Source organism: Symphalangus syndactylus, chromosome 19 (genome assembly GCF_028878055.3).
Source record: "Symphalangus syndactylus isolate Jambi chromosome 19, NHGRI_mSymSyn1-v2.1_pri, whole genome shotgun sequence".
Taxonomy (NCBI): Eukaryota; Metazoa; Chordata; class Mammalia; order Primates; family Hylobatidae; genus Symphalangus; species Symphalangus syndactylus.
Window position 1 is genome coordinate 47226608 of NC_072434.2, and position 286439 is coordinate 47513046.

Below are 286439 nucleotides of genomic sequence, written 5' to 3' on the forward strand. Positions count from 1 at the left end.
CCTTTATCTTGTCATTTCTTTAAAAATTTATTGTTCCTTGGCTAATATGCTATATAAGCCCAAGTTCTAACCAAACCTTTGAGTTGCTCATCTCTGAGTATTCCCATATGTTACCTATATGAACAACGCACGTGTTGATAAACTTGCTTTACTTTTGTTCATCCGTCTTTGGCCGGTCTAATGCACAAGGCCCCAGCCGGAGAACCTAAGATAGGTAGAGGAAAAGATTCTTCCTCCCCTACAAGAGCTTGGTTCCCTATCATATTATTTCTAATACCCGTTAGAGCACTCAAGGGAACCTGCGTATCAGACAAGCCCTGGAAGTCTGTGGTTTTTAGCTCTCTTCCTGTAGTGCTAAGCTACTCTCATGGGGAAGATATTCTATGGGGTTAAATTTCCCTCATTCCCCCTTCCATTTCCAACCACCCACTCTGTCTCCAGAGAGCCTAAATAGGGTTTGCGGGAGCCTTCCACGTCAGCCTGACTCCAGTCCCACAGAAGATAAGTGATTTTAGAGAAAACTGATAACACGTCAGAGGCAGAATTTGGTTTGAGCACCCTAAGCTCAGGAGTAAGATACTGGAAGGTGGTATGAAGGAAAAAGTTGAGGTGTTTGCCCCAGGGTAATGTCTGGAATTTAAAAAACGCTGGGACAGTGTTTGTCTTGAACAAGTTTTCTGCCCACGCCAGCTGTCCTTTCCAGGTTACCAATCACCTTAAAGAGAAAGTTAGCTATTTTGCCATAGGCTTTAACCATCTGAAAAAAATCTGCTTTTCTTTTGCCTGATGTTGCACTGAAAAAAACTGTTCTTCTACTTACTCCTTCCACATTTTCTCAAGAATAAAAGAGTCATCAAAAACAGAAAGTAAAACCCTAAAAACCAAATCCGTATCCCCAACTTGCCATTGATATGTTACTCGTAAGATCTGTGACCTCTGTCATGCTGCCTAGGACTACAGTGGACTTACTGGGATGAATTTTAATATTCTCTCCTTGCATTCAATAATCTCGCATGATGAGCTAGGTTTTATTGTCTCTATCTTACAGATAGGAAAACAAGCTCCCAGTAACCAGTGAATAGGGAAGCTGAGATCAAGTCCCAAACTGTTCAACTCTAAAGTCAGATGGTCAGCACTTGCGCTGTTCCCCACAGTGGATCTTATACATCAAGAAGCAAGAATTCTTGTAGTAATTAGAAATAACAGTAACCCCTTATGCTTCACAGGGCATCAAATCCATTCACTGACTGAATTTTCTCCAATGTATCTATTAGCATCTTGCATACAGTATACACCAAATGTTGGCTGAATTAACAAATATTAAGAAGTTGACCATACACAGTATCATCTCTCCCTATCCTCAGAAAAAAAAAAAATGTAGCCTCAAGCTCCAGCGCTGGGTAAATTCCTCCATGCTTTAGCTTCCTGAGGTAAGATTTACAAAACCCTGTTTCTCTAAATCTTTGGGAGAATTAAGTGAGAAAAAAAAATATATAAAACATATATATCTATATAGTAACACCTAGGACAGTGCACACAAGATAAATGCCAGGATGTTATATCTACACTGGGGCAGGCTTGCAAGTCAGTGCATAAGTTAAATGCAAGAATGATGCAACACTAATTGAAATCCGTAAATGTTGGTTTTCCTTCTTAATGCTCAGTCACTACTTCTCTTTACATAGCTATTCCCTTTACAGAAACTATAATGCAAACCTCTTTGCCATTTTATGTAGACAGATCTCTGTAAACCCAAGGAGATAAGGAATAAGGACCAAGGTAAAAGTAACTTTGGGTTGCCTTTTCCTACTTGTGTCACTCCCTAGAATATGAGGTTTCCATGTAATTCCAGCTCCAATACCCATCTACAGTGATATACTTTGTCTTATTTACTATCAGTAACAATAACAATAATTACTATTTAGTGAGTACCCGCTTGTTAAGAGTTTATATACACAGTTCTCAATTCCTCCATTGCAGGGTTGTTAGAATTCTATTTTACTGGTAATAAAATTAAGACTCAGAGAGTTCAAGAAACTTGTCCAATATAAGAGTCTGTAAGGCTCGGCCCAGTGGCTCACGCCTGTAATCCCAGCACTTTGGGAGGCTGAGGCTGGAGGATCACTTAAGGCCAAGGGTTCAAGACCATCCTGGGCAACACAGCAAGACCCCGTCTCAAAAAAAAAAAAAAAAAAACAGGCATGGTGGCTCTCACCTGCAGTCCTAGCTGCTCAAGAGGGCTGAGGCAAGAGGATCACTTGAGCTCAGGAGTTAGAGGTTGCAGAGAGCTGTGACAGACCCACTGCATTTCAGCCTAGGTGACAGAGCAAGACTCTCTTAAAAAAAAAAAAAAAGTCTATAAATGGAAAAACTAGGATTTCAACCCAGTCTTTTAATCTCAAACCAACATGTATCACTATTCCCAAAAACCATGATTTATCTTTAGAATAATCAAAATCTGCTACTTGAGCCAGCTTCCCTGATAGATGTTTCCAGCAGGGAGACTGACTGTTGCTGCAATAACTATTTCTGGAATTCAGCTTTTTTCTTTTGTTGTTGTTGTTGTTGTTTTAGTGAGGCGGAGGTGAACTATTCCTGCAGTTACTGCATTACCAGGCTGATGTGTGGAATGGGTGGGGGAAACTCCTGTTCCATCTCCCTGCTCCAAAAAATCCATTTAAAATATTGTACATGGATAGAAGACATATCAGATGTTAAACTGATAAAATTAGATGCTACATTTATTTTAGCCAAAAGGCCAAAAAGCAATTGGAATTCAACTTTTTTGCTCATTCCCTACACAGATTGTGTTTCACTCACGGCATGAAAATTCAACTTGAACATTCTTCCACACGTAGATAGCACAGTGATGGGTCAAATGCTTTTGAATTACAGCATTTATTTCCAAAGAACTAAAATATCTGAAACTTTGTTTCTATGATAAAGTCCCAGACTTCCAGGTTCAATCCTTTTGCCTCAACATACAGATTCATTTTTTTGAAAATCTTTTGATTTTCTGGCTAGGAGACCAGGATTTCTATGCTAATTCTTTTTGAAACATATATCGTGTAGCATAATCAAAATCATGTGTGCGTGCATGCGTGTGTGTATGTGTGTGTGTGTGTGTGTGCTGGGGCAGGAGTGATTAAGTATAAATGCAGAAATCCTGTCAGATTACATTTTGGTGCATGCTTTTTGTATTCTCATAACTTTCCTTAAAAGTAAATCATGTCAGAAGGTGGCATTCAAGCTCGTCATCGTATTCCTACAAGTACCCAAATAACTTAGATTTCTACGAATATTTTTGAACCTTTTAATATACATTACAAATATTTTAGACCAATCACATTTTGTTGTAACATATTTACAAAACAAAAAATATATTACAATAAATATGATGAAACAGTGAATCTGATCAACAACAAGCTTTGTCACAACCAGTTATTTAAACGGAATGCAAAAACCTGCTGGTCTGCATATATTAAGAGTTTTGAGATAAATAGGGGTCCAGAATTATAATGTATCGGGAAGAGAGATGTGGGGGGAAATCCCCAAATTTCAGTTAAGTAAGATTCTTTCTCATTGCTAATTACATAATGTTTAATGATGTTTTAAACTGTGAACATTGATGAATTATCCAAACATGATACAAAGCTAATGTAGTTCTATCATTTCAAAATACGTGACATCCACAGAATATCCTTTTAATTGTTATCATTATATACTGTAGTTCACACAATATCTACAAATGTGAATGAGAAAAAAAACAGGTCACAGCAACATGTCTCACATTCCAATTTTAAATAAGACAAGCACATACTGGATCAAACATTATTTTATAATACATTAATAAATAACACCTAGTTTGTTATGGTTACTTTGAGCAGTTTATAACTGTATATTTAAAAAGAGAACATTTTCTTCGAGTTTCCCATTGTCAGTAAAAGGTAAAATAAATAATGAACTTTAACAAACAAACAAACAAAAAAACAAAACAAAAGAGAGAAAGCGATCTATGTAGAACCTAAAGTATTTTTGACATGCCGCTTTTCTGGTATAGCTTGCCACAAGAAAGTTAAAACAAAAACAAAAAATGATTGTCTTTTCAAAACAACTTTTAAAAGCTTTTCACAATATTGAGCATGAACCTTTGAAGATTAGCATGAAAATCTTTTTGCCCATCTGCTTTGTGCATATATATTGTATGTATAATGCACATTGTATATGTGCACACAAAAGAGATCTACTCAAGTCACAGAATAGCAAACTGCTTACCCCTTAAAATGAGAACCAGCCAACACACTGATCTGAATCCAGCCAGTCTGAGATCTGGAAGGCTTTCATTCTTGCTTTGCTTTCACAAATGTCCCTGTATGAATGTTGTTCCTGTGGATCCCCAACTACTTTTAAACAATAAAGCCCACTGTCATAATCCAATGGATCTAGATTTGCCTTGTGGGGAGGTGGGACCTGGTTCCTCAGAGCAGATACTGACAAGCCATCTGACTGGGTCTGCAGGTGAGTGCCGCTCTCTCACTGTGATCGTGCCATTCTCTTAACTCCTATTCAGTGTTGCCTTCTATTCTCTTACCACAACCGCTCACAAACCTAGAGAACACTGAGTCCATACTAGATATTGGTCCTGATAAATTGTGAACAGGCCGAACTACTTTACCACCTGTTTCCAGCTAAGAATGTTTTCTTGGCTAAACAAAAGAAGAGCATTAAGCCTTACAGCAAAATTAGATGTTTCATTTAAACCAGGTTTAGAGTTGTTGTAGTAGTAAGACTTTTTATTTAATTAATCACAGTTTTCTAAAGGGAAAGAAGGGTAGCAGCCCACCTTCCTAACCAGGAATAAAGATTTCGACATCTTCAGAGTCCCTATTTTCTTTAGCCAGCATTTTCATTCATTTTTAGCTTAGTCAGAAAGTTGGTGGTAATCACTGGACTGTAGTTTAATCACTGGACTATTATCACTCCCCACAATTCAAGTTCCTTTATATTTGTTAGTCCTCTTGACCAAAAGACATTTACAGTATTATCCTAAAGGCCTTCGTAAATTTTTACTTAAAAAAAAAATACCTGGTGGTTTTGTTCTTGGAGTCTGCATAAAGCCACGCTCAAATTATATCTTTCCAAGAAAAATCTAGAAACCATTAAACCATCATATAACTCTATTATCATAACTTTTGCTCATTAATCCTATTCTCAGACAATGTGATGGGTGTTATGCCTTCATGGGTGGTGGCCTCTGTTTTCCATTTCCCTAGGTAGAATGCTCAGTAGGCTCCCAAAGGGCAGGGTGGAATCCGGTGGTTCTGCAAGGTCCTCTGACTGGAAGTTCCTCTCATGCTTTGGATCTTTTATGGTGGGAACTTTGAGAAACCAAACATCCACATTCCTTATCAATGAGAAATTAATTCATGAGTAACTTAACGGTTTAGTACTGAAAACGTGTTACTGGAGTTTTTGGTTCATCTGCGAAAACCTCAGAATTGCGACGCACACTAAGCATTAGCACAGGTCTGCAGCAGAGATGGAAAAGCTCATAAATTAATATAAGGGCTTTTGGCCTTGGTTTTCAAATTCAGACCAGGCATCATTGAGCTCCATGAAAATCATCTTTGCATATTGTTCATAGGGTTGCCCAGTAGCCTGTAGAGAAAACAAAAACACACATTAGATACCACAAACCAAAATTTTATTAATATTAAATTTTTCACTGCCAATATATGGGCTCTAAGTAATGGAAATGTTTTTCTATTTGGCCATTTCTCCTTTTCAGCTTAATCTACTATATCTGACCCAAATTACTATAACCTCCCCATAATGCCCTCCCCCTAGAAATGCACAAGGGTAGTAGTAATCCATCAAGAAGCAGACAACAGAGAGCTTGTCAGGCAGCACAAGATATATCTCTGTTCTCCAGAAGTATCTGCCAAATGACAAAGGTTCATGACAGCCCATCTCCATCGACTGTTTTTAACTCCCATTTTCCCATTTCTAAAAAGTTCTTTGAGAGTCATAATGGGGCATACAGTTTGTGGATTTTTCTGGGCTCATTTCTCCTTCTCTTTCGATTCATCAAAATTCAAGCACTACCATTGCTTCTCATTAATTCTTCTTTTCAGACTAGTACAAAAAAATGTGGAGAGATGAAAATCAAATGCATCAAATTCAAGCCTGTGTTCCCAAGTGGCACTTCGATCATAGCTTCATGTCATATGACTGGTATAGTCTATGTGACAGCAAGATGACTCACTTCTTGCTGCATGTTTCCATGTATTATATGATGATTTCATTTGGCCATGAGTTAGTTGAAGTTTCTGACAAGGTAGAGCCCTTAGATGTACATATACTTCAATGAAAACATAAACTGACATAATCAATATAGTGATAATCAAGAGAGTGGCAAACTTAATTCCATTTTGAATATTTTATTGATTCTCACAAATTTTACTAACTACATTCTGAAGCTTTTTCATTACCATCCTAGCTAACTATACTGTTGTATCTCTAAAGGAAAGGAGTTTTCTTCTGTCCAGCTCTTAGCCTGTCCTTACTATTGTAAGCCAGGACACAATTTACTTTTTCTCTTCTTTTCTTTTTTTGGAGACAGGGTCTCACTCTGTTGCCCTGGCTGGAGTACAGTGGAGCCATCTCAACTCACTGCAGCCTTGATCACCCAGGCTCAAGTGATCCTCCTACCTCAGCCTCCCGAGTGGCTAAGACTACAGGCCCATGCCACCACACCAGCTAATTTTTGTATTTTTTTTGTAGGGACGGGGTTTTGTCATGTTGCCCAGGCTGGTCTCAAACTTGAGGGCTCAAGCAATTCACCTACCCCAGCCCCCAAAAGTGCTGGGATTACAGGCATGAGCTGCTGTACCCAGACACAATTTACTTCTGAGCCCTAAAAATTAATCACTGGGTAAATCTTACTCTCTCTAAATAAGTCCCTGTAATATATAGTTTGATATCTTCTTTCTCATTTCATAAAGTGTAACTATTTGTTTAAATATCTGATTTTAGCTCATCGACTTAATTTTATTAAAAATAGGTCATATCACCCAGCACATTTAAAGTAAAACACATAAGATAACGAAACAAAGACCTGACAAGTTACACAACAGGGCAGGTTATACCCACTTTATCTGGGTGCACCACCAGGACAGCCTTCCTGTACACCTTCTTCACCTGCTCTGGTGTTACCAGATCTGCCATGCCAACTGGTTTCCACTTGGTCTCCCCAGCCCACAGCACAGTATGCATCGTGGAGAGAAGGGCTCTGATATTTCTTTCTTTGCCTTCAATCCATTCCAGAATCTGTAAACACAAAGGGGATTAAGAAATTCAAATGCTTACTTACTAGTTCAGAAGGTTTCCACTAGGACTCTAGAAACCCCTTCTGCTCCAGCAACATCAAAACACTTAGGGCAACCTGTATAATGCAGGCTGTTTCCTCCACCTGGAATGCTTCTCCTCCTCAACCTCCTACCTTGTCTCCCTGGTTAACCCTATCATCCTTCAAAAGCCTGCTGAGGAATTTCACATTGTTAGACATTGCGAGTTTGAATTCCTTTCTCTCCCATCCCCACCCCCAGAGTTATACTCAATATAAACTCCATGAGGGTAGATACTGCACTAAATAAGTAACCCTTAAAAAAGGGCCAAACTTCTCTAGGCTACTCTACCTTAAACATATTTCTACCATAATATGTACCACACTTTATTGTAATTGCGTGTTTCTCTTTGCCTGCCATTAGGCAGAGCTGTTTGAGGAAAAGTATTATTTCTTATGTATCACTGTATCTCAGAACCAAATAATAAACCTGGTGCAGAACAGAGCTCAAAAAGGCTTGTTACATGAATTGACCCATTTAGCCATTTATTTGAACTATGAACATTCACAGTTTGAAGAAATGAGGCGATTAAGTCAGAGGGATCCTAAAACTGTATCAGCATTGAGTACCTAACAGGAGTTCAGCTAAGTGAATGTTGCTGGATGAATGGTTTAGTCACATTAATGACAGCTACCCTCCCAAACAATTACATACCCTGTACCAATTAAATAATCAAACATGGCTTAAATGAAATAAACAGCTTTCTTTTACAGGAAACTGTCCGAGTTTGCCTAATGAACAAAGGTTATTGAGATGAAGCACAAAGTTTTTGGAAGAAATATTAAGCCTCTGTGGCATTGGGTGGAGTGAAAAACGTGCAAATGAAAGACCCTACATTGTACTAAAAAATGTATCAAAGAATCGAAGTTATATTAGATGTATATTATACACATCTGCAACAAATCTGTCAGGAAATTATACAGAACAGTGGTATATGTTTTCAGAATGTGTTAAGATTGACTTGCCATTCAAGTACTGGTTTTGCAAATGTTTTAATACAGAGACAGATTACATCCTCCTCTTTCAGTTTGTTGTAGTATCAGCATATTTAGTATTTTGTCACATAGGAACTCAACCTCTTCATCTGTGAAGAGCATTCCAATTCTCCTGATCTTTACAAACTCTTCCAGACCTCATACCACTCATCAACATAACCACCCTCTGTTTCCCAGCTAATCTGCATCCGCCTGTCCATACAACATTTCATCTATGAAGTTATGTGGTTTTTTTCAGCTGTGAAACAAAGGGGTTAGATTCGCTGATTTGCAAACTTAAAAAAAAAAAACAAAAAAACAATGCTGAAACATACTAAAACAGTATGTTGATTTGAGGAAAAAAGTATGTTGATTTGATTTGAGGAAAAACCTCAAATCTAATTTTACCTAAAACTCCAGAATCAGAAAGAGAGAAAAGTGGAACTGCTTTGGTTAAAAGTAGAGGAAGACAATGGGGAAGACAGGAGCCACACTTCCCTCAGCCTTTCTCTCCTCTACTTTCCAAAGCTCCAGGTCTAATGTTGCAGCAATTGGTAAGTCTCAGGTACATAAATATTTCTCTATCGGTAGAGAAAAGATCCTGGGGGCTTCAGTCAATCTGGTTTAATAAAAAAGCTCTCAAGGCAGAAAGAGAAAACATAAATAATGCATTCTTCTTACCAGCAAATTCTAATGACTCATCTTTAGAATGTGAATGCCATCTGAATAACAAAATCACCTCTTAGAAAGTGCCACTGCTCATTTGAACAGGCAAACAAAAGAAATCTATATTGCCATATCATGGAATAACATTTATTTTATTAAAGAAAGTAAACAGTGTGTGCAACCTCCTCAAAGCTACTTTGCTATAAAAGGGCACAGCTGTACTCAAATCACAGCTGCAAAGACCAAATGAAATAGAGTGGCCACCAGAAATCTACTATCTTGCCTTTTATAGGTGATATGGTCTGAATATATGTGTCCCCCCAAAATTCCTATGTTGAAATTCTAACTCCTGAGGTGATGGTATTAGGAGGTTAGGGCTTCCTACTGGGAGGTGATTAGTTCATGAGACAGACTTCTTATAAATGGGATTAGTGCCCTTATGAAAGAGGCCTGAGCAAGACCTCTTTCTTCTGCCTATGAGGACACAGGGAAAACACCACCATCCATGAACCAGGAAGATGGCCCTCACCAGACACCAAAATGGCTGGCACCTTGATCTTGGACTTCCCAGCCTTCATAACTATGAGAAAAAAAAAAAATCCTGTTGTTTATAAGCCACCTAGTTTATGGTATTTTGTTATAGCAGCCTGAATGGACTAAGACAATAGGTTAGTCTCATGCTGATAGCTCCATACACATGACTTTATCACATGACTTTGTCATATAGGATAATCAAGCTGCGTCAGGGACCTCACTCACCTTTAATTTCTCAGGATCCATTTCCTTAGCCATTTCCTCCTTTCTCATCTCAGCTATTGTCCGAGGCCCCTTTTTGTCTTTGTGAGCATTGAAACCTTGACCAGAGAGTAGGTCTTCAAAATCAGCTGTTTTTTGTTTCCCTTCTGCAATATAATTTTTGAAAATCATTATAGTTTTCATTCTTAAACATAATGCTGTATCATTATCTCACAGCATCTGGAGTCTTCAAGGTGTTTTTAATATGCATTCAGTCCCTTAACCCTCATGCTTGCTTACACTGTGAGTAGGGTAAGAGACTCTTGCATCATCTACAGATGATGAAAATGAATCTGTCCAGAATCATATATGTGGCAAGATTAAAACTGGAGGATGGATCATGAAGCCAAATCCAATTCCATTTCCACTGTACCTTCTCTTTAGATGAGGATACTCATTATCCCTCCAGATTATAACTAACTCATATCAGTGTTGGCACTGGGATCTGGGTTTTGGTACTTGAAATTCATGCATGCTACCACTTCTCTGCCCATATTCTGTTGATATTTTAGTCAATCACTTTGCTCTTTCTCTCCAAGTCTGGTTGTAGCCTCAGAATCTTTCTCAATTTGTTTGGAGAGGCAGCTGAGCATGGTGGCTAGGAACAAAGACTTTGGACCCCAACTCCCTGGGTTTGAATTCCAGCTCTGCCACTTATTAGTGATGTAACCTAGGCAAGTTACTTATTATCTCTATTCCTCAATTTCCTCATCCATAAAATGGGGATGGTGTTAGGAATATTACTCACCTTATGGAGTTGTTTTGAAAATGAATTAGTTAACATTTAAAATGCTTAGAACAATGCCTGGCTATCTAAATGCTTGTTAAAACAAAATAGAACCAAAACATAACAGTCCATACAGTCAATCCAAATCAACCAAAATCAGTTTTTGAGTTGAAAACCATTTGCTATCTCTATACTGTAAGACATACACATACCTCTACTTGCACACACTGAAATGTAAGTGCTATGAAACTAGGGATTTTGTTTCTTGTTCACTGCTGCATCCTCAATGTTTTCTACACTGAAGATGCTCCATAAGTATTTGCTGATTGAAGTCACTCGCCCCACATCTATCTACTCAAAAATGGAGGGGAATTGGCATGACTCTATGGAATTGTCCAGGAAATATCCCTGCTAGTCAAGAACAAACATGATGTTACATATCCCCAACAACTGAATTCCTAACATGCTGGTGTTGTGAGAAGCACCTGTGTTCTAGCCAGTAGAGTGTAGCAATAAAGGGCAGGGGTTCCGGAGCCAGATTGCCAGGGTTCGAATCCTGGCTCTGTCACTTATAAGCTGTATAAACTTAGGGAATTACTTCATCCATCTGTGTCACAGGTTCCCCACCTATGATATGCGGTTGGTTTTGAAGATTATAAGAAATAATACAGGAGTCCCCCCACTTATTCACAGGAGGTATGTTCCAAGACCCCCAGTGGACACCTAAAACTGCAGATAGTACCAGACCCTATATATACAGTACTTTTTTTTTTTGATCTGGTAACCGAGATGGCTACTAAGTAAGTAATGGGTGGGTAGAGAATACAACATAGATGTGCTAGACAGAGGGATGCTTCACATCCTAGGCAGGATGGAGTAAGATGGTGCGAGGTTTCATCATGCTACTCATAACAGTGCACAATTTGAAATGTATGAATTGCTTATTCCTGGAATTTTCCATTTAATATTTTCAGACTGCAGTTGACCTCAGGTAACTGAAACTGCAAAAGATAAAACCACAAATAAAGGGGGATGACTGTACATGAAAAATGCTTAGGATAGCACCTGGCATACAGTAAGTACTCAATAAATGTTAGGTGCAGCTACTAGGAAGAGCAGAAGAATTGCCTTTCCATGTTCCATAGGGAGAAAGGCCTCTTCCCTCACCATGTTCCTATGTACTTCATTGCAGGGTCTGACAAAATCAACTGAAATATAAAATGTACCAAAATAGGCTTTTAATAAACTCAAATCTAACTATCCTTCCTATGCAAAAATATTACTTTTCACTCACTGTCAAGATCCTATCGAGAGTATCCTCCAGCCTCAGGCATTGGCACCATCATAGGTACCCCGCTGATCTCAGGAATCCACCAAACAGAGCATAAGGAAGACCAAGTTTTCCAAGACACATACAGTCCTCCAACTGGGACCAAAGGGCAAATATGACCAACGTGCTTGAAAGATTCCCCAACTTTTTCTTCCACTTCCTCTTCCAAAGGAATAACAGCTTTAAGATCCATCTACCTCTCCACTCATATCCCTTCAACATTCATTTAGTGCCTACCCTATGCCAAGCACTATGCTAGGTGCTAATGATACCATGGCAACTAAGACACAGTCCCTGCCCTCCATCTGGTTCCAGTCTGGAGATAAACAGACAAGTGAGCCCACAGTCACAAAATGGTATAAAAGTCAGGAGCATAGTCAACCCAGGAGGCTCCAGGTACAGCGTTGGGGGTAGGGATCATGTTGTGTCTCTACAACTATAAGATTCCCTCAGAAACTACTGAATTGAAACTACCCAGAAACTACTGTCACCTTCAGACAGACACATTCAGGCAGTGTGACAACACAGACAGGCTGCCCTATAGCTAGGTCCCATACCATTATCCTTACCCAAATTACTTGATCCTTTCCCACGTTCGTTCTGGCCCCCAGGCATGGCTGAGAAGCTCACGTTGTAGTTGGGTCGGTTCTGGGGAGAAGAGTGGGGCATGCTAGGCTGAGGCTTAGGCTGTGGCTGCTGCCAGTTGTAGGCACCTCCCTGCTGCCACCCGCCACCCATAGGCTGGGGAGATGCCTTCTGTGGCGAGCTGAGAGGCGGGAATCCTCCACCCAATCCAGTTGGTGTGGTGGGTTTGCTGGCAAATGAAGAAGTACCTAAAGAAAAAGATAAAGAAGGTAAAACTATTTTGAGTGGCCTCTAACTCTTGTGTCTTAAGACACTGCAGTGGCTTTAATAGCCATTCCCTTGACTGATAGCATAAGTAATCTTCCTAATATAGATAAAGGAATTGCAGGCATATATATTATTTCCCTAATCCCCACAATAACATTTTTAGGTATGTTTTAATGGCCTCATTTTTCCTTCAGATGAACAAACTGCAGGTCAGAACAGTTAAGTGATTTTTCTCAGAGGCCCACAGCAAGTGGCTGAGCCGAGACTTGATTCTGGATCTTTGCCTCCAGGTAAAAAGAACCCTGGCTCTTCTCACTGTGCCATCCTTCCCCACCCTTCCATCTTCTAAGCAGATTCTGTTTCTTCACTAGAATAAAATTTTAAAAAAAACTACCAAATGACAAGAATGGGGAATAAAACAGTAAGTCCACTCATTAAGGTGCTACTTAAACTTCAATTATTAGGATTAATCATTTTTTGTTATAAAGCATGGTTAGTGCCCAAGAGTAAATAAAGATGTTCTGAAATTTCACGAGTAGGTTTTAACTTCATACTACTTGCATTTCACTGAAGGAGAGCAAAAGCAGTCAACATTTGATAACTTTAAACAGGACAAAGGATCTTATTCAAGCTTTAAAAATGATGTTATTTTGTGCCAGGAATTTAAGGAGAATCTTGATTCCATAATCTCCAAACTTTTAAGCACTCACTGCATACAAGCTGGGCTGTGTCCAAAATACGAAAACCAGCTGTGGCTTGCATTTAAAGAGGTAAAATGAGAAACTGAAATGTGCTGATCTCCAAAGACCCTTTCATGTAATAAGTCTAAAGTAACAATAATAAAATAACTAATTTTATATAGCTCTTTAGAGTTAACAAAATGTGTTTATGTACATTACTGCTCAGATCTACACAACACTCTTAGGAGGTAAGTAGTATCACTGGCTCCACTTTAAAGATAAGGAAATTAAGGCTCAGAGAGGTTTCCTGATATGCTCATGATCACACAGCTAATTAATGGAGCTGGGATTAGACTATGTGCATCCTACCTCCAAATGTCATGTTCATTTACTGCACTCAGTAATCCTTAATTCCTCTCCTAATTGCTAAGCCTTTCACTATGACTCATCCCTTACTATCTCTTCTTTCTATAGATACTTTCCCTATTCTGATCCTGAGGCTCCACTTTCCTTCCCTACTGGAAATGCATCATGATCACTGGACTTACCATCAATCTGAGTTTGAGTCTCAGCTCTATCATTCATTCTTGCATTCATTCTTCATTCATTCATACATATATACACTAATTCACCACTATTTGACGAGCATTACCAAGTGTCATGTACTATGCTGGGCACTAAGAATATAGCTGAAAACAGGATATGGAGAATCTTTGCTCTTCTAAAGCTGGGTAAAAAAATCTCACTCCTTTGAGCCTCAGTTTCTTCATCTGTTTAATCAAAACTATGTCTATATCACAGGTATACTGTAAAGACAACTATATGAAAGACAACTATACTGTAAAGACAACAACTATATGAAAGTATTTCACAATTAAGCAAACAAAGAGACGTTATATATTATAAAATAACGTAAGCTCATATGCTAATAAGCACATGCCTGGTACATCTTCAGGGCTCAATGAACACTTGGTGATAGGAAACTGTAATGACAGGGCTTGTCTTCAAGCTTGGCATTGTCCCACTCATTCCATAACTAGCAGCATGAAGTCCTTCTTCCTATGTCCCTGAGCCCTCCTGCCAATAGCACAGGAACACCCAAGACTTGGTATTCATTCTATACTGGGGTTTCATTTTATATTTAAGGAAGCTTACTCTGTTCTGAACATATGTGTTTTTTTATTTTAAAATTTGGTAAATATGGAAAAGCCGAAAGAACGAAGAAAACCTTGCCATATGCCTACCATACTGTCAGTTATTCATTCGTTTAGGAAGCACTATTGAGCATCCTCTAGATGCCAGGCTGCAGATACAGCGGTGAAAAAGCAGACGCTGACCCCGCACTCATGGGGCTCATCAACATTGCAGGACTCTCTGATGTCCACCCTTCTAGAATATTTTCTCCCTATGCTCAGCAAGTCTAATTGTTAATGCTATTGAAGCAGAGAACTGACAGAAATACAAAGTGGTAGCTAAATCCAGAGACCACTGCAATCCTCATTAAAAGCAAAGCTGTAGTTCTCAACCTTGATTGTGCATTAGAATTACCTGGGGAGCTTTTTAAAAAATGCTCCATCTTGTGTAGCCCCTACAGTAGTGGATATTTTACATTTGATTAAAGTTTCTTCCTCCTACTGTAGTGCAAGTTTCAAAGAACAGGAATGTCATCTGCTTTGATTCTTTATTACATCCTGAATGCCTACCACATAGTAAGTACTCAAAAATACCTGTGAAATGAGGGAATTAATGCTCAAGGGTAGAAAACCATTGACTGGATGAACTGAACTGATACCCCTTCCCACACTCAGCTACATCAACCTCTAAACCTTTTATGAGTGCAAGCTCCAGAGCTAGACTTCTTGGTGTTGAAAGCTTGTGATTTCTGCATGTTACTTAATCTCTTGTGTCTCTGTTTCCTCATCTGTAAAACGAGGATTATAACAGTCACTACTTCAAAAGATTATGAGGAAGATTAAATGAAATGATATATATATGTAAAGCACTTCAAGTAGTGTCTGGCACATAGTAAGGCCCCAATAACTATTAACTGTTATTTTTATTGTTTTCATTATTTGACATTATATATTTGTTAATTTATTATTTGATTCCCCTTTTATAATATAAGTTTTATTAAGGCAGGAGTTTTGTTTTGTTTTGTTTGTTTGCTTTTTTTACTAAAACAGTCCTAGCACCTAGAAGGCACTTTCATAAATATTTGTTGGATGAATAAATGCATTAAAAATAAATAATAAATGAGATTTCATTGAAGTAAAATTTCATCTGATATATTACTTTAAAATTTGAAATTTTCAGTAAGATACAAAGAAAGGTGGAGAAGAAAATGACTGCATAAAATAATTTTGAGAGTTCTTAAAAGGGAAAAACATCTAAATAGTACAAAATGGAAGATAAAGATGCTGACACAAGTTACAGACAACAACGGTAGCCAGGCTCACATTCCCTCCATCTGGCTCTAAATGCCTCAGGAGGGCTTTCTGAGATCACAGACTATCAATATGGCCAAGATAAACCTTTGTGTCAGGGCTACACCACCCTTACTTAACAAATCTGCACTGCCCTAGAGGAGGAAGGAAAAAAGAGGAAGAAAATGTTTCAGAACACATTAGTCCAATGAACCCCTCCTTGAAAACAGGTTCCTTGGTGAAATCAGTTTGAGAACTCTGGACACTGTGTCCCTCTTAGTGGTAATCAAAATCCACGGAAACCAGTGCTTCCCAATCTCACTTGCTCTCAGAACACTTATCCTGTAACATCTATTAACATATTGTGAAAATATTCTGGCAATACGATACTTGAGTCTATTTTCTGTATAGAATTTTACAAATTGACCGGAGAGCACCACAGTTAATGCAGAGAAGGGGAACGGTGTGAAGATCTCACAGGTAACATCACCGTATCACAGTAAGTGTTCTGCAAGGTTGGCATCATGTGGCACAAATCCATCTGACCAGCCCTGTCTCACACTGTTTCCCTACGCATTACTTTTGCACAGCCAAACTCTGTTGCCATGAGCCCCTGAAAGCTCTAACTTTATTCATGCTACACATCCAGAATTAGGCACTGGAGAAATGAATCAATAAAGATGATTTCTAACCCCATATCTGATTCTCGCTTTCCTTTTTTAAAAAGCCAATCTCAGGTTTCAGAGGATAGCTTAAGAATACACACTATTTGAGGTTCCAGGTGACAATACCAGCTTGCTGTAACACCAAAGACTGAGATTTGAGGCTTTATAGCTATAAATAAATGTTATTTGTATCTTGATCTTCTGAGTTTGTACCTAGTGTCCCAAGGTCGGCAAAAGGATCCAGAGTCTGGGGTTTGTTTTGATGGGTGGGAGTACCATGCGAGGATCCGGTTGGGCTGGTGGCAGCTGACTTGCTTCCCATTCCAAAGCCTCCTGAAAAGGAAATAAGGTCATTGAAAATGAGTTAGCTGATTGAGGCTGAATTCTGAAATTCAGAATTCCAGAGTTACTGTTTATTTGTCTCCTAGGCAAATTAGGACAGGGTTTGAAAACGTCTAAGAAGTTGCTAGACCATGTTTCCCTGACCTGGGTGAATGGTGGCCTTGAACAAGGACAGAACACAGAAAAGACAAATGCTGTTTCCAGGCCACAAGTGTGAACTATTATTTCGAGTGTTTGTTTTATTTCCAGGTCCTCATGTCACTCTTCCCTATAGGATTTGAAGTTAGGTCTGGATCTGGATTCTGGCTTTGCCAATTCCTGAGTGACCTTGGGAATCTTGCTTAACATCTTTGAGCTTCAGCATTTCACCATTAGTTTTAAAAAAGAGAAATAATATGAAACCAACATCACAGGCAACAAAAGAAAAACAAATGGGACAATTGTCAAGCTAAAAACTGCTGTGATTCTGGATATTAGCCATTTGTCAGATGAGTAGGTTGCAAAAATTTTCTCCCATTCTGTAGGTTGCCTGTTCACTCTGATGGTAGTTTCTTTTGCTGTGCAGAAGCTCTTTAGTTTAATGAGATCCCATTTGTCAATTTTGGCTTTTGTTGCCATTGCTTTTGGTGTTTTAGACATGAAGTCCTTGCCCACGCCTATGTCCTGAATGGTATTGCCTAGGTTTTCTTGTAGGATTTTAATGGTTTTAGGTCTAACATTTAAGTCTTTAATCCATCTTGAATTAATTTTTGTATAAGGTGTAAGGAAGGGATCCAGTTTCAGCTTTCTACATATGGCTAGCCAGTTTTCCCAACACCATTTATTAAATAGGGAATCCTTTCCCCATTTCTTGTTTTTGTCAGGTTTGTCAAAGATCAGATAGTTGTAGATATGCGGCATCATTTCTGAGGGCTCTGTTCTGTTCCATTGATCTATGTCTCTGTTGTGGTACCAGTACCATGCTGTTTTGGTTACTGTAGCCTTGTAGTATAGTTTAAAGTCAGGTAGCGTGATGCCTCCAGCTTTGTTCTTTTGGCTTAGGATTGACTTGGCGATGCGGGCTCTTTTTTGGTTCCATATGAACTTTAAAGTAGTTTTTTCCAATTCTTTGAAGAAAGTCATTGGTAGCTTGATGGGGATGGCATTGAATCTATAAATTACTTTGGGCAGTATGGCCAGTGTGGCGATTCCTCAGGGATCTAGAACTAGAAATACCATTTGACCCAGCCATCCCATTACTGGGTATATACCCAAAGGACTATAAATCATGCTGCTATAAAGACACATGCACACGTATGTTTATTGCGGCACTATTCACAATAGCAAAGAGTTGGAACCAACCCAAATGTCCAACAACAATAGACTGGATTAAGAAAATGTGGCACATATACACCATGGAATACTATGCAGCCATAAAAAATGATGAGTTCGTGTCCTTTGTAGAGACATGGATGAAACTGGAAAACATCATTCTCGGTAAACTATCGCAAGGACAAAAAACCAGACACCGCATGTTCTCACTCATAGGTGGGAAATGAACAATGAGAACTCATGGACACAGGAAAGGGAACATCACACTCCGGGGACTGTTGTGGGTGGGGGGAGGGGGGAGGGACAGCATTAGGAGATATACCTAATGCTAAATGACGAGTTAATGGGTGCAGGAAATCAACATGGCACATGGATACATATGTAACAAACCTGCACATTGTGCACATGTACCCTAAAACCTAAAGTATAATAAAAAAAAAAAAGTTAAAAAAAAAAAAAGATTGACATTTGTCCTCAGAAAAAAAAAAAAAAACTGCTGTGAGGGAAGGTAATAATCAACAGAATAAGAAGGCAACAGGGTAAAAAGACTCATCTCTCACCATATAAAAAAATCAGCTCAAAATCCATTAGAGATTTAAATGTAAGACCCAAAACTATGAAATTACCAGAAGAAAACATACAGATGAATACCAGAAGAAAACCAACAGACGTATAAAACCAACAGATGTATAAAAAAATACTAACATCACTAATCATCATAGAAATGCAAATCAAAACCAAAATGACGTATCACCTCACTCCTGTCAGAATTGCTATTAAAAAAAAACATGTTGGCAAGGATGTAGAGAAAAAAGGACACAGTTGGTGGGAATGTAAATTAGTATGGCCATTATGGGAAACAATTTGGAGGTTCCTTAAAATATTAAAAATAGAACTCCTATATGACTTATCAATCCTGCTACTGGGTATATATCCAAAGGAAATCAAGTCAGTATGTCAAAGAGATATCTGCACTCCCATGCTTATTGCAGCACTATTCACAACAGCCAAGATGTGGAATCAACCTAAGTGTCCATTAATGGATGAATGGATAAATAAAATATGGTGTATATACACAATAGAATACTATTGAGCCATAAAAAGGAGGAATTCCTGTCATTTGAGATGACACAGATAAACCTAGACAGCATTATGTTACGTGAAATAAGCCAGGCACAGAAAGACAAATACTGCACGTTCTCATTCATATGTGGAAGCTAAAAAAGTTGGTCTCATAGAAATAAAGAGTAGAGAATGGTGGTTACCAGGTGCTGGGGTGGTTGGAGGTAGGGCGGGGATGAAGAGGCATTGGTTAAAGGATATATTATTACGGCTAGAAAGAAGGAATAAGTCAAGAGATCCATTGTACAGCATAGTGACTCTAGTTAATGATGATCTACTACATTCTTAAAAAATTCAAAGAGAATGGATGTTAAATGTTCTCACCACAAAAATGATAACCATGTGAGGTAATGCATTTGTTAATTAGTTACATTTAACCATATCACAGTGTATATGTACTTCAAAACATCATATTGCACACGACAAATACATACAATTTTATGTGTCAATTTAAAGAAAAATCTTTTTTTTGAGACAGGATTCTCACTCTGTCACCCAGGCTGGAGTGCAGTGGTATGATCTTGGCTCACTGCAGCCTCAACCTCCTAGGCCTAAGTAATTCTCCCATCTCAGCCTCCCAAGTAGCTGGGACTACAGGCACACACCACCATACCTGGCTAATTTTTGTATTTTTGTAGAGATGGGGTTTTGCCATGTTGCCCAGACTGGTCACGAACTCCTGGCCTCAAGGGATCCTTCCACCTCAGCCTCCCAAAGTGCTGGGATTATAAGCGTGAGCCACTACGCCCCAGCCAAAAAAAATTTTTTAATTAAAAACAGAAGGAAATCCTGTCACATGTTACAACACAGATGAACCTTGAGGATATTATACTAAGTGAAATAAGCCAGCCACAAAAGTCAAATGCTGTATGATTCTCCTTATGGGAGGTATCTAAAGTAGTCAAACTCATGTAGAAGGGTGGTGGCCAGGGGCTGGTGGAGGCAGAGGTAGGGAGTTATTTAGTGAGTGTAGAGTTTCAGTTATGTGAGAAGGTCAGTGGGGAGGTGGGTTCGTTCTGGGGATCTGTTGCACAACAAAGTGCATGTAGCTGATAATACTGTATTGTACACTTGGAAATTATTGGCAGGGTAAATGTTATGTTGTGGGGAGGGGGTTGCTACAATAAAAAAAGGAAACAGCAACTGCTTCAGAAAGTTGTTGTGATAAGCCCATTGTGTATGTGTTTGTATGTGCACGCGTGAACTTAACTTGCTCACTGTCAGGAGCAGTCACACGAGACAGCTCCATAAATGCCATAGTGGTCATGAGGAGGAGACCTTACTGATGACAGACAAATCCCACCCTGAAATAAGTACTTTGTAAAGAAAGAAGAATATTCACATTTGTCAGCATCTATATATACTATGCCAGAAATTCTTATATAAGTTTTTTTTATTTAAACTTACACAACTGTGTGGGACCAAAATTATTATCCCGATTGTTCAGATAAGAAAACTGAGGCTCAGACTTGCCAAAAAAACCCAAGAGTTTCTAAGTGATAGAGTTTGATATATATTTATATCCATCTGATTCTACTGTCAAGATAAGACATTCAGCAAATGAAATTTAGAAAAGTTAAATGGTGTATGGTAAGTAGCACTATCATGTCACCAAGTGCATTGGGAAAAGCTCTTCTAGAATATGAATCTTTAGGAAAAAGTAACACAAATTACACAGGTAGGCCACAATACTCCATGAGTACTCACTTCATCTTGGGTAAGGATTATGCTTTTGCAATTGTATAAATGTGTACAGAAAATAACTTGCTTTTACCTGGTTTAGCATGCCAGTCCCAACCTCCAGAAACATCTGGCTGAATGTTCACAGCAGGCGTACTAGAAGCTGCAAATGGGGAAAAGAAAAAGAATGAGAACAAGAGAGCTCAGAACCCACTTTTCTGAGTTCACACAGGATAATGCCATTCCATCCCTGAAGCCTGCATGGCCCCAGCAAGATCCCAAGATATCCACTCCTCCTTCTGAGTTCTTGCCACATTCTGCAACACTCGACATGTTCTGCCTTCACCTATGGTTGTTCACACGAGGCTTGACAGAAAATACATATTATTTGTCTCTGCTCCTTCTTTGTCTCACTTTGGTTTTACCTCCATATCCACACACTTTGAGTTATCACTGAGCAAGTATCTGTCTCCATTCAGTTGTGAGTCCCTCAAAGGCAAGAAAGAACTATCTTATGTGTGTGTGTCCCACCTCTAAATTTAACACAAAGTCAGTGTGCAATAAGAAAAGGGGGAAAACACCTTAAACTCAGTTTACCTTTGCTAAGCATTAAGTATAGAGGCATAATCCACTTAAAACTGACATTTTGTTTTCTCCTCTGTTGTGACATGAGTTGAGAATCATGAGTCATGCAGAACATGTATTGGGCACTGGCTATACACCATCACTATGCTGGTTGTCAGGGATGTGTCTATGGTACTCAAAATAAACTCATTACAGCTTCAAAATAAATCATTCTGACCCCCCCTCAAAGTTCCAAACATATAATTTAAAAGGAATATTTGGCTAAAAGGAATCAGGTGTACTAGAGGAATACATGTGCGTAGTAAGTTTTTTATACATCTATAAAATCTATATAGGAAACAGGACGCCATGATGAAGAATTTCTTTCTGAGGCACCTCTAGGTTTTGCCCACACAAATTAATGATTAAAATGTAAATACTAAACTGACATTGCAACTGGGATTTAAAACACACACACACACACACACACATATCACCACCAGAAGGCATCAAGATTAGCATTCCAAATCTTTTATTTCCTTGTTTTGTTTACTTAGTACCAACCAAGTCATCTAGTACCTTCCCATCATTAAGTTAAAAAGGATATGCCATTATCAGCAATAATAATTCTTTCTTTTCTATTTCTCCCTTCTCTTTTTACACAGTAACCCATTCCACTGAGGTGGAAGTTAGACGGTTTTGCTAATATGTTCTATCTGATTTCCTTTAAGCTCTGATCTTAGTCTTACATCCAATTAAGACGTAGAAGTAGGTATCAGAACTTCAACCTTATTGCTAATAAAACCCACAAACCCTTATGACTACCTACCACATGCAAGGCACCACACCAGGGGGACAGAGACTAAAAGATGCATTATCTATCCTCAAGAAACTTAAGGTCTGTTAGAGAAACAGGAATGTATTTTTTCAAAAAGGTAATTACCTAATATTTTAGTCTCTATTTTGCCTTTTATTATCATTATTTATTTGTTCTTCCAACATCATGTCCCAAGTGATTGTTCTCTTCAGAATAGATGTTCAATAAATATTTGTTGAGCCCAAAGGCAGTATTTTTTTTATTTTCACAAGAGATTGGCGATGCCTTGCAGAAACCCGGGGGAAGTACCCTGAGGATTTGGAGGTGGGCAATCTGACCTCCCAAAGCAGACATCTGAGTGTCACCTATATTCTGCCCTATATGAAGACGGTGAGTTGATTCAGTAACAGTGAAATGATCATTGCTTTCCCAACAAGGAGAGGAGAAAATTCTTTCCACTCGCTAGCACAATACAGGCCAAAATGAGAAACGTAACCACAAAACAAAGGAGTACTAACTGGCCTAAATTGGGTGATAAACATCATGTTCTAATCAGCTCATCAGAAACAGAAAACTGGATCCAAAACTGCCAAGCTGCCAAGTATGAACACCCACGTCCATGGGACACAAAGGGTAGTACTCTTATTAAAACAATAATTTCAAAGTATTAAAATCAGGAAAACATATAGCCTTATGACACTATCACTGTGCATCAAAGAAACTTTGATGGGAAAAATGAGTTAATTCATTTTATATTTAATATTGGAAAGATAGATAGCACCTAGCATGTGCCAGTAATTCTTTTAGGCACTATGGATGCATTAATGAACAAAACAAAATTCCCTGCCTTTGTGGAATTCATGTTCTAACAGAGAGAGATAGATGACAAAACAATGTAACACATAAGTTAATTATTGCATATACTGGAAGTTACTAAGCACAACAGAAAGGGGAATGTAGAGTAGGGCAGGGAGAGGAGTTGCGATTTGAAATGGAGGAATCAGAGTAGACTCCACTGAGGTGACATTTGAGCAAAGACTTGAAGGAGGTGAAGGACTTAGCCACACAGATGCCTGGGGAAGAGTATGAGGCAGAGGAAACAGCCAGTGCAACAGCAAAGAGGCCAGTACAGCTGGAATGCAGAGAGTAAAGTGGGAGAGAATGGGAAATGAGGTCACGGGCACTGCGATGCTAGAGCATACAGAGCCTACATAGGCCATTTCAAGGACTTTGGTTTTCACACTGAGTGAAATGGGGAGGCATTTTGAGCAGAGCAATGACATGACTTAACATTTTAAATGAGTGAGAAAACCAACTCTACTCTACGTTCCTGCATCTTTTCTCCTACAAGCAGTCAACATCCAATCAGGAGACTCTCTCAAGTGAGCATGACTCATAGGTAAGAGGGGAATTTCTTGTATATTGTCCTGAGGATGCACTTCAAATAGTTTGAGATTAAAGACTAGTTGGAAATGAACGATAAAAGTTGTTCCTGGACTCTTTTTTAGTCCCGGACTCTTTTTCAGTTTCACCAGTGTTGCAAAAGTCATCTTCCTTTTGCATTGGCATGGTTTCCCAAAGTCAACTGATGACTGGACTGCATTCACCAAGCAAGCTCAGGATGCCTTCAACCATACATCACCTTCTAGGTTGTGGCCAATAATGTTCAATAGACTTCAACATCAGGAATGAGCTACAACTCTCTGGCTCAAAGTTATTTATCCCTCACTGCAGAGCTCCGGTTTTAATCAATGTTACCTAAGTGACACACTTATATAAATGAATGTGATTATTACTCTCTATACAACCTAAGTCTCTAACATAGAAATATAATTTGGGCCACATATGTAATTTTATATTTCCTAGCAGTCACATTTTAAAAAGTAAAAAGACACTATTGAAATTATTTTTAATAATATAGTTTATTTAACCCCGTATGTTCAAAATATTATGTTAATAAATGATCAATATAAAAATATTGATGAGATGTTTCACATGCTTTTTTGTACTAAGTTTTGAAATCTGGTATGTATTTTATACTAGGAGCGTATCTCAAATCAGACTAGCCACATTTAGAGTCATCAACAGCCACATGTAACTAGTGGCTATCATATCCCAAACTTTGTTCTTTGGAATACCAATTTTGTGGACTACTAACATATTTTTTTATTTAAGACATATTTTTCCACATTTCAAAGATTTCTCTAACCAAGAAGTATCTTCCAGTCATTTCATAGTGGCAGTGTTTTTTTCCTTCTTATTGGTACACAAAATAATTGTATGTCCTACAATCAAGGATCATTTATGATTCTGTCCATGTAGCTCTAACGCAAAAAAGGATACCATAGTCAAATAGGAAAGCAGAGCAAAACAAAGTTAAGCAGGTTTCTGTCCTGTAAGACAACCCAGAGCTTTTGATATGTTAAGGTGAGTTGTTAATTTCAAAAACAGAGATGTGTGAGGAAGCTTTCACCAAAAAAGCACCCACAGGGTGCTTTTATATATGAGCACTTACTGATATCTTGCAGAAAACTATGTTCCACTAAACACAATATAAAATATTTCCTTACCATGTACTGTGGGCGAAGGACTTCTTGTGGGCTGGAGAAAGGGGTCACTGGAAGCGCTGGATGTGTTCAGAAAAGAACCCAGCAAATCCTGACCTGATGGTTTAGAAGGTGCTCCAAATGGGTCAAAGGTGGCACCTAGAAAACAATGGGAAAATATATTTATTTGTCCCATGAGTTCGTTCACTAAATGTCAAAGAATTGTCACTTCCTGCAGGGCTAACAGTGGACTCCAAGAATTTCCTATCTTTGTGGACAAAGGAGTAGTCTGGATTTATCTGTTGAACCACAGCCGATACCATTGCTGCTACACAAGGCTAATCTGCCCAGCAGATGTTAGGAGAGCATTATGCCAAGGACATCTTAGCTGAAAACGTATTAAGCCATATATCCCACCTCGGTTTTAAGAGCAGGATTTATTTGTTATCTAGCCTTATCCCTTCTTACCATACTTAGTACATTTAAAATATCAATTTATGTTAAACTAGGGGCATTCTCCAATAACTACAACTGCCCAACACCACAAGACAAGAGCTCAAAATTTAGTCTTTGCAACAATGCTAATATGTATCATCCCCATTTTACAACTGAGAAGATTTTTCAATAATGTTACATAGACAGTTAAGTCCTGGGATTCAAATCCAGGTCTTTAACTCTAGACTTGGGTGTTCTTTCTACTTCCTCTTGGGGGGATAGAATACTTGCATTCTAGATACTAATACTTGCCACTAATCCAGTGGGTATCCTCAGACAGGTCTATCAGTACATCTAAGCCTCGGTTTCATTGTCTATAACATGAGGCACAGAATTAACTGATGTCTAAGGCCCCTTCTGGCACTGGAATGCCACTAGCTGCCTGAAACTATGATGAATGAAATCATGAGAGTCACACCAGGTGCATAGTCTTAAAATGCAATTATCGAGTACTGTGCTATCTTGGATCTTGGAAACTGTTTTCCTGACAGAGCTTTTTTTCACTTTGGCAAGTTAAAACTATATGGAAGGAAGTGAAGTACAGAGGAAATAGCACTGGCATAGGATTCAGGGCACCTGACTTCACATCCTGGCTCCATCAATAGCTAACATCAGAGCTTGAGCCTCAACACCAATACTCTGTAATTCTGAGACCCACACTCATGAAGGATGCCTCCAGCTGAACCATCACAAGTCAAGACCAGCCCAGAGCCTTCTGGGAAGGATACGCTTGGGGAAAAAAAATGTTCCTATAGGAAACTATAGGCCTGAAGAGTTGAGACATTTCTCTTTACCCTTCCTAATATGAAGTTATCTTGGTTAATGGTGACAGGACCAAGGGACAGCTAATTTGAGTGGGTTCTTCAGGAGTTGTACTGGATCTCTGCTTACCCAGCTACACTGTCTTATAAATGTAAAAAAATCCTAGATGACCCATAGTAGGTTTGAGTCTCTGGCAATGAGACAGTGAAACTAACAGAGCCTCAAGGGGCTCAAACTCCTTACCTAGTACCAACTACTCTGTTCTAGGAAGCTGTGCTTCTGGCATGAGTCACTTAAACATATTTTCAAATAACCAAACAATTCCCTGGATAGCCAACATATATTCGGAAAACTATAACTTCAGGAAGACATTATAGGAAAGTAGAGGGAAAGCTCTAGAGTCAAATAACCTAGGTTTGGACACTGGCCTTATCAATCACTAGTCATATAAACCTATGCTACTGATTTAATTCTACGCTTCCATTTCCTCAACTATAAAATGGGGATAAAAACAGCACTTATTTATTGAGTTTCTATGAGAATTAAATAATGTTTAGTATTAAATTCCATGTCTGGCAAATAGTAAATATCTCATAAATATTAGCTATTTTTATCAATAATAATTCATCAATCAGTATGTTTAAGCAGACTAATGCAGCTCAGGGGTTGAAGTGCTAAACAAAGAAAATTAGAAGAGTGTGAAGCTCAAACGTCCACTCTTACACTACCTTAGTGTGCTACCCAAATGGACAATATTTCTATTTTTTCTTATGCTCTCAATTTAAATAAAGATACAGACCTCCTCTAAAGGACTTACAGTGAAATCAGAAAAGTCCAGCTTATTAGGAAAGTTCAATTCCACCTATCTGGCCCAAAGGTTAGAATTCAAATCTGAGAGGCACAGTGCAACATTACCTTCTCCCACTCTTAGGGTTGGAGACGCGGAGGTGGAGGTGGCAGAGCGGCGTGGTGTTGACTGGGTAGACGCAGGTCCACTAGGATGAAACACATCTTCCACTCCTGACTGTCCAGCCTGGGTGGGACCAGCTGCACCTCCACCTCCAAACAGGTCACTCAGTAGTTCAGAATTGGTGGGAGGAGCTGCTGGCGGAGAGAAGCTGTTACTCACTACAGACCCTTCCAGGCCCAAAAGGTCCACATCCTCAGGGGGTGGAGGGGCTGCTGGCTCCTGCTGCTTTTTGCTGGGCTTCTTGACTCCATGAGGCTTGTCACCATTGGCATTGCCATGCGGACTGGCAAGTGTCAGAAGTTCATCATCTGATTGCTCACTTTCCTGATTCACTAGGGCAGCGTGGTCCTCCTCACAGAATGACTTCTCCGATTTCTGATCTGAGGAAGGCCAGTATACCGTAAGAGATTAGCTGTTGACCACAGCATTGTTGGTTTTTGTTATAATATATGTATATAATTCCAGAAAGACAGAAGGATTCAGCCCTGAGCAAACAGTGTTTTTAGACCCTAATCAGTGGAACACTTGATGTATTTCACATTACATTCAACTACCACTTGTTGAGCATCTGAGAGGCAGTAGAGTGTAGGGGTAAGGAGCAGGAACTCTGGAGCCAGCCTAGGACTGAATCTCAGCTTCACTACTCACTGGCTCTATGACACTGGGCAAGTTACTTTATTTGTCTGTGCCTTGGTTTCCTCCTCAGCAAAGTGGGGATAACAAATTGTACCTAACGGCCGGGCGTGGTGGCTCACACCTGTAATCCCAGCACTTTAGGAGGTTGAGATAGGATCACTTGAGGTAAGGAGTTTAAAACCAGCTTGGCCAACATGGTGAGAACCCCGTCTCTACTAATAATACAAAAATTAGCTGCATATGGTGGCGTGTGCCTGTAATCCCAGCTACTCGGGAAGCTGAGGCATGAGAATTGCTTGAACCCAGGAGGTAGAGGTTGCAATAAGCCAAGATCATGCCATTGTACTCCAGCCTGGGCTACAGAGTGAAACTGTGTCTAAATAAATAAATAGTACCTAACTCACAGGCTACTGTGAGAAATACGTGAGATGATATTATAAATCACTCCAATCAATAGTAAGTAGTACCTAAGTGTTGATTTTTTTTTCAGGCACTATGCTAGGTGCTTTGGCCGGGGAGGGTAGTACAAACCATTATCTGCTAGTCATTTGCTGACACTTCTCACTGTCTTTACTTCTCCATGTGTCCTGTAGCCAAAAGTAAATCCTTTCTCTAACAGTCTGGAGCAGAAGTGAACCACACATTTAAAAAGTGAAAAGAAGGGCTCTGCTGTGAAAGGTCCTTATACCAGCTTGAAATGGGTACTTTCAGCACAAAATGAGCAGCAGGAAAGAGGCCTCCTCTGGGGAAGGAGTGACTTTCCAAGCCCTCCCTGAGATAGATCTTCCCATAAAAATTTGATATTTAATGCCAGATAGACCCACATTCCAAGTCAAGTATGGATCCACATCCTTTATTCCAAATTATAAAATGTAATAAGCTATGAAAAGGAAAAGTTTTCCTAAGTTTGGCATGAATTCAGTCGGTGGAAAACTGACAGACATGAATATGAAGATGCTTATAGTCTTCATTTATCTCACTTAGGGCTATTATTTATATGTTCTACTGTAGAAATATTAATATATTTGATTATAGGTTATTATCTGAGATATCACTTGGGATATCAAGTTACATCAGTTTATGTAGCATATCACCCTTCTAAAATCCAAAAAGTTCTGCATTCCTAAACATACCTGGCTCTGAGAGGTTCAGACAAGAGACTGTACATCTATACTAAAACCTATTTCAGAGTCTACAGGAATTATCTCTAAATTATTTACTAAAATGACAGTGGAGAGGTAGAAGTGAAGTTGTATTAAAAGCCCTCGCTGTGAGGAAAATAAGAGGTAAGAAAGGCCAACAGGGGATAAGAAATCTACCTACTGTCCAGATACCACTGGGTTTCCCAAATTTGAGGATTTGCTAGTTCCATTTCTCAAAAGAAAATTCTGAAAGTGAGTCTTTCAATTCAAAGGAATTTTATGAACAACTTTTTCATCAAACTGAAGGCTAAAGGCGATGGGAATATTGTCTTACATTCACACAACAGAGGAAGGTCAATCAGGATAATTTCAGATAGACCATCGCCACAGCCAGTTTCCCACGCCTTTCATACCCAAACCCTGACTACCCACGTCTACACTGAATCTCACAGTTAACCTCAGCCAGCTCTAAAGCAAGGACAGCCAATGGGAATTGATTAGGATGCCGATGTCAGGCTACTGCTGGCAGCAGTTGCAAGTGTTACATTGGGAAGGATTCTGAAAATATCTCCAGGTTTAAGAGAAAAGAACCTAGTAATCAAGCCCTTATCTGGTATGGCTGTTAAAGCAAGAGCAGAGATATACAGGCCGAGTGTTTGCTTTCTCTGCAGCAGGGTAAGCTCAGTTCTGCCCTGCTAGTGGTTAAGGCTCCCTGGGGGGAATGCTGGTTTTATATTTTTATAATATTTAGTTGACAGCAGAGGATAGAATCCTGTGTTAATCTCATTACAGAGGCAGCAGTCTAAAGGGAGATCATAAACAAATCACACTTATTTGTCAGTCCAGGAAAGATGTGACCAAAAACACAGCATAGAGAAGGGAGAATTCAGTTTAAAATGGCCTTTTGCATCAGTCTAAGAGCATCTATTGAGTTGAAAGTAGGGAAGTTGCCTGATTTGAAAAGGGAAGGAATTGGAAGGATGAAAACTTGAATGATGTCTTTTAAAAAACTTTTTAATTAAAAAAAATTTTTTAGAGATGGAGTCTTGCTCTGTCACCCTTCTGGCACAATCATAGCTCACTGCAACCTTGAACTCCTGGACTCAAGCAGTCTTCCTGCCTCAGCCTCTGATATAGCTAGGACTACAGCCATTTGCCACCACTCCCACCTAATTTTTTAAATTTTTTGTAGAGATAGGGTCTCACTATATTGCCTGAGCTGGTCTTGAACTCCTGGCCTTCCTATCGTGGCCTTCCAAAGTGCTGGGCTTACAGGTGGGAGTCCGTGTGCCTGGACTGAATGACCTCTAAGTGCTGCTTTAATGTAGTCTGCTTCTAGGGCCAACATCTTTACAGAAGAAATACATAATCATCAAACCATGTGACTTAAAGAAACACTTGTAAATACCTTGCCAACAGAGAGAGGCAAAGAAACCACTTTGTCCGTAATGCCTGGGGTTGTCTGGAGGGATATCTATTGGAGCCTGTCCTGCAAGACAAAAAGACCATGTAGCATCAATGAGACACAGGAAATAAATAACAGAGAGGCTTCAACCTGAAAAACAAAACCATCAGGTGACTCATACCTCCTAAGGCCAGCGTATCTTGATGTTCCTGGTGAGAAGAGAAGAGGATGCTGGGATTGACATCTTTTGTGCAGTAATGTTCCCATGGTGGAGTTAAGTCTATTACTTTGTCATGGGGCTGTAGTTCTACATCCAGTGTCACCTGAAATAGCTGAGGATATTTTTCTGGTACATCACATGCATCTAACTCAGGCCTAAATAGGGATTTAAAAAAGATAAATTCAGTGAAAAACAATGGAACTGGTATGATGTTTGGCACAGAAGTCGTCTTATGTTGACTCTTAGGTTAAATCTAGGTCTCATTTCTAAACAAGACTCAGTCATAACCAGATAAGTTACTTTACTTTTCTGAGCTTCAGTTTCCTAATCTAGAGAAAAGAGGAGAATAATGCCTGCTCAACAAATTTGAATGCTACTGCATGTAAAAGCATTCTGGAAAGCACGGCTGATGTGACTGGCACGGCAAAATCCGTTATTAAAATAGTGCAATAGGCCCACAGCCACTGTCCTGAGCCCTTGAACATCTACTCCTATCCTGGCCCCAGCAACTCCATCCTGGCTTTAGCCACCCCCACACCTGCGTTCACCTAGACCACACTATGAGATAGGGTAATATTGGTGCAGAAAGGTCCTCCAGAAGCCTGCTTCAGTGCTATAGCGGGGCATCTATTCTGATGCATCATTGCTGATACCATACCACTGATTAAACTGCCATCCCCACTGGAAAACACAAGGGGATACACAGATGCAAAGGATCAAAAGTAATGATACTTTGTTCCGCTTTGTTTACCCTTATTCCCTCACATAGAATTTTAGAACTTTCTATTTGAATTCTTTGGTCCCTTTGTACTTCTGAAGATAAATCATATTCAACTGAAAGCTTTAGAATGCCCACAGCCTCTCTGTGCTACTGAGTGACACTCAGTAGTCCAGCAGCACAGGATTCCAGGGGATGCTACAGCCTAGTGCCATTGAGCCTCAGCAGTTCACAGCTAATTTGATCCAAACAGACTTTTGGCCCAACCAGTACTTACTTGGTGAACTTTAAAACTGTTGTGTCCAGTGGTATGAATCCAGTGTGAAACTGAAGCTGGAATATCTGTGTGTTGGTCACCTAAAAATACATGAGAGAAGCACATTACAATCAATCAGCAAAAAGGGAATCTGATCAAAAGATTAGATTTTTGGGAGACATGCACCTTCAACTGTTTCAATATCTGAATTTGTGTTTACTATGGATATTAAATGACCTCCCCAGTTAGAATAGGCTCAGCTTCATTTCCAGCCTCTCCTCTACTTGAACTCTGCCTTGGCAAACCATTTTCTCGTCCGCTAAGTACTACGTTCTTGCACACAGGCATACTTTGACTCACTGCATTCCTTCTACCCAGGATGCCCTGTTCCAACCCAATGAACTCATCCTTTAGGGCATGTCTTGAAAGTTCATATTCTCTCTGTAGCCTTTCTAGGCCACTGCTGGCTAAAACAAACTGCTCCCATTATAACACCTCACCCTCCCTCTAATATGGTATCATGCATATTTGTACTTATATGGATTTCCCTTGTGAAATTGAGTCCCTTAAAGGCAGAGACATAGTCTTACTCTTGTCAATCCTAAAAACCTCAGCAATGGCTGGCACAAAGCACTCACTTAGCCAATATGTGATGACTCAAAACACAGTTACTTGCCACATTATTCCTAATAGCAAAAAAAATGGCAATATCCCAAATGTTCACCCACTGATGATTAACTGAGATTATCAACAGAGATTAATACATTGTGACATTACAATGGAATGATATTTGGCCATATAAGATAATGAAGTGCTGACACATGCTATAACATAATAAGCTTCAAAAACATTATTCTAAGTGAGAGAAGGAAGCCTCAAATGGCCACATATTGTATGATTCCATTAAATAAAATGTCCCAAATAGACAAACCCATAGAGACAGAATGTAGATCAGTGGCTGCCAGGTGATGGAGGAGAGGGAATAGGAAGTGACTGCTATAGGTACAGGGTATCTTTTGTGAGTGATGAAAATGTTCTGGAATTAGATAGTGGTGATGTTTGCACAACCTTTTGAATAGACTAAAAACAACTGCATTGTACACTTTAAAAGGGTGACTTTTATGTTATGTGGTTTTATCTCAATTTTTTAAAATTGAAAAAATACAATCCCTTAATTCCACATCCTCAGTAGAAATCTCTTCCCTTACACTGATCCAAATGGGGCACTATAAGAAAAGCTTATAGGCTTACAGGTGTATTTCTCATAAGTGTATTTTCTTATAAGAAAAGCTTACAGGCTTCTAAAGAGCATGGTTTGCTAAGAGTTCCAGAGCCGCCACCCTCTGGCACAGACATCATGCCAAGGACTTTGGGCAAGTCACAACCTCTTTGAGTCTCAGTTCCTCCCCTGTAAGACGAGGGAGATGAGCTAAGCAATCTTTAAAGGCTCTTTTTCATTCTAAAACTACAAGTCACTCAAGCCCAAAGTGACGGGGAGAAAAGATTCAGAAATACTCCTATTGAAGACTCAGATGAGCTTATGCCATGATTCTTCCAAAAACCATACCTTAGCCTGTAGCCGGCTCCCAATGGTTGACCTCAAGTGATACATGGAAACGACCACGTCTCCTTGCACAGTGATGTTCAAGGGAATGAAGATTTTTCCATCTTGGACACGATATTCTCTGTAAACACAGACCAAAATATACATTGAAAGAGAGTCCAATCTGGTACAATCACACAGACACAGGTATAGTCCTCTGTGGCTCTGGCCCAGAGGCCTGTTTGCCCAGGCCTGGACCCAGAAACTATTTCCTATCTTGAGCAAAAACAGGAGTGCAGCCAGTGCCAACTGGTTGTGCAGTGGGATGGTGCTGGTCTAATGCCAGGCCCCCTCTCTGCATCCCATCTGGACTGCAATTGCCCATGCCTGCTTTGCAGATCTCATTTTCCTCAAATGCATCTAGCCCCCATGTATTTGCCTTTTCTTAACTTTAAATTAATAGTAAAAGCAGAGATAAAGGGAACAAAAAATCCACTGGAGATCAGGATACAAACAGAAATGTCTTGCTCTGTGAAAGTCTTGGATGCCAGTCCTCAAATTCAATCTATTCCAAACTAATTTCATGTTATGTTACCACCCACTTCCTTCTCTCCACATACCCTATGACCACCCACTGGCACCTGCTCTTTATTATGGATTCTGTAATTTCTTTAATTACATCACCATCTACCTAGTTGCTCACTTAGAAACCTCATTCATCAGTGATTCTTCCATTACTCTCACCTAATCCCATCAAGGCCATCTCCTTCTTCAATGGCCAGGTGTCCTATGTTCCCCTCCACTGTCTTAATCCTCTATACAGCTTATGCTAGTCCCTTAGCCTATATCACGGTTTGATTTGAAAAAGGGCCATAACATCCCCTGATTTACTTGTACTTTTCTATGATTACCACTGATGTTGAACATTTTTTATATATCAGCTATTTCACAATGATATAGTCTTGCAGGAAGAATATATTCAACTCATTCCTGCTCATTTACACGAGAATTGAGAAGTACACAGGAAGAAGTAAAGTATCATGACTTACTTCATTCGTTCAAAATCTGTGCAAGTCGAATATATTTTGGTTTCTCCAATGAGTACATCACAGTAAGGGCGACATCCATTCCTCTGTTTGTTGAAAAAGGGTATTGGACTGACAGTGATCGACTTAATTGTGAGAGGCTTGAAGTGAGGGCGGTAGGGCTTGTCTGCCAGTAGGTCACACATATAGCCCAAGTATCTGAAACAGAAGGTTGGCACTCTCTTGGGGCCCATCACACCAGGAGAAGCAAGCAATCAATATTTGCTATGAAGATTCTTCTTGCAAATTACTGTTATAATAAAAACTTATTCTATCAATTTCTTAAATATTAACTAGCAAAAGATAATGCAACCAATAATTTAGGAAAGATTTTATCTACTGAGATTGCTGTACTTCCCCAATGAACTGATAATGGGGTATTTATTAAATCAAAAAGCTTATGGGAATTTTATAGCACTTCAATATTTGAACATCTATTCCTATTTTATCTAGCAGATCCAATTTATCAGCTAAAATTTGGCTTTGGATAAATTTTAGAATTTTATCATCAGAAGCACTTTTAATCCAAAAAATTAAGGAGATGTAGTTTTTAAAAAAAAATGAAGAAATTGTGATAAAAGAAAAATGAATGTTATCTGAAAACAGTTTTTTTATTCCATTTTTCAGATTATCTTTTGTAATCTATTTTATTTCTGTATCAGAGTTACAAGAAAAAGTGAATTTTAAAACACTTTATTGTCTATGTATTTTTGCATTTCCCTTTGTTAAATCAGGTTTCCCACAGGAGGATCACCAGTGATAAGTATAACCAGCTACTGCTGTTTTTCAATAAAGACCCGTATAATAAAACAAAAAGGGACTGGTCTTAGAGCCTGGGATCAAGAATGCTGTTCTGGCTATGTCCACTGGGCATTAGACCTGAGGCAAATCACAACCTGTCTTGAGTCCCAGTTTCCTCACCTGTAAAATGAGGGAAGTTGGATGTAAGTATTCTTTAAAGTTTGCTTCTAGTTTTAACATCATAAATTTTCGTATGGGGGCTTACAAACTGAATGACAATCTAATATCCCAATCCAATTCAGTTTTTCCATAGTTCAGGATAATGCCAGATTGATGTGGTTTGGCTGTGTCCCCACCCAAATCTCATCTTGAGTTGTAGCTCCCATAATCCCCACATGTTGTGGGAGGGATCCGGTGGGAGGTAATTGAATCATGGGGGTGGATTTTCCCATGCTGTTCTCATGATAGTGAATAAGTCTCATGAGATCTGATAGTTTCATAAAGGGCAGTTTCCCCACACATGCTCTCTTGCCTGCCACCATGTAAGATGTGCCTTTGCTCCTCCTTCACCTTCCACCATGATTGGGAGGCTTCCCCAGCCATGTGGAACTGTGAATCCATTGAACCTCTTTTTCTTTATAAATTACCCAGTCTCAAGTAGTTCTTCATAGCAATATTAAAATGGACTAACACAGAGATAAAGTAAAAGAAACTTATGAAAGAATTTATAAGGCATATTTAAAACAGTACATGATACCAGTCAGACTACATCTGTGCCTACCCTGCATCTAGCTTATTTTACCTCCTATGGGATGGTGAAAGTCCAACTCCTGGTCGCTTTGCATATAGCAATCGAATGGCTGGGCCAGGAGTAGAGTAGAGATTACAGAAAATGAACATAGCACCAACCAGAATTGATGATGCCGCCCGTCCATCCTGTCAAAGAAAATGCATAAAATCATTATGAACATGATCAAATTAGCCATTCTCCATTGAAAATGGCAGAATTTGCAATTAAGAGAGAGAGAGAGGAGAAATCCTCTTAACTGTGGGTGCTTTTCGTTTAAAAATTATTCACTTGAAAACCAAAATTTGTTTCAGCTTTTTAAATCAAAGGCAGCAAGGAAAGACTTATCCTTAGAATAAAATTGATTCTAATCTGAGAAGCCCAATTTGATTTGTATATATTTACTGAAAAATAATATAATCTTCAAACTAATTTTGGACTTGTTGAATTAAAAGTTGAAGTCTCTTGGTTTAGGATTGGAAGTAAAGAGCTCACAGGTTAGGTAAATGCTGCTTGTTGGGATATGGCATATATGTATCTCATGCAAAGTATGTTCCTAGATTCATATAAAATAAAGAACCTTCACCAGATTCAACTTCATTCAATGTAGAAATAAATCTGTTGTGGACTGAATGTTTGTATGCCCCAGAATTCATATGCTGAAATCCTAATGTGATGGTATTAGGAGGTAGAGCTTTGGGGAGGTAATGAGGTAGGGAGAGTGGAGATCTCATGAATGGGAATTGTGCCCTTATAAGAACAGACAAAAGAGCTTGCTGTCATCTCCCTCTGCTCTTGGCCATGTGAAGATACAAGAAGACAGCCATCTGCCACCCCAGAAGCAGGCCCTCATCAGACATTACAAGTGCAGGCACCTTGGCTGGGCATAGTGGCTCATGTCTGTAATCCCAGCACTTTGGAAGGCCAAGGTGAGCAGATTGCCTGAGCTCAGGAGGTCGAGACCAGCCTGGGCAACATGGTGAAACCCCATCTCTTCAAAAAGAAAAAAAGAAAGAAAAGAACTGCAGTCACCTTGATCTTGGACTTTCCAGCCTCCAGAACTACATTCCTGTTGTTTAAGCCACCCGGTCTATGGTATATTTGTTATAGCAGCTCAAGCTAATTAAGACAAAATTCAGTAACATCCCTGACACATGTGACCTAGCTTCTTCTAGAATACTTTAAGTGACAGGGAGATTACTTCCACTTGAAGTAGCCGATTCCAGTTTACAGAGCCCTTCCTTATACTGAATATGTTGAGTTGAATTTCATTCCTCCATAGCTTCCAATCAATGACCCTCATCCTTTCGTGAGAACAAAAAATAAACCTACTCCTTTCTCCCTATGGCAGTCCTTCACATATCTGAAATACCCTCCCTTTCTATCAATGCTTCTATTCCCTTTTAAAACAAACTCAATCCCTTCTATTCTTCCTTATTTGATATTCCATTTTAAGAGACATAATCATTTAGCACATTTCTTCTAAACAAATTCAAGTTTTAAAATGACAACCTTAAATGTGCTGCCCAGATGTGAAATGAAAGATATCAGATATGTTCTGACCAAACTAGAGAAGAAATATCATCTTCTTTATTCTGGACACTATGCTTTTATTAACATAACCCCAGCCCAAACTAGTATAAATGCAAGCTAAGTAACAACATAAGCTTTTATTATTCTCTCTATCCACTAAAACCCCTAGATTTTTTCCAGATGACATGTTAAGGTAATGTGCAAATATGTTTAATCTTTTAAAACCAGAATTCAGGACTTTACATTTATCTTGTATTTAATTTCATATCGTTAGTTAAGTGACCAACCTACAAGAACTTTTAAAATCCAAATTCATTATGTGACCCTTAAAATTCTAAGAAAATTGATAAGCTGAATTTCCACATCTTCATCAAAGTTGTTGATTAAAATGAATAACTAAATAAAACCTCCTCCCAGGAGAAAGGTGATCCATTAATCACCTACCTTTGGAAGCAGATATTCAACCCCAACTCAACTAAATACATAACAACCTAGCCACATTTCTCCATCCTGACTAGAAAAAACTAAGAAATACCTTGCAGGACTCCAATAAACTATCTCAACTAGTCTGTTATGTGAAATGTTCTGTTGGTTTGATATGTGCTCATAACAAACCAATGGAGACTCCTTTTTTGCTAAGAGTTTAAAATCATCTGTGCAAAACTTTCTCAGAATTGTGCCTGGAATTACCATCAGGTTCACAAGCCTACAACTTTCCAGGATCAACCTCCTTCCATATTTTGGGAAAAAATCTCCTCTCTTCATTTGCCTGGCACCTCTCCTTCCTGTTTCTTCATATTACAAATGAAATCCATAATTGCTTCTCCAAGTGCTTTCGGTATTGTGTCACATAATTTAAGCCTTGAGAGTGAATTAATCTGAAGGATTGTGAGGCTCTCCTACTATCTTGCTACCTACCAGCTTTGTCTTAAACATCGTTACGTTCTTCCTAGTTTGAAATTTGTTCCCTCTGATAAAGAAAACAGAATAAAGGAGTTAAGATCATACCACATGCTTCAAGAATTTGTTGTTGTTCTTATTCCAAACACAGTTTTAAAAAAAGGATATTTTTCTTAATCTGATTTATTTTCAGAATTTAGCCTTCCTGACACTCTTTTCACAGATCCATGGCTCTTGGATATGTAGCCTCCCTTTTTACCTGTGATGCAGGTCTTTTAAAAACTTTTGGTTTTTTATTAAAAGACCAGTATAGCCTATTATTATTATTATTATCATCATCATCATCATTATTATTATTATTTTGAGAGGGAATCCTACTCTGTTGCTCAGACTGGAGTGCAGTGGCACGATCTCGGCCCACTGCAACCTCCGCCTCCCAGGTTCAAGCAATTCTCCTGCCTCAGCCTCCCGAGTAGCTGGGATTACAGGCGCATAGCACCACACTTGGCTAACTTTTTACATTTTTGGTAGAGACGGGGTTTCACCATGTTGGCCAGGCTGGTCTCGAACTCCTGACCTCAAGTGATCCACCCACCTCGGTCTCCCAAAGTGCTGGAATTATAGGCGTGAGCCACCATGCCCAGCTATGCTTATTATTTTTAATATAATAACCAGTAGTATATTAAGATAAAAAATAAGAGGCCTGGTGGGGTCACGCCTGTAATCCCAGCACTTTGGGAGGCCGAGGCGGGCAGATCACGAGGTCAAGAGATCGAGACCATCCTGGCCAACATGGTGAAACCCTGTCTCTACTAAAAATACAAAAATTAGCTGGGCGTGGTGGTGCATGCCTGTAGTCCCAGCTACTTGGGAGGCTGAGGCAGTAGAATCACTTGAACCTGGGAGGCGGAGGTTGCAGTGAGCCGAGACTGTGCCACTGCACTCCAGCCTGGCAAGAGAGCAAGACTTCGTCTCAAAAAAGAAAAAAAAAAAACTCCCTCCCCCAGCTTCAATTCCATTTCCCAAAGACATCGTATTGATTTCCAACATATGCATGTCCTTTTCGAGCAAGCTTATCGAGCACCCTGTAGAACCATAATCTTTTGTTTGCCTCTTCTTTTTTCTTCTTCATTGGGTTTTTACTCTTTATGAAGAATCACTGGAACTGGGAGTTTCTGGTCTCCACTGAGCCATCTTTCCTCCATCAAGTTGTCAGATGTAGACTCTCTGAACTTACAGAAAATTCTTGAGTGAAGAGAAAATCACCAAGGTGCTTAAGGTTGCTTAGTCCCTAAAAGTAATCCGTTCTGTTACACCATCTGCTGTGCCTTGGAAAGGAAAATCCTTTGGTCTTTAACATTAAGTTCTTACAAACACCAAGTGTTTTCCCTTTATTGCCAAGAGTTTGGAGATGTGAAGTAAAAGGAAAGAAAAAATGTTCTTTAACTTTCTTTCCTGTTTCAGCCAACTGGCTCTCAAGAAAGGACAGGGGGTTGGGAATCATCAAGTAATACTATAGCAAAAATATATACACTAAAGTTTATAGAAGTGTTAAAATTTATAGAAGCTTTGAAATTTCCAGCATTAATGCTCAGATTCCATTTGTGTATTCAATCACTTATTGAAGCCTTTTATGCCTGGAGTATGAAAGTTTAAAAACAGGCATGGTTCTTTCCTGCAAGATTACAATAGTCTAGTGGGAAAATATGCAGGAGAAGAGCTTACTATGACACAGAGTATTAAAAGCCACAGAAGACATTTAGATGTAATGGGAATGTCTGTATTGTGAAAATACTGAAGAGTCAGAAGGATTTTCCTGAAAGTTGAGTTGTAAAGGACAGGAAAGAGTTCTGAGAAGAGTTAGGGAAAGGAACTCTAGGAAGTCGATGGTCAGAAAAACCATTAGTCCCACTGGGAATGCTCTAAAATACAGTCAATCTATGTGACTTCTTACAAGGACATAGGCATCTTTTTTCTTTTATTTTTATTCAAACACAAACAGGAAGAAAAAATAAATACGCCAATATGTTAATGTTAACTTTATTCACACAAAAGTCAATGGCATTTTTAGCTGTGCACACACCACTCCTGTTTCTACCTCCTTTATAATACTTAGCACATTCTAGAGTCCCCACACTATGTGAGTTGTGTATACATCTGCCTTTCCCACTAGTAGTCAGGCTTTAAGTCAAGAATAATAAATCCCTTTCTTATTTTTACAACTCTCACATTACCCAATTCCTAAATATGGGCTCAGTAAATCCTACTGAACTCAAATGTTACCTGTCTACCACTGTGTACAGGCTCATCCATATTTGACCAAACCAAACCATCACCACCACCAACAAAAGGTTACTCACCAAGCAGTGGACAACACAGACATTTTTGGGATTCTGCAGTAGCCAGTTATACATATTCCGACACACAGCAAAAAGGTTGTGCAGACTGGGAGCCTGCCTAATGGGCCAACTGCATTCTGAGACCTAAGGGAACACAGCAAAAGGAAATGAATTCCTCCAGCAACTTCCTCTTCATAAGCAGGTTATCACACCAAACAACATCTTCTGGAAGTGATACCACATCCTCTCTTAATATAGGCAGGAACAGGGTCGAAATGCATGAAGAAGAGGGTGTTTAACACAGCAATTTTTTTAATTAAAGAATTCTCTTTCAGTAAAAGTATGAAAACACATTTTACAGCACATTTTAAATTAAACTAGACCATTTCAAGTAAATCCTTGGATTTTTTCTATTCTGTGAGGTTATATAGAATTTCATTTCTATTAAGCATAAAATGTTTTGACCTCCCCCCAAATGTTTAATTATAGGGTTAGAAGTCCTGCACCATCTCTAATTTATCCCAGCTCTCGTGATAACATGAAAAGTGCTACAGAGTGAGCCAAAGGCAGGCTTGTGCATGAATCTATTTTTTTTTCTCTTTTAATCAAAGGACACAACTTACAGGGGAAACCCTTGGCATTTTCATTCATTTAACATGCATATTCTTTTCACACATTATGGATTATCAACTAAGTTCTAGGAATATTGCTTGGCTCTGATCCATGCAACAATAATCTAAGACAGGTATTAATATAATCCCCATTTTGCAGGTGAGAAAACTGACTCTCAGAGGTTATCCAGAGTCACACTGCTGCTCAGCGCCAGCACTACAGCCCAGATCTTCTGAATATAAATCATCATGTTACAACAGCACACTGGCTGACATTATCATTTGCCTCAAAATACTGTTAAGGCATGATCCCTAGTTGATTACATATTTACTAATTTAGCTAAGAAACAACAATGAGAAGCTTAGAGTTGGACAAACTTCATAACGACTTTAAGCCTCTCTTTCTTCATAAAATGTGGTGAACAGTACCTCTTACATAACTCACAGGATACTACATGAACAGGTACTTCAAGAGCTTAGCTCAGTATCTGACACACCCAGAGTGATAATAAATGTTGGCAGTTATCATTTTATCAGGTAACTGCCAGAGCAAAGCCCTGCAGTCAGGACTGGCCATGTTTGAAAAAAATGAAGTCCTTCATGGTGAGAGTGTAGACTGAAGGGCCAGATCATACAGTCTTGTTAGGGAGCTGGGAGAATATTTAAGAAGGAGAATGACTCTCAGATCTACATTTCCAAAAATCTTTCAGGCTCCAGTATGGAGAATAGAAATGGATAACAAGATCCTAAAGGTAGGGAGACCAGTCAGGAGGTTGGTGAGGAGTGTCAGTAAGGGATGATGGTGGCTAAGGCTAGCTGAGTAGCAGTGGGGTACAAACACACTTGAGGGACTCAGCAGATAGAGAGGTGGTGGGACACCTGGACATAAGACAGGTGATACATGGTGGCAGTGTGTGCATGTGGAGGGGTGTACTGAAGAGTGTGTCAGGGGAGAGAGAGGAAAGAGTCAAGCCTGAACTCCAGGTTTCCAGCTTGAATGGCTGGATAGAAGGATACAAGAAGTGCTATTTCCTGAGATACAGAATTCTGGAGAAAGAAGAGGCTTCATACAGATGATGTCAGAATGTGCTCTGCAATCCCAAATGTCTCAATTCCTTCTATTTGACCATGGGAAAGGGAGGCAAGAGGAATTTGTTTGATTAGCCCTTTTCTGGTAACCAGATAATAAATAATCAAAATATGACTGGAAAATTATCTGTGCTCTTGGTAGAGCTGACATCTAAAAGCAAACACATTGAGTTTCTCTCTCTGGGGCTGCCAAGAAAGCCCATTCTTTTTTGTTAATTTGTAACATTTTTCTACAAGATGACTGTGGGGCAAATGGCAGAAGACCTTCCAGGTTACCCACTTTCATATACTTTTGGGAGGGACAAGTATGGTTTATTAAACAAAGTATTTTAAATGTTTGGCATAGCTCCCAAACAGTCCAGGGTGATCTAGTATTGGCCTCTGTCAATTTAAACTTTATGATGGCTTGCCCCTTTTACCCAACACGATTCAGGACTGTTTCTGGTCTAATCTTTACCCACATATATATTCCCCATTGATGTGTTTGTTTTCAAGGAATGGAAATGACTTACTGACTAAAAATACAGAATAACTGGGAAGATACATTTTGCTGTCAAAGGAATCATAAAATGTACATTTATACAAGCTCCTTTCTGTCTGCAATGTATTTTCTTCTCTTAGTAAACTTCAATTCATCTTTCAAAATCCAGGTTCAAGATCTAATAGGGCTTATTGACATTTACTGAATATTTTACCCAACTGCTGCAGAATTTATATTCTTTTCATTAGCACATGGAACATTTTCTAGAATAGACCATAGTCCACAAAACGAGTCTGTACAAATTCAAAAACACAGAAATTGGCCAGGTGCGGTGGCTCACACCTGTAATCTCAACACTTTGGGAGGCCAAGGCAGGAAGATCATGAGGTCAGGAGTTCAAGACCAGCCTGGCCAACACAGTGAAACTCTACTAAAAATACAAAAAATTAGCTGGGCGTGGTGCCAGGCGTCAGTAATCCCAGCTACTCAGGAGGCTGAGGCAGGAGAATCACTTGAACCTGGGAGGTGGAGGTTGCAGTGAACCAAGATCACGCCACTGCACTCTAGCCCAGGCAACAGTGCAAGACTTCATCTCAAAAAAATAAATACATAAAATAAATAAATAAAATAGAACTCATACCAAGCATCTTCTCTGACCACAATGGAATAAAACTTTACAACTAAATAACAAAAGGAACCTTGGAAAATACATGAACACATGGAAATTAAACAACCAATGAGTCAATGAAGAAATTAGGAAGGAAATTTAAAAATTTCTTGAAACAAATTAAAATGCAAATATACAAAAACATATGGGATACAGCAAAAGAAGTACTAAGAGGAAAGTTTACAGCAATAAACACCTATATCGAAAAAGTAGAAAGACTTCAAATTAACAACCTAACAATACACCTCAAGGAACTAGAAAAGCAAGAACAAACTAAAGCCAAAATTACTAGAAGGGAAGAAATAATAAAGACCAGAGCAAAAATTAAGAAAAGTAAAACTAAAAAGAAAAAAAGATCGACAAAATAAAAGGTTGTTTTTTTGAAACAATATACAAAATCAATAAACCTCTAGGTAAGCTAAGAAAAAGAGAGAGAAGACCCAAATAAATAAAACCAGGAATGAAAAAGGAGACCTAACAACTGAGACCTCAGAAATACAAAGACTCATAAGGACGGCTACTATGAACAATTATATACCAATAAATCAGAAAACTTAGAAGAAATGGATAAATGCCTGGACACATAAAACCTACCAAGATCGAACCATGAAGAAATAGGAAACCTCAACAAACCAGTAACAAGTAATGAGATTGAGGCTGTAATAAAAATTCTCCTATCAAAGAAAGGCCCAGGTCCTCACGGATTCACTGCTGTATTCTACCAAATATTTAAAAAAGAACTAATATTAATCCTACTCAAACTATGTTTTTAAAAATGGAAGAAGAGGAAATACTTTCGAACTCATTCTACAAAGCCAGCATTACCTGATACTAAAACTAGAGAAGGATACAACAAAGAAGGAAAACTATAGGCCAGTATCACTGAAGAACACAGATACAAAAATCCTCAACCAAATACTTGCAAAACAAATGCAACAACACATTAACTAGATCATTCACCATTATCAATAAAGATTCACTTCATGGCCAGGCGTGGTGGCTCACACCTGTAATCCCAGCACTTCAGGAGGCTGAGGTGGGCGGATCACAAGGTCAGGAGATCGAGACCATCCTGGCTAACACAGTGAAATCCCGTCTCTACTAAAAATACAAAAAAATTAGCCAGGCGTGGTGGTGGGCACCCATAGTCCCAGCTACCCGGGAGGCTGAGGCAGAAGAATGGCGTGAACCCGGGAGGCAGAGCTTGCAGTGAGCCGATCACATGACTGCACTCCAGCCTGGGTAACAGAGTGAGACTCCATCTCCAAAAAACAAAAAAAAGTTTTACCTCAGGGATGGCTCGATATATGCAAATCAATAAATGTTATATACCACATTAATAGAATCAAGAACAAAAAATACATGATTATTTCAATAGATGCTGAAAAAGTATGTGATAAAATTCAACATCCCTTTATGATAAAAATCCTCATGAGGCTGGGCTCGGCAGCTCACACCTATAATCCCAGCACTTTGGGAGGCTGAGACAGGCAGATGACTTGAGGTCATGAGTTTGAGACCAGCCATGGCCAACATGGTGAAACCCCATCTCTACCAAAAATACAAAAATTAGCCGGGCATGGTGGCAGGCGCCTGTATTCCCAGCTACTTGGGAGGCTGAGGCAGGAGAACTGCTTGAATCCAGGAGGCAGAGATTGTAGTGAGTCAAGATCACGCCACTGCACTCCAGCCTGGGTGACAGCAAAACTCTATCTCAAAAAAAAAAAAAAAAAAACTTCATGAAAATAGATATAGAAGGAACATACCTCAAAATAATAATGGCCATCTATGACAAATCCATGGCTAACATCGTACTGAATGGAGGAAAATTGAAGGCCTTTCCTCTAAAGAATGGAACACAACAATGATACCCACTTTCGCCACTATTATTCAACATAATACTGGAAGTCCTGGCCAGAGCAATTAGGCAAAAAAAGAAATAAAGGACATCTAAATTGGAAAGGAAGAAGTCAAATCACCCTTGTTCGAACTCAACATGATCTTATGGCTAGAAAAACCTAAACACTCCACCAAAAAAACTGTTAAAACTGACAAACGAATTCAGTAAAGTTGCAGAATACACAACCAACATGCATAAATCAACAGCATTCATATGTACTAACAGCCAACAATCTGAAAAAGAAATCAAGAAACCAATGCCATTTCCAATAGCTACAAAAAATATAAAATACCTGGGAATCAATCTAACCAAGAAAGATCTACACAAGAAGAACTATAAAACTGATGAAAAAAAATAGAAGAGGACACAAAAAAAGGAAAGGTATTCCATGCTCATGGATTAGAAGAAATAATATTGTTAAAATGGCAATACTACCCAAAGCAATGTACAGATTCAATGCAATCTCTATCAAAATACCAATGACATTCTTCACAGAAATTTAAAAAAAAAACCCTAAAATGTATGTGGAACCACAAAAGACTCCAAATAGCCAAAGCCACCCTGAGCAAAAAGAACAAAGTTAGAGGCATCACATTATCTGACTTCAAAGTTTATTATAAAGCTACCGTAACCAAAACAGCATGGTACTGGCATAAAAACAGGCACATGGACTAATGGAACAAAATAGAGAACCCAGATATAAGTCCACGCATTTACCACCAATTCATCTTTGACAAAGATGCCAAGAACTTACAGTGGGAGAGGACAGTCTTTTCCATAGATGGTGCAGGGAAAAGTGGGTAACTATATGCGGAAAAATGAAAATAGACCTATATCTCTCACTATATACAAAAATCAAATCAAAATGGATTAAAAACTTGAATCCAAAACCCGAAAATATAAAACAACTAGAAGAAAACATTAGAGAAATGTTCCAGGACATTGAGCTGGACAAAAATTTCTTGTGGAAGACCTCAAAAGCACACACAACCAAAGCAAAAATACACAACTGGCAGTATATGAAGCTAAAAAGCTTCTGCAAAGCAAAGAAAACGATCAACGAAGTGAAGAGACAACCCACTGAATGGCAGGAAATACTTGTGAACTATTCATTTGACAAGAAATTAATAACCAGAATATATAAGGAGCTCAAACAACTCAATAGTAAAAAAACAAATTAAAAACTGGGCAAAAGACTTGAACAGAAGTAACAGATCTTCAAAAGAAGACACAGAAATGGCATACAGTTATATGAAAAAATGTCCAACATCACTAATCAGAGAAATGCAAATCAAAATCACAATATAGTGCCATCTCACTTCAGTTAAAATAGTTTGTATCAAAAAGGCAGGTAATACCAGATGCTGGTGAAAATGTGAGAAAAGGGAACTCTTACACACTGTTGGTGGGAATGTAAATTAGTACAATCACTATGGAGAACAGTATGAAGGTTCCATATGACCCAGCAATTCTACAACTGGGTATATATCCAAAAGAAAGGAAATCAATATATCGAATATAAAGCTGCACTCCCATGTTTATTGCAGCACTATTCACAATAGCCAAAATATGGAATCAACCTAAGTGCCTACCAATGGATGAATGAATAAATAAAATGTGGTAAACATACACAATGAAATATCATTCACATAAAAAAGAATGAAATCCTGCCATTTGCAGCAACATGGATGGAACTGGAGGCCATTATAAGTGAAATAACCCAAGCACAGAAAGAGAAATATTGCATGTTTTTTACTCATATGCAGAAACTAAAAATGTGGAGCTCATGAAGATAAAGAGTAGATTAGTAGTTACCAGAGGCCAGGAGTGGGAGGGGGATGGAAGGAGGAAAAAATAATATAAATGTAATTAAACTGTACACTTAAAATGGTAAAAATGGTACATTATATATGCATATTTTAACTCAAATGTTAAAAAAAGAAAAAAAGTTCAAGTGTTCTATTGGCTCTGACTGTTTATCTAATACTCACAGACAGAAATGCTTAGTCATCTTTATACTCATGCCCCTGTTTATTTTCATCTATTACAGCTTTTTTCAGTAGAGCAACATGGTTAAATCCACAGGCTGGATTTTCACTCTGGATTTACCGTTTACTACTTGATTAACCTTAGGCAATTTACTAACCTCTCCAGGCCTGAATTATCTAGTGTGTAAAGTATAAACGAGCATTATAGGATTGTTGTCAGAATTAAGTAGCACAACATAAACACAGTAAATGCTAGCTTGTGGTCAAGCTGTACTGAATAAACTGCTTATACCTGTCTCCCCTTCTAGACACCGAGCTCCATGAGAAGAGAGACCATAACTTACTCATTTTTGTAACCCCAGTGTCCACTGTGCATGTGTTGCTCATGTGGTAGGTATTCAGCAGGTATTTGCTGAGTGAATGAATGAGTGAAAGAATAAAGGAATGAACCCCATTTGGCAATCTATTTTTATAATAAGATTTGTCCACATGTACCATATCTTGAGGAGGGAACAGGTGAACCAATTTTATTGGGTTTTTTTTAGACTGTAACAGAATGAAAGTATAGAAAATTTATTTCCCCAGCAATATTTCTGAAGGTTTTAAAAACTAGCTATCACACACACACACACACACACACACACACACACACACACCAAATGTCAATATCTGTAATGAGTCTCAGCTAAAAGTTGGCTACATTATTCTTAGCACAATAGGCTAATAGCTCCAGAATCATTAACTCAATCAAGTAAATAATATTAATTTAAAGTACTCCATAATTATATATTTACTTGATATATAATTATACACCATTAAGCAAACATACAATTAGAATTTTTTAAAAGCGTGTGCTCTGTCTAAAAGGGGAAAACATTAAGGCATAAACAAAACCAACAAAATAAAAAAGGAATTCAATCACTGCAAGCTATTTTTGTAGCTCTCTGGGGTTCACAGCTTCATGCAGTAACTGACACTTCTCAATGCTGTCTCCAGTTTTCCTGAACACCTTGAACACCTCCTGGGCTTGCTTAGCATCAGAGGACACCATACAGATTACATGGCTGCTATGATACCACCCAGTGGGAAAAAGAGGCCAAATCATCGCTAGGGCTGGATGCCATTCGATTTTCATCTCTCCACCATCCCTTGCCCAAGATAGGATGGGCAGAAGCAGCCATTCACTAAGCATAGGAATGAAAGCTTCTACAGAGGGTATGACTTAATTGCCATATCTAGTGTTTTATGAATCACGCACCATTTTTGGAGGATGAGGATAATTCAGTCAATCATTTATTGTACCATTTTATGATTACCAATGTTAATCATAGCTACTACTTACTGAATGATGACTCTAAGCAAGACACTGCTATCAAATTTATTCCTTACAACAAACCTACAAAAAAAATTTTAAGAGTGCTTGTGAGATAGGCACTCTCTTATTGGCATATCCATTTTACACAGGAGAAAAACGAGTCCAAGGAGAGGTAAAAGTGACTTGCCCAGGAAGAAGAACAGCTGAGATGTGAACCTAGGGTAATTTTTAAAGTCTAAAGTTTGTATACACTATATGGCTTCATCTCAGTTTAAAAAAATAAAATTTGTGCACTCTCCATTATACTATATTGTCTGATGACTGATAACAATAACTCCATCTTGCATTTGTAGAGTGGTTACAGCTTCAAGTGATGGCTGTATTTTACCAGGGTTAAGACACTCAGTTCATGGAAGGCTTCATAACTAGAATGTGGGAGTCTCTGGTCCTCTGGCCCCCAGGCCAGGGATCGCTTTTTTCACTCCAGTTATTTCCTGTCCTGACACTGAGGCATGGTGGCAAAGTGAGAGATGAAGTATGCGCTATAAACTTGCCCCACTCCAGCCAATCTCCCACCAACCTCCCACCAATGCAGAAACAACTGGGAGCTATAGCGACCTCTCTGGTGTGCTCAGGAAGAAAAAGGGGTAAAAACATTGACCATCAATCATGAGTCCTTTAAGACAGCCAAGTTGATAATACATTTTCCAAAAATCAAATTGCTCCCAAAGGGAAAGAAATCCTAGAAGATTATGTCATCTAGAAATAGTTAAGAGGGTAGAGTCTAAAAGAACCAGCTGGGCTGCAGATTTCTTTGCTCCTAGAAGGACTCTGTCACCATACCGTCCTTCCTGGGTGAACAGTGGAAGGAGGAGAGACAAAGTGACCCTAGAATAGCATTAATCAGAACTTAAGAACTTTGGAGTCAGGTTAGACTTGGTGTCCATTCATCCAGCTTTCCATTTGTTGCCAATAGCAATGCCAAGAAATGTGTAAAGGTTCCTGATATTCTGGGGCACAGCTATAAACCTTCTATGCAGAAACCAAATCAGTGTATACATGCATACACACACATATGCATGGAGTGGATGGGAACAGTGTTTATGTTGGGGATGATGAGAAAGGTTTAAGTATAAATAGTGGTGTTGATTATACAACATTGGGAATATAATTAATGCCACTGAAATTGTATGCTACAAATGGTTACAATAAGTTTATATTATGTATATTTTACCACAATAATTTTTTTAAAGGAGTGGAAACAGATGGTTAAGCTCTCTGAAGCCTACCAATAGATCTACATACACAGAGGAGTCATTATGAACATCTGGTTTAACTGAAGCATTTTGTTGGTCTCCAGGACTTCATTGTCAGCATCAGTACTCTTATTTCCTCAAGGTAGATATTGGCTATAAAGAGTCAAAAAAAATTGAAAAAAATAAAAACACCTGAGGTTCAACACATCCTTTGCAGTCCTTGAATAGGTATTCTAGTACTTCGCTTTTGAATGCTGGGCTATGTGCTATGCATTGTTTTGAGTTGTAGCCTCTGCTAAACTGAGACGAAACAAAGTCCTATTTTAACATTCTGTGACATATGCAAATACGTAATGGAAAACTGAGGAAAATAGTATTGATTATTTCATACAATTCCTGTCAACCAATGTGGCTTCTAAGAAAAAAAGTGAATCAAAATACAGAATGACAACCTTCAGCAAAGTAAAATCTTCCTGGAAACAGCCTGTCTTTGCCAACATCACTACCTACATCCTCAAATGCAGGTTTGAACATACACAAACAATCACAGAATCATCATGTAAAATGACTGAATTCAGGTTTCAAGGCACAGAGGTATATGACGTGGGCAGATCCAGACTCCCAAGAGTTTATAAATAAAAAATTCCTATGACTTTATACACCCTTATGAATCTATAAATAAAACCAGTTCCAATGTTTAGTATTTATGGTAGACTCTACTGTCAACATTTATGAAATAAGGTTTAATTTCAGACGTAGCACTCCACAGAACTGGAAGGAGTAAGAAATGCTTCTAGTCCTCATGAACTGAAAGGTAAAAACAAAGAAAACTTTTCTAAGTCATGCAACAATGAGATGCAAATCCATTCACAGTGTTAGTGCTGGGGAAAGAAAGCTCTAGGAGTTTGAAAAGAGATGTAGGCAAATCAAAAACAACGGTAAGATGGAAATACTATGGCTTTGGGACTGCCTCCCTGAGATGCAACTAAGGGTAAAGGAGACAGGTCAGAGGATCCACTTGCATTCTGCCAAATTCTAGGACTATCTAGGAAGAGCTAAAGATGTAGTGCAATCCTGTGTTTTAGGAGAAAGAATTGGAAAAGCCTCGTGGCATGTGGAAATCTTCTCCTTAGCAAAATTAGGCAAATAAAGAAGAAGATGGGCTGGGGGTGGTGGCTCACACCTATAATCCCAGCACTTTGGGAGGCTGAGGCAGGTGGATCACTTAAGGCCAGGAGTTCAAGACCAGCCTGGCCAACATGGCAAAATCATCTCTACTAAATATACAAAAATTAGCTGGGCATAGTGGCACACATCTGTAATCCCAGCTACTTGAGTGACTGGGGTACAAGAATCAGAACCCAGGAGGCGAAGGTTGCAGTGAGCTAAGATCATGCCACTGTACTCCAGCCTGGACAACTGAGTGAGGCACTTTTGGAAGGAAACGGAAGGGAAGGGGAGGGGAGGGATGGGGAGGGGTGGGGGAAGAAGAAGGAGGAGGAGAAGGAGGAGGAGGACGAGAAGAAGAAGCAGCAGAAGAAGAAGAAGCAGAAGAATAAGAAGAAGAAGAAGAAGAAGAAGAAGAAGAAGAAGAAGAAGAAGAAGAAGAAGAAGAAGAAGAAGAAGAAGAAGAAGAAGAAGAAGAAGAAGAGGGAGAGGGAGAGGGAGAGGGAGGGGGAGGGGAAGGGGGAGGGGGAGGAGAAGGGGGAGGGGAGGGATGGAGGAAGGAAGGAGGAAGGGAGAAGAAGGAGGAAGAGGAGGAAGAGGGGGAGGAGGAGGAGAGGGAGGGAGGGAGGAAGGTAGGAAGGAGGAAGGGAGAAGAAGGAGGAGGAGGAGAAGAAGAAACAGAAGCAGCAGAAGCAGAAGAGGAGGAGGAGGAAGAAGAAGAAGAAGAGGAAGAAGAAGGAGGAAGGAATGAAGGGAGGAAGGAAGGAAGGAAGGAAGGAAGGAAGGAAGGAAGGAAGGAAGGAAGGAAGGAGACGAAGGGTGTGTGACATGGGTAGCTTTTAAGGGAGAAGGAGTAGCTCATGAAAGATTGCGTGTGTCTGTGTGCACATGAGCACATGCATATCCCTAGTTTGAGCATATGGTTTTTGGGCAATGAAGAGTGGTAAAAGATGAAGTTAGAGAAGCAGATAGAGGCTAGATCATCAAGAGACTCACAAGATATTTTACAATTTGCATAGGCAAGAAATGACCCCACTCCGCTGACCTATATAAGCCTTTCTCCTGCTCTAAGGTCTAGCTGTCACTGGAGTCTCCCTTTACTAATCTCCCTTGGCAGGTATTGTAAATATTATTTGTACTTATCTTTAGAACGTCCTGGGTTCTCTCGCCAACTAGGCTTAGGTGTCTTGAGAACACAAACCAAATATTTATTTTATATCTATAGTGTTTAACAATTCTTTCCATATTCATGCTTTTTAAAAACATTGATTATCTATGACAGGAACTGTTCTAGGTATCCAAAAAAAAAAAAATGCTCCCTCCTCTTCCAGGGCAAGTAAGAGCAGCCCAGGGTAGGTGTTTAATATGTAATCTCTGATTTCTTTGGTAAACCCTTAAGTCCAGTCACAAAATCTTTAGTTACACTGATAGATGCCTTTCATTAAAAACATCTTTATAGAGATTGCCTTTTATAAATATCATACAAAGAGACATCTTTATATGTATAAATGCTTCCATAATGATATCTTTATTTACTTTCAGAGGGAAAATGCTCCAGATTATCACAGATCTTTCAAGGTCAAATAAAATTTCTATGAAGTATTGTGTAGGATGTTCCACAGTCCTTAAATTATGAAAATAATGGCACTGACTTAGCCTCCAATTGAGAAAAATAATTCAAAAGATTTGCCTTACATTAAGAACAAAACATCTATCCACATTTTTGTTTGATGTTAATTCACTTGTTCTGAATTAGCTAATAGATGGAATAAGAGTTGGAAGGTTATTTTATTACAGAAGATTTTAAAGAGACGCATTTAAAATCTTCATTATAGAATGGCAATTTAGATCAAACCACTTCAGAATGGCGTTATCAGTGCTTTATCAAAGAGTGGTCCCCGCAGCAACATCAGGAGCAGCCCCCAGGAAGCTGTTAGAAATGCAGATTCTTATGCCTCCCTTGTCCTTCTGAATCAGAAGTCTGTGTTTAACAAGCCCTCCAAGTGATTCTGATGCACACCAAAATTTGAGACTGTTCTCAGAATACGCTGAAAAAGAGGTCCTTAAAACTCTCCCATATCTTATTGAATATTAGGGCAGGAAGGAGCCTTACAAAGCATGTACACCAATTTTCTTGTGTATTTTACAGATCTGGAAACTGAGGCCCAGAGATTACCAATGGTAACTGGAATTTGGAACGAAGTGTGTTCCAGCATCAAAGCTAAGATCCTAGATACACAGCATTGTCAACCAGCTATCATTTTACACATTTGACATCAAGTTTCACTTTTAAAGGATCCATGCATAGAAAGTCCATTCTATTTATTAATAGACCCAAATGAAGTTGCAGAACCAATCATATCTAGAGGCTAAGTCAAAAATATTTAGAGATGTTCTTGAGAGGGGAAAAAAATGCCTTTTTTTAGTAAGTCAGAATTCAGTGGCCAGAAATACCAGGCTCGATATCAGATTCAAACCTAAGCCAACTCTCAGTTCCTTAACCAGGCTGAAACTAGGAATATTTCTCTCCCTAGTTCAAAAAACTTCTTAAAATATATTAATGGAAAGACGTTCCCATTAATACTTGTCGGTACTGGTCTATCCACACCGCCTCATCTTGATACCAAGTAGCAATAAAGAAGGGTCAAAGGCATAATTAGTGTAACAGCATGAAGGCAGCCAACTGCCCTAGGAGCAGTTCCATCTCCAACTTAAGCCTCATGAACAATGTGCCATGGAACAACCAGGCACCAACAGACTTGAGACCCCAACTTCGATGGTATTTCATTGACAAATACACTTTCCTGCAAGTATCCTCACCCAAGGAAAATCTTAGGATACCTCATAGCAGCCTAATAAATATTTTGTGGACAGAAGTGTCCGGAGTGTATAGTTTTTCCAGCTTCAGATGCCTAAGGGCATATGCTTTAAGGGTATCTCTGAGGAGGAAAAGCACCATCACATCTTCAACAGTACGATCTCAGGGCTAAAAATCCTTACCCGGCTGTGAAACTTGGCAGTTCGATAAGACTTAGGTGACAGATTGTATACTGTGTAGTGGTCAAGATGTCTGGAATCCAAAAAGCTTCGAATGTCATCAACCTGATTCCTGAATCCTATGTCAACATTGTCCAGAGGAAAGGACATCACTAGGAGAGAGATCACACAGAAAGAAAACAGGTTAAATGTTTAGGTCTGCTATAACGATGGGCAGCAACTGGAAGCTGAGCCAAAGCACTGTTAATAAACATGAGAAACTTACCAATAATTCTGGAGGTAACATAAGTGAAGTCTAAATCTCCCTTTGTGTAGCTAAAAGCAAGACAAACATGGACACTCATTAAAATGATCCAAATATGCCAAGATCTCTCTCTCTCAATCACTTGCGCATATGAACTGGGACACTGCTGTCCAGGGGGCATGTTTTGACTCCCCTCCAGCCCTTCTCTCTAACAAGGAAGAATCACTGACAAAAGAAAGCCCGTGACCTCCGGGGTATAAATATGCCACTCCAACTGGTGCATTCTAATGCCCTTGTAGGTGCCACTTCATGATCTGAATCAATCTCAGAATAGAAAACTCTGCTTATTTATCAACACCAATTGTTCTAGCTTCTTTGCCTACCTGGAAATATCTTCCATAATTGTAAGTGGCTAAGGGGTAGGGGAAGAAGTGGTTGAGAAAAAATAAATGACACCATTTTTCTGCCTACCAGGCCCTGGTTGAGAATCAGAGGTAAGAATAGTTTTATCTTTGAACAAAGATTAAAATTTTGATTAATACATTGGACTTGACATTTGAATTTCTGATTTAGAACTGCATATTGTAACTTGAAGTGACCCTAGAATTTTCTAATACTAAATAATAAAAAATAACTCCTATGACCTGCTTATAGAATTTTCATACAGTGGAAGAGTGGAAAACTTCTCTCACTGAATAAATGTATAGGGCTAGTGGGAAACAAAAACAAAGTTCTGATTTGATTACAATCCATAGGTAATGCTTATTCAGATTGCATGTATATTTTAATCTCATTTAATCCCTAAACAACTCAAAGACACAAATCCTGTCAGGGTATAAAAAAAAAAGCTCAAAAAAAGCTCTGAGAGGTTAATTAACTTGCCTGAGGGCTCTTAGTTAACAAGGGCAGATATTGCATTAGAACCCAAGATGTTTGATTCTAAAAACAGGGAGGGCAACCATTATACTCTAATGTGGCAATGAACTGAGTCCTCCCAGCCCCTGCTTATAGCTTCTAAAGGACTTAACTTTATGTCTTCAATGACATTTCTCAGTTGATCACATCCCATAAAATTATATCCCAAAATTGACACTCTTTGAGCCAGACAAGCAGCCAGCGGGTAACCAGATCCTTTGAGAGCATGGGGATCCACTAAATTAACCGGGAAGAATGTGCGTACCTGGTCACAGATTGTATCACTCTAGAAGATGTGTCTTTGAGGGTGTCTTTCAAGTTGTCCTTTAGGTTACTAAAGAGCCTCCCTGCACCTCCTTTTACCATGTCAAAGAGACCTCCCCCATAGCTGGGCTCCATGTCTGGAGATGAGGCACCTGCCAAAAAAAAAACAAACAAAAATCGTGATGGCAGAGAATCCACAGAAAACCAACCCCTCTTCATTCTTAAAACATACACAGACTGTCTTTAAGAGTCTGGGACAGATATTCCTGGAAATTGTGTCCCACTCTCAGAACTTATAGACTCTGAGTTATGGCATTGCTACTGGTCCTCAGGGGAGACCCAGGTCAGTCCTTCAATGAGTCCCAGGAACAGAAATCTCCAGTATTGCCACCACTAGCCAGGTGTGACAATTGAGTGCCTGAAATATGGCTAGTCTCAACTGAAATGTGCAGTAAATATAAAACACACAACACATTTCAAAGACTTGGTGCAAAAAAAAAAAAGAATGTAAAGTATCTCAATATTTTTATACTGATTACATGTTGAAATAATAATTTAAATATATTGAATTAAAGAAATTATACCTTTAAAATCAATTTCACCGGCTCTTTTTTACCTGTTTAGTGTAGATACTGGAAATTTTTAAACTACATATGTGGCCTTTATTGTACTACATTTGGACAGTGCTGCTCCAGAGAGACTGCTGAGGAAGAGCAGTCGTCAACTTCAGTGAGTCCAGGGCACTCCTCGGCCCTTTGATGAAGCTGACTATATTAGAAGCCCCATTCCATGGCTGTCCCTTAAAGCACTGCTTCACTTCTATCATGAAAAACACCTTCTGAAGGGGCTTTAGTACAGCTTTTAGGCCTTAGGATGCATGGTGGCCATTAGTGCTATCTGTCAAATATTTCAGGTTCTCTTCCCTTATAGCTTTTTAAAATTGTGCTTTTTGGCACCTTGTGCTTAGCTCCAGTCCGGGGTTTCTCAGTCTCAGCACTATTGACATTTTAGGCTAAATACTTCTTTGTTGTATGTGTTTTGAGGGGGCTGTCCCTGTGCACTGCAAGGTGTTGAGTGGCATTCCTGGCCTCTATTCACTAGATGCCAGTAGCACCTGCCCCAACCCCCACTCCACCTCTGAGTTGTGACAATAAAAAATGTCTCCAGAGATTGGCAAATATCCCCTAGTGGGGGCAAAATTACCCCTGGCTGAAAACCACTGCTCCAGCCTACGTGTGTGAGGGGAAGTGCTGTGTATCACAGTGTATGTTGTGCATCACTTCCAGGGTACCTTTAACTGTTAATGTGATATTCTCCGTAGATTTCTCTCTCTCTCTCTCTCTCTCTCTCTCTCCCTCTCTCTCTCTCTGTATCTCTCTCCCTTTGCCATAGCAACCAGCAAGGTTGGAGACTGTGGCTGCTCTGTCCAGGACTTCTGGGTCCCAGAGAAAGGAACTATGTGGCAGATGACCTTTGGTGACCCAGGTGACCTTTGATGAATATTTGGCATGAGTAAGTAATATGGTTTGGTTCTGTGTCCCCACTCAAATCTCATCTCAAGTTGTAATCTCCACTTGTCAGGGGAGGGACCTGGTGGGAAGTGATTGGATCATGGAGGTGGATTTTCCCCATGCTGTTCTCATGACAGTGAGAGATCTGATGGTTTTAAAATGTGGCACTTCCGCCCTTGCTCTCTTTCTCTCTCCTGCCATCATGTAAGTTGTGACTTGCTTCCCCTTCACCTTCTGTCATGGTTGTAAGTTTCTTGAGGCCTCTACAGCCATGTGGAACTGTCAATCAATTAAACTTCTTTTCTTTATAAATTACTGAGTCTCAGGTAGTTCTTTAAAGCAGCGTGAAAACAGACTAATACATAATGCTAAATGACGAGTTAATGGGTGCAGCAAACCAACACGGCACATGGATACATATGTAACAAACCTGCACATTGTGCACATGTACCCTAAAACCTGAAGTATAATAATAAAAAAAATAAAAATAAAAAATAAAGAAAACAGACTAATACAGTAAGAAACACCTGTTTGTTAATAGAAGCCACCGATCTTTTGGAAATGTTCATAACCAAAGCACAACCTAACCTATGCAGGCTGATACAGGAAGGAAGCAGGAATCTGTGTAGAGGAGGTGGTTAACGTGAACAGTGGCCAGGTTGGGCTTTAAGGCCTAGCAGTCAAGAGCGTGAGTCATTCTCACCTGGGTTCCTGCCCGGCTTTGCTACCTCTAGCTGTGTGACCCTGGAAGTCAGTCTTTCTAAGTCTCTTTCTTCCCATCTGTAAAACAGGGATAAAAATTGTGCCTACTCCACAGGGAAAGATTAAATAAATGCATATAAAGCTGTTGGCATAGTACCTAATAAATCTAGGGGTCAAGAGAACGTAGCTAAACTCTATTATGCCGCATCCTGAAATTCCTGTATTGATGGTATTTTTAATCTTTGTTCACTGTCCAACTATATGATGACAAAAGACAAGAATGGCATCTATTCTTTTTCAAAAATTGCAATATATAAGATTTTCAAAATAAAGAATAATAAAAATATTCATGTAATGGCACTATAATTGCTAACTTATATATAACACTACTATCTGGTAGGTATTTTTCTAAGCATTTTATCTATATTCACTCATTTAATCCTCATAGCATCCCAATGAAATAGATAATATTATTATTCCTATGTTATAGATCAGAAAACTGAGGCACAGACGTTAAGAAACTTGTCTAAGGGCATACAAGCTAGTGAATATTTATTTACTAGCAGAGTTGAGATTGAGCCCCAGGCAACCCTTCCAATCACATCCCACTTTCTTCTCCTAATATCAGCCTGAATTTTACATTTATCATTCCAATTAATTTCTTCAAACTTGTATTACATATGTTTGTATCCACAAAAAAAGTATTAATATTATTTTCCAAGATTTCAAGCTGTACATAAATGGTTTTCTATTTGCATAATTCTGCAACTTTATTTTTTTTCACTTACTTTTGTTTAAAATTCATCTATGCTGGTACCAAATGCAGCTTTAGCTCAATTAATATGTGTATCAATTACCCCACTGATGGACACATAGTCTATTTGTTATAATAAGCAACACAGTGAGGAACGCATGACTTTGATAACATATATAACTCTCTCTAGATTATACCTACAAGCAGAATTTGCCAGTAAATAAGGTATGTACATCTTCATATATCTAGATATTGACAAATCATTCTCCAAAGCAGTCACAGCAGTTTAAATTCCCATAACTAGTACATATGTGTACCTTCACTCTATATTCTCCTTAACACTTAGTATTGTCAGACATTTACATTTTTACCACTTTGTCAAGTATAAATAAGTATCTCACTTTGGTCCTATTTTGGTAATTTCCCTGATTACTAGTGAGGTAAAGTATCTCTTACTGTGCTTACTGGCCAGGTGGCTGTTCTTTCAATCATATTTCAGGTACCAGTACACTCCTACATGCCATTTAGATGTTCACACATATATCTATAAATACATGTTGACTGTCATGTTCTTCCATCCTGACCTTAAGAGCTATTGATACCTAACAGATGTCTAAGTCACCATTAGACATCTATTAGAAAATGAGGCTCTGTTAGAAATTGCAAAGAACATTGAATACTGGTAAACAAACAATGAATGGACATATGGACAAACATTAATCATCTCTACCACTAACTGAGCTCTCCAATGCAACAGGAACTGTGCTCAGACCTTTGTGATAGTACAGTTTCATACAGTGGGAGAGTGGAAGTGGTTATTAACCCCAGTTTACAGATGAAGCAATGGAAGCTCAAAGGAAAGTAACTCACCAAAGAGTCCAGTTAATAAGTGGAAGAGTCAGCGATTCAAACCCAGATCTGTGCAATTCCAAAGCCTTGCTAATCTACCATTTCACACTATTCTACATCTCCACTCAGCTCAGGATTCCAACAACTATAATCAAGATGAGCCTTACCTGCCTATATACAACTTCCTCTCTCCTATTCCCTGCTCTCCTCCACCTCCCACCCACACACCTTTCATCTGGCTGCTCTCAGCAGCAGATATCCCCACAATAAGCACCCTCATAAATCACTGCATGCCAGGCAAACCAAGTCAATCTCATTACGCAGGCAGCCGAGCCTCTGTCGCCCCCACTGCTTCACAGCCCTGAATGAAAGGCCAGGAACAGGTCTAATGGGCAGCTCCACAGACTACGGCTAGTGTTACAAATCTGAGAATGCTCTCGTGTCCTGTTTCATATGAAATAGAGCACATTATTTCCCTGTAAACACACCCCACCATGTAAAAATCTGTATCGTGTTTTTGTTTTAAATATAGTGAGGATAGAGCAGCACAAAATGTTTATAATTCTCCCATTTCCATCCCTGTAACATTTCCATGTGTTCAGCCTGAACACCCCTTTGATATATAACTGTTTAAGAGATGACACCAAATTGATTGGATGTCTCTTCAACTCTCAATTTTATGCTGGAATAGAACTACAAGGCACCGGCCTATTAAAAGATATAAATATCCTTGATGATCTAAAAATCAGACTCTCACCATCCCTCAGGCTGCATGCTCTGCTCATTAGAGCTTTGGAATGCTGCAGAAATCAGAACAACTTGCCAGAGTCCGTCTGTAACCTTCATATATTCAAATTATACGTTGAACTGGCCAGGACACACAAAAAAAGAAGAGGGGCATTATTTGACGGTGCTCTACTGGTTCTTTTCGGTAGATATTCTGGCTTTCCCTGATGAGCCACAAAAGTGCCAAAAGTGCAGATTCTGCAAATATTTTAGCCTCAGCTAGTTAAGAGAAAGGGCAGAGAGGTTTCAAAATATGGCACAACGAAGAAGAAAATGGTGCAATGAGAAAGAAATGCAGAAGATAAACAATGACCACGGTAGATCAAGGGGTAACAAACTGGATCCCATGGGCCAGATCCAGTCCACGGCCTGTTTTTGTACAGTCTGTGAAATAACAATGGCTTTTACATTTTTAAATGATTGAAAAAAGTAGAAAGAGGAATGATGCTTCATAACATGAAACTGATACGAGGGTCAAATTTCAATGTCCAGAAGTAAAGTACCCTTATGTGTTTACATCTTGCCTATGGTTGCTTTCATGCTACAATGCAGAGTTGAATAGTTGTGACACAGATCTTACGGCCCACAAAGTCTAAAGCATTTACTCTCCAGCCCTTTACAGAAAAAGTTTTCCAACCCTTGCATCAGATGGTTAACACTACTTGCGTTCTTAGGAATGCAGAGCTTGCTACCTCCAACACCTTTCTAAATACTTTGGCTAAAATGGCACCCAGTGGAGAGAACACTCTGTGCTTACTAAGGGTCCTCAGGGATTTGAGGGTGTATGAGAGTGGAGGTGAGGACATCAGAGTTGAGAGAGCATGTGAGTGCCATCCAAAGAGAAAGGTCCAGGACTGCCTCTAAGGCTCCAAGTAGATTCTTGTTTCAATGATGTCTGTGGTGTGAAAATCTGAGCCCACCAAAGACAAACATTAGAGAATTGCATTTTTACCTCTGAGTCACTTTAAGGGTGTAAGAAATAAGTTTTCCTTGGGATTCCTAATGTTTGGGAAACTAGAAGCAGTATCCTATTCCTTCCAAGTTGTAGGAACCTGACCAGTTCTTGCTGTCAAGAGTGACACAAAATTTGTGTTTCCTGGGAGAGAATTTCTGTCTCCCACTAGATTGCTAGTTAGCTGTTTGATCATTTATTTGTATCGAGCTTCATTCCAAAAGAGATTTGAGATGATTCAGTAGTCATTTAGAAATTGTATGAAGAAGATAAACACAAATGCTAGGGCTAGTCTTAACTGCCTTAATGCAACTGAAAATATAAAAAAGTAAGTGTGGCTGCTTTTCATAAACATTTTATTGATTTCTTAGCCATGGACAAAACACTGTGAGAAGTGGTATAGTAGGAGAAGGAGTGTCCATAATGCATAGTGATCATCCCCTCATATGCCTATTCAGTATATGCCTGTGGCATCCTGGGCTGTGGATAATTCCATCTGGTCTCCTAAGAAGAAACGCTCCCCCATAAAATACTGTCATCAAAAGAAGGATGGTATGCAAACACTTACCAAAAAGAGACGTTCATCAAGATAGTGTTCACCATGGCAAGAGGCTATAAGTGATGTATTTTTTTCAATAGTGAGGGAATTGGTTAAATATCTCTAATAACACCATATGGTTAGCTACTAAAATCATTTTGCAGAAAAGTACAGATGGGCATGGCAAAGGCTAAATGAAAAATAAGCAGGCTACAACACATAATCCACTGTATAATCTTACTTTTGTAAAAGAAAACTATCTCAGTTTAGAGAAAGAATTCAGAGGATATAATAAACATAAAATAATAACAACTCAAACCTACTGAATGCCTACCATATACTAGGCCACTGATCTAAATTCTTTATATGTAGTAACACATTTAATCTTCACAAATACCCTATGAAGTCAATACCATTGCTATCTTCATCTTATACACAAGGAAACTGAAGCAAAGACACATCAGTGATTCACTCCAGGTCCTACAGTTAGTAAGCCAGGATTTGTACCCATGCAGGCTATTCTAGAGTCCAGGCTTTTATCCACTACATTTTCAAAACAGTTATAGTAATTATATTTAATTCTATCTGGGAGAATGATGAGTGATTTTTGTTTGTATGATTATATTTTCTAAATTTTCTGCAATTTATATTCATTAGGCTTTTTTTTTTTTTTTTTGAGACTGAGTCTCGCTCTATTGCCCAGGCCATAGTGGCACGATCTCAGCTCACTGCAACCTCTGCCTCCCAGGTTCAAGTGATTCTCCTGCATCAGCCTCCTGATAAGCTGGGATTACAGGTGCCCGCCACCATGCCCAGCTAATTTTTGTATTTTTAGTAGAGATGGGGTTTCGCCATGTTGGTGAGGCTGATCTCGAACTCCTGACCTAAACTGATCTGCCGGCCTCAGCCTCCCAATATGCTGGGATTACAGGCATGAGCCACCGCGCCCGGCCACATTCATTAGTTTTACAATTAAAAATATGTTATGTAAAATAAAGAGCCAAGTGCTATGCTATTCAAGTGTGATATGTCCTTCCTCAACAGCTGTAGAGACCTCCTTCCTCTTGCATGATTCATCACAGTTCACAGCCACACAAGTTTCTCAGCTGGCCTGGGAGAGGCAGGCAAAGGCTGCCAACAGCCCTCCAAGAGCCTGTGTGCCCCCCTCACTCCAAGCAGGCTAGGGGCTTGCCAGGAAGGAACATCCTTCTACACTTGACTTATTCTAAGACTTCAGACCCAGCTTCATCACAGTGTAACTGTCTCAGCTCCAGCATCAATACACAAGATGATCTAATATGCTGGGGACAGGGAGGAGATGGGCAGCAACTTGGCACCAACTGCAGTTCTTGCTCTCAAGAACTCAACCAACACTTGGCACCAACTGCAGTTCTTAGGACATCAGCCTTCTTCAGTGAGTCCTCTGGGACTCCACAAAAACGCTTCCACAGAACATCACTTTTCCTCTTTCCAGAATGTTTTCATCATCCAGGTCTAGTAAAGTGAGTTAGTATCCCATAGTGTTCAGGATCAGCCTTTTGGAGAGGTGACTGATAAAGTGAACTTGGCATTAGAATCATGTCATATTCATGTTCCCATTCACCAGTGGGCATTTTTCTCAGTGGTTAAGAGTCACAATGTTAAAAATGTCTTGTCCTGGCTTCTAGAAAATTGACAACTGTGGGATAGAAATCCCTGAAACTAAAGTGACTCTGTAGAGATGCCCCACTTTAGGGAAAGGCCATTCCTTCACAGTGCTTGGCAAAGGGCAAGGAAGGAACTAGTGTCATTATCACAAAGGGCTTCGTCATCCTTCTTTATAACAGATTTTTCAGCTCTTGGCTCCCAGCAGTTAGAGAAATGGATCGTATGGGCGTAACAAGTAGATATACCATGGAAAAAGCCACTGCTTTGGCTCCAATGGCTGCTTACGTCTCATTCCCCATTCATCTCACTCCAGGGAAGCTTTGAGGAAACGTAATAGACTTTGAGAAGAGAGGTCTCAGACTTGAGACTTGATTTTTCTGCTTAAAAGCTGTGTGACTTTGAGTATGTCATTTTACTCCTCTAGGCCTCCTTCCCCCCACCAACTCCCCACCCTATAAACGAACTAAGAACAAAAACTTTTCTACATACCTCGTGTCATCAACAGGATCAAATAAGACCATGCATGACATTGTGATTTTTATGTAATGAGATCTTCTAAAATGACCAGAAATTTTTATTTTTTTAAATTTATTTTATTTATTTATTTATTTATTTAGAGACAGAGTATCATTCTGTTGTCCAGGCTGCAGTGCAGTGGTGCAGTCTCGGCTCACTGCAACCTCCACCTCCTGGGCTCAAGTGAGTCTCCTACCTCAGCCTCCCGAGTAGCTGGGATTACAGGCATGCACCAACACACCCAGTTAATTTTTATATTTTTTGTAGAGACAGGGTTTCACCATGTTTCCCAGGCTGGTCTCAAACTCCTAACCTCAGGTGATTGGCCGGCTTTAGCCTCCCAAAGTGCTGGAATTACAGTTATGAGCCACCATGCCCGGCAGAATTTTTATTTTAATTCTTAGAAATTCAGCACTCATAGTACACGATTCCAAGGAATGCCTCCCACAAATGGCTGGGAATCCAACTAGAAATTAAAATTTCAGAGAAAAAGATAACATTTAGCAAAATAACAAATCAATAACCCCTATGCCAAACAAGAGGTTAGGCATTACAGAAGGCAACCTGTGTTAAAATACAGGCTTTATGTCAGCTTCAGTTCAGCCAGAACTGATCTGGATCCCACCTCTGCTATGAGCTGGATATATAGTCTAGAGAAGTCTTGATTTCCTTATCTGTAGGATAGAAATATTAATAGAATGGCATATAGAAGATAAAGCCACAAAAAAATGCTGCCTCTAGCAAAGTCATGCAGCCTTGGCCAAAAAAAAAAAAAAAAAAGCCATGCTGTTCCATTTCAGGGTTAACAAAGCCAGACTGGAGATGTGTCCAGCAAGCCTCCCTAGGGTAAGAATCTCCTATTGGTGCATCCAAGCTATGGCCCATGGAAACTCTTCACTTTTGATAGTTCAGAAGAACAAATGTTTAACAGAAGTGAACCTCTTTATCACTCTGAAGTTTCTGCTTCTCATCTTGACGTGACCTGGTGCCTGGTGGGAGGACTTATTGTGAGCCATTTGCAGCACTAATATACAAGGTTCACTCAGATTCAGTGGTACTGGTTTTTGATATATCACAATACTTCGGTACTAGGTGGCACGTAGTACAAGCTACAGCTGTGGCCCTGGACACAGCTGCTCAACAGACCAAGAGGGCAGAAGCAGGGGCACGTGTAGCATCCATGGAAGGCTCCAGGGGAGCTAAGCACTGGCAGGCAGAGGCCACAGAGCAGGTAGTGCCAATGAGTCAGGCTTTCTGGTTTCAGTCCACATAGGAAGCACAGGCATCCAACAGCATCACAGCTCTTACGAGGCAACAGCACACCCAGCCCTCTTTGTACTGCAATAAAGTGCCAGGGCCCTTAGGACAATCTTTTTTTTTTTTTTTAAATTGAGATAGGGTGTGGCTCTGTTGCCCAGGGTGTGGCTCTGTTGCCCAGGCTGTGCAGTGCAGTGGCCCAATCTTGGCTCACTGCAACCTCCGCCTCCCAGGCTCAAGCGATCCTCCCAACTCTACCTCCTGAGTAGCTGGGACTACAGGGGTGCACCCATGCCTGGCTAATTTTTTTATTTTCTGCAGCAATGGGGTTTTGCCATGTTCTCAAACTCCCGAGCTCAAGTGATCTGCCTGCCTTGGCCTCCCAAAGTGCTGGGATTACATGTGTCAGCCACTACGCCCAACCAGAATAATCAATTTAATGGGGAAGTTGCTGGAAGGTTTGGCTGTCATTCCCTATGTCAAACCATGGCCCAGAAATGGAGATCATTTAGCTAGTAACAAGAATACTCTTCAGAATGCCCAAAAATCAATTAAAAAATTGGAAATTAGAGTGATAATTTGTGCTATAAAGAGTGATAATATACATGTGTTTGTGTGTATTTATTTACAGAATAGAAGGGGGTTATATTTTACATTGATATATATTGATTTCTATATTATGCTAGTGTGCCAGTTATTAAAGCTTTTGTCATCACTACAGACACCATGAAATCTGTATGTGCACTATTTCCACACTCACTTTTCAGGACCTTAATGGGAAGAGTACTAGACTATGATGACTCAGCTATTTCCCAAGCTATGGGAGAATCACAAACTCAGGGTCTCAAAGAATATAAACAGGAGAATGACTTAAGTGATTTTCTAAGTCCCCTCCACTTTTAAAATTCTTTAACACTATCATCATCCTCATACAAAGGCCATCTACTAAACATGTACTCTAGGCTAGACACTCAGCTAAGCAGTTTCCATAAACAACAAAATTGGACCCTTGCACTAAGCACAGTGGCAGGTGGGAGTCCCACTGAGGAAACTGAGGTTTTGGTGAAGTTTAGTAACAGTCACAACAGAATGAGATGAAGCTGGGTTTGGCTGGACCCAAAGCCTCTGCTCTTTTTCACCTCCCCATCCTGTCTCTTTCAAGAGGTACTTTTTGTCTCTCATACCTCCATTCTCCCACCTCATTCTGTCCCTCCATCCTAGGACTCAGAGCAGTCAGCTTGCATTATAAGTACTTGTGAATGAGTCTACCTCCCCTCAACTCAATTACTTGCTATTGAGTCTTCAATAGCAAGAAGCATGTTTCATGCCTCTTCACAGTCCCCTAAGTACAATATATGGCACACAGTAAGCACTCAATAAAAGCATGTGAAACTGAGCTGCTATGGAATGCAATAATCAAAGAGAAGATGGCAGAGATGGCAAGGAAGACCAAACAGATCAACTTTGGCAGTGACCTGGTCTTTGCTTAACTGTAGGTAGCAAATATGACCAGATGCTTTCACTGTTTCACTGTCTCCTCAAGCTTTTCAGAATTTCTGATTGCAACACTGCACCCACTGAGAAAGCCTGCCTAAAAGATGGAGATTTCATGAAATACAACATGAGCTTTATTGTAAAGAAGGCTAATATTTGATGGGAAATGTTTATCTTCAAAGAGATAAGAGGAGCTAATTAAGAAACCAATACTAGCTCCTCTTTCCCAAAAGGATCGACAACATGAAAAAAGATTGATAAGAGTAGAAAAAATGAGAAATACAAAGTAATGACTACATTGAAACCGAAATGGACTCTGCATATAATAAAGATAGGGCACAGTGTTCACAACCAGGCTGTTGGTGCTAGGGGAATTCCAGCCAAATGGGTGTAACATATTTTGTTTCTTCAAGGATCAAAGAAATCAGGCTATAGGTGCCAATCCAAATTCTACTCAATAAACTCTCATATAAAACTTTACATGGATATTGCTTAATTTGATTCAACAGACAAAGTAAGTACTTACGATGTGCCACGCAAAAGGGGTCTAAATAAGGAATCTTTCCTCTTCAACACGTGGACCAAATAAAAAGGTTCTGCATTATGAAATAATAATAATCAAATCTATTCAATGAGATCAGAATCCTCAATAGAAACCTGAAGAAATAGAAAGGGTTCTGCGCACCACATGGAACCTCAACTCCAGAAAGTGAGGGGCCATCAATTGTTTTTTTTCTCCCTTCTCTAATCAAAAGATCAGGGCTTAAATTGCATAAAACGGACTATGACATTTCCCTCTTAATTACCACCCTGGAACAGGGAAAATGTCCTTGCTGTTATCTGACCTTGTCTATGATAGAAAACAGAGATAGCAGAGGAGTGATGGTCTGCTTAAAGAAAACTGCAAAGAGAAAAATAAGGCAAAAATTTTCTGTTCGACATTTCAGTTCCATTTAAGAGAGACGGGAGACAATATAGGCACCAAAGGGCAACTGAGAGAACTCTATCAGTCTTCCCAAACAACCCCCCATATACAGGCAGAATTTTAGAAAACCAGTGTGCTTGTTATGCATATGCAGCTCTAAGAAGCGTTTTCTCAAGCTCCTCCCCTTCCATCAAGATTGTCTTCTCTTAGCTCCAAGGCAGAAATTCTGGAGCTGCCATTGCAAGCCAACTTCTGAAAGAAAGATCAAATTATTGTTCTGCAGAAAAGTAGCAGTAGTTGTGGATGAATATTGTTTGTTGTTTACAAGATCAAGGTAAGTGTATATATGCTATGTGCTACATACAACACACACATGTGCTACACATATACCAAAGTGGCCTTACTATATGTTAGGCACCATGCTAGGAATATACAGTATCCCACATATTAAAACTGAAATATATTTTTGCTCTTGTTATTCAGATAAGGAAACTGTGTCTCAAAGAGGTCAATTCGTGCAAGCAGGCAGGCTCTGTGGCACAATGGATAGTGCATTGGGCTTCTAGCCTAAATCAAAAGAGAGTCAAAGAGGTCAATTCATTCACCAGGTTACTTAGGATATATCCAAATGTCAGTGTGAAGACAAGACCCATGTTTTTTTCATTTCATCAGGCACAGTCAGGAACATAACAGTCAGAGAGCTGGAATCCCCCCTTGGACAATGAGAGGAAAGAACCCAGACTCATAACACTTTAATACTCAATGGAATATTAGCAATGTATCCCTATGCCTCAAATGGATGCACCAGGAAAATAAAATGGTTTCCCCAAATCATTGCCATGACTTAACTTTTTGAAAAAACAGCTTTATTGACACATGAAATTTACATATAAAACTACATATTGAAAATGTTTATAAGGCCGGGTGCAGTTGCCCACACCTGTAATCCCAGCACTTCGGGAGGCTGAGGCGGGCGGATCACCTGAAGTCAGGAAGTTCAAGACCAGCCTGGCCAACATGGTGAAACCCCATCTCTACTAAAAATACAAAAAATTAGCTGGGTGTGGTGGTGGACGCCTGTAATCCCAGCTACTTGGGAGGCTGAAGCAGGAGAATTGCTTGAACCCGAAGGCAGAGGTTGCAGTGAGCCAAGATCGTGCCACTGCACTCCAGCCTGGGCAACAAGAGCGAAACTCCATCTTAAGAAAAAAAAATATTATATAACTGTGTGTGTATACACACATGTATGGATGATTCATTCTTGCAGTATATTTGATCAATGATTCTGCTGTGGTGTGGTATTCTATTGTGCATTGTCTATACACAAGATGGTGAAAACACAGAGTACAACTCAGCACTGTAGCAAATATATGCATACACATACACCACACTCAAAGGGATCTCACACCAAGAAACATTTCAGATAAAAGTCCTTTATACTTTGCTAAATATAAAATACCTAGACCTCCTGGAGAGTAGAGATCCTCTGACAATTCCTCAGAAAGCCGGGGCTACTTTGAACACTTTACTTTAAATAATTTACATCAGCAGTTCTAAAATATGATCCCACAACCATCAGTTTCAGAATTATCTGGGGTCTTTACTTAAAATGCATATTCCTGATTTCCACTTCCAACCATGATAAGGGTATTGGACTTGAGCTCCTGTGATAAACTAGATAAGTTATATAAAACATCTGATTTTTAGGCATTAAACAACAGTCTAAAAACGACTGAGATATTTGAAAGAAAGAAACCACACAAGGTGAGCCTCACAACTGCTCCAGCTTTTTGCCTGGAGGCACTTTCCTATTGCCATAAAATGATCTAGAGCTCAAGTAGAATAGTGGTCCCCTGAGCTGTGAAGGCAGGGATCAAAATACAAAAACTACTAAGAAGCTGGAATATGTGGCACAATATAAAAGAAAATAGGGAGAGGCACAGTGTGGACATAGGGATTAGGGGTGCTGGAGGGATGGGAGGGAAAAGACTGCATGGAAATTCACCCTGAGTCCTTAGCTGAGGTCTGGGCTGTGAATACACAGAGTAAGACTTCACAAGGCCCAGCAGAGACTGCCTGATGCAGGGTTGAGAACTAAACCAGCACTATATACCAGAGGTTATAAATGCTGGCATATGTTGGAGCTCTAGCATAGCCAAAATAGAAAGCTCTTGCTGACCACCTCAGGCAGTTAGCTGGATATTCAGTGTTTCTGTATCAGAAAGGCCACATCCATGCTAGGAATAAGGACTACATCCTAGAGTAAAGGCTGCATTCCTAGGACTAAGTTGAAAACCACAATAGACCCATTTTAACAAAGAATAAAATCAAGCCTAATGACCAGAAGGATATGTCAGTAATTTAACTGTCTTCCAGAATAAAATTTAACATGTTTTCAAAGAAAATGGTAATCCAGACTTCCAACAAAGTATCATCACGATGTTTATCGTACAATAAAAATAAAACTACAGATGTAAAGGAGCAGTAAAAATTGAACAACAAGAGAGCAGAAAATAGAAATAGAACCTGAAATGCTTCAGATATTGGAATTAGTAAACAAGAACTTTAAGCTTATTAGTATGTTCAAAGGCTTAAACAAAGAGGTAGTCTTAATGAGCTAACAGCAAAGAATATTTTAAAAAAGAAGAAGAAAATTGCAGAATTAAAAAGTATAATATCTGAAATGAAAATTTTGCTAAATGAGCTTAACAGAAGATCGGAAACTGCAAAAGAAAATGTTATGAACTTGAAGGCAGGTCGACAGAAATTAAAAACAGAGTCTCAGTGACCTATGAGACAACATCACGCAGGCAGTTTACCATCATGTAAGCAGAGTCTAAGAAGGGACGCAGGAAGAAAATGGAGCAGAAAAAACTATTTTATTTCCAACATTTGGTGGAAAAAATTCAACTCAAAATCAAAATGTCTCAACCTCGGCACTTAGCACTATTGAATTGTAAATTGGATAATTCTTTGTTGTGGGGGCCTGTCATGGACATTGGAGAACTTTTAGCAGCATCCCTATCCTCTATTAACTAATTTCAAGTAATATCCTCTCCTATCTGAACTCTAAGCAAAGACAACCAAAAATACCTCAAACATTGCCAAACGTTTCCTAGAGAACCAACATTGTCCCTGGTTAAAAACTATTGCTGCAGATCCAAGTAACTCAGCAAACCCAAAACAGGATAAATATACAAAGAATCACCTTAGACACATCAGAATAAGACTGCCAATGAGAAAAAGAAAAACAAAATCTTAGTAGCTGACAGAGAAAAAGACACATTACATACAGAGAAACAAAAATGTCAATAATGGCTAACATTCATCAGAAACAATGGAGGTCAGAAAACAATGAAATGAATTTTTTTTAGCATGCTGATAGAAAAAAACTATCAACCAAGAACTTTATAGACAGCAAAAAATCCTTTCAAAACAAAATTTTATATTAAAAACACTAGAAAATGTGTTGCTAATTGACCTGCATTACAAGAAGTGCTAAAGGGAGTTCTTCAGTCTTAAGGGCAATGTTACCAGATGAAAACTCAGATCTGTAGGAAAGGATGAAGTGTACCAGAAACGGTCAATGTCTGGGTGAATATAAAAGATTATGGTTTTCTTCTCTTAATGCATCTGAAAGATCACTTTTACAAGCAAAAATAACAACATTGTATTGTGGTGTTATTACACAGATGAAAAATATATGACAAAATAGCACAAAAGATGGGTGGGAGGTAAGTGAAATTTTACTGCTATAACATTCTCTTATTTTATTTTAAGTATACAGTGATAAGTGAAGAATAAATATTGCAATCTCTGGAGAAACCACATACCATATATATATATATATATATATACACACACACACATATATATTTACATATATATTTTATATATGTATTTACATATTTTTATGTATTTACATATATATTTATATATATACACACATGCACACACACAAATATATGTACCACATATATATATAGCCAAAAAGCCAGAATTAAAATTTCGTATTAAAATATATGCTTAATCTTAACAAAGCTGAAAAGAATAGAGAAACTAAAAACAGAAGCAATAGTTAGAAACAAATAACAAGAGAGTAGACTTAATCCCAATTATATTAATAATTATAATAAATCTAAATAGGCCAGATACTATCATTAAAAGACAGAGATTATCAGACTGCATAAAAAAAAAACCACAAATTATATGCTGTCTACAAGAGATGTACTTTAATTACAAAGTTACAGATAGGTTAATAGTAAAGGATGTGAAAATATTAATCATACAGTAAGCAAAAGAAAGCAGGTAGGCCTATATTAACATAGGCCTATATATTAACATGATACAATTAATTTCAAGACAATATTACAGAGTTAAGGAATAATGTTTCATTATAATAAAGGGTCAATTATTCCATATCATTCTAAATGTATGCACAGCTTCTAAGTATATGAAGCAAAAATGAACAGAAAAATAGAAATAAAGGGACAAACCCATAATCACAAACGCAGACTTTTTAAGAACAAGTAGACAAAACATTGGTATGGGAAGAAAACATTTGAACAACAATACTACATTGCCCTAATTGACATTTATAGAATAGTGGAACCAACAACTGAAGAATATACCTTCTTATCAAGTGTTTACATATGCTGGGGCATAAAATAAGTATCAACAAATTTCAAAAGGTTAAAAAATGCGTATTTCTGGGTGTCAATTAAGATTCATTGAAATGCTTTAAGGCATAATGATGAAATTAAGGCTCAAGTCACTTAGCTTGCTAGTAGGTGGCAGGGCAAGGAAACAAATACTGCTCTAACTGCAAATGGTGTGTCCCTTTTGCCATATGCTTGAATAGAGCCTAGACTGGGGAAGATAAGGCAAACATACGAATCACCAGAAAATGCCATCCTTAGTCCAATAAGGCTGTCTGCATTGCCACTGGTCATTCTCTGTTCAAACTCTGCTGTACTATGCTAAAAACTAGAAGCTCAATTACTTGAGAAAAATCATATTAAAAACTTCATACAAAACCATATATCAGAGAGCTCAAGGGAGGGAATCAACCAATATATGCAACAAGGAATCCTGAGATTTTGGAACTGGAAGTACAACTGGTCAAGAAAATCTTCATTTGTGTGTGTGTGTGTGTGTGTGTTACACAATAATATCATATATCTATAATATAGAAGACATTCATAATCAATGTGGAAAATTTGGGCACACTTAAGGACATGTATAAAGAGCATTAGAAAGAAACCAAATGGCTAGGTGAGAAGGATGGAATTGAGGCTGACGAAGTAAAAAAAAAAAGAGAAAATCTACAACAAAACCAGACGGGGCCTTGTGCCATATAAAGACGGCAACGCAGTATGATTAACTCACTTCTCTGCCCCTGAGGTCTACTGAAACCAAAGAAGATGAAATTAAGACAGAGAAGAAAATAAACAAGGGTACCACTGTTAACATTTTGGAGACTATATATCCTTACATTCTTAGTTCTGTTTTTGTGTATACGTACACATACACATTTTGTGTTGTGTGTACACATACATAGAAATAAAGATGATACTGTGTATAGATTTGGACCTGCCATATTTCCACTTAGCAATGAAATGTAGTCTTCTGAGTCATTAGTATTTTTTCTCTCATATCTCTTACAGTGCTGCATTATAATTATTAGTTGATTTTCTACTGTTTAGACACACCAAGAATTATTATAAAGTTGCATATAAAGTAGATAAGCATTCTGAGGAGCTTATTTCCAGCCTGTGTATGTCTGTGTGTGTGTGGCAGGCAGGGGTGGCGGAGCGGGGGCGGTGTTGAAGGTTGTCGGAAATAGGAAAGAGGATGGCTTATGGCAGAGGTGATGTCTGAATTGCAGTTTGGATGGAAATGGGCTGAAGGGCATTTTAGTCCATTATTTAGTACAGAATAATGTTGGAGAGCAAGCAGAGGTTAAGAGACCATCATATCAAGGACAGACATAAAGGTGAAAGGATCATAACTGAGCTCTGATTATAAGCGTACTAGGGAACGTGCTAGGCTCACCCGGCACTGAAAGATGAGTATTACGGTCTCCCCTAAGCAGATGAGGAAGGGTGGGGCAGGGGGTCTCTGAAAAAGAAAGTAATTTGCCTAAGGCACCGACTATAATAGATACTGGAACCAGGATATAATGCTGTTGCCTCAGGGAACTCGAGGGTGTGTTAGAGACGGATGGAAGATGAGACTGGGAAGGTGAGTGCTCCTCAGACCTCAGAAGGTCAAGCTAAAAAGTAAGAACTTTTACCAAATTCTCTTACTCTCTCACACTGAGATATGGAATGACAAAAAAAAATGGATTATCAGCGAATTTCCAACAAGCTGTTCGCAGAGCAGATTAATATTGCCTGAGACAAGTGGATTTCCCCACGGATAGCACACTCTTTAGGGCACATTTCAAAAGCAAGTATTCTATCCCAAGCCAGCCAAAGAAAATTTCAAGGCAGTACTTCAGCATCTAAATTATCAGATAATTGTATTAGTAGGACCCTCCAATAGGTAGTCTCTAGTAAGCCATGCCAGGCATAAAAATGTTCAATGAGGCTAAGCAAACCCAGTGAGGACACTTCTAAATGCTAACTACACAGGGAGGCAGATACAGTCTGAAGGTGAATCCTAGGAGAAAACCCAAAAAAACCCACAGCAAGCATTTGGAGGAAAATCTGCTACCTAAGTACAAAGAGAACCTGCTACTCCTCTGTTTCACTGGTCTCTAGGGCAAAGAAAGCTACTGCTAGCTGTGGGCTCAGCTTCTGGTGTGGACTTGGCTTATGGAGACCTTCTCATAAACATCTGGCCACTACCCTCCCATGTGGAAAAACCAGACACTGAGCAAAAGTAAAGTCAATGGGAGGGGTTGGCTTCTGTGCTTGGTTGGCCAGACATGGTAGCCTACCTGGATCTGCACTCCACATACAGAAGACATGGGCTAAATCCCAAAGGCCAAAAGTACACCCTTACCTGGTGGGTAGTAGGAGGTTGGTTCCTACCCTCTCTTCAGACTCCTTCCACTCAAAAATTGACTCTCCACGTGTTACTTTTCCCAAAAATTCTCGACTCAATAATAACCACTCCTGGAGAACCAGGAAAAGAGAAAAAGCATTTATTTAGTACTAGTGTGTTGTGATTAAAAGAACCTAGGATTTGCAAACAAGCATACCTGAATTCACAACACTGACTCTCCTTCCTTGCTATCTGTGTAACGGCAGGCAAACTAGTCAATCTCTCTAAGCCTCAGTTTTCTCAACTGTAAAATGGGGGTAGATAATATCCTCCTCCCATGCATACGATGATTAAATGAAATAACGATGGATGAGCAATTTGTCACCTAGAAGGCAATCATAAACAATATTTGCCTATGCATGCCTACCTTCTTATTTCTATATGGGAAAGTGGAGGAGATCCTAATGGGCAAAATACACACATACACACACACACACACACACACACACACACAAAAGGGAGAGAAGCACAAAAATGGTCTGCAGCTAGGAACTGCCACGTCATTCCATCAGTTCAGCGGAAAGGCCACTTAATTGCTGTATAACCTTATACAGAGAAAAGGCCTATGACACATTCCTCATAGAATCATCACAAATATTAAATCCATCATCTGTAAAAGCCCACTCACTGTCTGTTACATTTACAACTTAGTAAATGGCAACTTGAGGTGGAGGTGGATGTGGTAGCATTGAATTAACAACAACATAACTCACAAGGGCTTACCAATTGGGACTCAGATATATTTTCTTTGGAGATTGGATGGGGATTTGAAATGTATAGAGATCAGGCATCTGGGAAGCAGTCCTTAGATGGAAATCCTCGTATGTAGCCCCATCCTGCCTGAGGTAGGCTTACCAAGCAAAGGTAAGCAGTCCCTCCCTGGCTCCCATGTTAACTAGCTGTTCTGCCTGTCTTTCTGGCTTAATTATGCTCCAATAATCCTGACAAGATTGGCTGGATTTTGCTGTAAATCATGACAGTGGAAATCCTAAAATAAAAGTAAGATTAATGCTATGACCTCAATCGTGGCATGAGGGCTCATTAACTGCAAATCATGGAGTTAATTGAATTCTAGGCATAGCACTGCTAGCTGGATTAAATTTCCTGAGACCTATTTCTTTACCGACATGAAGATAACTGAAATGCACCAATGATAACTAAGCCAAATATTGGGGGTTGCTAAGGAGACAGATAATTATTTCCCTAGCACACTAGCTGCCCAACCATCAAAAGAGTCTGATGTCATGCTTTGGAGGACTGTCTCTGTTATTACAGCCACCCTCCCTGTCTTCTTCACGCTCAAGGGTGTGATGCAACCTCTCTGAACCTTGGTTTTGCAATAATACTTGTTAAGAATGAAATACATACATGCGCATGTATCTACAAGAAGTGCTCAATAAAAAGTAGCCATTATCATCATCCTATCTTTGACTCTTTGCCATCATTCATTATTATAAGGACCCCTGGAGGGAGGAAAGAGCTGTGTGGCTTTCCTTCTGCAGGCTGCACCCTGGTGGGCTGCAGAAATGGCACCACAAATGGCAGAGAAAAATCACTGTACACCCAGGGCCTCCCTAAGTTCAAGGCAGCTTCTGTTTCTACTTAGCATCTGGCCAATGCAGATGTTAGTACAGTAGTCCCCTGTTTTCCATAGAGGATACAGTCCAAGACCTGCAGTCGATGTCTGAAACCACAGATAATACCAAACCCAACTGCCATCAATTCGAACGCATTTCTGTTCATGTCTTCCACTCACAAATTGAAGCCTTTTCCATCTTAATACAGCACTTACACACTGTGGCCGTAACATTTGCCATCTGAGATGTAATGGCAAAACTAGCGTGAATTCCCTTTTTCCTTCTTCACAATTTCACAGATAAAAGTTTCACTCTTACCACAGATCTACACAACCTCGGAATGTTATTTTTTTCCTTTTTTTCATTAAGTCGGGAACTTTTGCCTTTTCACTTAAAGGAAGCACTCTACAGCTTTTCTTTGGCATATCCAAGTTGCTGACATCACTACTCTTGTGATTTGGGGCCATTATGAAGTAAAATAGGGGTCACTTGAACACAAGCACTGCAATAACCGAGATAGTCAATCTCATCACTTGCACAACTACTAAGTGACTAATAGGCAGTAATGGACAAACGGATGATGCATATCCCAGGCAGGACCAAGCAAGACGGTGCAAGATTTCATCACACTACTCAGAATGGCACACAATTTAAAACTTAATGGATTATTTCTGGAATTTTCATAATACTTTCAGATCGCAGTTGGCAGCAGATAACTGAAACCTTGGAAAGTGAAACCACGGGTAAGGTAGTCTACTGTTTGTCTCTTCTCTTTCCTACAGTCTGGTCTGTGTGGTTCCATCTGCTCTTCGGACAAAAAAATTACATACATAAATCCTCATCCAACACTGACAGATGAGTATTGCAGTCTCCACTACACAGGAGGAAGGAGGAAGACTCTGAAATGGAGGGGAACGTGTATCAGGCAGCGGCGATGGTACATACTAGAGTCAAGATATTATGGTGTTTCCTCACAGAACTGGGTGGACATAGAGGGTATATTAGAGAGGGGTGAGAGGTGAGACCGCAAAGGTGAATGATGCTCAGATCTCAAAAAGGCTTGAAAGGAGTAGATAAAGAAATTTAGAATCACTGGGAAGGGTGAGGGGATGCTTTTGTTGAAAGCTGCAACACAAAATTGAGAATGCGCAAGAAGAGCTTAGCGAGAAGATGGTGCTTAATTTCTATCTGTATCAAGTACTCAGCATGACACTTACCAGGGTAAGCCATCTAAAAAAGGACACTTAATTGAACTGAATTGAATCTGTCAAGAAACCAACAGTTTCTATTCACTTTTAAACCAACTTCAATTGCATTGAAGTACAGCAAGATGATAACAGCAATAGCCATCACTTATTAGGCACCCTCTGATCCCTGGGAATTAGACTACAAGCTTTATGTCCATTATCTTACTTAATCTTCACAATTGTCTTGCCAGGTAAGTTTAATTATCCCCTTTTACAGAGGAGCAAACAGAACTTGTCTTAGACCATTTGGGCTGCTGTATCAAGATACTATAAATTGAGTGGCTTTTTAGCAACAGAAATGTATTCCTCACAGTTCTGGAGGCCTGAAAGTCCAAGATCAAGGTGCCTGCAGATTTGGTACTTAGTGAGGGCCTACTTCTTTATTAACAGAAGGCCATCTTCTCCCTGTATCCTCCCACGGTAAAAGAGACAAGCAAGTTCTCTGGGGCCCTCTTTTATAAAGGCACTAATCCCATTCATGACAGCTCTGCCATCGTAACTTAATCAACTCCCAAAGGAGTTGATTACCTCCAAATATTACCACATTAAGGATTAGTTTTCAGCAAATGAATCTGGGAAAGGAGGGGACACAAATATTCAGCCCACAGCAGGACCCAACACAAAAATTTAGGTCATACAGCCAGGCTCTTCCCTAGGTCTGTCTCACTCCAAAGCCTGTGTTCCACTGACTACATTTTGCTGCCTCCTATTATATTTGTTAAAAGCTTAAAACATAAAAGCAAACAGTCAAACCCAAAAGCACTGCTGGAGAACAAAAAAGCCAGACCTTGGCCTGACGTCTGCTCGGCATTAATCTAAGGATATTTTCAAGAACAGACACCCAGGAGTGGAAAACTGCTACGCATTCATTGCGTAGCAATGAAATTAATGAAAACTAGTTTCTAAGGCTTGAACAGGCAGGAGTGGAAAACTACAGTCCAGTTATGATCGTGGTCCTTCATACGGACTTGGTCCCAGAAAGGGATGATGACAGTGGCTCAAGATGCTCTTTCCTAATTCAGCTTCTTCTTGCTGCCCAATCCCACCCACCTTACAGGCACACACAGCCTTTAGGGTCAATAGCTGCTGTCTTTGACTCTCATGTTCAACAGCCACATGTACAAGCATTCCAGGGGTGGTGGCAGCAGAGCACAGAAGGTGGGGAAAGAGCATGAGCCCAAAGAACCAAACTAAATATGCTATCCATCTTCCCCAAAGAACCACTCTACAGACTTGGAAACCTGCCCATTGTCAAGTCCCTTTGTGGTGTGAAAGCTATCAGTGCTGACAAACCCAGGGTCACAGCCTTTTTTCTTTGAGAAGACTATGGCCAAAAGAGCTGATAAGTCATTAGCAGCATCTGTTCTCCTCTGCTGCCTTTTAGATCCCAGGTAACACAATCAGAGCTCACAGGTGCTGAAATTTCAAAGACAGGCACTAATAACCATAAAAAGGGTCTCCAAAAAATGCAGGTGACAGGCAAGCAGGTGGCTTTCCATCATGAACAATGTGTGCTCTGCAAAATCCACAGAATGGTAAGAATAGGTGGACAGATACATTGCAAGGGTTTGGTTTCCAAAGAAGGAACTAGGGCCACGGCTAGCTTATAGGTTGGAAGAGGGCAATGCAGCCCTTTGGAATCTGGTATCAGTCTTCACATCTTCACCAGGCTCCCGCTGTGTGCTAGGTTCATGCAAGATGCTTCACACACACTGTTTCATTTCACCCTGAAAAGGACCTTACTAAACAGGCTATCAGTCTCAGTTAATAGGTGCAGAAATGAGGCTCAGAGAGGTTGCATAACCTGCCCAAGCTAAGAGGTCTGGCAAACAGTGGTGCAAGAGGTTCCCAAGGTTAAATATCAGCCTAGGTACCAGGCTACGCATCAAAATAGCCTGGGGTGCCTGTTCTAAAAAATGCAGATTTTCAGATTTCTTTCAAATCAGAATCTCTGAGAGTGGAGCCTAAAGTCTACATCTTTCAACACCCCTCAGTAGCTTCTGATAAACAGAAAGTGTAATAACACAGCCACAGCCCTATGCCACACTGTGTGACAGAGGACAGACAGCCCTAAATGAAGGTCAGGCAGGGTCAGGGAGAGAGGCAGAGGAGCTACCATTCATTGGACACTTTTTATCTGCCAAATGCTTCATATAGATTATCACACTTACTCATCGCAACAACCTGCTGAGGTGGATATTATCATGCCCATTTTATTGAGGAGGAAATTGAGGCTCAGTGAAGTTAAATGACTGGATAAAGGTCACACCTCTAAGAAACACTGGGGTCAGAACACAAACCAGATCTGTGTGGCTCTAAATCTCATGCCCTTTCACTATCACATTCTTCCTTACCACTTTTTGACAGAGAGTAGAGGTCTCAGTGCAATCGCCAATAGCACGTAGATGGCTGTAGCTATGGAAGGGCCCAAAGAAGACCTTGCCCAATATGAATCAGACAGCAGAAATGGCTACATCCTGAGGGAGGCCAACTATTCCTCCAGCAGCTATCATTGCTGTTCTTCTCATAAAAGCAGGAGCCTGGACTCACCAAACACAATGTGGGCAGCACAACAGTGGAGCCATCATCCCTCCTCTCAGCACTCTTGCATGTTGAGAGTCCACTCCCTCCCAGGCAAGGGTCCAGGCATTTGGGAGTCTGCATGATCTGACCCATAAAGTTAACCAACAGAGTTCAAGTTCCAAATACCAGTGTGCCCTTAAGCATATGGCTTTCCTTCTCTGGACAAAGTCTCTTTCTATAAAATGTGGAAGTGGAATTTGCTGCTCTCCAAGGTCCCATGAACTCTAGGTGACTCCATGACTCACAGAGTCTATATAATGTGTGTATTAAATTGTGATTTGTGCAACTTATTAATACTACAAAGCAAGGACTGTTAGGAGTCTCACCAAACTGGACAAGGAGTTGAAATATTTGGCTGCCACTAATGGTGGCATTGGTGGAATAGAAGCATTCAAATCTCCACCATGGCTTCTGTTTTTTATTTTTGCCCCAGAAGCCCAGGGGTGAGGGACTATTATCTAACAAGTTGGCCACCTGCAAGTGCCTTCTTTCCTCTTTCTCTGCATTTGGCACTAATCTCAAGTGACTGCCTGTTGACTGACCACTCCCCAGTTGCCCTTCTTGAAATCTTTAAGCATATGCACAGTGCCTGCAAACTCCTAGAAGGTAAGATGGGGTGAGTCAAAGAAGACTCCGTACACAGTGCCAAGCACAGGGCTTTGTACATAGTGGTAGTAGTAGTATGCTAATATTCCGCTACTAAAAATAACAAATCGTACCTAAAATCAGCTAAGATCTGAGTCCCTACTATGTACCAGGCATTATTCTAAATGCTTTACAGCCCTCTAATGTATGTGCCATTACTATCTTGCATTTGTAGATGTAGAAACAGATATAGAGGCTCACTTTCTTGCTGAGGTCACACAATTAATAGGCTAACTGTGGACAGTCTCACATGCCATTGCTGAATGAGAACACAGAGTTGGAGCTGTGTGGCCTTGGCATCAGACAGACTTGGGTTCCTACTCCAGCAATTTATTAGCTGTTTCTTTAGATAAGCAGCTTAAACCTTTCAGTGCCTCCTTCATCTGTGAAATAGGATAACAACATCCACCTCATTGTTTTTTTTTTAAGAACCCAACATTACACCTGGCCTATTTATTTACTCAGGTATCTATTGAGCTTCTACTGTGTGAAAGGTTCTGTGATAGGTGGTGGGAAAACAGAATAAGAAAGCATAATGTCTGACATCAAGCTGCTCACAGTCTACTGACAGCCAAACACAAATGAAAACAGTATATAAGACCATATGGGAAGGATAATGTGATGCAGAGGGCATCAATGGAGCACAGAGGAGAGCACCTGAGAGCAAAGAAAGCTGGAGTTCACAAAGATGAATGAGGCTAACCAGGCCACATGGAAAGAAGGGCACTCGGGGCCAAGTGGTTCAATTCTATCAGTCAATCATGCCATACCTGGGCATTAGCTTCAACTATTCCCATACCTCACATCCAGTCTTTCAGAAAATAGTGTCTGTACTACCTCCAAATTTTATCCAAAATTTAAGATATGTATAGAGCTCCCACTTATCCAAGAGAGAGTGGATAGATACACACACATATTTACAAAGTGAAAAGATAAACCCAAAACTTGAAAGAGAGTTACCTGTGAGGGAGGGAACAGGGTAGAGGGGGCAGGGACAGTAGCTGTTTCTTTGAATACAACCTGCTTTAAAGATTTGAATTTGAAACTATGTAAATAGTCTATATAATTACAAACATAAATTTTAAAGCAACCCCTCAAAAGTGATAGCAAAATGAAGCAAACAAACCCAGCTCAGTATGAAATTGATGATATAACGACACAGAGAGAAACTATCTCAAGTAACTTTAAGATACAAAGTAACTGTCTTAAAGTAAAATATATACAACCAGTACCCGCCCCCTCCACCACCACCAAAAGAAAAACAAAACTACCTTAACCTGCTTTGGTGATAGTGTTGGTATTGTGATTCTGTGGCTGTGTATCATGGCACAAAACAAATAAGTAATTACATTGGTGCAACTGAGAACCAGAATTTTGGCATGGGAGAAAGAAACACCATTGTGAATCCATAATGTATTTCACCTTTTAAAAAATGTGCTCCTAGCTCTGTCCACTGAGAAGGCCTAGACACAAAGACCAGCTCAGGAGCAGTGAGCACCCCTCACACCCAGACAGTGGTCTTTATGCACCATTTCCCTCTAAAAGGAACTAGAGCCCTTTGAAAAAGTGGCTGATTCTAAGATTGGGGCAGAAAACGCACAAGATGGGCCTGGAACATCTGGTGATACCAGAAAGCAAGGAAAGCATCAAAGACTACTTGAGTGTGTTAGAAGCATTGAGGAGCCAGCTTCAGAGGCTCCCATGGCCAAAGACGGTCCACTTAGGCATTAGTAAGAATACTGATTCCCTCTATATACTCAAGAGATTGGATCCAGGGCCCTTCAAGGATACCAAAATCCAAGGATGCTCAAGTCCTTATATAAAATCATGTAGTATTTGCATATAACCTACACACATCCTCCCATATACTTTAAATCATCTCTAGATTACATACAATACCTACTGCAATGTAAATGCTAGACAAATCATTGTTTTATACTGTACTGTTTTTTTGTTGTTGTTGTCTTGGTCTTTTTCCAAGTATTTTTGATTCAGGGTTGGTTGAATCCACAGATGTGGAACCCCCAGAGGGCCAACTGTAATAACTGCAGTGGATTGAAACATGAATGTGTGTTTAAAAATATGAGTTCATAATAATAAAATGAGAAAAAGAGAAAGAGAGAAGCTTCATAAGTCACTCTTAGAGAAGGACAGGGAACCTACTTTTTATTTTTGAAAACTGGTAAATAAAGGGTAAGAATCAAGCCTTTTTCCTTTGTTTGCTATATGAACTTTACTCCAGGGTAACCAAATATCTGATGAGGAAGAGTTTTTCCTCATAGAAATAGTCCAGCAAACAAAAAAAAAGTAAGAATTACATTTGCAGCCCCTAATAAAACAATGGCACTAGACAGTGATGACAAAAAACAGAAACAACCACACATTATATATCCCCGATGGAAATACAAAACACGACCTATGAGATAGTCTTGCAAAAAGCTAATCTGAATGTAAGTCTGATCAAGCCTCTAATCTACCAGGAACACAGGGGACAAAGGAACAGGTTAAGTGACACCACAGGGATGCAGTCAGCAAAATCTAGACTTTGGGAAAATCTACAGTACAAATGGCCTGGTTTTTTTTTTTCCAACAATAACAACAAAAAAATTACACAGGAACAAAAGAGACGTAGAGAAGAAACTTTAAAACCAAGCAACTTCAATGCATAAACATTATTTGGATCCTGGTTCAAACAAACTATAAAAAGGCAAAAATAAGATTCCCACTTAAAAGAATCAGGAAAATCTGAACAGATTGGATATTTGAGGATAGTAAGGACTATTAAGACTCTAGATGAGATAAGAATATTGTGACAATGTTTTTTAAAAGGAGCCTTTTATTGACTGATTGAGCAGGTTCTCACTCCAGGCCTCAGTCTCCCCTGTAACTAGGACTACAAGTGCATGCTATCATGCCCAGCTAGGCCCTTACATGTTAGAGGCATATTCAAATATTTAATGATATTATGGCTGGGATCTACTTCACAATAATCCAGACGGACAAGAACAGCTTTAGAAAAAATGAAATTGCTCATTAGTGGATAATTGTCAAAGCTGAGTAATGGGGACATGGGTTTCTGGTTTCTACCTGTGTTTCCCCTTTTTACCTTTTTGTATATTTGAATTTAGAAAACTATATATATTTAGGTACTACATATATTATGTACAATGTTGACATGGTTTGGCAGTGTCCCCACCCAAATCTCATCTTGAATTGTGGTTCCAATAATCCCCATGTGTTGTGGGAGGGACCCAGTGGGAAGTAATTGAATCATGGGGGCAGTTACCCCCATGCTCCTGTTCTCATAATAGTGGTGAGTTCTCACAAGATACAATGGTTTCACAGGGCACTTTTCCTCCTTTTGCTTGGCACTTCTCCTTGCTGCTGCTGCGTGAAGAAGGACATGTTTGCTTCCCCTTCTGCCATGATTGTAAGTTTCCTGAAGCCTCCCTAGCCATGCTGAACTGTGAGTCAATTAAACCTCTTTCCTTTAATAAATTACCCAGTTTTGGATATGTCTTTATTAGTAGCATGAGAACAGACTAATACAAATGCATATAATATTTTTATATACCCACATATAAAGAGGTATAATCAACTTTTTCTCACTGCCTATAGTGCCACCAACCTGGTCTAAGCCAATCACTTCTCCTCTGAATTATTGCAATATCCTCTTCACTGCTGTCTCTGCCTCCACCCTTGCCTCCCTAAGGTGTGGTTCATAAAGAGAAACAAAGGTGTTCTTTTAAGAAATAAGGCAAATGTTACTCTTCTGCTGAAAATTTTCCAATCATTTCCCATCTCACTTAGAATAAAAATCAAAGCTCGTACAATGGCCTACAAGGCTCTATAGGAACGGGCCTCTGTACCCCTCTTGCCTTATCTCCTACCTTTCTCCCTGTGTCTTTGCTGCAGCTGCACTACTCTTCTGTTCAACATGTACTTCCCTCAGGGCCTTTGCATTTACAATTCCACTATTCCCCCAGTGAGCCACGTGGCTTCCTTCCTCACTTCCTATACGTTTCTCCTTAAATGTTTCTTTTCCAGAGATGCTTTCCTCATCACCCTATATAAACTCTCCTTAGTCTACTATTTTTTCTTCATGGCTCTTTTTATCTTGAGGGTTTTTATTTTTTCTGTCTCCATCTACTACAAAAGAAGCTCCATGAAAGGACAGACATAGGTGGGGCCGGGTGGCTCATGTCTGTAATCCCAGCACTTTGGGATGTCGAGGTGGGCAGATCACAAAGTCAGGAGATCAAGACCATTGTGGCTAACATGGTGAAACCCTGTCTTACTAAAAATACAAAAAAAAAAAAAAATTAGCTGGGCGTGGGTGGTGTGCGCCTGTAGTCCCAGCTACTCGGGAGGCTGAGGCAGGAGAATATCTTGAACCCGCGAGGTGGAGGTTGCAGTGAGCCAAGGTCGTGCCACTGCACTCCAGCCTGGTGACAGAGTGAGACTCTGTCTAAAGAAAAAAAAAAAAAAAAGACAGACATAGTTGATTTGATCACTGTTATTTGTGCCAGAGTATCTGGCTCAATACATATTGTTAATTCTGACCTTAGATTCTGAACTATAAATTGGTCAGCAATACTGCACAGGGTGTTTACCAAAGAGTGGTAGGATAGGCAACAAGCGCATTATGGAATGCCTGTATGCCCCTTTAAGACTTGAATTTTATCTTGTAGGTGATGAGAAGTTTCATGCCTATAATATAATAGGCCTTCAAATTTTACAGTCATTGTTACCACCACCATCATTTTACAGCATGGGAGGTTATGGAGTAAGCATGGGTAGATACAAAGAAATCTGAGAGTCACCTTGTTTCCTCCCACTGTTCCTATAGGCAAAACCCAAATCAAACCCACCTTTCTACACACCCACTACTCCTTACTTAGTATCTTACTTGGTTCAGGCCATTTCCATCTCTAGCCTCCTAACAGCTTTGGACCCCTCCAATCCTCTCCAGAGGGATGAGGCACGTTGTTAAAATACAAATTTTATCTTATCACTCCCGTTCATAGAAATTTTTAGAGGCACAGGGTTACATGGTTTACAAAGCCTTGAATGACCTGGGAACTGCTTTCCTTCCCATTCTCACCTCCTGCATTCCTCCTTCACCCATCTTTGTCCCAGTCCCAGGGAAACTCTTTGCAGTTCTCCCAACAGCCCGTGCTCTCACTTTCTTCTGGATTACTGCACGTATTTTCCTCGGTAACCTGCACTGTCTTAAGAGTATTTTTGCTGTCTCCAGCAACAATTCTGAAAGTCGCATGCATTACATTCTGTGCTTTATCTCAAGAAAGCCATTTTAGAAGACCTCACATTATTCACCACCTTGCCAGAGGCTGTCAAGCTTAAGGATTTTGTAACCCATGTTCTCCTACTTCTCCTGTCAAACATGGTTACATGTTATGCTTGCAGTTTGTGTATCTGCCTACAAAATTTTGCAAGTATAATCTCATCTGGGCATCTTTTTCTTTTGACAGTTTTGTTATCATCCTCTCCAAAGAAGGGATAGTTACATTAACCTAACGATAAATTTGCCATCTTTTTCTCAATTATGTGATCTAAGTCAAAATGTATCTTCAGTAGAACTTTTTATAGTGAATAAATTAGATACAGGCATGGCTGAAGCCTTATGGTTACTTTGCAAAATAATTTTATTTATTTCTATTCATATCTATCCTTTTTACTTTAAAAGGTCATGCAAACAACCTACAAATCCTTAATAATGATTCTCCAGGCTCTGCCTTTGACATGATATAATCAAACATGCAATATTAAAGACTGAAGCTTCAAATAGTCACAAGGAATTCTGGGCTGAGGGACATTGTAGAGAGCATTATTAGGGTTAGGATGAAACAAAATTTGCAGTTATTTCCTCAAACATTTAAAGCAATATCCATGGAGGAAAAAAAATCCTAAGTCATTGTTCTAAAGATGGCACTGATGCTTTTTAAGGTTTTAAAGCTATTATGTTTTCAGGAGTTATGACAATTTATATAATAACATATGGGTTGGAATCCCGATTCTGTCACCTGCTTGCTATGCTGTGACCTTGGGCAAGTCACTTAACCCCTTTAAGCCTCAGTCTCTTCAGCTGTAAAATGAAGACAATTATACAGTTTATAAGGCAGTTGTAAAGATGAAGTAAAATGATATCCATAGAAGTACTTTATAAACTAAAAATAAAGCAGTGATGAGTCCATTTATTTCACCAAGCTGTTATTTTTATTGTTATTGGAAACATATCCAAAGATCTCTGCTGAGCCCAGATGAGTAATAAGGCCAAAATGTACTACTCAATTCCCACTATTAATTGGGGGGATAGTGTTGTTTTTGTTTGTTTTAAAAAAAAATTTCTTGGTATGTTAAAATTCTTAATATGAGCAGGTGAATTAACATTAGACTGAGAACCCAAATGCCCAAACTGGAACAATGTACAAATCTGCTAGCGATGGATGGATTGTGGCCACTGGAAGCACATCTGTCAGTGTGTAACCACTGTAAATAAAAGAATCCACCATTGTTCTCAGAGCAACTCAACTCCTCTGCCAACAGAACATCCTTTGAGCACCCTCCAATTTTCTATAAATCCCAGGTTTGAAATTCTGATATAATCTTCTATTTTCTAACCCTGTAAGTATTTGAATGTATGTTAAGAGGAAAGAGTGTCTTAAATATTTTTATAAACCACTGCTAATATCAAAAACAGCACTGGTATCTTATGTTCAAAGCCTCTGGGAGATGTCAAGAGAATTCTGGAAAAAAAAAAACAAAAACCCCACTGTCAATTTAACCACTTCCTAAGGTGAGTTTAATGAAGCAAAAGAGAATAACACTTCACCAAGGACACTGATCATTTTTCCAAACATACCTAAGCAAAGTAGATTTGACAAGCGTGACGGCACTTACTCCTAGCATTATTGAGGCCTGTCCAAAAACTGCCGTTGATTCGGGGGAGGGGAGTCATTGCTGATAATGAGCTTCTGTCTCCCCTTCCATAATAAATAAATTCCAAAATATGTAAGGCTCAAACACGGTATTAGTTTATTTCTTGCCTCTTTTTCATTTCTGCACGTAAGGCATTTGCTTTTGCTGTCCTCCTGCTAAGAAACCTCTACCTGGCTCTTTGCATAATTGATTCCTTTTCATCCTCCAGAAAGGTGCCCCACTGCCCAATTCACCAAACGTTTGTTATAAATATCAAGGTTTCCATTGCCCCTTCCTGTAGTCTACATATCCTGATTTGGAGTTGGAAAAAAGAGTTAACCATAGAGACATCCTTTCCTCATTGAGTGCCCCAATGTTAACATTTGTATTCGTAATCCATCTGCCATATTTATAGGAGAAAAAAAAAATTAAAAAGCAAAGCTATAAGCAAAAAAGAGTCCAGAAAAGCCTGTGATCTCTAACCAGACACAGCAAGGCTGGCAAACTCAGGCCCGGAACCAGGTCCCAGGTCCCAGGACACGCTGAGAGACTCCAGCACATGAGGAAATAGAAGTCCAGGCCCCCCCAGAGTAATGAACATGCGGCAGCAGGAGAATTAAGATTTCCAGCTTGGTATCAGAACAATGTGGAGCAAATCCCAACATTACCACATGGAATCAGTCCTGTGATAGCTCTGTGCCTCAGTTTCCTCACAGAAAATAAAATAAACCAAGAGCACTGCTGACAGCAAAATGGAATACAGGGACAATGGTCTTTGCCAATTTGCTCACGCAATATTTTGTCTGACCTGAGCTCATACTCAGCAAACATGGTATAAAAGCCATCCCTTCAACTTGGGGCTCATAACCTATCCTAAACAACATTTGCTGCTCAAGTTATAATTAAAAATGTCTGGTTATTATGAGGAACATGAGAGGGCTTTATGAAGTGTTAATGAGCAACTCTGGTCTGTCTGACACCAAAGTGAGTGGGCAATGACCTCAGGCTCCAGTGCACTAAGATAAATAGGTGGCAGCTTCACCCTGTAATCGCTGTACAACCTTGGGAAGTTATTTCATCTCTTTGGAAAACTTGGTTTGTAAATTTAGAATTAATAATCATACCTGCCCCCTAGGATTCATCTGAAAATTAAATAAGAGAATGCATGTTAACATATGCCTAGAAAACAAACAGTAAGCCCCAAATAAATGACAGGTATTTTTATCATTGTGACCTCCACACCAAAGATTCTGATTTCCAGTCTTTCACAGAATCCTGAGAATTTCTGGGAGATCCTGCTTTGCCACTTTTCCTAGAAATGGAACTTCATAAACCTGGGAAGCCAATGGCTATAAAGAACCAACGAGGACTTGTTTTCCTGGAGCTGAAACAGAAAGAGGGGTATGATAGAGACTGCTATTTGCCAACCAAAATCCATTTTCCCCTCCTTGTTCTTCTTAGGAGTATTTTTAGCTGGTCACGTGGACTACCAGAATAAAAGACTACATTTCCCAGGCTTCCCTTCAGCCAGGTACAACCATGTGATTAAGTTCTGGCCAATGGGATGAGAGTGGAATTAAGACTGCAACTTACATGCTGTTTCTTAGAGAGAAAAAGTAAGCCCTTCCCTCACCTTCACATTGGCTGGAAAACGAATGTTTAGTTGGCCATCTTAGATGACGAGGAAGAGAATAATACCCTAACGATTAAAAAAGCTGCATGACAGAAGCAGCTTGGCACCCTAACTACTTTATACAGCATCCATTCCAGATCGGACTTTTATATGAACAAGAAATAAGTTTTCAAGGCTGGGCGCGGTGGCTCACGCCTGTAATCCCAACACTTTGGGAGGCCGAGACTGGTGGATCACGAGGTCAGGAGATTGAGACCATCCTGGCTAACACGGTGAAACCCTATCTCTACTAAAAATACAAAAAATTAGCTGGGCGTGGTGGCAGGCACCTGCAGTCCCAGCTACTTGGGAGGCTGAGGCAGGAGAATGGCTTGAACCCAGGAGGCGGAGCTTGCAGTGAGCCAAAATTGGGCCACTGTACTCCAGCCTGGGCAACAGAGCAAGAGTCCGTCTCGAAAAACAAAACAAAACAAAACAAAAGAAATAGGGTTTCATCTGCTTAAGCCACTGTTATGATGGCCTTTGTGACATATGCAGCCAAACCTCTAGCCTCATAAATATTGTAGACAATGTGGACAAAGAAAAAGAAAGGCAGAATATGGTAGAGGGTTGCAACATGTTCCTGGTACATAGTGGCATCTCATCATTGTTTGCAGAATTAAACATCCTCTGTTGAACTACATGCAATCAACCCGAATTTGGAATATTGAGGTCAGCTTCAAAAACAGGAGGCACACAGGCCAGCTGGAGAGTGTCCATAAGGAGAATGACTAGGGTAATAAAAAGTAAAGAAAACCCATCTCATGAGGAAAGACTGAAAGAGCTAGAAAGGGAAAGGTAAGCCAGAAAGGCAAGATTAGGTTTCAAGTAACTCAAGGGCAGTAAGTTAAACAGGGCTTCTCTCTTTGGACTCAAGTTTCTTCATCTGTAAAATAAAGAGGTACACCCAGAAAAATCCCTTTTAGGTACAGCATGAGGGACCTATAAATTCAAAAGAATCTATGTTGCACCAAGGGACAGAACTACAAGCCACCTAGATACAGAACTGAGAGAGTGAAGGGCAGATTTCCACTGAACATCAATAAACATCCCAGCAATGTTTCTTGTCCAGCAATAGAATGGCTGCCTTCCAAAGTCCAGAGCTACCTAACTAGAGGGTTCAGTCAAGAACTAGACCTGGATACAGGTCCCTAGAGGACGTTCTAAGTCTTGGAAGAATCAGGAAGTTAAAACAGCTCCCTAGAGATGCAGTTCCTTCTTGCAGACAGAGCAAAAAAGGTGAACTTTGTAACAGTTTTGGATTTGAATCTATTTCTGCCACTAATCTGGCTACATGATCCCGAACAACTTATTAACCTTTTTTGAGCCTTGGTTTCCTCATTTTTTAAATGGGCATAGTAAAACATAACTTGAAGTATATTTAATTACAATATTTATATTATATTGAATAAAATATTAAAAATATTCCTATACATATTTTAATAAAATATGGGTCAGGTGCTTCTTTGTGCCCTGATTATATTTTGTATTTTCCTCTTCGTGGCACTTTTCTCATTTTATAATTGCTCATAGATAATAAATAAATAGTGAATGGGTAGATGGAGGTCTGGATGAGAGTCCTTTCCCAGTGTCTGATGATCCTGCAATGGCCACTTCTCCTTCCTTTCCCACCTTGTGAGTGGGAATATTGTATAAATACAATATTTATATTTATTATATTGAATAAAATATTAAAAATATTCCTGTACGTATTTTAATAAAATATACTTCAAGTTATGTTCTACTATCCCCATTTTATCCCCAGATGCTCTCTGGGTCAGCTGTAGCCATTTCCTCTTTTGGATAGAGCTGAAGCTATTATAATATATATCAAGCACATAGCACAATATAGGCTCATAGCTACTTAAAGTAATCATCTTATTGACGTTATAAATGGAGGAAAAGAAAAATGTGACGAGCTCAGAAGACGAAGTTAGTCATCTTGGTGGAACCATCAGCAGGTAGAAGGCTGGAATTGGGCACAATCAACATAAACAAGGGCTTGACACATAAGTGCTGTGGCTGAAGTGCAGGCAGGATCAAAAGCCACTCACAAGGTGGGAAAGGAAGGAAAAGCGGCCATTGCAGGATCATCAGACACTGGGAAAGGACTCTCATCCAGACCTCCATCTACCCATTCACTATTTATTTATTATCTATGAGCAATTATAAAATCAGAAAAGTGCCACGGAGAGGAAAATACAGAACATAATCAGGGCACAAAGAAGCACCTGACCCAGACTTAGGTCAGACAAGAGTTTCCAGTGGACATGATATCTAACTTGAGACCTGCATTACCAAGGCAAAGGTGTTTGGGGGCAAAGGGTGGGAAGACAGCTCAAGCTGATGATGTGTTTGGAGGAGGGTGGAGAATCATAAAACGTCTCCCACTCCTCCTCTAAAACTTCTGTATTCTGAGGAACCAAGAAGACTGCTAAGTCCTTCCCAACTCTAAGGTTCCACCATTATGGCCTCAGATGCAAAAGCAAAATAAAATAAATGCCCTACCCATTGGGGTCAAGTACTTTTTTAAAAGAATAGTGGCAGGTGTGGATGGCAACATGGGGGTTCCTTATGGTGTTGGAACTGTTTGGTACCTTGACTGTGATTCAGGAACCCACATAGTTGAGAAAATAGTGTAGAACTTAACATACACACATGAGTACACATGCAAATGAGTACAAGAAACTAGGGGAATCTGAGGTGGAATGAATCAATGTCAACATCCCGGCTGTGATATTACACTAGAGTTTTGCAAAATATACCATTGGGAGAAATGGGCAAAGTTTACAGCTATCTCTCTGTACTATTTCTCACAACTGCATGTGAATCTATAATTATTTCAATAAAAATTTCAGTTACAAAAGTAGATGCAGATAAAGAACATAGTTACATAAAATTACAGTTATGAAATATAAATTCATCATTGAGATTTTAGCAAAACACATTTAAAATTTGTTAATTACTGATATCTACTACCCAAATATTGTTTTGTAATATTCTGACAGTTCATTTTTAGACTAATACACATCTTTACAATAATTTTCCTATGTAAATACAAATATATGTGTGTACATGTTTATGTAGTTTAATTCAATGTATAAAGACTGTTTCTTGTTTATACTACTAATTTTATATTTTGAAGATCTTCCCATCATATTAAAAATTTATTGAGCTGGGCATGGTGGCTCATGCCTGTAATCCCAACACTTTGGGAGGCCAAGGTGGGAGAATTGCTTGTGCCCAGGAGTTCACAACCAGACTGGGCAACATGGTAAGACACCATCTCTACCATAAAAAAAAAAAAAAAAGCAACTTTTTTGAGTTGGTAATACTATATAGGCATATCTTAGTTTTCTATTTGGTAATTCTACATAGGCATATCTTTAATATTCTATTTGGTAATACTATACAGGCATATCATAATTTTCTAAATCAATCCTCTATTTTGGGACACTTTAGGCAGTTTCAAGTTTTTTTCTATTATAAATAATTCTGTAATAAATTAAATCAAACTGGTTGCCAATATTACCCAGACACGAAATGTCGAGTTACAATGGATGGTAGAAATCACCTGACCAAACAATTCCCCTAAAACAAACATACACCCACACATAAATCATTGTATAGTTATGGAAATTATGGCCTATTCTCACTTTAGGATGTAAGGACAATGCACAATTTCAAAAGTTCTCTATTTAAAACAGAAAAAAAGCATGAGCCACCAACCTTGCTCTAAGTCACTTTTGACCTTGTAGAATCAAGTAGAAAAAGTATAAATGGAGGAAGCTCTAGAGAAAACAATTAAGAGTTTGAAACATGATAGATATGGTTCATATTCATATTCTCTATGACCTTGGGGAAGCCGTTTAACTATTTTAATTTTGTTTCTTTATCCATAAGCATATCCTCCTCCTTACTAGGTCCTCAGTAAATATTTCCTGTCTAAATGAATGAATGAAGTACTGGCATATGCAGGTACCCAACTGCTCACTGTTACTCAAACATGCAAAGTTCTTCCAAGCTTCTAGTTTAGAATGTCCTCCCCCACCACCCTCTCCACCAAGAAATCTTGCCTACACTGCAAAGCCAGCACTAATGTCCCCATTCAAGAAGCCTTCATCAACCCACTTACCTTTTGCCTGTACTGTCTATCTCATACTTTGTTATAGTTATATAGACCCTTCTTTCTACTGCTGGTAAAAGAGCGACTTGAGGGCCAGTTTTCCTCCTTTTTCATCTTTGAGTAGGGCTTTGCCATCCATCTCAACATGAGACAGGTTCCTCACATGCCCCAGTCTGTCTAAAGCTTTGGATGAGAGGCAAACAAATAATACCTATATGTGTAATTGGATTCTTTCCTCCTGGAATTTAGAATTTGGGATTCAGAGACAGATGATCATTGAGAACTGGTTGCTTTAAGCAGTGGCATAGAAACTCAGGACCTTTGAGGAAGCCATGTACACAGAGAAGACAATAAAGCTGGTCTTCAGAGAGAGTGAAGGGCAGAGCAAATGCACAGGAAGGGAAACAAGAACTATGGGGCACTGGAGAGGGGGCTTCCAGGAGGTGCTCATTTCTGGGGTACCAGGTGCATATGGGCTAGCTCCACTGACCCTGGGCCCCAGGAATTACTCTGTGACTTTATGACAACTCCCTTCCTTTGGTTTTTAAGTAATATGTTTTAAATAGACTTTGGGTAAAGACTACAATGCTTTTTCCTCCATCCCGTTATCATTCTATTTCTTCCTGTGAAAATACTCTTTCCTACTTTATCTGAAATGTTCAAATCCTACCCAACCTTCAAGACCTCAACCTAACCAAGAAGGGGCCCGTCTCTACCTTCTCTGAACTCCCTCATAGAGCATCCTGTCTGTGCTTGGCACATGTACATTAGAGCTACTCCTGTCTTGCCTTAGCCTCCTTTTAAATCACTTCCTCTCTCTAGGCCTCAGTTTCCTCACTCAAAGTGAGTGGACTGGATGAGATTGCTGGGTGGCAAACAGGGTTCTACACAGTCCCAGGTTCTCTCCCAGACAACACCGTTGTGGGGAGAGAGGGGAGTGGTCCCAGAAAGCAGTGTCCAGACTCCCACCCTTACTTTAACAAGAGCTGCTGTTCTCATATACAGTCATGTGCACATAATGATGTTTAGGTGAATGACACTGAATATATGACAGTCATCCCATAGCATTATAATAGCTGAAAAATTCCTATCACCTAGTGATGTTGCAGCCATCATAACATCTTAGTGCAATGCATTACCTTTTCTATATTTAGATATGTTTTGATATATACTTACCATTGTGTTATAATTGCCTACAGTATTCAGTACAGTAACATGCTATATAGACTTGTAGCCTGGGAGCAATAGGCTATAGCCTACAGCCTAAGTGTATAGCAGGCTATACGATGCAGGTTTGTATAAGCACACTCTATGATGTTTGCACAACAAAATCGCCCACAGATGCATTTCTCAGAGCGTATGGCTATATTAAGCTATGCATATCTGTATTTTATATACTCAGAGTCTGGCTAAGGCTATATTGAGAAAAGGAATCCAGTACTAATCAAACTTGAAACTACTAAACTAGAAAATCCATAAGGTTCCAAGATTCCATAGCAGTAGGAGTAGTACAGTACAAATAACAAAAACAAGAACACAAATCTCATTGAGCTAGACACTCTCCTAAACACTGTGTTCATCAACATTTTAATCATCACACAATCATATGACCTAGGTATTCTCAACTCCATCCTAAAGCAAGAGGCTAAATCACATAAACCAGAAGTGGCAAAGCCAGGCTTTGAGCCCACGCAACAGAGATCCACATCTGAGTTCTTAACCACAATAATATACTGTCTTCTACGCTCCTTTAAGGGGAGATATCTTAGCTTTTGTTTCTTTTCCTTTTTTATCCGACACAGCACAGTACTTGGCCTTCTAGTCACTTAACAGTGTTTGCTGAATGAATAGATGCTTGAAGGAACAAAGGAAGTCTACCTTGTATTCCATGAAAACTGAGACACAAACTTCTAGGACCTCGGCTGCCTCCAGGTGATAGCCCTAGCCAAACAGCCCTTTTATAACTTAGATGCTTTCCACACCATCTTCCTGAAAAGCAAAGAACCTCCTGCAGCCTGGTAGAAATTCCTGTAGGGTATAGTTTAATTTATAGGGCTGACCACTAAGTACCATTAGCTTGATGAGTCCATAGATGCGTACTTCACCAGGCTCATTCTCTTCAATTTACATTCAATATATTCCCTATATCAGGGTTTCCCTACCTCGGCACTATTGACATTTTGGGCAGGAAAGTTCTTTGTTGTGAGGAGCTGTTTTGTACACTGTAGCATGTTTGACAACACCCTGGCCTCTACACACTAGAGGCCAGTAACAGTTCCCCCCACTATTGTGACAACTAAAAATGTCTCCAGATATTACCAAATGTCCCAGGAGGAGGGCATGAAATAGCCCTTCATTGACAACCACTGCCTTACATGAACTAGCTTTTATACAAACACTGGGAAAACAAGAAAAAGAGGCTGGGTGCAGTGGCTCACGCCTGTAATCCCAGCACTTTAGGAGGTTGAGGTGGGAGCATTGCTTGACCTCAGGAGTTTGAGACATGCCTGGCCGAGATGGTGAAACCCCATCTCTACTAAAAATACAAAAATTAGCCAACCATGGTGGTGAGTGCCTATAATCCCAGCTACTCAGGAGGCTGAGGCAGAGAATTGCTTGAACCCAGGAGGTGGAGGTTGCAGTGAGTGGAGATCACACCACTGCACTCCAGCCTGGGCAACAGAGCAAGACTCCGTCTTAAAAAAAAAACAAAACCTTAGCTAGGCACAGTGGTGTGCACCTGTAGTCCCAGCTATGAGGGAGGGTAAAGCAGGAGGATCACTTGAGCTTGGGAAATAGAGGCTGCAGTGAGTTGAGATCACACTATTTGCACTCCAGCCTGGGTGACAGAGCAAGACCCTCTCTCAAAAAAATAAAAACAAAATAAAGAAAGAGAAAAAACTTATGAACAATCCCTGAATGAATATAACAAAGACAAGGCTCAGTGCCTTGTAAATTGAAGAGAGAAAATTCTCCACCTTGAAGAAACCTCAGGATAATAAAAATATTCTCAACACTGCCTTACTTCACTTGAACTTCAGCACAGCCAACACTTATCAAGTTATCTACTATAGGGCAAGGAATACAGTGAGCAGTTTTCTATACCTTATTCCATTTGTTCTTCCTAACAATCTGATAAGAAAGGCATTATTGGCTGGGCATGGTGGCTCACTGTGCCTGAACAATAATGTCTGTAATCCCAGCACTTTGGGAGGCCAAGGCAGGAGGCTCATTTGAGCCCAGGAGGTTGAGACCAACCTGGGCAACATAGTAAAATTTAAAAATTTAAATTTTTTCTAAATTTAAAAATTAGCTGGGCATGGTGTCGCAGTCTTGTAATCCCAGCTACTTGGAGGCTGAGGTGGGAAGACTGCTTGACCCAAGGAGGTGGAGGTTGCAGTGAGCTTTGATCATGTCACTGCACTCCAGCCTGGGTGACAGGGTAAGACCCTGCCTCAGAAAAAAAAAAAAAAAGAAAAGAAAAGAAAAGAAAGGAAGGAAAGTGTATTAATCTAGTTTCACATTGCAATAAGGAACTACCTGAGCCTGGGTAATTTATGAAGAAAAGAAGTTTAATTGACTCAGTTCTACAGGCTTAACAGGAAGCATGACTAGGAGGCCTCAGGAAACTTACAATCATGGCAGAAGGCAAAGGGGAAGCAAGACACGTCTTATATGGTGGCAGGAGAAAGAGAAAGTGAAAAAAGAAGTCCACATTTTAAAACCATCAGTTCTCACTCACTATCATGAGAACAGCAAGGGAGAAAGCCGCCCCGATGATTCAATCATCTCCCACCAGGTCCCTCCTCCGACAAATGGGGATTACAATTCAAGATGAGATTTGAGTGAGGACACAAAGCCAAATCATATTAAAAGGCATTATCTGTTTTACAAAGGAGGAAACTGAGGCTCAGAGGATTTAAATGACTTGCCCAAGATCACAAAGCTAGTCAGCAATGTTAAAAACTTTAATCTGGAACAACCACTGGCTCCAACTCCAATGCGTTCTCCACTGCTGTAATAAAATTTTCTCATTCACATTTTATGCATTAGACAAAAAGGTATATCCTAAATGTTAACAATGGTTATTCATGGAAGACAAGTTTATCAGTTATTTTTATTTTTTCTTTGTGTTTTCTGGATTTTCCAAATTGTTTTGCCTTGAATATGTATTGCCTACCTAATGAAAAGCTATTCAAATTAATTTCTGAAAACAAAAATAATTCACAGAAATATCAACCTTTAATGCCAGTTTCAAGTAAACCATTATCATCATTTCTCATGTATGAGTCTATCAAAGATTAAGCAGTTTGTCAGTACTCAGCTTTGACAAGAATGTGGGAAAACAGGTAGTTTCATATACTGTTAGAAACTTAATTTAGTGCAAGGTTCTTAGCAACAATGCAGGATCTATCATAATGTGAACTGCATATGTTCTTTCTCTCAGTAATTCCACTTCTAGGAATTTTTCCCACAGGTATACTGCATATACAATATATAAAAATGTATGCTCAAAGATATTTACCCCCTATCAATAGAGGAATTGGGACAGTGGAATTTAAAACAATCATTAGAGAAAATAAGGTACATCTTTAGGTACTAATATAGGAAGTTATCTATGACAGTGTTAAATAAAACATCACATTATATAATAGCATGTATAGATGGATTCCAGGAATTCAAGTGTACATTATATATATGATTGGATGTATGTATATGTGAATATGCAAGAATCCATGTCTGTGTGAGAAGATAGGAAAAAACGGATTTTTATTTTCATTTTTATACTACTCTCTGAATTGTTTTAAATATTCTTTTCATTAACCTGTATCACTGCTATAAACTAAAATAGGTTTGGGGGGGGGTTCATTTTTAAGAGCCAAGAGGCCTGGCTTTCATGCAATGGCTTGAAAACAAAGCAAGACATAAAATAGAGCTGTCTTCTGTTACAACTGCAAATGCTCACAAAACAAGACAGTGTGTGAAAGTTTCCCAGCCTCTGTGTGCCAATGAGAGGCATAATGGAGACAGTTCTCTCCTGGCACATCAAGAGACAAAGCCAGGCTCCTATCTCCTGTTAGGAGATTTTAATGGCTGAATTTTAAGTCCAATAATTACAGTAAAATCCTGCTATACTTTCAAGGCAACCTAAACCAATTTCCCTAGCAATTAAAACCCAACTTTTCCTGTCCTATCCCTCCAGCTTGTCTCTTCCTAAAGTAGCTGATGTATCTTGGCTACAGGGTGCCCAAGATGTCAATTCCTCTTCTGAAAATCTCTCTCATGTCCCAATATGGCAGAAGACCTGAGTTCTGCTGCTAGTTTCACTGTGTATAAGCTCATTGAACCTAATTGAACCTTCTCTCAAAAACATTTTGTTAATACCACCTACTTCACTGGATCATTGTAAGTTCTGCATATGATAAAGCATAACAAAGTATGTTGCTGGTGGGGGATGTTGATAACGGGAGAGGTGATGCATATGTAGGGGCAGGGGATATATGGGAAATCTTTGTACCTTCCTCTCAGTTTTGCTGTGAACCTAAAACTGCTCTTTAAAAAAAATCGTCTTTAAAAAATTAAATTTAGGCTGGATGTGGTGGTTCACATCTGTAATCCCTGTATATTGGGAGGCCAAAGCAGGAGGATTCCTTGAGACCAAGAGTTCAAGACCATCCTGGGCAACATAGCAAGACTCTGGTCTACGAAAAATTTAAAAATTAGCCGTGCATGGTGGGGTGCATGCCTGTAGTCCTAGCTACTTGGAAAGCTGAGGGAGGAGCCTCACTTGAGCCCAGGAATTCGAGGCAGCAATGAGCTATGATTGCACCACTACATTCCAGCCAGCTTGGGCAACAGAGCAAGACCCTATCTCAAATAAATAAATAAATTTTTAAAAGACTGATACTTAGTGTTGAACAGTATAATTGCTGACCTTGTCTATGATGTAGAAATCCTGCCTACAATGTGGAATACCTAGGAAGCCACCTCAAACTCTCTCTATGCAAGCAGCCAAATGGTCTCTTAAAAATACAACTCAAACCTCATTTGTGGCCATGCCCTCCTAGTTCACTAAGCACCAGTTATATATCAGGTACACACTCCTTTCTACAAAGCTATCCCCCTTCTCCAGGTCTTTGCATTCGCTGCACCTAGAACTTGAAATGCCCTACACTCTGCTCTTTCTTTTTCCTGCTTGTTTCTGTTTCTTCAGGTGTCAGCTCAAACATTATCTCCTCAGAAGGGCCTTTCCTGACCACCCCCTGGAAGATAGGTCTCCCCATCCTACTACCACCCTGAGCTATTCTCTGCTTGCTCTAGCCCTCCATAGCATTTAGCATACCACAGAACCATTTATCTTTGTTCACTGCTCATGCACTATAATCTAAACTCATAAGTGCCAAGGTCTTATCTATCTCATCGTCTACCATATCCCCCATGGCTAGAAGAGTGGCAGCACATAGTAGGCAGCCAGGAGACATTTATGCAATGAATGAATGAAGAGTATCAACTGCAAATGCATTCATTTACATTCTCACATTCCACCATGCCTATGAAAAAGGCAGGGTCAGTATGATTTTTCTCATTTGAATGACTTGCCCAAGGTCACAGCTTGTAAATGACAAAGTCAGAGCTTACATTTGGAGTTCCTGACTCATAATTCCCTAGTACTCCCACTGCTCAACAGCCTCAACTAATTTAGACATGGAAGGGTTGAAAATAGAGCGACATATCTAGGCTTCAGCAACAGGGAAGAAGAAGAGAAAGATCTGCTTTCCTGCAGAGGTAAAGTAAGAGAGATGGAGGGGAAGAAATGGTGAGCTATTATCTTATACTCTTGGGCTGTGGATTAGTAAAATTCATGCCTTCATCTGAATGAAATGCAGCTGCCTCTGGTACTGCAGCTCACGAAACCTCTCATCATCAAGGCACAGTATGGAAGAAACACTTTGCTGATTGAAGCAGCAAGTGAAATTTTAGGTAAGCCAGATGCAATTGCCTAAATTGGAAAGTGACACCAGTCTTCACACCTTTTGAGCCACATGCAGCAGACTGAAAGTTAAGTCACATGTGTACACATACCCCAAAACTACAGTCATCCACACATGGCATGAGGCTCCACGTCTCCCAGGCATGCTGACTCACTGACTAGAGAGAAGGGGAGGAGAAAAGAGAAGAGGGGAGCAGATGAGTAGAAGAGGCAAAGGAGAAGAAGAGAGGGATAAGGAAGTTGAAGATGGGTGGGAAAGAGAAAGAGAAGGACAAAAGAAGAGAAGAAGAGGGAAAGACTGCAGAAGAGGAAGAAACTAAAATAAGAATAAGGATCAGGGAGAAATGAAGACTATTATCTGCTAAGATTTTTGCTGCAATGCTCAAGTGGCCAAATGCTGGTACAAGAAAGTCCTTGAGAATTTCTGGGGTCAGGGTTGTTTTGTTTTTTTGTTTGTTTGTTTTGTTTTTTCCAGAGAGTTCTGAAAAAAAAGTTCTGGTTTCAATAATCATCTTCCAAGTTTCTCAAGTGATTATTCTTGCCGTGCCTCCATCACCAAGCAAGGAACCAGAGCCTAGGGCTCTCCCAGTGAGAAGGGGCCACCCGACACCGACACCAACACCGACACCGACACTGTCCTGGCCTCGGGCCTTAGGCCTGGACTCAGCCCAGAGCCACAGAGCTTCAGTTCTAGCATTTCTACCCATATCTCATTCTTCCTCTAGGCAAACACAGGGCCTGCTCCTACCACTCACCCCTCCACAGCATTCCCCTGGGCATCTGCACAGCCTAATGGGCAGCCTACCAAAAAGCTGAAAGCCTGGTGAAAGCTTGTGCCAAGCTAACAGTATTCTCAGCCCTTCCATAAGTATGTTCATGGTGAACTTGCAGCAGAGAAAAATAGTTGATCACATTTTCCACTTCTGGCTGAGACTAGAAATACTACTTTCTGCTGCCATCCAGGCATCTCCTGTACCTCAGACCCCACCACTGGTTGGTTGTCAGTCTGTCATTCACCTGTGCAATGCTTCCCCAGGCTGCCTTTTTCCCAGTCTCACTGACACTGCCCTGGCTAGGGCCTCCGTTGTTTCCCAGGTCATCAGCTAAACTGCCATTTGATTGTTCACCTGGTCCTCCACTGGCATGCTCTGTCTTCCAGCACACCCCTCCCCTTCCTCCTAAATCAAACATGCTTGGGGCCCAGAAATCTGTGTTTTCTTTTCCTTTTTTTCCTTCAACTTTTAAGTTCTGGGGTACATGTGCAGGATGTGCAGGTTTGTTACATAGATAAACGTGTGCCATGATGGTTTGCTGCACAGATCAACCCATCACCTAGGTATTCAGCCCAGCATCCATCAGCTATTCTTCCTGATGCTCTCCTTCCCCCTGAGCCACCCATGCCCTGACAAGCTCCAGTGTGTGTTGTTCCCTGCCATGTGTCCATGTGTTCTCATCTTCAGCTCCCGCTTGTAAGTGAGAACATGCAGTGTTTGGTTTTCTGTTCCTGCATTAGTTTGCTGAGGATAACAGCTTCCAGCTCCATCCATGTCCCTGCAAAGGACATGATCTCATTCCTTTTTATGGCTGCATAGTAGGGAATCTGTGTTTACTCAAGTAAATCTGATGCAGCCAGAACACAGTTAGGAACCACCTGTGGGATTCATCCTTCACACAGCTGTAAATTATCGCCAGGATTCACATTTTGCCCTCTTTTCTCTGGGGCTGCAGTATGACTTTTGTAGGCTGTAGGCATTTTTACCTTCATGGACCTATTCCTCTATTAACAGAAAAAAAAAAAAAAAAACATATATTTTAATGACTGCATTTGAATAAAGATGAATTCATTATTGTTATACTTATTTATTTTATTCTGATTTTTAAAGGCAATTAAAATGTAAACATTTTTGTGGACCCTAAAATTATTTTGGTTCCTAGACACTGTGCCTACTAGATAAGTCAGCCCTATCTCACCCCTGTCTCCAAATCTTCAGTGGCCTCCCACTGCCTGCAGAATAAAGTCCAACCTCCTCAAGCAGACTCACCCTGACCTGGGTCTTATCTTCCTAGCACCATCTGCTATAGCACCTCCCACCCATCTGGGTTCCAGCTTCAAGCCTAAATGCAATTCTCTCAACATGCTATGCACTATGATGCCACTGTGCATTAGCTCAAAGCCCAAAACAAGTTTTCTTTCCTTCTTTCCCTACAGATTTCTGGCTCAAATATCAACTTCCACTGTGGCCTTCTTTAGTCTTCCTGGTTAAAATTATGGCTCCTTCTTCTGCGCCCCTATTGCACTTTATATAACTATTATTATACTATTTATTCACCCTGCCTTTTGTCAAATATCTCCAGTTCTAATTGCACTTTTTTCACAGCATAACACTTCTAAAATCAGGAAGTGGCTTACAATGTATGCCAAACACACTTGCCAGCTACCAGGTAGACTACTACACCACAATACAACAGTAATTTTCTGCACATGCAAATTCAACACTGCACAGGAGGCATTGGCTCATCTGGTTGCTTCCTTGGTGGTGACATTTGCACTGTTAATACCACACGCATTTCAATTTTAATTTAAAGTTTCTGTCTCCAGCACTTTTAAAACTATGTTCTGATGTATTATTGAAATAAAAAGATATTTTTTGCATCTAGGCTATGGCCTGTGACATGTGGGATAAAGCAACTAAAGGTAGTAGAAATTGCCAGATCCCTTGGCACATGTTATGGAACTTCCTAATTTCTTGGACCACGAAGAACTTCTCCTCAGATACTGAGCTACTCTGTCAAATGCTTCCAAGTAAATTTCAGGAACAGCTGTTTAATATACAATAACTATAATTTAGTTTTTTCAGAGTTACACCTTTCGCAACAAGGAAATGCACAATCTAAACTCCAGGATTCTTCATCCATCTCCGACATAGCTTTTTTCCAAAAGGAGTTCAAGATGGTGAGCACAGATTTAAAAAAGCAGTAAGTTAGCACAAAGCTTATATACAACTGCGGACGGCCAAAGATGATACAAAGAACTTTTAATATTAAACCTGAAAATGGCTAAGATTAAAACTTAATGACACTGATTAAGAAATACACAGATCTATAGATAAAAGTCATCTATTGTCAGTTCATTAAAAAAACTGTATACACTTTGAGTTCCCTTTTTTGGCTAAAAAAAAAAAAAGTGACCTTTATGATGAATCATACAGTAGATTGTATTTGTTGGTCAAAAAAGCACAATCTTTTGGTAAGCTAATTCTTTCTTGACATGTCTATATTAGAAAACTGTTAAGGGTCTAGGCTATACATTAACCATCTTTCTTTCACTTCCAGTGTCTTTACATATGAAAAAATGCTCATTACTGAATTGGTCTAACTTTCGACCAACAGTTACATTTCTCTCAAACCTGGCCTCATGTCTGTCTGTTAAAACCTAGCTGTATGCTTATTTTTAGATTTGGATGGGCATATTTCATTTGGATGGGCATTATAAATGCCCTTTTAAAAATTCAAAATCCGTTCATGCTTTTGTGCATCCAACAACTATTTATCAGGCTCCTAATAAATGCCAAGCAATGACAAGACTACAAAGGCAAATAAGACCCAGCCTTGCTCTGAACTTTACTTACAGACTAGAGGGAGAGACAGGCCAGGCAGCTTGTCACAACTCAATGTGATGAGAGCTGTGATACGGAAGTAAAGGCTGCTGAGGAGCATGGAGAATGACCATTGCATGCAGCCTGGGATTAAAGGAATATCTAAGCTAAACCCTGAAGAATGAATAGGAGATAACCTGGAAAAGTGGGTGTCCAGGGGTCTATGGGATAAGTTGGCCTGAGTTGAGAGAACAGTGTATGCAAAAACATAAAGATGGAGGTGCAGGCTGGGGAGGGGATCTACCAGTGGAGAGACAACAAGTTTTGTTGGGCCAGCTTTCAGAGGTGCCACAAAGGCTTCTGATGTCCTGTTAAGAATACCTTGGATTTTATCCTAAGAGCAGTGGGGATCCATTTTCATTTGCAAGATATTTTTCCAAAAATGTATAATGCTTCATCAATTATATTGTTCTCTCAGTGCCATATCAAGTCTTAATCAGCTTTATTCAATGCTGTTTTTGCTCTGTCTTCATTTCCAGTGTTTTTAAATTCTTTATATTTAAGTAAAGAAAACATATTTGTACTTTCATGGGATTAAAAAACAACTGAACTCATTTTGGTTCTCTCAGTCACTCCTATTTTTCCTTGCCTCACAGAAAGAAGCAAATAAAAAAAATTCACCACTAAATTCTTCATTTGCAATCATATGGGCACTTCTCTATGGCATTTCACTCAATATAGAATAAGTAGAGCCTGTGTAACCTCACGCAACTTGCTTAACCTCTCTGTGCCTTAGTTTATTCAACTATAAGACGACAGTTACTATCATTTACCTTACAGGAGTCTTATGAGGGTTAAATACGACACCATATGCACAGTGTTCAGCATAATCCCTGAATTATAATTAAATTGTAGCTATTTTTGTCATTAAGCATTATTGAACAATGTACATGTATGTACATGGTTAAACTTTGAATTTGTACTTTATTATAATTCTAATGGTATACACATACATATACATATATGTGTAAAGCATATATATTTACACACACTTATGTTGTATGTTGAAAGTCTTTCCAGAAACTTTTAGTAGAAGTTATCTCTGAGGCAAGGACCTAAATGATTAGGGAGGGGAGAGCATACTTAACTTTTCTCATTTTATTCCTTTCTGTAATCTTTAATTCTTTTTTAACCTTTTATAATAAAAATTGGTGAAAACCCCTGTTGTGCAAAATAAAAAAAAAACATTATTCTCAAAGCTTAGGATAATTATATGGAAATCATTTTATATAGAGAAAAAAGGGTGTGGAACTTAGGCTTGATTGGCCTAGAAAAGAGGAAAATTAAGTCTAAGAGAAAATTAGTATCTGTTCTCAAAAATCTGTTGTCTAAGGGCTACCATGTGAAAGAAGGATTAGATATAATTTGTATCTAGAGAACAGAAAGGCTGATTTTGCCCAAATAAAAAGAACTCTGCACTGATGAGAACAGTTCAAAGATACTGCCCCAGTAGCAAAAGCTCTACCACAGAAAGTGTCCACCATTGGCTACCTGGCCAACTTTCTAAGATTTGGTTCCAGGGATTCCCCTTTCAAATCTATGAAATCTGGCAGTCTCCAAGCATTTGAAATTTGAAACTCAGATTGACGTATCTTATTCTGTAATCCAGTAACTGGTGCATCTTTAAATGATTATCCAGAAACATCCAAACTATAATCACACATTAAATAAGTTATATAAATTGGCTGGGCACAGTGGTTCACGCCTGTAATCCCACCACTCTGGGAGGCTGAGGCGGGCGGATCACCTGAGGTCAGGAGTCCAAGACCAAACTGGCCAACATGGCGAAACTCTGTCTCTACTAAAAATACAAAAACTAGCCTGGCTGGTGGTGGGTGCCTGTAATCCCAGTTATTCAGGAGGCTGAGGCAGGGGAATTGCTTGAACTAGGAGGCAGAGGTTGCAGTGAGCCAGGATCATGCCACTGCACTCTAGCCTGGGCAACAAAGTGAGCCTCCGTCTCAAAAAATAAAAAAAAAATTAAAAATAAGTTATATAAATCAACTTTGCCTCCAACCTACAAGACCATTCAATGGGCAGGTATTCTTAAGAAAGGATTATTAGTACATATATGTTTATTATACTTCCATGAAGTATACAGTCATCCAAACACATATCTCATAATGTTGAAACCCAGTTCAAAATGTGGATGCTGTGTTTAAACACTAACTAAATAGAATTTGTTAAAGGTAATTTTTCTTTCCAACCAGATTCACACTACATGGTATTTTAGCATTGTTCATTATCCTTATTCTTTTTTTTAATTTATACAATATTTTTGTTTATTTACATATGTGAATTTCTATATATTTAAATATATAGAAAAAAGCCTAAAAAGTGAGAATCAAGAGAGAAATCCTTACCTATCATTATCCTTATTCTTTAAAAAGTATTAATATCTGTTTCCAGATTTTAATTGGACTACTCTTTTTCAGTTTGTCATTATGAACTTGGTAAATTAAGCCCAATATTGGAACACTTTAGCAGCTCAATACTGGAAGTTCTACTTTTGTGGTTCTACTTTCCCTGAAAAGTGGGGTGCACACAAGAGAAACGGAGGGTTTTCAACATTGGGATAGTGCAGTGTGCCTTTGAGATATGACAGGATGACCTTTAAATGACAACCTTGTCTAGAGAATAATTTGAATGAAGAGAAAGTGAGCCAGGGAAGGCAGAGAGCTCTGGAAGTCACATCTGGCTAGGAGACTGCTCTGGTATCTACCACTTGAGAGGCTGTTGACTTAGAAAGCCATTACATTCCTCTGAACATGTGTCCCTCTTTTATCTAAAAACGGGGGAAATCAAAGTAGATAAAATTGTTTCCATTTCAACAATCAGTTGATATTGTGTCTACCCAAAAGTTTAGTTCAACGGGGAAAAACTCAAACCTTTGAGTCAGAAGAAGACCTAAGTCTGGCTGTCATTATCTATTCTACCTTGACAGGTCTACTACCACCTCTGAGAGTAAGTTTCTTCATATGATAAATTGAAAGGGCAAGATACAAAGTAAAGAAAAACTGAAAATGTATTTTTATATTGTTTTCAGCCTCAACTAAAGCTCTGCGGTAAGAACAGCTCTTATCATTCCACTTTTATAAATGGGAACAGGCCAAGCATGGTGGTTCATGTCTGTAATCCGAGCACTTTGGGAGGGAGGCTGAGGTGGGCAGATTGCTTGAGCCCAGGAGTTTGAGACCAGCCTGGGCAACATGGCGAAAAACCCCATCTCTACAAAGAAAAAAAAAAAAATTAGCCAGGCGTGGTGGTTCATACCTGTAGTCCCAGCTACTCAGGAGGCTGAGGCAGGAGGGTCATTTGAGCCCAGGAGGTCCAGACTGCAGTGAGCCATGATCGCACCACTGCACTCCAGCCTGGGCAACAGAGCAAGACCCTGTAATCACAGCACTTTGGGATGCCAAGGCGGGCAGATCACTTGAGACCAGGGGTTCGAGACCAGCCTGGCCAACATGGCAAGAGCCCGTCTCTACTAAAAATACAAAAATTAGCTGGGTGTGGTGGTGCACGCCTGTAATCCCAGCTACTTGAGAGGCTGAAGCACAAGAATTGTCTGAACCCGGGAGGTGGAGGTTGCAGTGAGCTGAGATCGCACCACTGCACTCCAGCCTGGGTGACAGAGCTATCTGTCTAGAAAAGAAAAGAAAAAGGTTACTAGGTTTTTCAGCGAGTAACAATAATGCAGAGGTTTGATCCCAAGTCTCCAAGCACAGACACATGCTGCTTCCCCAACCTATTTAATAAAATTCTGGGGAAATGAAATAAGAGAATTGTCCAAGTGTTCTATTATAAACAGTCTTACAAGTTTAAGGTATTATTAAGACTAAGCTTTAAATTATGTAGTGAGATATCAACATATTTTTTCCACTCATTAACATTTCTATCAGAGCAAAAGTCTCATAAACCACTGATCCTATCCAGCATGTCACAGTACAATCAGTTGAATAAATGGGCAGATTACTGCCACTTTAGAAATGATCCATGAACTTAATTAGATATACTAAACAAATGGATACATTTACACTGCACAGGCCACACTTTGAGCATCTTAGAAGAAAGAACTATAATTAGGCAAGACAGATATAGTTGTACTAGTAAAAGAATCCTACTCTCAGAGTCCAATCCTTCATTCAAACCAAACAAATCATTCTCAGTTGAAAATATGCATCAAAATCATCGTAAGATACCCTGTACTTCTACAACAAAGCCACAACATCCCCCTAACAAAATATAGGAGTGAATGGTGGATAAGGGGAGGAGAAAAGGAATCCCTGCAGCCTCTTCACACCACACCACTTTGATCAAGTTTAAGAATCAACTCCTGGCAATAGCACTTTAGAGATAACAATATTCTTAATGAAACACTTTCCCATCACAACAGGTTATTAAAGCAATCCATTATTCTTCTCTCCACCTATTAAAAAAGTCTGATTTAGTGAAAAAGACAATCCTCAAAAATCCAGGACTTACCATAGGCTGCTCTGTGTTATAGTTACTGCCCCCACTGAGAGTCCCCTAGAGGCCGGAAGGATCTCATTCACCACTGTATTCCCTCACAGTGCTTGGCACATAGCTGGGCTCAGAAAATGTATGTTGAACTTATTCTACAATGTAACATATTTCAAAAACCAATTTCAACTCTTAAAATAATAATCCCTATGAAAAAGGAAAACATATGTATTTCATATTTCTTTCATTTTCCTGAAGTGAGGCTCCTTCACACTCATTTGGAATGTGTTTGTTTTCATTTCAATTGTTTACATGCTCACTACATGTAAACATTATTATGGTGGCATCATTCAGAGAACATGAATCTTTTTAAGATTTAAAGGAGTTTACATCCAGTCAAAAGATGGATTACACTTTGATATACCATAGATTTGAAAAAACATAAATTGAATAACCACATACAACATCAATAAAAAAAAGTCCTGCCTGGGCGCAGTGGCTCATGCCTGTAATCCCAGCACTTTGGGAGGCCGAGGCGGGCGGATCACCTGAGGTCAGGAGTTCAAGACCAGCCTGGCCAACATGGCGAAACCCCGTTTCTACTAAAAGTACAAAAATTAGCCAGGCATGGTGACAGGCGCCTGTAATCCCAGCTACTCAGGAGGCTGAGGCAGGAGAATCGCTTGAACCCGGGAAGCAGAGTTTGCAGTCTGCCGAGTTCGCGTCCCTGCACTCCAGCCTGGGCAACAGAGCGAGACTCCGCCTCAAAAAAAAAAAAAAAAAAAAAAAAGTCCTGAAACCATCAATCCCCTGGGGATCATTTTAGTTTTATTTAAAATGGTCTAAGAGAATGTCCCATCAATATCTTGGTTAACTTCAATAAGAGCTTGAATGAGTAAAATTTGCTTTCAGCCCAGGACATTTGAGCATCTGTGGACAATATTTCATCCCACTTTGGGACAAGGAAAATAGAAAATAATAGCCCAAGGAGAGCCATTACACAATTAAAATAAACAAGCATTTGTTTGCAAAGCAGGGCATTTAAATTCAGTTTGATTTCATTACTGTTCAAACGACCCCATATGAATCTTTCCTCTGGAATCCTCAGTTGTCCAGTATTAAAGTTACCAGTGTAGAACCAACCACTGAGGACTTCAATTATAAATATCTCTGTAAACAATTCTCCGAACCTGGTTCCCTGCAGAAGTAAGCAAATAGCTATAATAATACTCCTAGTCCAACATGGATATATTAAATGACTGTTTTGCTATTGAAATCGCAAATGCCAACAGTAGTTCCAAGAGAGGACTCTAACTTGCCAAAACGTTTTATAAAAGACAGTTGCAAGCCCAGATACAAAGTTTAGAGGAATTTCCATTGTCTCTACATGTAAAGGTTTATGAAATCTGTACACTCAATGCAAAAGGATAAACAAGATCAAAGCCAACGCATGAAATAAATTTCATTGTGCAAACAGTAAAAGCTGTGTAAAAGAGCTCTAGATCCCAGGTTAAAAACTGCAGGAGAAAGGTAACATTAACCTTAGCAGACGGCTGAGTTAAGATGTGGCAGAGCTTTACAGAATTGCAAATAGCATCAGCATTGCAAGAATAATAATTGGAATAAATACCGTCTGCATGCTGCAAAAACAATAAACGCACATGCTTCTTCACCTCTCCCCCTCATTCAGCTGGGCAGTGAAAGCAGCTGCCTCTCCCAGCCCTCCTCCCAAGCCGTTCTTCGCCCCACCCGCTCCCCTCTCTTCTCCACCCCTCCCCTCCTCCTTCCCTCCCCCTCCCCGCCCCCAGCTGCCGTATTCAGCAGTCTAGAGAGATTAGGAGGCGCTCACTACAGTCTCTGGGCCTCAGGACTGATCTAACGTTTCTTAGCTCCCTGGATGAGAGAAATTAGAGACTCGACACCCAGGTGGCATTAGAAGCCTTCGCCTCCAGCCCGGCTCTGTCGCAAACCGGGGCTGGGGGACCACGGGGGGCCTCGGGCCGGGCGACTGGGAGGCTCCGGAGGCCGCGCGGGGCTCAGCGCTGCGCTCCCCGCGGGCAGCGCTACCTGAGCTGTCCATGGTGCTGGCGCGGTCCGGAGGCTGTCGGGCGGGACTCCGCGCCGCTGCCCCGGCGTTCACTCTCTGCTTGCCGCCAACCCCGCCGCTTCCCGCACTTAAGTCCCCGTTACTGTCCACCAGCTGCAAAGATTCATAACCATCGTTGCTGGTCTTTTTCCGGTAGCTCCCGAGGAGGCTCATGGGCAAGCCCGGAGAAAAGAGAAAATAATCAACCTGGGAAGCGAAGGGGGAGATGGAAGGTGGAAAGGGCTGAAGAAGGAATTAAAAAAAAAAAATCAAGTGCCCGACATGACGCAAAGAGGAGGGAAAAGAAGGAGCGGCCACCGGAGAGAAGCTTCGCCGGGCGAGGCGAAGCCGCCGCCCTGGGCAGAGCTCGGCTCGGGGCGCCGGGAGGAGAGAGGGAGGGAAGGAGACGCGGGCGGGCGGGGGCGCGCGTCCTCTGGGCCAACGCCGCGGAGCCGCCCGGCCCTGCCGAGCTCCGGGCCCCAGGCCAGCACCTCCTGGCTGAGGAGTGCCCGGAAGCAATCCTATAGGTGTCGCCGCGTCGCCCCGCCGCGCAGCAGGGCAGCGCCAAAGCCGCTGGCCCGCGGGGAGGGAAGGAAAGGGAGGTAGGAGGGGAGAGGAGGCTCGTGAGGAGGGGGGTTGAAGGCGGGAAACAGGGCGGGGTGGTCGGGGGAGGGGACTACTACGACGAGGGTTGGGAGGGTGTGTTCGCACGCGTGTGGCAGAGAAGAAAGGGGCGAGGTATCTCGGCCTGCGAAGCTTTGAGGACCAGGGGTCTTGTGGTAAAATCCAGACACACCCATTTCATGCAACTTAGCCTATTTTCACCGGAAGATTCCGCCAAAGCCACCAGGACGGTAACCGTCCTAGAGAACTGACTTGTAACTCAATTCAACAGAAAAAGAATGCATGTTAAGTGCCAGAATATATCTATGCTAGGATATAAAGGAAGAGCAATATTTTGCACATTCTCCAGAATAGGGATGATCCCTAAGGGAGATATCAAAGAGTTGGATATTCTAATACTAGGAGGCAGCGTCCGTTCTGCCTAGAGAGCAGATGTGACTGTTTAGAACTCTTTGTTGAGCGAATAAACTAGGGAGAAGGGCAAGGTTAAGTCCGACGCATTTTCAGATCCGCCACCATTTACCTTAGGACCTGGAGGAAAGCCTGTATCAGTTAGCTAGCTTGAAGGCCTGCTTGGGAAGCAAGATAGAAAAGGATTTTTTTTTCCCCATCCTCTAGCCTCACCCCTTATTTTTCTTTCATAATTCTGGCCAAAGAAAGCAGTCACTCATAATCAGAAGAGAATTTATCATGAAGTTAATTAAGCTGTGTACCTAATTTTGTATTTGTCATCGTGTATTCTTAAAAGAAGACTCCGACATTGTTTAAGTTGTGGACCTTAACAAAACCTGGATAAACTCTGGTAAGTCTTAAAATGTAATTATCAAATGTTTATTTTCACCTAAAATAATAAGATTTCAGAAGGATTGCTCATTCTCATCATCTTAGGTCAAGATCAAGTAAGTCTTGGTTAAAAATTATCATTTTCTCTACTAAAACTTGGAGGGACTAAGTGAGGCGCCCGTCAAGAGTCATTTGACAGAGTTTCCTCACCAAAACGAGAAAAAAGTACATGCATGTAAAATGTACTTGAGCCCATACACAAAGCCAGCTTTGCTTTCTTCTCATCTTACGTGGTTTTCTCTTGCTGTCCTTATTTCAATCACCTAAGGACACAAAATCAAACAATAGCATCTAAGAGACTTCAGTCCAGGTCATTTGGGTCTCAGAAAGTTTCCGGGAAGCTCTAGCTCTACACAGGTCTACATAAAATAAATTGGACTAAGAGACATTTTCCTGTACAAGGATCACCCAAACACAGATTCTTGTAGGAAGAGCATCAATCAGAAGAAGTCCAAAGAAATGTTTTCTAAATCCTTCCAGTCCTTCTGGGGAAACCTAAACTTCCTGGCCAGTTGCTTTCCCAACTGCATTCTTTGATGAAGGTATGGTGTGACCTGAATTGCAAATCAGAGTTAATGCTCATTTATAACAAGATCAATCTGAATGGTGGCAGGAAAAACTGCAATAAAAATTTTAAAACAAATTTTTATACTTTCAATTTTCCAAATCTGTCAGACTGAACTATTTTAGTTACTTGACTAAAGTAATAATTCTGTAAAGTCTAATAAATCTTTTCCCATAACATCTTAAATAATCTTTCTCTGTACTTTTTCTTTTAATTCATTACCGACACACAGCGACAGTAAATACCTAGTGTTCATCATGTGCCCTGACAAACGCTGGACTATAATCATTGGATTAACAGAATTTAGAACCAGCCTCAGTGACAGACTGAGACCCTGTCTCAAAAAAATAAATAAATAAATAGAGGATCATTTTTGAAAAGTGAAAATTATTATTTTCAAAAAGAGCACTTTCAGTTATTTTTGCTCAATTTCAACTTGCAGACATATTGCTGAAAGAAATTATAGATGAGACATATGCCTTTGTATTTTTCAATATCTATCTCTGGAGTTTGCAAGTGTAAAGAAAAATCTGAATGGGCTATAAGAATTTTATCTTTATACTTAATATAAATAAAGTCAATCAGGATAACTATTAATAATCCTATAAAATTGAAGATATAAGGAGCATATTAAGGCAGGAAAATACAATAACTAGGTTAATTTACAACAGCCTAAAAACTAGGGCTTGGGTCTAAATTTGGATATGCACCAATTTCAACATTAAAATTTTCTTTACTGTGCTAAAGATCAAATTCATATACGTATCAATGAATATCTCACTGTTCTACTCTATAAAACAAGCATAATATGAGTACCATCATTATATAGAAGAATTAGATTAGTACCTAACATATATATATATATATAGAGAGAGAGAGAGAGAGAGAGATTGAGAGAGTAGTACTTAATTGTTCTCTATTACTATTATTGGTCTGTCTTGGGTGCAGCTCTACGCTCAGTGCCTGACAGTCTAGTTTTTCCCATGGGAAAAGCTCAATAAAGGCTAAATATTATTTTTTCCAGGGATATCCTAATGGAAAATTGTCTTTGTAACTTTGAATGAGAATGTGGGCTTAAGGGAGGTGGCACTGGTCAAACACAAGGTGAACATTTACAGCCTAACTCTTGGTTTTCCAAACTCAAGACTACTTCATAACTTATCTCAAAAATACTACATCATACATGAGACAACAGCAAAGGATAAGATGCCCTCTTTTGGGGAGAGCAATCATTCCCTTTGTCTTTTCTCTTGCTGCCTTCAGGTGCTTTATTAACTTGATGAAGATTAGTGACACTGAGGAATATTGAGGAACCAGGCTCTATTCCACCCCATCCCCTTCATACACACCCCATTCCAAATGCTGTCCTATCACAGCAGATGCCACATCACTTTTGGGGTGGGCTAAGAGATCAAGGTAAGTATGCCATGACCTATGTAGGATTGTGATCTATGATTTTCATTTCCAGGGAATATAATACATTGATTAAGATTGAAGTTGCCAGCCAGGTGCAGTGGCTCACACCTGTGGTCCTGGCACTTTGGGAGGCTGAGGTGGGCGGATCACGAGATTGAGGAGATTGAGACCATCCTGGCTAACACGGTGAAACCCTGTATCTACTAAAAATACAAAAAAATAACCAGGCGTGGTGGCAGGCCCCTGTAGTCCCAGCTACTCAGGAGGCTGAGGCAGGAGAATCGCTTGAACCCGGGAGGTGGAGCTAGCAGTAAGCCAACAAAGCAAGACTCCATCTCAAAAAACAAAAAAAATTGAAGTTGCCTATGATTGATTCTTAGTTCCAATGACTCTTGGCTCTATGACTTTGGGCAAGTTACTTAACCTCTCTGCCTCACTTTTCTCCTCTGTAAAGTGAGGATTATAGTAATGCCATCATAATAAGGTTATAGTAAGAAGTAAATTAGTTCCTAACATATAATAAGTGCTTAACTTATGCTATCTATTATTACTATCATTCCACTTCTTTTTAAAATGCCACTTTTTCAAAAATGCAACTTCCCATCTGTAAAATTAAGCTAAAATCTGCCCAGCTTACCTAAGAGATTTGTTGTTATTATGACATATGATAACATAGAAGCAGTTTGTAAAATGTGAACTGATTATTTTCCCTGAGTTTTGTTTTTTTTTTGTTTTGTTTTTTTTTTTTTTTTTTTTTTGAGACAGAGTCTTGCTGTCGCCCAGGCTGGAGTGCAGTGGCGCAATCTCGGCTCACTGCAAGCTCTGCCTCCCGGGTTCATGCCATTCTCCTGCCTCAGCCTCCCGGGTAGCTGGGACTACAGGCGCCCGCCACCTCGCACGGCTAATTTTTTGTATTTTTAGTAGAGACGGGGTTTCACTGTGTTAGCCAGGATGGTCTCGATCTCCTGATCTTGTGATCCGCCCACCTCGGCCTCCCAAAGTGCTGGGATTACAGGCGTGAGCCACCGCACCCGGCCTTCCCTGAGTTTTTAAATATTCACATGTATGTATTTCCTATTGGATTTGGACTCTTTGAGGGCAAAAATCCATGTTTTGTTCATGTTTGTGTCCCCCAGGACACTCCAAAGAGCACCTCACTCTCATTAGATATTGAGTAAATATCTACTGAATTAATGAATAAACAAAACTGTCATGGCATTACCTAGTCCAGTGATTTAAACTATATGCTGTAGCCGATGAGTAAATTATAAAGTATTTTCATAAAAATGAAATAGGTTGGAAAACATCAGAGTTTGGAACACAGTAAGATATTGTTTCTTAAAATATTGTTTTGGGTTTGTGTGATATGTATGAGTGTGTGTATGTTTCTGCTCACTAATGATATAAATGTATTTCTCACTGTGTGTCCTGATTATAAATGTTTGAATGTCTATGTTATGGGACAATCTCTGATACTAAGAGGTCCTGGTGTTCCCAATTATGAATGTCCTATACAGTGTGACATCTGAATTCATTTGGCTAATTGGACTGCAAAGAGTTTTGGCTAAGCAGACAGTAAATGAAGCCAGAGCTTCTACTCTGTTCTCTCTGTTACAAAATGTATTATGATCAGGTTTCTAAAATGCATCTCTTCAATTTTCTGTTTTAACAAACATAAATCAGTGCACAGTATTGAAACTTACTTTGGCAATGTGCCTGAGGGCCATAATCCAGATTATCTCCTTACTGAATAAGGCCTATAGATACACATAGTGCAAGGCACTCCAACTGGGGAACATCAAGCCATCTCTGACTCCCAGACATGTTTTGTCTGTCCTGTACTTCTTAAAATGAAAAACATTTTAGTTTAGATGCCTTTACAGAGGGTACATAGGCTCCAGTCTGAGGGCCATAGTTCACTACTACTTCCCAATGTAGAATACTCAGCCTCCTCCACTCATTCCTACTACCAGTTAGCCCTTGCAGGCATTTGAGTTTGAGACCTGCAGTGTAGTGGCAAAATCTTAAGGAGAAATACCCCCAAGAGAGATGCCAAAAGACACGTCTTTAGGCCACAGTCCAGGAGAAAGCAGAATAGACTGAGAATCCTCTCCTGACTCTGCTCTTAATCAGCAGGGCGGCCTTGATCCATTCTCCTTCTCTCAGCAGTAAAATCGAAGATGTTGAATTACATGATTCTCTTCAGTTCTCAAAACTTTAGTTGTCACTTCCCTCTCTCCTCCAAATGATGTCCATAGGGGAAAACCATAGTCATTTAAGTGCTACAGTTTACTGTGTCCCAGTTAATCAAGGTTTTGCTGTAGAAATGCATGCATAAATAGTAGCAGCTATCAAGAGCGACATATAAAGCAACACACAAGAGAGAAGAGGAGGTATGCTGGAAAAAATCGGGTGAGCTGATGGATGACATTTAACAGAAGAAAATCTGAACTATTCCTACAATGTTTCTTAGGAGTTGGGATATCTGTTCTTGGTGCTTGATGGGGTTCTGGGTCTTCCAGAAAATAGGACAAATTTCCCAGGTAGGGCATTTTTTTTTTTTTTTAAGATAACCCAATATCATGAAACCTGTGTTTCCTTGACGCTCTAATAGTAACAAAATAACTGCCATTGATTATTTATCATTTGCCAGGTGCCTTACCTACCTTAAATCTAAATATTTTGTTCTTATTTTGAGGCAGACTTGGAGAGGTTAAGTAACTGGCCCAGGGTTACACAACCATCAGTTAGGATTCAAACCTCCATCTTTCTGATCATGCTTTGGCCACTGCGGCAGCCTAAAGAGGCAATTCCACTGATCAAAGTGAAAGCTGAAGGATATTTAGGTCATTCCTTAGATCTGACCTGCCTTACTAAGTGTGGTCAGTGGAAAATGGTTTGGGCAACTTATGGAAATTGCACTTTGGGAGGCTGAGGCAGGCAGATCACCTGAGGTCAGGAGTTGGAGACCAGCCTGGCCAACATGGTGAAACTCCGTCTCTACTAAAAAACAAACAAACAAAAAATTAGCCGGGCGTGGTGGCACGGCTTCAGGAGGCTGAAGCAGGAGAATCACTTGAACCTGGGAGGCAGAGGTTGCAGTGAGCCGAGATCATGCCACTGCACTCCAGCCTGGGTGACAGAGCGAGACTCTGTCTCAAGAAAAAAAAGAAGAAAGAATCAAATGAGGCACATGGAAGCACATAATAAACACTAAAGCCCTACTTAAATACTGCATTTTATCAAATCTAAGAAACCATCCATTTTAAGTCACAACATAAGAAAAATATGCTACTAAACAAAGTATGACATATTATCAATCTTAAGATACTCCAAGATTTCTTAAATGTTAATATGTTAAAAAAACTTTTATAATTGATGTAACAAATGTTATTATTTGATGGTATATTAGTCTGAGAATATATTTGTCAATTTATTATTCACGTATTTTGAGCAATTCTGGCAGGTGAAGACAATACCCAACATGTTTTACGAGGTCTAGCACAGTGCCTGCCAAGTAATAGGTGCTCAGTAAGTATCTGCTAATTGAATGAAAATACCAAAAAACTTTATTTTGGAAGCCATCTTTAGTTTACAGAAAAAATTGCTCTGGTTTCTTTAATGAGCTCACTTAAAAAACACATTTCCATTTGCTAACATTTAACTTATCCTTGACTTTTCAAGGACATGCTCATAGTATAACAACATTTGCCTTAGTTCATTTTGTGCTGCTATAATAGAATACAGGAGACTGGGTAATTTACAAAGAGCAGAGATTTATTTCTTACAGTTTCTGGGGCCAGGAAGTCCAAGATCAAGGAGCCTACATGTGGTGAGGGCCTTCGTGCTGCACCATCCCATGAAATAAGGCAGGAGGGCAAGAGAGGATAAGAAAGGAAGAGAGAGCAAGGGGGTTGAGGGGGAGGCAAACTCGCTTTCATCAAGAGTGCACTCCCATAGTAATGGCATTAATCCGTTCATCGGGGTGGACCCCTTATGGCCTAATCACCTGTTAATGGTACCACCTCTTATTACTGTCAGAATGGCAATTAAAGTTCAACATGAGTTGTGGAGGGGATATTCAAACCATAGCAATGTTATACTGTGACATATATATTTTATATATATATTATATATAATATTGTATTATATATGTAATATATATAATATTGTATTATATATGTAATATATATAATATTGTATTATATATATAAAATATATATAATACAATCCACAGTTCCTGTATAATAATTCCCATAGCCCTCGACATAGTAAACAAAATCTCTTTCTCTTTCTCTCTCTCTCTCTCTCTCTCCGATGTTCTACCTCCCTACTTTCACCTGTCCAAGGCAGGACTCTTATCTGATTGTGGGTCATAAGACCCTCATCCCACAGGGTGTCCTGCCCCATCCCTGGGGGACGAAATGCTGCACAGAGAAGACAAATAGAGTCTAAACAGGCCTTATTGGGTTTAGATCATATACTTTTTATCCATGAATCACATTTTAACATAGTTGTCCATGCTTCAATCATGCCTACCCAATGAAGTCTTCATACAAGGCCCAAGAGGACAGGGCTTAGGGACCTTCCAGATAGCTGAGTAGGTGGAGGTTCCTGGAGGATAGTGCACCCAGAAAGGGCATGGCAGCTTGGCATCCCTTTCCTTGTATCTTTGTAATATCCTTTATTATAACCCAATAAACCTGTTTCCCTGAGTTCTGTGAGCCACTCCAGCAAATTAATCAACCCAAAGAGGGGATCGTGGGAACCCAAACTTGAAACTGGTCAATCAGAAGTTTTAGAGGCCCAGACTTGCAACTGGTGTCGGAAAGTGGAGGTGGTAGGTTGGGGGAGCAGTTTTGGGAACTATGTCAGTGGTATCTGACACTATCTCCTGGTAGATAGTTTCAGAATTGGAGGACATGCAGCTGGTGTCCACTGCAGAATTGATTGTTTGTTTGTGGGGGGAAAAGTGCCCATTTGATCACAGAATCCTTTAATTTGTGTTGACTGTTGTGAGAAAATAAGAAAAAGCACTTTGAGTGTGTTTTTCCACACACAGATACACCTACATTACCGTTTCAAGAGTAACTCATGGAAGCATCAGTCCTTTTCATCTGTCATTTTACAAGTAGGAAAACTTCAGCTTCTCAAGTGGGCTGAAGACTATGATGGGCTGGTTCTGTGATCGACTTCTCTCAGTCTTGAAGAAAACACTGAAAATTTTTATGTGCTAAATAGTTCCCCAAAGTCAGCTGCAAACCAACACTGAAGTGAAAGTCTTCCTAAATCCTGGATAGTCCCATGTTTGGCCCTGAGCCCATTAAGTGTGATTTTATGTTCAAGATCCTTAAAATCTGGATGCTTCTTTTTGTAACTCCATTGTACCTAACATGCTCTATGGTGCTGGGCCATAGAGCATGTAGAACTTGGGGCAAATCCTCTGTGATGGTGATGCAGAAGGCAGTCACCACCCCAGACACAGGTGGAACAAATTCTTCGGGTGCTGAGTCTCCAGAGCACCAAATCACTGCTGCTCACTTGACAACATCTAATTAAAGGGAAGGAACTAGCATTTTCTGAATACTAAACTAAGTGCATGGGTTTTTCATGTATTTATCCATTCGAATGTGAAAGGTTTCATGAGAAGGATTACCATACCCAAAGAGATAAAACTCTGGAATGCAGCTGAGTGTGGGCTAAGCAGTGATTGCCAGTGATCCTCAATATTGCTCTCCATCTTCTATGCTTCTATGCCCTTTAGGGGGCATGTGGCCACATAGTATAAATATTTTTCAGTCTCTGTCATGTCTTGGACCTGCCACATCCAAGTTTTCTATAATCTACTAGGTGCATACATAGGACTAAGTTGTAGCCATTGTAATTATAAGCAAAAATAATATGTGCAATTTCTGGTATGGATCCTTAAAAGGGAGGGTAGGTGGTATGTCCTTCCAATCCTTTTCCCTTTCTTCTAGTTGGAATATGGAGCTCCAGCAGGTGCTTGGACCATGAGTTAACCTTGAGGGTGGAAGACATTCACAATGAAGCAGTAAAATAGAAGAACCCTGAGCTCCAGAGCGCCCCAGCAACCCTAGACTGATTATCTCTAGATTACTTAGAGGTGAGAGAAAAACAAACTACTTAGTTATTATTTTGCCACTGTTATTTTGCTTTTTTCTGTTACGTGCATCCAAACTAACTGGGGTACAACCTACCACCATTAACCACTGGATTTCAGACATTTTTTCTTTTCTTTTTCTTTTTTTTTTTTTTTTTTTTTTTTGAGACGGAGTTTTCACACTCTTGTTGCCCAGGCTGGAGTGCAGTGGCGCAATCTCGGCTTGCCTCCCGGGTTCAAGCAATTCTCCTGCCTCAGCCTCCCAAGTGGCTGGGATTACAAGCACACACCACCATGCCCAGCTAATTCTTTTGTGTTTTTAGTAGAGACGGGGTTTCAGCATGTTGGCCAGGCTGGTCTCAAACTCTTGACCTCAGGTGATCCGCCTGCCTCGGCCTCCCAAAGTGCTGGGATTATAGGCATGAGCCACCGTGCCCGGACACTTTCAGATATTTATTTACAAAAATATTTACTGGGAATTACATGTTCTTGTGGTCATGGACAAATTTGATAACTTCTCTAAACCTGTGTTTTCTGATCCATAAAATACTAATAAAAACACGGTAGTTATTAAAATTGCATAACATAAAGTACATAAAGAGCTTAGCATAATGCCTGGCATATAGTGAGGGTTCAATGAATGTTATCTATTGTTATTTGTTGTCATTGTCCTTCAACATAGCTCAGTCTATTGTGTCTGACTCCAAAGTCAGTGATCACTCCATCTCATCCTGCTATCCAGAGACTGCCTTTCAGGACAAACCCAGCCCAGAGCTGTGGACCCCTGACTCTGTTACCAGTGAACTCCCTAGTACAGCTATCCCTTCATTTGGGTGTAATTCTCTTTCTTTGATCTACTTGCATGATCTTAATACAGTCTAGAATATTTTAAGCCATTAAAGGTGATACAGAGCTTAAAGCATAATGTCAGTGTTATGACACAGTGGTTCTGAGACTATTAGCTTCAATATGGCCAAATGAGAGAGTCTGACTTATTTTCCATTTGTGCTAAAAGTAAACTTAGGTAATAAGTGGGGGTATTTTTATTTTATTATTCTATCTTTTTACTTTCTATTAGGGAAATTTTCAAACATATTCAAAAGTAAGGGAAAATCATATAACGGACTTCTTTGTATGTATCACTCAGCATCAATACTTACCAAGTTGGCCCATTTCTCCATCATCTGGGAAAGACATTGGTGTTGATGCTGACATCCCTATCAAGGACAATAACTACCGTGGCTCTCAGTGCCTTGGTGTAACCTGGGATGTGTGGACTTCTGGCCAAGCATCTGTGATTTCATATTGTTGGAGCATTCGTTATAACCCTGGGGTTGCAGCTCTCTGTAAGTTTGCTGTGGCCTTACCAAGAAAGAAGGCATATGCAGATTTCTACAGAAATTATAATTCCATTAAAGAATTTGAGATGAGGAAGGCTAATATCTCTCAGAGTACAAAGTGATTTTGGAACATAAAGCATTTCTTTGGGTTGAATTACATAGAAGTTTGTCACTATACCTGTGTTCCTGAACTATCTGTGAATCATGAATATGCGGGCTAAGAAATTGTTTATCTTAATAAATAATTAACAAACACTTTGAACGGTTAAAAAAAAAAAAAGTCATGGTCAGTCTTTTTCCATATGTATAGACCCCTAACTACTGCCATTAAGCAAATTCCAGACTTCATAATTTGGGGGGAGTAACTGTCAGATTTCATCTGTACTAGAATCGGGGCAAAGTACCATTCCACCTGCTTGCTGAGAGGCCAAAGCTATTCCCTAACCAGTTTCTCTTCAGGAGACTGACAAAGGAAACTGCATACCTTCCCATTTCCTTTTTTCCCAGTAAAAACAATACATCATTCATTCAGCTTCTTGTCCTCACCTCACCTCCCACCTTCACCCACCCTAGACCCACAAAACTTGCCTCATTTTCAAGTACTAGTTGTAATCTTAGGCCTTGCTGCCCAACAGGTCTCAAAATCAGCATGGAAGTAATGTAATCATCCAACTAGTTCACCTTGCCCACTGCCCAGATAAGAGCCGATTTATCAAGACAGGGGAATTGCAATAGAGAAAGAGTGTAATTCACACAGAGCCAGCTGAACGGGAGATCAGAGTTTTATTACTCGATTCAGTCTCCCTGGAAATTTCAGACACTAGGGTTTTTTTAAAGGATGATTTGGCACGTAGCAGGGCCAGGGAGTGGGGAGTGCTGATTGATTGGGTCAGAGATGGAATCATAGGGGGTCAAAGTGGGTTCTTCTTGCTGTCTTCTGTTCCTGGGAGGCACTGCAGAACTGGTTGCGCCAGATTACCAGTCTGGGCGGCGCCAGCTGGTGCCTCAGAATGCAAGGTCTGAAAAACATCTCAGACCAATCTTAGGTTTTACAATAATGATGTTACCCCAAGGAGCAACCGGGGAGGTTCAGAACTTGCAGCCTCCGGCTACAGGACTCCTAATCCTACATTTCCAACCTTGCAGCTAATTTATTAGTCCTACATGGGCAGTCTGGTTTCAGGCAAGAAGGGCTGTTATCATCTTTGTTTCAAGGTTAAACTAAGTTCCTCCCAAACTTAGTTCAGCCTGTGCCCAACAATGAACAAGGGCAGCTTGAAGGTTAGAAGCAAAATGGAGTCATTAACTCAGATTTGTCACTGTCATAATTTTCTCACTGTTATAATTTTTGCAAAGGCAGTTTCATTAAGTTTTGCCAAAATAGGAGAAATGTATGGACTACTAAAGCTGGAGGGAGTTATAAAGGGTAGACTATCCCTTTCAATTTAAAGATAAGAAAATCAAGACAGAAAAATGAAAAAATTGATTCACATTTCAGCTTTCTAAAATGCAGATCTAATTATGTGACTCAGTTGCTTAAAACTATTCAAGGGTTTCCTATCACCCTCAGTCAAAGGTAGTCAGCATAATGGACTCTGCATTCTAGGACCAACTAATTTCCCTCAAGACTCAGCCCTCAGCCTTCACCACTTCCCCCTTCCCAACCTCTTTCTAAGTCCAGACAAAGAGGTTTGTTGTGATCCCCCACCTGGCCAATCCCAGCCTGCCCTTCAGATCCCTAAATGGATAGCACATCCCAGGAAACCATCCAATTTCTCAAAACCACGTTTGATATCATTTTATGAGGTCCCGTAGAACAGTCTACATCTTCTAACATAGCACTTACAACATGCTACACTGAAATTGCCTGTTTACATGTACGACTTCCCACACCAGACTGTAAGCTCCATGATGGCAGAGCCATATTTGGTACCTAACTCCATGCCTGATACAGGGTAGATGCCTGATAAAGATGTGCCGAATGAGGCTGGGCATGGTGGCTCACTCCTGTAATCTCAGCACTTTGGGAGGCCAAGGCAGGTGGATCACGAGGTCAGGAGTTGAAGACCAGCCTGGCCAACATGGTGAAACCCCATCTCTAATAAAATACAAATAATTAGCCGGGCGTGGTGGCGGGCTCCTGTAATCCCAGCTACTCAGGAGGCTGAGGCAGAGAATTGATTGAACCTGGAAGGCAGAGGTTGCAGTGAACTAAGATTGCACCACTGCACTCCAGCCTGGGTGACAGAGCTAGACTCCGTCTCAAAAAAAAAAACAAAACAAAAAAAAGATGTGTCGAATGAATGAATAACTACTGCCACTGGGCAGAGTCAGTCAACAACCTATGAAAAGATGTTCTACGCTGTTTAGCACCCAGTGAAGGTTAGTTAGCCTTTGTACTTATTACTGATTAAGGTCACAGAGCTACATATAGGAGACTGGTTTTCTGACCAGTCCAGGTCAGAGTTCTCAGCATTCCATTACACTGCTTAATATGAATTCAGCCAATAAAGTTGTCACTTACTGCTACTTTCCATTTCTACTGTATTAAAGTAGACAAACAGATTTGTAGCCTATTGAAATTATTTTAGTTGAAAACTTTGACTTTATTTTTGATCCGAGTAGGAGACTGACAAACTCCAGACCATTTTTCTGAAAGAGTTACAGATCATCATTTTTTAAAATTCCCTTTGGGCCATATTTTATTTATGAATAACAGAGTATGACTGTTTCATCTTTGCCTCTGAAATCTCTATGCCCATGTGGTACAGACTATAGGGAACCATGTGTTGGTGAAAAATAAGAAGTTTTCAAAAGAAGGCAGAAGATTGCAAATTACAAAAAGGAAATGTCCAAGTGGTGGTAAGTATGTCTTAAGCTCATGGTACGAAGATAATGATAGCAGTGCTTTTCTAACGCCTTTACAGCCGTGGTCACAAGATTGGAGAGCATAGGGGTGTTGGTTTTCAATTCCATAAGGATTTACTGAGTATTACCATGAGGCCAGTTCCCTTGTCCTCAATCTATCTTAACTTTCAATGGGAAGCAATGATAGGAGGAAAAAAATAGCAAAGACCTATTAAATAATTCAGTAAAACTTAAGTCAACACAAACCCCATTTACTACAACTTTCTCAGTGTGGTAGTTAAGAACATGGGCTTTGGAGATGGACAGACCCAGACTTCCAGCCTGGATATTTGAATTTGAGCGAAATACATAACTTTTCTGAGTCTCAGTTTCTCATTCGTTCATTGAGGTACTACCCTACTGATTGGCTGTACATATTAAATTAGCTAGAGTAGCTATAGTGTACATTTATTCTTTTATCAACCAAGAAGAGTGGTCCCTTTTTCTGGGAAATTCTCTCCTGTGGTCGGGTTAGAGCTGCCATAGCCCAGGGTACCTGTAACCAAGCTAGATCAACCATGGCTTTTTCACAGGACTTTTCCATTTAAAACCAGAAACAGCAAGTCTGAGTCCGTCCTTCTCTAGAGCAAAGATGACACACAGAGGTTGAAGGAGCCATTCTTTCTGACATGTGGAGATAAGTGATCTGAGAGAACAATGCTGCTGACGAGGGAGAAGTAAATTTGAGAGAGGAAGATAGGTACATAGGAAAAACAGTGTTTATACTCTAGAAATTCAGGAGACCCAGATGCACTCCCACCCTTTGTACGATTACAAGATCCGCCTTTTTCAATTTAGTTAATTCAGATTGCATCTCTGTCACTTGTAATCAAAGGAATCCTGCCTAATACAGTACTTAACACAATGCCTGCATCACTGTAGCTCAATACACTAAAGTTATTATGATTTCCTCACATAGTTGGATTAGCACTTCCATCCCTACTTCTCTATAACACACAAAAACTTAAGATGCCTAAATAAAAGCTTACATTATAAATGTAGCAAAAATAATAAGCATCATGCTACCACTTAGAATCCTTACATATTCAACTAAACCTCCTATACTCTTTTTCTGGCTATAACTAACATTTATGCTGTACTCTATATTGTACAGAGAACATTTTTTAAGCAAAACATTGTCCAGTAGAAATATAATGTGAGCCATATATATAATATTTTAATTTCCAGCAGCCAAAATAAATTTTTACAAGTGAATTTAAAAAATAAACAAGTGAATTAATTTTAATAACACTTTATTTAACTCAATGGGTACAATGTATTGCCATTTCAACATGTAATCAATAAGATATTTTATATATTTTTCCACCTAAGTGTTCAAAATCTACTGTGTGTTTTATACTTACAGCACATCTCAGTTGGACTAGCCACATTTCAAATGCTCAATAGCCACTTATAGCCAGTGGCTACTACATCAGACAGTGCAGATATAAAATGCTGTAGTCAATCTCCACAACAATTTTAAGAAGATTGAGGCTTTTGTAATTACAGATGATAAAACTGAACTCAAAAAAATTAAGTGACTTTTTTTTTCGTAGTCAACAACTGATCAGTGCCAAGCCCAGGGGCAAACCTTGGCCTTTGCCCTCTACATTTTCTGCTTCTTATTTATGTTACCCATACAATAAGAACTGATGTTCAGCATGATACTGAAATACAGCCAAATCAAACAAATACATAAATAATGACATGACTTCACCTATAAAATGAGAAGACTGGATTGGTGGGCAATAAGTACAAGGATTTATCGTCTATATTTTCTGTTATAGTTCACAAATCAGTTTTCAAAAGAAAAATGGGTATTGCTGATATGTCTTAACCATTATCATTTTCTCTGAACCTTTTCACAAAGTCCTTTCATTGCTTTTTCTTTGTAGCAACAAATGAATTCCTTGTTTTGATGCAAATTAACCCTGCAAATTAACAAAAAACTTGTTTTTTAGTTAAGATAACTGAGTGAAAGTGCTTAGCACAATGCCTGGAACATAGCAATTTATGTTGATTTCCTTTGCATCATAGGGTAAACATGTTTTCAAGGAAAATTTAATACCTAGGAAAATACTAATAGAACACAAGTTTGATTCTAAATGAAAATTATATTCTTAAAAACAATCTGCCTCTGTATGTGCACAGACAAAACAATGCCTCTGTACGTGCATATCTGCTCCTATATGTGCACAGAACAACATATTAACAATAATTAGCTCTTGATAATGGTATTAGAAATGACTTAAAGTAGATGTTTATTTTTGTATGTTATGAAAAAATGTTTGCAAAAATGGCTGCAAACATTTATCCCACTCACCCTCACTTGCTGCCATCCATATCACAATGCAATATGATTTTATATTTCTTCTCACCAAGAGGTAGAGTACACTTCTTCACTCCTTGAATCTGGGCTGGCCTTGTGACTTGCTTTGTACAATAGAGGGTGTTGGGGAGTGAGTGTCTGTGTCCCTCCAAAATTCCTATGTTGAAGGCCTAACTCCCAATGTGGTAGTATTTGGAGATGGGGGTCTTTGGAAGATGATTACGTTTAAATGAGGCTATGTGGGTAGGGCCCCCATCATGGGATTAGTGTCCTTATAAGGAAAAGAAGAAACACCAGAGCATGTGCTCACTGTCTCTCTCGCTCTCTCTCTCACACACCCCATCTACCCCCATGTGTGGACTCAATGAGAAGGTAGCCAGCAGCCTTCTGCAAGCCAGGATAAGGGTCCTCACTAGCAACTGAATCTGCCAGCACCTTTATCTTGACTTTCCCAGCCACCAGAACAGTGAGATATAAGTATGTGTTGTTTACGCTATCCAGTCTATGATGTTCTGTTACAGCAGCCTGAGCTGACTGAGGCAGAGGGGAAGTACTGTTTTACCAGCTCCAGACACAGGCCCAAGAGCACTGCAGATTTCTGCTTGCTCTCTTGGCTCCTCTTCTCCTTCTCCAGGAGAACAAGCCCAAGCTAGTCTGCTGTAGCATGGGAGGCCACATGGAGGAGCTGATCCTGACATCCCAGCTGATGCCTCATACATTTGAGTGTGCCCCAGTGACAATAGCTGAGGTTGGCCCAGACTGGAAGAACTGCCCTCTGAGACCATTTAAATTACTGCCAGCAGAATTGTGACCTGAATGTATGCTGTCTTAAGCCACTAATTTTGGGGGTGGTTATCTCAACACGGTGTAAAGTAATAAAAAAATAAAAATAAAAAAACTGGCTGGGTCTAATGGCTCACACCTATATTCCCAGTACTTTGGGAAACCAAGGCAGGAGGATCACTTGAGCCCAGGAGTTTGAGACTAGGCTAGGCAACATGATGAGACCCCATCTCTACAAAAAAATTAAAGAAAATAGCCAGGCATGATGGTATGCGCCTGTGGTCCCAGCCACTCAGGAAACTGAGGCAGGAGGATTGCTTGAGCCCAGGAAGTTGAAGCTGTAATGAGCCACGTTCATGCCACTGCACCCCAGCCTAGGCAATACACCAAGACACTGTCTCAGGAAAAAAAAAAAAAAAGTTTGGGGTGGTTTATTATGTAGCAAAACCTAAATTAATACATATGTGTTTTCCAGAGTTTCTACAATGAAAAGCATAATAACATTCATTAAAAAAAAAAAAAAAAAAAAAAAAAAAAAAAAAACCAGGCCGGGTGCGGTGGCTCATGCCTGTAATCCCAGCACTTTGGGAGGCCAAGGTGGGTGGATCATCTGAGGTCAAGCGTTCAAGACCAGCCTGGCCAACATGGTGAAACCCCATCTCTACTAAAAATACAAATAATTAGCCAGGCGTGGTGGCAGGTACCTGTAATCCCAGCTACTCGAGAGGCTGAGGCAGGAAAATTCCTTGAACCTGGGAGGCAGAGGTTGCAGTGAGTTGAGATTGCGCCATTGCACTCCAGCCTGGGCAACAAGAGCGAAACTCCATCTCAAAAAATAAAAAGTAAATAAAAAATAAAAATCTTTGTAAAGGAGTCAGAAAGAAAGGAAGAACGAAGGAAAGGGAGTGAAGGCGGGAAAAAAGTGACAATGGTGGGAGGGAGAGAGGAAAGTAGGAACAAAAGAAGAAACGCAAAAACAGATCTGGGTGCAAAAACACAGATCTGGGTAAAAATCCTCACTCCACCATCCACTAGTTGTGTTAGTCAAGGTATCCAAAGCTTTTCTATTAAACTTTTCATATCAAACTTTTCTAATATTGCTTACCTCGTATAATTGCTTTATGAATGAAAGGTGATATTTTACAGCACCCAGCAGAGTATCCGACCCTTAACAGCCACTCAGTACATCTCATACCCCTTCCTCACCTTCTCCTTTTTTCTACACCCAGCAAAACCTGGATTTTTATGGCTCAGCTTTATCCCACTCAAGTATGCAGGGATATAGTTCACATTTTATTTTAAATTCATTTTAATCTCCTTTCCCAGGCAGAACAGGCTAAGTGACTCAAAATCCATTTAATTAGGTCCTTCTGCACCTTTAGCTTTGGAGAAAATGTTAAATAACAGGAATGCTATGGATTCATTACTAACTTTTCCTTGAATATTTTATTATGAAAATTTCAAACATGCCAAAAAAGCTGAAAGAATTTCACATGATGAATATCTACATATCTAATGTATAAATTCAATAATTTGGCTAGGCACGATGGTTCACATCTGTATTCCCAGCAGTTTGGGAGGCCAAGGTGGGTGGATCACTTGAGGTCAGGAGTTCGAGACCAGCCTGGTCAACATAGTGAAACCCCATCTCTAATAAAAATACAAAAATTAGCCAGGTGTGGTGGCGTATGCCTGTAATTCCAGCTACTCATGAGGCTGAGGCAAGAGAATCGCTTGAACCCAGGAGGCGGAGGTTGCTGTGAGCCAAGATAGTGCCCTGTGCTCCAGCCTGGGTGATGAAGTAAGACTCCATCTCAAAAAAAAAAAAAAAAAAAAAAATTCAATAATTTGAAACATTTTGCAAGTTTGTTTTATCTAGATATTTGGGATTTTATTGTTTTTGCTGAACTTTTAAAGAATGAATTGAGACATTTTACTTCACCTCTTAATTTTTCATGATGCATTCCCTAATAGGGACGTTTTCCTACACAACACAAAATTAATAATTCCTTACTGTCATCTAATATCCAATCTATGTCTAAGTATCTCCAATTGTCTCCGAAAATGTCTTTGCTAATAGCTGACTTTTTAATAATAGCTAACATTTAGATAGTCATGATGCTTACAACAATACTCTAAGGTGGATATTATTATTATCATACTATAGTTAAAGAAATTAAGTTCAAATGCTAACTGCCCTGCAGCACCATAGGAAAGGTAATAATTTAAAAATAAACAACAACAACAAAAAATGCCAACTGCCTTGCCAAAGATTACATAGATAGTTTGTGGAAAAGTTATTATTTAAGTTTATTTAAGTGTTTAAATGTTTTTCAATAGATCAGGCTGATATGTGAACAAATGCATTTAAATTTTTTAAAAATCAATATACTCTAAAACAATAAAGCTTTCAGAAGAAAACCTACATAAAGTAATATCATCACAATATTGACGCAAACAGAATTCTTAAACAGTACTCAAAAAGTAGGAACTGTGAAGCAAATCAATAAAGTAGACTGCATTAAAGAATGTCAGTTCATCCAAAGACATTATTAAGAAAGTGAAAATATAAACCGCATTGACAGAAGATTTTTGCAATACATACATTCAAAGGACTCAACATAAATCTATAAGAAAATCTACAAATCAGTATGAAAAAGGCAGACAACCCAATTGAAAATTTGGCAATCTGCCGGCACCTTTATCTTGACTTTCCCAGCCACCATAACTGTAAGATATGTATGTGTGTTGTTTCAACATACAGTGCTCAAACAGAGGCAGTGGCTCACTGCCAATAATCCCAGCACTTTAGGAGGCCGAGGCAGGTGGATCACTTGAGGTCAGGAGTTGGAGACCAGCCTAGCCAACATGGTGAAATCCCATCTCTACTAAAACTACAAAAATTAGCTGGGTATGGCAGTGGGAGCCTATAATCCCAGCTACTCAGGAGCCTGAGGCAGGAGATTTGCTTGAACCCAAAAGGTGGAGGTTAGAGTGAGCCCAGATCATGCCACTGCACCTCAGCCTGGGCAACAGAGTGAAACTCTGTCTCAAAAAAAAAAAAAAAAAAAACAACGACACAATGCTTTTGGGCCTATGTTTGGTACTGGTACAATAGCACTTCCCCTCTGCCTTAGTAAGCTCAGGCTGCTGTAACAAAATAGCATAGACCGGATAGCTTAAACAATACATATTTGTATTTTATGGTTCTGGTGGCTGGGAAAGTCAAGATAAAGGTGCTGGTCATAATGAGGCCTCTCACAAAAGACTACATACAAATACCCAATAAACTTACGACTAGGTGCTTAACCTCATAGTCATCATAAAAATTCAAATGCAAACCACAGTGACAGATACACTAACTAGAATGGCTAAAATTTAAATGACTGGCCTGGTGTGGTGGCTCACATCTGTAATCTCAGCACTTTGGGTGGATCAGAGGTCAGGAGATCAAGACCGCCTGGCCAACACGGCGAAACCCCGTCTCTACTAAAAATACAAAAGATTAACCAGGCATGGTGGCATGCACCTGTAGACCCAGCTACTTGGGAGGCTGAGGCAGGAGAATCGCTTGAACCTGGAAAGTGGAGGTTGCAGTGAGCCAAGATCGTGCCACTGCACTCCAGCCTAGGTGACAGAGCGAGACTCCGTCTCAGGGAAAAAAAAAAAAATTTAAATGACTGACAGTATCAAATGTTGGTAAAGATATGGAATAACTAGAAATCTCACACCCTGCTGAGAGGAGTAAAACTTGGTACAACCACTTAGTAAAACTGTTTGGCAGTATCTATTAAAGCTCAATATGCACATACCATGTGACCCAGTAATTTTCAACATATATAACCAACAGAAATATGTATATAACCAACAGAAATATGTTCACATGGGCACCAAAAGACACATATGGGAATATTCATAGTAGTACTTTTCACAGCAGACCCAAACTGGAAATGTCTGCCAAAATGAAAAAACTAAATTAGCATGTTCACTCAATGGAATACTATATAGGAATGAGAAAGAATGAACTACAACTACCACACAATGGGTCTCACAAACATAAATTTGGGCAAAATAAATGAGAGCAAAAGATCATATACTAAATGATTCCATTTATACGAAATTCAGAAATGAACAAAACTAATCTACAGTGTAAAACACTGGGTCATTAGTTATTCTTAGTAGAGGTTGGAGGGTTGGCAGGAACTAGAAAGGGGCTTCTGGGTTGCTAGTAACCTCCTGTTACTTGATTTGGATGCTAATTACACGGTGTATTCACTTTATAAATGCTTTATAAAGTACTTTTCTGTGTACTTAAAATTTTGCCTACAAATTCAGTGTTCTTTGGGCACACACACACTCACAAAACATTATGTAGGATTCTGAAACCAATGTTTAGCAGTTCATCTCCTAAGAATTCTGACTAAATATGCCCATTTGTGCAATGTTCTTACTTTCATATGCTGCCAATCTGCTTTTTCCCAATGTTGCCATTAGTTATAAATTTTTCATGTTAAGAGTTAAGCTTCTCTGTATTGCTTTTCTTTCAAACCTTTTAAAACTTTCTTATGAATTCAGAGAAAACAGCAACAAATTTTAGAAAATAAAAACAGAATGAATTACGCTAAATCCTAACCTGGCAAGCTGAGTTATAGTGTGGAATCCCCTAAGGACTCAGGATTTGACGGCAATGTAGACAGGTGAAGGCAATACTAAGACAGACCACCAGATCCCCTTCCTCGGACAATACAGATGGGCAGTTGCCATTCCCCAACCCCAACAGAAGACTAGCGATTTATTCTCTGGAGAGGGCAACAAGAGGTTCAATGGACAAGGGAACACCAGGCAGAGTATAAGGCTGAGTATTGCACTGAAAACAGCATTCAAATAAGCATTTACATTCTCAATGCTAAGACCCCCAGTGTTCTTCCCAGCACTTCATGGGATGTAATGGCACCCTTTTAAAAGAAATTAGGCCAGGCACAGTGGCTCATGCCTGTAATCCCAACACTTTGGGAGGCCGAGGCAAGCAGACTGTTGGAGCCCAGGAGTTCGAGACCAGCCTGGGCAACATGGTGAAACCCCGTCTCTACAAAAAATACAAAAATCAGCCAGGTATGGTAGCATGTACCTATGGTCCCAGCTACTTGGGAGGATGAGGCAGGATCACTGGAGCCCAGGAGGTCACGGCTGCAGTGAGCCCTGATTGTGCACCACTGCACTCCATCCTGGGCAACAGGCTAAGACCATGCCTCAAAAAAATAAATAAATGAAAGAGATTAAATGGCAAAGTAAATGGAGGTAGGTAAATGGAGGAGTGATTGTCCTTCATTCAATCTCTTGAAGCTTAATAAAATGGACCTAGTCTCCAAAGTCTAAAAAGATAAAATAAATGAAAGGAAATACATTGTAATAGGAATAAATAACCACTACTCAAGAGGTACTGAGGAAGGACTTTTAAAGAAGGAGGTAAGGAAGTGAGGCCAAAATGAACTACAACAGCATCTTATTACTCCACTGACTGATGAACTTTTAAGTATCCGTTTTAAAAAATCTTGTATATAAGCTCATTATCCCCTCAATGTTTTTACGTTGTCACTACTTCATTTGTTTGCATTTTTAATGGACTTTTAATCCTTTTAAGATAATTTTCCCACAAATATACCACCATAAATATCTGTTTTCAGTGTACTAGAATATCTGGCAGACTAATACATATGGTACTTCCAATCTACCCTATTCTTTCATTCACTCTTTCACTCATTCATTCCTTCACTCACTCACTGACTTAGGCATTTTCACATGGGCCAGTAAAAGTTTAATAACTTTCAAAATATACATTTTAAGTAAGCATTAACTCTTACAATGTGAGAGTTTCTGCTTTTATCTAGAGAGGCAAAACAGCATAGAAAACATGGGTTGTGGAATCAAAGAAACCTATATGGGAATCCTGGATACACTATCTATTAGCTCTCTGATTTTAGCAGGTTATTTCACAATTCTGATCCTCAAGGCCTTCATCAATAAAATGAACATACCTCTCAGGATTAGTACTAGGTTTAAATGAGCTAATATATGCTAAGCACTTAGCACAATTCTAGCACATGGTAAAAGATAAATAAGCAGCACCTTTATTATTTCTCAAATGTATTAGTAACCTGTTTCGTATACTTAAGATTTTAAATTTATATTCATCACCTCACTAGAGTTACACCAAAACCAACACACTCCTACCATCTTTTCTGTTGTAGTTTTCTGCACATGGGCTTTTCAACCCTAAAAATGACCTGTAGGAGAACAGAAAACAAACAAACAAAAAGGATAACTGGCCAGGCGCAGTGACTCATACCTGTAGTTCCAACACTTTGGGAGGCTGAAGCAGGAGGACTGCTTGAGCCCAGGAGTTCAAGACCAACCTGGGCAACAAAGTGAGACCCTGTCTCTACAAAAAATTTAAAAATTAACCAGGTGTGGTAGTGCATACCTGTAGTCCCAGCTACTCGGGAGGCTGAGGTGGGAGGATGGATTGTGCCACAGTGGTTGAGGTTGCAGTGAGCCATAATCACACCACTACACTTCAGCCTGGATGACAGAGCAAAACCCTATCTCAAAAAGAAAAAAACAAAAAAAAAGGATAGCTACTGTTCTACATAACTTAGAATTCTGCTATTCAAATGGCTGATGCTGAACCCTAATTAACAAAAGTTAGGTTTTGGTTGTATGAGAGAAGAATACACACACAGTAAGAGTGGGGTGAATTCAGCACATGTTCATTGATCTTCCAAGTTGCTGGGGCAGGGAGGTAGAGGGATATGTTAAATTATTCCATAAATATATCCTGCACATCAACTTTTGTGGTAGGCAGAGTGCTGGGTTTGACAAATTATCTCCTCTCAAAAACCTTAAATAAAGTGGGGCATGGTGGCTCATGCCTTTAATCCCAGCACTTTGGAAGGCCGAGGCGGGCAGATCACTCAAGGCCAGGAGTTGAAGACCGGCCTACCAACACGATGAAACCCCATCTCTATCAAAAATACAAAAATTAGCTGGTGTGGTGGTACATGCCTGTAATTGCAGCTACGTGGGAGGCTGAGGCACGAGAATCACTTGAATCCAGGAGGCAGAGGCTACAGTGAACAGAGATCACACCACTGCACTCCAGCCTGGGTGATGGAATGAGACTCTTTCTCAAAAAACAAAACAAAACAAAAAACCTGAAATACAGCTGAAAATGAAAAAAAAATCATAGTGGGGGGAGAGAAATCTGTGGGAGAGTAGAGGAGGGAAAAATGGTTGGGAACACTGGTGGGGGGGTGAGGATCATTTCCCAGTCACCTTATATGACCATGACTCAGAACAGTGCTTGGCATCATGTGCAATATATATTGTTAGGACCAAACATCTAGTTCAGGCAACAATTCATAAAACGTTGCAGGGAATAAACTGTTGGAAAGGGTCTTTGACAAAGAATAAATTTCAGTTGACCAAAGACTGAATTGGGAGGTGTACTTCTAAGGCAAGGGCAATAAGATGAGGCCAAATAACAAAATCCAAAAAGAACATGGTCTGAGCAATTGTACACCAGGCATTTCAGGGGCCACATAAATCACATATAGGAGATTTGTGAAAACCTAGGTTGGGAAACCAGATGGTGGTCATATTGAGAACACTCCTACCTCTGTGCAAGGAAAGAAGAGCAATTGCTGCTGTTTATGTAAGAAAGTTAGAGCATCAGAGTTTGTAAAGATGAAACTGATGACACTGCAAAGCAGGAGCCAATAAGACTACAAAACCAAAGCAACATGATAATTACAATTATTATAATAAATTTAAAGGAGCTGGGCAGAAATGCAGGAACCAGATGGAAAACCACAGAATTAAAACGAGCGAGTTGGCCAGGTGCAGTGGCTCATGCCTGTAATCTAAGCACTTTGGGAGGCCGAGGTGGGTGGATCACCTGAGGTCAGGAGTTCAAGACCAGCCTGGCCAACATGGTGAAACCCCATCTCTACTGAAAACACAAAATTAGCCAGGCGTGGTGGTGGGTGCCTGTAATTCCAGCTACTTGGGAGGCTGAGGCAGGAGAATCGCTTGAACCTGGGAGGCAGAGGTTGCAGTGAGCCGAGATCGCACCATTGCACTCCAGCCTGGACAAAAAGAGTGAAACTCCATCTCAAAAAAAAAAAAAAAACAAAAAACAAAAAACAATGAGTCCAGAACAAAATAATTTGGTTCTCCAAAGTTAGGGGAAAACACTGCTGAGGGGTAGTGTGAAGAAGAGGGGCCCAGAGAGTCCCTGAGGCAGCCGTCTCTGAATCTGACTCCCCACTGGAGGCCTTGAGGAGACTGATAAAAACAGACTCTCCGCCCTGCAAACCTCCAGAGATCCTGATTCAACAGACTCAGTACTAGAGGAGAGGTGTGGGTGTTCCATTAAGGACACTCTGAGGAAAAGGAGAACGTATGAAGGGAAGTCTGAAAATAGACTCCTCTCATAAATCCCTACCCTAGGGGGCTGGAGGCTCTCTGGGAACTTAAGCACACATGAGGAGTTGGCTTTTGCAAGAAACAGAAAGGCAGAGATGGAGAAAGGAGATGCTGAGGGGCTTCAGGCTGGACAGCCTCACTCTTGTTGAGAGGTGCTAAGGTCCTCGCTGAGAGCAGACCTCACTGTATGGAGCAGTGCCCTGTCAGAAATGGGAGGGTGACGTCACTGAGGTAAAGGAAAGGACTGCCCAGGAGCTGTGACATCAGAGGCCTGGCAGCAGTGGAGAGCACTTTTGTGACTTTCTCCAGGCATTGGGAAGATGGCAGGATTGAGATAAAGGGATTCTGAGGTAAAAAGGGGACCCTGGGACCCAGGCTGGGGAGAGAGGAAAGAGAAGTCAGGTCAAGGTCATGGAGGTAGGAGGAAGTCAGAAGTATAGAGGCCTACGGAAATCACAGACCAGGCCACTGAGAGTTGGGAAGCTGAGTTCAAAACTTAACATGTTTATTTAGCAGGAGGAGGGGCAAAAAGTCAATGTATCACTACACACCCATCATAAATGCTAAAAAGAAAAATAGTGACTATACCAATTGCTGGCAAGGATATGGAGAAACTGGATCACTCATACGATAATGGTTGGAATTTAAAATGGTATATCCTCTCGGAAAATAGTTTGGCAGTGCTTTCAAAATTGAAAATGGACTTATCATACAATCCAGAAATCTCACTCTTGGGCATTTATCCCAAAGAAATGAAGACTTACTTTCACACAGGAACTTGTACACAGATGTTCACAGCAGCTCTATTCCTAGTAGCTAAGAATTGGAAACCGCCCAAATGTCTTTCAGTGGATAAATATTTTAACAAATTATGCTATATCCATTTTAGGGAATACTACTCAGCAGTAAAAAGGAATGCACTGTTGGTGCATGTTGTACATCCAACGACTTGGATGCAACTCAGGGAAATTATGCTGAGTAAAAAAAGGCAATCTTGGGGATACCCTCATGGTTTCATTTCTGGAAAAAAATCACGAGATAACATAATTATAAAGATGGAGAACAGACTAAATTTCCAAGGGTTAAGGACCGGGAAATGGAGGTGGCCATAAAGGGGTAATGCAAGAGAGTGTGTGGTGATATTTGAGCATCTTGATCACCGTGGTCGTTAGTTAAGGTTACGTGTATTCACACAGTACATAGCATAGAGCTACAAACATAAACACACACACATAAACTAGTGCATGTGTGACTGGTGAAACCTTAAGTTCTATGGATTGTGCAAATGTCAATGTCTTGGCTTTTATATTGTACTATAGTGGTATAAGATGTGAACATTCAGGGAGGCTAGAGGATGAAGGATGCATAGGATATCATTGTATATTTCTTTGGAATCTCTCGGACAAATCTATGATTATTTCAAAATAAAAAGTTTTCTTAAGTCAACAAGGCAACAAACCAAGTAATCTCACAAATATTCACTGAATGACTCATGTATGCCAGGTTCCATATCAGACACTGGAGGTATAATTGTGACAAGACACAATCTCCGACCTCAAGGAGTTCATAATTTGGATAGGGACTCTGATATTGTTCTTCTTTTCGATCTCTTTTTAACTAGAGAACACAGTTCATGCATGAGTAAACAGCTAATTCCCTACAAACTGCAGGTTACTTCCTTATACTTTCTTAGGAACACCAGGAGACACATAAGAGGAAAGGATTTTGCACCAATAGTGCAGCAGATGAAGTCCATCCCAGTTATGTACACCTGACATCTGTTGTTTTAACCCACCCACCATCCATCCCTCCTCTTTCTGGTGACATGTTAATATCTTGATTTTTCCTCTGAAAAGAGCCTAACCCCAGCCTCAACTACCTTTATCCAATGAAAGTCTGGCCCTAATCCCCTCCCCTAAACCCAGAGGAGGAAAACAAGACTGGCAATCAGTATATCAGTCTCTTAGCTTTAAGGGGGAAGGGGAGAGCTTTAAAAGTTTTCACATGCACTAAATGGAGCCTTTTATTTAAAAGTCTGAAGTACTGAAATTGTTTTTGCATCTCAACAAACACTGCAGATAACGCATTCTACTGCTACGGGAATTCTAATAATCTGACAAAACTTTTTTTTTCCAAACTTGAAAAAAATTTTTTCTAAAATGCTGAAAAAAAGGAATGGTGCCAGATGTGAAGGCTCATGCCTGTAATCCCAGCACTTTGCGGGGCCAACACAGGAGGATCAGTTGAGCCCAAGAGTTCACTTGAGCCTGGGCAAAAGTGAGACTTTGTCTCTACAAAAAAATGAAAAAATTAGCCGGGCATGGTGGCATGGTGGCATGCACCTGTGGTCCCGGCTTCACGAGTGCCTGAGGCAGAACGACAGCTTGAGCCCAGAAGGTCAAGGTTGCAGTGAGCCATGTTCGCACCACTGCACTCCAGCCTTGGTGACTGGGCCAGGTTCTGTGTCAAAATAAATAAATAAGTAAAATTAAAATTTTAAAAAGGGCTGGGCATGGTGGCTCACGCCTGTGGTCCCAGAACTTTGGGAGGCCGACGTGGGTGGATCATGAGGTCAGGAGATCGAGACCATCCTGGCTAACACAGTGAAACCCCGTTTCTACTAAAAATACAAAAAATTGGCCAGGCGTGGTGGCGGGCGCCTGTAGTCCCAGCTACTCGGGAGGCTGAGGCAGGAGAATGGTGTGAACCCGAGAGGCGGAGCTTGCAGTGAGCCGAGATTGCCCCACTGCACTCCAGCCTGGGCGACACAGTGAGACTCCATCTCCAAAAAAAAAAAAAAAATTAAAAGGAATGGAAAAAAAGAAATGAAGTACTTAGGGTACAACATGCATCAACTTTATAACCATTACGCTAAGTGAAGGCAGCCAGACCACATACTATAATTCCATTTACATGAAATGTCCAGAATAGGCAAATCCGCAGGGACAAATAGATTAGTGGTTGCCAGGGGCTAGGGGAAGGAGGAAAAGGGGAGCGACTATTAATGGGTTCCATGAAAGCGTTATGGAATTAGATAGTAGTGATGACTGTACAACCTTACGAATATACTAAAAACCACTGAGTTGTACACTTTTAAAAGGTGAATTGTATGGTATGTGAATTATATCTCAATTTTAAAAAAGCAAAAAGTACACTGAGATTTCATTTAAAATTTGAAACTTGAGCCGGGCACAGTGGCTAAGGCTTGTAATCCTGTCACTTTGGGAGGCCAAGGTGGGCAGATCACTTGAGGTCAGGAGTTCGAGACCAGCCTGGCCAACATGGTGAAACCCCGTCTCTACTAAAAATACAAAAATTAGCCAGTGTAGTGGCAAGCACCTGTAGTCCCACCTACCCAGGAGGCTGAGGCACAAGAACTGCTTGAACCCAGGAGGCAGAGGTTGCAGTGAGCCAAGATTACACCACTGCACTCTAGCCTGGGTGACGGAGCATGACCCTGTCTAAAAAATAAAATAAAATTTGAAACGTGAAACTTAATTTTTTTTAGCCATGTAATTTTCCCTTGAGAGGAAATCTACCTAATATGAAAAAACATCTCCACAGAACTCTAACACTCACTCAGAAAAGCCCAGTCTGAAAATCTCTCTAATAAAACCCACTTCCCCCATGTTTACAAATGAAAAAAATTAGACCAAAAAATGAAATGACTGCCTCAAAGAGAGTCAGTGACTGCACTGTAAGAAGGAAAATTTCTGGCCTCCTAACTTCCAGGCCAATGGATTTCTTCATTTCACCTAGTTGCCTCATTACTTTAAAAATCAAAATAACCCTCCTATCCATGGAAATAAGCAAGAAAGGCTGAAAGAGAGAGAGAAGAAGGAATGAAGGGAAGAGTCCTTTTGTACCTTGTCCACTACATCATTTGTTTACCCAGGAATATGAATTATCCTCCTAACACATAAACATACTGTCCTGGTAAAAGTAGAGTTTGAATGGATCAAGTGTCAGTTTCTAAATCTTCTTTTAATAACTGAAGGCCCAGTTATTATTACAAAATATAATACGGCAGTATTTTACAGACACTAAAAATGTGGAGAGTGTTTGGACCATCATATTAAGTGAAAAAAAGAAAATATGAATAATCTGAACTAAGTACATTATATAGATATATAAAGATAACACACAGAAAAGGAATCCACTCAATTTAACAGCAATTATCTCTAAGAGAGGGGATAATGAATGTTTTCACAGGCTTTCTCTGTGCTTTTCTGAATTTTCATAATTTCCTTTTGAGAGTATATATACATTTTAAATTATGTTACACTGAGTACCTACTACGTGTTAGATATTATGCTAGGTGCCTTTAATATATTATTTCTATTCTCGCAACAACCTTATGAGTTAGGTATTACTATTTTCACTTTGAAAGTGAGGAAACTGAGGCTCAGAGAAGTTAAGGAACCTGTCTACCTTGCTAAGTTTAAGAGAAGCATCCAAGGGTAGCTTTCTTTTATATTCCCTGACTCCTTGCCTTCTCTTCTTTCCTCTATGTATTAAGGACATATGCCGTGCCCAAATTTCATCTAATAATTAAAAATACGGGAAGTGACAGAAAAGGGAAAACACAGGATGCTCTGGAAACGTTACGGGCAGGGAGTGGGAAGGAGACCTAGAGTCAGAGGAAGCTACTACTGGAAAGAGGAGTAGAACTGAGCCAGGCAAACAGGAGAGAAAATGTATTCCAGGGAGAAGAAACAGCACTCTGGAAACCCAACATCTAGCCTTTGAGAATGTAAAATGAAGCCAGGATGACACTACCAATTCCAAGCTGTGTGTGTGTGCACGCATGTGCATGTATGTGTGTATATATTAGATGTATATTTTAACATTCTGACTTAACATTAATATTAACATATTAATATTTATTGAAATATTTAACGTGTATTTTAATATTAAATTCTGGCTTTCCAAACCAGATCAGAAATAGTCTTCACTCTGTTTTCAGTCGGTCAGATCCCACAGGGCAGGAGGGGGAAGAGACACCTCTCACTGTTTCTTGGCCTTACCTCCACCCCTATCCCAGTTAAGGCACATCCCCTTGCCTGCAGCTACCTCTGTAAAGCGCCCTCTCCTTTTAACACTGGTTCCCAGATTTTCCCATTTCTCTCACAGCAGCAGGAGTCACAGCTGGGTTCAATCTCTGCACTCCACCATCACCGCCCCTCCCCCAAAGTTGTAGAAACGTTATTCTAAATTTAAACCACACAGCACCAAACTAAAGATGGCTTTAAAAGAGATCAAACATACCTTATGCTGGGCTCTTGTTAGGTTTCACAGGCACAAATTTCCCTTTTTTCTCAGCATATGCAGTCAAATGATTCTTAGGTGATGAAATAAGTATCTCCAGGTTTGTAGGAGATAAAAGTGCCTGTTTTTCTGTTTTTAAACCGCCATGGGGAAGGGGATGGAGGAGGGCAGAAAGAGTAGGAAGTGAAGTGCTGACTCGCAGGATGCATCTGGTATTCTGAAAATGTCGCCCAGATCCAATGTTAGCACATGCTAGATTCTTCCTCACCCCTTTCCTGATCAACGAGTTAGGAAAGTCAGATGAAGTAGGAGTCAGAAGGCATGAGTACAACTCCTGGTTATGAGACATTCACCCAATCCCCAGGTAATTTTTCCTTCCCAAGCTTCAATTCCCTCATCCATAGCATGCAGAGGCTGAACTTGATCAGAGGTTCTCAAGCTTTCTTTCTCTTTGGCACTTTTTTTGTTAATCTATCAGTAAAACTTCATTTTCTTTATTAAAGTATAACAGACATATTGAAACATGAACAAACCATGTGCTGAGCTCCAGGAATTTTCACACACTGGTTTAAAAACTAGCAGCCAGATTAAGTAACAGACTATTTCTGGCATCCCAAAGCCCTCTTACTTAGTACATTTTCAAGTACTAGAGTCAGAGTCGGGGAACATATCTGAAAAGACTGAAAAATAAGTGTCAGTTTGTTTGTCTGATTTTAAAAGAAAATTTGGAGAAATGTGAAAAACATTTCCACAATTCCACCCATCACTTTGTTGCCTTTCAGAGCTATGTCACATGAATGGACCTATTTAATTTCCCTGATCATTTACTAGAATTGCCATAATATTGATTTGAAAAAGGAGACCTGAGCACATAAGTGATCAAAAACATATGAGATGAATGACTAAATGAATGGAGCTTGCATTTGAGAGGCTGAACACATTGGCAGTGACATGAAGCACATGAGAATGACAGCACTAAACGCAGCGCGCAACCTGGGAAAGACGCTGAGAAAATACCTACTCAGCCACGGGAAAGGATTTAGACTGTAACCAAGTACCCCCCTTTTTTATGAGAAAGAATTACTTTTTTAAAAAATACTTTTTTCTTCTTTTCTGTTTCCTCCTTTTCCCTTGTTCTCCACTTCCTACTTAGCTCTTTAGAAATGCAATTATAACATTTACCTTTCCTTCACCAGACACTCCCTATAGGGCAAGCTTATCTGTGTGCTTACTTAGAAGCTCCAGAGCCAGACGTCTCTTCGACCAGGAGACTGCCTCGAGAGATAACAAATTGTAACCTAAAGTATGCCCATGATGAAACTCACTCCCACTTGGAGAGTATCTCAAGACTCTGGCCACCTTACAACCTAGTTCTGCCCGCGAGGGCGCCAGCTCAATCACCTGGTAGATAAAGCACCAAGGCAAGTCATTGAGACCCCCACTGGCTCACCCCCTCCCCTGCATGCCATGTCAAGTCCCCCTTTGAAAACCCTTGCTTTTTTGCCCCAAAAGTGAAGCAGTACCCTTAAAGGCAGAAGCCTGTACTTCTCCCCCTCAACTAAGCTTTGGAATAAAAGTTACAAGGTCAAGTTTTCTAAAACTTTTTGAAACTCTATCATTCAAATTATTTTGTACATTTTAGGATCAGGTTGAATTGGGAGGTGAGAGTCAACAATTACAAATCATAAAATCACAAAAGTATTAAAACATTTGAATGGAGAACCAGACTCGGAAAAATTATAGTCTTTTAGTACACATATTCTCTGGAACAAAGCAACATACATTTGTAAGAATTTCCGAGTACATATGAAAAAAGGTACTGACAAGCTTTTAATAAGCGAGAAAGAGTAACTGAAAATCCACATATATCCTTTATTAAATTTACGTGTTTAAAATGACATTGTTACCTTGGTTTTTGGCCTGCAATTTTTATTTTTTAACATAGTCCACTTAAAACAAACAAACAAACAAACAAAAAACAGACATGTTTAACTTCCAGCTTTAATAGAGTAGGTTGTAGCAGACTGGTTCTTATGAGGGAAATTAGAAAAGCCAGATAAAATTTTTAAACATCTATGTGAAGTAATAGGAAAGCTACTAATCAGCCACGATTTGAGGAAGCAGATCTTGGAGAGAGGGGAGGCTCACTGAGGTGAGCCTGACTTTCTGCAAGCCCATTTTCCTATTTAGGGTGTATGCCAATTCTTAGCATGGGGTAAGAAGCTGAAAAGCCAGGCAAGGGACAGCTGTTAAGATACAGAGAAGCCTGCAGAATTTTAGACAGTTTCAAGGGCTGCAGAGACAAAAAGTGGAGTTTAGGACTGAAAAGGCATATCCTAGAGTAACTCACAGCCTGACAGGAGTTTTCTCCTTCAGATATTCCTGACTCAGCTGCCCAGAGCAGAGGTTAAGAAGCCAAAGAGAAAGCAAATGAAAAGCACAATGAACATTTTGCTGAGTAGAGTTTTCAGCAAGTTCACAGCATTAGAGAGACAAAAATTAGAGTTTAGGGTCTGTCGAGGGGAAGGGGTGGTGAGAAACATCGCAGACTCTCAGTCTCCCTAGGGGCCTGGGATTAGGAGAACCAGAAGTAGACTAAACCTTAGAAGTCTGCAAAACGGCCTTAATTGGACTGAGTGCCTGATTGGATTGAAGTGATCTCTGTTCTACTTCTGACAAAGAATAGGACAAATACTCTCAACAGGTAGATGACATCATTCAGAGCATCTTCATACACAATACTGGACATATAATAAAAAATTGCCAGGCATATGAAGAAAGACAACTAAGAAGAAAAACAGAAGAGATAAAAAGACTCACAAGTGGCCCACACATTGAAGTTACTGAGCAAAGTTGTTTAAGATGACTGTGATGTATATATTTGAGAAAACAGATGACAAGGTGAAGAATCTATTTTGGCAAAGAATCTAATAGAGGCTGGGCGTGGTGGCTCACGCCTATAATCCCAGCACTTTGGGAGGCCAAGGTGAGTGGATCACTTCAGGCCAGGAGTTCAAGACCAGCCTGGCCAACATGGCGAAACCCCACCTCTACTAAAAATACACAAATTAGCCAGGCGTGGTGGTACATGCCTGTAATCCCAGCTACTCAGGAGGCTGAGGATCGCTTGAACCCAGGAGGTGAAAGTTGCAGTGAGCCAGGATCGCACTTTAGCCTGGGCAACAGAGGGAGACTCTGTCTCAACAAAAAAAAAAAAAAAAAAAATCTAATAGTAACTCTAGAACTGAAAAATACAAAACAAAATTAAGAGATTAATGGTTCTGTAACAACAAGTTAAACATAGCAGAGAGAACCAGTAAGCTCTAAGATAGGCCAGCAAAAAAATAAGAAAACTAAAAAAGAAAGAAAAGGGCTAAGTATATAGAAAATGAAGGAATATATGGGACAGGGTAAAAAGTTCTAACATAAAGGTACCTGGAATCCCAGAAAGAGAAAGGAACAAAATGCTGTTTGGAGAGATAATGGCAGGGAATTATGAGAATTACAAAAAACCTCAAGCCGCACAGATTAAAGAAGGACTGAAAACCCAAAGCAGGATAAATACAAGGAAAACCACACCTGGGACAAGTGTTGAAAACCAAATCAGTTGAGAAAAGTCTTAACAATGGCCAAAGAAAAAAGATGCAACACCAAATAACAACATAAGACTGACTGACATGACAGCCTGCTTTTCCAAGAAAGGATGAAAACCAGAAGACAATGGGATAACATGTTTTAAAGTGCTGGGGGAACATCTGCTTCCCCAGAATTCTATACCCCTAGTAAAATTGTCCTTCAAAAGTAAAGACAAAATCAACTCATTTCCAGATCATAAAAACTGAGAATATTTGTTTCTAGCATATATGCACTACAAGAAATCCTAAAGGGAGTTTTTTTCATGCAAAAGGAAAAGATCCCAGAGGGAATACACAAAAAATCAGAAAGAAATGAAAAGCAATGAATAGGATTAATATGTGGGTAAATTTAAATGAATATTTATTCCATAAAACAATCATTATAGTGTCCTATGGGGTTTTAATAAATGTATAATTAAAACAAAATACAATAATAATACAAAAGGCAGAAAGTGAGGTGAGGGAGAAGATAGGGTAAATGGAGTTAAAGCCTTCTAAGAGCCTAACATTGTCTGAAACATGATTAAGTATAAGGAGCACTGGGGTAATCACTTGCACACATGCACAGGCACACACATGCACATACACACCAAGAAAAGTAAAACGAAAACAAATGTGTAATGAATATGTGGGAAAGTTAAAAATAATGCTTGATTAATCCAAAAGAAAGTGGTATATAAAACAGACAGGACACAAATAAGAAACAAGGAGTAACATGGTAGCTATAGCACTTAACATATCAATAATTATATTAAATGGTTTAAATATTCAAACTAAAGACCATATTGTCAGACTAGATTTTTAAAAATTCACTTATGGTTGCTTATAAAAGAGACAGATTACATATAGGGGTATAGAAAAAAGTAAAGTATAGGCTGGGCACGGTGGCTCACGCCCGTAATCCCAGCACTTTGGGAGGCCATGGTGAGTAGATCACCTGAGGTCAGGAGTTCAAGACCAGCCTGGCCAACATGGCAAAACCCCATCTCTACTAAAAATACAAAAATTAGCTGGGTGTGCTGGCACGCACCTGTAGTCCCAGCTACTTGGGAGGCTGAGGCAGGAGAATCGCTTGAACCCAGGAAGCGGAGGATGCAGTGAGCCAAGATCACACCACTGTACTCCAGCCTGGATGACAGAGCGAGACTCCATCTCAAAAAAATATATAATAATAATAAAAAAGAAAAAGTATACAAATGGGAAAAGATCTACCATGTATCTACTAACACAAAGAAAGTTGGTATAGCTACATTAATATCAAAAAGGTAGATTATAAGGGAGTATTGCTCAAGATAAGGAAAGACATTTCATAAAGAAGATATGACAACTATAACTGTATATGGTATGCACCTAATAACAGAGCCACAAAGTAAAGCAAAAATTGGCAAATATAAAAGGAAAAATAGGCAAATCTAAAATTATAATGGAAGAGTTTGCCGTCTCTTGGGAACCAACAGAATGAGAAAAAAAATCAGTAAGGATACAGAAGATCCACACCTCAGGATTAACAAATTGAAATAATTAACATATATAGAACATGGAACCAAACTATCTTAGTATGCACATTCTTTTAAGTACAACATATAAATATAAAAATTGATCATATGAAGGGTCACAAAGCAAGTCTAAAACATTTCCAAGTCATCCAAAATATATTCTCTGACTACAGTGAAAGCAAGCTAGAAATCAATGGCAAAAAGAGAACCAGAAACTCCCCAACTGTTTAAAAATTAAAAAGTATGTTGTTACATTACCTTATGGGTCAAAAAAATTAAAAAGAAAAGTATAAAATATTTTAAACTAAATAATGAAAATATGACATAACAATACTTGCAGGTGGACACAAAAGCTATGCTTAAAGGATATTATATGTATAGCTTAAGGATTTTTTTTTTTTTTCATTGAGACAGAGTCTTGCTGTGTCATCCAGGCTGGAGTGCAGTGGCGCGATCTTGGCTCACTGCAACCTCCGCCTCCCGGGTTCAAGCAATTCTCCTGCCTCAGCCTCCCAAGTAGCTGGGATTACAGGCACACGCCACCATGCCCAACTAATACTTGTAACTTTTTAGTAGAGACGGGGTTTCACCACATTGGCCAAGCTGGTCTCAAACTCCTGACCTTGTGATCCACCTGCCCCGGCCTCCCAAAGTGCTGGGATTACAGGCGTGAGCCACCACGCCTGGCTGGCTTAAAGAATATTAATGTGTAGCCTTAAATGAAAATATTTTTTAAAAGCAAAGCTGAAAATCAAAGATACAAACTTCTATCTCAAAAAACTAAAAAAGAAGTCATACGTTATAGCCAAAGAATGTAAGAGGAAATAATAAAGACAAAAGCAGGAACTCATGAGATGAAAAATAAATGTATAATACAAAAAATTAGCCAAGTAAAAGATAACAGAGACTACTCAAATTTATAAGACCTTGACAATATTGCATCAAAATAAGTGAAAATTACCAGGACAATAAATAGAAATGCCACTATCAGAAATAAAAAACGGACAAGACCACGCCACCTAAAAACATTTTAAAGATCATAAGAGAATATAAAGAAAATCTTATGTGGAAATTAAGATGAAATGGACAAATTCCTAAAAAAACAATTTATTAAAACACACACAAAAATAGGAAATCTGAATAACATACACTAGTAAAACAACTGAAGCCAGGCAGAGTGGCTCATGCCTGTAAGCCCAACACTTTGGGAGGCTGAGGTGGCAGGATCACTTGAGGCCAGGAGTTCAAGATCAGCCTGGGCAACATAGTGAGACCTCATCTTTACAAAAGTAAAATAAATAAATAAACAAACAAACAAACATATTTTAAAACCTTCCAAGAACAAAATTTCCAGGCCCAAATGGCTTCACCAGTGAATTCTTCCAGACATTTAAAGAATAATTCTAACCTCACAAAAATCTTCCAGGGAATAGAGAAATAGGAAATACTTCCTAACTCATTTTACGAGGTCAACATATCCTTGATGCCAAAACGTGGCAAGAGCACCACAACAAAAGGAAATCACAGGTTAATCTCTCTCATGGACAAAGATATCCTCAACAAAATATTAGCAAGTCAAATACAGCAATATATAAAAAGATATCACAACCAAGTTGTTTGTTCCAAAAATGCAAAGTTGGTTTAACATTCAAGAATCACTGAAATTCACCATATTAACAGAATAATCATATGATCCACATAATACAGAAAAATATTTGTTAAAACTCAGAACTGATTCATGATACAAACTTAGCACAGTAGGAATAGAAGGTAACTTCCTTAATCTAATTTTTTAAGTGTCCATATAAATCCCACATCAAATGTTATACTTAATGGTGAAAATGCGATAGCTTTTCCCCTAAGATCAGTAACAAGATAAGAATACTCACCATCACAGCTTCTATTCAACATTATAAGAGAGATCCTAGCTAGTGCAATAAGACAAAGGGGAAAAAGTATAAGGATCAGAAAGAAGACATAAAACTGTCATTATTTACAGAAAAATAAATGGTCTACATAGTAAGCCCCCTAAAATCTAAAAACTATTGAAATTAATAAGTGAATTTTGCAAGGTCACTGAAATAAGATCAACATATAAAATCAATTCTATTTCTTTCTTTCTTTCTTTTTTTTTTTTTTTGAGATGGAGTCTTGCTCTGTTGCCCAGGCTGGAGTGTGCAGTGGTGTGATCTTGGCTCAATGCAATCTCCGCCTCCTGGTTCAAGAAATCCTCCCACCCCAGCCTCCCGAGTAGCTAGGATTACAGGCACACACCACCACACCCGGCTAAATTTTTTTGTACTTTTAGTAGAGACAGGGTTTCACCATGTTGGCCAGGCTGGTCTCCAACTCCTGACCCCACGTGTTTCGCCTGCCTCCACCTCCGAAAGTGCTAGGATTATGGTCATAAGCCACCACACCTGGCCTAATCAATTCTATTTCTACATCCCAGGAATAAACAATTAGAAAATGAAATTCTAAAGTGCCACAGAGAGTCAAATATCATATGATCTCTCTTGTGTGTGGAATCTAAAAAAGCCAAACTTACAGAATTAGAGAATCAAAAGGTGGTTACCAGAGGCTGGGAGGTGGGGGCATGGGCAGGGAAAGGGGCAATGCTGATCAATAGGCACAAAGTTACAGTTAGACAGAAGAGTAAGTTTTGCTGCCCTATTGCACAGCACTGTGACTAGGGTTAATAATAATGTGTTGTATATTTCAAAATTACTAAAAGAGGATTTTAAATGTTCTCATCACAAAGAAATGATAAATATTTGAGGTGATAAATATGCTAATCGGCCTGATTTGATCATTCCAAAATGTAGTAGATCTCTATTAAAACATCACATTGTACCCCATAAATATATACAGTTATTGTCAAGTCAAAAATAAAAATGAAAAAAAATCATGTTTTTTAAGTTGATAAAAAAAAATGAAAAACAAGGTCAAAACTTGAGACTGGCAGTGCCCTCAACAGTTATGCTAGGAAGATTGTCCTGCTGAGAGAATATAAATAAAATGTTTAAAAAAAATTTACCGGGTGAAGTGGCTTACACCTGTAATCCCAGCACTTTGGGAGGCCAAAGGTGGCGGATCACTTGAGGTCAGGAGTTGGTGACCAGCCTGGCCAACATGGTGAAACCCTGTCTCTACTAAAAATACAAAAATTAGCTGGGTGTGATGGTGTGCACCTGTAATCCCAGCTACTAGGGAGGCTGAGGCAGGAGAATTGCTTAAACCTGGAAGGTGGACATTGCAGTGAGCCAAGATCGCACCACTGCACTCCTGCCTGAGTGACAGAGCAAGACTCCATCCCAAAAATAATAATAGTAAAATAAAAAATAAAAATGTAAGTGGCAGTAACAATAGCATAAAAATAATCAATGACCAGTGACATCACTTTTAGAAGATTTATAACCCTTATAACCCAGTATATCTGCCCTTTAAAGAGGGTAGTTTACACTCAGCTCGTTGCAGACTGCTCTAATCTTTATTAAAGACGCCATAAATACCTTATTGAACCTATAGTCTCCAAAAGTGTTAATGTTGGTTCAAATTATTTTAAAACATTCAGGGGTAAAAATCAAGTCTTTTGTAAACTCTGAGTAACACAAATACATATAAAAATATTTTGTATTTTCTTGTTTATATCTCAAAATGAAATTTAAAGATGAAATAACCTAACACAAAATTAAACTGTGCATATGTATATATATATACATATATGTTTCAACTGTAATGTAAAAGAGAAGTGAAATAAGTTATTTACAATAAAGCAACATGTATTTCAATATGCAAATGCTCAGACAAGACTATATCAGAAAACATAAGTAGGTAGCTATTTGCACTTGTATATAGATTTTATGATTCAGGTGTGTTGTACTGGTGTCTAAAGCACAAGTGGCATTGCTTTGGGTAAGTGATTTCCTGAACAAAATTCAGTATAATCTTCCTTAGATTTACATAGCATTTTTAATCCTGGAAGTTTCAGTGTACAGTGAAACCAATTTATGTTCTAAGCCCAGAAAAGTATAGAAGGTTTTACTACATCTTCAGCAAAACATTTGAAAACTGCACAGGACATGAGCTAATTCATCATTGAATGGAACAGTCCAGAACACTGGAGAGCACTATCATTTCTAGTTTCTGCCAATGGTAGCGCCCCTCAATCATATGACCATCAAATAACATACCTGCAGATTTCCGGTGTGTAGCCCAAAAGCAATACCACACCCATTGATTACCACTGGCATAGACCAGTCTCTAATCCCAGCTTAACCACATGCTACCCCTCAAGTTCTGAGAAGTCACTCAGTCATTTATAGGTCACCCCAGCTAAAGTATCATTTCACCAACTCACCCAGTCACAAGCAGCAGTGACAAAAATCCTTGAAAGAATTTGAGTTTTCTCTAAAAGTATCAAAGTAGTCACGATGTTTAAGAAAAATCACAACTTTTTAAAAATTTATTTACACTTATTTTGAATTACAGATTGGAGGATGAACACCACACTATTTTTTAATATTTAGAGCTTAAAAGTCTGAATCTGACCCCGCTCAAACCCAATTAGATTTTGTAATAACCTCCAGTGAAAAGTTGTCTCAGGAACCATTGGCATAGACAACTTTTTTTTTTTTTTTTTTTTTTTGAGACAGGGTCTCACTCTGTCACCCAGGCTGGAGTGCAGTCTTGCTATTTCGGCTCACTGAAACCTCCACCTCCCAGGTTCAAGCGATTCTCTTGTCTCAGTCTCCCGAGTAGCTGGGATTACAGGTGCATGCCACCACGCCCGGCTCATTTTTGTATTTTTCGTAGAGAGGGGGTTTCACCATGTTGGCCAGGCTGGTCTTGAACTCCTGACCTCAAGTGATCTGCCACCTGAGCCTCTCAAAGTGTTGGGATTACAGGTTGAGCCACCACGCCCAGCCATGACAACTTTTAAATCCTACTATTAAAATGTTGTGTGTAACTTTGTTTGCTAAACAAATGCCATGTTTGCCATTTTAAAATAAAATCTAGAAAAATAACAGAAAAATTGGAATGAGAACTATTTTCTTTGACCTCTTATATATAAGACCAAAAAAAAATTCACCCAAATTTTCAGTCTTCATTCTTATTATTTTGTGCCTCTGTTTCTAAGACCTTGCTGCATAACATACTCAGAGAACTTAGTAAAAAGAAAATTTGGAGCTGAATTTGAAGAGTTAAAATATCTGTTTTCCAAATAAAAACAACCTAAAAAATTAGTCAAAAGCCATCATTTTCTAAGATTCACATCTCACTTTTTATATAGGTAAGTTAATTCTAAAAATCTTGACAATTTTATTAAAAACTGTAATTTTACAGAGTACAGGGCTATTTTCAAGTACTTGCCTACCATGTGAATGGTTTTGGAGATAAAAAAAAAGACCTGGTTTTGAATCATGGCTCTGCCGTTAACTAGCTATGTATCCCTGTACAAAATTCTTAATCTATTTCTTCAAAATAAAATACCACCTACCTTGCAGTGTGTGACAATATGTAAAGCACCTCCCAGAGAGCTTTTCACATAACAGTTGTTCATTAAATAGGAGCTATGGTTGTTATTGTTATAATTGGCTGTCATGTTTGCCAATATCTACTTATTAACTCACTCAACTATTTTCTTTTTAGTTCCCTTATACTTAATTTCTTTTTCCTGGCTTGCAAAACATTTTGAGATATGCTAGATCAATGTTACACAATGTCTTTTGTGTTTAAAAGCCTCACTGAATTGTCCTCAGATGAACTAAAAAGATGGGAAAGGCAGGCAGGCAGTTCTTAAGCCACAAGTCAACATTTACTGAACCACTCATATGATGGTAGCTTACAAAAATTCACTTTCTGAACTTGCAACATCCTGGTGGTTTCTTTGCCCCATCAACCTCTTATAATTTTACCTGATTCTCTTTTTTAGTCTTTACAAAAAGAATTGACTTCCAAACAATTCATAATATTTTAATAGTTTTGCTGTGGTCCTTTTCAACACGGAGACTCTAATTTTTAGTGTTTTTATGTCTCATATTCAGGACACCAACTGGTACTTTGGGACCCAGGAATGGCTCTCACGGTCTGGTTGCTATGGGCACACCTACACACACACACACACACACACACACCACCTCACACCACACACTTATCTGGTCTCTGTCAACACATACTCATCTCCCAGCAGCCCTAAAGGGATACTTTGCTCTCAAAGAAATAGGCTTGGAAAAGGCCTGGGGGACCTTAGAAATACAGTAATTCATAACCTATTTGGAGTCTTAGAATCCTTTAAAAATCTGAGGAAAACTATGGCCTTTCTCTCTCTCTGTCTCTCTCTGTATATATATGCATATAAAGCCGCATTTCACAGACTCCTTGAAAACTATTACTGAGCTATGATTTATTTCAGTGACTGAAACTCACAGGAAAAAAAAAAACCGATGTGATGTCAGAATACGGCCTATACCCACATGCATAAAGATAAATATCTACAACAAAAGTTTCAGGAAACAGTAGTTACCTCTGCTATGTGCAATGATTTCTGACAGTTTCTGTTCTATTTCATCGATCTAAAATGTTGCCTAAGACTCACTAAGTTGCTTTCTCACCACTCACAATCTGAAAAACAGGAATCTAGTCTAATAGCTCTCCATTTTAGCAATAAAGAAACTGAGACCCAAAGAAATAAAGAGTCCTGTCCTAGGTCACAAATGAGTTATAACTGAACAAGCCAGAGTCTACCAATCTTGACTCCCAACCCAAGGCTCTTTCCAGTACAAAGTAAAACAAAAATTCTAAATACCGGCCAGGCACGGTGGCTCACACCTGTAATTCCAGCACTTTGGGAGGCCGAGGCGGGTGGATCACCTGAGGTCAGGAGTTCGAGATCAGCCTGGCCAACATGGTGAAACCCCGTCTCTACTAAAAATACAAAAATTAACCAGGCGTGGTGGCATGCGCCTGTAATCCCAGCTACTCGGGAGGCTGAGGCAGGAGAATCCCTTGAACCTGGGAGGCAGAGGTTGCCGTGGGCCGAGGTCGCACCATTGCACTCCAACCTGGGCGACAGGGCGTGACTCCATCTCAAAAAAAAAAAAAATTCTAAATACCAACTCTCCTTAAAAAAAGCCTGGGGATCTGGGCTTAAAACACACTGATATACTGAGAAACCACGAGTGTTTCCATTTCAAACAATGTTGAATATTAACCTTAACCTGAGCCTCCAATTCAGGCAGCTTTAATCTTTTTTCTAAATCATATCCATGGCCTAGCATGACTTGGCAAATAAGCAATTTTTTTTTTCTCTCCAGAAACCCTTTCTCCAACCACTGAAAACAACACAGGAAAAACCAACATTCTTCCTAGAGTTAATTTTAAAATACTTTGATTTCACACACAGGTAATACCTACTCTTAAGATGCTGGCTTAGAAACAGGAGTGAACAGGTCCTCTTCCCACTTACTGGGCCCATGCAAGCTGTTTTCTTCCCCACTAAGGCTGCTTCATTAAAATTTAAACGTCAAAACCACATAGATCAATAAGTGGCTGTGAATGATCCAGAGCCTATGAGATGTTAATACAAACACCACCAACTACCTGGCCCTTTTGAAAGCCTCAGTTATGGAAAGTGGGATTGTTTAAGAGCCTTCATTACAGTTTCGTAGATTAAAATACCATTCTCTCCATTGGCATTAGGTTGTGAGTGGGGTTTTTTTTCTTCCTTCTTTTTCTAATGTTGAATATGTATACATCATTGCCCACCACGAGGTGGGAATCCTATAACAAGCCAGAGAGGGTGGCACCCTCCCGAAGACTGGAGAAGGCCAAGCCTCGCGGCGCTGCGCGCAGAGAGCTTTGGGGCCTGCGTTGTTGCACGTCTCACCCAAAGAACTTAGCTCCGGCGCGGGGAGGGTCGCTGCGCGAAACCTGCCCAACGGGCTGCGTGCCAGCCCCCACCTGCGCACCCAAGCCCAAGGGGAAAGCGCTGGGGCCTCCTTAAAACACAGGGCACTCGAAGCGCAGACTGCTGCGCAGCGGCTGTCACGGAAAGCGGGTGAAAAGAAAGGGGGCACCGGCGAACCCTAAAATTAGCGTTCCGGAAGCAGGGGCCCGGCGCCGCCGCGCGGAAACGGCGTTCTCCGCCCGGACGGCCGCACGAGCGCTCTCCCCCGGGCGCGCGGCCCCTCTGCGCCCTTCCTGGGCACGCGGGCCAGGAGCACGACCAGCGCAATAAGAAGGAAGGGCTCCCCCAGGAAACGGGATCGGGGAACACGTGTAGCCTCCGGAGACCTAGGGGTCCATCGCTCCTCCCCCAACTGCGGCAGAACACTTAAGGAGCCTCAGAATTTAAAACCTCAGAATCCTCCAAAATGCTTGTTGTTGAACTTAAAATTTGGTTGGCTCATTTTTCGGTTAGCCCTTTCCTTTTTCGAGTTTTTATTTAAATCCGTTTCTCTCTTCCCCCATCCCTCCAACAGAATTAGAGTGTTGGGAGGTGAGGGGGAGGTAAGGTGTGGAGGCTGATGGAGTGGGGGTAGTTTACATCCCAACCTTTCTCTGCAAGATAAACAGTTCTGAAGGTCAGCGACGGCTCCCCATGGAGCGCTTCTAAAAAGATTAATGTTCATTAAAGGATTCTCCGTCAGCGTTTGCCTTCAGAACCCAAACTGTTTTAAGTCCCAAGTATTTCAGATATTCCAATTCTAATAATGCATTGAAAACCTGTGTATTCATTATTAACTATTGTGAACACCCCCAAAATAAAATTATCAAAAATCTGGGAGCTAGTCTAAGGAAATCTGTGAAAGCTGTGTTACTCAGCCAAGATTAAATGAAGAATGCAAAAATAGAGTTATATTTAGGACTATAAAAATGGAAAGCTGAATGACACAATATTTGGAAACTAGAAGCTAGTCATTTTTTAAAGTCATCATGTTTATTATATAACTAGAATGTTAATATAGGCACGGTAATTTTAAACTAGCCATTAATACAAACTAAATATATCTGTGGAGTGACATCGCATCCCTAGCATCTTTTAGCCTTTAGCCCTCTCTTAGCCATCTTTCTGCAGTCCGCCCCTTACCTTTATTTTCAGAATCTTTCATTCTCTGCTTCCTCCCTCTGCTGCAAATGAGCAGGAAAGTCCGGCTGATTCTGCAACCCTGACTTTTGATTTGTCATTCACAGTCAGCGGTCTCGGGGGCGAAGTCTCAACGGAGGAGCACTCGGGCTATGATAATTGCATGCAAGTCGGTGTGCGGGGTTATAATTTTGCTTATGCTGGAGCGGAAAGGATGGGGATGAAGGCAGACGTAAACACAAATTCCAAAACATGGCATGGAACTGGATCTGGAGCCGAGGCTTGCCTTTCCTTCCCTCAGGATACGGAACCAACTGTTTAGCGCCTCCTCATCTCTGAATTGAAAGGGGAATGTCTGTGCCATGCACCAGGTTTATTTTCAAATGGTGGGTCAGCTTTGAAGGAAGATTAACAGCCTGTACTTTCGTTCATTCATTCAACATTTATTTTACCTCTCTGTGGACCCGGCTGTCTGCTAAGTACTGGGGATACAACAGTGCACAGGACCAGCCCTCGGTCCTCAAGCTGCTCACAGGCTGTTACAGTACAGAGGCATACAGGGCAATATAATGGCCTGTATCTGCTGCACGGACACAGGTTATTGAACCCATTTCACCCAGACCTAAGTTGATACTCAAAGAGGCTTTAGTAACTGGTTGTAAGCCATTGAGTGGCAGACTAGGAATAGGTATGAGGATGCCAAACCATAACACCCCTCTGTTGGAGAGCAAGGAGGATTCAAGTAAATCTTTGTCATTCAATTCAAACTTACTTTGAATCATTCCACAGCTCAGATTCATTCATTCATTCCTTCAATCATTTATTCAACACGTGGTTATTTGTGCCAGGCACTATTTCTCCTGTGAGGGTTTCAGGTCCCTGCCTTCTTGGCTATTGCACTCTGGTGGGAGGATTCGGACAGGTAATATAGACATATAATAAATGGTAATAAATGCTGTGAAGAAAAATGAAACATGGTAATGAGGTAACAAGGGTGCCATTTTAGGTAGGGTGGCCAAGGGAGGTGCCATTTAACTTGTTTTATGGACAATGGGTAAGAGTTATCACAGTCTCTTCTAAACAGCTTCACTCAGAAATTGTTTTTGAAGTTCTGAACCCTCCCAGTCTCCTCTGCTTCATGCGTACTCACTGACGGATGGTGTTTATTCCCCATGATACAGATTAGTAAACTGGTATCCAGAAAGACTAACTGACTCAAATACATAACCTAACTAAATTGGAAGAAGAGCAACAGAAAGGAATACATCTTCCTGTTACTGTCATCCTCAGAAATTACGGAGTTAAATGCAACATTGACATTAAAAATTTGCTGGACTAGGCATTAAAAGGGGTGAAGACCTCTCTCTACCGTCTCTACCTTTTATTAACTGCGTAGTGTAGGGCAAATGACTACCTCTCTGGCATCAGTTTTCACATCTGTAAAGTGAGAATAATCATAGCTGTCCTATATATGTACTAGGCTGTTCATATCATCAAAAGGGAGATCAGAATTTTGTAAACAAAACACTAAATAAATGTAGGGTATAATTACCAACTGCTTGGGCACATTTAAGAGGACTAATTGTCAGTGTTCACCTGTTCATTATTGCAACCCGAGAGTCAAATATAGCTATAATGTGAGAGCTTTCATGGCTACTAAGGTGCCTTGAGCTGACTTCTCGTTGCCACAGCTGGAAGACTCCTTGAAAGCTTTGGGGAACTTTAAGTATTTGTTTTTGGTTCCCATCTTTCCTTGGCAGTGGATAATATCTTTCTGCTGTCTTTGACAGCCTAAGACCAATAAGGAAAATCTGCCTTTATTACAACTCCCTACTGGCCACCGAATGTGACATTGGCTAAACCACATCAGAGAAACCGGCATCTTTATCTCCAAGGACCAAGTCCAGGATAGCCAAAATGTGCCCAAGAGGAGCACTTGGGGGGCTGAGAAGGTGAGGGAGTAGGTGGTGAGAAGCCATCATTCATGCACTCTTTTATTCAATAATATTCATGGTGCCAGGCACTGCTGTGAACACTAGGAATGACACGGTGCTGAACAAAAACATTCTCTGTCCTCAGAAGCCTGTGGTCTCAGGTCAAGAGGCTTCCACTAGATATGCCAATTTACCAAAGTAGGCAAAGAAATGCCAAAGCGTGGGTTTGAATAGCAGGGCAAGAGCTCTAAAGCAGAAGAGGACTGGGAGAAGTGGCTGACGCCTGTAATCCCAGCACTTTAGGAGGCCAAGGTGGTAGGATCGCTTGAGGCCAGGAGTTCAAAACCAGCCCAGTCAACATAGTGAGACCCTGTCTCTATGAAAATTTTTTTTTTAATTAGCTGGGCATGGTGGCATGAGCCTGTGGTCCAGCTACTTGGGAGGCTGAGATGGGAGGATGCTTGAGTCTGGTAGGTCAAGGCTGCAGTGAGCCATGGGCAATGGAGCAAGAAAGACCCTGGGTGACAGACCAAGACCCTGTCTCAGAAAATAAATAAAGAGAATGGATTCAAACATGGGCCCTGCCATGTACCAGCCCCTGGAATATAAGCTGAGACAACTTGCTGCACCTCTCTTAAGTTTCCATTTCCTGATCTGCAGGATGGAGGTAATAATGGTACCCACCTTCCACAGCTGGGTGAGGCTCAAACAAGTTAATAGGTTTAAGGTTCATGGCACAAAGCCTGACACATCAAGTAAGGGCTCCCTAAATGCTGTAAGATGAGTAGTATTACCTTGTAACTTGGTCAAGTTTATTCCCCTAAGCTTCAGTTTCCTCATAAAATACAGAAAATAATAACTAGTTTGTAGGATTATTTTGAGAATTACATATATGAAGAAGAATATGAAGTCCTTGGCATAAAGGAATAGCCAATCACCAACCACCCTCATTCCGGCCCTTTTTAAAATTTTTTTATTTTTAATTTTTGTGGGTACATAGTAGGTGTATATATTTATGAGGTACATGAGAAATGTTGATACAGGCATGCAATGTGTAATAATCACATCATGGAATGTGGAGTATCCATCCCCTCAAGCATTTATCCATTGTGTTACAAACAATCCAATTACATTCTTTCAGTTATTTTAACATGTACAATTAAATTATTATTGACTCTAGTCACCTTGTTGTGCTATCAAGTACTAGGTCTTATTCATTCTTTCTAACTATTCCAGGCCCTTTTTAATCAAGAAGGCTCCCCAGACCAAAATTTTTAAAAGACCAATGCTAGGAGTAGAAAAGAAGTGGGAGAAGGGAAGGAAGACACCCATTTATATTGCAAAAGGAAGTAATAATGTTTTCAAAAATGTAGTCATTTCTAGGGGTATCTGCATTGTACCCAACACTGTATTTTGAAAAGTTTCAAACATACCAAAAAGTTGAAAGAATTGTACAGTGGGCCCTATATCCAAGTACATTTGGGTATACTTGCTTCATCACATATGTCTGTTTCTCTATCCAACTTTAATTGATCTTTTTTCTCCTTAAGTTGAAAGAGGTTTGAAGGCCTCATCAAATAAAAAGAGCCTTTATTTTCCCTCCTGACGCAGTATTTCCAGAAGCACAGGCCTCCTGATTCTGTGGCCATTCCAAGCAGAGCTGGGTGAACTCTCAGAAGTCTTGTCCTGTCACACAGTAAATCTCAAGGCCACACCCAGTTAAGGACAAGGATGGAGTCTAGAGCTTTCCATAACAAGGCAATGTCTCTGTCAGACCCCAAGCTTCAGATAAACTGGTACTGAGGATGATTAGAAACAACCGCTAATGGAAAAGATGCTCTATCTCAAAAACTGGGTTTAGGAAAAGCTTCAGGCAGGCTCCACTGGCCACTAAGTCCCTTGACAACCCTGCACATCCTTGTTAGATGCCACTCTGAGTCACTAAACCAGTGACTCATGCTCAGCAAGTGAGGCCATCTTTAGAGCTAAACTGAAGGGAATTTTCAAGACCAACGAGTGAAACCCTGAACTGAAAGGGAATAAGGCTTTTTATTGTCCAAGCAAAACAAAAATGAAAGGAAAAAAAACACTGCTGTCATACTGTGGATTAAACTTTCCCAGCTGCAAATTTTACTCTGAGGAAAAACTGGGCACCAAAAAAAAAGCTTTTACACCTTGGAACTTTTGAGGCATTTTAATTCTTGATTAGTTGATAGGTAAGCAGAGACGCAGAACATATGTTCCAAATTAGGCAGATGAAATGATCTTTCAATGACTTGTCTAGAGCTTCTGCTAGCTTAGTCATTCATTCCCAAAGAGTGGCTTCACCTGCAACACCACACTTGGTCTTCCTGCATCCAGCCAAGCCTCTGTCTGGCTTGCTCAGATCACCCAAATGGCCAGAAAAGAGGTGAGAAGGAAAAAGAAAATGTGCTTAGTGTGGGGAGGAGATAGATGTTTAGGACTAGGGCTAGGCACAGAAGAGGGCAGCGTGGCTTACGTGGAGTACCTACTATATGCCAGGCGATTTTCTTATCATCATCATCCATTTTTTGAGAACTTATTATTTGGCAAGCACTGTCTTTAATGCAAGGACTCACAGCAGACCTCCCGGGTTTGAATCCCAACTTACTAGTTGTATAACTTTGGAAATGTTACTTAACCTCTCTCTGCTTCAGTTTTTCTTATGTGTAAAATGAAAGCTGTAAAACAGTGTTATTGTAAGAATAAAACAAAATCACACACTCTTTAAGACAGTGGCTGGCACATAGTGTGACGAAAGCAATGCACATGTTAACTCTTGCCATTCGTTTTGTCAGATGAGAAAAATGAGGCAGAGAGGCAAGGAGACTTGCCAAAGGAGACCCATAGCTAAACATAGCAGAGTCCAGAATCGTCATGTCATTTATTTCTCACACAGTCCTGTGAGGGAAATGGGAAGGAAGGAGAGTGGCTTCACCTGCTACACCACACTCAGTTTTCCTTTTATTGGTGAGAGGTTGGAAACCCAAGACGGTCTAGTAATTTACACGTCACAAGTCGGCAAGTAGGAGAGTTGAGATTTAAACCCATATTTGCTGGCTGTAAAACCCTTGCTCATCCTACTAAGTCAGTGGTTCTCAACCTTTAGCATGTGTCAGAATTACTGCAGAGTTTATTAAAACACATTCCCAGGTTCCAGCCTCCTATCCCTCCCCATCCTCCCACCCCTCAGTTTGTGATTTGGTAGCTCTGAGATGGGGGCCTAGAATTTGCATTTCTAACAAGGTCCTGAGTGATGTTGATGCTGCTGGTCTCATGCTGCTCGTCTGGAGACCAACCTTGGAGAAGCACAGCTCTCTACCATCATGCACCTGTATGCAGAACAGGTGGTAGGAGAAGGGCTGGAGCCACAGACCCAAAGATTGTGGGTCAGTGAGGTTTTCCCACTCTGACAAAGTGTTGGTTACTTCCCAGAGCCTGGCTAACAAACCATGTATTTACACAGCCCTTTCATTTTTATGGTCTCATTTGATCTCTCTAATATCCTTAGGAATAGGCTAGGTAGGGATCGTTACCTCCATTCAATGTGGCTTATTTTTAAGGACATATGGCTAGACAATGGCAGTGAGAGAATAAACCACTGATCAATGTGACAGAAATTCTGTCCTCTTCTCCAAGTAAATTGTTCTGGAAAATACTATCTACTGATGGAAACTGACTCTAGTTCCAACCTGTGTCTTCCCAGAGAATACCATAGCTCATGAAAGGGCTCCTCACCCGCCACAGGGTTTAGAGGAGGGAATTTCTGGTGGGAGGAACTCAAGGCCAGTTATCTACCATAATTCAAGGGCTAGAGAAGTCTACTGCTCATAAAATGCTTTCGTCATTTGCTCCCTTTTCTGTAACCTACAAACTTTGATATTTGATTAAAATATGGTTCTCTGGAATGGACGGAAGCATTTGGTGGGTTAATTTCAACTCAGCACAGTTTGTTCGTATTCCCATTTAGAACTACTGGCATGATTAAGTACATTTTTAAAAGTTGTTTAGACCTCTAAACCAACAAATAAGTCATATCCAGAATATTTAAAGAGTTCCTAAAATGGATAGAAAAAAAAAACCACCAAGTTAAAGAAATGAGAAAGACATCAATAGGCCTTTCACAAAGGTTCACACAAGAATGGACAATATTCATGTGAAAAGATACTCAGCTTCATTATTCGTCAAGAAAATTCAATATAAAACAACATGGAATATCATTTCATACCCATCAAATTAGCAAGCATTTAAAAGTCTGACCATATTCAGTAAGGAATCAGGGAGTTTACACACTGTTGGCAGAAACTGAATTAGCACAAATGTACAAAGGTCAACTTGGTAATATCTCTCAAAATCAAAAATATATATATATATACTTTGATGCAGTAATTGTCCTTTTAGATATTTATGCTATACTTTTAGTGACAAATGTTTACAGTGTAAATTTCAGAGTCATCCTCTTTGGAAATATATATAAATGAAAGGAATCTTTCATTCCAGACATATTTATTCAATGTCTGCTATGTTCAGGACACAGTGTTAGGATGAAAAGATGACAGGAGTCCCTAGAAGCCTATGTTCCTTCTCCCCTGCAGCCTCCTGATGAAAAAGAAGAAGGTGGTAGAAAGAAGGATGCTGCTGCAGAAGACCTTCTGGTTGACCCAGAAGGGTTAACTGCCCCAAAGAAGCCTCCAGCTGTGGTTGCTTCCCAGAGCACACTGAACTTTTCACCATATTTTGAGTGTGATCATATGGTTGAAAATCTAGACTAAGCATTAATCTAGACTAATGGTAGTCTGGACTATTATGAAAATCTAGACTATTATTAGTCTATACTAACAACAGTATACTAATAGTAGTCTAGATTTTCAGCCATATTAATATTATGGTTTTCTAATAATTTCTAGACTTTTCTAGGTTTTCTAGACTATTTTCTAAGAATAGTCTAGATTTTCAACCATATTAATATTAGGTTTTGTTTTATTAATATTAATACATATAATAGTAAACCTAATATTAATAAAAAATAACCAGCCCTTTGTGAACCTCTATGTACCAGAAATGCATTTAAACATCACAGTTACATGACATAGGAATTGTCATCCTCATTTTTCAGATAATATATAACTCCATTTTTGAAAGACTAAGGACGCTCTCTAATATCACACAGCTTATTAATGTGCCATTTATTAGTGGCAGATTCAAATCATAGCCTGGCTGACATCAAAGCGTATGATTCTAGATGCTCAAAGTGATGTTAACATCATCATAAGAAATTCAGGTTAACTTTAAAAAATCAAATAAAATTGAGATATAGATTTATTGCATAATATTTATTTATTTTACTTCCCTCTTCCATGAGTATAGCTATTGAAACATGTTTTTTCATGTGTGGAGGGAGATGTGGCAGAAAGGATGTTGTATAGGTAGGCAGGCCTGAGTCCACCACTCACCAGTCACATGACCTCCAGCATATCACTTAGTATCTCCTGCTTCACCTTCCCTTATATATAAAATGGGGGAAATACATAACATCTGCCCTCTCTCCTTCCAGGGGTATTGTCGAGATCTAAACAAAATCCTGTAGTTGAACTACTCTATAAGATGTCAAGTATCATGTAACATTAGATATTATAATGGCTTTATCCCCAGGGCTTATGGGGGAAAGGGAAAATAGATAGCAGAGGAATGTAGTGAGCAGCCAAGATCCTATCTAAGAAAAGAGAGGTGTGGGATGCCAATGAGCCCTGGGAAGCTGTGAGTAAACGCTAGGTCAGGAACACAGAAGCAGAGATGGTTGCATAGGCACTATAGATCTGGTTTTAAAAATTATAAAACTAATGCAGGAACAGAAAACCAAACACCAGTTGTTCTCACTTATAAGTGGGAGCTGAACAATGAGAACACATGGACACAGGGAGGGAACCAACACACAATGGGGCCCGTAGCGGTGAGGGCAGGGGAGGGAGAGCATCAGGAAGAATAGCTAATGCATGCTGGGCTTAATACCTAAGTGATGGGCTGATAGGTGCAGCAAACCACTATGGCACACCTTTACCTATGTAACAAACCTGAACATCCTGCATGTGTATCCCGGAACTTTAAGGATCTTAAAAATTAAAATAAAAATTATAAAACTAGAACACTTATTCTAACCCAAGTTACTACAGTGGCAATATTCATTTATTCCTCTTTTGTAAGCATTCACACCACATCTGGAATAACACTATGCATGTAATTATCACTCAAGGAATACTTGTTGCAATCATCGATCTCATTCAAGCTCGTGATAAGAAGTGGTCAGCCTTCGGCCCTATTAAGTTTCAGCAATAGTTCTTTTTGTTTGTTTGAGACAGAATCTCACTCTGTGGCCCAGGCTGGAGTGCAGTGGTGCAATCTCAGCTCACTGCAGCCACTGCCTCTTGGGTTCAAGCGATTCTCCTGCCTCAGCCTCCCAGGTAGCTGGAACTACAGGTGTGTGCCACCATGCCCAGCTAATTTTTGTATTTTTAGTAGAGACGGGGTTTCACCACCTTGGCCAGGCTGGTCTCAAACTCCTGACCTTAAGTGATCCGTCCGCCTGGCCTCCCAAAGTGCTGGGATTACAGGAGTGAGCCACTGCGCCCGGCCTCAGCAATAGTTCTTGATGACAGTACGGAACGAATTTTGTTGGTGCACTGACTCTTAAAAAGTAGGAACACATATTTAGAAGCCGGCAAGACGACAATGACAAGCTGCAGAGTCTCCCTAACAATCACCAATAGAAAAGCTTGTTTCTAATGCAATAAATAAATATTTGAAAGATAATTATTGCTGGTCATTTTCAAATTTATTTTTATAATGCTTACTAGGTGCTAACACTTTATAACTACTAACTCGTTTAATTCATTAATTTATTTAATCCTCTTAACACCGGGGGTGGGTGAGGGGGACTATATCGATGGCAAGGTCCTGGTGCAATCTGGCTCTGCCCTGCATCCGGTCGGCCATTTTAGAAATAAAGCATGCCAACCCCCCAGAGGGGGGATCCTCAGATGATGGAAACAGACAAAAAGAACAAGACAAGACACATTCATAAGCAGTATCTACACAGTACCAAGCCCTGCACTTTGCCTGGTGGAGGATGCAAAGATGAAATGGATGAGAATGTGGAATCTTTAATACCAGATGAGCAGTGACAAACGCTCTACAGGTGATGAAATGCTAAAGGAGGGGTTACAGGTGGCAGGAACCCCAGAGATTTCAGGGAGGAGACTGCATTTGTGCTAGTCTTGGCAGGAGGGTAGGAATCCGGCAGGCTGAGATGCGAGCATGGACACTGCAGACAGAGAAAAGCCGGGAGCCCCCAGATCAGGTCACTTCCCTGCTTAGCACACTTCAGTGTTTTCCCAGCTCACGTAGAATAAAATCCGAACTCCTCCTTATGTCCTGCCCAGACCTCGATCCGGGCCCTGCATCCCTCACTTTCCCCTTGCTCAATTCAGGCCCTCTGGGAACCTTTCCACTTGCCATTCTCTATTACTCGGCTTCACGCTAGAGTAACTCCTAGTCAGTCCTCGGGTCTCCGCTGACTTGCAATGCCTCGGAGAGGCCTTCCCAGTCCGCCTGCCATGGAAGCTCGGCCCCCTGCGTTTTTTCCCCTCTCAGCAGACTATCTGATTCCCTCTAAGCACACATAGCAATGTGTGCCGGGCTTTCTCTGTTTTGCGTGTGTAATGTCTGTCTTCCTCTCTAGAAGTAGTTCCACGAGCCAGGCTTTGCCCATCGTGTTCTCCTCCGGCCAAGGCAGATGGAGGAACTCGATAAAAATTGTGGAATGAATGAATGGGGTGAGTCAGTGATTGGCTGTGAGTTGAGGCCCTGGCGAGGACAGGACTGAGTGTGCTTGGAAACAGTTTATCGTGGCGAGAGCTTCGAGATCACCGCAGGCAGGCAGAAAGGAGGTGGGTACAGGGCGGGAGGACCTTGAAGGGAGCCTCGGGTTCGGATTCATTCCCCCAACGGGCACTGCATTGCAGGCGCCAGGCCAGGTGCTGGGGGCCGGGGACAAGCTAATCTCAGTGAGGCTGTGTCGCCGCGCCACCGTGGCTTCCCTGTGTCCAGAACCAAAGCAACGAGCAGGGGCTAGGGGAAAGGAGACTGTGCCGAGACCAGCCCCTGCGCTTCCCCAGCGGTCCCCGTACTTGCGGCCGAGGGTCGGGTTCGGGGGTCGCCTAGGCATCCAGGCTCCCAGGGCCAGGAACGCGACCCGAGAGACCGCCGGGGACCGCCCCGCCGCCGCGGCGCCCCTGCCTCGGGGTAACAGGTCCCGACCCGCCGCGCCCACACTCACCCTGCGCCGCCTGGCGAGCTGAGCGCGGCCTCCACAGCCGCCGGGTTGCCTTCCACGGCCGCCGCAAGGAAAACAGCTTCCGGCTCTTCTGGCCTCCCTTCTCAGTGGCGCCCATCGGTGCGCCGCGCCCTCCCCCGCCGCCGCCGGAGCCGAGCGCCACCGCTCGCCGCTGCCGCCGCGCGTCTGCCAAGTGCCGGGCCGCTGCTGGGAGACGCGCGCCGGGGGCGGAGCTTCGGGCCGGGAGCCGTGGCTGGCGCGGACTGGGGAGGCTTCCCGGGCCGGCCCACACGGCGGCGCCTGGCGCCCGAGGCGTGCGCCGGAGCGGGGGCCCGCGCCCCTCGCTCGGGAGGCACCTTTAGCGCCCTTAATTAACACAGGAGTCCTGGGGGGCGCTCACCCATTTTATCTCCCTGTTACAAACCATACACTCCACGCTCCAAGAGGGTAAGGCATCTGCCCACAATTACCAGCACTAAAGAAATTCCAGAGCCCTAAACTCTGACGATGTTTACTCACACCGTGCTACCGCCTCAAAATGAAACATCACGTTAGAAAGTGGTTTTAATTCTGACAGATATTCCTGTTTTCCTAATACAAGGGATTACTAGTCACCCACATTATTTTTTGAGAACTTGTTCTATGTCCAGCTACTTTTACACACATTTCATGAAACCTCATTGCAACCCCATGGTGTGGGAGGCGTTTCCCATTTTCCAGATAAGGAAACTGAAATGGCAGAAGTGAGGCTCCCTCACCCCATCCCCGTGCCACCACTAGTCTCTGTTGAGATTTTGCTTGGAATTGGGAGAGACTGAGAGGAAGATAAAAACCAACGCCCTTGAACACGACCTGGCTGCAATAATAATAGCTACTATTTATAGAATGCTTTTTAATGTGGCAGATTTTACATACATCATCTTATTTCACCCTCCAGTAATACTCGTGGGGCAGAAACAATCTCCAAATTCAACAGATAGGGAAACTGAGCATCAGAGAGTACAGGTTAGATATCTAAAACCTCCATAAAGGTTTTATGTTAGGTCAGATTATGAAATTGCCATTTTTGTAGGCCCAAATAATATCAGACAAGAGCTTCTATAGGTGACCAAAATTAAAATCACCAATGGAGATCGGGCACGGTGGCTCACGCCTATAATCCCAGCACTTCAGGCGGCTGAGGCAGTCGGATCACGTGAGCCCAGGAGTTCAAGAGCAGCCTGTACAACGCAGCCTGCACAACAAAAAACCCGTCTCTACCAAAAATGCATATATATATATATATAGATAGATAGATAGATACACACACACACACACACACACACACACACACACACACAAATTAGCCAGGCATGGTGGCACACACCTTCAGTCCCAGCTACTCAGGGGGCTGAGGTGGGAAAATCACCTGTGCCCAGCGAGTTAGAGGCTGAAGTGAGCCGAGATGGTGCCACTGCACTCCAGCCTGGCTGACAGAGTCACATTATCTAAAAAAAAAAAAAATCACCAGTGGAGACAGGTGAAAATCGAATGCCTGCAGATGTGATATGCTGACAAAGACACATCATCTATGGAGTATTCTGGCCAAACATGCACAGCATGAAGCTAATGATGGGGAAACACCAGATAAACCCAAAATGAATCCACTATTAAAAGGAGCAGGGAAGTGCTGTATTCTTCAAAAGTATCAATGTCATAAAATAAGAAGAAAAGCTATGGAGATGTTCTAGATTCAAGGTGACTGGGCTGGGTGCAGTGGCTCACGCCTGTAATCCCAGCACTTTGGAAGGCCGAGGCAGATGAATCACCTGAGGTCAGGAGTTCCAGACCAGCCTGGCCGACGTGGCGAAACCCTGTCTCTACTAAAAATACAAAAATTAGCTGGGCACGGTGGCGTGCACCTGTAATCCCAGCTACTTGGGAGGCTGAGGCAGGAGAATCACTCGGACCTGGGAGGCGGAGGTTGCAGTGAGCCAAGATTGCACCATTGCACTCCAGCCTGAGAGACAGAGCAAGACTCCATCTCAAAAAAAAAAATAAAATAAAATAAAAGGTGAACAAAGAGACATTGCAGCTAAATACAATACTACCTGACTCTAGACTGGACCCTGTTTTGCAGTTTTTTGTTTTTGTTTTCTAAGGCTCTAAAGCACATTACTGAGTTAATTTTACAAAAAAAAAAAATATGTATATATATAGGTAGCAGATTAGAGAAAAATGTTTATCAATAAAAAACTTGCTGACATTAATAACTACACTGTGGTTATGTAAGAAAATATCCCTATTTTAAGAAAATACACACTGAAGCCCCACACAATGGCTTCGCCTGTAATCCCAGCACTTTGGGAGGCTGAGATGGGCAGGTGGCTTGAGCTCAGGAGTTCAAGACCAGCCTGGGCAATGTGGTGAAACCTTTTGTCTCTCTTATTAAAAATTGAAAAATATAAAAAAAATTTAAAAAGAAAATACACACAAAGCCATTTAGGAATAAACAACCATGATGCATTTAACATGCCTTCAAGTGATTGAGGGTCGGGGGGGAAAGGTGTGTGTGTATATAAAAAAAAATGGGAGGAATCACTCCACCCAAACTTGAAGCCCACTATAAAGGTACAATTTCAAAAAGAGTGCAGTGTTGGCAGAAAAATAGACACATACATCAATGGAACAGAATAAAGACCCAGAAATAGAATAGACGCACATAAATCTGTCCAACTAATTTTTGACAAAGGATCAAAAGCAATTCAGTGGAAGAAATGTGCTTTTTCAACAAATGATGTCGGAGCAATTGGACATCCGTAGGAAAAAAAAAAAAAAGAGAAGATCCAGGACCCAAACTTCATACCTTATACAAAAATCAAGTCAAAATGGATTCTAGACTTATATGTAAAACTATAAAACTTAGAAAGAAATAGGAGAAAATTTTCTAGTACCCAAAGCTATACAAAGAGTTCTGTGGCTTGTTACCAAAAGCACAATAAGAGGAAAAATTGATGTTGGACCTTATCAAGATTATTTTTGCTCTGTGAAAGACCCTGTTAAGAAGATGAAAAGACATACTACCAACTGGGGAAAATACTTGAAACCACATAGCCAGCAAAGGAGTATTTAGAATATGTAAAGAATTCTCAAAACTCAGCATTAAAAAACAAACAAACTGGCAGGTGCAGTGGCTCACACCTGTAATCTCAGTACTTTGGGAGGCCGAGGCAGGTGGATCACCAGAGGTCAGGAGTTCAAGACCAGGCTGACCAACATGGTGAAACCCTGTCTCTACTAAAAATACAACATTAGCCGGGCATGGTGGTGCATGCCTGTAATCCCAGGTACTTGGGAGGCTGAGGTAAGAGAACTGTTTAAATCCAGGAGGTGGAGGTTGCAGTAAGCCAAGATCATGCCATTGCACTCCAATGTAGGCAATATAGTGAGATTCTGTCTCAAAAAAAAAAAAAAAAAAATTAAAATGTGCAAAAGGCATGAACACATATTTCCCTGAAGCAGATACATAGATAACAAGCATATGAAAAGAAATTCAACATTGTTAGCCATTAGGGAAATACAAATTAAAACCACAATGAGATATCACTACACACCTGACAGAATGAGGATGTAGCCGGGAAACTGAATCACTCCTACATCACTGGCAGGAATGTAAACTGGTACAGCCACCCTGGAAGAGTTTAGCAGTTTCTTATAAAACTAAACACAGAACTACCCTACAACCCAGCAGTTGCACTCTTGGGTACTTATCCCAGAAAAAATGAAAACACACAAAAACCTATAAAAGGAATGTTCAGTGGCTTTACTTTGTAACAGCCCAAAACTGGAAACAACCCAGGCATCGTTTAATGGGTCAATGGTTAAACAAGCTGTGGTACATGCATACCATGGAATACTAGTGAGCAATAAAAAGTAACAAACTATTGACACATACAACAAGCTCAGTGAATCTCCAAGGAATTACAATAAGTGAAAAAAACTAATCCCAAAAGGTTACATACTATACATTTTCATTTATATAACATTCTTAAAATGGTAAAATTATACAAATGGAGGACAAAATCGTAGATGCCAGGGAGGAGCAGGGTGGATGTGGCTATAGAAGGGATTCTGTGGCGATGAAACTGTTCTGTGGTGATGAAACTGTTCTGTATGTACCTTTACTGTATCAATATCAACTTATTGGTTACTATATTATAGTTTTGCAGAATGTTACTATTAGGAGAAAATGGGTAAAAGAGTACATGGGGTCTCTCTGTATTATTCCTTACAACTACGTATCAATCTACAGTTATCCCAAAACAAAACATTTTGATTTTTTTAGGTTGCATATCAACAATTTCGTATAGTTCACTTCAATACTTAAAATTCAGCTGAGTCGGCCAGGCGCAGTGGCTCATGCCTGTAATCCTAGCACTTTGGGATGCCAAGACGGGTGGATCACGATGTCAGGAGATCGAGGCAATCCTGGCCAACATGGTGAAACCCCGTCTCTACTAAAAATACAAAAATTAGCCGGGCGTGGTGGCGCACACCTGTAATCCCAGCTACTGGGGAGGATGAAGCCAGAGAATCACTTGAACCCAGGAAGCAGAGGTCGCAGTGAGCCGAGGTCGAGCCACTGCACTCCAGCCTGGCGACAGAGCAAGACTCTGTCTCAAAAAAGAAAAAAATTCAGCTGAATCACAGTTCAACCTAGGCTCATGACTTCGTGACTGCACTGGACTTCCTCACTACCCCTTGCTCACTCAAGGAGGCCAAAGACCATTTGCTAAGTCTCAGGGTGGAGGTATGGAGGACTCAAAGAGGTTACAGTAGCATGGAGGCCCAGGTCTGTCAGGAAGAGATAAATTACTCTCCCAGTTCAGAGTGAGGCCCTTAGTGGTCTAGATAAGTAACACTCTATAATAAATTATAGACACAGTGGCTCATGACTATAATCCCAGCACTTTGGGAGGCCAAGGGGGGAGGATTGCTTGAGCCCAGGAGTTCAAGACCAGTCTGGGCAACATAGTGAGCCCTTGTCTCTACAAAAAAAACAATCAAAAGATTAGCCCAGTGCAGTGGCATGCATCTGTATTCCCGGCTACTCGGGAGGATTGCTTGAGCCTGTGAGGTTGAGGCTGCAGGGAGCCACAATCATGCCACTGCACTCCAGCCTGGGAGTTTTTGAGACAGAGCAAGACCCTATCTCAAAAAAACAACAACACAAGACAGAGAGACAGAGAGAGAGAAAAAAAAAATTTGGGAAAACCCTATTTTATTCTTTCTCTAATTCAGAAGAATAGGAAGCTGGCCTAATCGTGGCTCACACCTGTAATCCCAGCACTTTGGGAGGCCAAGGCCAGCAGATTGCCTGAGGTGAGGAGTTTGAGACCAGCCTAATCAGCATGGTGAAACCCCATTTCTACTAAAATATATATATATTAGCTGGCCATGGTGGCACGTGTCTGTAGTCCCGGCTACTTGGGTAGCTGAGACAGGAGAATCACTTGATCCTGGGAGGGGGAGGTTGCAGTGAGCCCAGATTGCGCCACTGCACTCCAGCCTCGGTGACAGAGCAAGATTCTGTCTCAAAAAAAGAAGAAGAATAGGAAGCTCTAAATATGCAATGAAGAAGGAAACTGGGAAGAAGGTAGAAACTGAGAGATGTTCTCTCTCTATTAGCAATAAGCTGCTTTCTTCTACAGCAGCTCACTCTCCCTGGCATCCAGACTGAAGAAATAGGCCTTTAGAAGAGTGATCTTGGCTGGGCGCAGTGGCTTACACCTGTCATCCCAACACTTTGAGAGGCTGAGGCAGGTGGATCATTTGAGGTCAGGAGTTCAAGACCAGCCTGGCCAAAATGATGAAACCTCCTCTCTACTAAAAATACAGAAATTGCCAGGTGTGGTGGTACGTGCCTGTAATCCCAGCTACTCAGGAGTCTGAGGCAGGAGAATCACTTGAAGGCAGAGGTTGCAGTGAGCCAAGGTCATGCCATTGCACTCCAGCCAGGGTGACAGAGGGAGACCCTATCTCAAAAAAAAAAAAAAAAGTGATCTAATTAGCAAAGCTACTCAGAAATGGTGACCACGTGCCACCAATTAGTGTTGCCCTCTGTCCTGGGACCTTTTACCTGGCCTCAGGGTTAAGACACCTAGAAATCTAGTCCTGGTTAACCAAACCATCTGTGAAAGACTAGTTTTGTCCCTTCTCCTCCTAGCTTACTACTTCACCACCAACACCGCTACTCACTCCCATTAGTGGAGGAAACTTAACCAGATGACCTAGAAGTTCCCTTCCAGGGCCTCCCACTATCCTTCCCTGTGCATCCTGACTCTCATTGGCTGGTCTGAAATAGTGCTAAGTGTTAATAGCCCCATTGGGCCTGGCTTGGAGACTCACCTTTTATTCCTGGTGAGTCCTGGCACATCCAGTGGATTGAAAGAGCTCCTCTGAGAGGCTCCCTTGCTCACTGCTTAGACTTCACTGGTCAGAGGAAGATGCAAGGGACATTCTTTGGCTTGCCCTTTTAGTCCAAACATCACATGGTTTTATGGCACTCTTCCAACTGGAGCTGAAAAAAGACCAGAAGCCTCTGACTCCCACAGTCACTGCTTGCTCCAGGCAGATCCAGTGGCAGACTTTTGCCACAGTCCCTGGAGCCCATGGGAAAAGAATGTGGTCTGAGAGAAGATCTTCCACCATGTGGAAACACCCAAGTGCCTGAGGCACATTCATGAGCACGAGCAACATGGCATTTCTTTTCAAATGTCAAAAATGCAAACCAAGTAAGCCCACTTATTTGTGCATCTGGCTCACTGGGCGTGGAGAAAAACAAAATGGGAAAAAAAAAATCCTGAATTCCATGCATGTCACTGTGTTTACAAAGCTAGGTCCAGAAATATGATTATGACAGTACTCAAAGTCAACAGGATACAAGATTCGTGTGTGTGCATGCATGTATATGCACACGTGTGTGTGGTGTGAGTGGAGGGGAGCTGGCAGAAAGGACCTAGACTTCCCAGCTAAGCGCAACTATGTGAATCCTGGCTCGGCCACTGACTGACTTTACAGCCTTGGCCAACTTGCCTAACTTCTCTAAGTCTCTGTTTCCCAATCCGTAAAATGGAAATAATACCTAGCACCTAATTCACAGTTGTGATAGGTTTTGCTGTTACATGTAAATGATGAAAAAGTCTCAGTAAATGGTAGCTTACTATAATACTTTGTCCATTGAGAGAGACAGTGACAGACAAAAAGGATGGCTTTTTTTTTTTTTTTTTTTGAGACAGGGTTTCACTCTGTCACCCAGGCTGGAGTACAGTGACGTGATCTCAGCTCACTGTAGCCTCAACCTCCCAGGCTCAGACATTCCTCCCACCTCAGCCTCCAGAGTAGCTGGGACTATAGGCACACACGATCACATCCAGCTAATTGTTTTATTTTCTGTAGAGACAGGGTCTCACTCTATTGCCCAGGTTGGTTTGAATTCCTGGGCTCAAGCGATTCTCCCACCTCAGCCTCCCAAAGTGCTGGGATTACAGGCGTGAGCCACCATACCTGACAGAATGGCATTTTTTTTTTTGCAGTGAATAAATAAATGTGTGGTATATGCATGTGTGTGGCTAAAGAGAGAGAAATAAGAAGGTCTTGGTTTTTGGAGATCACATCCTTGAAACTTCATTATTCAAATGTCTTTCTTTTATTATGCTTGAGGAACGCTGTTGCTCGTCCTCTTTTACAGAAAGTTCCAGAATATAAGCTAAACTACATAACCTAATATAAACTTACATTCCAGAATATAAGCTAAACTATATAACCTAACCCAGATGCTTCTGGAGCCACTGGAACCAACAGTGTTGTTTCACGTTTCTGTTTCCCCAATGGCAATGACAGTAGGACTGTCGTTAGTGCAGAAAACAATTAAGGGTAGTCTCCACTTTAAATTTATTTTTTAATCTAAAGTTTACAAAATTAAAGAGTGATACCTACGTGTGGCTAGTAGCTATCTATTGTATGTCATAGTCATGAAACATTTCTATCATTCCAGAATATTCTATTGGACAGTCACTGCTCTAGAAACATGCTTCATGTACTTTGGGCTTGTTTCAAGATCTATATCTACAAGCAAAGCATTTTATTCCAAAGCCCTTCTTATTTCACTATGGTTTACTCCTATTCCTTTCTCCTTCGACTAGTGTACACTGAACATCCACGTATATCAAACCTTACAGTGGATTGTCAAATAGGCTGCACTCTCATTTTGCTAAAAATTTCACAAGATTAAAGAGTGAGACCTGGCCGGGCGCGGTGGCTCACGCCTGTAATCCCAGCACTTTGGGAGGCCGAGGTGGGCGGATCACGAGGTCAGGAGTTTGACACCAGCCTAACCAACACGATGAAACCCCGTCTCTATTAAAAAATACAAAAAAAAATTAGCCGGGCGTGGTGATGCGTGCCTGTAATCCCAGCTACTCAGGAGGCTGAGGGAGGAGAATCACTTGAACCCGGGGGGGTGGAGGTTGCAGTGAGCCAAGATTGTGCCACTGTACTCCAGCCTGGTGACAGAGTGAGACTCCGTCTCAAAAAAAAAAAAGAGTGAGACCTACATGTGGCTAGTGGCTATCTATTGTATGTCACAGTCATGGAACATTTCTGTCATTACAGAATGTTCTATTGGAGAAGGGCTGCTCTAGAAACGTGATTCACGTACCTTGGGCTCATTTCAAGATCTACACAAGCAGAGCATTTTATTCCAAAGTCCTTCTTATTTCACTATGACTTACTCCTTTTCAGAGATTATTATTATTATTATTTGTTTTGGAGCAGGGGATGGAGTCTCGCTCTGTTGCCCAGGCTGGAGTGCAGTGGTGAGATCTTGGCTTATTGCAACCTCCACCTCCTGGGTTCAAGAGATTCTCCTGCCTCAGCCTCCAGAGTAGCTGGGATTACAAGCACTTACCACCATGCCTGGCTAATTTTTGTATTTTTAGTAGAGATGGGGTTTCACCATGTTGGCCAGGGTGGTCTCGAACTCCTGACCTCAAGCAATCTGCCCACCTCGGCCTCCCAAAGTGCTGAGATTACAGGTGTGAGCCACCACACCTGGCCATAGATTATTGTTTCTCCTTCAACTGATGTACACTGAACATCCACTGTGTATCAAACCTTACGATGGATTGTCAAACAGGCTGTACTCTCATTTTGCAAAAAGTGCATGAAATATAGACATACTGGACTATCCCCTTTGCAATGGTCTGAATGTTTCTGTCTCTCAAAATGTGTACATTAAAACCTAATCACTAGGGTGATGGTATTAGGAGACTGGGCCTTTGAGAGGTAATTAGGTCATGAGGGTGGGGCCCTTATGAATGGATTAGTGACCTTATAAAAGAGGCCCAGAGAGCTGCCTTGCCCCTTCCACCATGTGAAGACACAGCAAGAAGACATTATCTATGAGCCAGAAAGCATGCCTTCACCAGAGACCACATCTGTCTTTACCTTGGACTTCCCAGCCTTTACAACTACGAAAAGGAAATTTCTGGGCTGGACATGGTGGCTCATGCCTGTAATAACAACACTTTGGGAGGCTGAGGTGGGAAGATCACTTGAGCCTAAGAAGTCAAAGGTGTAAAGAAAGAAAAGAAAAAGAAAGAAAGAGATTTCTGTTCTTTGTAACTACCCAACTCAATTTATAGTATTTTGTTACAGTAGCCCAAACAGACCAACATACCCTCTTTTGTGGGGTTGTGGGTGGACACTCAACCCTTGGGCAAGTTATTTAATCTCTCTGACCTTCATAGCATTGTAGGGAGGATTAAACAAGATAGTGAAAAACACTCAGTAAACACTCAATAAATGGTAAACATTATTGTTCATAACATCATCATCCCAGTTGGCAGGGGATACAAAGGAAAGGAAACTCAGTCTTATCTGTAACAGGATAATTTGAGCATTGCAGGCCTTCCTTGAATTGAACACAGAACTGTCTTCTTATGGCGTTTTGTTGCTGGTCTTTGTTCTGCCTTGGGCTACTCATTACAGCTGAAGAATACAAACAGTTGTCCCCTCCCCTGTCACACCCTCCTTCTGCTCCTTCTATATCCTTTTGCTCTCCTTTGAATATTTTCTCCTTTCACAATATCTTTCTAAAAAATAGAACCTAGAGCCCTCCTAAGTTCTTCATATATTGCCCAACTTCTATGTTCAGTGTCTACCAAGATGCATGGCCATGAGAAAGGATTTAAAGCATTTAAAAAATTTTATGAAGGTTATACTTCTGCAACTGAATGTTGAAACCTAAATGTAGAACGTTGTTCATATCTATTCCACAAGACAAGCACATACACACACATATATGATATTATTTACACAAATGGTGTCATAATGTACACATTGTTCATATTTTTTATTTACAATAAATATATCTGGAAATATTTCCAGTGCTGAGTTCAATTATATGATCACTTTCATGAATCTGAATACAATACTACATTTCTATTATAGGAACCAAGATTTTATCAGATGTTTTTGAGGGTGTGGAAGATTTTTTAACATTAGGTTGAGCTCATTTAGAGTCATCTAAAATCTTAGAATTTTTTTCATATAAATTGTTATCAAACCAAGTTTCTCCTATCCTATATACTTTTGTAACTGAATTTTAAAACATAAATATAGAACTTAGCATTTAATTGCATTTTGTTCTTTTGACCTAGACTCAAGGTCTTTTGAAATCTTTATTTTTTATCCAGATAGTGATCTCTCACAGCTGTAAATCTAATCAGCATGATTTTACTTGCATCTAAGCCACTGAACCATCCAAGGCTAAGAAGGAAGCCTTGTACATGATGAAACAGGTGTGACCTTGCTTTAAATACATGGATCTACTTCCGCTCCCACTGATCTTTGCAGGAGTCTTGCTCTAGGACTACTGGATCCTGTCCCTCTGATTTTCCTCCTCTCCCATTTTAGGTCTCCCTGATGAGACGTGAGATAAAGATAGTCAAGCGTGGTGAAGGAGGGAATGTATAGCCTACTTTCCTTCTCCCTAACAGCTTTGGTGACAAAATCAAAACTCAGCATGAGAGGAGTTTGAAACAATAGAGATAAAATAGGATTTGGGGTTCTACTGAAGAGCCCAGTTGGAAGTTAAATAAGATCAGAAACTCATTTGAGGAATCCATTAGTCATGATTATATCCCCAGTCAGGAGGAAATGAAACACAACCAACCTGTTTGTAAAGAATCAGCAAACAAGAAGGAGAAACCGGGGTATCCCTTGTACATGTCACCTCTTCTTTTGCTGCCGAATCTGTAGTTTGGAGTGTGTTGAGTCATATCAATGGGTTCACAAATGTCAGTTCATTGGGTTGGCAGTGCCTCGCCACTACAGATGGGTGCCAGAGTCAGCCCCCAGTTTAAGAGAACTAGATGACCACTTGGGCTGGCCTCAGGATCTGTCACCAGAGGGAAGCTACAGAACCATTGCCAACAAGGGCAATCCCAGACAAGCCCCCAAATTTGTAACTGCCCAACAGGTTCACCTTGCCCACTGCCTAGACAGAACCAATGTATCAAGAGAGGGGAATTGAAATAGAGAAAGAGTAATTCATGCAGAGCCAGCTGTGTGGGAGACCAGAGTTTTATTATTACTCAAATAATTCTCTCAGAGCATTCAGGGATCAGAGTTTTTAAGAATAATTTGGTGGGGGGTGGGGGGGCCTTTGAGTCGGGAGTGCTGATTGGTTGGGTCCCAGTGCAACACTTAATGAAACTAATAATTGAACTTTTTCACAGTCCATGACTTAAATGCTGATATGCAGTGAGAGAGGAACATAGCTTCTTTTTAAGCACTCATGGAGAGTCACAAAATTTGACCAAAAAAAATCTTCAAAAGTTCCATCAAGTAGGCATAATACAAAAAAAATTATTTGGTCACAATGCAATAAAGCTAGAAATTAATATCAAAACTAAAAAGCCCTTCTACCTAGAAATCTAAAAGAAAAACTATTGAGCAACCACTGTGTGAAAGAGAATATACAAAACAACATCGGAGAATTTCTGGAAAAATATTATAATGAAAAATGTTACATTTCTGAATTTGTGAGCTATTATAACAAATATCAGAAAAAAATCCACAACCTTAAATACATATAAAAAATAACAAATATAAATTAATTAAATTATCAAGGGCTAGAAAAACAACAAACTGAACTAAAAGAAAGCACCAGGAAGGGGATTTTAAAAGATAAAAGCATAAATTAAATGGATTGTAACATATACCCATAATTAAAACTTCAGGAAAAAATCAATAAAAGGGGTGTGGCAAACTTTTAAAACAGGAAGTTTACGAATTCTTATTTAATGGAGAAACATGACAGATGTTTCTTCTAAGGTCAGGAACAAGTCAAAGATGACATTATCTCCATCACTATTTAACAGTGTATTGGAAATATTAACTAGTGTAATTGGACAAGATAAAACAATTAAAATTAAGAAGTGGAAAATACCCTTCACCACTAAAAGAAACCAAGGCTCTTTGGAAAAATAGTTAATTCCAGGTCTTGAAAGGGAAAGTATTGGATGACTGTGAGATCTTATGCCAAAACTCACAGAAGCACTCAAACACTGATGGTACCACATTAAAAAGAAACAAGAACAATTTGAAGAGGGTCTCACCAAATTCGGGACAATTTGAGTAAGAGAAGAAATAATAATTAGAGCTAATAAAGGAGTTTGACAAGGTGTCAGAATATAAGATCAATATACAAAAATCAATTGTATTTCTACATACGAGCAATAAATAATCTCAAAATGAGTATGAAAATTCCATTTACAACTGCATCAAAAAAATAAAGTACTTAAGAATAAACGTTTTCAAAATAAATTTTAAGACTTGTACACTGAAAATTATAAAACATCATTGAAATAAATCAAAGAGCTAAATAAATGGAAAGACATCACAAATTCATATATTGGAAGACTTAATATTGTTAAGATGGCAGTACTCCCAGATGGATCTACAGATTTAACAAATCCCTATCAAAATCCTAGCTATTTTTTTGAAATCAACAATCTGATCCTAAAATTCGTATAGAAATGTAAGGGATCCGGAAGAGTCAAAACATTCTTAAAAGAAAACAACGAAGTTAGAGAGCTCGCACTTTCTGTCTTAAAATGTACTACAAAGCGGCCGGGTGCGACGGCTCACGCCTGTAATCCCAGCACTTTGGGAGGCCGAGACGGGCGGATCACGAGGTCAGGAGATTGAGACCATCCTGGCTAATACGGTGAAACCCCATCTCTACTAAAAATACAAAAAAAATTTAGCCGGGCGTGGTGGCGGGCGCCTGTAGTCCCAGCTACTCAGGAGGCTGAGGCAGGAGAATGGCGTGAACCCGCGAGGCAGAGCTTGCAGTGAGCCGAGATCACGCCACTGCACTCCAGCCTGGGCTACAGAGCAAGACTCCGTCTCCCAAAAAAAAAAAAAAGAAAAAGAAAAAAAAATGTACTACAAAGCTACAGCCATAAAGACTGTGTGGTACTAGCATAAAGACAGACATAGATCAATGGAATAGAATTGAGAGTCCAGAAATAAAATCATACACTTATGGTCAATTTTTTCAATATGGGTGGGAAGACAATTCAATAAGGAAAGAAAGGCCATTCTAGCAAATGGTGCTGGGACGACTGCACGTTCACATGTAAAAGAATTGTTGGATCTCTGCCTCACACCATAAGCAAAAATTAATGCAAAATGGGCCAGGTGCAGCGGCTCATGCCTGTAATCCTAGCACTTTGGGAGGCCAAGGCAGGTGGATCACTTGAGGTCTGGTATTTGAGACCAGCCTGGCCAACATGGTGAAACCACATCTCTACTAAAAATACAAAAATTAGCTGGGCATGGTGGTGCACACCTGTAATTCCAGCTACTTGGGTTGCTGACATATGAAAATCACTTGAACCCTGGAGGCGGGGGTTGCAGTGAGCTGAGATTGTGCCACTGCACTCCAGCCTGGGCTACAGAGTGAGAGACTCTGTCTCAAAAAAAAAAAAAAAAAAAAAAAAAAAAAGGATCAAAGACCTAAGTGTAAGAACTATAAAACCTTAGAAGAAAACATAGGGGTAAATCTTTGTGACCGTGTATTACATAATAGGTACTTAAACAAAAGAAAAAAATAGGTAAATTAGATGACACACAAATTTAAACTTTTGTGTGTCAAGGGGCACTATCTAAAAGTAAAAAGACAACCCACAGAATAGGGAATCTAAATTAGTTCAGACACCATGGAAAGCAGTGTGGAGATTTCTCAAAGAACTTAAAACAGAACTACCATTTGACGCAGCAATCCCATTACTGGGTCTATATCCAAAAGAAAACAAATTGTTCTACCAAAAAGACACATGCATTCGCGTGGTCATTGCAGCACTATTCACATAGTAAAGACACGGAATCAACCTAGGTGCCCATCAATAGTGGATTGGATAAAGAAAATGTGGCACATATACATCATGGAATACTATGCAGCTATAAAAAGAACAAAGTCATGTCCTCCACAGCAAAATGGGTGCAGCTGGGGGCCATTGTCCTAAGCAAATAACTCAGGAACAGAAAACAAATACTGCATGTTCTCACTTATAAGTGGCAACTAAACATTGAGTACTCAGGGACATAAGATGGCAACAACAGAAACTGGGGACTACTAGAGGGCAAGGAAGAAAGAGGGATAAGGGTTGAAAAACTGTTGGGTACTACGCTCTGTACCTGGGTGACAAAATCATTCATACCCCAGTCAATCCTCAGCATCACACAATATACCCAGGTAACAAACCTGCACGTGTACCCCCGATTCTAAAATAAAAGTTGAAAAAAGAATTGGATAGTGATACCAAATTGGATAGTGATACCAATCCTCCACCCTGCTACAAAGACAGAGAGAAAGAGAGAGAGAGACAAAGGCAAAAGGGGAAAGCTCTTCTTTTTAATAGAAGAATATAATCTAATGAATATAGAAGAAATGATATGATTAGAAAATGACCATTTTGGGCCAGGCGTGGTGGCTCACTCCTGTAATCTCAGCACTTTGGGAGACCAAGGCGGGCGGATCACCTGAGGTCAGGAGTTCAAGACCAGCCTGACCAACATGGTGAAACCCCGTCTCTACTAAAAATACAAAATTAGCCAGGTGTGGTGGCACACACCCAGCTACTCGGGAGGCTGAGGTAGGAGAATCACTTGAAACCGGGAGGCGGAGGTTCCAGTGAGCCAAGATCGTGCGATTGCACTACAGCCTGGGCATTAAGAGTGAAGCTCCATCTCAAATAAAAAAAAAAAAAGAAGAAGAAAGAAAAGAAAAATAGAAAATGACCATTTTGTAACTCTCAAGGTAATAATTTATTCAGGAAAGTATTATCAGTGGATATGAAAACCATTAAATGAAGGCTATTAGAGGAATAGGATATGTATAACTTCTCAGAGCATGACCCCACAGATGACTTGCTAATTACAAAGGGAAACCTACTTTTAGGGCAGTCATGTGCATGTATAAGGGTAACCAGAGAACTTATTTTGGGATAATTAGGCAAATATAAATGACTTGATTAGATGAGAATATATAATTATTTTAATGTTTATTTTCTTATGAAAATGGCATTGTGATTGTGTAGGAAATGTTTAAAGAAATGGATACTAAAATATTTAGGGGTAGGTTGGCCAACAGTCTTGGTTTGCCTGGGACTGGGGGATTTCCTTGAACTCAGGGCTTTCGTTGCTAAAACTGGGCAGTCTTGGCCAAAACCAAGATGATGGGTTACCCTAGATGAAGTGTCATGTTGTCTATAACTTTCTTTAGAAAGTTTTGGAAAAAAGAAAAAAAAGAAAGTGGGAGGGCAGTGGAGAGAGAAAGCAAATGTAAAAAATTTTAGTTGCTGACGCTGGGTAAAGAGCCCAGGTTCAGAATTCCTTTAACTTTACTATAGATGGGAAAATTCTAAATAAGAAGTTGGGGGAAATGTTTAATAAGTATTGATTGTTTATTTTGAATTTGTTACCCTCCTAGAAACGTATTTATAATTTCTGTATCTAGATAAATATAATGCATAAATTTGTTAAAAATAAAAAGCCTATATACTTCTGGGTTTGCCCAGATTTTTCTGGACAGATTTTTGTATTATTTGGTGCATTTCATATCTATTATATTTTCAGTGTGGATTGTGTGAATTGTGTGAAGTGTGCCTCTTTATCTCATTTAGCACTTTTGGGTCTGAATTCTAGTTTCTTTTATATCACAATCACAACTTCTGTTTTCTTACTATTTGCATTTTCTTTGTATATGCTCTTTCGGAATAATTTTATTTTAGATATGCCCATTGTATACCATAGACTTGGATTTTGTTTTGTGAGCTTCTCTGAGAAAACTTTGTTTTAAAGTAAATGACTAAACCCATTTGCATTTATGGATAGGGCTGACGTGTTTGGTCTTAGCTCATCATATTATTTCGTATTTATTTTAAGTATTAAATTTACCACATTTATGTATTCTTTTCTCTTTGTCCTTTTTCAATTGATTTTGGTATTTAGAAAAGTTTTTATTTTCTATTAATATGCTGTATAATGCTGCCACAACTTTTTCTTTATTTAGTCTTCTACTACTTGGTTTGTCAGCTTTAAATGATACTGATATGGTTTGGCTGTGTTCCCACTCAAATCTCATCTTATAGTTCCCATAATCCCCATGTGTCGTGGGAAGGACCCTGTGGAAGATAATTTAATCATGGGGGCGGTTACCCTCATGCTGTTCTCGTGATAGTGAGTTCTCATGTGATCTGATGGTTTTATAAGGGGCTTTTCCCCATTTTTGCTGGGCACTTCTTCTTACTACCGCCATGTGAAGAAGACATGTTTGCGTCCCCTTCTGCCATTATTGTAAGTGTTCTAAGGCCTCCCCAGCCATGCTGAACTGCGAGTCAATTAAACCTCTTCCCCTTATAAATTACCCAGTCCCAGGTATGTCTTTATTAAGAGCGTGACAATGGACTAATACAGATACCCTCCAGTTTCTACCTATTACATATATGGCAATCGAGTAGCTTATTCTGCTCTCCTCTGTCTCCCTCTGTTCTTCTATATTTTTATTTCTTTAGTTCTGTTATTTCTACTTTTGGACATACAACATTTACATATTATCCTTACGCCTTTGTCTCTGCCTTCATTTTAGTCTCTTCAATTAAATAAAGGACATGTTCACCACAGTTAGCTGCTGTATTTTCTCCAGTTATCTCTTGGTTTAATGAGGCTTGTTATCTAGCATTAACAGAGTCCTAATAAGGGCCAGTCACAGTGGCTCACGCCTGTAATCCCAGCGCTTTGGGTAGCCGAGGTGGGCGGATCACTTGAGGTCAGGAGCTCAAGACCAGCCAGGCTAACATGGTGAAACCCCATCTCTACTAAAAAGAAATACAAAATAAGCTGGGTGTGGTGCTGTGCACCTGTAGTCCCAGCTACTCAGGAGACTGAGGCAGGGGAATCTCTTGAACCCAGGAGGTGGAGGTTGCAGTGAACTGAGATCGTGCCATTGCACTCCAGCCTGGGCAACAGAGTGAGACTCCGTCTCAAAAGAAAAGAAAAGAAAAGAAAGATTCCTAATAAGGAACATTAAAATATACAGGCATGGTGCCTCATTCCTGCAATCCCAATACTTTGAGATGTCAAGGTGGAAGGATTGCTTGAGGCCACGAGTTCAAGACCAGCCTGGGCAACATAGTGAGATCCCATCTCTCCAAAAAATTAAAAATTAGCCAGGCATGGTGCCACACACCTAAAGTCCCAGCTACTCTGGAGGCTGAGGCACTTGGGCTCAGGAATTTGAGGCTGTAGTGAGCTATGATCACGCCACTGCACTCCAGCCTGGAGGACAATATGAGACAAAGAAAAGAAAGGAAGGAAGAAAAGAAAGGAAAGGAAGAAAGGAAAGAGAGAAGAAAATGTAACTTGAATTTGCATTTTAAAACTATTTATCAATCTTGATAACTGAAGATCAGCTTAACTGGATATAAAAATCCATGGTTCACACTTTCTGTCCTCGAAAAGCACTGCTCCACTGTAGTTTTGATTTGTGTATTGAATCACATGGTCTTTTTGCCTGGAGGTTTAGAGGTATTTTCCTGGGCATACAAGAAAATATCTTACACTTTGACCACTTGGGGTTAATTTTCACACAAAGCATCCTTTCAGTAAATAGATTCAGGATTTTTCAACTTAATCTTTTGGTAAGTTTTATTGGATTATAGCTTTGAATCTTAGTCTCGATTCACTGCTTTGTTTTTCTTCTTTAGAAAACTCAATTATAGGTGTGTTAGATCTTCTTTGTCTTCCATAGCTATTCTTTTCTTTTGGGGCTTTTCATTTTGTTTCAATTCTCTTGGAAATTTTCATTCCAATTTTTCATGTGTTCTTTGTATACTTTTTTGAATTTGTACCTTCTTGCATACCTTATAATTTAGCTCTAATTTTTAGGATTAGTGTGTTCCTTCATTTTCATTTCTGTGCTCAGTCAACTCATTTCACAAATTCTTGTTTTGTACCCACTTCTATTTTGCATCTGTGAGTTTCTGTTTTGTGGGTTTTTTACATGTCATTGATACTACTTGATTTATGTTGAAGTGTTGTACTGTGGTTTTCTCTGCCTTGAAGTTGGGTCTTGAATATTTTCATCAGCTGAAGAATTTTGATTCTCATTTTCTTTTCTTAAAAAATAATTTTGGACGTTCGTTTTCAAGACTGCTGGATTTTCTGTTCATTTTCAAGACTGTTGGATTTTCTTGGGCCGGGTATTTCTACAAATGAGGTTGAAGGAGTTGAGTAGTTTACTAGGTTTATTAGCTCAAGACTGACCTCTTCAGTTAGTACAGTAAAATGCAATTTCCTTAATGAACAGCATCTTTTTTCTTTTCTCTCTCTCTCTCTCTTTTTTTTTTTTTCCTTCTCTGCATGGAGTGGAGTGTTAGGGGAGTTTAATATGTCATCGTTTTTATGAAACTCTTCTTTCTGTAGGATTCTTAACTTCCAACTTTTTCTTCCCTCTTCATCACCAAATTTCCAAGAGATACCTTTTCTTTCTTAGTTCCTTTATTCTCTCCCAGAAGCAGTACCCTCTGAAGACTTAAATGTTTGGGCCCATGCACTTTCAAGCCCCTTCAATTCCCCAGTAGCAAGTGCTGTAATGCAGTATGGCTATTCTTAGTATTTCTCCACTTAGTGTGAGACTCTCTGGGATCCGACTGCATTATATTTTTTTCAAATAATTCCTGTTTTTCTTTTCCTTCTACTTGAGTTTAATAGCTGGGACTATGATTTCCCCTCTTAAATAAAATGAGAATTTGTATTAAATTTCCTAGTATGTAGTAGATATGAGTTGTAATTTTATTTGCTGTTCTTGTTGAGCTGTATGTATGTGTGTATGTGTGTGTGTCTGTATATATGTATTTACTTATTTATGAATGACAGGGTCTTTCTCTGCTGCCCAGGCTGGAGTGCAGTAGCATGATCTTGGCTCACTGCAGCCTTGAACTACTGGGCACAAGCAATACTCCCGTCTCAGCCTCCCAAAGTGCTGGGATTACAGGTGTGAGCCACCATGCCCAGCATGTATGGTTTTTTGAAGATGTGTAGAAAGATTCAGATCTAGGCATCTGTCATTATCTTCTCAGAATCCTTACTATCTAGCCTCAACTTATAAATGCAATATCTATAAATATTTAGGTAAGACTTTCATGTGTATCCTAAATAATTCACCTCTTTTAAATTATCTTTATACTGAGGAAACATACCAAAGTTTTTTTTTAACAAAGATAAAATATAAAAGATGGTTCACCCAGGTCTCTAAGCAATTTTAGTCTGCCTCCCTTCTCCTTGACTCTGTTAGACTAATAGAAGGTTTTCATATTGTGGTGGTGTATATGATCAATGTATCCAGAATAGTCAGGATGTCATGGTGTTCAGTATGTCCAGAGTAGCCTGTCTGAGATGGTCAGTGCCCCCACAATGGTTGACATAGTCAGTGGATCTGGAGGGGTCAGTGTATGTGAGCCACTACTTCGAAGAGAGTGGCTGGTCTGTCCTGACTGATCTAATTATGGACTATTCATTTTTGTGTTTCTGATTCCTCCTTGTCAGGAAATGGCATCCCTCTCTCAGGTTATATGGCACTAGATTGGCAGGGATGCAAAGTGTCAACTACTAATGGGGTATGAGATAGAATTTCTTCATGGGAGGCCTTCTAGGCTTGTTAAAGGGACTGACCCCAGGATCCTGGCAGGAGAAAAACTGGCCACAGGAAAGACTCAGCACTGCTCAGCTCCTAGTCACTTTCAAATAGTAGGGTTCCCTGTCCCCAACTCCTTGTGGTGCTGAGCAAGGCAAAAGGTGGTGCCTTGACTGTGGTCCCCCTGGTAGAGAAAGAGAGAGAGAATCACTGGATATACATACACATATTCACTGGCTGAAATTAATATGGGAAAACATCACATCAGTTGAATTATGGAGCAGGGGAGAAACTCAAGTGATTTAAATGGGTAGTGCTCTCTTATACAAACAGAATTCTCGATAACTCTGCATTTTGTTGTTGTTAAGGCTGGAAAGCCCTCCCCTAATTTTTTAAAATTAAAACTGCAAATATTTAACAATAAAACTTCACATGCAACAAAAATTTTTGGCTTCTTTTGGCAAATTAAATGATGGTGGCAGCATTGAGCCACCATCCGTAAGATGGTAACAACTGTCCAGAACTGAGCAATGGCTCCCCTATGATAGGGCAGTGCCCGCCAGTCCTCACAGCCCCACCACTCACTGCCTCACATTCACCAAGCTCTCACTCATTTTTGTTCCCTAGAGTCATTTAAGTTTTTCTCTTCTGCTATTATCCAACCATCCTTTTTTGTTGAACTCTGCTACCACATCTTAGTTCAGACCATGGTACGGTTACTTTATCGTGCAAATCTGATGGTGTCATTTTTTTGGTAATATACTGCCTACCACCAACCAAATGAAGGCCAGGCCCTTCCCAATATAATTCAATCTTATCATTATCTCCCCGGTCCTGCCTCACACTGCTGTGGCCTCCACCTGCCATGCATGCTCAGACTTCCTTGTGCCTACTATTTCCTCTGCTTGGGTTCCCTTTTGCATGCATCACTCAGCTCAAATATTAGCTCTTCCATGGGCTCTACTTGGCCAGCCAAGACAGTTACTACTTCTGTTGTTTCCTTTGTAGTGCAGTGATCAACTCCAACAGTCATGTATAGAGTAATCTAATAATATGTCCATCTCCTCCAGTACATTGTGAAGAGGTCTCGGGCAAAAACTGGGTCTGATTCATCTTTGCATCCCAAGAGAGTAAAAATGCATAATAAAAGAATCAAAGTTATAACTGGATGACAAGATATATTAGTCTTAGGCCCGGTTTTGTCAGTCAGCTTGGGCTAAGTTATGCTGTGAAAATAAACTCTATCCAAATCTCAGTGGCTTATAAAGCAAAGGTTTATTTTTAATGCATACTACTCATCTATGATGGATTGGCTACATCTCTGGTCCACGTCTTCATTTTAGGATCCAGGTTGAAAGAGCTCTGTGAGGTCGCCAGTCTCACTGCAAAGGAAAAAGAATGGTGACCATGCCCTAGCTCCTAAAACTTCTGCTCAGAAGTGGCACACGTCATTTCTGGCCACATTTCACTGGTCAAAGCAAACCGTATGTCCAAGCATGAAGCCAATGGGGCCGAGGTGTAAAATCCTCCCAAAAGAAGGGAAAGTGGCCAGGCACAGTGGCTCACTCCTGTCATTCCAGCACTTTGGGAGGCCAAAGTGGAAGGACTGCTTGAGCCCAGGAGTTTGAGACCAGCCTGGGCAACATAGTGAGACCCTGTCTCTACAAAAAAATCAGAAAAAAAAATTAGCCCATTGTGGCATGCACCTGTAGTCTCAGCTACTAATGAGGCTGAGGCAGAAGGATCACATGAAACCAGGAGGTTGAGGCTGCACAGTGAGCCATGATTGCATCACTACACTCCAGCCTGGGTGACAAAGCAAGACCCTGTCTCAAAAAAAAAAAAAAAAAGAGGGGACTGGATGTCATTAAATTTAATACAATCTACCACATTGCCATCCTCTTCAGTTCCCCTTTCCTCTGCCTTTTCAGCGGCATGGACAAGCCTTTAGAACATGTTTCTCAGGCTCCTGTGTCAGCTGGCTTCTGGCTGGGTTCAGCTAAGGGAAGCCGCCCCAGAGATAGGAGAGTGTGAGGCTGGGAAACGCCAGAGTGTTTTTCCCCATCCCTCACTATCTCAGGGAGCTTCTCCTACAGCAGCTCTATTTTCTTTGTGGTTCTAGCTCCCATGTGATAGACCTGCTATAGTTTCTGCTTCTGCTGAGTAATCCCAGATGCTACAACCTTAGAGTCATATAATCTGATCTAGTTTCCTAACGTGTAAAACAGGGAGAGAATCTGCTCACATTATGTTTCAAGAAACAGAAAAATCCCTGGTTGTCTAGTGGTTAGAGGGAAAAAAACAAAGAATGTACATTAAAATTATAAACAATAAAGTGCTGGACAAATAAGGAATTTAAGGGTATACGAATAAGGCAATATGGTGTAGCAGAAAAGAAAACAGGACTGGGGATAATAATTCTTGGTTCAAGATCTTGCTTTTCTGCAAATTGGAGACAACATTGTTGATAATATAGTTGTTGCAGAGAGGCATCAATGAAAGTATTTGTGAAACTTTATATTATCAAATATAAAAAGCTATACAAACATTAAATGAATTCACTAGTTATAAGCAGAAAAAACTTTATTTCTATCAAATTGAAAACTATGAACCTTCAAGCAAGATAATCAAAATAATCAATAATACAATTAACAGTTAGGGTAGCATATACAGATCAGACTGGAGGTTTAGATACTTTGAAGCACATACACTGAAATGAAGAGGGCCAGCAACTGTCCCACCGAGGAAAAGCACTCTGACTCATCATAAACACATGACTTCTGGGAAACTTGAGCTGACATTTCACAGGACAGTAAACCAAAGAGACAGGTCGTCATTGGGTTATAGAACTGATCTGAGCTTCAGAGGGATCACAGTGAAATGCCATTGTAACTCAACAATTTCCCCAGAGATCTGTTCATCTTGAAAACAGGAATATATAAAAATCAGTAGTACAAATTCTCATAAAACTAGAAAAGCCCTCTAAGCCCTAATATCCTTGGAGCTTACATAAAGACTGAGTTTTCATTTTTCTTCCCTTTACTCTTCTCTAAATTAAATACAAAATAGTTTGTTATTTAGGACATTTCTGACTATACAGCCAAAGCTTTAAAATGAAGACAATAATAATTTTATAAAATGAATTAGACACATATCAACCCTAGGGGGAATCTTCAAGGTGGTCTGCTCCTTTGAAAAGCTTTAAACAGGAAAGCTTTTATTTAAAGAATGACACTGTGCTTCTGGGAATAACCTAATTATTACCAGAGGAAGGAATTCATATCTATGCCATACAAGAGCTTTCATCCTTTAGAAATGTTTTACTGCAGTATCTCTCTCTCTCTCTCTCTCTCTCACACACACACACACACACACACACACACAATGATCAAATTAGGGAACTCCCTGAAGCATACAGATAATGGCGTTTATTCTGGCAAGAACTGTGCAAATTGTTACAAGAAAGACAAGGGATGGCAAGTATGAACAATTATATTTCAATAGATGCAGGAAGCAGATTTTTTTCACAGTTGAAATACGGCTTCTCAACCTCCGGGGCTTGCACACTTCTCATTTGGAAACCAGACTGGGTCAGTTACATGTGGAAAGAAACAACTTACTACCAGACCACATTTCCATATTAGAAGAAGTCTCCATTACCAGGTTATTTTTTTTAAAGACACCAAATAGACCAGGAGTTACTAAAAATTGAAGGAGATAGTGAGAAAGCAAGTCATACTATGAACAGGACCTCACCTTATGAATTGCCTCTCTAGCAAAATCAACTGCAGAAAGGAAAGACACTGTCTGTTAAATGAAAGGTAATAAACGGAATTCTCAGGTGGACACAAATACCTCCTGAAATCCTGTAACCCAGCAGAGTACAGATGAGACACGCCCTCTGTAGATACAGTGTGCAACTACCAGTGTGACTGAGTGCCCGTTTCCTGTCTCTGCACCAAAGCACCAAAAACAGATTCCAGGCTGAAGCAAATATGTTGCTTTATCTGTTAAAGAGAACAGGGAGCTCAAACTAGGGAAAGGTATAAAAAAGGCCCTTTGAATTTCCTAATCCCTATAGGTACATGAAAACCCGTTTAAATAAACAGGATTATTTCCATTTATAATACAAGGAGGCGAGTTTATATTATTACATAGGTAATTGATGAGGATTTGATTAGCCAATACATGTGATGTGCCTAACGGGTAAACAGACAGTACCTAGTGCCTATACCTGAACACATTTGGAAATATGCGGTATTTATTATTTGAGCAAAGACCTCCAGCAGGCTTCAACTCTTTGGACAAAAAGCTAATGTCAAATACTGAACTCAGGTTCCAGTGAACTAAACTTTATAAAAGCGCTATTTATGGGTTTGTGCAGGCATCTTTCTAAAGTTATCTGGTCTCAACATCTTAAATAGCAGGAAAAACCACAGCGGCCCCTCGCTCCGAGAATCCTTCCTCATTGATGGCTATTCTTACCTTTTTCCTTCCGTACCAAAGAGATGGGCACACCTAGGGTAACCATGGAGCTCATCTGAGCTTGGCTGCTAGAGGGCAGCAGGGGAAGTGATCCCTGGGGAGGGACAAGACAGGAAGTGAATCTCCCCTGGTTACTGCCTCAACTGTTGCACGACAAGCAGATGGTGGGCAAAGGTTTGGATTTGGCATTCAGAGTCATGTTAATGTGTAACGGAATAGAGAGACAATGATACAAAAGTCAGGAGTTAACCTGTGTTCAATGCTTCATCATCGCTTGTTTACCTAAAAGCATTTTAAGAAGGATTAGTTTAACATCAAGACCTTGTTTGGACTGGGAGTAAGGGGGTGATTTGTTCTGATCTCAGGAAGGAAAAGTGAGCAGGGTCTGGATAGCTCCAAGGAGCTCAAAAGCCTATGTGTGAGCACCATGGCTGGGGATGGCTCAAGGGTAAAGGTCACTTCAGGGGCACAACCCAATGGACACCGAAAAGGTAGGTAAGGAACATGAGCTCGCTTCCTTCATAGATTAGCCTGGGCCCAAGCCCAGCCTACTCTGACAGTCTTTTATCCTATTCATAAAGGAGGTCTTATGCAGGAAAACTAAGACTCTCCTCTAGAAGCTTTCTTTGCTTAAGCAAAGGAAAAAGAAAAAAAAAAAAAAAAGGAACGTCATAAAAAGGTGAACATCACTTTGGTGAGCTCTATTTTTTTTTTTTTTTAAGAGACAGGGTCTTGCTGTGTCGCCCAGGCTTGGGTGCAGAGGTGCAATCATAGCTCAGTGCAGCCTCGAACTCCTAGGATCAAGCAATCCTCCTGCCTCAGTCTCCTGAGTAACTAGGACCACAAGTGTACACCACCATGCCTGGCTAATTTTTCATTTTTCTGTAGAGATGGAGTCTTGTGATATTGCCCAGCCTGGTCTTGAACTTTTGGCCTCTGACAATCTTCCCATCATGGCTTCCCAAAGCATTGGGACTACAGGCATGGACTAGCTCCATTATTCTTGGTGTGAGGCCATAAGCAGAACCAAGCAGACTCAAGGCCCTTGGTTGCTTGGCCACTAGTAGCTATTAATAACATCCAGGAACAAGCTCAGTCTTCTGAGTCAGGAAAACCTAGGCTGCAGTCCCAGCTACACTGGTCACCAGCAGCAGAAGCCTGGGCAAGATGCTTCACATCCTTGGGACCCCTGTCTTCTTTATCAACATGAAATCATGGCTATTTCAAAGGATGCTAGAAAGATTAAATGAGATGTTTATGAAGGTCCTAAAACCGCACATTTCACTCAGTAGGTTTTCAATAAACAGTACCTATCTTAAGTCTGCGTTAGTGTTGGAGGCAGCCTTTCCAAGTTCTAAGTAAGTAAGAAGCCTGTTAGGATAATGGAAGCAAACTGAATTAAGAGCTGGGTAGAATGACAGAATGCGAGGTCAGGTTGGCATCTTAGAAACCATCCGAACCACTCTCCTTGCTTAAAGGTGAAGAACGGTCATGTGCGGCAATAGAAAAAAAAAAAAAAGAACAAGAAAAGATGTCCCTTTAATTTTACTTTTGTCAAAACATTTTCAAGATAACTTTAATTTTTACAAAATCATTTAAGGGAAAACTAGTGAGTTGTTGAAGAAAACCAGAAATAGATTTTTTTAAAGCCATTGACCACAAAATAAGCATTATGTTTCAAAGACCATGAAAAAGGTATTTGTCTCTTTTTGGTCTCAACTAGCAAAGGAGGTGAGACCAAACTGCTCAACTGCTGGACAATCTCAGCAAACACACCCACTGTTGAGACTTATTGAGTGACTCAACGTTGGCTAGAATTGTCCATTTAGTTGGAGGGGAAGAGGGAGGGAAGGATGGATGGAGGAGTGAACTATGGAAGCCGGGATCAGGCCACTTCCAGTACCTCTCCCAAACTCCAAAGGCAATGATTACATTGCAGGGTCAGCTAAACACAAAGGGAAGTGAAGAAAGAAGTGCGAAGATTTTCCTGTTTCCAAAAAAGCACGGACTTTCCTCCTTTGAGTATTCTATAGAATAACTCTCTACGTTTCCTAGTTTGTGGAAATTTTCTCTATGGCAGAACTACTCTAAATTGTGCAATTTTCCTCATATCAGACTTATTTTTCTCAATACCTGGTTCCCTAGCAAACCTGAGCTTTATCTATATATCTGATATGCACCCCATCTCCACAGCTGGCATTCAATTGCAACTCTAAATTCTAAAGTGCTCAGAGTCAATATAATGCACTGACGATTCATAGACCTGATTGGGCATTTTCACTGCATAAATCTAAAAAGTAAGCCATCTCATTATGTTTGAGAGGATGGATAGGGAGGAAACTGGTCTATATTTCCACTAAGGTAGCCAAAAAATATTCACATGAAGGGACAATGGGAGAGGAGCTGGCAAGAGTTTGGGCAGTACTTAGAAGGAAGATGCATTTGTTATCATATAGATTACATATGGTGGTGAATTGACAGAGGATTCACTGGGACATCTTCCGAAAGTAAGTAATGTGTTTCAACACCACTGAAGTGTTAAAACAGGCTTCTTCTCACCAGTATGAAAAGTCAGACAGGAGTCACTCCCAGGAATAGTAAAGGACACTCGCTGGGGACAGTCATGATGCATGAAGAAGGGATACATATTTTTAAGGCAGCAGGAATAAATTTCATCATCCTTCCCAGAGGACAGCAAGAATTATTCAAGGTAGCCACCAAGTCTGGAAACCAGGCAAATCTTTCAACAAATGGTTTATTGATATGTTATAATGAATGACACAATATTAGTATCTAATTCTAGACTTTATGGCCACCCCATAGGATGAATCTTTGGAACAGAAAAAAATAAAGATTTTGTTTTCTCATAATCATAAAGCTGTTATACTCAGCCCAAGCACAGCTAGTACAACATTCTGCTCAACCCCACAGGCTCCATTCCCTTTACCACATATTTATAATATGTCTGGGTCACTCATAGGAGTGAAACACTGTCGGCATCAATAGTTAGCAGCACTTTCAAAACACATTTTATTGTCCTGAATAGAAACCTTAACTATTCAATTAGTCCAGTAACTCCAAACGGTCTCATTACTAATATACATAAGATATGATCTTACAACAGTTATGTAGCTAAATACTTAACTTCCCATGCTTTTTGAGGATTCCCAAAAGACTTTAGGGGGTTCCCAAGACTTTCAGAGGGTTAATTTTTTTTCACAATAAAAGAAAGCAACAGTGTCAATCCATAGAGTCAGACCAGCAGTTTAATAAGATGCTCTTCATAGCTCAGTTCCCAGTGCATACAGAGATTCAATACAGCCCCGTCACTCTCAGTTCTTAGAATCTGAGAGGGACAAGAGCAATAATTATTGTTTAACAGCCTAAGAGTGAAAACAGATCTCAAAAAAAAACAAAACAAAACAAAACAAAAAAAAAGAAGCCAAGTTCTTTCATCCCAGGATGTCTGAAAAGGAGAGACTCTATGGAGTATGGATGCAGAAAAGGAGTTATTCCTACTGGAACAAAATGAACTGTGGACACAGTCACTCAAGACCAGAGAAACAACCACTATGAGTAAGTATTTCACTGTTTCACTGTTAACCAGGAGGGCACACACCGGAAAGGCTGGGACAAAGCCTGGGCTAGAGCCCTTAGGATTCATTCTCAGGCTTCCTGGTGCTGTGGTTCAATAGCCTTTGTGGGGATGGGAAGAACCAGACACTATCACCATCACATGTAAAAAAGAATACCACGGCAACAGCTGTCAAAAACCAGCTGCAGCTGAAGTTACACACTGTTTGAAATCCACACTGTACTTGCTTTCTTGTGATGGGCTTGAGACATGTGCAGAGACACCTTAAACATGGGTAGGTGACCACCCTTTTGAAAGGCAGAGGAGGGCCTCTTCATGAACTCTTTCTACTCATTTGTTTTCCTATCAGTTCACCATTTCAACTAGAAAAGATGCTGCAAGCTACCTCAGCTAGCTTCTAATTTGGACACAGCACCAATACTACACACGAGATTGAATGAATGACCACATCTTCCTGGTTCTTCCATTGGGCAGGGTCAATATGCTTCTTTGGACTGAATAGGTGTGATCTTGTTTGAGAAAAGTGTATAAACGTAGGGCCAGATTTTGTTCGTCTCCGTTCCGGAAAACTGGTGGAGCACTCCTCGGCTCCTGAAAAACAAAGTCCAACATACAATGGCTTTTTAGGCTTCTTTTCCACATATTAGTGCAGAAGATCCTAGATATAAAACAAGCATGATCTCATGGTCTATATCATATATCACACTAAGTGCTAAAACAGCCCCTTTCAAAGGTATCAACACCTCCACTGGGTGTACCTAAATAAGGTCACAGCTTTTGCAATTCTGGTAAGCTTGTCATGATGCCACCTTTTTTCTCCCCTTTAAAACATATCAAAGAATTGCATTATAGGGGCCATTCCAAATGTGCCCCAATATATAATTTTCAAAAGCGAACCACTGAAAAGCTTTACTAAAACCCTTATTACTTAGTCAATCATGGAACACATAATTGATGTATCATAATAATATGATCATAAAACTCTGATCTAAAGGTTTGCTAAATTTTGGGGGGACTACAAGGCCAGAAAGTGATTGCAACAGAGAGTATACACTGCTATTTTGAATGCACTCAGCATAAAGTTTTGTTTGACTTGCATGTTATTTAAAAAAATTAAATATGTAGCCAATATGAAAACTGAGATTCCCCCTCACACACACACACACAGAAAGCCAGATTTCTGCTATTCTTGAAAAATGGAAATCATTGGCCTGTGTGCCCTAGAATGACAACTGGCTGGAGCAGCCCAAGACCTGTCCAGTTCAACTGTCACTCAACTGTCTAGCTTGACACATCCCCCACCATGTTTGAGACTCATTTCCAATACCTGCCCTAGCCCCTGCAGCCATTTGGATTTTTAATCTCTGGTTTATGGTTTTAGCCTTTCTTTGTTAAACTCCTTACAGGCACTTCAAGAAGGGACACACCAAAAGTCTCTTCTAATCTTCTATCCAAACCAGATATTTATATGTGGGAGTATCAACATATGTGGGACCACTATCTCAGTCACTTAAAATTTTAAGAAAATGAAAATAAATCTCAATGTTGTTTTACATCCAGAACAGATAGAGATGATCAGGTTTGGGTCCTTATGTTCTAACAGCAGTATGGAACCTTATCTTTCATGCACAGATCCAGCATTTCATCTGACTTCTGGGAAGGTTTTGGGTCGCTAGTGGTTATCTGTCTTAAAGAAACACTACTCTGCCTCAGCCCTGTGTTCTTCCCAGCAGGCTCCACACCTTTCCAGTCTGTCCTTTATCATGAAAATATTGAAGCACACTCACTTGTATAATTCAATGACTGGCTTTGCCACGTCTTTGTACTGTCTTAGCCTGGCAGCAACTGCTTCGGGTTTATCATCCTCCTGCTGGACTAATGGTTCACCAGTGACGTCATCAATACCCTACAAATACCAAATAAACCAATTAATATAGACAACAGTTGGGCCATTTCATAGGTTAAAAACTTTTCTGTGCAAAACCATGCATTCACCTTTGACTCCTACCACATGAGGAATTAGGCCTTGGTGACAGTGGTAATTTTAAGAGTAGTAGAAAAAGAAATAGCACACTTAACAGTATGTTAACCTTATTTCCTGGGAGCTGACATTAAATCTTTATTAACAGTTCAGATCTTTTCAAACATGTTCCAGTGCTGTTGATAAATGGTACTTTCAATTCAGCCTAAAATTCCATGCAACCTCCCCCAACAACAAACCTTGTCATCTTGGTTCTCTAAATATCCCTAAAACTACCTTGTCTTCTAAAATAAAGCCTGAGTTCTTAATGCGGAAAACGAAATCTCAAAAAAACAGCTTGGCTTACTTAGGAAAAATACTAATCTAGGAGAATACAGTTCAGTACCATCTCTGCCAGCTTTCCAATTCTATCCTGGAGCTTCTATGAAATTTCTCTTATTCAGGTTATTTTACTAGATCAAATAATGACATACACTGTAGGAACATATAGAAGGGAAAAAAAACTGAAGTGACTGCGTCCTCACCTAAATTATATTACTCAAAAGGGAAGCTGGTGTTGGATTTGTTAAATCCTTTATTTTAGCTTTTCTTATGTGTTGCTTCTTTCTCAATGTAAAATAAACAAAAAATATACCTTAACTGCTAGTTCTGATTAATATAGGTTTTATTTTATTTATTTATTTTTAAGATGGAGTCTCACTCTGTTCCCCAGGCTGGAGTGCAATGGCTGGATCTCGGCTCACTGCAACCTCCGCCTCCCGGGTTCAAGTGATTCTCCTGCCTCAGCCAAATAGGTGGGATTACAGGTGCCTGCCACCATGCCCAGCTAATTTTTGTATTTTTAGTAGAGACGGTGTTTCACCATGTTGGTCAGGCTGGTCTCGAACTCCTGACCTGAGGTGATCCACCTGCCTCGGCCTCCCAAAATGCTGGTATTACAGGCATAAGCCACTGTGCCTGGCTGGTTTTATGTATTTGATTTGAAAATGTATATGATTTTCTGCAGTATGTTTGTCTAATTATTTTGCTAGCTTTCTATTCACCCCCCCCCCCAAAAAATCTCATGAAGGACATTATAATAAAGTTATAGCTGATATCATATATAGGGTTAAATATTAAATACACTTACTATAAGTTTGGGGAAAAAGGCAAGAACCCCCCACTCTCATCATATGTAATAACATTTATCAGTTGGTTGGGGCACAGTGGCTCACGCCTATAATCTCAGCACTTTGGTAGGCCAAGGTGGGCAGATCACTTAAGGTCAGGAGTTTGAGACCAGCCTGGCCAACAGGGCAAAACCCCATCTCTACTAAAAATACAAAAATTAGCCGGGCGTGGTGGCAGGTGCTTGTATTCTCAGCTACTCGAGAGTCTGAGGCAGGAGAATCACTTGAACCCAGGGGCGGAGGTTGCAGTGAAATCATGTCACTGCACTCCAGCCTGGGTGACGGAGCGAGACACTGTCTCAAAAAAAATTTTTTTAATAAAAATAATAAAAAATAAAAAATAACATTTATTTTAGTGAAACTCTTAACCACTAATATTAAGGAAAAGAGAAATAGAAGGCATGAATTAGAGTATTTAAAAAATGACATATTTAAAGGTGTATTAAAATAGGAATTATTAAATTACCCATGACAATCAGGGACAAACATTTTGAGAACTGAAAAATTATAATTAGAAAAAACTTGATTTTCAATTTGTTTTAATCTCTCCAGGAATCATACCTCCTTACAAATAGCAAAATGGACACGTTTTGAATTTTGCCTCCCACGTCCATGACTATTACTCACCAGGGGAGATAGTCACAAGAAATAAATCTGTCAAAAGGTAGGCCAGAACAGAACTGAAAGGCACAGGCAACTCAACTGGATAATCAGAAACTGGCTATAAATTTGAAACGCACTAAAATTCCATTACAGCTCAGGGCCTCAGGTATATGACTTATTCTTATGATTTATGAGTGAGCCATGCAATTATCACATGTGTATTCCACGGTTGTTAACCCAACATGACAAGAGAGATGGGGATGCGAGAAGGCTATATATTGCCTCTGTTGCCACCTTCTTTATTTTACTTACAGCCACAAGGCTCAGAAAGTCATTTTCAGAATTTCAGAGCATCAGCAAATACAACCCTATTTCCAGAAAGCAGAATGATGCTAGAGCAACAGCATCCCTCCTTCCCAGGGAATCCAGCCACCACTGACATAGGAGTTAAGAAGAAATCACTTAGGCAGTGATTTCTCCCATCCCCTTACGATGGGAGTCCTCAGTAAGGCTTTTCTCTTTAATGAAAAGCAGCCCCAAATCATTTTCTAACAAAGAGCAGCCTGTAAAGTCGAGCTGCAGACATAGACAAGCAAGCTGGGAGCTTGCACGGGGGAATGTTGGCAGGAAGTAGGGACTACACATGTTCAAGATGGCGGCTCCATCTTCCCTTCTCTTTGTCAGCCACGTGTACAAAGAGGAGCAGGGCAGGGAGAGTTCATTTGCATAATAAGGTTAGGGTGGGGCCACCAGCCTTTCTCCAGCACTACGTAAACGTCATGCCTGATCCAAACAGTCTGAGCCCTATGTAAATCAGACACCATCTCCTCACCCTGGACTATAAAATCCAGGGCATCAACCACCAGCTGGTCTTTTCCACTTGGAGCCCCCTCTATCTCTATAGAGAGAGCTGTTTTCTCTTTCTCTTCTCCTCTGCCTATTAAACCTCTGCTCCTAAACTCCTTGCATCCGTGTCCTAAATTTTCCTGGCACGAGATGACAAACCTCAGGGTATATATCCCAGACAACACAGCCACTTCACCACAGCTGGTAGAGTTAGTCTAGGTTAGCACTTTCACTATGGTCTTCAAAAGCAACATGGTAATTGCAGATGTTCTTTGAGGGAAACCCAGGCTTTGAAAAGCAACTCAGAGGTAAGGCTTTTCAAATGTTATAAGAATCTCTGCGTCAGCAGGTCTGGACAAATGCAAAATGTAAAGCGTCTGTGTTGGACTTCAGCGTTCCCATCTGTATTGTCAGAACTCCCATCTGCATTGTCAGAGTAAAAAAGGAGTTTTTTTACTCCCCATTTTTTCCCCCATTTTACCACCCATTTTTCCCCCATCATAGCTTCCTGAGATAGCTATCAGGAAGGGATCTAATAAAAGAATTACAGAATTTTTACATTTTTTGGAGGTGGTAGGGAGGCCAGGTCTTACTCTGTCGCCCAGGCTGAAGTGCAATGGCACAATCACACCTCACTACAGCCTTGACCTCCCAGGCCAACAGGCCTGGCCTGCTTTTACATTGTTAAAAGAAGACTTCAAAAGGAGTGCTTAACTCAAGTGAAAAGGTCTCATTGGGACTTTACTGACACACTGGCACCCAGGAGTTGGGAAGCCATTCTTAGCCCCTTGAAGACATTTTCTATAGTAATTATTGACTCCATCTATATCCAAGTGTAATGTTTCCATAAAGACAAACCTAGTAAGGTATGTATTCCACATTTGAATAACAAGTAATACTATCTACCACCCAAAACTGGAGTTCATTATTATATGATGAAGACAGCTCAATCTGTCTTTATCAGATAGTCTTTATCATAAACCAAATAGTCTTTATCAAAAAAACAATAATTCTTTAAGAAAATTTGTTAAAATATCTTTACACATATACCTTTACACATGTCTAATTTTAGGTAACTGTATCAATGTTATGCTTTGAATTTTTTAAGGGTAATCTTTTTATTCCTTTAGCCTTCCCTAGTCACTTAACTACCCACTCTGCACATCAACTATGATTCCTTTCCCTCATCCAGTTCCAGCCCAGGATACAGCCTGATCTTATAAAGCTAGAGACCACACACTCACACACACAAACAGATACACATAAAGAGGTGTAGTCCCTGTTTTACAAAAACAGGATCATTCTGCTGTTTGCACTTCTCATTGAAAAATATTTTCAGGGCCGTGCGCAGTGGCTCATACCTGTCATCCCAGCATTTTGGGAGGCCGAGGCGGGTGGATCACTTGAGGTCAGGGGTTCGAGACCAGCCTGGCTAGCATAGTGAAACCCTGTCTCTACTAAAAATACAAAAACTAGCCAGGTATGGTGGCATATGCCCGTAATCCCAGCTACTCAGGAGGCTGAGGCAGAAAAATCACTTGAACCCGGGAGGCGGAGGTTGCAGTGAGCCGAGATCACACCACTGCACTCCAGCCTGGGTGATGGAGCGAGACTCCATCTCAAAAAAGAAAAGAAAAAAGAAAAGCATTTTCAGAAGATTTCTCCATGTCAAAAAACTATAATGCTCACCTAGTAGAATGGCTGAAATCTAAAACACTTACTACACTAAATACTGGTGATGATGTGGAGAAATAGAAACATTTATTGCTGGTGGAAATGCAAAATCAAATAACCAGTTTGGAAGACAATTTGCCAGTTACTCACAAAGCTAAAATATACACTTACAATCCAGCAATTACATTCCTTGGTCTTTACCCAAAATAGTTGAAAACTTACATTTGCACAAAACTCTGCACATGAATATTTGGAGCAGCTTTATTCATAAATGCCAAGACATGGAACCAAGATGTTCTTCAAAACAAATAAACTGTGGTACATCCATACAATGGAACATTATTCACTTACAAAAATAAATGAGCTACCAAGCCTCCAAAAAACAGAATGTGTAGTGCACATCACTAAGTGAAAGGAGCCAAGTCTGACAAGCAGACATATTATATGATTCCAATGATATGACATTCTATAGAAGGCAAAATTACAAGGACAGTAAAAAGATCTGTAGTTTTCAGAAGTTTGGGGAAAATCAGGGAGGAATTAATAGGTAGAGCACAGGAAATATTATAAGACCATGAAACTATTCTGTATAATGCAGTAATAATGGAAAGATGTCATGTCATTGTACATTTGTCAAAATCCACAGACTATAAAAGAGAAAATGAAAACGCCAATGCAAACTATGAATTTTAGTTAATAACTCTGCTATATTAGTTTATTAACTGTAACAAATGTACCACACTAATGCAAAATGCTAATAATGGAGAAGCTAGGGTGAGGGAGGGGATTTTCCATTTAATTTTTATGTAAACCTAAAGCTTATCTAAAAATCAAGTATATTAATTTTTAAGTAGTGCTAATTCATTCTTTTTACTGACTATATTATATTCCAAGATGGTGTAAATATTCTCCAATTTATTTAACCATTCCACTGTAGATGAACATTCATTTGCTTTTTTGAGATTTTTTGGTTTTGTTTTTTGCCCACTACAGCAACATTGAAACAAGCATCAACGTATACATGACCTAACCTGCTAATGCTTCCATTTCCACAGCTATTCTCTTAAAAGTAGCCTGAATTAAATATTTACTTAAAATTCTTAATGTACATTGTTGCATTGCTTTAAAAAGAGGCTAGTAATACTTTAGCTAACAAAAAAAGGGAGTATTATTTTCCCCAGATCCCACCAGCAATACTTTTAGTTTTATTTTTTAAATAAAATATATAATTATATACATTGTATACATAAATTTATCAGGAATAAATATGAAATTAAAATTTTTATATTTTGATTTTGCCAATCCAATGGATCCAAAGTGATATCCTATTTAAATACTTAAATGTCCCTTCCCTGACAACTACATTTGAACATTTAAAAAATGTTTTTTGGTCATGTAGATTTGTTCTTTTTTGAATGGTCTACTCATATCTTTTTCTCCACTTTTCAGTGGAAATTGTTTGTCTTTTTCTTGTCAGGTTGTGAAAGCACTTTGTATATGCTTACATGTACATGAGGTGGATTGAAGTCCAGGTTATATACCCTTCCGCTAGGAGGGTGAATCCAACGGCGGCTGAGACGATCTTTAAGTGTTTCAAATGGAATATTCAAACTGATCACTAGATCCACTTCACAGATTTTGTCCAGGGCTTCGGCTTGTCCTAGTGTCCTAGGAAAACCTAAATGCCAAAAACAAAACAAGTCAAATGCAAGACATTGCCCAATTCCAATTAGTTCTTGAAACATTTTCAGTGACAAAATTAAATCTGCATATACCATTCTAAAAGGAGCTTTACACTATCTGGGTGATGGGATCGTTTGCATCCAAACCTTAGCATCACATAATAAACCCATGTCACAAACCTGCACATGTATCCTCTGAATCTAAAAGTTGAAATTATTTTTTAAAAAAGAGCTTTAACCAAAAATATCTACCTCCATAAACGTAATATTAAAATAAAATATGCTATTCTAAAACCTAGCTTCTGCATTTGGAAGACTCAAAGATTAAGGAATCACATGATAAAAATTTAAAATGCGCTAAACTAACAGTCCTGGCTCTAGTCCTTTCTCTGCTCTTAACTACCTGTGTGATCGATCTCAGGCAAGTTACATCACCTCCATTTCCACTTCTGTTAAAGAAGTGAAGGGAAAGCATTATATCTTACATCCTTTTAACACTAGCTGTTTATGAGTAGGTTCTTAGGTTAGCAAAAATAACTATATACATTTATTTTAGAGTCTAAATCAATTAAAGTATGATCCTCCATCCAGACCTTCACCTGAGTCTGCACTTTAACCAAGGTAGGCAATCTGATTAACAGCATGGTGACTATCATAAATACTGTATTGTGCACTTGAAATATGCTCAGAGTTGATTTTCAGGATTCTCGCCACACACATAAGAAATCATACCTATGTGAGGTGATGGATATGTTAATTATTAAACCTGACTGTGGTAATCATTTCACACTGTATGTATCAGAGCATCACACTGTACACCTTAAATATATACACCTACTTGTCAAGTATACCGTGATAAAGCTGGAAAAAATTTTAAATTGTTTTAAGTCTATTTAAAGATTTTAAAAGGAACTAGAGTTTTTAAATCTATTGGGATAATGCAAAACTTATTCTTCCTACTTTTCTAAATGTGTGGAAACAACAAAATTAAAATTTGGGCTCATGGGCATCTCTTCCTTTTCTGATTTAAGTATAAGCTCTGGGTGACCTCAGGAGTTAGGTCATATGACCTCAAATTACACTTTTCTTCCGAGATTGACCTGTTTAAATGTAACTCTAGGTTTGGCTCTGGTGGGGCTACATAGTGGTAACTTTTTCCTAAATAAATCACTCCAGTTTATCCGCTCTGACAAAAATCTTGCTGGATCTAATATTGCTTTTTAAAAAAGTCTTTATATCCTAGTTAAGAACCAGGTGGATGAAGAGCTGAAAGTATAATAAAAGATGCAACATCCAGAAGAGAAACTTTAAATCCATTCAGATAAGGATACCAGCCATCTCTACCCTTTCAAAATGGAAGTATCAAGATGACAACTTAAAAATGGGTATTCATGGCCCTGTAGCACTTACAATTCAAAGAATTCCTTTCCTTACTGCAGGAAGTTGGTGGCTCAAACATGAATGTGCAGCACTGCATTGAAACCCCCAAGTCTGTGTGAATGCCAAGCTGATTTCTGAGTGCTCACTGAGTTGAATGTGACAAAGTCCACCCACGCTACTGCTTCAGATACCTATTGCTTGCAAACTCTCCAATGCTCCCTCCAAAGCCTTCCTTACTGCCTGTGAGCCATCCACATAAAGTCCCCTCTCAATGACTGTCAGGTTCTGTCTTTCCCTGGACAACTCACTCTTCACTAAAATGTCAAGATGACAATTGGAATAAAAAGTTGCCTGCAAGGCCGGGCATAGTCGCTCATGCCTGTAATCTCAACACTTTTGGAGGCTGAGGCAGTGGGATCACTTGAGGCCAGGAATCCCAGGCCAGCCTGGGCAATGTAGAGAGAACCCATATCTACCAAAAATAAAAACTAAAAAATTAGCTTTTACTGGTGATGCATGCTGAGGTGGGAGGATCATTTGAGCCCAAGGAGTTCAAGGCTGCAGTGAGCTACAATCACACTATTGCACTCCAGCCTGGGTGACAGAGTGAGATAGTGAGCTCCTGTCTCAAAAAAGAAAAGAAAAAAAAAAAAGGTACCTACAGCCCAAACAACCTCAAGATCATCTATAAACTCTTTCCCCGCAAACCTCTGCCACATCAATGAAAGGCATTTTTTAAAGCAGTGGCTTCCAAAGTTATCTTCATTGAAGTACAGAAAGAAAATATTTGAACTTTGGGGAAGGGGGAGGCAGGGAGGGCTTGGCTCATTCTTTTAAAAGAATGTCATATTAGTGGCTGGGCATGATGGCTCATGCCTGTAATCCCAGCACTTTGGGAAGCCCAGGCTGGTGAGGCCAGGAGTTCGAGACCAGCCTGGCAAAACTCCATGTCTACTAAATATACAAAAATTAGCTGGGACTGGTGGCGCATGCCTGTAATCCCAGCCACTAGGGAGGCTCAGGTATGAGAATTGCTTGAACCTGGGAGGCAGAGGTTACAGTGAGCTGAGATTGTACCACTGCACTCCTGCCTGGGTGACAGAGTAAGACTGTCTTAAAAAAAAAAAAGTATCACAATCACATTAGTGAAATTGCATGGGTAAATAAATAACTTATACATAATTATCCCTATATTGAAGATGTAAATTCAACCTTCTCACTGATAAATGTGAACAAAGAATTTTAGAGATCCCTCTTCTAAAGACCTGAAATCGCAGCCACAGTCTCTGCCTTGTGTTCTAGCATCACTAACTGTGACCTTGACAAGAAAACAGTCTTTATATCGTTCGGATAGCGGTTGAGAGCTGGGAGCGGGGGAAGCACTAGAAAAGAAAAGAACAGGAAGCTCTAAAAGATAATATAACATTAGTTCCTCCAACAAATAAAAGCTCAAATCTTATTGGCTGGTTTCTTTGTCTAATGAGGGTAACAAGCCAGTCTGCTCAGCTGAGCTGTAGAGCCCTCTGGAGGAGTAAAATGCAAAGTGTACATAATAGGCTGAACTCAGCAAGACAAATTTCAAAAACATGTTGGATAGCACCTGCTACCTACTGGACTCTCACATTCAGACCTGCTAATGACCACAGATGATAATTAATTCCAGTGGTTTAGACTACAAGCAACAGGTACCTGAAGCTGGTTTAGAAGGAACAACTATAGAAATAAACCATTCCGCAACTTCAAGGGTTCTCCATTTGATGAGCACATCAAAGTCACCAAGGAAGACTCAAAAGAAAAAATCAGGGTCGGACGTGGTGGCTCATGCCTGTAATCCCAGCACTTTGGGAGGCCGAGGCGGGTGGATGACCTGAGATCAAGAGATCAAGACCATCCTGGCCAACTTGGTGAAACCCTGTCTCTACTAAAAATATAAAAATTAGCCGGGTGTGGTGGCCGGCGCCTGTAATCCCAGCTAATCAGGAGGCTAAGGCAGGAGAATCAATGAAACCCGGGAGGCGGAGGTTGTAGTGAGCTGAGATGGTGCCACTGCACTCCAGCCTGGTGACAGAGCAAGACTCCGCCTCAAACCAAAAAAAAAAAAAAAAAGAAGAAAGAAAAGAAAAGAAAAAAAATCAATGATGATGGATGCTCAGATCCTGTCCCAGACTTCCTAGAGGAGAACATCTAGGAGTGAGAGCAGGACTTGTGTATTTCTAATATTTACCCTGATTCATGACAAACCACCAAACTTCTCAGTGACAGCAACAGTGCAAGTATGATACTAAACACTCATCTGCCCCATTTTTCTGTCAGGCTTAACTCTACTTCTAAGCAGGTAACAAACCACTTTGAAGAACAAGTTGCCTCTATCTCACTTCATCAGAAGACAGCTGGGAAGGAAAGTCCCAAACACATGCAAATCTTTCCAGATTTACAAATTCCCTAACTTAGTCACCTGTTTGTGACATTCTTCTCCAGAGGTGCTCATGTACTTGTCCAGTATCTTACCTCTAAGGAAAGTGGTGGCAGGGGAGGCAAACATGGGATATTAGAAAGAACAATGGACCAGACATAAGTCAAAGATCTGAGGCCGGGCGCGGTGGCTCAAGCCTGTAATCCCAGCACTTTGGGAGGCCGAGGCGGGCGGATCACGAGGTCAGGAGATCGAGACCATCCTGGCTAACACGGTGAAACCCCGTCTCTACTAAAAATACAAAAAATTAGCCGGGTGTGTTGGCGGGCGCCTGTAGTCCCAGCTACTCGGGAGGCTGAGGCAGGAGAATGGCGTGAACCCGGGAGCCGGAGCTTGCAGTGAGCCGAGATCGCGCCACTGCACTCCAGCCTGGGCAACAGAGCGAGACTCCGTCTCAAAAAAAAAAAAAAAAAAAAAAAAAAAGATCTGGGTGCCACTCACTATTTCAAAAGTGAGGAGAAACGGCCTTAAGGTAGACACACTGAGGACTCAGTAACACATTAGGTATAAGCACACGCTTTGGAAACAGACACACCTGGATTTAATCCCTAGATTTATCTCTACCTGGAATCAGACACACCTGGATTTAATCCCTAGATTTATCTCTACCTGGAATCAGACACACCTGGATTTAATCCCGAGCCTTTAGCCATAACTGTGAGAACTTTGGCAAGTTTCATGTACTCTCAGATACTTAGTTTCATCAGATATGAAGGGGCTGGGCACAGTGGCTCACGCCTGTAATCCTAGCACTCTGGGAGGCCAAGACAGGTGGATCACTTGAGGTCAGGAGTTCAAGACCAGCCTGGCCAACATGGCAAAACCCCATCTCTACTAAAAATACAAAAGTAAGCCAGGCATGGTGGCCCACGCCTGTAGTCCCAGCTACTCAGGAGGCTAAGGCAGGAGAATCACTTGAACCCAGGAGGTGGAGGTTGTAGTGAGCTGAGATCGTGCCACTACACTCCAGCCTGGGCAACAGAGAGAGACTCCATCTCAAAACAAACAAACAACAAAACAAAAACAACAACAACAACAACAAGGGCACATTAGTTCGCTAGGGCTGCCACAGACTGGGTGGCTTAAACAATCCGGGAGGCTACAAGTCCAAGACCAAGGTATCAGCAGGGTTTGTTCTTTCAGAGGCCTCTAATTGATTCATAGATGGCCATCTCTCCTGCTGCCTTCACATGGTCTTCACTCTATGTATCCATGTCCAAATGTCCTTTTCTTATAAGGACACCAGTCAGATTGGATTGGGGCCCACCCTAGTGACCTCATTTTAACTTAATCACCTCTTTACAGACCTTCTCTCTAAATATAGTCACAATCTGAGGTACTGGGGGGCAGTTAGGGCTTCAACACAGGAATTTGGGGTCAGAGGACACACCCACAACTCAGCCCATGACAAAGGGTAATGCCTACTGCACAGGAAGGTTTGAGGATTAAAAGTGACAATCCCTGTCAAATGTATAAGATGCAAAGTGCTGGGCACACGGAGAGTGTGCTGATGAATAAACTGTCGCTGCTGCTCTTGGTAGAGCTCACCTAGGAGCTCAGCTCATTTCCCAATTCAATAAAAACGCAGCAGCAGGAAAGAAAGGCCCTCATCCACCCACATTTAATTTCCCATATTTAATTCCTTTTCTGGGTTTTTCTAAGAGCTTGGGGAGTCCCTGGTGCTTTCTGTGGCAGTTATAGCTCAGCACAGGTAGTCATTAGTCACAGGGAGCTCGACCCCAGCACAGCACAGAACCTGGGCACGACACAGCCACTACTTCCATAAGCCTCCTTCCCTTGGTTTTCAGTTTGCCCCTTTCATCACCTACCTGACTCTTCAATAGTAAAGCTCCTTAATCTACTTTCCTGATCTGGTTCAATACCTTATCACGGTGAGGTTTCATTTGGGTTACAGATGGATAAATTCAACACAAAGACTCACTCTTAAGCTGTTGATAGTACAAGTGTACCTTGAGGCAGCAACATGGCATAACTTCCAAGGAACTAGTGCACATGCAGGCTGTGTTAACTGTAACTAAGGATCCAAATCAAGAAAAGTGGCAGCTTTGTGGTATTTTTCGTAGTGAGTGCCGTTTTCTAGAAGCATTCACAAAGACAAGACAGCTATGCCTTGGAAGGAGCTGGACTACATGGCTTCCAAGTCTGCAACTCAGCAAACATAGCCTTTATGCTTCACATATACTAAACTGTTCACGAAGCATTTCTATAAATTTACTTATCTCTTATTCTTCTCATTAACCCTATGAGGTGGACAGAGAAGTTATTAGCCTTAGTTTAATTAAGCTTGGATTCAACAAAAGCCAACAGCACAATGCATATGACATCAGGTCCTTAGATTTCTGCTAAAGTGCTCTCTCTTTCTATCCAACGATGCTGCTGTATCAGGCATATAAAAAGTAATTGTTAAAAAGAATACTCCAGCCTGGGCAACATAGTGAGACCTCATCTCTACAAAAAGTACAAAAATTAGGTGGGCGTGGTGGTGCCCGTCTGTAGTCGCAGCTACTTGGGAGGCTGAGGTAGAAGGATTGCTTAAGCCCAGCAGGTTGAGGCTGCAGTGAGCTGTGATCATGCCACTGCACTACAGCCTAGGTGACAGACCAAGATCCTGTCTCAAAAAGAAAAAAAAGTGGCGGGGGGAGCATGGGAGGATCCTAGGCGGAGCACAGTGGCTCATCCCAGCACTTTGGGAGGCTAAGGTGGGAAGATCACTTGAGCCCAGGAGGCAGAGGTTGCAGTACACTGAGATCGCGCCACTGCATTTCAGCCTGGGAGACACAGGGAAACCCTGTCTCAAAAAAAAGAATCCTAAAATGTTACCCTATCTGTCTTTCTTCTACCTACCTAAAAAGCAGAGCATCATGGTGGCATCCTCATATCACAGTTACCATTTGTAGAGCATCCCTTATGTGCCAGATATATTACATGCAGAGGAAAAGCCAAAATTGTACAGGCTTGCAAAGGCCTACCCATCTAGGTCCCTGCCCTGCCACCTCTCTCACCTCATTTCTCTGTCCATGTCTCCGTGCCAGCCATACCGGCATCCTTGCAGCTCTCAAGCAGGCAAGCATGTGCCCAACTTGGACATTCACAGTTCATATTCCCTCCGCTTTTGCTCCAGATACCCATGTGTATCCTCAGCTCCTCCAAATCTTGGCTCCAGTGGTGCCTTGTTAAGACTTCTCTAACTGTCCTGTTAAACTGCACCTCTACCACACGCCAACACTCCTATTCACTCTTTATTTTCTTTTTGTTTTCCTTCAGAATATTCATCGCCATTTGCCATATATGATTTACCTTATTTTTTAAGTGTTTCTATTCCTACCAGAAGTAAACTAGAGTAGAACATTTTAAGTTCTTGTTTACTGCTATAACTTTAGTGCTGTAAGCGTGCTTTGCACACAGTAAGTGCCGAATAAAAATATTTGTTGAATGAGTAAATATTATCTCAAAAGTCACAATAATTCTGTCAGGTAGGCCTTATCCCCATTTTAAAACTGTAAAAACCAAGGCTGGGAAAAGTGAAGTGACTTGCTCAAGATCACATGATAAGTGACGAATCTGGATTTAAATCAAGTGCTATTTGTCTCTACAATCACACGCCATGTACCACACCATGCTGTCTTCCTCCTGAACAGAAAACTGCAGACTGTGAGAAGCAAATTCTCAGACAGGGAGAAATGCCTGATCCTGATGTCTCTGACAGGCAGCTTACAAAGCGACTTGAGAAATCTAAATCTTGTATGGCTTCAGGAACTGCCTGATCCAGTGCTACACACACACACACACACCAGATTTTCTCCCCACATACACACAACAAATGTTCTGCACCTTGCTTTTTCTCTTTGGAGATTTTTTTCTGCATATTACCTATTACTGTCTCATTCTCTTCTGCAGAGACAGGGTCTTGGTTTGTTCCCTAGGCTGGTCTTGAACTGCTGGCCTCAAGCAGTCCTGTGGCCTCAGCTTCCCAAAGTGCTGGGAATCATTCTCTTCAATAACTGCAGAGTACAGAATGGTTTGGATACAGCATAATTTAACCAATCCCCTAATGATGGACATCCAAGTTGTTTCCAGTCATACTGCAATAAGCATCTTTGCACATGACCGGAAACACATGACTAAGGAAAAGTTGATTCGCAGTTAAGAATATAGATCCAAGGCCGGGCACGGTGGCTCACGCTTGTAATCCCAGCACTTTGGGAGGCCGAAGCGGGCGGATCACGAGGTCAGGAGATCGAGACCACGGTGAAACCCCGTCTCTACTAAAAATACAAAAAATTAGCTGGGCGTGGTGGCGGGCGCCTGTAGTCCCAGCTACTCAGAGAGGCTGAGGCAGGAGAATGGCGTGAACCGGGAGGCGCAGCTTGCAGTGAGCCGAGATTGCGCCACTGCACTCCAGCCTGGGCGACAGAGCGAGACTCCGTCTCAAAAAAAAAAAAAGAATATAGATCCAGAGGTAAGCTGCCTGTGTTTGAGGTCCAGCTAAGCCACTTACTTGTGACCCTGGTTACTTAACCTCTCTGTGCCTATGAAAATAATAATACCTAATTCATAAAGTCATTGTGAGAAATAAGCAAATTTCTATATGTAAATTCCAGAATAGTGGCTGGCTCAGGATAAACTGCATGGCAGGGGGCCGGCAGTACCGGGAAAAAATGAAGGCAATGTGGGACTGGAGGTAAAAAGACAAACAGCATGTTTGAGAAGAAGAAAGATATGAAGGATAAAGATAGATTTGAGCTTTTAGAAAAGGATGAAAGACACACTAGGAGACAGAATAATAATAACACCACCACCATCACCCAACATGAGATTTTCACATAGGAGAAGGTCCTCAGTAACAGAAAAGACAAAGTAGCATCCTAAGGGGAAATCTAGGTTTTCTTTAATATAGAAAAGTGGAGACTTCTGTAAATAGCATGTGTATGTGGCGAGGAGGGTGGGGGAAACAAGGAAAAAGGATTCCAGAGGGTACGGTGAGGAGGGGAATCAATAATAAAGAAACCGAAGCGGATATAAAAGAAAGGAGAACAGGATGGCTTACCTTCCTCGCAGAAATGAAAGGCAGAGTTGGAAGTGACTGGCCTCAAAGAGTGCCATTTTCAGGGCAAGTGTGGTGTCCTAGACCCAGCAGTGGTCACAGAGGCCCTGGGGATAGGCTAAGGCTGCCTCCAAAGTTTGGGGTGCTGTGTCACAGGTCCTGAAGAGGGGCTCTCTCTCACTCTGGTTAGACATAAGGGCAAGGGCTCTACCAGGTGAGTAGTAGTATTTATTCGTCTACTAGACTTTTCAAATATGGATACTCAGCCGAGAAGAATGGCTAACACCTACAGTCCTAGCATTTTGGGAGGATTTCACTTGAGCCCAGGATTTTGAGACCAACCTGGGCAACAAAGTGAGATCCTGTCTCTACAAAATAATTTAAAATTAGCCAGGCATGGTGGTGTATGCCTTTAGTCCCAGCTACTCAGGAGGCTGAGGCAGGAGTCCAGGAGGCCAAGGCTGCAGTGAGCCATGTTCATGCCACTGCACTCCAGCCTGGGTGACAGAGCAAGACTCTATCTCAAAAAAAAAAGAAAAACATACTTTTCAGCCACAGATCCACTTTAAGGCTTCAGGGATACAATATGAAATGGTGTCTTAAATGATGGATTCTATAAGGTAGCATGGGAGCTTCAGCATTCTTTAAATTGATCTACATCCGTGTCTCAAGTTGGGCTAAACAAATCAAGGCAATTCAGGTGTATTTCTCACACTAATCAGCTGCCAAGAACAGAATGTCAGATAAGGTACAGTCAGACCAGCACATTTTAAAGCATTTTTAGCTGAGGGTCATTATCCAGCCAGTAAGATCCCCTGTGGGCAGGGATCACTGACCAAGTGGAGTAGAATGCACACTCAAATTTTGTCAACAGGTGGCAGCATTCATAATTTTTCCATTTAGAGAGAATTACAAGTTGAAGTACGCTTTTACATTTACTAAAAGTAACACTCCAAGAAAGGCTTTCTAAATGACTGACTAGTGTTATTCTAGGTTCCTTAATTAGCCTATTCCAAATGTGAATATATTCCATTAATTGTTGAAGAAGTAGAACTGCCAAGAGCTAACGTAAAATAAAGACCATGTTTAAGCATGGACTGCTTGCTTTCCTCCCTTTAGCTCCTCAGAGGGTCTGTTCCACCGCATGCTTTATCATGCTTCCACACCAGACCATCCCTATCCCTCATCCCCTAACCAAGCCTAGAAAAGCTGCTCACTTTTCATTCAAACAGCCAATCCAGATTGAAAGCTGAAATTTTATATTTTTAAATTTCTTCCAGAATCTGTCTTATTATATCACTAATTATGACATCTACGGGTTGTTTTTTTTAAGATCCCCCCCCAAAATATTTACTAAGTGCAGTGAGATATCATTAAATTCCTGACTGGTATTGTGTTCCCAGCAGTGCTGGCCACTGGGCCTTGGCACCTGCTCCTCCCAGCCATGCCAACAGCCCAAGAAAGGGCAGCTGAAGCAGGAGGTGCCGCAGCAACAAGCTGAGGCAGTGCTGGGGAATAGAAAGTAGGACACTTCTGTTTTTCTAATTTGAAGCGCATTCACTCTGCAGGAAGGGTGCAGAGCCAGAGTCCACCACCACGTTCCCAGGCAGCAAAGCAAGCCCTCCGCCTGCTGGAAATGAAAGGGCAGTTCGGAAGGGCAACTTTCAACATCCGCCTGGGGTTGGCAGCTTGTGAAAAGGCTGTGCGACATCAGCCCCCTTCCTACCTCCATTAAGATCTGGAGCTAACATAGTTGCTTCGGACCGCCCATCTCTTCCCAGTTGTTGAATAAGTAAGAACCAAGTTACAAATGCAAGCCATTGTTCATGACAATCACTGAATGATTAGCTTAAAGTTGAAAGCAGGTGGTTGGTTATTCTTCCACAGCCTTCACTAGCCCAGGAGTTCAAATCATTCACACCACCAACTGGAAGCCTCAGTAGCAAATTAATTAACACCAAAACCTGCTTCATAAAGGCCTTTTCTCTCTCCTATCTTACACTTTCCTTATCTGTTTACACAATGTTTATTTGTACATGTATCAAAGACCTCCATATTCCATGTCATCCAGTTATTATTAAAAGATGGTGAAAAGAAGCAGCAGCTGTCCTACTATGAAAAAGTCAAAAAACAACAAATGCCAGCAAGGTTGTAGAGAAACAGGAACACTTACACACCGCTAGTGGGAATGTAAATTAGTGCAGCCACTGTGGAAAGCAGTGTGGAGATTTCCCAAAGAACTTAGGACTATCAGCAAAACTATTACTGGGTATATACCCAAAGGAAAATGAATTGTTCTACCAAAAAGACACATGTACTTGTATGTTCATCACAGTACTATTCACCATAGCAAAAACATGGAATCAACCAAGATGCCCATCAGTGGTGGACTGGATAAAGAAATGTGGTATATATTCCACATACCATGGAATACTATGCAGCCATAATAAGAATGAGATCATGTCCTTTGTAGCAACATGGTTGCAGCTGGAGGCCATTAGCCTAAGAGAACTAACACAGGACCAGAAAACCAAATACCATGTGTTCTCACTTATAAGGGGTAGCTAATCATTGAATACACATGGGCACAAAGATGGGCACAACAGACAACAGGGACTGCTTGAACCAGGACCAGGGTGCAGGTTGGAAGGCTACCTATAGGGTACTACGCTACCTTGGTGACAGGATCATCTGTACGTGAAATTTACCCTTGTAACAAACCTGCACATGTATCCCCTAAACCTAAAATGAAAGTAGAAGAAAAAAAAAAAACAGCAGCTGTGCTCCAGATGTTGGCAACTGAAGTTTATGCTCCCTCCTACCACTCTGTGAGCCCCACACTCCCCACCGTGCTGAGAGCTCTAGAACCCACTTCCTGCTCATGGCAGCTTCCCGGGACACTGGTTATAGATCCCAGGGTTTAAGAGATTTGAAATAAGTGGGTTCTGCCCTCAGGAAGCTTATAGGTTAATAGAAAAAGACCCCAAAGCTGAGGTGCGAGGATTTCTTGAGCCCAAGGGACTGAGGATGCAGTGAGCTGTGATCGTGACACTGCACTCCAGCCTGGGTGACAGGGCAAGACAGAGGCAGGAAGGGAGGTAGGGAGGAAGGGAGGAGGAAAGAAAAGAAAGAAAAAGAAAAAGACTTTAAAAACCTAGATATGCTACAGTCACTACTTGGTGATCCATTGATAAGCAGAAGATAAGTACTCCAGAAAATTTGGTTTTAAACCACAAGTGTGCATCTTCAAAGAGGCTTAGGGAAATAAAAGATGAATTCCTTTCGGGTAGGAATTCTTGGGGAAATTTCCAAATGGCTTCACTGAGATCCTCTGGGATCGTCACAATGATTTTTCCTGAATAAAGACACAGATAAAACTGTTGCCTTATAACCCTTGTTCTTAAATAAGTTATACTAAAATCACTGAGCCCTTTTCCCATAAGGCAAAATGCATATTCCATTGAGGAAGGAGCTGTCATCTGCATACCCCTTGCTTAAAGGCTCTTCTGTTTAAGAATTCTGCTTGGTTTTTTCTTTAGTTTTGTTTGAGACAGGGTCTCGCTGTCACCCAGGATGGAGGGCAGTGATGCGATCATAGCTCACTGCAACCTCTAACTCCAGGGCTTAAGGGTTCCTCTTGCCTCAGCCACCCCCCACCCAGGTAGGTGGACTACAAGCGAACATCACCACACCTGGACATTGGTTTTATGTGTGTGTGTGCGCGCGCGCGTGCACACATGCACAGGCAGATGGGGTCTGGTTTTGTTAACCGGGCTGGACTCAAGCGATTCTCCTCTTTGGCCTCCCAAAGTGCTGGGATTATAGGCATGAGCCACCGCGTCCGGCCTGCTTGCTTGTTCTTTGAATATAAGTCCCCATACACAAATTAGGGGAAAACCGGTCCCACTGTATCTCAATTAAGACTAAAGAAATTTGTAAATGATTTCACATAGGCCCATATTTTTATCCCCAGAAAAGTAACAGAATTCAAGTATACCTTCTAAAGCCTCAGCTACAGATTGCAGGCATGACCTGTCTACAACTGGACGTATAAATCTTTACTATATGCCAAGCACTGTTATAGGTACTGGCAATATAGCCATGAACAAAAGGGACATAACCTGTGCTTTCTGGGGCCTGCACTGGGGGTGGAGGGATAGGGGAAGAATGGAAAATCAAATATATTCATAAATATATAATGTCACATTACAATAATGTAAGAAGGGTGACGTAGGTAGACAGAATGCTACAAGACAGACCTTCTGAGGAAGGGTTATCTGTGTAGGGATCTGTATCCAGCAATCCACACGGATATCTGGAGACAGGGCACTGCCGGTAGAGGAACAGTAAGTGCAAGGGCCCACAGCACAGGTGCATGGCACATACAGGTTGAAAAATAATCAAACAGTTATGGAATATAAACAAAGTTTCATTCTCTCCTGCCCTCAAAATAAAAGATATGAGTGTGCCTGAAAGTAGAAGGAAACACAGAAGCAAGAAAAATTTAAAGTATAAAGACAAAAAATAGTCAATAGAATATCCAATATAACTAGTATTATTGAAATAGAAATCTGAACAAATGACAAAAGGGATATAATACAGGAAAACTTCCCTGAAAGGAAAGAACTGAATTGCAGATCAGGAGGATACACTCTATATAGGACATACATAAATAAATAAAAACAACATCCAGTTATTCTATTGACTTCAAGTATGAAGAAATAACTCTTTAGAAAGTCTATACGGGGTGAAAAAAATCACCTTGAAACAGGTGGAAAAGGGCTGTGCATAGTGGCTCACGCCTGTAAATCCAAGTACTTTGGAGAGCTGAGGCAGGAAGATTGCTTGAGCCTAAGAGTTCGAGACCAGCCTGGGCAACATAGCAAGATCCTGTCTAAACAAAAAATAAAAAACTAGCTGGGCATGGCAGTGTACACCTGTAGTCCTAGCTACTTGGGAGGCTGAGGCGGGAGGATCCAGGAGTTTGAGAGTGCAGCAAGCTATTAATACGACTGCACCATCGCACTCTTGCCTGGGGAACCAGGCCAGAAGAAATATTTAACAAATAAAAATAAAATAAAATGGGGAACCAGGCCAGAAGAAAATGTAACAATGGTTGCAATGTTTTGAAAGACACAAGAACAACTCAAAAATATCACAGTTAGCTAACTGTAGAAAAATTACACATTCTCAAACATATTATGAGCTCTTCTGCAGGGAGGGGAGAGGAGGGAGGGACGAAAAAATATCCAGCAAAATCCAGTCAACCCAGTGTTGAATGAAAAAGTTGTGTTAAACAGCAGTGCACCTTTACTCAGATATAATTCACATACCATACAATTAATTCACTTGAAGTGTACATTGCAATGATTTCTAGTATATTCACAGAGATATAACCAAGAGATTAATCAAAATAAAATGAGTAGAGGTGGGTAAAAGAATCAGTGCACAGAATTCATCTAAATTTTTTTAATGTAAGAAAAAAACTGAGGAATTACATTCGCAGAAGAAAATTGTAATAAATTTTTAATGACAAAAGCCAACAAAAATTGGGGGAGACGAAGGGTAAGAGGAGGTTAAAGGAAGTATAAGTTCCCTCAGGGTTCACTGTGGAGACAATGCCTCCTGTCTAAATTTGAAATGTGAATTTTAAACAAAAGAAAACAAATATGTCAGTCTCCTAGTGGCTTTCATAATGTTGAAGAGCTCTCACAGGAATTAATATCCTTGGTGATGAACAAAGATTTATCTGAAGCTCAGTAATAACTCCTTCAGGTTCACTTTAGTTTTGTTATTGTTAAATTTGAGTAAAATTAAGGCTAGTTACGGTGGCTCACACCTGGAATTCCAGCACTTTGGGGGGCCAAAGTGAGTGGGTCACTTGAGGTCAGTAGTTTTGAGACCAGCCTGCCCAATACAGTGAAACCCTGTCTCTATCAAAAAATGTAAAAAATTAGCCAGTCACAGTGGTGCGTGCGCCTGTAATCCCAACTACTTGGGAGGCTGAGGCAGGAGAATAGCTTGAACCCAGGAGGTGGAGGTTGCAGTGAGCCGAGATTGTGCCACTGTACTCCAGCCTGGGCGACACAACGAGACTCCATCTCAAAGAAAAAAAATTCAGGAAGATTAAATACTTTTTTAAAGCATATAAAGTCTGATGCCTTCTTACACATTTCTATCTACATATGTGCACAGGGAGGTATCTAGAATGATGCTTTTCAACTGTTCACCCTGGCTGTTTCTGGCTGGTGGAATTTCAGGTGATTTGTTGCTTTCCGTTGCATTTTTCCATATGACCTGGATGTTTTATAGTGATCATGTATTACAGAAAAAGATAAAATTAAATTCTTTGCAGTTTTCCACATCTCATTCTCCCTTTAGCCCTAATCAACCTGTCCATCTCTCCAAAATCTGGGTTCTCTTACTGGTGACGGGACAATCAAGAGTTTTATATTGTTTGGTTTTACATTACTACACAAGGTTTAACGGAGGAGGGGTGATTTTTTTTTTTCTTTGAGATGGAGTTTCGCTCTTATTGCCCAGGCTGGAGTGCAATGGCACGGTCTCAGCTCACTGCAACCTCTGCCTCCCAGGTTCAAGCAATTCTCCTGCCTCAGCCCTCCCAAGTAGCTGGGATTACAGGCACACACCACCACACCTGGCTAATTTTTGTATTTTTAGTAGAGATGGGGTTTCACCATATTGGTCAGGCTGGTCTTGAACTCCTGACCTCAAGTGATCCACCCACCTCGTCCTCCAAAAGTGCTGGGATTACAGATGTGAGCCATCGCGCCGGGCCAAGAGGGGTGATTTTATGCTTTGCCCAAATGTGCTTTATGAGGGGTGAATATATTGATCCTTATTCATTAGAATGACAGTATTTTTTGTAAAGTTTCTCAGTAAGTTATTATTGAAATGTTAAGTCCTAACATCTATGTAAGTATCAAGGTATTTCTATTGCAGCTTAAAATCAATTATAACAAATAATAATATCAAATGTCTACTATTTGATGACCTATTTTCCAGAAGTCCACTAAGAGTTTTACATTTGTTAGTCAATCCTCACAAACCTATGCCATGAACATGCTAATTTTATGGATGAAGAAAAAGAATCCAAGAAAGAAAACTTTGCTTGCTCAAGACTATACAACTTGGCACAGTGGCTCATGACTGTAATCTCAGCACTCTGAGGGGCTGAGACAGGAGGATTGCTTGAGGATAGGAGTTCAAGACTAGCCTGGGCAACATAGCAAAATCATCCCATTTCTACAAGAAGTTTTAGAATTGGCAGGCGTGGTGGCCTGCATCTATAGTCTCAGCTACTCAGGAAGCTGAGATGGGAGGATCAATCACTTGAACCCAGTTTGAGGCTGCAGTGAGCTATGATGGTGCCACTACACTCCAGTCTGGGTGACAGAGCACAACCTCATCTTAAAAAAAAAAAAAAAAAAAAAAAAAAGACTACGCAGCAGCTTGTAAGTTACAGACTGATGCTCAGGTCTGATTCATAAACCCATGCTTTTTCTACCATGTTAATGTCTTCTTAGCATCATGGTTTGTGCATTGTAAGTGCACAATAATTATTATTAAATTAGCAATTAGCGAAGTATGCCCTCAAATGCCTTGAATGATGCTTTGTAATGAATTTCCTTAATTCATCCAATTCCCAGGAATTGGATGAATTACCTGTTTCATAAATTAGGGAAGCAGGTTCTCCTAACAACTAAACTTACGAGTTGAAGTATTTCATCCTGTACCTTACTTTATCAACTTCTAATTAAGCAGCAATGGCAAATGGGCTAGGAGCATCTGAACATACAAGTCAAGACACACCCAAATACAGAGAAACCACAGTTTAACATCGAATGTAGATCTAAATTTAAAAGATTAATAATCCAGTTAATTTTTATTTTATTTTATTTTATTTTTGAGACGGAGTCTCACTCAGTTGCCCAGGCTGGAATGCAGTGGCGCGATCTCGGCCTCCTGGGTTCATGCTATTCTCCTGCCTCAGTCTCCCGAGTAGCTGGAACTACAGGCGCCTGCAACCACGTCCGGCTAATTTTTTGTATTTTTAGTAGAGATGGGGTTTCACCGTGTTAGCCAGGACCATCTCGATCTCCTGACCTTGTGATCTGCCCGTCTCAGCCTCCTAAATTGCTGGGATTACTGGCGTGAGCCACCACGCCTGGCCAATCCAGTTAATTTTTAAATGTTGGAAATAGAGTTAAAAAACATGTTGTTCACACTTTTAAACTCAAAGTTTTAAATTTTACTTTTAACTTCCCCTAACTCATTTTTAATATTAACTTTGATGCTTACTCAACTCCCTGTTTCTAAATTTCATGAAAGGTTTAACTTTTGCCCCTGTCCACTTGTCCAGCCTCATCTGCTCATATTTTTAGCTCCAGGGTTACCCAACTACTTGTGGTTTCCAGAATACACCATGTTGTTTCATACCTCTAGAGCTTTTCCACGTGATCTTCCCTCCCTCTAAAATGTGCTTCATTCCCACCTTCCAATTATGGTTCTGGGTGTCAGCTTCTCCAGGAAGCCTTCCTAATACCTGCCTCCCTCACCTTCAAAAGAGGGTCAGTTACTTCCCTCTCTGTCACCTTTCACTCCCTCTTCACTGATGCTCCCAAGACCCTACCTATTCTGCAACCATTTGTGTGGCACTCCTGGACTATGGGGTCAGGAAGCATGCTACTCCCTCTTGGGAATGATGGATGCCTAGCTTATCAAGACACAAAAAATGTATACTCAATTTGTTTATTGATCCATGAACCAAGCTTTGCTAGAGTCTAGTCAAATATGTGTATAAATATGTTTTCCATACTGTCCCCTTAATGTTCTTTAATGTTAAAATCTAGTCAGTCTCTGAGACACACATAAAATAAGCCACCATTGTCTACTATACTATGGTACAACTGTTCGTCACCCCAAAGCAGCAGTCAGATCAATCAGAAGAAAAACACTGGAAATGGACATAGAAGACAGGAACGCAGGACAGAATCTATATCAAATGACAAAGAGAAGAGATCCAAGGCTTTATCATGTTTTTCAGTCAGCTACTCTGAGCTCATATTGACAGCAAGGGTGCAGAACGTAGGAAAAGTCACTAAGAGAAAAAGTGAGTTATCAGGGTTTTGATTTAAATTAAAGAAATTAAAGATAACCCTCACTGCCTAGGGTAGCAAAAAAGCTGAAAACTGGCTGGGCGTGGTGGCTCACACCTGCAATCCCAGCACTTTGGGAGGCCGAGGCGGGCAGATCACGAGGTCAAGAGATGGAGACTATCCTGGCCAACATGGCAAAACCCCGTCTCTAAACACACAAAAATTAGCTGGGCATGGTGGCACTGCCTGTAGTCCCAGCTACTTGGGAGGCTGAGGCAGGAGAATCGCTTGAACCCAAGAGGTGGAGGTTGCAGTGAGCCAAGATCGTGCCACTGCACTCAGCCTGGTGTAAAAAAAAAAAAAAAAAAAAAAAAAAAACCCCAGCTGAAAACACCACTGGATTCTGAGTATGAGGAGAGCCAGGCCCCACCTAGTCTCTTTGTTGCTCTACTGTGGTGTCTGGCACACAGCTGCTGATCAATAAATACTTACTGAAAATTATGAATGCTTAGCACCAGAAGAAATTCATGCGATCACCTGGGAGCATTAACAAATGAGTTGCAATAGCTTCAGTGGAATCAGCAACTAGATACAAAGTCTGATCAGGCTGTGTACTTTAGATAAAGTGTGTAAGAAGATGGCAGTGTGCTAAAATTTCAGGTCACGTGTCACCCAAATGTCTCTTCATAACTTAACCCCACCGAATAGCGGTATTTCCTGTGTAATTCAACCAGTATTACTCTGTTTAGAAAACTGTTACCTAGACCGGGCATGGTGGCTCACGCCTGTAATCACAGCACTTTGGGAGGCCGAGGTGGGCAGATCACCTGAGGTCAGGAGTTTGAGACCAGCCTGGCCAACATAGTGAAATCCCGTCTCTACTAAAAATACAAAAAATTCGCCAGGCATAGTGGCAGGCACCTATAATCCCAGCTACTCAGGAGGCTGAAGCAGGAGAATCACTTGAGCCCATGATGCAGAGGTTGCAGTGAGCCAGGATCGCACCATTGCACTCCAGCCTGGGCAGCAAAAACAAAATTCCATCAAAAAACAAAACAAAACAAAAACCTGTTACCTAGTCTTATGTGAAGTAGATACACTCTTTCTTCTTATTGCCCATCTTCTTCTAGCAAAGTCATTTGGTCTCTCTTAGTGCACTATTTAACTTGAAATTAATTATATGTCTACAAATTATTTTATTTCAGAATATCCAAATACTTATCATGTTAGAAAGTACGAGTGTCCCTAACAGGAAAATCTGAAATCTGAAATGCTCCAAAATCCAAAATTTTGAGTGCCAATATGATCCTCAAAGAAAATGCCTATTGGAACATCTCAGATTTTGCATTTTTCTGGATTAGAGATACCCAACCAGTAAGTACAAGGCAGATATTCTAAAATCCAAAAAATCTGAAATCCAAAATACTTCTGGTCCCAAGTATTTTGGATAAGAGATACTCAAGCTATATAATCAAACATAGGTCTTGGGTTTTACAATTCCTTCTTCTAACATGATAAAAATTGTCAAACCGGCCAGGCGCGGTGGCTCAAGCCTGTAATCCCAGCACTTTGGGAGGCCGAGGTGGGCGGATCACAAGGTCAGGAGATCAAGACCATCCTGGCTAACACGGTGAAACCCCGTCTCTACTAAAAATACAAAAAATTAGCCAGGCGTGTTGGCGGGCGCCTGTAGTCCCAGCTACTCGGAGAGGCTGAGGCAGGAGAATGGCGTGAACCCGGGAGGCGGAGCTTGCAGTGAGCCGAGATTGTGCCACTGCACTCCAGCCTGGGCGACAGAGCAAGACTCCGTCTCAAAAAAAAAAAAAAAAAAAAAAAAAATTGTCAAACCTGCTTTACAACACAAACTTAAAGACACAGAATTCTGGGGAACACTGCTACAGTTATCTGGCTACAGATTTTTTTTTTCTTTTTTGAGATGGAGTCGCCTGGGCTACTGCACTGTCACCTGGGCTAAAGTACAGTAGCACGATCTCTGCTCACTGCAACCTCCGCCTCCCGGGTTGAAGCGATTCTCCTGCCTTAGCCTCCCAAGTAGCTGGGACTACAGGCGCCCACGACCACACACAGCTAATTTTTTTATTTTTAGTAAAGATGGGGTTTCACCATGTTGGCCAGGCTGGTCTCAAACTCCTGACCTCGTGATTCGCCCACATCGGCCTCCCAAAGTGCTGGGATTACAGGCGTGAGCCACCGCACCCAGCCCAAAAATAATTTTTTTATGCAAACCAAACTCAACAAATAACTGCTGATCCTTCATGCAAACCAAACACACAGTAAAGAAATGCCTTGATCAAACTCTACGTTCAAAGTCCAAGGGGGAAAATGCCAACAAAGAAAATAACATTCATCTAAGGGTCACTGCCCAAATTCTCTTTTTTTTGAGGCGGAGTCTCACTCTGTCGCCCAGGCTGGAGTGCAGTGGCACGATCTCAGCTCACTGCAGCTTTGACCTCCCCAGGCTCAGGCTCAGGTTATCCTCCCACCTCAGCCTCTGACTACCTGTGAGTATAGACAGGCATGCACCACCATGCCCAGGTAATTTTTCTATATTTTTGTAGAGAGGGGCTTTCATCGTGTTGCCCAGGCTGGTCTCAAACTCCTGGGCTCAAGTGATCCTCCTGCCTCTGTCTCCCAAACTGCTGGGATTACAAGCATGAGCCACCACACCCAATTGTCTCCTCAAATCAGAATTTTGGATGATGAAAAAAAAAAAACTGTCAGGCATATTTACATTGTCTTGGGGCATGGATATAGTTTCCAGAAATGTAGCACTAAGACTAATCTAAACACACACCCATCTTTTTTCATGCAATCATTTTGACCAAAAATGCCACTCCTTACTTGCAAAAATCATTCCACGTACCTCTCGGAACACTTCACCTATACCATGTGTGGCTGAATATATGTCTCTGAACCCTCCTATGTCAGGCGCTCCTTGACAAGCTTAGTCTACCTCTAATCCCTCTTTTCCACACATTCTTCTTCACTGTCACCAGCCTAGTGCAAAGTTAGTCATACTTGCACTTTATTCACTTTAGAAATATCCAGGACCTATTAGATATAATAATGCTTACTGAATGAACAGAGCTACAATGAGAGGGGCAAGTCATGGTTATGTCAAGAAGGACAATCCTGGTGAGGAACTAAACATTTTAATTGTGCAATCCACATTTGGCAGGCATAGATGGCCACAGCACCCTAGTAGAGTTCCACAAATTTTACAACTGTTCTTCATTCTTTAGAAATCACCACAATTGCTTTAAACTTTCCATTCAAGATACCAGAATATACATCACTGCCTTAGTAACAACCTGAGATAGAAGGGTTATGTGGCTATGATTTTTCAGGGCTAAATATTTAAAGATAAATGACTAAGATAAACTACTGCCCTCCTACACATAAACACATACACACAGGAAGAAAAAGCTGTTTTTTTAATTATTAAAGCAGAATTCTTCAGTAACCTTCTAAACAAATCTATTATACACTTTATTCTTGAAACATACCCTAGACTCACAAGGGCAACAGAAAAAAAAAATTACGCTTGGCATTTCCTAAAAGATGTGATTCAGAAGATACTGTTGGCTTTTTCCTATAGACATATGTTGCCCAGTGGGATGTGACACTCCTCAGAGGTCTGAATCAGAAGGAAAAATGTGGAGAGGATAGGTCAGAGCTGTTATGTACTAGCCTCGTATGGTAAAACACATTCGCAAAATCAGGGCAAAATACTCTGGCTCCAGCATCTATAGTTTAGTTTCTGAACATACACCTACACCAAGGGCTCTGAGTGAGTGCGTAGTTAGGAACATCTCAAGTCTGAAATCATTTAGCTCTCAGGGAAAATAGACACACACACACACATATACACTCAAACACTGTACACATTCAAACAACTCTGACTTATGCTAAAAACAGAATTACCTTCAGAAAGCGCTTGTTAGTGTTCAACATCGCACAGAATGAAACAAACAAACCAGGTTCCAAATACAACCATGGACCAAATGATGACTCTTGCGCTAAAGGTTATCATTATTACCAATGAAAAGGATTAAATTACATTTCATTCACAGTTCCAAAATTTAAGGTTTTCTACAAAACCAAACTTTGAAATACTAATTTAAAATATTTTGATAGTTACCCCTAAAATCATATGGCAGATAATTCTACTACATCTTGGTACATAAAGATAAATTAGAACTGATTTGTGGAACTTCTAGATTACTATTTCAAGGCACAGGTAAGCAGGCAAGTTTAGAAATGAAAAAAACAGTTACTAATACATCTGTCTCTATGGCTATACCTCACTGCTGGCCTGATGTGGTTTGGCTGTGTCCCCACCCAAGTCTCATCTTGGACTGTAGCTCCCACAATTCCCACGTGTCATGGGATGAACCTGGTAGGAGGTAACTGAATTATGGGGGCAGGTCTTTTCCGTGCTGTTCTCATGACAGTAAGTTTCATGAGATCTGATAGTTTTAAAAACGGGAGTTTCCCTGCCAAGCTGTCTCTCTTTGCCTGCTGCCATCCATGTATGATGTGATTTGCTCCTCCTTGCCTTCTGCCACAATTCTGAGGCCTCCCAAGCCACGTGGAACTGTAAGTCCATTAAACCCTTTTTCTTGTATAAATTACCCAGTCTCGGGTATGTCTTTATCAGCAGTATGAAAACGGACTCATATGTGACCCTTTTTTTAAAAAGTGAAAAATTAGCCAGGTGCGGTGGCTCACACCTGTAATCCCAGCACTTTGGGCGGCTGAGACAGGCAGATCACTTGAGGCCAGTAGTTCAAGACAAGCCTGGCAAACATGGTGCAACCCCATCTCTACTAAAAATACAAAACATTAGCCAGGCATGGTGGTGTGCACCTGTAATCCCAGCTACTCGGGAGGCTGAGGAAGGAGAATCGCTTGAACCCAGGAGGCAGAGGTTGCAATGAACCAAGATATGCCACTGCACTCCAGCCTGGGTGACAGAGAGAGACTCCATCTCAAAAAAACAAAACAAAACGACAATATTTCTTACCCAACTGGAAAGCATGGTGAAGGGAAGGTAGTGCTGAACGTTTTTTTTTAGCAAGAGCAAAGCTGACCAAACCACAGAGCACTCATCCTCCCTCCCCTCCCCACATCCCCACTTGGGGTTCCCTTGGCTTGGATCCACTCTACTCATTTCCACCCACCATTTGCAGGATGCCTCTCTACAGCCATATGGACCAAGATGATGAGTCATCTGTCATCAGAATGCCTTTCTCAACCTTTCCACATTCAATCACCTTTAACAGGCACGTCCTCCACAGAGCACGTGCCTGTGTAACATAAGGAGTCTAAAGCTGAACATAGGAACCAGGCATCCCTCGCACTCCACACCTTGCCAAATGGATTTATTCCAGAGCTTTAAAGAAAAATCGCAACTGAAAAAGTGACCAGATGGGTTTTCAAGGAGAAAAGTACTAACCAAATCACTTGGGAGGCTGACGTACTTTACTAAAACAGGCCTATGATGTCAAAGAACTTCAGTTATTCAACCCTGAGAGGAAGTCATGGCAAAAGCAAGCACTGAAAAGATACAGAAAACATTCCATAACTGAAACTGACTTTTATTCTGCCTGGCTAAATACTTTTAGAGCTATTTTTGAACTGAACACTTCAAATAGTCACCCCCACCCAAAAAACTTCAGGACCTGTACACTAGTCACAAAATAGTGACAAACACTCATATAAGCACTTATATAGGGCAAGCACTCTTTTAAGCACTTTACATATATTTGCTCACTTTGCCCCTCTTTGCTAATTTGTGTTTCATGAGCAACCAGAGGCCCAAGGTCACACAGGCTGCCAGAAAGTGGCAGAGCGGGGATTCAAGTCAGGTAGTCTGGCAGCACCAGGGTCTATGCTCTCAATTATCACACTAACCCTCTTTCCAGGGGAGTTTAACACAGATGATCCTTTTTAAACGCAGATTTTTAAGTTCCCTAACACTACACAAATTCATTTTGCAAGGTGAGAAGACTCACAATTTAAAAATGTAAACTAGAGAAATTACTGTTAGGTGGTGGCAAAGCCAAAGTTTATCAGTCATGATGAATACCCACACAAAAAGCATTGGGGGTGCTATAGTTTGAATGTTCCCTCCAAAACTCATGTTGAAATTTAATTGCCAATTTAAAGGTATTGGGAGGTGGGGCCTTTAAGAGATTATCAGGTCATGAGAGCTCTGCCCTCATGAATGAATTAATGGGTTGGTTATCTCAGGAGTGGGCTCCTGATAAAAGCATAAGTTTAACCCTTTATTCCCTCTCTTGTGTGAGCCTTCTCATCATGTGTTGCCTTCCAACACACAGCAAGAAGGCTCTCAACAAATGTGAGAACCATGGTCTTACTCTTCCCTGCCTCCAGAACTGTGAGAAATAAATTTCCTTTCTTTATACATTACCCAACCTGAGGTATTCTGTTATAGCAGCACAAAACAGACTAAGACAGAAAATGGATACCAAGGAGTGGGGCTGTTTCCATAACAAATACCTAAAAATGTGGTCATAGCTTTGAAACCAAGTAATGGGTAGAGGCTGGAAGAATTTGGAGGAAGCGGCTAGTAACACCCTAGATTGCCATGAATGATGCATCAAGGGCAATTCTGGTGAAGACTCAAAAGAAGAGGGGAGCTGTAGGGAAGGTCTGAATCTTCTTAGAAATTACTCCATGGGCCAGAAACAGTGTGGCTCACGCCTGTAATCCCAGCACTTTGGGAGGCTGAGGTGGGCAGATCACCTAGGTCATGAGTTCAAGACCAGCCTGGCCAACATGGTGAAACCCTGTCTCTTCTAAAAATACAAAAATTAGCTGGGCATGGTGGCACATGCCTATAGTCCCAGCTACTTGGGAGGCTGAGGCAAGAGAATTGCTTGAACCTGGGAGGTGGAAGTTGCAGTGAGCTGAGATCAGGCCATGGCACTCTGGCCTGGGCGACAGAGACTTCATCTCAAAAAAAAAAAAAAAAAGAAATTACTTAAGTAGTCATGACCAGAATATTAGCAGCAATTGGACAGTAAAGTCCATTCTGATGAGATCTCAGACAGAAATGGAAAAGGTATTATAAACTGGAGTAAAGGTTATTCTTGTTATATGGTTGCAAAGACCTTGGCAAATTTTGTCTGTGCCCTAGGGCTTTATGGACTGCAAAACTTAAGAGCAATGAACTAGGATATGTGGTGGAAGAAATATCTAAGCAGTAAAGCTTTCAAGCTGCTGTGTGGTTACTTTTAATTGCATAAAATGAGATGTGAGAGCAAAGAGACAATCAAATACAGTTGACCACACGGGTTTGAACTCTGAGGGCACACTTTATACAACATTTTTTTCTTTTCTTTTGAAACAGGGTCTCTCTCTGTCATCCAGGCTGGGGTGCAATGGTGTGATCATGCCTCACTGCTGCCTCAACCTCTCAGGCTAAAGTGATCCTCTCACCTCAGCTCCCAAGTAGCTGGGATTATAAGCACATGCCACCACATCCGGCTAATTTTTGTAGAGATGAGGTTTTGCAGTGTTGCCCAGGCTGGTCTCCTGGCCTCAAGTGATCTGCCCACCTCAGCTTCCCAAAGTGTTGGGATTACAGGTGTGAGCCACAACATCGGCCGAGGATTTTTTCAATAAATACAGTCGGGCCTCCATATCATTGGGTTCCACATTCGCAACCAAATGCATACAGTATTTGCTGGATGCAAAACCCTTGCACATGGAGGACTGACTTTTCGTACCCATGGGTTCCACAGGGCCGACCATGGGGCTTGAGTAAGCACGGATTCTGGTTATGAGGGAGTGGTCCTGGAACCAGTCCCTTCCCACACCCCTTACCCTCAGCAGATACTGAGGGATAACCATATAGTTAAAAGAGATGCAAAACAGAAGAATTTGGAAAATTCTCGGCATGGCCATGTAAAGAGTGGAAAAGCATGTTCCAGAGGGAATATTAAGTGTGTGGTCAAACAACCTATTGCTAAAGAGATTAGCATGGCTAGAAGGAAGCCAGGTGCTATCAATCAAGACAATGGACAACAGACCTAAAAGGCATTTCAGAGATCTTCCAGGCTGCCCCTCCCATCACAGACCCAGAGCTCTAGGAGGGTAGAATTGTTTCAGGAGATGGATAGCATTCCTTGGCCTCCTCAACCATAACTCAAACAGCTTCAGGAGTGGCTCCACCTGCTCAGAAAGGGATAAGCCTTGGTGGCATCTCACAGAATGCAAGACCTACAGGGCATGGCTTCCTCCACCTAGATTTCAAAGAATGCCCCTGGTAGGCCCAGGCAGAAACCTATTGCAGAACAGAGCCACTGCAGACAGCCCCCATTAGGACAATGCCCAGTGGAACTGTAGGGTCAAGGCTGCCACAGAGTCCCCACTAGGGCAATGCCTAATGGAGCCATGGGAGTGGGCCACTGTCAACACCCCAGAACTGTAAATCCACCAGTATACAATTCCAACCCATGAGAGCTGCTGAGTGGATTGAACCCAGCAAAGCCACAGAGGGTGGGGCTTCTGAGGCCCTGGGAGCCCAACTCCCATCCCAGTGTGCCCAGGAGACAGAATATGGAGTCCATAGAGATTATTCCCCATCTTTAAGACTTAATGTCTCCCCTGTTGGATTTTGGACTTATCAGGGACCACCTGCCCCTTTCTTCTTGTCTATTTCTTCCTTTGGAATGGGAATGTCCATCATATACCTTCCTACCATAGCATTTTGGAAGTAGATGACTTGCTTTGATTTCACAGGCTCACAGCTGAAGCGAATTTGTCTCAGGATGAATTGTACTTTATAAGTCTCACCCATGTCTGATTTAGCTTGGACTTTTGAGTTGATGCTAAGTTAAGACTTTGGAGGCTAATGGGATAGAATGAATATATTTTGTACGTGAGAAGGACATGAGTTGTTTGGGGGTGGGGAGGTGGGTAGGGGCAGAATGCTAAGGTTTGAATGTCCCCTCCAAAACTCATGTTGAAATTTAATTGGCAATGTAATGTTATGGGAGATGGAGCCTTTAAGAGGTAATTAGGTCATAAGGGCTCTGCCCTCATGAATGAATTAATGCTCTTATCACAGAAGTGGGCTCTAGATAAAACAACAGGCTCCTGATAAAAGGATAAGTTCGGCTCCCATTCCCTCTCAGAGGCATGCACTTCTTCCCCATTTGATGCCTTCTGCCATGGGATGATGCAGCAAGAAGGCCCTCATCAGATGCTGACACCATGCTCTTGGACTTTCCAGCCTCTAGAACCACGAGAAATAAATTTCTTTTCTTTATAAATTGCCCAGTACAAAGTACTCTGTTGTAGCAGCAGAAAACAGACTAAGAAAAGGGCTAACTTTTGTGAGTTAAAAGTAGAGTCTAGAGAAATTAACACGCCTAGGTAAGTGTAGAGATGGTGATGAAAGCTAAGAAACTCAAAAAGCCTGAAAGGCAATAAAAGAAAACCCTGGGGCTGTAGTACCTAACATCAGCTACAACTCCTATCAATTCTTTTTCCTCAATCCACTCTCTTATGAATGGTGCCTACTTTCCATCCCACTATTATTGCTTAAATTCAGGCCTTTGACATCCCTTAGTCCAGTTATTCCAATGATCTCTGGTTTGTAGTCACAACTCTCCTCCGTGCCCCAGCACTTCATCTCTCCTGTGCTGCTAATAGAATAGTCTTTCTGAGAGAAATATGATCATATCACACCCCTACTTAACAACTCTTCAGTGCTCCCTAAAGCCAACAAAATCCAGTTCCACCATCTTTATACAAAATCAAAGGCTATCCACCCCAGGATTTCCTCTGCCAACCTCTGCTAGTAGGCTCAGAAAAAATACTAAGATAACTCATTCCCCTTTCACCCTGTTCACATTGTCCCTCTGCTGAAAAAAAAAAAAAACCTACCTTCCCTATCCCCACTCATCTATCTGTTCATCACTTTCCATACAGTTGTTCCAACCCCTCCTCCCACCAACAGAATAATTTTCTTCTTTGTGTCCTCAGAATACCACATATATAATGATTCTTTTATAGTGTCAGTAACAGTGTCTTCTTATTTACCATTAATGTTGAAATAAACCTCCTTGCATCTTTAGGCAGAAATCCAGAATGGAACTGCTGGATCAGAAAGTATATATAAAGCTAACTGCTCTACAAAGGTTGCTCATTTTATACTTTCAACAGTATCTGTTTCCCACATACTCAATAAAGGATTTTCCAATCTTCTATCTCTGCTAATCTGACAGGTGAAAAATAATAACTCATAGTTGTATTTTGTGTGTCCTGTGGTGAATGAAAGAACCTCTGGCTGAAGAGGAGTTATACTCAGGATGACTTACGGAAACAAAAGGGCTGAAGCAAAAACAGAAATTTAGTGAATATTTGCTTCAAGTCAGTGGTTCTCATGATGGTGATCTGGAGACAGAAGAAATAAGAGGCTTCACCACAATGGGTTCCTATCATGTTGCCAAATTGCAATATTAAATAAATGACAGAAAGTTTAGAAAATAAGGCATTTTCCATTCGGTAAGAAGTTAAGGGAGTGTGCAAGACCTTAACTGACTATTCCCAGAAATTCGGTTTACCCACAGTTTCAACTCACCATCGAGCAGCCAGTGCTGGCCACGCCTATTCTCCAACTCGGACATCATTAGGCGTGTGATCACATGGTCTGGAACCAAAAGACTTTTCTCTATATACTGCTTTGCCATCTCACCAACTTCTATTAAAAAGACAAGAAAAAAAGAGGTATTCAAGAAAACTTCCCAAACACAAAGCTTACCAACTCTTAGTTTTGCCTTCTCTCCATCCTTCCTGATGTGGGAAGAAATTTCTAGGAAGTTGTAGGTACGTTTTAAGTTTTTAAAATATTCACATCAATAAGGTGGGACTGTTGCTTATTTAACACATTTATCTCCCAAAAAATTATAAAAGCAGCTCTTTGAGATACCATAGCCCCCTACCCCAAAAAAGGAAGAAAGAGTGGCCAGGTGTGGTGGGGCTCATGCTTGTACTTCCGGTACTTTGGGAGGATGAGGTGGGAGGATCACTTGAGCCCAGGAGTTTGCACTTGCAGTGAGCTGAAGCTCATTGACTGCACTACTGAATGCCAGCCTGGGCAATAGGAGGAGACCCTGTCTCAAAAAAAAGAAAGAAAGAAAGCAAGAAACCAAGAAAGCAGGAAAGAAAGAAAGATAAATTGGGCAAGAAAAAAATAAGAGTAGAAAATAAAGTCAAGAAGCAGTATGGTACATAAAAAGGCTGATAAAGAGAAGCCCTGGATAATTCCTAGAGGTAGGCCTCAAATTGGGCACTGAGCCTCTCACCAGTTTATGGTAAAAAGGAACGTGATCAACTACACAATGTACAGAAGACTAAAGGGAGATGAGAAGCACAACCATTCCTTACAGAGACCAAAGGAACAAAGTTCCAGTGGTCTAAAAAGAATGCCACACAATACAAACAACGACAGCTTTACTTCTTTTCAACAACCTCAATATAAGCAGATGGCACCTTGCTGACACAGCTGTAAAAGCAACTCAGTGTTATTAGTGGAATGCCAAGTTCATAAAAGGATGTGAAGTTTTAACAAAACCACATAAATACTTTCAGGGGAAAACTGCTTCTATCTTCATTTAAAACATTAATTTCCTATATGTAGAAATTGTGAGTTAGGTTCAGCAGAACAAACTATCAGTTTGAATCTGTACATTTCTAAAAACTAAATGTGTGTGTGTGTGTGTGTGCGCGTGTGTGTGTTTTACCACAAATGAAATCCTCCTCTGCTCTCTGGGGAACTTATAATGAATGCTAAGAATCACATTCTCAGCTGGGCGCAGTGGCTCACGCCTGTAATCCCAACACTTTGGGAGGCCGAGGTAGGCAGATCACCTGAGGTCGGGAGTATGAGACCAGCCTGACCAACATGGAGAAACCCTGTCTCTACTAAAAATACAAAATTAGCCAGGTGTGGTGGTGCATGCCTGTAATCCCAGCTACTTGGGAGGCTGAGGCATGAGAATCGCTTGAACCCAGGAAGCACAGGTTACAGTGAGCCGAGATTGCACCATTGCACTCCAGTCTGGGCAACAACTCCATTTCAAAAAAAAAAAAAAAAAAAGAATCACATTCTCAACAGACCAATTCAGTTTTTTTAAAAACACAAAGAGCCAGGTGTGGTGGCTCATGTCTGTAATCCCAGCACTTTGGGAGGTCGAGGCAGGCGGATGACCTGAGGTCAGGAGTTCGAGACCAGCCTGGCTAACATGGTGAAATCCTATCTCTACTAAAAAATACAAAAAATTAGCTGAGTGTGGTGGTAGGTGCCTCTAATCCCAGCTACTTGGGAGGCTGAGACAGGAGAATCACTTGAATCCAGTAGGCAGAGGTTGCAGTGAGCCAAGACTGTGCCACTGCACTGGGTGACAGAGTAAGACTCCATCTCAAAAAAAAAAAAAAAAAAATCAGGTGGCGGGCACCTATAATCCCAGCTACTCAGGAAGCTGAGGCAGGAGAATCACTTGAACCTGGGAGGCGAAGGTTGCAGTGAGCCAAGATCGTGCCACTGCATTTCAGCCCAGGTGACAGCGAAACTACATCTCAAAAAAATATATAAGTAGGCCGGGCGCAGTGGCTCACGCCTGTAATCCCAGCACTTTGGGAGCCTGAGGCGGGTGGATCACGAGGTCAGGAGATCAAGACCATCCTGGCTAACACAGTAAAACCCTGTCTCTACTAAAAATACAAAAAATTAGCCAGGCGTGGTGGCAGGCGCCTGTAGTCCCAGCTACTTGGGAGGCTGAGGCAGGAGAATGGTGTGAACCCGGGAGGTGGAGCTTGCAGTGAGCCAAGATCGCGCCACTGCACTCCAACCTGGGCGACAGAGCGAGAGACTCCGTCTCAAAAAAAAAAAAAAAAGTAAAAATAAAAACACAAAGCAGAATTATATTACTAGAAAAAGGCTAAAGAATCATTTGACTCCACTTTTTTTTTTTTTTTTTTTTTTTTTTTTTTTTTGCTATGGAGTCTCACTCTGTCACCCAGGCTGGAGTGCAGTGGTGTGATCTCTGCTCATTGCAACCTCTGCCTCCCGGCTTCAAGCGATTCTCCTGCCCCAGCCTCCCAAGTAGCTGGGATTATAGATGTGCACCACCACGCCCAACTAATTTCTCTATTTTTAGTAGAGATAGGGTTTCACCATGATGGCCAGGCTGGTCACCAATTCCTGACCTCAAGTGATCCGCCCACATCTGCCTCCTAGAGTGCTGGGATTACAGGCATGAGCCACCATGCCCGGCCTCCCCACTTTCACCTTTAATTTAGGTAAAGCCCTTGCCTCCCCAGACTGAGTCTGTACCCCCCAACCCCAACTTAAGCACTGAAAGATGGGCTGTGAAGGGCTCCATATCTCGAGTACTACCACCAGACAAGAAGCTCAAAATACAGGCCCAGTTGATGCAGATTCACTAACATGCTGCAAGAGGCAGAACAAGAAAGACAGCCACACTGGTGAATGTGACTGAACATGAATGTGAACAAGCCACATTCATTTGACTAGTATTATATTTATTGGCTACATACTCCATAACAGGTCATATTCTGGAGATGTAGCAGTGAATAAATAAAAGTTCCAGCTTACAGATATTTAAACCGTAGCGACAACAACCACCGTTAATTAAGTGCATACTACGTCCCAGGCACTGGGTTTTAAGTGCTTTATGTTATTTCATTTCATAAGATCCTCACCTTCAGATAGAAGGTAATCCCAGCATTTTTTGTGACAGCTTTATTGTGATAATTCACACACTATAACATCTGCCATTTTTAAATGTAGGACTCAGCAGCTCTCAGTATATTCTCAGTGTTGTACAACCATCACCACTCCCTAATTTCAGAACACTTTCACTACTTCAGAAAGAAACCCTGACCCATTAGCAGTCACTCCTTCTTCTCATCTCCCTCTCGCCCCTGGCAACTACCAATCTTTCTGCCTCTGTAGATTTGCCTACCCTGGACACTTCTTATAAATGCAATCACAGTTTTCTGTGACTGTTTTCTTTCACTTAGCATGATGTTTTCAATGTACCACATATCCATATTTCACTCCTATTTATGGCTAAATAACATTTCATTGTATGGTTATACCACATTTTATTCATACATATAATGGATATTTGGGTTGTTTCTACTTTTTGGCTATTATGAATAATGCTGTAGTAAATGTTCATATACATTGTGTGAATGTATGTTCTCAGTTCTCTTAGGTAATACCTGTGTGCTATCTATGTTCTATGCCTAAACAATCACTATCAGAAAAGATGCATGGAGCAACTGACAACTTAGGTGCTGTCCCACTCTGCAATAATCACACCAGGCCCAGAGCCCCATTCTTAGTCTCATCCACCAAACTTTAAGGTAGATAAACAACAAATACACATCTTCTAAGGTGAAAGACCAAAATGTGTATTTTGCATTGTTTTCTAGAACTCTGGATCTAATTATATATTGAGGTATTTGTTCATTCACTTTCTGCCCCCTCTACTAGAAATTATTAGCTCAGAGAAGGAAACGTTAAAACAGTTTGTTCAACGCCACATCCTCAGTGCTTAAAATATAGTCTGGCGTATATTAGATGCCCCATAAAAATGTGTTGCATGGGCCAGGCTGATGGCTCATGCCTGTAATCCCAGTGCTTTGGGAGGCCAAGGTGGGCAGATCACTTATGGCCAGGAGTTTGAGACCAGCCTGGGCAACTCGTTGCCCTACTAAAAATACAAAAAAATTAGCTTGGTATGGTGATGCATGCCTGTAATCCCAGCTACTTGGGAGGCTAAGGCACAAGAACAGTTTAAACCCAAGAGGCAGACGTTGCAGTGAGCCGAGATTGCACCACTGCACTACAGCCTGGGTGACAGAGTCGAGACTCAGTCTCAAAAAATTAAGTTAAATTAAATTAAAATTTAAACATTTAAAAAATATGTTGCATGAATGAACACCCTGAAGAGAATTTTCTTTTACCTTGCAAAAATCAATATGATCATCTTGGAGAGTTATTATAGAACCATTATCCCAAAATCAAATATGGCCCAACCTCACCAGATAGCAACCTTTTGAAAAGAGGTATGTATGATACAAGCAAAGTGTGATCATGAGTTAAGATAGTCGTATGAGGCCAGACACAGTAGCTCACGCCTGTAATTCCAGCACTTTGGGAGGCTGAGTTGGGCAGAACACCTGAGGTCAGGAGTTTGAGACCAGCCTCTACTAAACCCCATCTCTACTAAAAATATAAAAATTCACCAGGTGTGGTGCCATGTGCCTATCTGTAATCCCAGCTACTCGGGAAGCTGAGGCAGAAGAGCTTGAGCCCAAGAGGCGGAGGTTGCAGTGAGCCAAGATCATGCCAGCCTGGGTGACAGAGCAAGACTCCATCTCAAAAAAAAAAAAAAAAAAAAGATGGTCATATTAGGTTTCACAGCCCAACCTTATTTCTTCGGCATTTCAAAACACGAATAGAAGTGAACTAGGTTGGGTAGGGGAAATGAGAAGAAGGAAACAGCAACAGCAAATGTTGCGGAGGTGTGGGGCCATTTGGTATACCCGGAAGAACTTATTCAAGCACTGACAGTCAATGAAAAGCCCACCACTATGAGATGGTGCTGGATGGCCAGGATACGGAGTGTGAACTTTGAGGAATTTTAAATAGATAGTTTTAGAAGTGCTATTCCTAGAGCCAAGACCAGCTACTGAACTCGTAGGGACTAGTACAAATTGAAGATGTTCCTCTTGTTGGAAAATGAAGAATTTCAAGATGACAACAGCAGAGCACTAAACTACGCCCAGGACCTTATGTGCCTACATGGGTCGCAGGCCCATGGAAATGTGACATTTGGATGTGGCATGGTGGAAGCAAGGGAGGCTGCGATAATAATCCAAGCACAAGATGAAGGCCTGAACTAAAGCAGAAGCAGTGGAGGAAGACCTTCATATGCCCCTTGAGAGAGAACCTTGAGTTAATTCAACAAAAGCAGTACGACCCCAAGTTTAAAATAACTCTGTGGAAGACTTCCAGAGGCATCTTACTCCAATTTACTAATTGAAAGATCTAAGTGCAGCATACTTTTGCAGCTATTCCTGCCAGCTTTGGCTCTTCTCTGAAGCAGCGCAAGCAACATGTCCTCTAACCTAATACAAGATCAAACTTGTCCCACATATCTCAATCTCTACCATGAAAAACCAGAAAGATCCTCAGACAAAGCAAAATGACCTTAACATATCTGTATCTGAATGAAGACCTCATGACAACAGCAAACTACAATAAAACATCCTGTCAGAAGACTGAGGCCCATTTCGGAAAACTGGACCTTCATCTGCCCTTGTCAGTTTGCTTGGAAGAGAAAGCAGCATCATTAAATGCTGATGATAGCATGCATGGACAAACCTGCTCTAATTTCTCAAGTAGTATTCCAAAGAAAGGCTGTGGACACACATATATAGTCCCACACAGCTTCTGAATCCTGAGTGTGTTCACACACACACAGCACACACACAAATAGTTCAGAAAGCACTAGGAAGGTTTCAAATAAATGTAATAAATATAGGGTGCCCCAAATAGGCCACTATCTTTGCCTTTTTCTTAAGTTTCACAACAAAACCAACAAATAAATCCATCATGTGCTTATGAGATTAAACAAAACACCAATGATTAAGGTGACATATAAAATATCTTTCTTCAGAAAAAGAAAGATGAAGTGTCAGATTACAAACATTATATATAACAAAATTATGTGTCCATACAGCGAGAAAGATAGATGGATGGTATCATCCACAATGTTAAGTATATTAGAAGAAAATCAATGTTCTATCTATCTTACAACAATATAAATTTTGTGGCAATTCACCTTAACAACCTATTCCATTCAATCACTACTAAATTCAAATAGATATAATCTTGGTAACCTTGAGAAATATACATTTCAATTTCTAACTAGATCAGATAATACACAAATTTTCAGGATTTAAGACTATTAAACTGTGCATTAAGATAATACCGCATTTAAAATTATACGATAACACAAAACTTAAGACTATCTGTTAAGTTGGTCATCTCTCCAAAATTCATGCTTCCAGGATATGGAAAGATATTTTGTTAGCCTCAATTCCTACACATTAAAGCTGTCCACATTTACATCAACACACTGAAATAGATCACTGTATTCAGGGCAGCACATATGCCAAAACACTGTCAACTGCTGAAGGAGTAGGATGTTGGACTTACATTCTGCATCATCTTAAGGCTGGTTAAAAAGAAAATACCTCTAAGTAGAAGAGCCAATAAGCAGATGACACTTCTTTAGAAAAACCATGAGAACACACACACACACACACACACACACACACACACACACACACACGGATATTTATATAGCACAAAATCCATTCTACAGCAACCCTAAATGTGCAGGACAGTCAGCATAAACACTGCAGGGACTGAATGACTCTCAAAAAGAAAGCAATATTGGCCGGGAACGGTGGCTCACGCCTGTAATCCCAGCGCTTTGGGAGGCCAAGGTTGGGTGGGTTGCCTGAGCTCAGGAGTTCAAGACCAGACTGGCCAACATGGCAAAACCCCCCAAAATACAAAAAATTAGCTGGGCGTGATGGTGTGCACCTGCAGTCCCAGCTACTCTGGAGGCTGAGGCACAAGAATCGCCTGAACCCAGGAGGCAGAGGTTGCAATGAGCCAAGATAACGCCACTTCACTCCAGCTTGGGCGATAGAGCAAGACTCTGACTCAAAACAAAAGAAAACAAAGGAAAGAAAAAATAAATAAATATGTAAAGATCCAAAATACAAAAGGCTGATTTTGGTCCTGAAATGGGAAGGAAAAAAAAGGTACACTGTTCCCTCTGACAATACAGGGTATGGTTAGTTTTGTGGTTTGAATACTCTTTAAATCCACTAAATACTCCTTCAGCTGATATTTATTAAGCATCTATGTGCCAGGCCCTATATCAATCTAGCATGAGGCCTGTTCCAGAGCTCAGAGTCTTAAACACCGGGATTGGGTACTAATCCACCAAAAGCTTTCAATAGCAAAAGTTTATGGAATTTTACTCTGTGTTAGGCAGAAAAATTAAACAGTCAGTAGTTATCACAATTAAGATATAGAGGCTCTTACACTGCCAATAAAGTTCTACATAAATACATTATGAAAGAGGAATGGGCTATAGGTCACAAGCTAAATGAAAGCGTTTAGTCAAACATTGAATCTGCCAGCCAATCCACCTTTCACTATTGAAGAGATTATCCCTAAAAAGTCTAACACAGACACAATTATACAATATAATGTTGAGGGCTACATGCATATACAAAAGTATATGGTAAAGCAAGAGAATCATTACAAGATGCAGGATAGTGCTGGAGGAGAGAGATGGAAAAAGGAGCTATGGGGGTACTGATAACATTCTGTTTCTCAGGCTGGGTGGGAGATACAAAATTGTTATCGTTTGTAGCACCCACACACCCACACATCTGTATCCTCTTTTTGTTGTGACTGTCTATAAAGTGAAGGCACACTAGATACACAAGACAGAGCTGAACGAATGTTCACAAAACAGCAAATTCCCAAGATGCCTGGCTAAGTCACCAGAAATAGATAATTACTCAATGTTCTTTTCATTGTTCTACAGAAAATGCTGAGAGTAAGATCCCTGTAAATGAGCTCAATTCCCTTGTAAGACCGCTCTACCCTGAAGTATCAGACTGCGTGTATGGGACAGAACTAGGAGAAGCCTTGCTCACCCTGGTATCATCCCTTCGCCAAAACATCACTAATAATAGCAGTGCACACGTGTGCGCGCACCTGCGCACACACATACACGCATCTCAAGGGGCCTGGTCAAAGATGAACTGTAGAGCTTTATAATTCTTCAAGCTGCAAGTTCTTTATCTCACCACTTGTAAGAATATTTTGGCACTGAAGTAGAAATAACTACTTTGGGGGAAAAAAAATACACTGAAGAAAGACTTCATTCTATACGTATCCCTAACATCACTTTGATGAATCTCTTCCAGTAAGAAAATAAGCTTTAAAAAATAAAAAACCTTGATTGAAAAATAGATGTCAAAGTCCTTTAGAGGCAGAAATTATGGAAGAAACTCTTAAATTTAAGGCATTTTGGCACTTAAGTGACTCATTTCAGACATCTAGTATCCACCTTCCAATTGGTATTTGTTCAAAGCTTGACTTTCTTTTCCTTCCTACCACAAATACAGTTTTAAATCGCTCCCTGACACTTGTTATGGGTAACTATGAAGAAAACACCTCAGCCTCCTGAGTAGCTGGGACCACAGGTGCATGCCACCATGCCCAGCTAATTGTTGTATTTTTAGTAGACACGGGGTTTTACCATGTTGCCCAGGCTAGTCTCGAACTTCTGACCTCAAGTGATCCTCCTTCCTCAGCCTCCCAAAGTGGTAGGATTACAGACATGAGCCCCAGCGCCTGGCCCAAAGAAAATTCTGAATCCAGTATAATTGGTCAAGTACATACGCTTTACAGCCAGACTGCCTGAGTTCAAATCCTGGCACCATTACTTAAAGGCCGTAGGACTTTTGTCACGTATGTTTTTGCCTCAGTCAAGTTTGTGCCTCCGTTTCCTCATCAATAAAATGGGAATAATATCACTTAGGGTTGTTTTGAAAGTTGTATGTGATTAATATATGTATAAAGGACTTGGAATGATGCTGCTTTGCAAATTTCATTCAAGAACATGGAGATACTAAGTATTTGTGTCTATGTGCCAAGGGTTGTTCTAGACCGTTTCTTTTTTGTTTTTGTTTTGGAGACAGGGTCTCACTCTGTCACCGAGGCTGAAGTGCAGTGGTGTGATCACAGCTCACTGCAGCCTTGACCTCCCAGACTCAAGCGATTCTCCCGCCTCAGCCTCCAGAGTAGCTGAGACTACAGGCACATGCCACCATGCCTGGCTAATTTTTTTTTGTAGAGATGGGGGTCTCATCATGTTACCCAGGTTGGTCACAAACTCTTGAGTTCAAGGGATCCTCCTGCCCGGGGCTGGGATTACAGGCATGAGCCACCGCACTTGGCCGATTCTAGAAAGTTTACATACATGAACTCATCAAATGCTCACAAATATCTATGAAGTCTAGGGTATAATATTCCCTATTTCTTAGATAAGGAAATTGAAACACAAGAGAGATTAAGTAACTTGCCCAAAGTAACTGAGTTAAAAAGTCATACAGCCTAGACTCAACTTCAAGCAAGCTGGCCCCAGTCCATTTTCTTAACCACTACACACTGCCTCTCAATGTTTGTGAGCATTTCCTTGAACAGAAACAACTCTGCATGTTAGCATACGCGCTGCTGAAATATGACACTAGCACCTGTATAAAAGGGACAGGTTTGGCTGGGTGCGGTGGCTCACGCTTGTAATCTCAGCACTTTGGGAGGCCGAGGTGGGCGGATCACGAGGTCAGGAGATCGAGACCACGGTGAAACCCCGTCTCTACTAAAAATACAAAAAATTAGCTGGGCGTGGTGGCGGGCACCTGTAGTCCCAGCTACTTGGAGAGGCTGAGGCAGGAGAATGGCGTGAACCCAGGAGGCGGAGCTTGCAGTGAGCCGAGATTGCGCCACTGCACTCCAGTCTGGGCGACAGAGCGAGACTCCGTCTCAGAAAAATAAAATAAAATAAAATAAAAAATAAAAGGGACAGGTTCTCACTAAAGAACTGAGTAGCTGACTGTAAGGAAATACCTGGTCCTGCTCTGTATAACCAGTGCTTCCTTTAGGTACTGTATCTCTAACTAACTAAAAACTTAAGTTTCTATGTGGCTGTTTCGTACCAAACCATAAGCATCCTTTAATTCCATACCTCCTCACCAGTCAGCTTCCTTTCCTCTCTCCCAGACCTTCTCCCTCCCCTAATCCATCCTAGACACAACTCTGAGATAGACCTTCCAAAAACACAAGGTGGCACAAGTCGCTCCCTTGCTGACACCAGTGTGTTCCTTGGCTTGTTGGATGGCATGGATGAATACTCCTTACGATAGCATTCAAGGTCTCTCTGATCTGGCCGGAAACTACTTCTCAACCTCACCTCCCACCCTCATTTCCTTATCATTCATCCTTTGACCCCTTGTCTGTGCCAGGCACAGAGTCAAGTGTGACTGTGGTTCTTACCCTCCCGCAATCTACAGACTCATGGAGGAAAGACGGGACAGAACACAGAGGTGGACACCCCAATCTGACCTCAGGTCCAAAAGAAGCTTCCCACACTGGAGCTGGGCTTCTGAAGGGCTAGCAAAAGTTGGCTGGAAGAAACACCCTTCAGTCTGTGTGTTCCTCTAAGAAGCTTTCCCTGATCGTTTTTCTCCTATCTTACTTTGAGAGTTAATCCCCCCTTCTGTAATCTACCAGCACATGGGCCAAAGCTAGTCCATTTGGTGTCTGTACTACAGAGGTGTTCCCTTTGGGAAAAGGCAGCCCTGTGGGCCCCCAGCTGAGTAAACACATTGTGGCTATGCACACATTTCAAGATGCTCATTTCTCCAGGCAGACTCAGCCGTGTGCTGGAGAACACAGCTCGGTGGGCAGAACCAGGGTTGGACAGCAGGCCCCACACACCCCTTAGCCAGGTTCCCCCCGACAGATCACGATTTGTACAATCATATGCAGTGGCCTTGTACCTTTACCTGACATTTCACTCCTCCAGTGGAACAAACATTGTTTACAAATCCTCCAGAGCAGATTACAATCCCTTTGAGGCCAGAGGCTATCTTAACAGTCAAGCAAGAGCCACTCTACTTGAGAAGAATTATCATACCTTTAAACTCTTCCACCTTCCTATCCACAGGACCCTACAAATTATTAGATGAACTTCTCACTACACCCTTTACCATACCTTACTTTTCGTATCATTCACCCCTGACAGCCACGGTCATGACTTTTAGGCAATTAAGACTCAGAAAAGCCTTCTCAACAAATGAAACATCATGTGCAGCAATGTTTTTTTTTTTTTTTAATGCTATCTTATAGTCTGATTCTTTGGCAAGCCTTGAATAACTGAGGAAAATTGCTGAATTAAGCAAAGCATTCTTTTATCTGATTGGACTACATAAGTGGACATTTGGTGCATGTTGCCCTTGGTTCTCACAACTGTTGCTTCAGTCTACACAAGTTGGTGCAGAAAGATCATTACCACAGGTTGTGTTTGGATCCCAAGCCTGATCTCTTAACAAGGAAGGATCTGTTCCCACAAGTGGATGCTTGCTCCTCCTGAAGCTATCTGACATTCTTAAACACCCACAAAATGCATGAGTCAACTCTGAAAGATTTCTGAGATTAGGATTCCGAAGTATTCTCTGACAGAAGCAGCAGAAAGTTTAGCATTAAGGAAACAATTTACCGTTTTTAACATATAGGTACACAGAAGTCACCTCAAGGGAGGTTGTACAAGTCTTCACCAACAAAACCCAACTGCTTCTCTTTGAGCCATCTCTTCTGGGTGTCTGTGTGACACAGATAAACTTTACCCTGAAAGTGTCCTAATAAATCCCAAGCCAGCAGGGATTTGTAAGCTATTTCTAAAGAAGACAACAAAGACAGGTTTATAACTTATTTAATATAATTTTTAAAACTTTGAAACTGTAAAGACTATAATCCCACTCATTTTCGTTCCTTTGGATATTAGACTAATATGCTCGTGGCATCAAGTCACTGATCACTGGTCTCTGAGGGAAAAAGAGACCTCACACGGAACACACTTGTCTTCAATACCTTTCCTTTGCCATTTAGTCTGCAATATTTAGCTCATGACAGGGGCAATTATTGTTGGTCTTCAACCAAAGGAAGTTGTAGCCAACATTACCCAAATCTGTGATGTGCACAATCGATTATCACCTAAGTCAAAAGCAGATTAATAGTCAAATGAAAAATTATTTAACCTAGATTTGAGCTCAAAAGTACAAATGTGCATCTCTTAATCACTAATTGTGAGATTAAAAATAAAAGAATTTGTAATGTGATTTATTTCCTGACATCTGCATTTTATCAAGGGACAATACCTTTTTAAAAACACTGAAATACTGGAATGGCTTCATACTGAGGCAATGGCCAATATGACACCAGGAACTACTACTGCCAGGCTGGGAATCAGGAGTCCCAGCTCTTTGTTCTGCTTTCAGCTCACTGCCCACAGGAGTCTGAACACAGCAATGTATTTCACTTACTGTGGCCTCAAGTTTCCTCATCTGCAAGACAGCGGTAGACCGTTCCACCTCTGCTATCTCTGTGGTGGCACTTCAATTCCCTGCATTTGGGGCCTTGTGTGAAGGGTAGAGGACTAGCCTCCCCACACTAGCTTCCCTTAAACCACAGAGGGTCCATCTCTGTGGTGAGGAGGGGACTTTACAGACTAAGGAGAGTCTCCCGGCATTCACGGGCAGCGAAGTCAACTGATCATTATGCCCATTCTAAACGTGAGAGGTGGAGCTGGGACAGGAACTCAGGCCCGAATCATCAGTTAGTGTCCTTTCTACCATCCCTTCCCTAAAACGCTTCCTGAGAATAAGGGCCAATGCTTCGTGAGGCCTCTTCACTCTTTTCTCTCTAGCCAGACTGGATATTTATATTCACTTAGTCTAATTTTGTACCCAGGGTCCAGAAATGTGTTGGCAGTGGGTATGCTTCTATAATAGCCAAGATAAAAAGATGCATGGACAACAGCCATGACTTTGGGTAGGGGAGGGGCTGGCATTACTGAAAAAGAAGGTGATCCAATCTCTAAGCACAAAGGATATCCAGCCAATTCTTCCTCCTTAGGCTTTCTCATTCTGCCAGCAGATCAATTATTATTTCACCCTTCATATTTATTCAAAGAATAAAACAGTACAGTAACCTTCTTTTAAAACTAAATAAGTCATGAAAGTAAAAGATACTGGAGCTTCATAAGCCAAAAAATTTTGGACGTCCTATGTCAAGTGTATTTTCTTGGCCTGGGATAGGAACACATGCATTCATAAACACACCATGAACATCTGGTGTCATACCACACGCAGCTTTATATAAGCAGCAGAGGAGAAAAGCAGATTGGGATGAATGCAACAGAAGTTGGGCAAGAGAGCAAATAGGAAAACGGCAAGTAATCTGAAAGATTTGCCAAAATCACAGAAGAGTTTTAAACCCAGAATGTTTAACCGTCTCCTCAAACTCATGTTCTGCAAATCTGCCTTGGTATCCACCATAGCAGGCACTTTCAGCCCTATAGAGTAGGATTACATTGGAAATCTCAGGGGCCCTCTGGATTTTCTTACTCTGTAAAAACCACAGAACAGCCTCCCTGTAACCTGAGCACAGCCCAAGTACTAGCTGCATTCAGAGGATAAGGAGGAATGTCACTTTCAAAGCAACACAAATAGTAATTCCTTGCCATTGCACAAGGCCCAGAGTGTGAATCTATCCGGCTGTGCCGCGCACCTTGTTGGCTGCCTCCCTGAGCAGGATCTTGGCTGCAGCTCAGCAGAAGCAAGGCTGCTATTCTCCAGTGCCATCTGCTCACACAGGATGGATTGCTACTGCTGCCCATGAGAGTCTTCCCTCTCTCTCTCTCTGTAGTAACTCTGGCAATGCCCTGTTGGAGGACTACAGCAAGGGCTCCAAAAATGTGTGCTGCTCAGCAACCTCCGGAAGGGAAACAGGAACAGGGAGAGAGCTGATGCGGACACTCTTCTGACAGGACCTCCTCAGCTCTCAGCAAGGACAAGCAGTCCACTGAGCGGGCCAACACGCAATCATCCTTCAACAGCCAACAAGAACAACGATATCAGTGGCAACAGTAATGAAACACTTAGGAAGTACTGGACCGGGGGTTGTCAAATGAAGGTCATGACTACTATTTTGGTTGTTTAAAATAAAAAGTGTTTGGCACACAAAAAGAGAAAATATTATAAATTCTTAAAATGTGTTTCACTTAATTGCAGGATTAAGCTAATTCCTACCATGGAGCACATTAAAAATAGATATCCATAAAATTTTTAAAAAGAAAAAATAAATAAGCAAATATCGGGTCAAGTCTTTTTATATTCCCTTGTATGTATTATCTCAATTAATTCTGGCAACAACCGTATGAAGTAGTACCATTGTTATTCTTGGTTTGTGGTTGAAGAAATAGAAAGTGTTTGAGTAACTTGCCTGGCTGGCTTCCCAGTCAATGTGGTTCCAAAGCCTGAACTCCTAACACATGCCCTACAGCAAGTAGCTCCTAGACCCTGTGTCCAAAGCCTTCGCTCACTTCCTCAAGCAATTGCTCTCACACTGTAATTCTTTGTTCAACCATCTGTCCCTTTCCCCTTGTGAACTGAGAACACCTCAAGGGCAGGTCTTGTTGAGCTGAGTGACTTAAAGGCTCAGGGAGCAAAGGATCCCATCAGTATTTTTTAAATTAAGTGAGTAAATGAAGAATGTTAAAAGAAAAAAGAAGGCAAATTGTAGCCAAGAAAAAAATAATAATAAGTCCTGACACTCGAGGGTCTGTCTTTGCCAAAGGGAAATTCGGTCTCTGAATTTAAGAAAGAAAATTAAGAAAACTCAGTCTCTGAATTAAGAAAACGAGTTCCTAGCATTCTTAGAGAGACTTGGGGGAAAATAAACTTCATCTAAAAATTTTTAATCAGGTTAAAAAAAAAAACAACTAGAGTGTCAAAACATCTGCCTATGCTTTGTTCTGGGCCCTTCATTCAGGAAAAACTAATGAGTTTTTGGATCAATAAAGGTAAGGCTAGGGTTTATTTGGGAGGTTGAGGGTGAAGAGGGAAACTATTCTGGATTAGAAAGCCAAATCCTTCTGGTATTAGAGGATTGAAAGCTGAGAGATAGAAAAAGAGCAGAGTCTCCAGAAGGGAAAAGAGCAAGAAATCAATGAGCTGAACCTAAGCCAGGGGAGGGGCAGGCAGTGGCTGAAGGGGTGTGTAGGGAATGGCTGATAGGTTTTTAGGACACTGGTGTCTAACATGCCATGTCAAGTTCCTTGTGCCAGACTCTAATCCCCATTACCCCAAACCTTAATACAACCACCTTACCTAAGTAGTCTATTTTTTTTTTTTTTTTGAGACAGGGTCTCCCTTTGTCACCCAGACTGGAGTACAGTGGCGCAATTATGCCTCACTGCATCCTCAACCTCCCAGGTTTAGGGGATCCTGCCACCTCAGTCTCCTAAGTAGCTGGGGCTACAGGCGTGCGCCACCACGCCTGGCTAATTTTTTTTGTATTTTGTAGAGATGAGGTTCAACCATGCTGCCCAGGCTCCAACTCCTGAGCACAAGCGATCTGCCCACCTTGGCCTCCCACAGTGCTGGGATTACAGATATGAGTAGTGCTTTGGGAGAAGGAAAGAAGGAGGGTCGGGTCCAACATGTGATGAAGTCATACAGAAAGGGCAGCCTTTCCAAGGAAAGACTGAAACACAGAAGTGAAAAATTACAGAGAAGCATGCAATCTAAGGAAGAGGTGACCAGAGAGAATACCCAGTATTAGAGATGTGGTGTGGAGTGCTGTGAAGCCACTGAATAAAGGATGAGGGCCCAAGTCTTTCTAATTCAGTATATGAAGCTGGAGGACAGGGACAGCTGATCTCCTGTATGTTAACTCTGTGGTGCAAGCCAAGTGCCACGGACTGTTACCCAGGGTCACTGATATCCCCCACCATGAGAACACATTTACTCCCCCATGGTGCAGCCACTACCATGCCACACACCATAATGATTCAATACTGACGACCAAGACTTGTGGTTCAAAAATCTCTTGCTAGGCTGGGCGCGGTGACTCACGCCTGTAATCCCAGCTACCTGAGAGGCTGAGACAGGAGAATCGCTTGAACTCGGAAGGTGGAGGTTGCAGTGAGCACAGATCATGCCATTGCACTCCAGCCTGGGCAGCAGAGCGAGAGTTCATATCAAAAAAAAAAAAAAAAAAAAATCTCTTGCTGGCCAAGATGGCCCAGAAGTAGAAATAGTGAAGAGGAAGAGAAGAAAGTATTGCATTTCCATCTTGCAACTCTGGAAGTCTTATTCTACTAATTAACCTAAAAACGAGCTGATAAAATACCCAACAGGAAACCTCAAACTCTGCCAGATTTTGCTTTCTGGGTAGGACAATCTATTCCCACAGTTGTCTCTATTCCAATATGAGTTCCTGGATATCTGAGGGTGTTTCCGTCATAAATCAAACTGCCTATAGTGCATCAGGCCCTTGATTTCCATCCGTAAGCTTATTCTATACCCAAGTCTCTGCATCTTATTTGATTCCATATTGCTATTCCAAATAGCACATTCATGAAATTGAATGCTCCACCAGATATACTAATTTTAGAGTCACTTTAAAATTGTCACTTTCTCCATCGCCAAATAAAAGGAGCAAAACAAAGCAGGCATATATAATTCAGCAGCTGCCACAGCTGCTCTCTAAAAACTGGTACAAAGAAGGTGACATATTCGAGACAAGAATCTCCCCTCCCTTTTTTCTTTTTATTTAACACTAAACCAGAAGATACCTACAGTCTTTAAAGATGATCAACACTGGGGCAGTAGAGCTACTTCACCAAGGCAGCAATGTCTGGCATCAATCAACAAACAAAAGTTACGTTTTAAAAAACGTAAAGTTTACGTTTTAAACTCATTCCAAATATATATATATATATATATATATATATATATATATACACACATATATATTTGAGATGGAGTCTCTCCCTGTTGCTCAGGTTGGAGTGCAGTGGCATGATCTTGGCTTACTTTAACCTCTGCACCTGGGTTCAAGCAATTCTCAAGCCTCAGCCTCCCGAGAAGCTGGGATTATAGGCATGTGCCACCATGCTAATTTTTTATTTTTAGTAGAGATAGGGTTTCACCATATTGGCCAGGCTGGTCTCAAACTCCTGACCTCAAGTGATCCACCCACTTCAGCCTCCCAAAGTGCTGGGATTACAGGTGTGAGCCACCATGCCTGGCCCTAAGTATATAATTAGATTCCACTTCTTTGTGACTTAAAGACATGACAATCTTCAGATAAATTTAAACCTAATAAAATCCAATGATAGCTGCTATGATGATTATCAGTCTATTCAGCCCTATATATTTTAGGCAAAGCATCAACAACATTCATTTTACCTGACCTTTTAAGAGCAACTATTGGCTGGGTGCAGTGGTTCATGCCTGTAATCCCATCACTTCGGGAGGCCGAGGCGGGTGGATCACGAGGTCAGGGGTTTGAGACCAGCCTGGCCAATTTCGTGAAACCCCGTCTCTACTGAAAAAACAAAATTAGCCGGGCGTGATGGTGGGCGCCTGTAGTCCCAGCTACTAGGGAGGCTAAGGCAGGAGAATCGCTTGACCAGGGAGGTGGAGGTTGCAGTGCGGAGATTGTGCCACTGCACTCCAGCCTAGGCAACAGAGGGAGACTCCGTCTCAAAAAAAAAAAAAAAAAAAAAAAAAAAAGCAACTATTTCTGACACAGAATAAGTATATATCCAAAAAAAAAAAAGGCCTATAATTATGCATGTAATCCCAGCACTTTGGGAGGTTGAGGCAAGCAGATTGCTTGAGCCCAGGACTTCCAGACCAGCCTGGGCAATATAGTGAGACTCTATCTGTACAAAAAAAAAACAAAAACAAAAATTAGCCAAGCATGGTGGCATGTGCCTGTAGTCCCAGCTACTCAGGAGGCTGAGGTTGGAGGATCTCTTGAGTGATAGGCAGAGGCAGCAGTAAGCCATGATCGTGCCACTGCACTCCAGCCTGGATGGCAAAGCAAGACCTTGTCTCAAAAAAAAAAAAAAAGGAAGAAGAAAAGACAGACCAATAATTACAACAGGAATGACACCCTAACAAGGAGACGCCTAGCCTGAAATCCTTAACAGAGGGCTGCTTTGCCTTGCATAACACTTGAACTATCAAGAACAAAGCTTTAAATAGTTGATTCTGCAAATTTTTTTGGCCTTTCACTGGTCACTAACCATGTGACATTTCCAACATATAACTAAAGGCAAGGAACAGAACCACTATTACAGGAAGATCCTACCATCATAATTTAACTTCTAGAAACACCACAGTGAGTTCCTGGCTCCCGTCACTTAGAACATCTCGCGCCGACTAACAGCAGTTCCAGCTAGAGCTCAGCCACCATCTGTGGCTGTCTTTCACAATCTCAGCCATAAAGGAAAAGCAATGTTTCAAACGTGCTGTTTGGTTTGGCTAGGCTCCTCTACACATAAGCTAAGTGCACGCATTTTTCATTTTCTGGGATCTGAGCTCCAGCAGTGTTTGAAACATGACATTCAAAGCACCATTTAACAGAAGACAAGAAAGAACGACATCCTCTAATACCTTAAAACTGATCCTTTTTTTTTTTTTTTTTTTTTTGGGTGAGACGGAGTCTCGCTCTGTCACCTAGGCTGGAGTGCAGTGGCGCAATCTCAGCTCACTGCAAGCTCCGTCTCCCGGGTTCACACCATTCTCCTGCCTCAGCCTCCCGAGTAGCTGGGACTACAGGCGCCCGCCACTGCAACCGGCTAATTTTTTTTTTGTATTTTTAGTAGAGACGGGGTTTCACCGTGGTCTCAGTCTCCTGACCTCGTGATCCGCCCGCCTCGGCCTCCCAAAGTGCTGGGATTACAGGCGTGAGCCACCGCGCCCGGCCAAAACTGATCTTAGTTATGAGATTTGGATTGGGACTCTGAGACAACCTAACAGAAAATATCCTGGAGGTGGGGGGGACTTTGCACGAGGCACTAAAATTCATTTCCTCTACAAAACTAACCCTAGAGTAATCACTACGAACAACAAATACCAATACACTGGCCTCACACCACCTAGAGTGAGGGAGTGAGGGACTGTGAGCAAAAAATTGAAGAGGGGCCACACACACACAAAACCGAACAACCAATGACCAAGAAAAAACAATACTTTAACGCAATACTTTTAAACGTGCCCAAAAAATCCATGATAAAAAAACTGCAGAAAGTTTAAATAAAAATAGGACCTGACCCTACGTATGCCTGACTTAGTCTTACTTCACCCTCATCCTGACCAGGCCAGATCTGGAATTTATTTGAAATTTTGGTATGTTGTTCATTTTATCACATTAAACTATTATTTATCTTGATTACTGAGTGTTTTTGTTGCCCCCTTAAACTTTTCAGTGGCGGAGAGTGCCTCAGCTTCACTCCCCTCGTCCTGGCCAGGCTGTCAATATATATGAATCTGTGTAATACTAGAAAACCCTGTGTGTTCGCTCTACCATTACTCTCATTTACAAATGAGTAAACACAAAACATTGGCTACTCTGCCCAAAGTCACAGAGCTAGGGTGGTCAAATCAGGATCCAAATCCAGAGCCTACACTCTTAAATACAACCACAATACCTCTCTGAGCTTTGCATCACTAAGTCATTTGGCATAAATCAATACAGTTCTGGATTTTAAAAAATCCAGATATGTGGAAACAATCCAAATAAACTCTAAATAAAGATAATTTGGGGAAATTCAGTCATGAGTTGTTCGCCGCTGAATATCCTGCAATATTTAGGCTAAGTGTGTTTTTTTATTTTCTTTTTTTTTTTTTTTGAGACAGGGTCTCATTCTGCCAACCAGGCTGGAGTGCAGCGGTGCAATCATGGCTCACTGTATCCTTGTACTCCTGGGTTCAAGCAATCCTCCTATCTCATCCGCCCTAGTAGCTGGGACTACAGGGGTACACCACCACAGCTGGCTAATTGTTTTTATTTTTGTAGACACAGGGTCTGCTTGCTACATTGCCCAGGCTGGTCTCAGAAGTCCTGGCCTCAAGTGGTCCTCCCACCTCAGCCTGCCAAAGAGCTGGGATTACAGCCATGGGGCACTACACCTGGCCTAGGCTAAGTGTTATTTCCACCATGCTCCCAGCATTTTTGTCCTGCCAATATTTTAGATAGCCATCTTATTGTTCAGCATACGCCAAGGGAGAAAATCTCTGGCCCGACTCAAAGGACAGGACTACAGATTTGAGTAACCTGAAGTAGCTGGTAGGTTCTGAGATGGCCCTGGTATGCACCCTCAAATATGGTAGGTAGGCTTTTATGAGGCTGAGCTACAGTGTGCCCTGCAGGACAATGTTCAGAAATACTTTCCAAATAATGTGTTTATTTAGAAAGAGAATAGAGGCCAGGCGCGGTGGCTCACGCTTGTAATCCCAGTACTTTGGGAGGCCGAGGCGGGCGGATCACGAGGTCAGGAGATCGAGACCACTGTGAAACCCCGTCTCTACTAAAAATACAAAAAAAATTAGCCGGGCGTGGTGGCGGGCGCCTGTAGTCCCAGCTACTCGGAGAGGCTGAGGCAGGAGAATGGCGTGAACCCAGGAGGCAGAGCTTGCAGTGAGCCGAGATCGCGCCACTGCACTCCAGCCTGGGCGACAGGGCGAGACTCCGTCTCAAAAAAAAAAAAAAAAAAAGAAAAGAAAGAGAATAGAATATGGAGAGCAGGCCAGGTGTGGTGGCTCATGCCTATAATCCCAGCACTTTGGGAGCCTGACGGGGGAGGATCACCTGAGGCCAGGAGTTCAAGACCCACCTAGATAACATAACAGAGACCCTCATCTTTACAAAAACAAACAAAAAGAATATGCAGGGCCAGGCACAGTGGCTCACACCTGTAATCCCAGCACTTTGGGAGGCCGAGGCAGGTGAATCACCTGAGGTCAGGAGTTCAAGACCAGACTTAACAACATGGTGAAACCTCGTCTCTACTAAAAATACAAAATTAGCTGGGCATGGTGGCACATGCTTGCAAGCCCAGCTACTTGGGAGGTTGAGCCAAGAGAATAGCTTGAACCTGGGAGGCGGAGCTTGCAGTAAGCTGAGATCATGCCATTGCACTCCAGCCTGGGCAACAAGAGCAAAACTCTCAAAAAAAAAAAGAATATGCAGAGTAACCTACTAAAGCTACAGTGGTTCTACCACACTTAACCAGTTGTTAGTGGTGGTCATTGCAGTTTAAAAGGGTCATGGTGAGAGGCTGAAAAAGAATTAGAAATGATATGGGAAGAATGGTAGAGAGAACTGGGGCTATTTTTCCTGGGGAAAAAAAGACAACTTAAGTCAGAGAAGTGCTGCCTAGCAACTATTTTCAATTATCTGAAGAGCTAGTGGATTTAATTTATGTGACAACAAAAGACTGAAGTTGGACAAATGGATGACAGTTTATGGATGACAGTTTCAAGGAGCTGGCTTTCATCTCAGTATAAGGGAAAAAAAAATCTTCCAACAATTAGACCTGTCCAGCAATGAAAGAGCCTGTTTCCAGAGAAGGCGAGTTAGCTGTCAGCTGCTATAGAATGGATCCAGCACAGAATGGCCACTTGGATAGAATGACTTAAAATCCCTTCCAATTCTAAGACATTAAGAAATGGAACAAATCATTAAAATTAACACATTCATTGTTATGCATAGTGTTTAGTCTCTAAGAACCCTAGAAAACCAAAACAGAACTGAGCTCCACGGAAAGGAGATCTTGCATTTTTTTCATGCTCCAAGCTAGATCCTTGATCTTTTTTTTTTTAAAACTAAGCCACCAAAGTAATACACGTTAAAAAAAAAAAAAAAAAAAAGTCTATCTCCCTTTTGGAAAAACTAAATTATGTCCTGAGACAGTATTTATAGTTACCATTTAAGAAAACTGGAAAACTGTACTCATATATACAATCAATATTTTATAGCTCTCTTGTAAACTACATTGGCTGTTCTACCACAGCTATGCAGAAGAAAAAATAAAGAAGCAGCTGAGTTCAAAAAACAAAGCAGACCAGAAGTTGAATCAGATATATCAGCAGCCTAGCATATTAAAAGATCCTGGAAAAAAATCCATCCGATTAGACCTACAGGAAAACTTAGAAAACTGCCCCTCTTAACGATGACATAATTTGTTTCTATTTTTGTTTTTTGAGACAGTCTTGCTCTGTCACCCAGGCTGGAGGTGCAGTGGTGTGATCTTGGCTCACTACAACTTCCACCTTTCAGGTTCAAGTGATTTTCCTGCCTCAGCCCCCTGAGTAGCTGAGACTACAGGCACAAGCCACCACACCTGGCTAATTTTTGTATTTTTAGTAGAGACAGGGTTTCACCATGTTGGCCAGGCTGGTCTCAAACTCCTGACCTCAAGTGATCCGCCCACCTTGGCCTCCCAAAGTGCTGGGATTACAGGAGTGAGCCACTGCACCAGCCAAGATGACACAACTTTTAAAAAGCAAGTATGGCCAGCCCCAGTGGCTCACACCTGTAATCCCAACACTGTGGGAGGCCAAAGTGGGAGAACTGCTTGAGTCCAGGAGTTCAAGACCAGCGGGCAACACAGTGAGACCCCCGTCTTCAAAAGAACTTTAAAATTGGCAGTGTGGTGTTGAGCACCTGTAGTCCTGGCTACATGAGAAACTGAGGTGGGAGGATTGCTAGAGTCTGGGAGGCTGAAGCTGCGGTGAGCCTTGGTCACACCACTGTACTCCTCCAGCCTGGGAGATAAAGCAAGACTATTTCAAAAAAATTTTAAAAAGCAATTATGGATTCAAGGAGTCTTCCAAATGAGGAACACACATTACTTTAATGCAAATATTTTTGTTTGGACAAGACCGAACATAAGAGAAGTCCAAGGGAAAATAGACAGCACAACTAATAGTGAGCAAGTGTAGCCTCTGCTGGGTGGTACACACACACACACACACACACACACAGAGAGAGAGCTTAAATCCCACTGGATTGTGCTAGTGCTTCCATTCAAAGCACCGCATTCACTAAGGAAGATTATAAATGAAATCAAAGCATTAGGACTGCAGAAAAGAAAGAACAAACAATAGAGAAAAGCCTCCTACTTGCCAGGCATTTTACACAGACGACCCCATCTGACCCTCAGGAATCAAGTTTAATTAACTTGCCCCAAAGTTTACAAAGCCAGTAAAAGGTGGAGCCAGAGTTATGCCTGCCTCTAAAGCCCACCTATATTTTCTCTACAGCATATAGCCAACTCCCTGTGCCTACCACTTGCTGTGCCGAAGGCCACCAGATACCTCCACCTGAAACTTCTCACAGGTATGTTAAGCTCATTATCCTCTTCACACCTGGACTGCCCTCCTTGTGTTAAATGGGACTACTTTCCTGGCACAGTCATTCAAGTTCACCCCTTCAAAGGGCAGCACTTGGCTCTGCCCCGCCCACCATTCTCCTACAGTCCTACAGACACTGCCATCACTACCCCCACTCCTCTCACATCCGCTTTTATCCATTACTGTTACCCTAGACTGCATCTAAACTGTTGTGGCACCGTCTTGGCTGTGCTCCAGTTTCCCCCCACTACAATCCACTTCATACTCTGCTACGAGAAACAGCCACCAAAAGGGGTTTGAGGAACTCAATCTGGAATTACATGTAAGCCCCAACTCTACATATAATTCCTCCAACTCTAGATTTCAATGAAGGTTCCTTTTTTTTTTTTTTTTTTTTTTTCCAGACATGGGATCTGCCTGTGTTGCCTAGACTGGAACGCAGTGGCTATTCACAGGCAGGATCATCATGCACTACAGCCTTGAACTCCTGAGCTCAAGTGATCCTCCTGCCTCAGCCTCCCAAGTAGCTGAGACAACAGGTGTGGTGTGTGTCATCTCACCTCGCAAAGTTCCCTTAATTTTAATTGTCTACTCACAGACATGATACCTACATCAAAAATACCCTGCTTTCACATGTTTCCACCTGCTACTCATCCTTCAAGGCTCGGTTCTAATGACATCTTTCCCAAAGCTCTCTAACTCTTTTGTCCAGAGGTGTAACAAACAACTATTAAGCAAGGTATGTTAGACACTAGAGATTTTTTAAATGAACTTAATAAAAGTTCATACAAGTAACTCTTCTCTCTACTGTTCTTAAAAAAGTGTTTTCATTCCTATTTTTATAGCACTCAATATAATTTGCTTTATAAAATAATTGAGTGTACTTTTATCTTGTAAATTGTTGAAGGTAGAGACCATTTCTTACTCTGATTAACAAAATGCTTTTGGAATAGACTGATTTTACAAGTACTTAATAAGTTTAAAGTCTACCCATTTGTCTGCCAATACTGACAGCCTCTTAACTGTTCTCCCTAGTTTCACTCTAGAACCTTCAACCCCAGTTTCCAAATAGCCTGAATGAGCTATTCAAAATGTGAGCCAGATGTCAGTCCCATGTTTAAAAACAATGGCCACACTGTGGATTACGCAATGGTGTCTTAGCTATGACACCAAAAGCATAAGCAACAAAAGAAAAAATAGATCATCTGGACTTCATCAAAATCAAAAACTTGTGCTTCCAAGGGAGCCATCAAGAAAGTGAAACAGGATAGGAGAAAATATTTATAAATCATATATCTGATAAGTGACTTGTATCCAGAATATATAAAGAATTCAACAAGAAGACAAATGAGCCAATTTTAAAATGGGCAAAGGATTTGAATGGAATTTCTCCAAAGAAGATATGCAAATGGTAAGCATATGAAAAGAAGTTCAGCATTATTAGTCCTCAGAAAAATACAAATCAAAGCCACAATGAAATACCACTTTATACTCAATAGGGTAGCTAAAATTGAAAGAGAGAGAAAGGGAGGGAGGGAGGGGTGGTTAAAGCAAACTAAATATGACCTGAGAAGGACTCCATACTTCTGTATTTGGGTCCTTGTGAAACCACCTTTGCAAAATTATAACTGAGGAAATTATGACAGTGAAAGAAATCAGACCTAACCGACTCCATCTTGCTTCTAACCTTTAAGCTGCCCTTGTTCATTCCCGGGTGTAGGCCAAACTAACTTTGGGAAGGAATTCAGTACATGGGTTTGACTCTGAAACAAAATTGATTAACAGCCCTTTCCCGAAAAGACCCCTTCTTGCCTGGGGACCAGTCTGCCTTTGCAGGACTAACAAATTAGCTACAAGATAAAAATTACAGTTTAGGGGCCATGCAGCCTCTGGCTCCAAGAGTCCAAACCTCCCCAAATTGCTCCTGGGGATAACATCACTCTGTAAAATCTAAGATCAGTTCTTGAGATATTTTGCAGATCCTGCACTCACTGGATCAGCTGACACCACCCAGACCCATAATCTGGCTCAACAAGTTCTGCCATCCCACCCAAGAACAGAAGACAGCAAGAAAACCTCACTTCAGCCCCCTATGATTCCATCTCCAACCTGACTAATCAGCACTCCTCACTTCCCAGGCCCCACCCGCCAAATTATCTTTAAAAACTCTGATCCTTGAATGCTCAGGGAGATTGATTTGAGTAATAATAAAACGCCGGTCTCCCGTACAGCCAGCTCTACATGAATTACTCTTTCTCCATTGCAATTCCTGTCTTGATAAATCAGCTCTGTCTAGGCAGCAGGCAAGGTGAGCCCATCGGGAGGTTACACTTGTGGACAAACTGCAACCTGGCTTAGGTAGATAAGACTAAAAACCTAATTTAGGAGTATGCGACTGTAACAACAGCTGAGTCTTGGCCAATCCTAGTGGCCATACTTCAACCACTCATACACTGCTGAGTGTTCAAACTGTGCTCAAGTAAGGCAAACGCCGGGCTGTAACCAATCCAGCCATTCTGTATCTCACTTCCGATTTCTGTAGTCATTTCTCTTTTTTGGTCTATAAATCTTCTTCCACCATGTGGCTGTACTGGAGTCTCTGTGAATCTGCTGTGATTCTGAGGGCTGCCCGATTCGTGAATCATTCATTGCTCAATTAAACTTGGCTGAAGTTTTTCTTTTATCATAAGGTAAAAGTTGACAATGATGAGAAGAAATTGGAATCTTCGCTCATTGCTGGTGGGGAGGTAAAATGATGCAGCTGCTTTGGATAACAGTTTGGCCCTTCCACAAACTATTAAACGTCGAGTTACCAAATGAACCTGTATTTCTATTCTTAGGTATATACCCAAGAGAAATGAACATTTACATCCACACAAAAACATATACAAATGTCCCATAGCAGGAAACAACCCAAGTGTCCATTAACGAATGAATGGATAAACAAAATGTGGTATACCCATTCAATAAATTATTTGGCAATAAAAATGAATAAAGTACTGACACATACTACAATATAGATAAACCTCGAAAACATGCTAAGCAGCCAGACACAAAAAGTCACATATATTAACATACAACTATCCAGAATAGGCAAATCCATACAAACAGAACTAGAGTAGTAATTGCCTGGGGCTGGGGCAAGGGGGAAATGGGGAGTGACTGCTAATGGGTATAGGGTTTCTTTCTGGAGAAATGAAAATGTTCTGAAATTAGATAGTGGTGATGGTTTTACAACTCTGTAAAATATAGGAAAACCTCTGATTTTTACACTTTTTTCTTTTTTTGTAGAGTCGGGGTTTCACCGTGTTAGCCGGGATGGTCTCAAGCTCCTGACCTCGTGATCTGCCCACCTCGGCCTCCCAAAGTGCTGGGATTACAGGTGTGTGCCACCGTGCCCGACCCTGAGTTGTACACTTTTAAAGAATAAATTTTACTGTATGCAAATTTTATATTCAGTATAGCTGTTACGTATAAAAAATAAATGAAAGTAACAACCTGAAAGCCTTCCACAGATTCGCATCCAGTTACAATGAAGCCCAAACTCCTGGCCATGCCTCAAGGCCCTATACCTACCTTTCCAGCCTCCACTTCTACCATCTCCTCCCCACTTACAATGCTCAAGACACCAGCCTCCTCCCCCATCCTCTCCACTTACTGAGAGTTCACTCCTATATTAGGCTCTTTCCACATACTGTTTCCTCCGCCTCAAATCTTGTTTAAGACACTTCTCACTCTATCGCCCAGGCTAGAGGGCAGTGGTGTGACCATAGCTCACTGCAGCCTCCACCTCCTGGGCACAAGTGATCCACCTCAGCCTCCCAGTAGCTGGGACTACAGGCCTGCACTGCCACGTCCAGCTAACTTTATTTTTATTTTCCATAGAGACGGGGTCTCGCTCTGTTACCTAGGCTGGTCTCAAACTCCTAGCCTCAGCAATCCTTCTGCCTTGGCCTCTCAAAGTGCTGGGATTACAGGTGTGAACCACTGTGCCCGGCCTGCTACCAAATCTTCACATGCCTGACTCCTACCCTTATTCAGAGCTCAGCTTAAATATTACCTCTTCAAAGAGGCCTCTAACTTCACAATCTCAAGTAGTCTTCCCACTCTTCCTCACTGTACTATCTCATTTTCTTTAGAGTACTTCCAGAAGATATCAGGTACAAGGCATAAGGTATATGAGGTATCTTATTTTTTGTCTCATCTCCTCTCATCATAGCCTATTAAAACATTAGTTGAACTGAACCGTCATGAAAAAATTTACTATTCAAATGGCAACAGACAATAACTGAAATTATGAAATAGAACATCTTACAAGAGATAATGAATAACAAATTAAAGGTACCAATGGGTATAAGAGAATTTTAGAGAAGAAAATGACCAGTAGCTACAACAGGTGTGGAAAGGCTTCATGGAAGCAATGAGAGTAGAAATGGACTTGAGATTAAAGAAGTGTGAAAGGCATTACAGGCAAAAGGTGCATGTGAACAAAGCACTCCTTGCTGCCTTGTCTATGATCCCCATGTGCACCGCCATGCCTCCTGGGAACGTAACGTAGAACTTAGAGCTCAAACCCTAGACTGTCAGTACCTCAAGGACAGAGAACAAGTTTTACTTTTTTGCACGCCTCCCCATACCTAATGCTGGGACATGTGACGAATGGGACAAATGAATAATAAAATAACACCAAGTTCAGGCATTATTCCTGAACTCTTACCATTATGATGAAAAGCAATTTCTACCTCCTCACAACCAAATGGCTTCTATTTTTGACCTCCTTTGGTCCTTTTGATCATGGGAGGAGGAAGTCAGTGCTTCCTTTTTTAGGTTTTTTTAAAAAAATGTTTTAGGGACAGAACAACAACAACAAAAAGTACATCCCTCTGTCCTACCCTTAAAGGGCCTTCTGAGCCTCAGCATACTTGTTCCCTGCTATCCATGGTGCTATGCTCTGAACGTGCCCCCCAGATTCATATGCTGAAACTTAATAACCAATGTGATAGTATTAAGAGGTGGGGCCTTTAAGTGGTCATAAGGGCTCCTCCCCTGTAGTGTGGTGGCTCATGCCTGTAATTCTAGCATTTTGAGAAGCCGATGCAGGCAGATCACCTGAGGCCAGAAATTCAAGACCAGCCTGGGCAATATAGTGAGACCTTGTCTCTACCAAAAATTTAAAAATTAGCCAGGTGTGGTGGCATGCGCCTGTAGCCCCTGCTATTCTGGAGGCTGAGACAGGAGTACTGCTTGAGCCCAGGAGTTCCAGGCTGCAGTGAGCCAATATTGCACCACTCCACTCTAGCCTGGGCAACAGAGCAAGACCTCATCTCCAAAAACAAAAACAAAAGAAAAAACCACAAAAACAATAAATTAAGTCTTGTGTCCCCTTTTTTTTTTTTTTTTTTTTTGAGACGGAGTCTCACTCTGTCGCCCAGGCTGGAGTGCAGTGGCGCAATCTCGGCTCACTGCAAGCTCCGCCTCCCAGGTTCACGCCATTCTCCTGCCTCAGCCTCTCCGAGTAGCTGGGACTACAGGCGCCCGCCACCACGCCCGGCTAATTTTTTGTATTTTTAGTAGAGATGGAGTTTCACCGTGGTCTCGATCTCCTGACCTCGTGATCTGCCCGCCTCGGCCTCCCAAAGTGCTGGGATTACAAGCGTGAGCCACCGCGCCCGGCCATAAGTCTTGTGTCTTATAAAAGAGGCTTCATCACCTTGGGAGTCTGAGGCAGGAGAACTGCTTGAGTATAGGAGCTCAAAACCAGCCTGGTCAACAAAGTGAGACCCTGTCTCTAGTGGAAAATTTTAAAAATTAGAAAAAATAAAATCAAAGAAGCTTAATGTGGCCTTTAGCCCTTTTCCCCTTCCATCCTTTCTGCCATGTGAGAATACAAAGTTCAAGGTGCAACCTTGGAAGCAGTCAACAGGCCTTACTGGACACCAAACCTGCCAGCACCTTCATCTTGGAATTCCCAGCCTCCAGAAATGTGAGAAATACATTTCTGTTGTTTATAATTACTCAGTCTCAGGTATTTTGTTATAGCCACACAAACAGACTAAGACACACTGTCCCTACATGGCATTTATAAGACATGAGTATTTCACTAGTTTCTAGAGTACTCAGATGTCAGCACGACATAATGGGAAGAAGTTTAATCCTAGCTATGGAGCCCTAGGTTTGAATGCTAGTTTCTCTTTAACTAGCTGCTTGACTTAGGACAAGTTACTCAACCTTTCTGAGGCCACATATTTGTCACTCAACTTTTTTTTTTTTTTTTTGAGACATAGTCTCGCTCTGTTGCCCAGACTGGAGTGCAGTGGTGCGATCTTGGCTCACTGCAACCTCCACCTCCTGGGTTCAAGCGATTCTTGTACCTCAGCCTCTTGAGTAGCTGGGACTACAGACGCACACCACCATGCCCAGCTAATTTTTATATTTTTAGTAGAGATGGGGTTTCACCATATTGACCAGGCTGGTTTTGAGTTCCTGACCTTGTGATCCACCTGCCTGGGCCTCCCAAACTGTTGGGATTACAGGTGTGAGCAACACGCCCGGCCAACTTTTTTTTTTCTTTTTGAGACAGGGTTTTGCTCTGTTGCCCAGACCGGGGTGCAGTGGCTCAAACACAGCTCGCTGTAGCCTCACTATAGACTCACTGTAGCCTCCCGGGCTCAGGCAATCCTCCCACCTCAGTCTCCCAACTAGCTGGGACTACAGGCATGCGCCACCATACTGGTTAACTCTGTTTATTTTTTGTAGAGACAGGGTCTTGCCATGTTGCCCAGGCTGGTCTCAAACTCCTGGGCTCAAGTGATCCATCCGCCTTGGCCTCCCAAAATGCTGGGATTACAGGCGTGAGCCACTGCACCTGACCAAGTTAGTTACTCAACCTTTCTGAGGCCGTTTATTTATTTGTAAAGCAAATGATATAACAAAAACTGCTCTGGAGATCTGTGTGGGAATTAGAGATAATATGCATTCATTATTCAGTCCAGGGCCTGGCAGTTGCTTCGTCCACTGCAAATGTTGGTTATGACCAAGTCACAAGAATTATAAAATGCCAGGGTCACAGGTTACTGCTGCCCAGACAGAAGGTGCTGAAGATCAGAAAACAGTTGATTTCTAGCTTCTTGGAAGCTAGATGATAAACAAGAATGACTCTGCATTATTTCAGTATTATCTGTCTGGCTAAGTAAGGGATGATTGCTGCTGGATCTGTTGTTTAACTAGTACAAAAACTCTCAGAACTTAGAGGTGAGACTGTTAAAATATAACATCAGCCATTTAAATTCAACTACATGAAGCTGTACAAACAAGACCTTTTGTACTATGTCTTAAAGGCCAACCTGAGAGCTTAAACATCAAGTGGAGGGGGTAAAATATGCAGAGTAATCCAAAAGCCTCTATTATCTACTCATGCTTTTTAAAAAAAACCTAGTTTGGGCCGGGTGCAGTGGCTCACACCTGTAATCCCAGCACTTTGGGAGGCCGAGGCAGGCGGATCACCTGAGGTCAGCAGTTCAAGACCAGCCTGGCGAACATGGTGAAACCCTGTCTTTATTAAAAATGCAAAAAAAAAAAAAAAACTTAGCAGGTCATGGGAGCAGGAGCCTGTAGTCCCAGCTACTCAGGAGGCTGAGGCACAAGAATCGCTTGAACCCAGGAGGCAGAAGTTGCAGTGAGCCAAGATCACACGACTAGCCTGGGCAACAGAGTGAGGCAACAGAGTGGGCAACAGAGCGAGGCTCCGTCTCAAAGAAAAAAAAATCTAGTTTGCTAAAGGAGAATACATGGTTGAGATATCTGATCCATTGTCCACTGTGAAAGTACATCATCTAAAAAACTTACGAAATGTCCAAGTCCTCAAACCTTCTCACAATGTGCACCAATACAGATTGTTAAAGAGCAGACTAGCATAATATAATACCATTTAACAATTTACTTGGTAGATTTTGAAGAGAACAGGTAATTCAACATGCCTTTCAGAATGGGTGAATTTATAGTTAACAGTGTGAAGCCCAATTTACTAGTTTTAGGATTGTTTGCCATCCTTCAGTTCCAGAAGTTAAAAGCCGAAGTTTACATGCATATACTACAATGCCACTATGTTTATGTATATCTTAAAGGCAAGCACAAGTAATGAGGGCTGGAAAGGTGATATGCGGCAGGCATGATAACCCTTTCCTTTGACAATGTCATTAGAGATGGATGTGGACTAAAATGGTAATAGAAAAGGTAAGGCCAAGCCATAAAAGCAAGGACCTCTTGTGGACCATAAACAAACCCTAGAAGAGGAGTTTCAGGTATGCTGTGACAATGACCATGCCATCTTTTTGTAGCTGTACTCATTTGTCAAAACTCAGCTCAGGAATCGCCTCCTCTAAAAAGCCTTCCCAAATCTCACCTCCTCCTAAATGCTGGGTTAGCTGCCTCTTCTGTAAGCATGCACATCTTGCAGCCTCAATTAATTTTTTTTTCTCGGACACAGGGTCGTGCTCTGTTGCCCAGGCTGGAGTGCAGTGGCATGATCACAGATCACTTCAACCTCAACCTCCGGGGCTCAAGTGATCCTCCCACCTCCTGAGTAGCTGAGACTACAGGTGTGCACAACCACACCCAGCTAATTTTCTTACATTATTTTTAGTAAAGATGAGGTCTTGCTATGTTATCCAAGCTGGTCTTGGACACTTGGTCTCTGGCAATCCTCCAGCCTCAGCCTCCCAAAGTGCTGAGATTACAAACGTGAACCACCACACCCAGCACAACTGTGTTATTTTCTTCTTGTTTGCTTGCCTGTCTGACTGCCTGCCTCCACCAAAAAACAGCAGCTCCTTCAGGAACAGACCTTGTTTCACCTCTTTGCATCCCACAAGCCAAGATTGCCTGGCACTCAAACATTTGTTGAAAGACACATTTACCAGGACATTCAGTGCAGCACGCTCTGTATATCGAATGACTATAAATAACCTAAATTCCAATCAACAGGGGACTGATTAAATTGTGGTCCCAGGACTCTTGTGAGTCCATGAGAACTTTTCAAGGGTCCATGAGTTCCCCTTTAATTACATGTGTATAAAGCCAAATGTTCTTCAAATACTTTAACCAAAACAACATAGCACCAAAGACTGAATGAAGAACCAGATATGAGAATAGTTTTCTTCTATTAGGCCAGAAAGATTTGCAAATGTGCAAAAGTAACAGTACTTTTCTCATTAGATTTCATTTTGGAAAATAGTTAATTTTCACAGAAATCTGTTAACATACAGTGGATTATTGTTATTTTTGATGAATTAATATTTTTAAATTTTCTCAATTTTTTTTTTTTTTTGAGACACAGTCTCGCCCTGTCATCCAGGCTGGAGTGCGGTGGCGCAATCTTGGCTCCCTGCAACCTCCGCCTCCTGGGTTCAAGCAATTCTTAAGCAAATCTCAGCCTCGGGAGTAGCTGGGATCACAGGCACACGCCACCACGCCCAGCTAATTTTTGTATTTTTAGTAGAGACAGGGTTTCACCATGTTGGTCAGGCTGTTCTCAAACTCCTGACCTCATGATCCGCCTGCCTCGGCCTCCCAAAGTGCTGGGATTACAGGCATGAGCCATCGCGCCCAGCAAATTTTCTCAATTTTAATTTCAAATCCATTTAACATCTATATGTATAACCCACATAAACAAAGCTTCTTTGGTTCTCGATTTTCAAATGTGTTAAAAAGGACCTGAGGTCAAAACGTAAGAGAAAGGCTAAATACACTATGCTATATCTGTACAATAAAAGATAATGCAGACATCTTTTTAAAAGAATAAAGTAAACTGATACATGCTGATGGAAACCACTATCTAAGCTTTACTGCTAAGTTTTTCTTAAGTTCAATACAAAGAACAAATGTGTACATTAAAAAAAAAGAGGCACTGCTATACACACATAAATGCTATAGATATATGACAAAATCTTTGGATGCACATCCAAAAAAAGTTAAAAGCAGATGCCCCTGTGGAGAGAAACTGGGGAACCAAGAGTCAGGGATAGGCATGAAACTTTCCACTCTATTCCCAGTGTATTATTTGAAAATTTTACCATCTGCATGTACCTGTATTACATTTTCAAAATTAAAAATGGAATAACAAATTATATTTGAACATTGGAATTGTACATGAGTATTTAACTCACATTAAAAAACAGTATTTAACAGAATTGGAAAATATTAGATGATAGATTGTTAAAGCAAGCAATTTTCAAAACAGTAATACTATAATATGATGCAATAATAATGTAACTCAAAATGTGTGTGTGTGTGTGTGTGTGTGTGTGTGTTCCTGAAAAAGTCTAGAAGGATACGCTGTATATAAAAGTATTAGCACTGTGGATGGTGGCTCATGCCTGTAATCCCAGCACTTTGGGAAGCCAAGGCGGGCAGATCACTTGAGGTCAGGAGTTCGAGACCAGCCTGGCCAATATGGTGAAACCCCGTTTCTACTAAAAATACAAAAAATTAAGCCAGGCATGGTGGCAAGTGCCTATAATCCCAGCTACTTGGGAGGCCGAGGCAGAAGAATCACTTGAACTCGGGAGGTGGAGGTTGCAGTGAGCCAAGAGCCGAGAACACGCCACTGCACTCTAGCCTAGGCGACAGAGCAAGACTCCATCTAAAAAAAAAAAAAAAAAGTATTAGCAATAACTTTTCCTTCCAGTTGGTAAATTACAAGTGATTGTTTTCATCTTTCTAAACTTTTGCTAACTTATACATATTATTTCCATAATCAGAAAATCAGTTTATATATATGCTACATATATCCATACCTAAATAAAATATTTTTCTTTTTTTTTTTTTATTTACTTTTTGAGACAGAGTCTTGCTCTGCCACCCAGGCTGGAGTACAGTGGCGCAATCTCAGCTCACTGCAACCTCTGCCTCCTGGATTCAAGCGATTGTCCTGCCTCAGCCTCTCAAGTAGCTGGGACTATAGGCACACGCCACCAAGCCCAGCTAATTTTTGTATTTTTAGTAGAGACAGAGTTTCACCATGTTGGCCAGACTGGTCTCAAACTCCTGGCCTAAATTAAACATTTATTAAGCCAAAAAGTACACAAATAAAGTAGCACCTATAAACTACCAAGAACTGGAGCGAATATTTGTAAGCTATGTTTAAAACTCTCCCTATGTCAGCCGGGTGTGGTGGCTCACACCTGTAATCCCAGCACTTTGGGAGGCCGAGGCAGGTGGATCACCTAGGCCAGGAGTTCAAGACCAGCCTGGCCAACATGGTGAAGCCCCACCTCTGCTAAAAATACAAAAATTAGCTGGGCATGGTGGTGGGCGCCTGTAATCCCAGCTACTTGGGAGGCTGAGTCAGGAGAATTGCTTGAACCCGGGAGGTGGAGGTTGCAGTGAGCCAAAATCGTGCCACTGCACTCCAGCCTGGGTGACAAGAGCAAGATGTCTTACAAAAAAAAAAAAAAAAAATTCTCCCTATGATTTAAGTTCTATTTTGGCCAGTAGTTTTATTCCTAGAAACCTATCCCAAAGAAAGTACATTTGTCCAGTGATTTGTACACAATGACATTTGTAAGAACATTCTTCGTTTGTTTAAATGTTTATTTTACGTACAAAGAACTATCATGGTTTTTTATTGGGTAGATGCCATGGATAATCCTTTGAAGGAAGATCATTTAGTCCAACTTAATAAAACTGATATCGTTCGTGTACTGATGGAAACACTGGCAGCACGTATTGAGGCCATATTTCTGGATCAGACAGCGCCGGTTTGAACAGACGCGACAAGAGCGAGAACCCTGGCTGAATTTTCAGCAGTGGCTCCAGTACAGCTGCTGGTGACCCATCTTGCTCTCAGGAGTGCAACAAGGTAAAAGGAAGGAGCTAGCCCACGCATGTGCTCTTCCAAGGGCATTCCTAATCAGCAAAGTATGCAAATAACCCAAATGTTCCACAAAAGATTGGTTAGACACATTCTAGTTCATTCAACCCTATAGCACATTCACCCAGGCAGGCACTCAGGGCAAAATCCTAGGATTCGTTGTAGACTTTCTCTCCATCACCTCTCACAACCAATTCATTATGTCCAGTCAGCTCTGCCTTCATACATATCCTCGTTTATTTCTCTCCTCCTTTGTCACTAACAAGTGCAAACCACAGGCCACTCTCCTCATCCATACTGGTCTCCCTCTTGCTCACCTGAGTCACCTCTCCACACAGCAGGCAAAAGATCAACTTTTAGAAAGTAAATCTTTTCATGTCATTGTCCTATGTAAAACCCTTCCTTGACTTTCCAGTGCCCTTGGAATAAAATCCAATCCTTACCAGGATCCCCCAGGCTCTACCTGATCTGGCACCTGCTCGTCTCTCTGACCTGACCTATTTCCACATCCCTTGCTAGGCTCCAAACATACTGCCACTTCTTTCTGTTCTTCAGACACGCTATGCTAATTCCCACCTTAGGGCCTTTGCACTTGCTGTTCCTTCTTCCTGGAACACTCTGTTCCTAATCATCACAAGCTCATTGTTTACGGTATGAATAAGGACATTCACCTCCTGGAGAGGCCTTCCCTAATCACACAACCTAAGACAGTCACCTTTAATTTATTTGCTTAAATTACCCTTAAGGAATTAAGGTAACTTTTACTTGCTGCTTTCATTTCTTCTACCATTTTACATTCTCTAAATTTTGTACAAGGCATGATTTTGATCAGAAAAAAACTACTTCTAAAAAATGATCCTGGCCAGGCATGGTGGCTCACACCTGTAATCTCACCATTTTGGGAGGCCGAGGCAGGCAGATTGCCTGAACTAAGGGGTTCAAGACCAGCCTGGGCAACACATAGAAACCCTATCTCTACAAAAAAATACGAAATTATCCGGGCATGGTGGCGCATGCCTGTAGCCCCAGCTGCTTAAGGGGCTAAGGTAAGACAATCACTTGAGCCCGGGAAGTCAAGGCCACAGTGAGCCATGTTCATGCCACTGCACTCTAGCCTAGGTCACAGAGTGAAACTATGTCTCAAAAAGAAGAAGAAAAAAAATCCCACTGGAAGAATGTGCAAAGATTCAGATGTACATGTGGCTAAGGCAGACATACTGTCATGGAATGAATGCCTTATTCAAGTCACAAATAGTGTTCTTCAAATATGTGTGAAAATCCTCAAAGAAACCAAAAAAAGCAATAATAATAAGTGGATATGGAGTGGACCTTTGGACTGGAGAGGTCTCAAAACCAGTCAGACCCTTGGTTGACCTGTGCTACATCCTGAGTCTCACCAAGCTGGGGGGGAAATGGAATAGAACATACTCTAGAAACCCTGTAATAAGCCAAGACTCTAAATAGCCGGGCGCGGTGGCTCACGCCTGTAATCCCAGCACTTTGGGAGGCCAAGGCGGGCGGATCACGAGGTCAGGAGATCGAGACCATCCTGGCTAACACAGTGAAACCCCGTCTCTACTAAAAAATACAAAAAAATTAGCCGGGCGTGGTGGCGGGCGCTTGTAGTCCCAGCTACTCGGGAGGCTGAGGCAGGAGAATGGCGTGAACCCCGGGGGGCGGAGCCTGCAGTGAGCCGAGATCGCGCCACTGCACTCCAGCCTGGGCAACAGCGAGACTCTGTCTCAAAAAAAAAATAAAAAAATAAAAATAAGCCAAGACTCTGTATGATCTATAAAAAGGATAACTATTGAAACCTGTTTTAGATACATTGTTGAACTCTGGCTCCCAAGTCTCTCTAATACAATGTTTCTATCTTCCAGTTCTCAGAACTTTTCCCTCTTACATAAGACACACATTTATACTTAATGAGCACTAAAAAAAAAACCCTGAGCCCTCTGAACTAGGCCATCTTTTCAAAAAGAGGCTGGGCCCATAGACTAACTTGAAATGCTAGCCCCATCAGCAAAACTCCAGCAAGAGCCACAGTTAATATTGAAAGCAGAGGCCAGGTGTGGTGGCTCACGCCTGTAATCCCAGCACTTTGGGAGGCCGAGGCGGGCAGATCACGAGGTCAGGAGTTCAAGACCAGCCTGGCCAATATGGTGAAAACCATCTCCACTAAAAATACAAAAATAGGCCGGGCGCGGTGGCTCACGCTTGTAATCCCAGCACTTTGGGAGGCCGAGGCGGGCGGATCACAAGGTCAGGAGATCGAGACCACGGTGAAACCCCGTCTCTACTAAAAATACAAAAAAAATTAGCCGGGCGTGGTGGCGGGCGCCTGTAGTCCCAGCTACTCGGAGAGGCTGAGGCAGGAGAATGGCGTGAACCCGGGAGGCGGAGCTTGCAGTGAGCCGAGATTGCGCCACTGCACTCCAGCCTGGGCGACAGAGCGAGACTCCGTCTCAAAAAAAAAAAAAAAAATATATATATATATATATAGAGAGAGAGAGAGAGCGCGCGCAGAAACAGGTTTGTTCCTTAACATCTTTTATCTCAAGTAAGTCCAAGATGCTTCCAAATGGAGACGTGCCAGTTTTCCTGCACCTGAGATAGTAGATTCAGTATAATGTGGTTTTAAAAAATACCACTATCTCCAACCTTTAAAACAGAATTTGCATATCCTTTAGATATGACCCAATAAAAGAATCTCTCATTAAATATCAGAATTTGATCAGAATTTGTAACAGGACTCACTCAATAGAGTGCCAGTCCCTGTGTGTGTGTGTGCGTGTGTATACTCATACATACATGTGCATACCCATACACACACAGAGAAAAGCTAATATTCCTTATAACAGAGGGTAAGACCCAACTCCTGGCAATCTAAGAGAACTCTCCCTTCTATTTACTCTTGCAGTGTGCTAAAGAAAATCTGAGCCAAAGATATGGGGGTGACTCTTCAAATGAGGTATCTGATAAGCCTCAGCCTGTACCACTCTAGGCATTGTAGAAAGGGCCAATGGGTGACAGCTATCATGAAGCTAATCTCAGATCCATATTAAGTACAAACTTTTACCATAAATCAGAGCTAATTAAACAAAATGGACTCTATGCTATAGGTTGCTTGACTTCTGGACTAAGATATACTGTCTAGAATTTGCGACCCAGGCCTTTAACACAGACTTGGTAAGCTCCTTTTATACATTAGGTACTTCGCCTGATCCCTGTCCTCCAAGTTTCAGAGTGGAAATTGTACAATGGTACAGGCAGAAAGAACAAAAGGCCCAAGAATGGGTCAGGTGCAGTGGCTCACACCTGTAATCCCAACATTTTGGGAGACTGAGCCAAGAGTTTGAGACCAGCCTGGGCGCTAAAGCAAAACCCCATATCTACAAATAATGATAAAATAAAAGAGGCACAAGATTATCTTAAATAATGCTATTGCCCCCAGCACCTAGAACATTGACGCACAGCAGCCACTCAGCAGATATCTTACTGGGTGTGAGACAGGCATTTTTACACTGCATGATATGTGACTGCAACATTAGAATCAATAAGACATGTGCAGAGGAGGCCAGGTACAGTGGCTCACATTTGTAATCCCAGCACTTTGGGAGGCCAACACGGGTGGATCATCTAAGGTCCCGAGTTCACGACCAGCCTGGCCTCAAACCTTCGTAGGGATGGTGAAACCCTATCTCTACGAAAAATACAAAAATTAGCCGGGCCTGGTGGCAGACGCCTGTAATCCCAGCTACTTGGGAAGCTGAAGCAAGAGAATCGCTTGAACCCGGGAGGCGGAGGTTGCAGCAAGCCGAGATAGCGCCACTGCACTCCGGCCTGGGTGACAGAACAAGACTCGTCTCAAAAAAAAAAAAGTTATGTGCAGAGGAAAGAGATGAATTCTGCCAGAGCAGGTGAGGGAAGACTTCCAAGAAGCAATGACATCAGAATGGCCCTTTCCTGAAAGAGCAGCTTTTCACCAGGCTGCAGGAGGAGGAAAGCCATGCAGACAAGAGTGTGCCCAAATCCAGGCTGGAGCAGATGGCCGGAGCTACTTTCCAATTCAAATTCCTACACGGTTCTATTTCCTGGGTTTTTGTTGTGCTTCATCGTCTCCTTCAAACCTTCCATTATAAAGGGTACATACAGAAGAAGTGGTTGTGCTTCCCACCAGGAAATCAGCTAAAAGCAAACAGCAGGTAACAGACAGAAAAATAAATACCGTGGAATGGAATGTTTTATTTACCAGGCAGTAAGCCTATAAGATTCTGAGACCTTCTGAGAGGGAAAAATAATCCGATAACCCGAAAGTTCACTAGAAACAAGCCACTTTCAAAACAAATTGCTGTCCTTTATTTTTCTTATTTCTTTGATAAAGTTTTTTTTTTAATTGGCTCATGCAAAAAGCTGCTTGATTCCCAACAGAAAAAAGAAAATCTAAACATTTCAGTCACTTCTCACTCCAGGGAGGATCACTGGGGAGGAAATGAACGCATTCGAAAGAGAATGAAAACTAAAATTTAGAACACAGGAAAGTTGAAATAATAAAAAGAGAGAGAGAGAGAACAAAGGAAAAGAGCAAATGGAAAATTTTCAAAGCCCCTAAGAAAGTGCAGAAATAAGCTATTCCCATCACACTCTCTTTAAAAATGGAAAGGGTTATGAGTCCAGTCCCAGGATGGACAGTGTGAAGCCCTTCATTCCAGAAGGAGACAAGTCACCTAGTCAGGTACAGAGAATTATGGAACGGGCTCATAGAAGGAAACAAGTCACCTAGTCAGGTACAGAGAATTATGGAACGGGCTCATAGAAGGAAACAAGTCACCTAGTCAGGTACAGAGAATTATGGAACGGGCTCATAGAAGGAAACAAGTCACCTAGTCAGGTACAGAGAATTATGGAACAGGCTCATAGAAGGAAACAAGTCACCTAGTCAGGTACAGAGAATTATGGAACGGGCTCATCTCTTCTCACTGTCTTCCTTCACTGACTCCATGCTCCTACCATGAAGAAGCCTAACCTAAACACCAAACCCTTAGGATGAGAGCCAGCCTTCCCTCTCAGGCCACTCTCCCCTGAAACCGCAGCATTCCAAGAATAAAATGCATTTGAATGTATTAAAATCAAAATAGGCGCACTTGAGGTAACAATACCCACAACAGAAAACTCAAGTGCAATCTGGTACACATAATTCTTCCTTTTGAGATATGGGGGTGGGGGAAGAGTTTCCTGTAAAAGTCCGCTTTTTCAACCTGCTTAAGAGATAAGGAATAAAACTCTGGAGATACTTCTTAATTCCTTGCTTTTAAGCTTTCCTTTTGTTTTTCGGTACTGTCCTCCACCTTCCTTTTCAAACCACTCTGTGCTTCTGAAATGCAGATCCCCGGATAATTAGTCCATGATGGGCAATAACTAGCCCGGACACCCTTGAGAAGTACAGCGACAGTAAAGGACCCCTGCTGGGAAGAACAACTTTTCATAAAGGAGTTGCTAATTACCAGCATCTCCATCCCAGAAGGGTTAAGAGCTTCGCAGCAGCACAACCGCTACCTCTCGCCTTTTAACGCCAATTCTTTTGGAACTGGTGTGAACGTGGAGTGGGAGGAGAGGGGGAAAGGGACGCACTCAACCCCGTCAGACTAAGAAATCAGGCGATCTACAGATCCCCAAGTTCACCACTCCAGCCAAAGGAGGCACCTCATGCCAAGGGAGGCTGCTCAAGAAACCATTTCCAGGAAAGCTGCATTCAAAATGTAATTTATCACAACGAGTCTCCCCCGAGTCTCCTGACGGCCAGGCCCGGCGGCTTTGGGAGGAGGGGGAGTTGCTGGGGAAGGGTTTACCTTAGAAGGCGACAGCGAACAGACAGGCCTTTCAAAGCCACCGAGGGCTCTGCCCCGAGGCCCGAGGCTGCGTGGAGGGGCTGGAGAGGCGCGAGGCTGCGAGCCCCCCGGCGCCACAGGTTCCCCGGCGCGCGGCCCCGCCCGACTGCCACAGGTGGGCGGCGCTCCGCCTCTGGGCTCCCGCGGGAGGGGGCGCGCGGCTCTCTAGGGACTCGGGGGAGGGGGCCGGGGCTAAGGGGTACGAGGGCGGCTCTGCCTTAAGGAGGGCAGCGTGAGACGGAAGCTCCGGGTTTTCCCTGCCTAGTTCTCGTTCCCTTGGCCGGGTGGCTCGGGCTTTTCCTCGCGGCAAGAGGAGCGGTGGAGAGAGGAGCCGCGGCCACCTCCCACCGGCCGCCCCTGGAGCCTCGGCCTCCTCCCCGGGCGCGGTTAAGCCGCGCGACCGCCAGCTGCATGCGCCCCGGCACGTACGAGCCTGCACGACCACACGCGGGCGGGGGAAGGGCGCCGCGATCGGGGAGCCCCAGTCCCTCCAGGGCCTCACCCCAGCCCAACGCGGCTCGCCCCCGGCCCTCGTCCCCGCAGCCCCTCACCGGTGTTGGCCTTGATGTTCTCCCGCAAGAAGTGGCCGCTGGAGAGATGCTGGAGGCCAAAGTTCTCGGCGATCCTCTGGCACACGGTGCCCTTGCCCGAGCCGGGCGGCCCGAGGATGACCGCGCGCAGGAGTTTGGAAGCCATTGCCTTCGAGAGGAGGGGGGCGGTCAAACGCGCAGCCCCGACCGCGGCCCCGGAGGGAGCCCCGGGAACTTTGTTTCTCGGCCCCCTACCTCTGGCACCCTCCGCTCTCACTGGGACTCGCCGGCCGCCCCTACAGGGGGAAGGAGAGACTTTTAAGACAACCCCTCCCCTCAGCCCAGCGCCGGGACCGAGTCGCAGGCGGAGTGAGCGCCACGCTACACCTCCCCGCCCTCCTCCACCTCCTCGCCCTCCTCCACCTCCTCGCCCTCCTCCACCTCCTCGCCCCCACGCAGAGCTGCTGGAGCGCGCCGTGCCCCGCCCTGCCGACTCGGCCTCCAGGGGTCAGAGGTCGGCCCGGCCAGTCCCACCTTCATCCTTTCCTCCAGCTCGCTCCCCACGCCGCGTCCGAGAAGTGGGCCGGGCGGCCGGGCATCCCCAAGCCAGTCTCCGCCGAGCCGGGGAAGCTGGCACAAGGGGGATGACTCAAAGCCAGCCCCCGCCGCCCCACGCACCGGGCGGCCTAGGGGCTGAGCCCCTGCCGGGTCCTCGCACGTGGGCAATGTGTGGTCTGCGTCTCGCCCCCTCCCCGGCGGCTGTCACATCCCCCGGAGTCTCAGCTGCCGCCGCTGCCCGCCGCCCGCGCGCGCTCGGAGGGGCCCACCTCCGCCCGGGGTTGGCGGATGCGCTCCCCGGCCGTGGGGCGCGCGACGAGCCCGAGCCCCGCGCATCGCCACCAAAAGCAATCAAATAAACACACACCTTGGCTGGAGGCAGCACTCCGAGAGGCTTCCAGCCCGGATCTTGCAGGGCGGCGCCGCCTCCGCCCGCCCAGTCGCGGAGCCCCGGCCGGCCGCGCGGGACTCGCGCCTTACGTAAGCTCGGGAGACCGGCTCCGCGAGCCGCTGGCCGCCGCCCCCTCCCGTCCCCTTCACTTCACTCCCACCCAGCCTGCCTGGCCCGCGTGCTCCCTGCGACCCAGCGAGGGCTGCGGGGGCGAAGCGAGGTGCAGACCACGCGAGGTAGAGAAACCCCTTTTTTTCTTTCGCGGTCGCCTGGGGACCGCGGTCTATACTGCAAGGGAAGGGAAAAATACAACTTGTTGAGCGCCTACTGTGCGCCAAGTTCGCGGCTAGGTGATTTCATTGTGTTTACAGCCGAGGAATGGAGTGTGACCATTCATTCATGATTCATTCAGCAAATGTTTATTGAGTGCCTACTGTGTGCCAGAAACTATTCTAGGCGCTTAGGAACTAGCCGTGAACAACAGATCAAATCCTGCTCTCAAGAAATTGCGTCCTAGCGGGAGGCTGGAACCCAAGACTGACTGACTCCAAAGCCTAGGCGCCTTGGGGAACAGGGAAGAAGGGGATGTCCCTCACCTGTGCTCAGGACCTTCTTGGTAAATGATTCCAGGACTTCCATGCGCATTATGTTGGTGCTGCACCTATAACTCACCAAGTCCTAATGGAGTCTGTCTTCCCCCACTCCACCTCCCCTGCATATCCCAATCCACATTCTGTTAGATCTGTGCCCACCTTACACACAGCCTTTAATTTCCCACCCCAACTAGTGGGATAACTGCCCATAAGACTCCAGTTTCTGTGCCATTCCATTTTCTGTGCAGTTGCCAGGAATATTGATAAAGTGAAAATCAATTTCTATTATTTCCCGGCCTCAGATATTGTCTTCCCTTCAGGATAAAGTGAAAAATCTTCAGCAGGGGCGCAGAGATGCCTTCCGTACACCTTTGCATTCTGCAGGCCCCCTCCTTTGCCTTCCTTCCATAGGCCACCTGCCTTTCAGGAAATCTGTTGCAGAGTTCCCAGCGCCAATACCCAGGGCTCAGAGAAGGTGAGGGACACAAGTAGTGGGATGGTGTGGAGAAGAACCCCCTCTCAGTTCCTGACTTCTCTTTGATTGGGGTTGGTGGAGGGCAGGGCCTGGCATAGTTTCCTGACACCCAGCGCCTCTCCCCACTGCTTACTCCACGCACAAAATTGGCCAGACAGCACACCCAGGCCACCAACCCCAGGCCAGCGTTTGTTCCATAGACTGATCTCCCTCTGAAATGTCTCAGTGTGGCCGGGCGCTGTGGCTCACACCCGTAATCCCAGCACTTTGGGAGGCCGAGGCAGATGGATCACTTGAGGCCAGGAGTATGAGACCAGCCTGTGTAACATGGTGAAACTCCGTCTCTACCAAAAATAGAATGATTAGCCAGGTGTGGTGGTGCACGCCTGTAATCCCAACTACTGCAGAGGCTGAGGCAAGAGAGTCACTTGAACCTGGGAGGTTGAGGTTGCAGTGAGCTGGGATCACGCCACTGCACTCCAGCCTGGGCAACAGGGCGAGACTCTGTCTCAAATCAATGATAAATAAATCAATAAATAAATCTCAGTGTGCTGTAGACCTGATACTGAGCCCCTTCAAACCTTTTCTGGGAACAAAGGGGAAGAAAAACTTGGGGGTCTGGGGGTGGGGGCATATGTGTATAATATGTAGCAGATACTTCTTTGGAGTGGCTCTGAGAAGTGAGCATGCATCAGAATCACCTGGAAGGCATGTTGAAACATACTGCTGAGCTCCCCCTGCACAGTGCCACACGCGTCCATGTGAAGAGACCACCAAACAAGCTTTGTGTGAGCAATAAGGCTGTTCATTTCTCCTGGGTGCAGGCGGGCTGAATCCGAAAAGAGAGTCAGGAAAGGGTGGTGGGATTATCATTAGTTCTTATAGATTTTCGGATAGGCGGTGGAGTTAGGAGCAGTGTTTTGTGGGCAGGGGGTGGATCTCACAAAGTACATTCTCAAGGGTAAGGAGAATTACAAAGTACATTGATCAGTTAGGGTGGGGCAGAAACAAATCACGGTGGTGGAATGTCATCAGTTAAGGCTATTTTCACTTTTGTGGATCTTCAGTTGCTTCAGGCCGTCTGGATGTATACATGCAGGTCACAGGGGATATGATGGCTTAGCTTGGGCTAGAGGCCTGACACACAGAATCTGATTCAGTGGATGGAAGGTGGGCATTTCCACCAAGTTCCCAGGTGATGCTGAGTTTGCTGATCTGGAGACCACACCTTGAAAACCACTGCCATAGTGAACAGAGCATTGAGACACAAGATGTGTGGTGTCCTGATTCCTCTGCCAATGTATGACCTTTGGCCCTTAACCTCTTTACTTTGTAAAATGAGGAGGTTGGATTTAGTACATCCTGAAGATTCCTTCATATCTATTAAGAATTGACTGTCACTGGCCAGGCGCGGTGGCTCACGCTTGTAATCCCAGCACTTTGGGAGGCCGAGGCTGGCGGATCACAAGGTCAGCAGATCGAGACCATGGTGAAACCCCGTCTCTATTAAAAATACAAAAAAAAATTAGCCGGGCGTGGTGGCGGGCGCCTGTAGTCCCAGCTACTCAGAGAGGCTGAGGCAGGAGAATGGCGTGAACCCGGGAGGCGGAGCTTGCAGTGAGCCGAGATTGTGCCACTGCACTCCAGCCTGGGCGACAGAGCGAGACTCCGTCTCAAAAAAAAAAAAAAAAATTGACTGTAACTTTCCACAGGAAGTATGGCTTTTAGCCCACACGGACTAGCTATCCTATAGCCCTACCTTACCCTACCACCTAGTTCTTTTGCCTACTTTTGAAATGTCTTTACCAACATCACCTTATAGTGTCATGGAACAGTGCTAACCACCCACATGATTCTAGGACTTTATGCTTTTAGGAGTATAAATTATGAAACAAAGAGTTATCACACACATTAGAGAAACCAAGATTGGAACCTCACATTTCACAAAAGAGCCCTCAATGGACCATCCCAGTGCACGGCCATCTCAAGGTCCCTCAGCTCAGCTGCTGCTGACTTGGAAGTGAAGCAGAAGATGAAGAAACAGACTTTGGAGTCCAACACACCTGAGATCAAATTGCAAAAGCACCATTCACTAACTGCAAATTTCATGATCTCTGTGAGCCTTAGTTTATCTGTAAAAAGAAAATAATACCTCAAAGTCTTGTGGTGAAGCTTAAATGGAGATCCTGTATATAAAGGACTGAGTACAGGGCTGGGCATGCAGTAAGTATTCAGTCGTAAACATCATCATCACCAGTATTAATCATGGGTCGATTATTTAGCCTCTCTAAACCCAGTTCCTGAGTTGTGAGAAATAAATGAGATAATACAGCAAAGCACCTAGTCAGTTCCCTGGCGCTTGAAAGAGACTCAGTAAACGATAGCCATTCTTTTTTTTTTTTTTTTGAGACAGAGTCTTGCTCTGTCGCCCAGGCTGGAGTACAGTGGCATGATCTCGGCTCACTGCAAGCTCCACCTCCCGGGTTCACGCCATTCTCCTGCCTCAGCCTCTTGAGTAGCTGGGACTACAGGCGCCCGCCACCACGCCCGGCTAATTTTTTGTATTTTTTTTAGTAGAGACAGGGTTTCACCGTGTTAGCCAGGATGGTCTCAATCTCCTAACCTCGTGATCTGCCCGCCTCGGCCTCCCAAAGTGCTGGGATTACAGGCGTGAGCCACCGCGCCCAGCCTAATGATAGCCATTCTTTTTTTTTTTTTTTTTTTTTTTTTGAGACGGAGTCTCGCTCTGTCGCCCAGGCTGGAGTGCAGTGGCGCAATCTCGGCTCACTGCAAGCTCCGCCTCCCGGGTTCACGCCATCCTCCCGCCTCAGCCTCTCCGAGTAGCTGGGACTACAGGCGCCCGCCACCACGCCCGGCTAATTTTTTGTATTTTTAGTAGAGACAGGGTTTCACCGTGGTCTCGATCTCCTGACCTCGTGATCCGCCCGCCTCGGCCTCCCGAAGTGCTGGGATTACAAGCGTGAGCCACTGCGCCCGGCATGATAGCCATTCTTATCATATACGTACACTCAGGTAACTTCTTCCCATTTCCTTTGTCTAGGGTTTTTAACCCATTCGTAATACTTATCACAGTCTTTGAGTTATTACACAACTATTTATGTTTTTGTCTCCCCTCTAACACTGTGAAGTCTGAGGTTTCTGTACTCAAACATATACGCTTTGTAATAATGCGTTAATGTTGGCAAGTCTCTATCCCTCATAACGCACTCAGTATCATGCAGCATTGCCTGCCTGGGATGACAGTACAAAGGGAGCCAGACCTCAAATCAGATTTCCTCATTCTGAGCACAGTGCTCTTGTTCTTCTAAACTTCAGTTATTTCCACACTATTTTTACAGTTTTGCCATAACCTTGTACCACCTTGGCTGTTATTTGCTTATCATTTTTTAAATATGTTTTTTATATTGACTGAGTTTGTTTAAATAATTGATTTGAGGCTGAGTGCAATGGTTCATGCCTGTAATCCCAGCACTTTGAGAGGCCGAGGCAGACGGAGGTCCGGAGTTTAAAACCAGCCTGGCCAACATGGTGAAACCCCATCTCTATTAAAAATACAAAAATTAGCTGGGCATGGTGGCACACGCCTGTAATCCCAGCTGCTCAGGAGGCTGAGGCAGGAGAATCCTTTAAACCCAAGAGGCGGAGGTTGCAGTGAGCCAAGATCGCGCCATTACACTCTAGCCTGGGTGGCAAAGTGAGACTCTGTCTCAAAAATAAATAAATAAATAAATTTGAAAAAGAAATTGTATATAATAATAACTCACTAACCATAAGTAAAAGGATACACTGAAATAAATACAAGAAAAATCAAATAAGGTACCAAATACCAGCTGGAATCTACCACCTATTGATTTTCTGAGCTTAATCTTTGTCTAAATAAAAAACAACAAAAACAAAAAACAAAAAAATAACAGAGCCAAGCAGGGTGGGATGAGTGTTGGAGAGTTTGTTTACCAAGTGTTAAAAGGTGTTTAAGACATACAGCATCTAAATGAGACTCTGCTTAACTGAAATCACATGGCTCAAAATAAGACAGGGAGTACTTTTTAATATTCAGTTTAATTTTTTTTATATATGGAGTCTTGCTCCGTCACTCAGGCTGGAGTGCGGTGGGATGATTTTGGCTCACTGCAGCATCTGCCTCCCAGGCTCAAGCAGTCCTCCCACCTCAGCCTCTCAAGTACCTGGGACTACAGGCATGTGCCACCACACCCAGCAATTTTGTGTGTGTGTGTGTGTATTTTTAGTAGAGATGGGGGTCTTGCCATGTTGCCCAGGCTGGCCTGGAACTCCTGAGTGCAAGCTACTCCACCTGCCTTGGACTCCCAAAGGGCTGTGATTAGAGGTGTGAGCCACCATGCTAGGCCTCAGACCACGTACCACTTTGAATCATTTCTAGTACCACATCAAACTGTCTCCTCCACTATCGGTAATACATTGCACATAATCTAATGTACCTCAAAGTATACCTTTGAAACTTAATTTAATATGACTCACCAGATTTTTGTAATGCTATAATTAAAAATATCACCCGAACCACAGTTCACAGGCACAACACTGACCTCACCTCTAAATTCAAACCTCCATTGTTAACAGCTACTACATCTCTCCATCATTGTCATGTATCATAATTTCATGTTTATTTCTGTTGTATTCGATGAAGACTGTATGCTCCTTTAACATAGTGGCTTCATCTTTTTTACCATGGTTTCCACACAGCTTAGTAAAAATGCAGCACATGGAGAATATTAAGCAAACATTGTTAAAAGACGGACTGTTGCATGAATGAGTGGATAGAGTTATGTCTCTCTTTGCCTTCTGTGAAGCTTCTCTGGAAAGACAACAGAAAGGCTAGTGGCTTATACGTGCAAAGTTTCAAAAAAGAAAATAATGGAAATTAATGGGAAGGAGTAATAAGATATCTGTCCCAGCATGTGCTGTTCTTTTCTCTCTGTAGGCACTCAATAAATACTCAAAAAGCCAAAAGATTGTGTTGAAAGAAGAATAAACGGCGTATAAGGGACTAACATGGTGTTATGTGTGACCTAATACATTCTTACAAGTGAAAGAATCATCTTAGCCCCAATTTTACCAGCCCACATGGTTATTAACCTGTAACATCTCAACAGGATTTGAAAAGGCAGCAGCACTTATTTTACAGCCCTGCCCTCTCAGATGAAAAGAAAAAAGCTCCCAAGCTGTTCACAAAAGAAAACTAGAAGGAAAGAAATCAACATTCTTCTAAGTTTACCTGGTATGGCCCACTATTCTCCATGAGCAACAGACTTTACAAATCATTCCTAGAATAACAGTACATGATAGAGGCAGGCTCTCAGGAAGATGTGGAACTCCCACCCTTGGTCTTTTCACCTTGAAACACTAGAAAGCAGTTTAACAATCTCTTATCCTCTTCCCTCAAACATAATGATATAATGATGATGTCTTGCTCAAAACTTTGCTCCGATTTGTACGTCTGGTAGCAGGGATGGAGAGGACGGTGTCATTCACATTCTTCACTCCATGTTCCCAACCACAGTCAATAGGAGAATTCCTTCTAGAAGCTGCCTTGGGATTTGTAGGCATGCCTGGAGATCAGATGTGTTTGGGCGTGTCTTTCCTCTGTGCAAAGTTAACTGCCAGAGGAAGTACAGCTTTCTTCCTGCTCCAGCTGGATGAAGGGGCTGAAACTGAATACTAGATTTATTCTGTCCAAGCCTAGCTCCTCAAGGCTGGGTAAGGAAAGGGGATCCCACTTAGGAGAGACTTCTAAGTTTGGGCTTCCGTTAAGAGCAGAAGATGATAATTAGCGTGTATTGAGTAATTACTATGTGCCGGGGAAACTCTAAGATATAGATAGATAAATAGAGATATAATAATTAAAAAAAAATTTTTTTTTGAGATGGAGTCTCGCTCTGTTGCCCAGGCTGGAGTGCAGTGGCGCAATCTCGTCTCACTGCAACATCCACCTCCCAGGTTCAAGCAGTTCTCCTGTCTCAGCCTCCCAAGTAGCTGGGAATACAATACAGGTGCCTGCCACCACACCTGGCCAATTTTTGTATTTTTATTTTTTATTTTGTTTATTTACTTATATTTGAGACAGAGCCTTGCTCTGTCGCCCCATCTGGAGTACAGCGGCACAGTCTCGGCTCACTGCAACCTCCACCTCCTGGATTCAAGCAATTCTCCTGTCTCAGCCTCCCAAGTAGCTGGGATTACAGGTGCCTGCCATCACACCTGGCTAATTTTTTGTATCTTTTTTAGAGATGGGGTTTCACCATGTTGGCCAGACTGGTCTCGAATTCCTGACCTCAAATGATCCACCTGCCTCTGCCTCCGAAAGTGCAGGGATTACAGGCGTGAGTCACCGTGCCGGGCCTAATTTTTGTATTTTTAGTAGAGATGGGGTTTTACCATATTGGTCAGGCTGGTCCCGAATTCCTGACCTCAGGTGATCCACCCACCTTGGACTCCCAAAGTGTTGGGATTACAGGTGTGAACCACTGCACCCCGCTTAATTACGAAAATATTTAGAGATTATTTTCAAATGTTATTCTAGGGGCCAAGGGAAATACTTCTTTGCTCTCCTAAGGTTCCCTGAAAAATCAATTCACAAAAGACAAATTAATTGGAGAAAATGCCTACATATTTTATTAACGTGCACAGGGGGAGGATCACACAGTGATTACTTACCCTCCCGGTAGGGTTCAGAAAGTTATATATCATCTTAGCAAAACAGGTTATGGTGGAAAAATAGATTTTTGGCGGGGAGAAGAGGAACAATGAATAGATAAGCGAATGGGAACAGAGATTAACTTGTAAATCATTCTCTTTGGAATTTGAATGAGACAGAGAGGCGAACACGTTGCTTCATGAAAGGGTCTATTCAGCTGTGGTTACATTTTTGGTCTTAAAAGGAGAATAATTAAAAACAATTGTTCTTGGTAGGTCTGGATCTTAGGCAGATAAAGGAACTTCAACTTCATCCTGTGCTTTGGGAGAGACGGTGGAGGTGGGAGGTCAGAGAGATCTTGAGGCTTCTTCAATTCAGCAAGTCAAAGCCTCATATTTTGGGGTATTAATTTCTGAGCTCCAATGATCACTTACAAGCTGGGTGATTTAAACCTATTGTTTAACCTTAATTCTCCTATATCCAAAGGGGAATAATTACCACTAATAATACTAATATCTATTTTCATAAGGTTTTTGAGGATTAAATTATCTCTGAAAAATCACATCAAACACATCATAAGCACTCAATAAATATTAGCTATTGCTACTATTCATTCAACACTATATTTCAAGCATGGTTCTAGATGTTGGCAACACATCAATGAATAAAACAGAAATATCTCTGTCCTTGTGCAGCTTACATTACTATTAATATTTCCATGCAATATGGTAAAGTATGAACGCTCATCATTTTGAGGCAGGAGAATAGGGTCTGGAGGCAGGGAACCTAAGGACTTCCTAGAACTAAATCAAATGGAAACACTTCAGCTATAACAGGTAATATCCCTTCCCCTTACATAGGGTGTACATCAAGTAAATGACTTTGTAATTTTGCATCATCCTCTTCATTTACATAGGGTGCACACCAAGTAATCAATGGAAACCTCTAGAGGGTATTTGTACCAAAAAAATTCTGTAATGGGTCTCTTGAGCCCCTATGCTTGGGCCCGCTCCTAACCTGTGGAGCATACTTTCATTTTCAATAAATCTCTGCTTTTGACGCTTCATTCTTTCCTTGCTTTTCTTGTGCGTGATGTCCAATTCTTTGTTCAAGACGCCAAGAACCTGGACATCCTCACACTGGTAACAATTTTATCCCCAGAGTCTAGTTGTCTTGACTTGGGATTGCCCCAGTTCCTGAGAAAATGAATTGGGTCAAGTCACTTCTTTGAGAGGTGGTCCTAGATAGCACAGTAAAGGACAGAAAAAGTCAAACAGGAAAGGGAGAAAGGCCAACACAATATACTGAATTAGTGAGTTACCTCTATGTGCAAATGGAGCTCAACCTCACAGAGACCCTCTGAATGGCTGTGTAGAACACACTTCAGAAGTGTCCTGGGATATCTGTCCCCCAACTTGCTTTTCATTGGTAGAAGGTTGCTCCTGAGGCACCCCTCCAGCAGAAAGACCCAGAAAGCCATTCCTATGCACAAGAATTTTCTGCAGAAGATCTGATGAGAGGGCTGAGGGGATATGGGTAAGGAACCAACAGCTCTGCTGTGCTCGCTGAGTGCCAGGCACGTGATAGGCTCTGAATAAATACGTAAAATAAGGAACAAGGCCGGGCACGGTGGCTCACACCTGTAATCCCAGCACTTTGGGAGGCTAAGGTGGGCAGATCACGAGGTCAGGAGTTCGAGACCAGCCTGGCCAACATGGTGCAACCCCATCTCTACTAAAAATACAAAAATTAGCCGGGCGTGATTGGGGGGAACCTGTAATCCCAGCTACTCCGAAAACTGAGTGTCTCACGTGTCCGTGTGAAGAGACCACCAAACAGGGTTTGTGTGAGCAACATGGCTGTTTATTTCACCTGGGTGCAGGAGGGCTGAGTCTGAAAAGAGTCAGCAAAGTGTGGTGGATTATCATCAGTTCTTATAGGTTTTGGGATAGGCGGTGGAGTTTGGAGCAATGTTTCTCGGGCAGGGGGTGGATCTCACAAAGTACATTCTTAAGGGTGGGGAGAATTATAAAGAACCTTCTTAAAAGTGGGGAAGATTACAAAGTACATTGATCAGTTAGGGTGGGGCAGAAACAAATCACAATAATGGAATGTCATCAATTAAGGCTATTTTCACTTCTTTTGTGGATCTTCAGTTGCTTTAGGCCATCTGGATGTATACATGCAGGTCACAGGCTTAGCTTGGGTGCAAAGGCCTGACACTGAGGCAGGAGAATCGCTTGAACCTAGGAGGCGGAGGTTGCAGCGAGCCGAGATCATGCCATTGTACTCCAGCCTGGATGACAGAGTGAGACTTTGTCTCAAATAAATAAATAAATAAATAAGAACAAAAGAAAAAGAAAGGGGGAAAGCACTCAAGTCTGTCTGAGGACACAAGAAGCCTTTCCAGCGAAACTGGTAATTATTGAATGTGTCGTTTTGTTTTATTTGTAAGAGATGGAGGTCTCATTCTGTTGCCCAAGCTGGAGTGCAGTGATGTGATCAGGGCTCACTGCAGCCTCAAACTCCTGGGATCAAGTAACCACCCCCGGCTCCCACCCTCTGGAGTAGCTGGAACTGCAGGCACACACCACCATGCCCATTTTTTTTTTTTTTTTTTTGAGATGGAGTCTTGCTCTGTAGCCCAGGCTGGAGTGCAGTGATGCAGTCTCCACTCACTGCAACCTCCAGCTCCGGCATTCAAGTGATTCTCATGCCTTGGCCTCCTGAGTAGCTGGGATTACAGGTGTGCACCATCACACCTGGCTAATTTTTGTATTTTTTGATAGAAACGGGGTTTCACCATGTTGGTCAGGATTGTCTCAAATTCCTGACCTCAAGTGGTCCAACTGCCTTGGCCTCTCAAAGTGCTGGGATTACAGGCATGCGTCACCATGCCCAGCCAATCCTAACCATTTAGATTTTATTTTAAAGGAATGGATAATCTTTGAGTTATACAAGTACAAGAGTGATATGACTGACTTGATATTTTAGAAAGATAAATCTGGAGCTGGCCCACTGGTGCACTCCCATATTCCTAGCTACTTGGGAAGTTGGGGCATGAGGATAGCTTGAGGCCATGAATTTGAGACCACTTTTGACAAAGCAAGATGACATCTCCAAAAAAAAAAAAAAGCAAAAACAAAAAAGAAAGATAAATTTCTTTTCCTTACAGATACCTCAGTAGAAGGAGTTGAATCTGATGTCAGACAAACTAATTAAGAAGATGTTAACAATATTCTAGGAGAAAGATCACAGGATCTTCAAATAAGACAGTGGCAGGGGAAATGGAAAAGAAGAGATGAACACAAGCTTTGCCTAGATATAGCATAAATTGGTTAGATGTAGAGGAATAGAAAGAAGCATGGATGGTGCTCAAGATTCTGGCTTTTATGGGAAAATGGCCCCTCACACTGAGCTGGAATACACAAGAAGGAGAGAAATAGGTGAGGGGATGATTTTTTTCACATATACTGTATCAGGAGCCTTTGAACTTTTGTATCCTAGTACTTCCCAAAATTATTTTGAAACATGTAACCCACACACATTTTGACATTGTTAAAATTGTACGTCATAAATGTGAAATGTTGGAAGGGGTGAAATTTCCAGCCATCCCATAAATACTGACTTTTTTTTTTTTTTTTTTTGAGACGGAGTCTCTCTGTCACCCAGGCTGGAGTGCAATGGGGCGATCTCGGGTCACTGCAAGCTCCGCCTCCTGGGTTCAGGCCATTCTCCTGCCTCAGCCTCTTGAGCAGCTGGGACTACAGGTGCCCGCCACCACGCCCGGCTAATTTTTTTGTATTTTTAGTAGAGACGGGGTTTCACCGTGGTCTCGATCTCCTGACCTCGTGATCCACCCGCCTCGGCCTTCCAAAGTGCTGGGATTACAAGCGTGAGCCACTGCGCCCGGCCAAATACTGACATTTTAAAATAAAACTTGTATCACTCCTTTTACAAAACATTTATTTAATTGTTTTTATTTGAGAGACAGGATCTCACTCTGTCACCCAGGCTGGAGTGCAGTGACACAGTTTCAGCTCACTGAAGCCTCAACCTCCCAGGCTCAAGCCATTCTCCCACCTAGGCCTCCTGAATCACTGAGACTACAGGCACGCACCACCACGCCTGGCTAATTTTCTTTGCTTTTCGTAGAAACGAGGTCTCACTCTGTTGCCCAGGCTAGTCTTGAACTCCTGAGCTCAAGCAATCCTCCTGCCTTGGCCTCCCAAAGTATTGGGATTACAGATCTAAACCACTGTGCCCAGCCACGTCACTCCTTTAATGTGTGTAATGAAATCTAAATACCATAGCAAATTGATAGCCATTAGCATCCTCTTGAAAATTACAAAGCCAGGCATGTTGGCTTATGCCTGGAATCCCAGCACTTTGGGAGACCAAGGCAGGAGGATTGCTTGAGGCCAAGAGTTTGAGACCAGCCAGGGCAACATAGCAAGGCTCTATCTGTACAAAAAAAAAATTTTAAAAATTAGCCAGGCATGGTGGCATGTGCCTGTAGTCCCAGCTACCTGGGAGGCCCAGGTGGCAGGATGGCTTGATCCCAGGAGTTCAATGCTGCGGTGACCTATGATCGTGCCACTGCCACTGCTCTTCAGCCTGGTAGACAGAGTGAGACTGTCTCTAAAAAGAAAAAAAGGAAATTACACGAACAAGCTCTTTTATGAAAGCCAAATTTTTACATGAATTCTTTTTCACCTTGAACCAAAATTTCCACTCCACTTTCCCTCCATTTTACTGTGATATAACATATTTTTATTCTTAGAAGACTTTTCTTCATCACTCTAATGTACTCAGCAAGAAAAATATGCATATAGATGGAAATTAATTTTGCTAATCTCCTGTGATCCTAAGTTCTTTTTTAAGAACTCAAGTCTTCAGAATTAAGTTATCATTATAATTATTAGTAGTACACTAATGATCAAAATGACCAATGCATTACTAATTTTGATCAAAATCGTTAAATAAAAATTAATACTTTATAATAAATGCCTCTAAGATAAGTTATAATTTTAAGAAATTAGTTCATATGCATATTACATGTGAATATGATTGCTCAACTGAGATAGTATTCAACATTAATTCCACTCTATGTTCCATTTTCATAGATAAAAGTGTTGAGAAATCTCATTCATGTAAGGCAGAGGATGCGAATAGAAGATTTCTTACAGTAATGTCATTAAACTTTGACGTCCTTCCAAATTGTATTCCAAAAATCGCAGAGTGATCTATCATTGAAATGCATTGTTTAGGCCGGCTGCAGTGGTTCACGCCCGTAATCCCAGCACTTTGGGAGGCTGAGGAGTACAAATCACCTGAGGTTGGGAGTTCGAGACCAGCCTGACCAACATGGAGAAACCCCATCTCTACTAAAAATACAAAATTAGCCAGGCATGGTGGCGCATGCCTGTAGTCCCAGCTACTCGGGAGGCTGAGGCAGGAGAATTGCTT

The 286439-nt window shown here is 41.2% G+C and overlaps 2 protein-coding genes, 1 non-coding gene and 1 pseudogene across 15 annotated transcripts; all 4 read right to left on the minus strand.

Annotated features, from left to right (window-relative positions):
* Positions 1 to 2579: 2579 nt before the first annotated feature.
* Positions 2580 to 2770, minus strand: LOC129458999 (U2 spliceosomal RNA). The gene has a single exon (XR_008649824.1). It is a non-coding gene; the product is annotated as a U2 spliceosomal RNA (small nuclear RNA).
* A 529-nt stretch (positions 2771 to 3299) lies between these two features.
* DNAJC6 (DnaJ heat shock protein family (Hsp40) member C6) lies at positions 3300 to 165693 on the minus strand. Of its 5 annotated transcripts, XM_063613298.1 has the most exons (21): positions 165480 to 165640; positions 74266 to 74378; positions 57541 to 57617; positions 55328 to 55478; positions 54169 to 54218; positions 53907 to 54055; positions 40454 to 40576; positions 35676 to 35809; positions 34097 to 34291; positions 33072 to 33189; positions 31526 to 31605; positions 30492 to 30685; positions 30314 to 30394; positions 27073 to 27507; positions 24925 to 25059; positions 21068 to 21136; positions 16732 to 16851; positions 12468 to 12731; positions 9806 to 9948; positions 7153 to 7329; positions 3300 to 5658 (listed from the first exon to the last, which is right to left on the minus strand). In XM_063613298.1, exons 4-21 carry the CDS (start codon positions 55459 to 55461, stop codon positions 5557 to 5559), a joined length of 2703 nt encoding a protein of 900 aa, XP_063469368.1. In that variant the 5' UTR covers positions 55462 to 55478; positions 57541 to 57617; positions 74266 to 74378; positions 165480 to 165640; the 3' UTR covers positions 3300 to 5556. The 5 variants fall into 5 exon arrangements, with proteins under 5 accessions (XP_063469368.1, XP_055089580.1, XP_055089584.1 ...); XM_055233605.2 differs by lacking the exons at positions 57541 to 57617; positions 74266 to 74378; positions 165480 to 165640 and adding exons at positions 110275 to 110500; positions 155196 to 155477; XM_055233609.2 differs by lacking the exons at positions 57541 to 57617; positions 165480 to 165640 and adding an exon at positions 155196 to 155474.
* Positions 165694 to 192943: 27250 nt separating this feature from the next.
* Positions 192944 to 273495, minus strand: AK4 (adenylate kinase 4). Of its 9 annotated transcripts, none has more exons than XM_055233667.2 (6): positions 273188 to 273495; positions 272284 to 272558; positions 230433 to 230552; positions 201580 to 201752; positions 195589 to 195707; positions 192944 to 194392 (listed from the first exon to the last, which is right to left on the minus strand). In XM_055233667.2, the coding sequence occupies exons 2-6, from the start codon at positions 272426 to 272428 to the stop codon at positions 194278 to 194280; spliced, it is 672 nt and encodes a 223-aa protein (XP_055089642.1). In that variant the 5' UTR covers positions 272429 to 272558; positions 273188 to 273495; the 3' UTR covers positions 192944 to 194277. The 9 variants fall into 9 exon arrangements, with proteins under 9 accessions (XP_055089642.1, XP_055089644.1, XP_063469393.1 ...); XM_055233669.2 differs by lacking the exon at positions 273188 to 273495 and adding an exon at positions 272797 to 273149; XM_063613323.1 differs by lacking the exon at positions 273188 to 273495 and adding an exon at positions 272704 to 272782.
* LOC129458101 (small ribosomal subunit protein uS14-like) lies at positions 265445 to 271684 on the minus strand (annotated as a pseudogene).
* Positions 273496 to 286439: the final 12944 nt, after the last annotated feature.

Excerpts from the sequence above, each read along its gene's own strand:
- AK4 (XM_055233667.2), bottom strand. The coding sequence starts at position 272,428 with ATGGCTTCCAAACTCCTGCGCGCGGTCATCCTCGGGCCGCCCGGCTCG. Across the intron at positions 230,553-272,283 it reads GAACATCAAGGCCAACACCG|AAGTTGGTGAGATGGCAAAG; the intron begins GTGAGGGGCTGC and ends TCTTTTTAATAG. Across the intron at positions 195,708-201,579 it reads TCAATCCACCTCATGTACAT|GGTATTGATGACGTCACTGG; the intron begins GTAAGCATATAC and ends TGGTATTTGTAG.
- DNAJC6 (XM_055233605.2), bottom strand. The coding sequence starts at position 110,467 with ATGAGCCTCCTCGGGAGCTACCGGAAAAAGACCAGCAACGATGGTTAT. Across the intron at positions 35,810-40,453 it reads TCTGTGTTGTCCACTGCTTG|GATGGACGGGCGGCATCATC; the intron begins GTGAGTAACCTT and ends TTTCTTTGACAG. Across the intron at positions 30,686-31,525 it reads ACAGTTTTAAAGTTCACCAA|GCCTGAGTTAGATGCATGTG; the intron begins GTAAGTACTGGT and ends ATCCCTATTTAG.